The following is a 283,772-nucleotide window of genomic DNA, read 5'->3' on the forward strand; positions in this document are numbered from 1 at the left end:
TTGGCCAATAAATCCTTAAAAGGTCTTGTAACCACAAGTCTTGTGACCTTGTGAGCCATGCGGTGGAGATGTGAGCCAAACTCACCCTTCCTCTCCATGTAGAAGATAAGGAAAAGAAATGGCATCATCTAAAAAACTCAGAGGTCTGCTCTGTAACTCATTCCAAACTCCTTCAAATCCCCCAAAGTGTGATTTAGCTACAAACAGATGACAAGGACTCTTCATGCTGCCTCTTGGACTCCAAAGCAGCTGCTTTAGAAACTTTCCCATAACCCTGTGTAGCAATGTGCTAGAAATGTATCATTTGAAGAAACTTTCCCAAGGGACTACTTGAAGAGAGCTTGGTTTGAAGGGTATTGGAGGAGAAAGCCTCCCGGCAGAGGTCTGGGCTTTGGCCTAGCTGTGTCCCTGCTGATTGTGAAGTGTGCCATCAGCTGGAGGGGTTTCTGGGCTAAAAATATCATCAAGTCACTCGGACTTGCTCTTTTTGGCCTATAAAAGCTGGAGCCACTTTCCGGGCAAATTCGGAGACCTCATCAATGGGTGGATGGACCATCTAGGATTTTCCCAATTGCTGGCAATGGTTCTCCAGGTCCCCGGTGTCAAACAGGGCTCCCCAGCAACTGCGCATCTGCAAGATGAGAAACAATTGTCTTGCTTTGAAAAGACAGGTGGCTGCTCAGGAAGGCAGAAGCCTTCTCTGAAATAGAAAATGTAAATCCCCTGCCTTCAAATGATTCTAATTTAGACATGAAAATGCTCTCAGAGAAAGAGATGGGAATAGGACTGAGCGTGCAGAGCAGGGCAGCGTTTGCTGATGGTCTGAGCCCTCCCTAAAGAGCCGGTCGGGCTTTCTTAGACACCTGGGGCCAGGGATTCCTTCCAAGCTGGGCAACTTTGGGTGGGCTGGGGGCGGTCCCAGGGCAGAAGGCAGCGTGTGCAAGGGCCCTGGCTGGCACGCTGCAGCACGGTCAGCGCGGCGTGCAACGGAAGCCGGTGTCCAAGGGCCCTTTGTGACACGTGGGAAATAGAAGCTTGCCCGGGTGCTTGGAACACCCAACGGCGCAGCACGGGACAGAGTGGTGCCGTGAGGAGCCCCCGCACAGCGCACTCGTTCCCGCTTGAGCCGGAGCTTCTTCGTGGCCTTGTTCCTGCGGCTGAGCTAGAGGCCAGAGCACAGCACTCGGTGACCCGTGGCCTGCCGAGGCTTCTATTCTGCAGCTGCCCTCAAGGGCAGAGGCGTGGGACTTGGTGCCCCGGAAGCTTTCCCAGGCCATCGCTCCTACAAGTAGCTTCAGTCAGTGACATGGAGCGGAGGCCCCCAAGAGTGCCCAAGCTGGCTTGGGTGGAGGAGGAGGAGGAAGAAGGCCCTGGAGCTGCCCCAGCACAGGAGACAGAAGAGGTGGTGCTGTTCCAGCCACCGCAGGAGGGTGAGTGGCAGAGCTGGGCCGCAGGGCTGGAGCCTGCAGCCAACTTGGCCTGTAGTAGTCAGGGCAAGGCGCCGCGGAAGATCACGCGATGTGACGGAAAGCTAGGAATGCCTTTCCCCCCAACCCCCTAAGATATGAGATAAGCCAAAGAATGTAACCCTCCCAGTTCCAGTAACTTTCCACTAACCCCAGTAATTTTCCACTCCTTACTAACCATAGAAGGTAATGCAAGACCCCTAGGTGACGTAGTGCAGACCCACAAACCTATATAACCCCATGAGATGAGATAATAAAGGCGTTTGACCGTCAATCACATTGATGTCGCGTATGTCACTGATCCGAGTGGTCCTGGGCAGGTTTGGACCACCGTGCTGCTCCATAGAACCATGTCGCCTTGCCTTGCAACAGAAGGCAACAAATCTTCTTGCCACATGACCTGACAGCATCCTTAAACAGTTCACCCTCTTTCCATAGGTGATACACCCTCTTTTTTCCCCTTAGTTTCTTCAAAAGCTCTTTGCCCATCCAGGCTGGTTGTCTTCCCCATCAGCTTGTCTTTCCACACACAGGGCCAGTCTGTTCCTGTGCCTTCCAGATTTCTTTCTTGAAGTATGTCCATCCTTCCTGGACTCCTTTGTTTTTAAGGGCTGTTTCCCAGGGTACTCGCCAAATCAGTCTCTTGAACAGGCCAGACCTGCCCTCCAGAAGTCCACAGTGGAAGTTTTGTTGAAGCCCCTCCTCATTTCACCAAATATTGGGAACCGTATTTCACAGTCACTGTACACCAGACAGTGGTGAACAGATGAAGTTTATTTAGTCATTAGGGAATTTGCTGGTGATATCCAGTACCTGGAGCCCAGGGAGGCAGCAGACTGCCCTGTGGAATGGATCCAGTTGACACCCAGGGCTCTCAGTTCCCCTTAGAAGGGAGTCAGCTACTACCACTTACCCTTCTTTTCTCCTCAAGACTTGAGGCTGTAAGCTGTCTGACAGACCAAATACAGCTGGGAGACTCTCCAGACAGAATTTTTTCTTTGGTGTCATCTGCCTGACCCTCTGGAGACAGAGCCTCATACCTGTCCTGTCATGATACCTGGGTAGGTGATGGAGGTCAAGATGGAATTTTATTCCCTCCCCAGCAGAGATCCATTTCCATTCCCCACTGTCTCCTCGGTCTCCTCCTTCTGCCTGATCCCAAGGAGGGCAGGGCTCCTCTGGCTCCTGCTGAGCTTCTCTCAGGGTTGGACGGGTGTAACTCCAGTAACTCCACCTGTTTATTTCTGTTTCACTCTCCCTGATGCTCCTCAGCCTTTCCACTTCTTCCTTAAGCTCTGCCACTGGACAGGGCAGACCATGCAGCTGCTCACACCACACGCAGGTGTCTTTTGCACTGTCCTCTGATATTAGCACCAGGCTCAGACCCTCCCTGCAGCCAGGGGCCTGGACAGCTGCGTCCTTCCTGGGGGGTTCTCTTTGAGTTAGTACACTCCTGCTGGCTGCAACAGCAGCAATGGCTTTTCATCGTTTGTAGACCATAGCTGGGAACAAAAAAAAAAAAGCGGAAAGAAAAAAGAAAGAAAAAAAAAAGGCAAGCACCTCACAACCAGCAAAAAGACACAACCCACTACACATGGAGGATTGGTGCTTTCTGCTCAGCCTGCTTGTGCCAACTACCACGCAAAACCTGAAAAAATGCTGGGCCAAAAGTGCTGGGCCAAAACTGCCATGGCAAGCCCCTGTTTGCTGCTGGCCAGGTCACTTGCACTCCCCAAAGCCATTTTAAATTGCCTGCAAAGCTCCAGGAGATCGACCCTTGCCCACCTGAATGGCTGGCGAGAGGGTCCTTTAGTGCCCTGGGCTTCTTGGTTTTCCACTGTTCTCGATCTCCCTACCCAGTGTCTGACTTCCATACAAGCTCTGTGTTAAAAGAAAATTCCATGACCTTCTCTAGCTACTTCCCTGGGCTGTTTATTTCCATTTTTTCCCACTTTCCTGCCTCAGCCTGGACCCCAGGTGATCCACTTTCCCCTCAGAAGCAGCTAGGTGTCCCCAAAGTAAACTTCACTCTGGTTTTGGGTTTGTGGGATTTTTCCCAATTACATCTATTTACGTGCTAGTTTGTGTCCTAGACTGTCACCAGGGCATTTTGTTCTTCCTTATTTTCAGTCTTAGACATGGCTGTAGCTCCAAGGCCACAGTCCTGTTGTCAGAGCAGCTTTTGAGATCTCAGAGCAGAGAGGACTTTTTTATGAGAGGAGATAGTGCAGGATCCTTTCCCTCTCAGGACATTCTACTACCATGCACTGGGATGGGAGCCAAAAAGCTGTGGATCATGAAAAGGTCTCTGCAGGAGTTTGCTGTCTCCCTCCTACGTAACAAAGTCCCTTCCCCTCTCAGAGCCTCCGTTTTCATGCATATATAACCTTGAATGTCCCTCTGAAGGGGTGCAGTGCCTGAATTGATCAATTTCCTTTGGAAGTGCTCTGGGATGCCCTTGTGAAAGGAAGAGTAGGGAAGAGGGCAGGTCCAAACTGGAAGGAACAAAGAGTGATGCTTGTGAAAAATCACTTGTTTTAATTTTTTTAAAAGTTTAACAGTAATAAAATAGTAATAAAAATAGTAATAAAAATAGATTAATAAGAATTTGGACAATCAGAGTTAGGACAATAAAGGACAATAAAAAAAGCAAAGAATTACAGACATCTGGGTGCTCTGCTCTGCCACAGAACACACTTTGCTAGCAAAGGATTAACTCTTAAAAGCAATAGCCTGTTGCATATTCATGTGTCTCATACATGATACAAACATTCTTTTCAAAGAAAGGGTTATTGTCAACTTCTTCCCTCATCTTGCAAATGAATCGTCTTGGCCCCTCGAAGTCTGATTCTCCCCAATAAGGAGACAATCATTCTTCTCTTGGATTTTGCGGTGTCTTGTTACTGTAATCTCTCCTTGAGCTAGTTAGAAAAAGTATCTTACATCACACAGTTTCTGTAGCATAAAATTATATTCACCACCCTACTTAAAAAGACTACAACATAACTTTCACCCATCAACACATATAGTATTCATTTTAATATTTGCAAAAAGCCAATCATATAATATGCATTTTTCACAGTGCTGGTAACACGAGGCTGCAACCCAGCTTTGTCTCCCCTTCCCAGGGAAGTCCCACTCCATGGTCTTTATCTGCCTCCCCCAGCAGCTCAGTGGTAGGACAAGCCACCTGAAGTGGCTGGTGGATTCTCCCTCAGTTTTGGCAGAGGCTGTGAGCCAGGAGGTTCTCTTGAGGGATGCGGGCTTTGGAAACCTCTCCTGAGCTTGCAGGTGTGGAGTAAAGCTACCTGCTGGGCCAGTGAACAACAAGTTATCCTCTGATCCATCTGGGACCCCCATGGCTTGGGGTCAGCCCTTGCTGTGGGAAATAGCCACTCCCTTTTCATAGGTTTAGAAAGGTTTATTAAACCTTATCAAAAAGACAAGAGAAGACTGAATAGAGAAAATGTTATGGCCCCGGGAGCAAAGGTTTTTCCTCACCATGTGCTCACCCACACAATGGAGATTTGGCCTTTTAACCCTTTAGCCCCTCCCAAAATTCTGTCCATTGACTCCTTCTTCACTGTCCAGTGGTGGAGTTTGCGTCCCCAAATCTTGATTGGAGGTCAGATGTCGCTGTAGTGACAAGCCAACCCTCCCAAATATCCCAACCCTGGCTATCCCTTCATAACAACTCGAGGTAAAAAATTTTTTTCTTAAACTCTCTACATGATATTTGTCTGTTAACTGTGAGAGTCAATCATTGTGGCCTTCACATTCTCTGAACAGAAACACGTAATTCTGTCTCTCAGGGGTTTTTTCCTGGAGAAGCACAGAGAGAAGAAAGAAAACAATTCGTATCTCTACTTGCTGCTTCTGTTGTTTTTGCACATGTGTTAGGAAGATTGTTTACCTGAAGTGATTTGTCAGTTGGATTCTGCTGAGGATTGTTTGGTTTCCTTGGCCAATTGGAAAAAGCTGTGTCCTGGCGGCCTGGAGACAGTCACAAGTTTTCTTTAGTATTCTTTGTAGTATAGTGTGTGTCTTTAATATGGTGTGGTATAATGTAATAGAATATAGTTTAATAGAGCAATTGTTCAGCATTCTGAATCAATGGAGTCAGGTGCCAATCATTCCCTGCCTTGGGGCACCCTGCTTTTCGGTAAATCATCACATTACTCATCTGTCCCACTGCTGTTCCTCCCCAAGTGCTTTGCTCTCCTGCACTCACACTTCTCTCTGCAAATATGTGGCTTATTAAACCATCTGCTGGCTTTGTCACTCCTATGGCAGCAGGCAGCGTCGATTCCTGTGGACGCAGAGAGAGCTGTGGCTGGAAAAATTAATGGAGGAGAAAGAAACAGGGAAGGAGAAGGGCTCTTGTGAAGATCGCACTGCCCTCCTGAGGCTCCCGGGGGAGATGGCAAAGTTGCACCAAGACCCCCTGCTGTTCTCTGATGACATGTTTTTTTACTGAGCCAATGGTAAGTGATAACTGACAACCCCATTTTCCTTCTCTTCTTCCTCCTCCTCCCCCTCTTCCTCCTCCTACCCACTCTAGCCCCGGATGCGGTCACTGGGCAGATCCTCAGCTTGCTTGATGTGCTGGGAGGGAGGACATCAGCTTTCTGGTGCACCTGCAGAGCTCACCTAAAAATGCCAAATGCTAAAAGCATTTCTGCCCTGGAGGCTCAAGACAGGCCTGGGAGCCTGACAAAGCCAGGCTCTGCTGCCAGGGCTCGAGCTCAAGGGCTCTCCGTACGTGTCCTTGCAGTATCCACAGGGAGCAGTTATTGTAGGTAGGGGCTCCCCCGACACGTGGTGCATGGGGTTCAGCAGAAGGTGTTGGAACACGGCCAGGTCACATTCTGACCTGAATCTTGCAATGGTTTGCTGGGAAAATGAGGCCAAATTCAGCCCAAGGTTAATCATAGAAATGCCAATCCCCTCCTGTAAATACGCCTTAAACTATTTCTGAGTGTCCTTTCCAGTGTCCTCTGTGAGCCTGGACACAAGGGTGGAAGGTTTAAATGGGCCATTGGAGTTCTCCTGCACACAGGGACAGAGAACCTTTTCCTTTTCTGTTTGTGCAAGCAAACCACCACGTCCTCCCATCAACCAGAGCCCTGATTCTGAGTACTGGCATTGTGAGAGACGATGAATGCCCGGTGTCTGCGCAATGCAACATCCCTTCTCATCTTGGAGTAAACTCTAGAATAATGCCAACCTCTGCTTTTTTGCAAAACAGGTTAAACTAATCTTTTTATTTCCAAGGAAGGGGATCATGTTCTCTTCTTGTGAAGAGCCACCAGTGCACAGTGGCAGTTGCATCCCACTGTAGCCGACAGCAGCATGATGTGACCAAGAGCTTATGTCAGAGCAGTAGGAATATTGTGGAGAGTGGGAGCTGATCAGCTGAGCACTGAGAGCTTCCAGCGCTGTGTTGAGCTGGGTTTGGAGTGTTTCCTTGGGCTCCTTGTGTTGCTCACTCATCACTGATGCTCTAAATATAAAGGCTTACAGGACTGTTGTTGAAACCAAGAAATGTGAAGTTTGAAGAGAAGTGTTTTGCTGTCTCTTTCTGTTGTAGGAGGGAGAAATTGGGCCAAGTTGTTTGGCCGAAATCAAGGTGACCTTCAAACCCCTGGAAGCACTGGAGTATCAAAGTGTGGCTTACTGCAGCATCTCAGGTACAGCTCCTTTCCCCTGCTTCTCTCCGCTGGTGCAAGCCTGAGCCCACTGGGCTCCCATGCAACTGCTGGGAAGAGTCCCTAGTCAGCAGGGCAATGCTGGCACATGCCCCCTGGCCCTGAAGCTTCCAGGGAATCTCCTGTGCAAGACAAGGATTCAGAATCCTGTGTCTGGGTTACTGATCCCAGAACAACCCAGACAGTGCAGGGAGAGGTTTTCATGCCATGGCTTGCCAGCATTTCCTCAAAGGCCAAAGAGCTACAGAGCAGAAGAGCTTTAGTGAACAAGCACTAAGCCCCTCTAGGCCACTGACCTCCAGGAGGGGTCCATTTGACATGGATCCATCATCAGGAAGCAGGAGCTGAGTTGGAAATGTGTTTTCCCTGAGGCTGGATCACCTCCCACTGCCCAGGCACCACCAGAGCAGAGGTGGCTGAGCCCCACTGAGCCCAGGGTGTTGGTAGAATGAGCACCTGTGGCCAGCACCTGCATCTCTCCCTGTGTGGGAATTGACCCCTTGCAGCTTTTTCAGTGGGCGGCTGGCACACATGCATGAGTCGCAGCCGGCGTCAGCTGTGCGGTTGGTGCAGGGGAGGGTCTCCAGGGGGAGCGTTCCTCTGGCCAGTGACCTGCCTTGGCCGCTACCTAGCAGCTGGCTTAGAACTGGTGCAGACCAGGGGAATCTGACTGTGAATTGATGTGATGGTACAGTCATTGGCTTTGCGATATATATATCGACTGCCACCAGACTGACCCATTAGACCTAAGGGTCAAAGATGCTGAGGTTCCATCGATACCCTCTTTTCCCAGGGAAGAGGGAGTTAATCTGGTATGTTTGGAATTTTTTAGCTCTGCAATTACAATGGATGGTGGAATTCATCTGGGAAATGTATAGGAGGGCTTGGTGCAATTCCATGAGCCATATGAGATGTCCCCATTGGGGTTTGCTCAATATGATTCTGAGTGTCCAGTCACAGGCACAGAAGGGCTAAAAACACCGGAGGCTCTTCCCAGGTCCAGTGGTGATGGTGCCACGATCAGAAGACCTGTCATGTCCATCCGCGACACAAAGCCATCTTGTCCTTGTTGTGCAAACCGGTTTACTAGGATGTTGGGGCTGACTGACCACCTAAAAGAGGGCACACGGGCAAGGGGAGGTTATCTTTACGTGCTCAAAATGTGGTAAACAAAATCTTAATTACCACAGTATTGCCTTTCACATCCCACGCTGCAAAGGGATGGTGTGTGTGGCTCCCACTGGTGAATGGGTCTGTGAGGTATGCCAGCGTGGTTTTGCAACTAAGATTGGCCTGGGCCAACACAAGAGGATAATGCATCCTCTTGTGAGCAATCTGGAACGGATTGTTGCCTCCCATCCTAAAGAGTCATCAGCCCCAGAGGCTCACAAAAGGGTATGGACTGATGAGGAGGAGGCTCTCCTGGTACAATTGGTGAAGTTTGCTGGTAGTCGGAATATTAACCAACTTATTGCGGAGCATATTCCATCCAAAATGGCAAAGCAGATCAGTGCTTCCCCTTCTGGGGAGAGGTCCCTCTGCAAAAGATCAGGTTGGACCAGAGGGTGAGATGGGGACTAAACATCACTCCAGGTCTGCTAAGTCACCAAAGGAGGGACAACTGAAGCTCCAGTACCGTGAGGCTATTAAAGCAGGATTATCGGTAGCAGATTTACCAGCTATCGGGAAGCCTTCATGAAAGTTCTTGATGGCAAAGATCTACAATGAGTGGTGAATGAGGTTTCTGAGGAGTTCCTTGGTATCCTGGGTGTGCCTGGCCAGAATGCGAAAACTGTCAGGGGTCAGAAGATGCAGACATCCCATGGTCAGGGGGCTTCCAAAGCACCAACAAATTGGGTGCAGAAGACAGCAATTAAGAAAGGGACATTTTTTCCATTTCAGATGCTGGGTTGAGTTGCATAGGAGGTGTCTTGCACATAATATTCTGGACAGCACAGTGCCAAATACCATCTGGTATTGTCCATGCACACTTTATGTTAAAATGGGATACAGCTGCTGAGTTTGGTGGCCTGGTGAATTTCCCTCCACATGTGGAGGCTGATAACACCGTATTTGGGACCCTGATTACGGAAAAAAGAGATAGATGAAAACATGAGCGAGATGTGTAAAACCTCCGCTCCTGGGCCAGATGGGATTACGTTGGGTCATCTTATTAGAAAGACCCTAATTGTCCCGGTTGACCAAGATCTTCAACCTCTGGCTCGTTACCAGTACTATCCCAGATGCACTGTGGGACTGCCCGACAGTCTTGATATCCAAGTCTTCTGACCTGGAAAGACTGGGTGATATCAGTAACTGGAGGCCTGTCACTATTGGTTCTGTGGTGATTAGGCCTTGCTCCAGGATCACTATGGTGAGGCTGACCAGGGCATGTCCCATTAACCCCCAGGAATGGGGCTTAATTTGCACGTCGGGGTGGGCTGAGAACCTCAAGTTATTACAACTTGTGGTAAAGAACGCTAAACAGGAGCATCGACATCTGGGGGTGGTGTTTGTGGATATTGCCAAGGCCTTTGACACCGGTGGGCATCAGCATGTACTTGAGGGTCTGAGTCAGAGAGGTGTGGATTCACACACGCTGCAACTGGTAAGGGAAATGTACCTGGATATCAAAACGTGCATTTCCATTGGAAAGGAAAAGACAGATCCCATATACATTTGCTCTGGTGTCAAACAAGGTGACCCTGTGTCCCCATCGCTGTTCAATTTGGCGATGGACCCCCTTCTATGCAAGCTCGAAAGTGAGGGTCAAGGGTTCCAACAGGGTAGTTTGAGAATAACGGCCATGGCGTTTGTGGATGATTTAGTGCTGCTGAGTGATTCCTGGGACGGTATGTGTTGCAACATCAAAATTTTGGAGGCCTTCTGTGAAATTACTGGCCCCTGGACTCAAGGTGAAAAATGTCGTGGCTTTTACATCAAGCCAACTAGGGACTCATATACCATCAATGATTATCCCGCATGGATGATTAATGGGTCCCCCCTTAACATGATCGACCCAGAGAGCTCAGAGAAATATCTTGGCACACGGGTAGACACCTGGACTGGCTTTGCAGACTCTGGACTACCAGAGAAACTTTCAGACTGGCTCCAGGGGATTGGGTGTTCACCCCTGAAGCCTCTTCAGAAGATCGATATACTCAGGACTTATACCATCTCAAGACTGAAATATCTGGCTGACCATACAGAGGTCAGTGTGGGCCTTCCCAAATCCCTTGACCTGTTAATTCGGAAAGTGGTCAAGGAGTGGCTTCACTTCCCTCCGAGCACGTGTGATGCGATCTTGTATTCAAGTTTTAAGGCTGGTGGTCTGGGTGTCATCAAGTTGGTGGCCCTTATTCTGAGCATACAAGCGCAGAGAGTCCACAGATTGGCACAGTCTTCGGATGAGGCTCTTGTGGGTTTTCTGAGAGAGGAACAGCTGGACGGGGTATTGGAGAGATTGTGGTTAATAGCAGGAGGGAGACAAGAGTCCATCCCGTCAATTTGGGAACCCATGCCAGGGGTTGGAGGCGAGACCCAGTTAGAATGGAGGCGCCCGCTCCCAAAATTCGCTATCCAGGACCTTGTAATTGGCGGAAAATGGAGTTTGCGAGATGGGTACATCTGGTTGCTCAGGGCCATGGTATCGAGAATTTTGAGGATAATGTCATCAGTAATGCCTGGATAAGGCAGTATAAAGGCATACCTCACCGAAAACTTATAACGGCCTTACAACTAAGAGCCAATGTCTACTCGATAAGAGAATTCCTGGCTAGGGGTAGGCAGGATGAAAGCATTTGATCATGTAGACATTGTGGAGCTAGGTTCAAACCAGTAGCCCACATTGTCGGCAACTGTCCAATCACACAGGACCCCAGGATCAAAGGACATAACATCGTCTGTGAAATTCTTAGCCGTGAGGCTAAGGTAGAGAATTGGTCGGTCTTTCAGGAGCCGCACTTGACAGATGAAGGGAATGAATTGTTTAAACCAGATATGATCTTTGTAAAGGGGTCTAAGGCGGTTGTGGTTGACGTAACAGTGAGGTACGAGCATTCTGACTCCTCATTGAGGGAGGCCAGCTTGGAAAAAGTGAAAAAATATCAACGCTTACACTTACAAATCCAACAGATGACCAATGTAAAAGACACTGACTATGTAGGCTTCCCCATGGGGGCCCGTGGTAAATGGTATGGTAAAACACTGAGTTGCTTTTGACCCTCGGTCTCTCTTAAACGAGGCTAGAGAGAACGGCTTGAGCCCTGGCATCAAAAGTGCTTTTTCCCTCTGTACATATTGTACACGTATTTTCTAGCAAAGCCCGAACGATTACACAGTTATGATGCTTATTAACAAATATGGCCCCTTCCCTTAACGGGTTTGGCTGGACAGTGGAATCCATCTTGGGTGCGAGAGGCTCATCCTTCATACTGGATCTTAGGCCCATTTTTTGGGCTTTAAATTCCAATCTGGACCTTCAGGTGGACGGGCCACCTTACTTAACCTGGAAAAGGTGAGAAGCTCTGGTGAGGAGCGCTGCTTAGTGCAAGAGTGACACCTCACAGCCCTTGATGGCCCCTCACAACCTCTCACAGTCCCTCTCAGCCCCCCAGAGCTCCTCATTGCCCCTCACATCCACTCACAGCCCATGGCCCCTCACAGCCCCTCAAAGCCTCTCAAAGCTCATGGCCGCTCATGGACCCTCAAAGACCATTCACAGCCTCTCATTGCCTCTCACACTTCCCCATGGCCCCTCACAGCCCCTCACAGCAACAGGTGCAAGGCTCCTCCCAAAGGAGGAGGGCTCAGGCCCTGCTTGTTGTCTTTTAATTTCAGTCTCTTCCCAGCAACGAGTAAAGAAAGGCTGAAATGGAGCCTTTCCCCAGCGTTTCCCTCGGGGTTAATATCCGGCTGAAGCTCTGTGCTGGTGCGGGGCCGAGCGCCAAGATCCCTGCAGCCGCCAGGCCTTTGCTGTCCCCCCGTGTCCGTTCCCTGTGCCCGAGTCCCGCCCGGCTCTGGCAGCAGCAGCAGCCGCAGCGCAGGGGGCGCCGGCCCGGCCCAGCCGGGGCTCCCGGCCAGGAGCAGCAGCAGCGCCGGCCCCTTGCCGCCTGCTCCTGCCTCGGCTCCCGAGGGCTTTTTCCAGCTGAATTCTGGAGTAGAGCAACACACACCCACACACAGCCCTGACTCCTCGGGGCCCGCCTGTGCTGCCCTGAGCCAGCCCTCAGAGGAAGAAAGGATCGGGTTCCAGTGCTCTTTTCAGCACTCACCCTGAGCTGACAGCAGGAGGCTGCTGCTGCCTTTGCCTTGGGAATTGGAGATCACGGCTTCTCTTGGCCCTCTTCTGCTTGCCACCTGAATTTGATCAGTACAACTGCACTTGCCTCTTTCAATCACTGCTTACCCACTGTGCTTTTGTGATGGTGAACTCAGGGGTTTTGTCACAGGCATCATGATTAGCAGAGATTGAAATGCTCACAAGTCCTTGAGCACTAAATCGAGGGGAATGAAAGCCTCACAGACCACTTTTGCAGCACTCAAACACAGCCCTGCTGCTGGTGCTGTTGAAATAGAATCAACTTTCAGAGACCATCACAGAAATTGCCTCTGGAATGGCACATCAAATGAAAAAATTCACCAGGAGAAAGAATAAACAGAACTTCTTGACACACTTCATTGCTTCTTCCCAGGAGAGGGAAACACTGTAGATGCCCAGAGATATTTTGCACTGCTGGTGAGCACAGTGAGAGCTCAGTGGGAACCTGAGGCCAGCCCTGCGAGCTCAGCACACGCAGGGCCAGGCCAAGAGCCCTGGGCATGGCCTCCCATTGTGGGGCAGCGATGCAGACGGAATGTCCTGTGGCCTAAACCTCCTGCTCCTGCCACACAGCGCCCAGCATTCTGCCCCTCCTTCTCCTCTCCCAGGATGGCACAAATTCCAGCTCGGATGAGGCTTCTCTAGAGAGGGCTCCGGCTTCTGTTTCAGCCTGAGTTTCGCTGCAGAGGAATAGGGCATCTTTCAGGCACTTCCGGAAGATCAGGGTTTTAATTTCATGGTGAATCTGGGATGCAAATGGCCTTGCTAAGAAAGCCAGTAGGCAAGGGAATGGATTAGTAATTCTTAGAAAAAAATCACCCTTGTTCCAGGCAAGGTTCACCAAGTCATTCCCCGCATTTCTCCTTTTCAGATTCTTTCAGTCAGCTGCTCTGAGTGGTCCAGCTTGTTCTGATGCTTATCATGAATTGTTGTACTTTTGATTTATGCACCAAGGCACCAGAAATCATCTACACTGAACTCAGAAACAAACTCCCTCTGTCAGACTATTTTCACATTCCAGATAATTTTCAAGATGTCCACTGAGAGGCTGGAATCATCATCACACAAGTCTCTGCTTCTGTTTGCTGACTCTAGGGAGTCTTTCTGTGAATTCAGCCAGGCTTGTATTCCCTAACAATTGCCGGTACCACCTCCTGTTTTTTTAGCCTAGAACAGATACAATGAAAACCTTACCCATGGCACACGTCCCCAGCCCACCGGAAAAAGAAAGGACAAGTTGTCAAGTTCTCAGGTTTGTCTTCCGGACAAACCTTTGTCCTTCTTTGCTGCAAGAGTCCTGCTGCATGTACAGTGTGGAAAGCCAAGAGAAGCAGCACTTGGTGGCACATCTGTGACAGGAGCTCGACCTTTTTCTCCAAGAAAGGTTCTCGAAAAGAGCAAACATCACTGTGGAAAAGGTTCTTGGAAAAGCAGAACAGCTTTCCGGAAGTGCAATGAAAATGGAAAGACACAAGCCAAGATGTTCACATATACTATTAATTTCCTTCCTTACATGCTCCCCTCTTCTGTGTTGCACTCTTTCTACATGACAGTCTTTCCAAACTGATCTCACCTCGAAGACTGAGGACTTAGCAAGTTTTCTACAGTCTACAGGATCATTAGCTATACACAGTTTGCCTTCTCCTTGTTTTGCTTTGAAAGCAATGCTGGAGACACAAGAAACCTGCAAACGCGACATTTTAGAGCACAGTGCTTTGGTGGGCTTTGGGTTCTAGAGACAGGGCACATGCTCCTCCAGTATTTCAGCCTCAGTGGTGACAATCCACAGCAGCAACGAAGGTGATTCCCAGGATATTGTACAGGAGTGAAGAGTCTATGTCTTGGCTTCACATGGCAAAGTTCACTTGTTCTCACAGACTCAGGATCCAAATGAGTTGGCTTTTCTAGCTGTGTCAATGAAGAGCGGGAGAAATAAAGCAGCCAGCAGTTTCTCTCCAGTGAGGGCCTTTGCTCCATCCAGGCTGAAAGTGCAAAATTGGCAGCGAGGAGGCAGATAGCTGAGAGCTGAGCTTCTCCGTCATGGGGAAGCCACGGCAGGGGGTCCAGTGCTCAGGCAGGGCAGTCTCCTTTCCAATTCGCTTCCCATCGCAGGTGAGGTGTCACCCCTCCCCACTGCTGGGGAGGGCGTCTTTACCATTCCCAGCTGTGTGACAGCCGTGTGGCCCCATGAGCCTTCAGGTGTCTTTAAAACCATGTGCAGGTGACTGCGCTCTGTATGGCTCAGTGGGGTGTGCAGGCGGCGGTGACTCTGGACGCGCGCCAGGCCCTTCCCATGGATCGCCCCAGCTGCGGCAGGCACTGCCCCCCCCCGCCTTCCCTCTGCCTTGCCATGGTGGCGCCCTAGAGGCGGCCGCCATCTTCATTGTCACGCACCGCCGCCCCGTCGGTTCCGCCGGCGGGGTTCCCGCGGCGCGCGGTGGGCGGCTGGCGCATGCGGCTGCAGCCGGCGTTGGCCGAGCAGTTCGTGCAGGGGAGGGTCCCCGGGGGGGGTCCCTGGGCCTGCGCCCTACCTTGGCCGGCGCCTAGCAGCCGGCTTAGAACTGGTGCGGACCAGGGGAATCCGACTGTTTAATTAAAACAAAGCATCGCGAAGGCCCGAGGCGGGTGTTGACGCGATGCGATTTCTGCCCAGTGCTCTGAATGTCAAAGTGAAGAAATTCAATGAAGCACAGGTAAACGGCGGGAGTAACTATGACTCTCTTAAGATGAGAGCATAGTTACTAACTGGGCATTGCTGCGGAAGTCACACCTCCACGTGGTCCCACTGGATACCTTTACGGTAACTAAGTTGACTTCTGCCCCAGTGTGAGTGAGGGTTGAGATCAGCCCTCCCTGTCGTTGGACTCGCCACCCAGCGATAGTTTCACGAATTGCAGAAACAAATATTTTGCACAGCCCTGCTGTTGCACAAAGCCCTGTCCACGGGCTACAGTTGGACACAGCTGGCAGATCGGGAGAGGGTCGACTGCCAGCTATTGACTCCCTCACTTGGACTGGTCTTATTGTTTGTTTGCCGGAAACGTCATAATGGTACAATCTCTGGCACTGCGCTACATATCTACCGCCACTCAGACAGACCCATGTGATCTAAGGGTCCAAAGTGCCAATGTTCCATCATTAACCCCTCAGCCCAGGGAGGAGGAATTCGAACTGGTGTGTATGGAGTTTGTTAACTCCTTATTGGTTGAAAAGGAAGGACAACAACAGAGAGTTGTGTGGGAGGGATTGGCACTGTATCCTGAGCCTTATGAGAGCTCCCCGATAGGGGCGGCTCAGGAGGATGCTGAGTGTGTTAGAGGCGGCACAGAGGAGCCTAAAACTCCGGAGGCCCCTCCCGGGTCCAGCGACGACGGTTCAAGGGTTTGAACACCTGTCCTGACCGTCCAGGACAAAAAAACAGCTTGTCCATGCTGTGATACCCAGTTTACTAGGATGTCAGGGCTGATTGAACATCTTAAAAGGGCACACGGGCGCAAAAAGGTCATCTTCAGGTGCTCGAAATGTGGTAAGCAAAATCTTAATTACCACAGTATCTCCTGTCACGCCCCTCGCTGCAAAGGGGCGGTGAGTGTGGTTCCGACTGGCGAGTGAGTCTGTGAGGTATGCCAAAGAGGGTTTACAACTAAGGTTGGCCTGAGCCAGCACAAGAGGATTCGTCATCCTCTTGTGCAAAATGTTGAGAGAATTGTGGCCTCCCATCCAAAAGAGTCATCTGCTCGGGGGGCCCACAAAAGGGTATGGACTGAAGAGGAGGAGGTCCTTCTGGGGCAATTGGTGACTAGATTCGCTGGTAATCGAAATATTAACCAACTGATAGCGGAGCATATTCCATCTAAGACCGCAAAGCAGATCAGCGATAAGCGGCGCCTTCTGGCGAGAGGTCCCTCCGCAAAAAATCAGATCGAACCAGAAGGTGGGGCCATACAAAGCCCCGGATCTGCTCAGGAAGAAATGGAGGGTAAATTAAAGCTCCAATACCGCGAGTTGATTGCGGAAGGATTATCAGTGGGCAAGTTTACCATGTACCGGGAGGCCTTTATGAAAGTTTTAGATGGGCAAGAACTACAGAGGGCGGTGAACAGTACATATGAGGAGTTTCTCGGTGTCTTGGGTGTTGCAGGCCAGACTGTTAAGACCTCCAGGGGTCGGCAGTCAGAGGCGACCCGTGGCCGGAAAGCATCCAAGGCCGCGGCCAATTGGATGCGAAAGAGAGCAGTAAAGAGGGGTAAATTCTTGCGATTCCAGCTGTTATACGAGTTGCACAGGAGGCGCCTTGCCCGGGTCATTTTAGACAGCACGGAAGCCTTGCAATGCCAAATTCCATCAGGCGTTGTCCATGAGCACTTTAAAAGAAGGTGGGAAACAGCTGGTGGTTTTAGTGGCCTTACAAACTTTCCCCCTTTTAAGGGGGCAGATAACACCATGTTTGAGGCCCTAATCACAGAGATGGAGGTGGATAAAAACGTGAGAGAGATGTGTAAAACCTCCGCTCCTGGGCCAGATGGGATTACAATGGGTCAGATTGTTAAAAAAGACCCAAAGTTTTCCCGGTTGAGTGAGATCTTCAACCTCTGGCTAGCCTCCGGCACTATTCCAGATGCGCTGCGGGACTGCCGGACAGTCTTGATACCCAAGTCTGGGGATGTAAACAGACTTGGTGATATCAATAACTGGAGGCCTATCACCATAGGATCAGTGGTGATTAGGCTTTTTTCCAGGATCGCTACGGCGAGGCTGTCAAAGGCATGTCCCATTAATCCTCGGCAACGGGGTTTTATTTGCGCGTCGGGTTGTGCCGAGAACCTCAAGTTATTACAACTTGTGGTTAAAAGAGCGAAACAGGAGCATAAACACCTGGGGGTGGTGTTTGTGGACATCGCTAAGGCATTTGACACCATATGTCACCAGCATGTACTTGCGGGTCTAAGACAGAGAGGGGTAGATCCCCATGTATTGCAGTTGGTGGGGGAGATGTATTGAGATATTAAGACGTACATCTCCCTTGGGAAGGTGAGAACGGACCCCATTTACATTCACTCAGGTGTCAAGCAGGGCGACCCTATGTCACCATTGCTGTTCAACCTGGCAATGGATTCTCTCCTGTGTAAACTCAAAACAGATGGTTGTGGTTTCCAACAGGGTGGATGGAAAGTGACGGCCATGGCGTTTGCCGATGATCTAGTGCTGCTGAGTGATTCCTGGGAGGGCATGGAAAGTAACATCAGAATTTTGGAGTCCTTTTGCCAAGCGACAGGTCTCCGTACCCAGGGGGAGAAATGTTATGGCTTTTACATCAAGCCAACAAGGGACTCCTATACGATCAATGATTGTTCCCCCTGGATGATAAATGGGTCCCGCCTTTCCATGATCGACCCAGGGAGCTCGGAGGAATACCTTGGCACGTGGGTAGACCCCTGGACTGGCTTTGCGGACTCCGGATTACCTGAGAAACTGGCAGATTGGCTCCATCGGATTGGGAGTTCACCCCTAAAGCCCCTTCAGAAGGTCGATATACTCAGAATGTATACCATCCCGAGGCTGATATATCTGGCCGACCATACCGAGGTCAACGTGGGTCTTCTCGAGTCCCTTGACTTGGCTATTCGGAAAGCCGTCAAGGAATGGCTTCACCTACCTCCTAGTACATGTGATGCCATCTTGTATTCGAGTTTTAAGGACGGTGGTTTGGGGATCATCAAGTTGGCGGCGCTTATTCCAAGCGTACAAGCGCGAAGACTACATAGATTGGCGCAGTCTTCGGATGAGACTCTTGTGAATTTCCTGAGAGAGGAACATCTGGAGCGGGTCTATGAAAAACTGTGGATAAGAGCAGGAGGGAAACAAGAGTCCATCCCGTCAATTTGGGAACCCTTACCGGAAGTGGAAAGTGGGGGTGGAGATGAGGCCCAATCAGAATGGGAGAAGCCTGTGATGAAGGCCAGTTATCCAAGACCTTGTAACTGGAGGAAGGTTGAGTTTAATCGATGGGTACATCTGGTTTCTCAAGGCCACGGGGTTGAGAATTTTGAGGATGATGGCATTAGCAATGCCTGGATAAGATGGCATAAGGGCATACCTCACCATAAACTCATAACGGCCCTTCAGTTGAGAGCTAATGTCTACCCGACAAGAGAATTCCTGGCTAGGGGTAGACAGGAAGAAAATGTTCGAACATGCAGACATTGTGGAGCTCGATTTGAGACCGTGGCCCACATTGTTGGTAATTGTCCAATTACACAGGAAGCCAGGATTAAAAGACATAACATCGTCTGTGAAACCCTTAGCCGCGAAGCTAGGGCTGTGAATTGGACTGTCTTCCAGGAAACACACTTGAGGGATGAGGTGAATGAACTATTTAAGCCGGATTTGATCTTTGTTAAGGGAGAAAAGGCGGTGGTGGTGGACGTGACAGTGAGGTACGAGCACTCTGAAACCTCATTGAGGGAGGCCGCCTCGGAGAAAGCGAGGAAGTACCAGCGCTTACACTCGCAAATTCAGCAATTGACTAATGCTGGAAATATTGACTATGTAGGCTTCCCCATGGGGGCCCGTGGAAAGTGGTATGGCAGAAACGCCGAGCTGCTGTCGGCCCTCGGTCTCTCCAAAACGAGGCTGGAGAGAATCGCAAGGGCCCTGGCATCTAAGGTGCTTTTTGCCTCTGTAGATATTGTGCATATATTCGCTAGCAGAGCTAGGACGATTGTATAGTGTTTGATTGTCATTAATAAAATGAGCCCCTTCCCTTGATTTTGCTGGACAGTGGAATCGGTCCTTGGGTGGGAGGGGTTCATCTTTCATAACCGCGTCAATCCCCATTTTGGGTGTAAATTCTAATTGGACTTCAGGTGGACGGGCCACCTTACTTAACCCGGAAAAGGAACACATATTCTTGTGTGTTTATTAAATGGGAGCATAGTTACTAACTGGGCATTGCTGCGGAAGTCACACCTCCAGGTGGTCCCGCTGGATACCTTTACGGTAACTAAGTTGACTTCTGCCCCAGTGTGAGTGAGGGTTGAGATCAGCCCTCCCTGTCGTTGGACTCGCCACCCAGCGATAGTTTCACGAATCGCAGAAACAAATATTTTGCGCAGCTTGGCTGTTGCATAGGGCCCTGTCCACGGGCTATAGTTGGACACAGCTGGCAGATCGGGAGAGGGTCGACTGCCAGCTATTGACTCCCTCACTTGGACTGGTCTTATTGTTTGTTTGCCGGAAACGTCATAATGGTACAATCTCTGGCACTGCGCTACATATCTACCGCCACTCAGACGGACCCATGTGATCTAAGGGTCTAAAGTGCCCATGTTCCATCATTAACCCCTCAGTCCAGAGAGGAGGAATTCGAACTGGTGTGTATGGAGTTTGTTAACTCCTTATTGGTTGAAAAGGAAGGACAACAACAGAGAGTTGTGTGGGAGGGATTGGCACTGTATCCTGAGCCTTATGAGAGCACCCCGATAGGGGCGGCTCAGGAGGAGGATGAGTGTGTTAGAGGCGGCACAGAGGAGCCTAAAACTCCGGAGGCCCCTCCCAGGTCCAGCGATGACTGTTCAAGGGTTTGAACACCTGTCCTGACCGTCCCGGACAAAAAAACAGCTTGTCCATGCTGTGATACCCAGTTTACTAGGATGTCAGGGCTGATTGAACATCTTAAAAGGGCACACGGGCGCAAAAAGGTCATCTTCAGGTGCTCGAAATGTGGTAAACAAAATCTTAATTAACACAGTATCTCCTGTCACGCCCCTCGCTGCAAAGGGGCGGTGAGTGTGGTTCCGACTGGTGAGTGGGTCTGTGAGGTATGCCAAAGAGGGTTTACAACTAAGGTTGGCCTGAGCCAGCACAAGAGGATTTGTCATCCTCTTGTGCAAAATGTTGAGAGAATTGTGGCCTCCCATCCAAAAGAGTCATCTGCTCGGGGGGCCCACAAAAGGGTATGGACTGAAGAGGAGGAGGTCCTCCTGGGGCAATTGGTGACTAGATTCGCTGGTAATCGAAATATTAACCAACTGATAGCGGAGCATATTCCATCTAAGACCGCAAAGCAGATCAGCGATAAGCAGCGCCTTCTGACGAAAGGTCCCTCTGCAAAAAATCAGATTGAACCAGAAGGTGGGGCCATACAAAGCCCCGGATCTGCTCAGGAAGAAATGGAGGGTAAATTAAAGCTCCAATACTGCGAGTTGATTGCGGCAGGATTATAAGTGGGCAAGTTTACTATGTACCGGGAGGCCTTTACGAAAGTTTTAGATGGGCAAGAACTACAGAGGGTTGTGAACAGTGCATATGAGAAGTTCCTCAGTATCTTGGGTGTTGCAGGCCAGACTGCTAAGACCTCCTGGGGTCGAAAGTCAGAGGCGATCCGTGGCCGGAAGGCATCCAAGGCCTCAGCCAATTGGATGGGTAAAAGAGCAGTGAAGAGGGGCAAGTTTTTGAGATTCCAACTGCTGTACGAGTTGCACAGGAGGCGCCTTGCTTGGGTCATTTTAGACAGCACGGAAGCCCTGCAATGCCAAATTCCAACGGGCGTTGTCCATGAGCATTTTAAAAAGAGGTGGGAAACAAGTGGTGATTTTAGTGGCCCCACAAACTTTCCCCCTTTTAAGGGGGCAGATAACACCAGGTTTGAGGCCCTAATTACAGAGAAGGAGGTGGATAAGAACGTGAAAGAGATGTGTAAAACCTCCGCTCCTGGGCCAGATGGGATTACAATGGGTCACATTGTTAAAAAAGACCCAAAGTTCTCCCGGTTGAGTGAGATCTTCAACCTCTGGCTGACTACCGGCACTATTCCAGATGCGCTGCGGGACTGCCAGACAGTTTTGATACCCATGTCTGGGGATGTAAGCAGGCTTGGTGATATCAATAACTGGAGGCCTATCACCATAGGATCAGTGGTGATTAGGCTCTTTTCCAAGATCGCTATGGCGAGGCTGTAGAAGGCATGTCCCGTTAATCCTCGGCAACGGGGTTTTATTTGCGCGTCAGGTTGTGCCGAGAACCTCAAGTTATTACAACTTGTGGTTAGAAGAGCGAAACAGGAGCACAAACATCTGGGGGTGGTGTTTGTCGACATCGCTAAGGCATTTGATACCATATGTCATCACCATGTACTTGCGGGTCTAAGACAGAGAGGGGTAGATCCCCATGTGTTGCAGTTGGTGGGGGAGATGTATCGGGATATTAAGACGTACATCTCCATTGGGAAAGTGAAAACAGACCCCATTTACATTCGCTCAGGTGTCAAGCAGGGCGACCCTATGTGACCAGTGCTGTTCAACCTGGCAATGGACTCTCTCCTGTGTAAACTCGAAAGGAAGGTCGTGGTTTCCAACAGGGCTAATGGAAAGTGACAGCCATGGCATTTGCTGACGATCTGGTGCTGCTGAGCGATTCCTGGGAGGGCATGGAGACTAACATAAGAATTCCTGAGACCTTTTATTGGTTGACAGGTCTCCGTACCCAGGGGGAGAAGTGTTATGGCTTTTATATCAAGCCAACAAGGGACTCGTATACGATCAATGATTGCCCCCCTTGGATGATTAACGGGTCCCAACTTTCCATGATCGACCCAGGGAGCTCAGAGAAATATCTAGGCACGTGGGTAGACCCCTGGACTGGCTTTGCGGACTCTGGATTACCTGAGAAACTGGCAGATTGGCTCCAACGGATTGGGAGTTCACCCCTAAAGCCTCTCCAGAAGGTCGATATACTCAGAACTTATACCATCCCTAGACCGATATATCTGGCCGACCATACTGAGGTCAACGTGGGTCTTCTCAAGTCCCTTGACTTAGCTATTGGGAAAGCTGTCAAGGAATGGCTTCACCTACCTCCCAGTACATGTGGGAGGTGTATTCGAGTTTTAAAGACGGTGGTTTGGGGATTATCAAGTTGGCGGCGCTTATTCCAAGCGTACAAGCGCGAAGACTCCATAGATTGGCACAGTCTTCGGATGAGGCTCTTGTGAATTTTCTGAGAGAGGAACATCTGGAACAGGTTTATGAAAAGTTATGGATAAGAGCAGGAGGGAAACAAGAGTCCATCCCGTCAATTTGGGAACCCTTACCGGAAGTGGAAAGTGGGGGTGGAGATGAGGCCCAGTCGGAATGGGAGATGCCTGTAATGAAGGCCAGTTATCCAAGACCTTGTAACTGGAGGAAGGTCGAGTTTACTAGATGGGTACATCTGGTTGCTCAAGGCCACGGGGTGGAGAATTTTGAAGACGATGGCATTAGCAATGCATGGATAAGATGGCATAAGTGCATACCTCACCGTAAACTCATAACGGCCCTCCAGCTCAGAGCCAATGTCTACCCAACAACAGAGTTCCTGGCTAGGGGTAGACATGAAGAAAGCGTTCGATCATGCAGGCATTGTGGAGCTCGGTTTGAAACCGTGGCCCACATTGTAGGCAACTGTCCGATCACACAGGAAGCCAGGATTAAAAGACATAATATCGTCTGTGAAACTCTTAGCCGTGAGGCTAAGGCTGTGGATTGGACAGTCTTTCAGGAACCACACCTGAGGGATGAGGTTAATGAACTTTTCAAACCGGACTTGATCTTTGTTAAGGAAGGAAAGGCAGTAGTGGTGGATGTGACAGTGAGGTACGAGCATTCTGATGCCTCATTGAGGGACACCGCCTCGGAAAAAGCGAGAAAGTACCAACGGTTACACTCGCAGATTCAGCAATTGACCAATGCTGGAAGTATTGATTATGTAGGCTTCCCCATGGGGGCCTGTGGAAAATGGTATGGCAGAAACGCCGAGCTGGTTTCGGCCCTCGGTCTCTCCAAAACGAGGCTGGAGAGAATCGTAAGGGCCCTGGCATCAAAGGTGCTTTTTGCCTCTGTAGATATTGTACATATAGTTGCTAGCAGAGCCCGGATGATTGTATAGCTTGATTGTCATTAATAAATTGGGCGCCTTCCCTTGGTAACAGCTGGACAGTGGAGTCGGTCCTTGGGTGGGTGGGGTTCATCCTTCATAACCGTGTCTATGCCCATATTTGGGTGTAAATTCCAATCTGGACTTTAGGTGGACGGGCCACCTTACTTAACCCGGAAAAGGAACACATACTTTTGTGTGTTTATTAAATAGACTTGAGAAAGTCTGGTTACAACTGGGCATAGCTGCAGAGATCGCGCCTCCTCGTGGCCCCACTGGTAAGCCCTTAACAGGGTGACTAAGTCGATCTCTGCCCCAGTCCAGGAGCCGCTGGGACTCACCAGCCCAGCGATTCCTTCTAAATTCGGTGAAACAAATTTCTCGGTGTGAGCCACAAGGCTCACTACCTGAAACCTGGCCCCACGGTCTGACGGGGGCAATGGGATCGGAAGTGGGCCGACCACCCACCCCTATCGCGAAAACGAATTTGGTCATGATCTGGCTGTTCCAAATCCTGATCCGTTCCTGGGAGGGGGGACCTGTGGGCTGCCGCTACGCCTATTTGGGGTATTGGTGGGCACCCAGACCTCCAAAGAGGAACCTGTACCATCTAAGACCACCAAATTTACAGAAAATGAATTGGAAGTACTGGTGAATTTTTCTTTTGTGTTTTATAGGTCAGATCTGCAAGGGCATGTGCAATTAGAGGGGGTTCATTTTCCTGTGAATTGGGAGGTGCTGAATGGGTTTCCAGAGGTGTATGAACAACTTACACTGCAGCCATGCGAGGGAGATGACTTAAATCCTAGTCTCCCTCGGGACAGTGAGCAGGGTGTACTTGAAGCAGGAAGCAGTGAAACGGTAAGGGGGGGGCACATCAGAGGCATTGCCCTCAGTGCATGGGGTCCACAGTGAACAGGCACCGGATAACATCGTGAAGGTGACTGTTCCTGACAAAAATCCACCTTGTCCCTGCTGTGGTACTCGGGTGAACTCGGTGTTGGCCTTGATTGAACATCTTAAGGAGTCTCACAGGAAGAGGAGGGTGTGCTTTAGGTGTGCCAGGTGTGGGAGGGAGAATTTTAACCATCATAGTACTGTTTGTCATTTTGCAAAGTGTAAAGGTCCAAAGGACAGACCACCAGTGGGAGAGTGGATCTGTGAGGTGTGCGGAAGAGATTTCACAACTAAAATTGGCCTGGGACAGCACAAAAGATTGATGCATCCGCTGGTGAGAAACCAGGAAAGGATCGATGCTTCCCAACCGAAAGAAACATCAAATCGAGGAGCTCACAAGAGATGCTGGACAAAAGAGGAGGAGGAACTACTCATAAAGTTAGAGGTACAGTTTGAGGGACTCAAAAATATTAATACTTCACAGGAAACTCCTCACTGCTTTACAAATCAGGGCCAACGTCTATCCCATGAGGGAATTCCTCACGCGAGGGAGGGGGTATAACTATGTTAAGTCTTGCAGACACTGTGAGGCGGACCTTGAAACCTGTGGCCATATTACCGGCTTTTGCCCGGTTACGAAGGACGCCCGAATCAAGAGACACAATCGCACCTGCGACAGGCTCTGTGAGGAGGCGTCAAAGAGGGACTGGGTGGTGTTCAAGGAACCGCACATCAGGGATACCACCAAGGAACTGTACAAACAGGACCTGGTGTTCGTGGAAGAGGACCGTGCGCTCGTTGTGGATGTGACAGTACGATTCGAGTCATCAAAAACATCGTTGGAAGAAGCTGCTGCTGAGAAAGTGAACAAGTACAAGCACCTGGAAACTGAAGTGCGAAGCCTCACAAACGCAAAGGACGTTGTTTTTATGGGTTTTCCCCTAGGAGCGCGGGGGAAGTACAAGGGGAACTTTGAACTTTTAAGTACTCTTGGCCTCCCCAGAACGAGGCAGATTGATTTTGCAAAGACTTTATCCACGGACGTGCTCATCTCATCTGTGGACATTGTACATATGTTTGCCAGTAGGGCCAGAAAAATTGCAGATGAATTAGGATAGACTTATTTTTATATTTAGTTATGGGGGTTTTTACTTGTTTTGAAGGGGGGGGATTTTTATGTGACAAAAGGTCTAGTTATGCATGCATACCCATTACTTTTATATTTAACAATAAATCAGACGGTAGCTAGGTTCGTAAGGTAGCCACAAGCCAGTTAGGGTAGCTCATAGTGGGTAGGGACAGGAACTTTTAAATCACTAACGCGTCAATTACCACCGGATTCGGACCAATCCAACCGGACTTGTACCTAATTACCGGATTTGTCCAAGGTGGACGGGCCACCATTACTTAACCCGGAAAGGGAACATATATTATATATATGTGTTCGAAAAATGAGAGCATAGTTACTAACTGGGCATTGCTGCGGAAGTCACACCTCCGCGTGGTCCGCTGGATACCTTGATGGTAACTAAGTTGACTTCTGCCCCATTGTGAGTGAGGGCCGAGATCAGCCCTCCCTGTCGTTGGACTCGCCACCCAGCGATAGTTTCACAAACTGCAGAAACAAAAAGTTCGCGTAGCTTGGCTGTTGCATAGGGCCCTGTCCACGGGCTATAGTTGGACACAGCTGGCAGATCGGAAGAGGGCCAACTGCTAGCTATTGACTCCCTCACTTGGATTGGTCTTATTGTTTTATTAACCGGAAGGTCATAATGGTACAATCTCTGGCACTGCGTTATATATCTACTGCCACTCAGACTGAACCACATGACCTAAGGGTCCAAAGTGCCGATGTTCCATCATTAACCCCTCAGCCCAGGGAGGAGGAATTCGAACTGGTGTGTATGGAGTTTGTTAACTCCTTATTGGTGGAAAAGGAGGGATTACAACAGGGAGTCTTATGGGAGGGGTTGGCACAATACCCTGAGCCCTATGAGAGCTCCCCGATAGGGGCGGCTTAGGAGGATGCTGAGTGTGTTAGAGGTGGCACAGAGGAGCCTAAAACTCCGGAGGCTCCTCCCGGGCCCAGCAATGATGGTGCAAGGGTTTGAACACCTGTCCTGACCGTCCCAGACAAAAAAACAGCTTGTCCATGCTGTGATACCTGGTTTACTAGGATGTCAGGGCTGATTGACCATCTTAAAAAGGCACACGGGCACAAAAAGGTCATCTTCAGGTGCTCGAAATGTGGTAAACAAAATCTTAATTAACACAGTATCTCCTGCCACGCCCCTCGCTGCAAAGGGGTGGTGAGTGTGGTTCCGACTGGCGAATGGGTCTGTGAGGTATGCCAGCGAGGGTTTACAACCAAGGTTGGCCTGAGCCAGCGCAAGAGGTTTCGTCATCCTGTTGTGCGAAATGCTGAGAGAATTGTGGCCTCCCATCCAAAAGAGTCATCTGCTCGGGGTGCCCACAAAAAGGTATGGACTGAGGAGGAGGAGGTCCTCCTGGTGCAACTGGTCGATAGGTTCACCAGTAATCGAAATATTAACCAACTAATAGCGGAGCACATTCCATCTAAGACCGCAAAGCAGATCAGCGATAAGCGGCGCCTTCTGGCGAGAGGTCCCTCCACAAAAAACCAGATTGAACCAGAAGGTGGGGCCATACAAAGCCCCGGATCTGCTCAGGAGTTAATGGAGGGCAAACTAAAGCTCCAGTACCGCGAGTTAATTGCGGCAGGGTTATCGGCGGGCAGGTTTACTATGTACCAGGAGGCCTTTGTGAAAGTTTTAGATAGGCAAGAACCACAGAGGGTTGTGAACAGTGTTTATAAGGAGTTTCTCGGTATCTTGAGTGAGGCGAGCCAGATTGCTAAGACCTCCAGAGGTCAAAAGTCAGAGGCGATCCGTGGCCGGAAGGCATCCAAGGCTTCGGCCAATTGGATGCGTAAAAGAGCGATTAAGAGGGGTAAGTTTTGAGATTCCAGCTGTTGTACGAGTTGCATAGGAGACGCCTTGCTCGGGTTATTCTAGACAGCACAGAAGCCCTGCAATGCCAAATTCCAGCAGGCGTTGTCCATGAACATTTTAAAAAGAGGTGGGAGACAACTGGTGTATTTAGCGGCCTCACAAACTTTCCCCCTTTTAAGGGGGCAGATAACACCATGTTTGAGGCCCTAATTACAGAGAAGGAGGTGGAAAAGAACGTGAAGGAGATGCGTAAAACCTCTGCTCCTGGGCCAGACGGGATTACAATGGGTCACATTGTTAAAAAAGACCCAAAGTTTTCCCGGTTGAGTGAGATCTTCAACCTCTGGCTGACTACCGGCATGCGGGCGCGGTCCGCCTCCTCCTCCTCCGCCAAGGTCTCTCTCGGCGGGCCGGGGCCGACAGGGGGCCCCGGTGGCGCGGGCGTACGGGACCCCCGCGCCAGCGCGGTCCGCCCTCGCGCTCTCCTCCACGAGGGTCCCAGGCCCGATACAGGGAGTCCAGGGGCTGGGGCATCAAACAAAAGGGCCGCGTGCCGCGCCTAGCCAGCGCGCTCCGGGTGCGCGCAAGAGAGGCCCCGCCGGGGCTGCGCGGCCTCGACTTCGCTCCGCACAGGTCCCAGGCCCGATACGCAGGGCAGGGGCTTGGCTGCAGGCAGCAGCGGAGGCAGAAAAAAGTGGGAAGGCCCGTTTGCCGCCGTCTCCGGTGGCGGGGGTAGACCTGGTGCCCAGTATGGGCTGGGTGTCGGCGTCAGCGGGGCCCCAGCGTCCTTGCTGCGGGCGTTGTGCGCCGCCCTCGCGGGGTGCTGGGAGGGACGCGCGCGGCTGGCCTGGCCTGGCCCATCCCCAGGCCCTCCCGTCCAAGCTGGTCGGCACTGGGCAGACCGAGTCTCCTCGTCCAGACTCGGTCGGCCTGGCGAGGGGCAGGGGGCGCCTTACCGCTCCGCCCCTCGGTCAGGCGCCCAGCCCTGGGGTAGACCTGTTGTCCCCAGCGGGCCTTGGCCTTTCACCGCCTAGCACTTGGGGTAGACCTGCCGTCCAGGGCCGGCCATCAGCTACGGCAGGCAGGAGCCTGGGGAAGACCTGGTGTCCCCAGCCGGCCTTGGCCTTTCGAGGCCCTGGGTAGACCAGTGTGTCCCCAGCCAGACTTCGACAGTGGTGGCCCTGGGTAGACCTGTTGTCCTGGCTGGACTTTGCCAGTAGTGGCCTTTCTGTGATTAACCTTGGGCTGAAATTGGCCTCATGTTCCCAGCCAACCATTGCAAGATTCAGGTCAGAATGTGACCTGGCTGTGTTCCAACACCTTCTGCTGAACCCCATGCACCACGTGTCGGGGGAGCCCCTACCTACAATAACTGCTCCCTGTGGACACTGCAAGGACACGTACGGAGTGCCCTTGAGCTCAAGCTCTGGCAGCAGAGCCTGGCTTTGTCAGGCTCCCAGGCCTGCCTTGAGCCTCCAGGGCAGAAATGCTTTTAGCATTTGGCATTTTTAGGCGGGCTCTGCAGGTGCAACAAGTTGATGTCCTCCCTCCCAGCACATTGAGCCAGCTGAGGATCTGCCCAGTGACCGCATCCGGGGCTAGAGTGGGTAGGAGGAGGAAGAGGAGGAGGAGGAAGGTTAAGAGGAAAATGGGGTTCTCAGTTATCACTTACCATTGGCTCAGTAAAAAAACATGTCATCAGAGAACAGCAGGTGGTCTTGGTGCAACTTTGCCATCTTCCCCCGGGAGCCTCAGGAGGGCAGTGCGATCTTCACAAGAGCCCTTCTCCTTCCCTGTTTCTTTCTCCTCCATTAATTTTTCCAGCCACAGCTCTCTCTGCGTCCACAGGAATCGACGCTGCCTGCAGCCACAGGAATGACAAAGCCAGCAGATCGTTTAATGAGCCACATATTTGCAGAGAGAAGTGTGAGTGCAGGGCAACAAAGCACTTGGGAAGGAGCAGCAGTGGGACAGATGAGTAATGCGATGATTTACCGAAAAGCAGGGCGCTCCAAGGCAGGGAATGATTGGCACCTGACTCCATTGATTCAGAATGCTGAACAATTGCTCTATTAAACTATATTCTATTACATTATACTACACCATATTAAAGACACACACTATACTACAAAGAATACTAAAGAAAACTTGGGACTGTCTCCAGACAGCCAGGATACAGCTTTTTCCAATTGGCCAAGGAAACCAAACAATCCTCAGCAGAATCCAACTGACAAATCACTTCAGGTAAACAATCTTCCTAACACATGTGCAAAAACAACAGAAGCAGCAAGTAGAGATATGAATTGTTTTCTTCTCTCTGTGCTTCTCCGGGAAAAAACCCCTGAGAGACAGAATTACGTGTTTCTGTTCAGAGAATGTGAAGGCCACAATGATTGACTCTCACAGTTAACAGACAAATATCATGTAGAGAGGTTAAGAAAAAGTTTTTTTACCTCGAGTTGTTATGAAGGGACAGCCGGGGTTGGGATATTTGGGAGGGTTGGCTTGTCACTACGGGGACATCTGACCTCCAATCAAGATTTGGGGACGCAAACTCCACCACTGGACAGTGAAGAAGGAGTCAATGGACAGAATTTTGGGAGGGGCTAAAGGGTTAAAAGGCCAAATCTCCATTGTGTGGGTGAGCACATGGTGAGGAAAAACCTTTGCTCCCAGGGCCATAACATTTTCTCTATTCAGTCTTCTCTTGTATTTTTGATAAGGTTTAATAAACCTTTCTAAACCTATGAAAAGGGAGTGGCTATTTCCCACAAGCAGCAGCTCCCCAGCAAGGGCTGACCCCAAGCCACGGGGGTCCCAGATGGATCAGAGGATAACTTGTTCACTGGCCCAGCAGGTAGCTTTACTCAACACCTGCAAGCTCAGGAGAGGTTTCCAAAGCCCGCATCCCTCAAGAGAACCTCCTGGCTCACAGCCTCCGTCAAAACTGAGGGAGAATCCACCAGCCACTTCAGGTGGCTTGTCCTACCACTGAGCTGCTGGGGGAGGCAGATAAAGACGATGGAGCGGGACTTTCCTGGGAAGGGGAGACAAAGCTGGGTTGCAGCCTCGTGTTACCAGCACTGTGAAAAATGCATATTATATGATTGGCTTTTTGCAAATATTAAAATGAATACTATATGTGTTGCTGGGTGAAAGTTATGTTGTAGTCTTTTTAAGTAGGGTGGTGAATTTAATTTTATGCTACAGAAACTGTGTGATGTAAGATACTTTTTCTAACTAGCTCAAGGAGAGATAACAGCAACAAGACACCACAAAATCCAAGAGAAGAGTAATTGCCTCCTTATTGGGGAGAACCAGACTTTGAGGGACCAAGATGATTGATTTACAAGATAAAGGAAGAAGTTGACAATAACCCTTTCTTTGAAAAGAATGTTTTTATCATGTATGAGACACATGAATATGCAACAGGCTATTGCTTTTAAGAGTTAATCCTTTGCTAGCAAAGTGTGTTCTGTGGCAGAGCAGAGCACCCAGATGTCTGTAATGCTTTGCTTTTTTTATTGTCCTTTATTTTCCTAACTCTGATTGTCCAAATTCCTATTAATCTTATTTTTATTACTATTTTATTACTATTTTATTACTGTTAAACTTTTAAAAAGTTTTAAAACAAGTGATTTTTCACAAACATCACTCTTTGTTCCTTCCAGTTTGGACCTGCCCTCTTCCCTACTCTTCCTTTCACAAGGGCATCCCTGAGCACTTCCAAAGGAAATTGATCAATTCAGGCACTGCACCCCTTCAGAGGGACATTCAAGGTTATATATGCATGAAAACAGAGGCTCTGAGAGGGGAAGGGACTTTGTTAGGTAGGAGGGAGACAGCAAACTCCTGCAGAGACCTTTTCATGATCCACAGCTTTTTGGCTCCCATCCCAGTGCATGGTAGTAGAATGTCCTGAGAGGGAAAGGATCCTGCACTATCTCCTCTCATAAAAAAGTCCTCTCTGCTCTGAGATCTCAAAAGCTGCTCTGACAACAGGACAGTAGCCTTGGAGCTACAGCCATGTCTAAGACTGAAAATAAGGAAGAACAAAATGTCCTGGTGACAGTCTAGGACACAAACTAGCATGAAAACAGATGTAATTGGAAAAAATCCCACAAACCCAAAACCAGGCTGAAGTTTACTTTGGGGACACCTAGTTGCTTCTGAGGGGAAAGTGGATCACCTGGGGTCCAGGCTGAGGCAGGAAAGTGGGAAAAAATGGAAATAAACAGCCCAGGGAAGTAGCTAGAGAAGGTCATGGAATTTTCTTTTAACACACAGAGCTTGTATGGAAGTCAGACACTGGGTAAGGAGATCGAGAACAGTGGAAAACCAAGAAGCCCAGGGCACTAAAGGACCCTCTCGCCAGCCATTCAGGTGGGCAAGGGTCGATCTCCTGGTGCTTTGCAGGCAATTTAAAATGGCTTTGGGGAGTGCAAGCAACCTGGCACGCAGCAAACAGGGGCTTGCCATGGCAGTTTTGGCCCAGCACTTTTGACCCAGCGTTTTTTCAGGTTTTGCGTGGTAGTTGGCACAAGCAGGCTGAGAAGAAAGCACCCACCCTCCATGTGTAGCGGGTTGTGTCTTTTTGCTGGTTGTGAGGTGCTTGCCTTTTTTTTTTTTTTCTTTCTTTCTTCTTTCTGCTTTTTTTTGGTTCCCAGCTACGGTTTACAAATGATGAAAAGCCATTGCTGCTGCTGCTGCCAGCAGGAGTGTACTAACTCAAAGAGAACCCCCCAAGAAGGACGCAGCTGTCCAGGCCCCTGGCTGCTGGGAGGGTCTGAGCCTGGTGCTAATATCAGAGGACAGTGCAAAAGACAGCTGCGTGTGGTGTGAGCAGCTGCATGGTCTGCTCTGTCCAGTGGCAGAGCTTAAGGAAGAAGTGGAAAGGCTGAGGAGCATCAGGGAGAGTGAAACAGAAATAAACAGGTGGAGTTACTGGAGTTACACCCATGCAACCCTGAGAGAAGCTCAGCAGGAGCCAGAGGAGCCCTGCCCTCCTTGGGATCAGGCAGAAGGAGGAGACCGAGGAGACAGTGGGGAATGGAAATGGGTCTCTGCTGGGGAGGTAATAAAATTCCATCCTGACCCCCATCACCTACCCAGGTACCCTGACAGGAGAGGTGTGAGACTCTGTCTCCAGAGGGTCAGGCAGATGACACCCAAGAAAAAATTGTCTGGAGAGTCTCCCAGTTGCATTTGGTCTGTCCAACAGCTCACAGCCTCCAGTATTGAGGAGAAAAGAAGGGTAAGTGGTAATAGGTGACTCCCTTCTAAGGGGAACTGAGCGCCCTGGGTGTCGATTGGATCCATTCCACAGGGCAGTCTGCTGCCTCCCTGGGCTCCAGGTACTGGATATCACCAGCAAATTCCCTAATGACTTAATGAACTTCATCTGTTCACCACTGTCTGGCATACAGTGACTGTGAAATAGGGTTCCCAATATTTGGTGAAACGAGGAGGGGCTTCAACAAAACTTCCACTGTGGACTTCTGGAGGGAAGATTTGGCCTGTTCAAGAGACTGAATTGGCGAGTTCCCTGGGCAACAGCCCTTAAAAACAAAGGAGTCCAGGAAGGATGGACATACTTCAAGAAAGAAGTCTAGAAGGCACAGGAACAGACTGGCCCTGTGTGTGGAAAGACAAGCTGATGGGGAAGAAAACCAGCCTGGATGGGCAAGGAGCTTTTGAAGAAACTAGGGGGAAAAAAAGAGGGTGTATCACCTATGGAATGAGGGTGAACTGTTTAAGGATGTTGCCAGGTCATGTAGCAAGAAGATTAGAGAGGCAAAAGTCCAATTAGAACTTGAGGAAATCTAGTCATTACAACCAACCTTTCCTTCCCAAAATGCCATCCTTTGGCTGGAGTATAAATGGAACTGGAATGCTGAGTGCTGAGCTCCTGAAGCCCAGGGACACACACCCTAGTGCCAGGCACGGTTTACTTGGCCTAAACCATTCAGAAGCACCAACACCCCTTGAGGCCACACCTCAGTTTTAGTCTTGGGCCATGTATCTCACTGAAATGCATCTTTCAAACCCACCTCCTCTTCTCTTCAATCTCTCCTTCCTGTGTAGGAAATGCCTTCCACTGGAAGTGGGCTGTGATGTTACTCCTGTTTTCAATGAACACTGTTTTGTGGCTTGACGTGGTGATGAAAGTCTTCTCAAACTCCACGCAACTTGTGCTCAACCCAGCATTGACATCTACAGCTTCTCCCTGGAGTTTTGCGTTGATATTTTCTTCACCTGGAACAAAGCAAAGGGGAGTCTTTGCTCAGCTCACTTGCTGATGGAAAGCACAAGGAACAGAGCAAACCACAGGTCAGAGAAGGAAGTGTCACAGCTTTCAACTGTGTTAGCAGTTCTGTGGATCAGCACATTTATCACATCCTGACAGCTCTGTGTGTACAGCGTGAGGGTGTCCTGGGCACCTCCTAAAACACCTTATTTCTGAGAGCGTTTGTAGAGATTTGGCCCCAAGGCAACAGTATGTACAGTGAGATTTGTCAGTGTGCTCTGGTGACCCACTCAGATCATGCTGAGGAGCCCTGTTCAGTCCTGGCTTGCCCAGGGGAGACCCTGGGCATCCCATGAGACTCTTGTCTCTCCTGATCCCTTGGATCCCTTGCTGCTGACCAGCAAACATGCCTGGGGGCATGTGGGCAGAAAAAGGAGGCCCAGAGGAACAAGTGACAGCCCACAGCAGGAGGGGACACAGGCAAGGAAACACAATCAGCCTGGCTCTGCAATTTGACAAACCCCTACAAAATTAAAACCATGAAAATAATCATCATATCCCTGTCCAAACCCACAGCCACGTCAGTCTAGAAATATTTTATATTGTTCTGATCTCAAAAACCAAGCTGCAAGCTGCAGCATTTCAAATGAAATAAAAAAGGCACAAAGGAAAGATTAGTATGTTTAAGGAAAGATTAACACGGAGCAGCTTCTATATGAAGGCTGATGACATTCCTCAGCCTTGAAATCAAATGGGCGATGGATGTCTCAGGTTTGCAACAGCATGAATTGTATGGGAAATGGGGATGAGGAAAAATTTGTCTTCATTTATCACCAAACAGGAACTCCAGGGCCTGAAAATGTTATTAGACAGAAGCTAAATATATGTGCAGAGGGCAACATAGAAAAAGGGCCTGTGACAAGCCACTGGAGAAGCAGCAAACGGGACAGAGGTGTGCAAGAAATCCATTGCATTGGAGAGAGTCTGATGGAAACCTCACACCTCACATACAGCACTGCCCAGCAATGAAATTAAACTTCACCCAGGCGTAGGCACATGGTAGGGGAGAATCAGGGTTCCTCCTTCCTCCACTCAGCAACTCCTAGCAAAACAGGAGTCCAAAACTCTTAGCCCTGTTAGAGGGGATCCACTTTATCAACCCCCTAAACACCAAGGAGTTCTCAGTTGTCTTTGGGCTAAAACAGGAACAGGGGAGGTACCTCTGGAGGGAATGGAGGGGGATGGGACAATAGGGAGTGATGGTGGAGAACTGTCCTGTGCCCGTGCAGGGCCCAGCACTCACCTGTGGTGCAGCACACTGCCAGGGACCCACAATGGTCACCGGTGGTCAGCGGGCAAAATCCCACTGTCACCTGCATGGTGTCACCAGCGTCCAGAATTCCTTTGGCTGGCATCACGGAGAAAGGACTGCAACACAAAGAGAGGGATCAGGGCTTGGGGGGACACCTGGGCACGAGATTCCTTCTGCACTGCAGCTCACCTCAGCTCACTTGGTGTGAAAAATGCATATCATATGATTGGCTCTCTGCAAATATTAAAATGAATACTATATGTGTTATGTTGGGAAGTTATTTTGTAGTACCGTATTAATCCTTTTTAAGTAGTGTGTTAAATGGAGTTCTAGGCTAGAACATAGTATGAAAATAAAAACCATGTGATGTAAGATACTTTTTCTAACTAGCTCAAGAAATGGATAAGATAATCAAGAAATTATTCACACAGAGATAACAGCAACAAGACACCCAAAATCTCAAGAGAAGAATTACTGCCTCCTTATCGGGAAGAACCAGACTTTGTGGAGACTAAGATGAATGATTAAAAAGATGAGGGGGGGAAGTTGACTATAAAAAGAAAAATCCCTAATTTGAAAGGAATGTTTGCATCATGAATGAGATATATGAACATGCAACAGGCCATTGCTTTTAAGGATTAATCCTTTGTTAGCAAAGTGTGTTCTGTGGCTGAGCAGAACGCCTGGATGTCCTTAACTCTCTGCTTTTTTATTGTCCCTTTATTGTCCTAGCTCTGATTGTCCAAATTCTTATTGCTCTAATTTTTATTACTCTTTTTATAACTATCTTATTATTGTTAAACTTTTAAAATTTTAACACAAGTGATGGGCGTTTTTAACACTTGGGCAAGCAGGGAGCAAACCAACCACAGTCAGCAGAAGACAGGGCAGGGGCAGAAACAGCCTGACCCACTTCTGAGGAGATCCAGCCCTCACAAGATGCTGCAGGATAAAATGACCTCAGCTCTCCCATAGTGTGCATCCAGACCTCCACAATGAGGCTCAAGGGTCCCACTGCCAGCAATCCCATCAGAGAATGGTTTGTGAAAAACACAGAGAGGGTTCAGAGCTATCTGCATGCACAACTTGACACTGAGTGCCTCAGGAATTTCTCTTTTCCTGCTGCTTATAGAACTCATCTCAAGAAATGCAAATATTAGGGCACTACCTGTCCTGTGAGATTATAGACCAGGAATCAGACAGGGAGAAGGAACTTTTCCTTGAGGACCAAGGAATAATTACTGTTGAATTTGCAGTGGGGTTCTTTGGTTTATTTTACCTTGAAAACATCCTGCTTCAGCCTAAAAAGGGCACATTTTATCAGCATTTCAATGAAAGCTGCTCTAAGAAAAGGAGCAATCAAAACTCTGAAAGAGTGCAAGTGCAGATCAGTGACATGGAAACCCAAAAAGAGGATGCCATTTACAGTCTGAAGGATCCAGTCCCAGCTAAATGAAGCACCATGAGCAGGAGCACATCAAGGAAGCAGAACAGGAGGTTGCTGTGGGTTTACCAGCAATGCAGTCTGGGACTCTGGGTTGTTGTCGGGGTCTCTCTAGCTTGTCAGAATGACTCCAAGAAAAGTTGGAAAGTCTCTTTTCCCAGCCCGGCTGTTGAAGAAGGAGTCAGGGCTCTTCATTTCTCAGTCTCAAGGTTATTTATTGTATCAGCTGATGAACCTTGAAACAACAGAGAACTGGAGAATTCATGTCCGGATTCATGTTTCTCCAAACTCCCTCTGAAAACAGGCTCAGCTATCATATATGGTCAAATTGCCAAGCCAAAAGGACTTGAATGCTTTGTGATGCAGAAAACACCTGGGCTGATTGTCAAACACTCCATTCAAGAAGAGCTAGGCCTTGGCCAGAGCCCGAACTCTAATTGATGGATATCACTTAACACATTCTTGAAACGAGACTCTTAAAAACAGCAATTATGAATAGGAAACCTTAGGATTAAAGATCAATCAAACCATTAAATAATTGAATCCCTCTGAAACTTCTGTCAGGATAGAAATTCTTCAAACACAACAAACCTCTTGAATTCTCGGCTGGAGTACATCTATAATAACTGAAGAAAACCACAAAACTGGAAATCTGGATTTAAAAGAAATCCAAAAACTTATGAGTAGTTAGGAAATAAAAGGACAAGATTCTGAAGTGACACGTGTCTTGTAGATGATCACACAAAGAAATAGTGAAACACATGAAAGGTGGCTGCAAATACTACAATACCTTGATAATAATTCTTATCACAAAATATGAGAATTTACATTTTATAATCAACTTAGCAACAGGAAATGTTTGAATGGGTTAAGACAACCTTTTTTAAAGTATTCCTATAACATTAACAATCCTTATTTATCAGTATTACCTATAAAGTCCAAAAATAACAAAGGTTACACACTCAGTACCAACAATCCCTAAAACTCTGAACCATTGAAGAATCAGCTGATGACCCCGCAGTTAGCATCTGATTGATGTTTCTCAAATGCTCTGTCTTCAGAGAGATTTTGGGCAATTGAATCATTACTAATACTTCTATCTTTATATGGTGGTTTCCCTCCCTGAGAGACATTTGTCACAACAGAAGGTTTCCCTCTACATCATATTTGGAATAACATTGATTTGCATTGATTTCCCCTTTTTTCTGTATCTTGGGTGAAAGCCTGGTGCTTTCTCACTTTTCTCTGATTTTGGACAGCTTTTTTTTACACTTCAATCTTTTGCATTTGAAGACTGATCATCTGCCAAATGCTGTTTCCGTCACTTCTGTGGGACCGGTCTGTTGAAGAGTTCGACAAAGTGCCTCACTCAACCTGTGCCGCACCCGAGAAAAATCTTCAACTTGAGATTTTGATGGAGGCTGAAACTGCGCGCTGGCAGCTGCGGTTGCCTGTGTGCTGGCTGTCGCCACGGGACCGGAGAAGGGCCGGTTCCTCGGGCACCCTGCGCACCCTGACCACGGCCCGTCTCTGCCTGCGCCCTCACGGGGCTGCGGACGCCCCGGCCCCGACCGCGCCTCCCCTGCGCTCGTCTCGGCGCAGGCGCGGTCTGGGGAATGTCCTCCCCTCCCAGACCGACACCGGCACTGCTCAGATCCCGTTCCGGCTCCGTGCCAGCGCCCGCAACCGCCGCGCGCGGTCCCCGCTCGGCCCTGCCCGTGCCGCGGCTGCGAACTGGGGGAAAAACCCTCCCCGCTCCGACTTCAGGGTTTTTCCGTCATCATCGGGCGCCTGCCGCGCTCCATAGCGGTCGCAGTCCGGGACCCTGCAGCAGTCCCGGCTGCCCTAATGCCGCCCGGCGCAGCTGCCGCGACCCGTGCGCTTTCCCCGGTGGCCGCTGATTGCCAGCCAACGCAGTCGCGCGGGTTGTCCCCTTCGCCGCGTCTTTGACACCGCCCTGCGTGAAACCGCCGCCGCCATCGCCATCGCGCATGCGCCCGCCGCCGCCAGCGCCGCGCCTCCCGCTGCCGCGGCCCCGCGCTCCGCCCCGCCCGGCCCGGCCCCGCTCGGCGCTGCCCCCGCAGCCTCCGGGCATGCCCTGGACGGCTGCTGACCGCCCGCCGCTGCCATCGCGTACAGCGCCGTGCGCGCTATCGCCTCCTCTGCTGCAGTGTCTGCAACCCCCCCCCGCTGCCCCCGCGGCCCCCCCGCCAGCCTCCGCAACCCCCACGGCCGCCTCTGCGGCCCCCGGGCTGCTGGCTGCCTGGCGCCACCGTGGCACGGGTTCGCCATTCGACGAGAAGCAGCTCTCCCCCGGGTCCCGGGACCCCCTTCACCCCCCTCCCCCTGACTGAGTCCGCGTCAGAGGATCCTGAGAGTTCTGGGGATTTTGGGGACCCATGGGACCCTGGGGACTCTCAAGATGATGCACATTCCTCTCATGCCTCTTTGGTAGGGATTGTTTCTGCCCTTCCCTGATTGGTAAGAGCAACTGCCGCCTGCTGATGGCAGGGCGATTCCCCTTCCCCCATCCTTCGGGGGAGTATTTGCTGCCTGCTGATAGCTGGCAGACCCCTGCAGAATTCCACTAAATTGCCTCTAGCATTACCCTTGCTGGGGATAAAAGCTCCAAGGCCGTTTTACCTTTTTTCAGAGATTTTCGCAAGGTGTTTGGCTGCCACGCCCTGTAGGGCTGACAGGATGCTGAATTGTTCCTGGGAGCATGTAGCCCGCAATGTTTTGTCAATTTTGACCTTTCTTACCAAAAGCTGAAACATCTGCAAGTTCGGTCCGGAGTTTGTCCTGGCCACTGTCCAGCAGCTCGCAGGTGAGGATTTTTCCAGGCGCGCTTCTGGTCCTCCTCCTTCCAGGTCGAGCTTGAAATAAGTTTCTCGGCAGAGGTCGAGATGTTCTCTCTGGATTTTTTCCTTGAGAGTGCCTGTTGTCTTCACAGGCTGGGTTTCAGCAGCTGCTGCCTGGTGGCGTGGCTGCTTGCCAACTGCCCACCTGGGTGCTCTCTTGCAGCCCACCCAGGGAATGCCAATGTGTCAGGGTCTCTCTAGCTTGTCAGAGTGACCCCGAGAAAAGTTGGAAAGTCTCTTTTCCCAGCCTGGCGTTTGAAGAAGGAGTCAGGGCTCTTCCTTTCTCGGTCTCAAGGTTGTTTATTGTATCTTATCTATAAAATTCTTTCTCCTGTCCTGCCGAGGTCCGCTCAGCAAGACAGTCCCAGGCACTCTGCCTGCCCCCAGGGTGGTGTTATCTTTATATACTAAAAACTATGTGTAACATGTTTACAATTATTATCCAATACCTATCACCTATGTTAGACAGTGAGCTTCTACTCTAAACCAATCTAAAAGTGCCAACATCACCACTGAAGATGGAGGTAGAGAAGAAGAAGAAGAAAGGCTAGACACGCCCAAGTCCCTCCATCTTGTCCCCAAAAATCCCTATACTAAACATCCCAAAACCTAAATTTACACCCTGTGAGAACTTTATTATTACACTATTTAAAATGCTGTGGCTTTTAGATCTTCATGTAAAGCTGGCAGTTTGTTCCCAAATCCACTGGTGTTCTGGTTTGTGTGCCAGGGTCTCTGAGCCCCTGGCAAGGGTCCCGGCAACTCTGGACTCCCAAAGGGATGTCCTGAGTTCCAAGCTGGTAACTGTTTGCTTGGCCCACCAGACAAACTCTGTGCACTGTGTTGGAAATGCTTACACAAACGTGTTGGTGCCCTTTGGATTTTACAAGAGCAGTTAGGATTGGTCACCAGGTGAACAGCTCTTGCCTGACAAACACAAGACTCTGTGCTTTGATGCTCAGGGACAGCTCAGGTGAAATGTGCTTCTGCCCAGCAGCTGCTGGGCTTTGTGCTCTTCTACAGCCCCACTGAGGAAACAGAAGTTCCTGGCCTTGGTGCTTTGCTGGTGGTCCATCTGTCTCTTCAAAGTGTCTTCTGGGGAACTTGGTGATGAACCATCACACACAAAAATAAGGAGAACATCTGGCAAGCTGAACTTTGCTCATGTCAGCAGTGACAGCTGATGAACTTGCTTTGGGTTCAGCTCATTAAGGACCTATTGCTGCAATGATGGCCTTGAGCTGTTCCCATTACCGCTGGTGAGAACATCATTGCTGGCTGATGGAGAAGCCTTGGGCCAGCAATGCTTATGTGCTGGACATGAGGCTTTGGAGGGAAGGGAGGAAAGACAAGGCCCCAGCAGCCCCAGAGCTCCTGCATCTGCCCCAGGGGTGATGCCAGGACTGCTGCAGGTCTCTGCTGGGGCTCGGGGGTATCAGTGCCTGATGGGGGCAAGGCACAGGATTTTGTTCTTATTCTTATGCCAGAAATTTCACTGGAACTGAGAAGCTGCCAGTTAAGGGAATCCCTGGCCACACTTCAGCACTACATTCCATTCCATTCCATTCCATTCCATTCCATTCCATTCCATTCCATTCCATTCCATTCCATTCCATTCCCACTCCTGCCCCATGTTACATGCTCCTGCCCTCAGGTGGATGAATAATTCTCCTGGGGGTGACTCCAGGGGTTGCCTGAGAAAGAAGGTATCTTCTTATTTTCAAATTATCAGGAGAAGTTGATCCAGCCAAGTTCAGGACTCAGTTTTCAGGACTGAAAAACTGAGTGCAAATCAGCCCCTGCATCTCCTACATCCCACCTTGGGCTGTACCCACCAGACTCCTCTGTTCCTGCTGTAGCAGTCATCTCTCACACAGACCTGGCTCCCCAAGACCCAGGGACAAAAGCTCTACTCCTCTGAATTTCAGCCAACATCACTAAGCTGCACCCCGAGCCCACAGACAGAAGAGCTGTGAAGGAGACATCCCTGACACTGCAAAACCCAAATTAAAACCAGTGCCAAGAGATGGGGCTGGCAGGCTAAATTTTGGCCTTTTATCTGTTAACTGTGAGCTGTTCCTTAAGATAGTTCCCATTCTGTTAGATCTGCTCTTTCAATGAATCACTGCTGCATCCAACAGGCAAAAAAGATAAGGTATTGAGGGCTTTTAATAAGTTGTTTTCTTCTGCTTTTTAACTAGGTCCATTGGTATGTTTCTTTCCTTGTATGGCATCTAAAGGCAGGTCCAGATCTCCCAATGGCACCTTGCAATCCCCAGACACTGCTCTTGCTTTGAGCAGTGTGTTTGCTCAGATGATTTCCAGAGGTCCCCTCTGGAAAAGTTATTCTATACTTTTATCTTCTAAATCAGCCCAATTGCTTTGTACATATTCACTAAATGGCTCATATTTCCTACACACCTGTGCAGGTACCTATGGGCACGTGGTGTATTGAGAGGCATTAGAGGAGCTCGACCTTCATGAAAGTTCCCAATGAAGAGTTCATGATCTTTTGGCAAACATTTAACACAAACCAAAATGAAAAAAATGGCAGAAACACAGGGGCTTCAGAGTATGTAAAAAGAAATCTCAATGAAAGGGGGCACAACCTTAATCAGAGATTGAAATCATCTGTTTGAAATTTTTACCTGGCTTTCAAAGGTTCATCATGGAACACAAGAGGTGACTGATGCCCTCAGCTGAGAAGGGAAATCAGATCAGCTTTAAGTAACAGGAACTGCACCGGCTGCCTGCAGCACAGCTCATGTTGGGCATCTCATGAGAGCACCACTGGAAAGCCACGTGCCTGTGGCCTCCCAGAGAATGGCCCTTCTGGCTGACAGCGCTGAGGAAGCATTTCAGAAGCTGCTTGTGCTCAGGAGGGTGCATGCCAGCTACCAACATGTTCCAGCAGCCTCCAGGAAAGCTGGGCCAGTGTCCGAGGCTGACGTTATGATGCTTGTATCCCCATTCGTGTGTGCTGTTTATGCAAGATATTATGTTCTGTGCCTTTAAGATGGCTCTGAAGACAGAATGTTTTGTTTTGGCTCCTTATCAGCCGCTCCCCCACGACCGGCAGGACATACAGACGGGGCAGTACATGGTGCTGCTTCTACTTTTTGCCTGGCTTTTGGCTTTTCCTCTTGCTTCTGCTTGCTCTTGCTTCTGCTTGCTCTTGCTTCTTGCTTTTTTCTCATTAGTTAGTTTAGCTAAACAGTCCAAATTTCGTCCTGGACTGTTTCTCCTTTCCTCTTTTGGATCTACTCGAACCTGCTCCGGACTGGGACCTGGAACACCAAGAGTTTGCACCCTGTGGCTGCAGCAGCTGCCCCCGCGCCAGAGGGACTGATACCAGAGTGACTACACCCAAGAGAGAGACTTTCTGAATTTGTCATCTTTTTCAGAGCGGTGAAAAAGTCATCTTTGTCATCTTTTTCAGAGTGGTGTCATCCAGTATTGTTCATTTTGTGTGCTGGGGGGTGCTGTTCCTGTTAAATAAACAGGTTCTTTCCACTTCTCTCCAAGGAATTCTTCCCGAACTGGGTGGGTGGAGGGGCCGTGTGGGTTTGCTTTCTGGAGGGGCCCCTCTTTGGGGGTTCTCTCCCAAATTTGCCCTAAACCAGGACATGGTGAAATCCCAGTTCTGGCAATGGGTGCCTGGAGGAAAAGGACAGTTCTTTTCCATAGGAAGGAAAGCACAGAGCCCCAGTGTTTCAGCAGCAGAAGAGACCCTCAACATGCCAAGGTCAGCTGGACCAGTCAGGTGGCCCACGGGAGGCCAAACTAGCCAGACCTGTTCTGTGTTCCCTTGGTTTTATGGGGCCCTGAGGCGTCACAAGGGTGCCTTGCTGCCATGGGCTCCCTCAGTGTCACAATGGCCCCCAGGTTCCTTAAGGCCCTGCAGTGTCACAAAGGTCCCAACAATTCCATGAGGCCTTGCAGTGTCACAATGGTTTCTGTGGTTCCACAGGTCCCACATTGTCACTTGGCTCCTCTGTTCTGTGAGCCCTGCAATGTCACAATGGACCTTTGGACCATGGGGGTTTGTGGTGTCACAACAGTCTCCTTTGGCTCCACAATGTCACAATGGACCATTGATGACAGGTGGCCTCTCTGTGTCACCCTGGAGCTTTGGTTACATGAAGCCCTGCAGTGTCACAGTGGTCCCCCTTGGTTTCTTAGTGTCACAATGGACCACTGATGACAGAAGGCCCCACAATGTCACAATGGCCCCTTGGTTCCATGCAGCCCTGCAATGTCACAAAGGCCTCTGGGTTTCATGAGGCCCCACAGTGTCACAATGGTCTCCTTGGTTCCATGGTGCTGCACAGTGTCACAATGCTTTGCTTATTCTGTGGGGCCTCGTAGTGTCACAATGGTCTCCATGATTCCATGAGTCCCCTCAGTGTCACAATGGCTCCCTGGTTCCATGAGGCTGTGATGTGTTTTAATGGTCTTTCCATGGTTCCAAGCTTCCATGAGGCTTTGCAACATCACAGTGGTCTCCATGATTCTATGATGCCCCACAGTGTCACAATGGTCCCTTGGTTCCATGGCCCTGTGCTGCTGCATTCCCCCCTCCCCTTCTCAGGCCGCCCTGCCAGCTGAGAAATGCTCCTTGGGCCTTGGCCAACAGCCCCTGGGCTCAGCTCCTCTGCAGCTCATCACAAACACTGTCTGCTCCAGGCACTGCTGCTGCCCAACCAGCTCCTGGCTCCTTTAGCAGCAGCCCTGGGAGCTGTTTCTGTTCCCTCAGTGGCACACCATCCCTGTTCTCACACTGCCAAAGAAAGCTGCTGATGCCAAGTGTGGCCAGGATGAGCCATTGCTGTGACTGAAGCCCCTCTCGTGGGGCCCTGCAAACAGCGCTCCAAAAGGAGCCCTTGGAGCTCTCCTGGGCCAGCGACTCCCTCTGAGTGGGGCCTCTCCCAGCCGGGAACTCTCCCGTTTGCTGCACTCGGGGATCCCAAACAACAACAGAGCCTGGGCCGATCCCCCCACTCCTCCAGGCTCAGCCCTTTGTCCACTGGGGAGATGCCAAAGCATCCTCAGGGAGCATTTCCCTGCCCTCAGGGGAATTTCTAACAGGTGCCTTGAATTGACTCTTGGTGTCTGTGTGCCTGTGCTCAGGGAAATGTGGCAGAAATGCTGCTCTCTGAGGCGTTTGAGTGCCTTGGATAGCTGAGCCAGTCAGGCCTGTAAGTAAGGGTGAGTCACAAGCTGGAAGCTAAGTTAAATGCTGCTAAGAGCTGTTCTTTTGCTACGTTGTTACCTTTTAATATAAGCTAAGTTGAATATTATTAAGTGTTATTCCACTGTGAAATCATTAAGTCATAAGTTATAAGTAAGGTTAAATACTGTTAAGTGCTGTACAATTGCTAAATGCTGAAGTCTAAGCTATCAGTGAAGTCCTGTTAAGTTTGAGGTCAGTTTAGCTTTTGGGCTGTATTCCTTTTATCCTTCTCCTCACTGTCTTTTCAGACACACACAGGCACACAAACATAGATAGTTCTTAGTTCATTTCTGGTTTGATTGCCTGGATTTTGTTTGGTTTTGTTGTTGCTTTGTTTCCTTGGTGTGCCTGAAATGTCCAGTCAGGAGCAGAGTGACTCTTGCCAAGGAACCCTGTGGTGCTGTCGCTTAATAATAAATCTGGTTTGTGCCGCTCCCTCTCTGGGGATTTTTTAAGAGCTCTCAAGCCCTCATTCATAACAGGGTGAAGGAACCCTGACCCAGGCTCTGAGCCTGGGGGGACCAGCGGACACTGTCCTCCTGTCCGTCCCCCCACTGCCCCTGGGATGTCACACAGCCAATCTGTGATGCCACAGCCCCTCTGTGATGGCAGAACACGCTCTCTGATGTTACAGCCTTCCCTCTGATATCACAAAGCATTGTCTCTGATGTCTCAGGGAACACTGTAATGTCACACAGCCTGCAGAGATGTCACATCCTGCTGTTTGTTGTCACAGAGCCACACTCTACAATGGCACAGTCTGCTCTGTGACCTCAATGCCCAGTCTGTGATATCACAATGCACTCTGTCACAGCCCGCTCCATGATGTCACATCACCATGTGACTTCACAGCTGTGGAGGAATGGCTACAGGACAGAGGTCACACAGACAGTCTCTTGTTAGCTGACCAAGGACTCGGAAAGTACCAAACCCAGCTAATCTTAGTTTCTGCACCTGCAACAACATTGTGTCCTTGAGCATAGCTGTAGTACGATAACAGTAATGAGGATGAGACGTGAGAAGCAGAAATGTTAGTTCTCAAGAATGAGGAAGAGCTGATATTGTAGTATAACCAATAGATCGTTTAGCTTACAGAATATGCATGAGCTTATTACTTGTTGTGTATAAAAGTCTGATGTTTATCAATAAATTTGGAGCATGCTGATTCTTATATTGAGTCCCAAGACTTCCCTCACTGCGACACACAGCCTGTTCTATGATGTCACCAAACAAACCATTGACATACAGCCCACCCTGTGACATCACAGTCTGCTCTGTGTCATACAGCCCCACTGTGGTACCACTGACCTCTCTGGGATGTCACACTGACCCCTCAGTGATGCCATAGCTGATGATGACCTCACACAACCCACTCTGCACTATCACACAGCCCCTTTCTGACATCACAGCTGCTCTGTGCCTCTATGACACAGCCACAGAGTTGCCGCTGTGACACAGCCCCCTCTGGGACATGCCACAGCCCCTGGCAGTGCTGAGCCCCTGTGAGCTCTGTCTGTGCCCTGCTGGTGTCCCTGAGGTGCCCTGGCAGTGCCCCAGCCCTGCTGGGCTGTGCACAGGAGCTGCTCCTGGCCAGAGCTGTCTCTCTCTTCAGCGCTGCCCTTGCCAGGAGCTGCCTCTGGGCCAGGAGCCCGACCCAGCTCAGCAGCAGAGACACAGCACAAGGACTTGAATGACCCTCTTGGGGCTTTGGTGCTCTTTGCATCAAATACATCAGTCCCTCAGAGTGTGCTCAAAACCTCCTTAAGAACTCAAAGTCAGATAGAAACACAGAAGTTTTCTTGAAGGGTAAATGAGTCCCACTGAAGGACAGCACTGTGGAAATGTCCCAAGGTTGCAGGTAGAGCAGCACACTTGTGGCAGGGATGACAAGTGGGGACAACTGTTGGGGAAGATAAAACAGGAAAACCTTATAAATATGATTGCCTGGCAAAAGATTTTGAGAATATAGAAACTATAAGCAAGATTGAAATGAAAGCAAGCTTTGAGACACCTTCATTGCTGAACAACTGGAAAACAATGCTGTGGCCAGCTGAAGGCAATCCTCCTTTGATGAAACAATATCCTCTGCTTGCAGACAGGTCCAAGGGTCAGAGCTTAGCAGAAGGGGTCCAAAGAGTAGCTTTTATGAATGATAATGATTCTTATAGGCTGTATGTAAAGACTACAAGTTTTTTACCTAGTATTAGATTGTTAGTGAGAACTAGAATATTGAACCCAGAAGATTTATTGTATTGTAATGAAAACCTTACTCTCTCATCCTCTTTACCAGGCTCTTGCCTTCTCTCTCTTTACCACTCTCTTTACTTCTCTCAAGCCTGCTCTGAGCTGCGGCTGGCAGCTCCAAGCAGGGCCCCTGCACCCACGCCTGTTTCAATAAACCGCAAGTTGCACGACCTGGCTTCAGAGATCTCTCGTCTCCATCCATCCCAACCCTCCTACCCCTTGTTGCTCCTACAGACAACCAAGAGAAAGGTGTCTCTGATGCTGAGCAAACCTGCACCTCTGTCCCTGCAGGCTGTCGTCATCTCCCAGCTGCCCCACCTGGCTGGCCCCTTCCTTTGCTGACAGCTCTGCCTCCTGCCTGCCTCTGCCTGCCCACACAAAGCCTTGGGCTGCCCCAGGCTCCTGCTGGGGGATGTCTTCCACCAAAGCCCTGCCCTGGGAGGGAAATTCCTTCCTGCTGGTGCCCAGTCTGGGCCTCCACAGCTGCCCTTGGTGCCATTATTTCCTTCTCATGTGTCTATCCTCTGTGAAGAAAAGCTCCAGCCTCCCTGAATACCGCCCTTCATCCTCCGTCTCCACACAACTGAGCCCAGAACCTGCAGCCTCTACCTGCTGGTTATGTGATGAGGCCGCCAAACCCCATCTTGGGGGATTCTTGTGTCCTCTCCAGGTCTGTGAAAATGAGAAAATAGTGACCAAAGGTATATTCACCCCAATCTTACAGTGGCAGAACAAGGGTCAATATGTCTAAAGTGAATGAGGCTGGGTTTACATTTGTTAGAAGGAGGAAATGTTTCACAATGATGAGAGTGGAACAAAACTGATGCTGTGTTTCCAGAGAAGTGCATGCCCCATCCCAGGAATTGTCCAGGAGCAGGAGTGCAAGCTGACATAGGGAAACCCCATCCCCTCCCCCAAGGATGGAATTCCTGTTGTGTGGGTTCTCTGCTTTGCTGGGTGAGCTCACAAGGCTTCAGGCCAGAATGTCTGCTGAAGGCAGCCAGGCTGCTGCAGTTGCAGTGACCTCACAGCCATCACCATGGCAGCCCTGTGCCCTGGGCCTGGCTCTCCCCTTTCCTCTGCCCCTGCCTTGTCTCAGCTGGCATGAAGAGTTTTGTCATGAATATCTTGTCCCCAAGGTGCTGGGGCCAATGGCTTCCCAGTCAGGCTCCTGGAGCACAAGTGGCTTTTCAGAGCCCAGCCAGAAAGGAGCTCTGAGGCAGCAGCTCTGCAGTGGTGGCCACCAGGCCGGGTTGCCAAGGGAGGCTTCTGGCCATGCCCTGCAAGCAGCTGCTGCCGCCAAGGTGCCTCTGGTGCCTCAGGCTCTCCTGGCACAGCTGCCAGCACGGCACTCTGCCCTTGTTTTCCAGATTGCAAGGCAAGATGTATTCTATTGCCATCTGTATGGCAGGTGCCTGGTGACAAGTGGGCGATGCTCCTCATCTCTCTTTCTGAGTGATCATAATCAATAGGGGGACATCTGCTGATAAGAGGCTATTGAATGTCACCACATGACTGATAATGTTGCCCGATCCGAAGAAAACACAAAACAACCGGAGTTGCTTTATGCGGTGCTTTATTGAGGGCCCGGGAGCCTGAGGACTTTCGTCCAAAGTCAGAGCCCCAAATTCGTGATAAAATCTACAGAGTTTATATACCTTTCTTGATATTATTGCTTCATTAGATTTGCGTATATCACTAATCATTTTTACAGATAAATGAAGATTCATTAGATACATCATGACATTTTGTTATTTAGCCAAAAGGTACATTCCATAGATAAGACTTAGTACATTCTCTAGATAATACATTCTTTCGATCTACCATGCACCGAACCTTGTATCATGCACTAAAGTTCAATTAAAGTTTACCAGGCCTACTGCGGCCTTAGCATAACTACTGCTACTCATGCTAACTATAGTATTGTTTCACTACTCTAGATATCTATCTATTAACCATAATATGATTTTCAATAATTTTCAACTTTCTGCAACAATAAGAACTATAGCATCCCATTGTGAGATGCTCCGCCCAGAGGGAGGAGCCAAGAAGTGCCATGCAGATATAACCTGCAAGATTTCTGACACGAACTTAGCTTTTGCTCCACTGGACTCCCCAGAGGAACAACAGCTGCTACTTCCACGGATCTGCAGAAGAAGAAGACACCCCTTTCCTACAGGACTCCCTTGCTCCAACAGAACCACGCCTGACACTCCAGGAGGACTGCAGCCCCTTTTCCAACTAGACTGCTACCAACACCCTGACCCACAGGGTGTCAGGTTGTGTTCTGACTCTGACAGTGTTGTACTAGTGTATTGCATTGTTGTATTTTATTTTATATTTTTTTCCCTTCCCTATTAAAGAACTGCTATTTCCTACTCCCATGTTTTTTGCCTGAGAGTCCCTTATTCATACCAATTCGGAAGGGTGGGGAGGGGTTGCATTCTCCATTTCAGAGGAGGCTCCTGTCTCCTTCAGCAGGCACCTGTCTTTCCAAACCAAGACACCTTGTGCCTGGGGCCTTCCCTGTGCTGGGGCTGGCCTGGGGCTTTTCCTGCAGCAGGACCTGCCCTGCTCATGGCACAGGAAAGGCAGTTCCTGCTGGAGCAGGAGGCTCTGCCTGCAATGGGCTCCAACAACTGCAGCAAGGCCCTGGTGACTTCAAAATTGCTTCCTAGAGCAGAGGATTCTAATTGTTAGAGCTCCTATGCTGTGGAGGAAAGAACTCTGATCAAGATCTTTCTGTGTAATCATGATCAGAATCAATCAGAGCTGTATTTCTAGAAATGTCTCTGGTATTCCATCATTAATCCTGTGGGACAAATTGCATTAAAGTTCAATTCCCCCTGTCCAATCTTTTACATGCTTGACAAAGACCAGAGCTGGCTTTGGATCCAGCCGCTCTCAGTCTCCTGTCATAGAAGGAATTTTACAAGTCTAGGGGTCCTGCAGGGTTTTTGGGTTTCTGTGGTGGCTGCTGGGTGTCATTTCTTCACCTGATGACACTGCAGGAGTTTCTCCAGTAAAGAAACAAAGCTTTTGCCTGAAGTTCCCACTCTCCCCATGACAGGAATCCCTGTGAGTGTCTGGGACTTTCCAGCTCTTTGGCAGCGTGGGGACTCCTGGGATGTCACCATGGAGCCCCTGTGAGTGCCTGTGACAGATCGGTGCCTTTGCAGCCCAAGATCCCTGGGATGTCCCCCTGGGGCTCTTTACCATCCCCAGAAAGCACTGGGAGGTCTCCATAGAGCTCTTGAACAGCCTGGAGACTCTTGGAATGTCCCCATGGAACCCCTCTGAGTGCCTCTGGCAACTTCCTTCCTTGGAAGGCAAACATTACCAGAAACCCATTACTATGGTCAGTTTTTATGGCAACCATCACCAGCCTCCCTGTTGTTTTGGTCAGTCCCCTGGCAGCTTCATGGAGACCCCATGCCTTGAGTGGTTACCATGGACACCAGCTCAGGCTTGGAGCCAGGGTCTGTTGCCATGGCAACCATTTGCAGTGCCACTCCCTGTGTCATGGGATGCCAGGTCCACAGAATTGGCTGAGTTGGGAGGGACCCATCAGGACCCTTGAGTCCAACTGCTGGCCCTGCACAGGACACCCCAACAATGCCAGCCTGGGCCTGGCAGTGCTGTCCAAATGCTGCTGGAGCTGAGAGAGCCCTGGAGCTGGGACCCTTCCCTGGGGAGCCTGGGCAGTGTATGAGCAGCCCCTGGAGAAAAACCTTTCCTGAGATCCAACCTAAGCCTGCCCTGACTCAGCTGCAGCCGTTCCCTCCAGTCCTGTCCTGGGCACCAGAGTGAAGAGGTTCCCACAGCCTCCAGCTAGGGACTCACTCCCAAGGCTGTTGCCATGGCAACCATGGCTGGGACCAGCTGGGATGCTTGGTTTCCATGGGCTGGGGTTCAGGAATGGGAATCCCAATTCCCTGCTCCCACTTAAACTGTGCTGCCCTCTTGACTCCCATGGAAAGCACAAAAGACAATGATCCCAGTCTGGGATGCGAACAATTTGCTGTAAACAGCAACCAGATAAGGAACCAACAGGGACAGCAACAACATTGATAACAGAAGGGATAAGAAAAACTGTTTGCAGGGAAAACTACATCACCACCGACTATCTCTTCCCAGCCACAAATTCCCTCCTTCCTGGAAAGGACACCCTTCTCCTCTGGGGAGAGGAAGAGTCCCTTTCCTGCCCCTGGCAATGACCAGAGCTGGAAGTGAAGATAATGAGACAGCCATGGCCAGATCATTATATTCTGTGATCCCTCGTCATGTCATTGGCAGGGGCAGGAAAAGGGGCAGGTGTCTTCCCAGCAGGAATGACAGGGAATATGGATCACCAGGGTCTGCCCAACAAGGGTCCTCCAATGGGGAATGAAGCTGGAGCAGTGCACAAAAGTATTCTGCAGTTGGGGCATTTGCAGGGCTTCCCTTACCGGTGCCTCTGTTGGTGTTTGGTCAGGGCAGAGCTCTGGGTGAAGCTCTTCCCACACTGGGGACACTCGTAGGGCCTCTCCCCAGTGTGGATGCGCTGGTGGATGATGAGGTGAGTGTTGCGGGTGAAGCCCTTCCCGCAGTCGGGGCAGCGGAACAGCCTCTCCTTTGTGTGAATCCGCTGGTGCCTGAGGAGGGTGGAGGTGGTGTGAAAACTTTTTAGACACTCGGAACACTCATAGGGCCTCTCCCTGGTGTGGATGCCTTGGTGGGTGATGAGCTCAGAGTTGCACCTGAAGCCCTTCCCACATTCCGCACACTGGTAGGGCCATTCCCCAGTGTGGATCATCTGGTGGCAGATCAGGGTGCTGCTCTGCCTGAAGCTCTTCCCACACTCCAAGCACTTGTAGGGCTTCTCCCCATTGTGAAGCTGCTCATGTACCACAAGCTCCGAGCATTGCCACAGAGTGGGTCTTTCCTCCTCAGAGCACCCTGGTCTGGGCTTGGTCCCCCTCCTCCTGTAGGACCTCTGGAGCTTTTCCTCTGTGTTGGATTTCTCCACTTTGGAGCCACTCAAAATAGCCTCTTTGACGAGGTTCTGCTGCGGGGATTTGTCCTCCCTGGTCTCCATCATCAGCTCCTTGTCTGAGGGAGGAAAGACAAGGCGAGGATGAGATTTTCCTCCGGATCAGAGGGAAGGAGAAGGAGATCCCCCCAATGCATCCCCGGCAGGATAGCATCGGCAGAGGGGTTTTGCAGCTGGGGGCCATGCTGAGCTGGGAGATGGAGCAGGAGACAGGGGTAAAGGGGCAGTGCCTTCCTCCACTACTGCCTCGGTGTCCTGGAGCATTCTCTCAATTTGAATAGACAGGTGTCTGCTAAGTAAGGGAAGGAGCCTCCCTTGAAATGGAAAATGTAAACCCCCTCCCTCCAAATTATTATAAATTTGAAATTATGGGGCTTGGAGGCGAAGATATGGGAATAGGAATAACAGTTATTTTGCAGGAAAAATAAAATATAAATGCAATAGTACAAAGAAAAAACACAGACAGATTGAGAATATGACCTCACACTCTGTGGGTCACAGTGGTGGTAGCAGTCCCAATAAACAGTGGCTGCAGTCCTCCTGTAGTGACAGGTGTGGTTCTGTTGAAGCAGTGATCCTCCAGAAGGGTGGAGTTTTCCTCTGAACATCCAGTGGTGGTGGTGTTGAGCCTGGTCTTCTTCTGGAAATCCAGTGGGAAAGGCTGACTCTGGTCCTCCAGCTCTCTGATTATACCCAGGTATGAAAGCTTGGCTCCTCCCTCAGGGTGGAGCTTCTCACAATGGGATGATGGAATTTTATCAGGCATGTAGGGACACTCAGTGGCCCATTAAGAGAAGATATCTCCCAGGAGGGAGGATGGCTAGTGGAAGAGATAAAGAAAACTGCTCAATTAAGAGAAGATAACTGCCCCATCAGATAGGAATAGAATACACCCCTCATGTCCAACCTAAGACAGCTGGTAAATGCTTTGCCTGTGAAATAATCATTGTTTTCCACTTTTCTCCAAGGAAGCATTTTTCCCAAACCACTTGGGGATGAGGCCAATTGACTCTGTTTTCTAGAGGAACCCCTGCAGAGGTTCTCTCCCATATTTGCCCTGAAGCAGGACAACCCTGAACACCCCCAGCTTTCCAGGCCTGTCTGTGTCACAGAAGTGCTCCAGCCCTTGGAGTGTCTTGGCAGCCTGCTCTGGAACTGCTCCATCGGGTCCAAGATGTTGCTGTGCTGAAGAGCCTGTTGAAAATTGTTTCTGGAAATGTAGTGGTCAATAGGAGAGGGGAAACTCATCCTTCCTGAAATGTTGGCACAACTATAGGGACAATTTCCCTGGCCCCCAACACAACTCTGATAGATCCACAGGGTCCCTGTGGAAAGAGAGAAGCAGTAGCCTTCACCAAGGCCTCAGAATGGCAAACAAGAATCACAGCCTTCGACCGCTCTCAAGAACCACTTCTCGGTGGATTTTCCTTCCTGGAAGGCCAAGATGTCTGAATATTTACCTGGTGCTTCAGGCCCTGGCAAAACAGGGCTTATGTCGCCTGCTAGAAATGCTGGCACGTGACCCACACCCTTCCTCCTGACTTGGCAGCTCTGTTTGCCCAATTAGCCCTCAGTGGCTGCCTGGGAACAAACTCCTGCTCCCCTGTATCCCTTGGGATGGGCACATCCTGCTGAGGGCCAGCGCTGGCCTTGGTTCAGGGACAGAGAATAGTTTCAAGGTGACTCCCAGCCAGGGGAATAACGTGTAATGACTCCAATGATTTCAGAAGGCTGAACAATTGCTTTATTAAGCTCTACTATATTACATTACCTACTATACTAATACTAAACTATACTACTAAAGAAAAACCCATGACCCTTTCCGACAGTCAGGACACACCTTTGACGTAACTCACCACCTTCCCCAGGAAAAATCCTGGGAGAGAGAATTATGTCTCTTTCTTTTCAAAAAGTATGTGTGAATACCACAGAAGCACATTGCAGAGACGCTGTGTAGGGACAAGGGCCTTGGGGAGCTGCAGCCTATTGCAGCCAGGGACAGGGCTGGAGTTTGAGCCTTGCTGGGGATGGGGTCCCTGGCACCCTGCATGTGTGGCAGCTGTGCAGAGCAGGACATGGGTGCTCTGAGTGGGCACAGTGGCTCTGGATGGGACAGGGAGAGCTTCAGGCCAGCAGACATTCCCATCTGGAATCTGCTCTGGGGCTGGAGATGGTTTGGGGCCTGCAGGGAAGAGGAAATGGAGTGGTCTGGCTGTGGGAACAAGCCCCCCTGAGGTATTCCCCAGGCCTCAGCCCTGTCTTCAGGTTATCCACATTGCCCAGTGTTCCCCAGTGTCTCCAGTGACAGCAGATCCCAATCACCTGCCTGCCCTTGACTCAAAGTCCTGCCACATTCCTGTTTTCCCTGAGTCTGGGGTCCTGCTGCCCCAGGAAGAGGGGTCAGTGCCCACTGCTGTTTTCTCAAAGTGCCAGAGCAGGAATAGGGGCAACTCTGCTCACATCTGATGGGTTTTGGGATGGGATCAACTCTGAGCTGTCCCACGGGGAAAGCTCTGGGAGGGAACAGGCAGCAGGAGATGGGGGTATCTGGCTCTGGGCACTCTTGTAGGATAGATTTTGTTGGAGTGGGGGTTTTCCCCATCAGGGATGCATCTGCTTCCAGCTCTCCCATGTACACACCGCCCTCCATCAGGCAATCCCAGAAAGCCCAAGATATCTGAATGTCTTCCTGCTGCCTCAGGCCCTGGGTGAACAGGGCTTATCGGAGATGCTGGCAGGGGACCAAGATCCCTCCTCCTCATAGGACATCTCTGCAACCCCAATTAGCTCTGAGTGGCTGCATGGGGACAGGTGCCAGCTTCCCCATGTCCCTTGTATTTCATGCCAAATTGCAGTACTTTGGAAATCCTTTCTGGATTAGAACAAACCACCGGCCAATCACTGACCCACTTTGGTTCCCAAATCAGAAATCATTAAACTTCTACCAAGATGTCTTTCTCTGCAGGTGTCCCAGATTGCAAGGCAAGATGGATTCTATTTGCCATCTGTATGGCAGTTCTCTTCTGTGAAGTGGGCAGTTTTCCTTATCTTTTACACAACCACTCCTCCCTCTGGGGGGACATCTGCTGATAACAGGCTATTGAATGTCACTGCATGTCTGATAAGAACTATAGCATCCCATTGTGAGATGCTCTGCCCAGAGGGAAGAGCCAAGCATTCTACCCAGATAGAATCTGGAGATTCTGGAATAGCAGCACAGCTTCTCCACTGGATTTCCCAGAGGAACAGCAGCTGCCTCTTCTTTCACTGGATCTTCAGAGAAAGACTACACCCTTTTCTACAGGACCCCTGTTCCAACAGAACCACACCTGACACTCCAGGAGGACTGCAGCCACTTTTCCAATTGGATTGCTACCAACACCCTGACCAACAGGGTGTCAGGTTGTGTTCTGACTCTGTCAGTGTTGTTTCAGTTTACTGCACTGTTGATTTTATCCTTTTATTTTCTTCCCCATTAAAGAACTGTTGTTTCCTGCTCCCATATTTTTTGCCTGAGAGACCCTTAAGTTAAAATTTATAGCAATTCGGAGCAGGGGTAGGTTCATCTCCCCATTTCAGGGGAGGCTCCTGCCTTCCTTAGCAGGCACCTCTCTTTCCAAACTAAGACAGCAGGACAGAAGGCACTTTGATTCCTTTTTGTCCCAAGTTTCTCCTGAGTTCATGACTTCAGATGAACTGGAACGGTCCCAGCAGCACAAAAGCAGCCACAATGATCAGGATCAAACCCCCAGGTCACCATTAAATGCACTCGATCCGCGCCTTCCACAGCCCAGCAGCAATTCCTGCCTCTGCCCCCAGCTCTGGGTCAGCGTGATGGGCATCGCTCTGGTGTGTGCGGGGCCGGGTCCTGCAGGACACAGCGCTCGGAGCCGCTCTGTGTCCCGCAGCTTCGGCAGCTCAGGCGCCGCTCCACAGCTGTGGGGCCTGTGCCACCACTATTCCATGGCTGTAGTTCCTGTGCCACCCCTATTCCATGGCTGTAGTTCCTGTGCCACCCCTATTCCATGGCTGTAGTTCCTGTGCCACCGCTGCCATTCTGCCTTTTCTATGGTCACTCCACTGCTGCTCAAAAGCTGTACTGTGCTGTTTCAGAAGGGTTCCTCTGCTCCTGCTCCACTGCTGCTTCAACACTGCTCATCTACCACTGTTCCACTGCTCCTTCTCTGCTCCTCCCCTGCTCCCCTGCTGTTCCACGGCTGCTGCTTCTGTTCTAGTGCTGCTGTCACAGCTGCAGAGTCACAGAGAGGGGAGCGTTTGGGCAGCAACCACTGTGGTGTCACAGAGACCGGGATAATGGAACTGCCACTGCTGTGGTGTCACAGTGGGAGAATGTTTGGGCTGCCACTACTGGTGTGTCGCAGAGACCGGGACAATGGGACTGCTACAGCTGTGGTGTCACAGAGAGAGGAAACACTGTGGATGCCACTGCTTTGGTATCACAGAGAGGGGAATGTTGGCGTGGCTGCTGCTTTAGTGTCATAGAAAAGAAAATTGTAGCTGCCACTACTGTGGTGTCACAGAGAAGGGAATGTTGTGGCTGCCACCACAGTGGTATCATGCACATGGGAACGCTGGGGCTGCCAACACTGTGATGTCATAGAGAGGAGAATATCGGGGCTGCCTCTACTGTGGAGTAATAGAGAGGGGAACGTTGCGGCTGCCAAAGCTGCAGCGTCACAGACAGCGGACACTGGGACTCCCACCGGTGTGGTGTGTCATAGAGAGGGGACTGTTGGGGGAGCCACCGCTATTGGTGTCTCAGACGAGAGCATTTGGGGCTGCCACCGCTGTGTTGTCAGAGACAGGGGAACATTTGGGGCTGCCACTGCTGTGGTGTCATAGAGAGGGGAATTTTGGGTTTGCCATTGCTGTTGTGTCTCAGACACGGGAACACTGCCAAACCTCCCCTGGTGCTGTGCCCACTGCAGGGCTGCTCCTCTGTGACACTGCAGTGCCTCCTGAGGACATTGTCACACTGCAGTGTCTCCTGGGGACATTGTGACACTGTGAAGACTCATGGGACTATAGGGGCCCTGTGACACTCCAGGGTCTTGTAGAATCCATGGAATCAAGAGGAGACTGTGAAACTTGGGGGCTTCATGGAACCATTCATTGTGATACCTCAGGGCCTCATGGTTCCCAGGAATCCTTGTGACATTATAAGACTAAATGGAACCAAGGGGACATTGTGACACTGTGGAGTTGATGGAACTGAGGGGATGCTGTGAGACTCTGGTGCCCTAAAGATGCTCAGGAGCCGTTGTGATGCTGTGGCTTGTGGAACCAAAGGGACACTGTGACATTGTGGGATCTCATGGAATCCAGAGGCCCTTGTGTCTCAGTGAGGCCATTTGGAACCAAGGATCCATTGGAATACCTCAGGGCCTTGTGGTGTCCATGGATCCTTGTGGCATGGTGGGTCTTCATGGAACCAAAGGGACCCTGGGACACGGTGTGATCTCAAGAACCAAGGGGACTCAGAGACAATGTGGGGGCTCCTGGTTCTCAGTCTCCTCGGACACTTGTGTCCATCTACAAAGAGGAAAAACTTGGCAGCCTATGCCTGTTGATCCAGAATATTCCCAGCATCATGGGAGGATGTTCCTGCCAGCTGGGGTGCTGTTTGTTCTCTCTGCTCTCAGGGAGAAGTGCATCCTACAAGAGACACCAACCACTCCAGTAGCTGACACCACAGGTCCTCCTGTGGGGTGGGAGCAGAGGCATCTTTCACTCCATTATGTTTCTCAGACACCATCCAACCAGGAATATTTCCAAGGATGGGGCATCTACTGGCTCACCACCAAGGCTAACGGCAAAAGCAGAGTGCAGGAGGAGGCAGCAGGGAGAGCAGACACTGTGCTGAGTGAGCGAGGGAAGAGGATGAGGCGCAGAAGGCACAGCCCACCAGGAAGCCACCAGGCAGAGCCATGGAGCCTCCCCAGGTGAGTGTGACCTGCCCAGGGAGTGCCCTGACATGCCCCAGGACTGTGCTGCCTCCCCTAGGGCAGGTGTTTGCCCAGTGGAATGTCCCCTGGTCACCCGGGGCCGTGCTGCTTGCCCAGGTGGGATGGCGATGTCAGCTGAATGTGCCGTCCCTGGGGTCAGTGGTGGAGGTGCCCCCAGCAGCCTCTCTGTGTTAAATGAGCACCCTGCAGCCCCTCCTTGCCCTGCCTTGGCTGCCAAGACACCTGAAAGGACTGGCTGCTGTGCTGCTGGGCCCTCTGCTGCCCCTTGTTCTGCCGTGCTGGCAGAAACTGCCGCAACCGCCCAAGACCAGCATGAGGTGTCAAAGGAGTGTGCTGCTGCTGCTCCAGAGCGTGGAGAGATGTAACGCTGCAGAGCCACATTGAACAGGCACTCTGCCACTCTGCCGTTTCCTGGTCCCACAGCCGGAACCCCAGGAGCAGCCCTTGGTAGCAGCAGGGAGGCGCTTTGTCACTGCAGCTGCTGCAAGGCACCCAGCCGCCTCCACTGTGAGATGCCTTGCTCCTTCAGGACTGTGCCTGGCCATGGAGCAGGGTTTGCTGTCCCTCCACTAGGCCCTGCCACACCAGCTGAGATCTCAGAAGTGGTGCCCAGCCCCTGTGTAATTCCAGCTCCTCTGTGCCATGCTGCTAGCCCTATAGCCATCTCTGCCTGTGGTGGAACCACCTCTCTGTGCTTTGCTGTGACTGAAAGCACCCCTACAGCTGTGCCTAGCCACGGTGGGACAGTGCCCGGCCCCGGCAGGAGAGCGCCCTGCCACTGTAAGAGGGCACCTGGCTGCTGAGGCATTCCTGGCTGCTGTGGAGCTGCCCGTGCCTGTTGCCAAGCTATACCTGGCTGCTGTGAGAATCCCAGCTGCTGTGGAACACCTGGCTACAATCAAGCCGTATCTGTTGCTCCATGCCCTGCTGTCAAATGCTGTGAAAAGGCGTCAGAACCCTCAGTGAGTGGCTATCAGCTGGGACAATCAACACCTTCCCTTGGGCATTCAAGCACTTCCTAGATGGCCAGGAGATGCATTCAACAATCATTCAATCAGCACAGGAATGCTTCTGATGCCTTGAATCAATAGGCCAGATAAGAACAGCAACCAGAGATAAGAGAAAAATGGGGACCCAGGAAAAGGGATCAATAAGACCTTTTCAAAAGTGGATGAAAAGAAGAGCAGTTAAGAAAGGTCATTATCTTTGCTTCCAGGACCTATTGCATCTGGAGAGGGGAAAACTTGCTAAAATTATCCTGGATGACCTAGAGTGTTTGTCCTCCCAGTAATCTTTATTCAGTTTTTAAAGCCAGATGGGAACTACCCGGAACATTTGATAGCCTTGGGAACTTCCAAATTAATGGGAAAACCAACATTAGTGCTTTCAGAGACTTAATTGCATCAAAAGAAATTGAGAAGAATGTGCAGGAGATGAGTAAAAACTCAGCTCCAGTCCAGACAGGAAAACTCTAAGAAACATCAAGAACATGGATCCAGAGTACTCCTGGACCATGGAGATCTTCAGCTTCTGGTTAACATCAGGAAAAATCCCAGACATGGTGAGGGGCTGCAGGACTGTTTTGATTCCTAAGTCAACCAAACCAGAGCACCTAAAGGACATTAACAACTGGAGACTCATCCCAATCAGTTCCATCTTGCTAAGACTGTTCTCCAGGATTTTAACAGCCAAACTGACCAAGGCTTGCCCCCTCAACCCAAGGCAAAGAGGCTTTATAAGAGCAGTGGAATGCTCTGAAAACCTGCAACTCCTGCAAACAATAATTTGGTCAGCAAAAAGAGAACACAAACCCCTGGGTGTTGTATTTGTGGACATGGCCAAGGATTTTGACACTGTAAGCCAGCAGCACATTCTTCATGCCCTACAGGAAAGAGAAGTAGATCCCCACATCATCAATTTGGTGAGCAATATTGTGACAAATGTTTTTGTGATTTGTGTCAATCAGCAATGGAATCATCAAATGATTGTATCTGCTGTGTCGAAAATGGAGGCATTCCTTCAGATAGATACAAAGAAGGGTTTTAAAACTTTCTGTAGCCAAAAGAAGCTTGGAAATAGGGGAAGTATGGAAAAGTAAAGAGATGAGGTAGCAAGATGGCTGATGCTTAGAATAAAATAGAGGGAGTTGTGGTAAAGCTAAGGGGACTGCAATGCAACTAAATGCTTATGTACACTAAAAAGCTTAACAAAATCATGTAGCAGACACAGGTGAAGGGGCCTCCGTCCATATGAGCAGAAGAAGGACAGGAAGCCAACAACCCCCTGGAAAGATTATGAAATTGCTGATTCCAGCTTATTGATATTTACTAATTTGTACTAACCAAGTACATTGGAAAATGCTTTATAGGCTTACAAGCACTACATATACTTTACTGAATTTGTAAGTGGTGTGTGCTGTGAGTGGAGCAGTGACTCCCAGGCCACCCAAAGCTGCTTGCTCACCTTCTTTCAAATAAAAGATATAGAAATAAAGTTTGCATTGACTATTGAAATTTTATATATTGGTATGATCCTTGTCACATGCCAGCACTCCCAGTATGGTCCCAGAATAATCCCAGTTAGTTTCAATCACTTCCAGTATGGTCCCAGTTGCCTCCAGCTAGATCAACCCAGTCAGTCCCAGTTTGATGCCATTTGCTCCCAGTGTGTTCCCAGTTGCTGCCAGTCACCCCCAGTCCAGGGATGATGTGCATGGTGTGTTCCCAGTCACTCTCAGACACTCCCAGTGTTGATCCAGTCAGTCCCAGTATGATCCAGAGATGACCCCAGGGTGGTCCCACTTGCTGCCAGTATGAACCACTTGTGCCGCACATGGTGCCACTTGCCCCCTTTCACCCTCACTTTTGTTCCACCCTCATTTTTGTTCCAGGAAAGACTGGGAGACCAGTCTTTCCCACTGTATCCCAGTTCCTTCCAGCATATTCCTAGTCACTTCCAGTATGATCCCAGTTCATCCTAATAGAAGCCTAGTTGCTTCCAATGACCGCCCAGCATGCACCCAGTCACTCCCAGTTGCTCCCACTTGCTCCTGGCATGATCCCAGTTGCTCACAGCTGCTCCTGGTAACACAGGCAATGATCCCACTTGCTCCCAATATATCCCATTTACCTCCAACAGGGTCTTAATTGCGACTGACAGGCTCCTACTCACTCCCAGTATGATCCCAGTATGATCCCATTCACCTCATTGTGATCACAGTCTCCCCTGGTATGGGTCCAGCGGCTCCCAGTATTATCCCAGTATAATCTCAGTACAACCCCAGTCACTGCCCATATGGTCCCAGTACGATCCCAGTACAACCCAGTCCCTCCCATTGATGCCACTCCTGGGATACCCCAGCCATCTCTACATTCCCCTCTCCCCGGATCTCGCGAGAGGAGCCCCAAGGGCTGAAAGTCCTCAGACAGGGTCCCCAGCAAGCCCCAGTTTGGATCTGCAGCCTCCACTTTTCCCAGTTTGCCTCTCCTTTTGCCCTGGCTGGGTTTCCCTCTCCCCCAGTGGGAGCAGCAGAGGGCCCCGTGCTGCCCATCCCGACCTGTCCCGGCTCCATCCCCGCTCCTCCTGTGGGCTGCGGGAACGGGACACCGAGGGTGTCGCTGCTCCTGGGGGAGGAGGAGGAGGGAGGGAAGAGGAGGGAAGAAGAAGGAGAGCAAGAAGGGAGGGAAGGAAGAGAAGGAGGGTGGCTTAGGGAGGAGGATAGGGGGAAGGGAGGGAAGGAAGATGAGGAGCGGGAGGAAGAGGAGGGACAAAGGAGGATCAGGGAAAGGGGAAGGAAGCATGATATTGAGCACTCCCTGAATTTACAGCCTGTGGGATCATTACCCCTTTTATTGGGCAGTTTTCTTTATCTCTTCTACAACCAATCCACTCTCTAGGAAATATCTGCTCTTAATGGGCCATTGAGTGTCACTGCCTGACTGATAAATCTACATCATCCCACTGGGAGATGTTTTGCCTAGGGGGAAGGGCCAAGCATTCCTACCTGAATATAATCTGACATTGCGGACACCACAGGCAGCCTTTTCCCATTGGATTCTCAGAGAAGCAGCTTTTCTGTTCCACTGGATTCCCAGAGGAAGACCAGGCCCAACAACACCACTACTGGACGTTCAGAGGAAAACTCCACCCTTCTACAGGATCCTTGATTGAACAGAACCACATCTGTCACTGCAGGAGCTCTGCAGCCACCATTTAATAGGTCTGCTACCAGCACCCTGACCCACAGGGTGTCACGTCATATTCTGACTTGGTGAGTGGGGTTTTTGTACAACGGGATTTGTAGTTTTAAAATTCTCCTAGTTAAAAACTGTTATTCCTATTCCCATATCTTTGCTGACAGACCCTTAATTTGAAAATTATAATATTCCTGTGAGAGGGGATTTACATTTTCCATTTCAAGGGACGCTCTTTAATTCCTTAGCACACACCTGTCTTTTCAAACTAAGACAATGCCCCAGGACACCAGGGCAGGTGAGGAGGAAGTCACTGCCCCTTTCCTCCTCTCCCCTGCTCCATCTCCCAACCCAGCATGGCCCCCAGCTGCAGGACACCCCCTCTGCCAATGCCATCCTGCCGGGTGTGCACTCAGGCGATTTCCTTCTCCTTCCCTCTGGCACAGAACCAATTCTCATCCTCTCTTTGTCCTTCCTCCCCAGACAAGGAGCTGAGGATTGGGACCAGAAAGGACAAATCCCTGCAGCAGAACCTCGTTGAAGAGGCTGTTTTGAGTGGCTCTACTGTGCAGGAATCCAATGGGAAGGAAAAGCCCCAAAGGTTTCACAGGAGAAGGGGCTCCAAACCCAGCCCAGGGTGCTCTGAGGAGCAAAGATCCGCCCTGTGCCGGGAAGATGGACAGAGCTTCAGCCAGGGCTCGGAGCTGGTGGTGCATGAGCAGCTTCATGATAGGGAGAAGCCCTACCAGTGCTTGGAGTGTGGGAAGAGCTTCAGGCAGAGCAGCACCCTGATCTGCCACCAGATGATCCACACTGGGGAATGGCCCTACCAGTGTGCGGAATGTGGGAAGGGCTTCAGGTGCAGCTCTGAGCTCATCACCCACCAACGCATCCACACCAGGGAGAGGCCCTATGAGTGTTCCGAGTGTCTAAAAAGTTTTCACACCACCTCCACTCTCCTCAGGCACCAGCGGATTCACACAGAGGAGAGGCCCTTCCGCTGCCCTGACTGCAGGAAGGGCTTTAGGGCAAACTCCACCCTTGTCACCCACCGGTGCATCCACACTGGGGAGAGGCCCTACGAGTGTCCCCAGTGTGGGAAGAGCTTCACCCAGAGCTCTGCCCTGACTGAACACCAACAGAGGCACCTGTAAGGGAAGCCCTGCAAATGCCCCAACTGCAGGAAAAGCTTTGTGCACTGCTCCAGTTTCATCCCCCATTGGAGGACCCACGTTGGGAAGACCCTGGTGATCCATGTTTCCTGTCATCGATGCTGGGAAGACACCTGTCCCTTTTCCTGCCCTTGCCAATGACATGATGTGGGTCCAAGAACATGAGTGTCTGGCCATGGCCATGTCATTGCATTCACTTCCACTTCAGGTCATTGCCAAGGGCAGGAAAGGGACTCTCTCTCTATTTTCCCAGAGGAGAAGGGTGTCCTTTCCAGGCAAGAGGGAATACGTGACTGGAAAGAGACAATTGTTGGTGTTCTAGTTTTCCCTGCAAATAGTTTTTCTTATCCCTTCTGTAATCAATATGATTGCTGCTCCTGTTTGTTCCTTATCTGGTTGCTGTTCCCAGTAAATTGTTCTTCTCCCAGCCTGGGATCTTTGTCTTTTGTGCTTTCCACGAGCGTCAAGAGGGCAGAGAGCGGCAGTGCGGTCTTAGTGGGAGCAGGAAATTGGGGAAGCTCATTCCTAAACCTCAGCCCATGGAGACTGAGCATCCCAGCTGGTCCCAGCCCTGGTTGCCATGGCAACAACCTTGGGAGTGAGTCCCTTGCAGGGGGCTGTGGGAACCTCTTTAGTCTGGTACTCAGGGACAGGACTGGAGGGAACGGCTGCAGCTGAGTCAGGGCAGCCTTAGGTTGGATCTCAGGAAAAGGTTTTTCCCCAGAGGCTGCTCAGACGCTGCCCAGGCTCCCCAGGGAAGGGTCCCAGGTCCAGGGCTCTCTGAGCTCCAGCAGTGTTTGGGCAGTGCTGCAAGGCCCAGGCTGGGATTGTTGAGGTGTCCTGTGCATGGCCAGCAGCTGGACTTGAGGATCCTGATGGGTCCCTCCCAACTCAGCCAATTCTGGGATGCCATGAACCTGGGAATGGCACTGCAAATGGTTGCCATGGCAATGGACTCTGGCTCCAGGCCTGAGCTGGTGTCCATGGCAACCACCACTGACATGGGGTCTCCATGAAGCTGCCAAGGGATTCACCATAGCAACAGGGGGCTGGTGGTGGTTTCCATGGGAACAGACCATAGCAATGGCTTCTAGTGATGTTTGCCTTCCAAGGAAGTTGCCACAGGCACTCAGAGGGGTTCCATGGGAACATTCCAAGAATCTCTAGGCTGTTGAAGAGCTGGAATGTCACAGGTAGAGACAGGGGCTCCATGGAGACCTCCCAGGGCTTTCTGGGGATGGTAAAGAGCCCTGTGGTCAGAGGCAGTCACAGCAATTCCATGGTGACATCCCAGGGATCTTGGGCTGCAAAGGCACCGATCTGTCACAGGCACTCACGGGGGCTTCACAGGGACATCTCAGGAGTCCCAGTCTGCCAAAGAGCCGGGATGTCCCAGACACTCACAGGGGTTCCCATCATGGGCAGGGTGGGAGCTTCAAGCAAAAGCTTTGTTTCTTTATTGGAGAAACTCCTGCTGTGTCATCAGGTGAAGAAATGACACCCAGTAGCCACCACAGAAACCCAAAAACCCTGCAGGACCCCTAGACTTGTAAAATTCCTTATAAGAGAGGAGACTGGGAGTGGCTGGATCCAATGCCAGCCCCAGACATTGTCAAAGGTGTAAAAGATTGGACAGGTGGAATTGAACTTCATTGCAATTTGTCCCACAGGGTTAATGATGGAATACCAGAGAGATTTCTGGAAATACAGCTCTGATTGATTCTGATCATGATTAGACAGAAAGATCTTGATCAGAGTTCTTTCCTCCACAGCATAGGAGCTCTAACAATTAGAATCCTCTGCTCTAGGAAGCAATTTTGAAGTCACCAGGGCCTTGCTGCAGTTGTTGGAGCCCACTGCAGGCAGAGCCTCCTGCTCCAGCAGGAACTGCCTTTCCTGTGCCATGAGCAGGGCAGGTCCCGCTGCAGGAAAAGCCCCAGGCCAGCCCCAGCACAGGGAAGGCCTTGGGCACAAGGGCAGAGTGCCGTGCTGGGAGCTGTGCCAGGGAGAGCCTGAGGCACCAAAGGCACCTTGCCAGCAGCAGCTGCTTGCAGGGCATGGCCAGAAGCCTCCCTTGGCAACCCGGCCTGGTGGCCACCACTGCAGAGCTGCTGCTTCAGGGCTCCTTTCTGGCTGGGCTCTGAAAAGCCACTTGTGCTCCAGGAGCCTGACTGGGAAGCCATTGGCCCCAGCTCCTTGGGGACAAGATATTCATGACAAAACTCTTCATGCCAGCAGAGACAAGGCAGGAAGGGGCAGAGCAAAGGGGAGACCCAGGCCCAGGGAACAGGGCTGCCATGGTGATGGCTGTGAGGTCACTGCCCCTGCAGCAGCCTGGCTGCCCTCAGCAGACATTCTGGCCAGAAGCCTTGTGAGCTCACCCAGCACAGCAGAGAACCCACACAACAGGAATTCCATCCTTGGGGAGGGGATGGGGTTTCCCTATGTCAGCTTGCACTCCTACTCCTGGAGAATTCCTGGGATGGGGCATCCACTTCTCTGGAAAAACAGTGTCAGTTTTGTTCCACTCTCATCATTGTGAAACATTTCCTCCTTCTAACAAATGTAAATCCAGCCTCATTCACTTTAGACATATTGACCCTTGTTCTGCCACTGTAAGATTGGGATGAAAATACCTTTGGTCACTATTTTCTCATTTTCACAGACCTGGAGAGGACACAAGAATCCCCCAAGATGGGGTTTGGCGGCCTCATTACATAACCAGCAGGTAGAGGCTGCAGGTTCTGGGCTCAGTTGTGTGGAGACGGAGGATGAAGGGCAGTATTCAGGGAGGCTGGAGCTTTTCTTCACAGAGGATAGACACATGAGAAGGAAATAATGGCACCAAGGGCAGCTGTGGAGGCCCAGACTGGGCACCAGCAGGAAGGAATTTCCCACCCAGGGCAGGGCTGTGGTGCAACACGTTCCCCAGCAGGAGCCTGGAGCAGCCCAAGGCTTTGTGTGGCCAGGCAGAGGCAGGCAGGAGGCAGAGCTGTCAGCAAAGGAAGGGGCCAGCCAGGTGGGGCAGCCGGGGGATGCCAACAGCCTGCAGGGACAGAGGTGCAGGTTTGCTCAGCATCAGAGACACCTTTCTCTTGATTGTCTGTAGGAGCAACAGGGGGTAGGAGGGTTGGGATGGATGGAGACGAGAGATCTCTGAAGCCAGGTTGTGCAACTTGCGGTTTATTGAAACAGGCGTGGGTGCAGGGGCCCTGCTTGGAGCTGCCAGCCGCAGCTCGGAGCAGGCCTGAGAGAAGTAAAGAGAGTGGTTAAGAGAGAGAAGGCAAGAGCGTGGTAAAGAGGATGAGAAAATGAGGTTTTCATTACAATACAATAAATCTTCTGGGTTCAATATTCTAGTTCTCACTAACAATCTAATACTAGATACAAATGCTCTAGCATTTACAGACAGCCTATAAGAATCATTATCATATATAAAAGCTACTCTTTGGACCCCTTCTGCTAAGCTAACAGGGTCTGCTCTGACCCTTGGACCTGTCTGCAAGCAGAGGGTAATGTTTCATCAAAGGGGATTACCTATAGCCGGACACAGCATTGTTTTCCAGTTGTTCAGTAACAAAGGTTTCTCAAAGCTTGCTTTCATTTCAATCTCGCTTATTGTTTTTATATTCTTAAAATCTTTTGCCAGGCAATCATATTTATAAGGATTTCCTGTTTCATCCTCCCCAACAGTTGTCCCCACCTCTCATCACTGTCACCAGTGTTCTGTACTACCTGGAACCTGGGGACACTTTCTCAGTGCTGTCCCTCAATGGGACCCCTTAACCCTTCAAGAAAAGTTCTGTGTTTCTATCTGACTTTGAGTTCTTGAGGAGGTTTTGAGCACACTCTGAGGGACTGATGAGTCTTAGCAAACTGCGCTGTGTCTCTGCTGCTGAGCTGGGCTGGGCTCCTGGCTCAGAGGCAGCTCCTGGCAAGGGCAGCGCTGTAGCCATGATATTTTATGAAAAATCCTTTCCACCTGAGGACTTTTTCCTCCTGAGAAGCTGAGTGGCCTCAGGAAAAAAATGCAAACTATTCTTATCTGCTGCTGGGGAATGCAACAGGTGGATCTGTGATTGGTCTCATTTGGTTGTTTCCAATTAACGGCCAATCACAGTCCACCCGTCTTGGACTGTTTCAGTCAGTCTGAACCTTTGTTATTCATTCCTTTTCTAGTCTTAGCTAAGCCTTCTGATGAAATCCTTCCTTCTATTCTTTTAGTATAGTTTGTAATATAATATAGATCATAAAATAATAAACCACACCTTCTGAACACGGAGTCAACTTTCTCGTCTCTTCACTCGTCCTGGGACCCCTGTGAACACGGTCACACAGCGCTGCAGAGAGACAGCTCTGGCCAGGAACAGCTCCTGTGCACAGCCCAGCAGGGCTGGGGCACTGCCAGGGCACCTCAGGGACACCAGCAGGGCACAGACAGAGCTCACAGGGGCTCAGCACTGCCAGGGGCTGTGGGATATCCCAGAGGGGGCTGTGTCACAGGGGCAACTCTGTGGCTGTGTCATAGAGGCACAGAGCAGCTGTGATGTCAGCAAGGGGCTGTGTGACAGCACAGAGCTGGTTGTGTCAGGTCAAAGACTGGGCTATGAAATCAAAGAGTTTTTTGTGTGCAGCATCACTGAGGGGTCTGTGTCACATCACAAAGCAGGCTACAACATCATGGCGTGGCTGTATGACTTCATAGAGCAGGCTGTGAGGTCAAAGTGTGTGCAGTGACATTACAGAGTGACAATATGACATCACAGAGAGGATTTCGTGACTTCACTGAGGGGCTTGTTACATGAGAGTTGTGGCTGTGACATGTAGGGTAGGATGTGATGCCATAGAGCAGACTGTACCATCATGGAGGGTGGCTCTGTTACATCAGAGAGTGGGTTGTGACATCACTGGGTGTCTGAGTAACATCACAGAACAGGCAGTGACATCACAGAACAGACAGTCACATCATGGGGTGACTTTGTGACATCACTGTGTCTTCTTTGACATCACAGTGCAGCTGTATGACATCACAAAATGATATGCCAGCATTGGCTCTGTGACATCACAATGGGGATTTGTGTCATCCCAGCATGGGCTGTGACATCACAGGAGGCTGTCTGCCATCGAAGGTGGCTGTGTGACATAACAGGGGGCTGTGTGACATCACAAGGGGACTTTGTGACATCCCAGAGTGGGCTGTGACATCACAGGAGGCTGTGTGACATCAAAGGGGCTGTGTTAGGTCATGGGGGGAGGTCACTCCGCCCCGGCCTCACTCACAGTCTCCCCAGAGCAGTCCAACCCTGCTCATGCACAGTGGGGTCCCCTGTCCCCCCTGGGTCCCCCCACCCTCAGCACCGCAGCCTCCCCCAGAGGATCCTCCGCAAGATCGACCCCAGCGCCTGACATGGGGACAGGGGCCAGGGCTGTGGGGGGTGGGACAGCGGGACAGGGATCCCCCAGCAGTGTCCCTCTGTCCACCTGGGCCAGAGCCTGGGCCAGGGCTCCTTCACCCTGTTACAAATAAGGGGCTGAAAGCGCTTAAAAAATCCCCAGCAAGGGATCAGTAAAACCCAGATTTAATATTATGTGGCAGCACCACAAAGTTCCAAGGCAAGAGACACTCTGCTCCTGACTGGACACTTCGGGCACACCAAGGAAACAAAGCAACAACAAAACAAAACAAAACAAAATCCAGGCAATCAAACCAGAAATGAACTAATAACTGTATGTTTGTGCACCTGTGTGTGTGCCTAAAGGACAGTGAGGAGAAGAATAAAAGGAATATGGCCCAAAAGCTAAACTGAGCTAAAGTTTAACCGGACTTGACCGATACCTTAGACTTCAGCATTTAGCAAAAGAACAGCACTTAACAGTATTTAACCTTACTAATAACCTAGGAATTAATGATTTAACAGTGGAATAACACTTCACAATATTCAACTTCGCTTATAACTTATATTAAACTCACTTCTTAGCAAAAGAACAACTCTTAGCAGCAATTAACTTAGCTTAACACATGCGACTTGCCCTTACTTACAGGCATGACTGGCTCAGCTACCCAAGGCACTCAAGCCCCTCAGAGAGCAGCATTTCTGCCACATTTCCCTGAGCACAGGCACTCCTGTGTGCACACAGACAGCAAGAGTCAGTGCAAGACACCTGTGAGAAATTCCCCTGAGGGCAGGGAAATGCTCCCTGAGGATGCTTTGGCAGCTCACCATCGTTATTCGGGGATCCCCTGAGTGCAGCAAACGGGAGAGTTCCCGGCTGGGACAGGCCCCACTCAGAGGGAGTCGCTGGCCCAGGAGAGCTCCAAGGGCTCCTTTTGGAGCGCTGTTTGCAGGGCCCCACGAGAGGGGCTTCAGTCACAGCAATGGCTCATCCTGGCCACACTTGGCATCAGCAGCTTTCTTTGGCAGGGTGAGAACACGGATGTTGTGTCACGGAGGGAACAGAAACAGCTCCCAGGGCTGCTCCTAAAGAAACCAGGAGCTGGTTTGGCAGCAGCAGTGCCTGGAGCAGAGAGTGTTTGTGATGAGCTGCAGAGGAGCTGAGCCCAGGGGCTGTTGGCCAAGGCCGAGGCCCAAGGAGCATTTCTCAGCTGGCAGGGCGGCCTGAGAAGGGGAGGGAGGAATGCAGCAGCACAGGGCCATGGAACCAAGGGACCATTGTGACACTGTGGGTCTTTGTGACACTGAGGGACAATTGTGACCCTGTGGGGCCCCATGGAATCATGGAGACCACTGTGACATTGCTGGGCCTCATGGAACCAAGGGGACTCTACTGACACTGTGTGACTCCATGCAATGTAGGGATCACTGTGACACTGAGAGGCCCCATCAAACCAAGGGTCCATTGTGACACTGTGGGGCTTCATGGAACTGTGGAGACCATTATGGCACATTGGGGTGTCATGGAACCAAGGGGCCCTTGTGAAACTGTGAGACCCCATGGAACTAAAGGTCCATTGTGACATTGTAAGGCCTCATGCAATCTTGGAACCAGGGAAAGAGCATTTAGACACTTCACAGCCTCATGGAAGCAGGGAGCCATTGTGACACTGAGGAGACTCATGGAATCATGGAGACCATTGTGACACTATGATGCCACATGGAATAAGCAAAGCACTGTGTCAATGTGAGGCATCATGGAACCAAGGAGACGATTGTGACACTCTGGGGCCTCCTGAAACCAAGAGGCCTTTGTGACATTGCAGGGCTGCATGGAACCAAGGGGTCATTGTGACATTGCGGGGCCTTCTGTCATCAGTGGTCCATTCTGACACTAAGAAACCAAGGGCAACCACTGTGACACTGCAGGGCTTCATGGAACCAAAGCTCCAGGGTGACACAGAGAGACCACCTGTCATCAATGGTCCATTGTGACATTGTGGAGCCAAAGGAGACCATTGTGACACCACAAGCCCCCATTGTCCAAAGGTCCATTGTGACATTGCAGGGCTCAAATAACAGAGGAGCCAAGTGACAATGTGGGGCCTGTGGAACCACAGAGACCATTGTGACACTGCAAGGCCTCATGGAATTGTTGGGACCTTTGTGACACTGCGTAATCTTAAGGATCTTGGTGGCCATCGTGACACTGTGGGAGCCCATGGAAGCAAGGAATCCTTGTGACACCTCAGGGCCCCATAAAACCAAGGGAACACAGAACAGGTCTGGCTGGTTTGGCCTCCCGTGGGCCACCTGACTGGTTCAGCTGGCTTTGGCATGTTGAGGGTCTCTTCTCATCTGCTGCTGAAACACTGGGGCTCCGTGCTTTCCTTCCTATGGAAAAGAACTGTCCTTCTTGTCCAGGTGCCCATGGCCAAATTTGAGTTCCATCTCCAACATTGCCTGTTGCGACAACCTAGAGGAGATGTTGGCTCAAAACATTTCATGTGTGGGGGAGGAAGGGGCAGGTCCAGCCTTGCCCTGTCCTGTGACCCCAGCACTGCCCTGCCCTGGAACCCCAATCTCCCCAGAGCCCCAGCCCAGCCCAGCAGTGTCTGCAAGTCCCTGGCACACCCCAGGCAATGCCTCACACCCACCTCTGGGGCCCCCAGCCCAGCTCCTGAGTGACCAAATGACCCCAAGTCCAAACTAGGGGAAGGCCCCAGGAAGACCAAGGGTGACCACAAGGCTGACCACATGGCAAGCACAAATCTTGACCCTACCTCCTCTTGGAATTTCCACCTGAACAACACTGGATTCCAGGTGTGGGTGCTTCTCTGTATCTTATTTGTCTTTCTCTCTTTCTGTGTTTTCTTCTTCTATTTCGGTCTCCTTGAAAATTTTGATTGACATAACATTGAATGGGCTTAGATTTTCTGAAGTTGGATGGGCCCTGTTAATGTTTGAGAAGTGTGTTTTGTTGATTGACAGTCATATTAAACCATTTGCCAAACTTTCTCTGATTTTCTAAAGTTGCCAGTAAAGGCTGTTTGGTTGTTTTGAGCTCCTGAAAATCTCTTGTTGTTATTTCTCCCATACATCCAACTCAGAGGACACAAAGAATTGTCATTCCTTTAAAATGTCTTCTTGAAAGAATTGTGTTGGGAATGGGACTTGGGGCTTGACTGTCCTGCTTGGCACAGCCCAGGCAGGGCTTTCCCAGCCACATTCCACACTCCATTTCCCAGCTGGAGCCGCTGGCGCCTCTGAGTTGTGCTGCCCCAGCCCCAGGGACGATCTCCTTGTCTGCCCATTCCCCCAGGGGCTGTGGGCAGGGATGGCCTCAGTGGGGGCTGCTGACATCCTCAGCAACTTGGAGGCTGCTGCTGAATTTTACTGCTCCAGAGGCTTGAAACGTATTCAAACTGAATAGATCATACTTAAAAAGACAGTGAAAAAAGATTTTTTTAAGCTGTGGTTAGGTTTTTTTTCCTGTTAATACATGGATATGTGCAATCCATAATTGACACTGAATCCAAGTACCTCCTCATGCCGTTTGAATGGATATGAAAATCAAGACCCTTCATGGCTGACAATCAGTCAGACTCTGTCCCTACCCCCAGCCCACCATTTCCCCCATCCAAGGCCTGGCAATCACAGATGCCTTTGTGCAAATCTGAGCTGCCTCCAGCCCAGGCTGCACCTGCAAGTTTCAGCTCCTTGGCTCCAACTCTCATCTGCTTTCCCTGCAGAAGGAGGTGCCTGAGACACAGAGGGATGTTCATTTCTTGTCAGCCAACAAAGCCAAGGGAAGGCACAGCTCCATCAAATGCAGAAGTCATTCTTCTCCCTGGCTCTGCCCTAACCCTGTTCCCCACAGCCTGTCCTGTTTCCTTTGGGGGGAAAATTGTGGGATGAGGAGGTTCAGGGACATCACACCATAACCAATATGATCCAATGAAGCCAATTTTATTATCCATAAAAAGACTATATTTATAATAATTCTCTACTGTCCACACGTCTCTTGCTAATACACGATTGATTAGACTGAACTGTTAACGTGTCTAAAATAGGATGCTGATAGGATCATCTAATTTTTCATGCATCTGGCTGTAGTTTTCTGTCCCACCCATGAACTGTTATTTTTTTTTCCTTTCCCAAGCTCACTGACAAACTTGCTGAGTCCTGATGACTCTTCTTCTTGTATCTTTTTCAAGGATATCCTGACCCCATTTTCTGAATATGTCCATTATTGTTTGTGAACATGTCCATTGTCCATTATCCCAAGCAGGCTGGATTGTGCATCAGCTGAATATGCCATTATCCTACAAAAACTCCTCTATCTGCAAAAAATCCTTGACAGTTTCCTTCATCACTCTGTTGCCAGGGACTTTCTGGGACAAGGGAGCTCTCCTCTGGCTATGGAGAGAGGTCCAAGCACAGCCACTGGAGTGGGAACCACAACTCCTCAGGTTTGTGTCCTTTGAGGAACTGCTGAGACTAAGAGGCACAGAAAGGTTTTTCTTCTTGGCCAACATAAAAAAATGTGAAAATGATAAAATTTAATAGACATCCAGACCTTTCCCTCAGCTCCTTTGACATCCCAGCAGCATCTGGCATGTCCACCATCCACGTGGGATTGCCATACAGGAAGGATTTTAGACAAAGGCATAAGAAGAGGTGATAGAAAAGATAAAAATACACCTAAGATGCTGAGTAAGGAGTTATTTAAACTTCTGAAAGCTCAAAGCATGAAGCAATTCAAGGGAGATGCGTTGGGATGACCAGTGAATTGCTGCAGGAGGAAATCTGGGAGCTACAGGAAGGACATAGATGCAGCTGCTCTAAATGAAGAGATGTCCTTGGACATGACCATTAAACCAAGAGAGCTCAAAACACCTGAAGGAAAAATGGAATGAAATATTAGACTGAATGTTGGTGGCAAAGGTAGAGGGGATTATCAGTATTTCTGCTCCTGCCATCAGTAGAAGAAAACAGTAGATCCAGGAAATTCTTGTTCCTGGTTGGAAATCTTGGCCATTTCTTCAAAGTACTCAAGTGACACAGAAAATAAAGATTTGCTTATAGATGATGAAACTAGAAGGTATTAACACCTGTGCCCCTTTCCAGGCGGACATTAGTTTTGTGCCCATGAACAGGCAGTTCTCCTTGTAGGGCCCCAGAACCCTGAGGTGCCAAACTGGGATTGCATCAATCAGAAAGGAGCTGAGGCAGAGCAGAGCACCTTGCAAGCTGATGAGTCTGCTGGAATTCCATCCCCTCCCATCCCACAGCAGCCCTGCATTTCCCTTTCCAGCCTTGGTCTCCAGCACAGCCATGGGGGCTCTTTGGGCTCTGGACTGTTCCCAAGGGCAGCTGAGCTCTGCCTTTGGCACACTCAGCCCTGCCCAGTGCAGGCCATGCTCAGCAATTCCCTGTCTGTGCCTGGCCTTGCTGTCAGCCCTGGCAGCGGCTGCGTGGCCCCTTTGTGGCCCTGTGCTGGCCCAGCCATGGTGGCACAGCCCCTGTGCAGGCCCAGCCCAGGCCAGGAGCATTGTGGCTGGAAGGGCCCCTGTGCTGTGGTGCCCACAGCAGCCTTGGGGCTCTGCGCCCCATGGCCTCCCTGCTGGGCAGCCTCTGCCAGCTCCTGCAGAGCCCGTGGCACCTGTGGGCCTGCACAGACAGCCCTGCCCCGGCTCTGCTGTCAGAATCAATGGGAGTGGTGTTGCCCTTTTAAGGGGACTTGTAGTGGGACCCGACCATAATGACTACGCTTAAAAGGGTGCTGGTAGGAGAACCCCAAAAATCCACCCTGGGAGGCAAAACATCCCCTACAGGGGCTTGGAGTGGGGGGGACCCATAGAAATGTCACTTAAAGCCATCCTGATGCCCCCTTGAAAGGGGCTTGTGTGGCAGCGACCCCACAAACACCCTAAAATGGGGAGGGAAAAACACCCTTGGAGTGGTGGGATCCCCCCAAAAAAACCCTAAAAAGAGAAAGCCTCCACTTCAAAGGGGCCTGAAGACTCTTAAAAGGCCGCAACGAGGGACAAGATCCCCTCATTTGCTGGGGCCTCTCCAAGCCAGGAACTCTCCCGTTCGCTGCCCTCAGGGCAGCCCCGGAGTCGGTCCAAACATGGGAACTTTGCCGTGTTAAGCCCAGATCCAGAGTCCTGACTCCAGCACAGGGGCAGAGAAATCCCTCGCTCGCTGCTGTGCATTGTCCCTGCTGAGGCTCAGACACTGGCGGGGCACATTCCCTGCATGCAGAATTCGTGCCTGACCCAAGTGCTGCACTTATGGCTCCGGCACTGCTTTCCAACAAAACCAGGGCAAGGCAAACTGTGTGTAGCTCATGGTATTTTACAGTGTCTAAGACTCACTAATTCATCCATCTGAGATGTGAGATGCATTTGGAATTTATAGTATGGAGAATAGTGCAACAAGGAAAAGGGGAGCATAGAAGTAAACAGCGGAAAACATCTTGGATTGTTCCTTTCCAATTTCATTTCACTTCTACAAAGCTGGTTCACTTTTCCAGGAATCTTCTCCACAGTCCTGTCTGCCCTTTTCAAGAACCTTTCCTGGAGAACGAGCTGCAGCCTCTGTCACAAGATGTGCCCCCAGCTGCAGCTTCTCTTGGCTTTCCACCCCGTGAGTGCAGCACGACTTCTGCAGCGAAGCAAGACAAATGTTTGGATTACTGGACAACTTGTCCTTTCTTTTCCTCGTGGGCTGGGGAGTTGTGCCATTGCTGAGGTTTTCAGCAATGGCACAACCGATTGGTTCTAACCCAAGAAAACAGGAGGTTTTGTTTGGCACTTGCTGGGGAATGCAAGCCTGACTGAATGCAGAGAAAGAATCTCCAGGACACTCTGGGAGCTCCCTGGGCTGGGCTCAGGTTCCTGCTTGGACTCTGCAGAGGGCTGGGCTCCAAGTGGGATCAGCAGCAGCTGGAAAAACCTCTGGGCATCTCCATTTTCTGCTGCGCTGAGGAAGCAATGAAGCAAGTCAAGTTCTGTTTTTTTCTTTCTCCTGGTGGATTTTTTCATTTGATTTGCCACTCCAGAGGCAATCTCTGTGATGGCCTCTGTAAGTTGATTCTATTTCAACAGCACCAGGAGTAGGGCTGTGTTTGAGTGCTGCAAATGTGGTCTGTGACTCTTTCATTCCCCTTGACTTAGTGCTCAAGGACTTGTGAGCATTTTAATCACTACCAATCATGATGTCTGTGACAAAAACCCCTGAGTTCACCATCACAAAAGCACAGTGGGTAGCAGTGATTAAAAGAGGCAAGTGCAGTTGTACTGATGAAATTCAGGTGGAAAGCAAAAGAGGGCCAAGAGAAGCCGTGATCTTTAATTTCCAAGGCAAAGGCAGCAGCAGCCTCCTGCTGTCAGCTCAGGGTGAGTCAAAGAGTGCTGAAAAGAGTGCTGGAACCCGATCCTTTCTTCCTCTGAGGGCTGGCTCAGTGCAGCACAGGTGGGCCCTGAGGAGTCAGGGCTGTGTGTGGGTGCGTGTTGCTCTAGTTCCGAATTCAGCTGGAAAAAGCCCTCGGGAGCCGAGGCAGGAGCAGGCGGCAAGGGGCCGGCGCTGCTGCTGCTCCTGGCCGGGAGCCCCGGCTGGGCCGGGCCGGCGCCCCCTGCGCTGCGGCTGCTGCTGCTGCCAGAGCCGGGCGGGACTCGGGCACAGGGAACGGACACGGGGGGACAGCAAAGGCCTGGTGGCTGCAGGGATGGTGGCGCTCGGCCCAGCGCCAGCACAGAGCTTCAGCCCGCAATTAACACTGAGGGAAACGCAGGGTAAAGGCTCCATTTCAGCCTTTCTTTACTCGTGGCTGGGAAGAGACTGAAATTAAAAGACAACAAGCAGGGCCTGACCCGTCCTCCTTTGGGAGGAGCCCCGCGCCTGCGGTCCTGAGGGGCCGTGAGGGGCTGAGAGGGGCTGTGAGGGTCCTTGGGGAACTGTGAAAGGCAATGAGAGGCCATGAGCTGTGAGAGGCTTTGAGGGGCTGTGAGGGGCCATGGGGAACTGCGAGGGGCTGTGAGAGGCTGTGAGGGGCTGTGAGCTGTGAGAGGCTCTGAGGGGCCATGAGCTGTAGGGTGTCACTCTTGCGCTGAGAATGACACAGGAACCGGCGGGAGGCAGTAGTGTAGAAAGAGTAAAAGAAGGTTTCATTCAAGAGAACAATGTGGTTTTTATAGAGTGATACAATATGTTCTATTTGACTGGCTAGTTATCAGAAACACCTCCTTCCTAACACATCCTTGAGAAGAACAGAAAGTAAAAGTAGAAAAACACCACCTGCAGATTGTTTATATTTAAGAAATTCTCACATCCTTACAACTTCCTAAAAATTCTCACAAGCTGCTGTGAGAAACGCTTGCTGTTTCTCTCTCTCTGACCCATGACATCCACAGTGAGGGGCTGTGAGGGGTCCATGAGGGGCCATGGGGACCTGTGAGGGAGCCATGAGGGGCTATGAGGGGCCATAAGGGGCCATAAGGGTCTTTGAGGGGCTGTGAGAGGCCAGGCACGTCATGGAACCAAGGGTCCATTGTGACGCTGCGGAACCAAGGAGATCATTGTTGACAGTACTAAACCTCATAGAACCAAGGGGCCATTTTGGTGCAGCAAGGCCTTGTGGAACCAAAGGGACCATGGTGACACAATGGAACCTCATGGTACCACAGGTACATTGTTACACAGCTGCCACAGTAGGGCTACAGAACCAGGGAGATCATTGTGACACTGCACAACCTCATGGAATCAAGGCATCCATGTTACACTACAGAACCTCATGGAGCAAAGGCTCCATTGGGACCCTGTGGAACCAAGGAGACTGTTGCTGGCAGTAGGAAAGCTCATGGAACCAAAAGTCCATTGTGACATTGTGGGGCCTTATGGAACCATGGAGAACATGAGGACACTTCAGGACCCACTGGAACCAAGGGGCCATTGTGACACTGCAGGGCCTTGTATAACCAAGGGCTCATTGTATCATGGCAGGGCCTCATGGACTCAAGGGGATCACAGTGAAACTGTGGGGCTCCATAAGGGGCCGTGGGGCTCTATAAGGGGCTGTTGGGCTCCATGAGACCACAGATCCATTCTGAGAGTGGAATCAAGGATACCATTGTTACCCTACAGAACAAAGGAGGCCATTGTGAACCAGCGGGGAGACCCAGTGAGACTATTGTGACACTTCAAGGGCCATTGTGGAACAGCAGGGCCTTGTGGAAGCAATGAGACCTTTGTGACATCCCAGGGCCTCATGGGAGCAAGGGGCAATTGTGACGCTGTAGGGCCCCAAGGATGCAAGAACATGGAACAGCTCTGGGTGTCTGGGCCTCCTGGAGACTGCCTGAACTAGTCCAGCTGGTCATGGCATGTTGAGAGTCACTTCTCATCAGTCCCTGAAACCCTGGAGCTCCCTGAATTCCTTCCTGTGGGAAAGAACTCTCCTTTTCTTCCAGGGGTTCATGGCTGAAACTAGGATTCCTCCTCCAAATTTGATGATATCCAAGGATTATTCCCATGTGCAATCTGCCAGGACAGACAGCTCTGTCTGGCCTTGGCCTCTTGAGGCCACCACTCATCTGCCTTCAAAACACTGAGGGGGTGTGCTTTTCTTCCCATGGAACAAAACATTATTCGAGTCCAGGCATCCATGGCCAAAATTGAGAATCTGCCTCCAAAATTCCTTATAACCAAGGGTAGTTCCCAGACAAAAGCTGCCATGGCTGTCTAGGTTCCCATGGTTTCCCTGGTAGCCCTGGTGTTGCTGTAGGGCCTGAGTGCTCTCTGGGCCAGGCTCTGTCCTGGGGGTGGCACTTGTGGGGCTACAGCAGGGACAGGCCATGGGCACTGCTGGGGCTGTGCTGACGCCTCAGGCCAGGCCCTGGGGGCTCCAGGCTCCTTGGCCAGGCTCTCTCAAGAACACAGCCAGGCCAATGCTCAGCACAGAAAAGCCCTGTGAGCAGCCCCAGGCTGTCCATGGGCAGGGTGGGGGCAAACAGCAGGGCTGGTGCTCTGCAAGGGCCCTGGAGGGGAAGGGAAGGAGCAGCAGAGCAGGGGCTGATCCATCCCCACTGCGCTGGACACCCCAGGGCAGTGTCCCAGAGCGTCCTCATGGAGCTGCCAACAACATCCCTGCTCTGCAGCCCTGGCCTCTCCCCCAGCTCACACAGGTGCCCCATCCTTGCAGGCACAGACACGGCAGCACTGGCTCAGGAGCCCCAGTTTGCATTGCACAGAGCAGGCCAGAGCACCCCCATGCTGTTGGTGTGGGGACACAAACCTGAGGGAGCACAAATGCCATCAACCCCTGGGGCCAGGAAGGGCTGGGGGACAGCAGGGAAACCCCTCAGCTTTGTCCTGGCCTCTGCAGTCAGCCAGAAAGTTTGTTCCCATGAGCTGGGACTTTCCTGTCCCGCTGCAGACACTGTTGCTCAGAGCCAGTGCTTCCTGGCAGCCACCCCCAAACCGCCCTGAGCATTTCCTTTGCTTCACCTTGATTTCTTTATTCTTTCTGCTACAAATTTCTTCCTATTGCCCACCCTGTTCCCTCCCCTGCAAACAGCCCATCCCTGTTTGCCCTTTCCTCTCTGGCCCCACTCCCCATTGCAGTTCCTGACTTGGCACCATGGGAACGTCCCTTGGGCAGCAGGATCATCCTACAAGTGCTGCAGGAATTGTCTGCAGGCTCCTGCAGTGCCTGGTGCTGCTCCCTTGCCACAGGCACCACAGGCTGGGGGGGCACCTCTGGGCTGCTGTGTCTAGCTGTGGCACTCCCTGTTCTGGGCAATGAGGAGGAGCTGCAGAGACTGTGCAGGACTGACAGGATGGGCTTTGGGGCTGGCAGGAGAAGCTGAGGGACCTGGGCTGCTGGAGCTTCTGAAGAGGAGGCCCAGGGCTCATTCTGCAACTGCTGCAAGGGTGCTTTCAGAGAATCTCAGAATCAGCAAGGTTGGAACAGGCAATGGAGATCATCAAGTCCACCTGTGCCCTGACACCACCCTGTCTCCCTCTGAGCCTCCTCTTCTCCAGGATAAACAACCCCAGCTCCCTTACCCACTCCTCACAGGACTTGTATTCCAGACCCCTCACCAGCCTTCTTGCCCTTCGCTGGACACGCTCCAGCCCCTCCATGTCCTTCCTAAATTGGGGGCCTCAGAACTGGACACAGCACTTGAGGTGCTTCCCAACCAGTGCTGAGCACAGGGGAAGAATCACTGCCCTGGTCCTGCCGGCCAGACCATTCCTGATCCATGGGAATCCAAGGGGCTGGATGAGGGAAAAGGTGGGGAGGGCGTGATGACAAAATGTTACTGATTGTCAGCCATGAAGGGTCCTGATCTTCACATCTGTTCAGTCTGCATAAGAAGGTACTGGGGGTCAATATCAATAGGTCATGGCTGATACCAATCTATAAATAGGAATAGAAAACAGGACAAAACAGTTACCTTTGCATTGTTTCCAATAAAATATCTTCACTTTTAATTTACTTCTGAAGTTTGCCTAATTAACCACAGAAGAATTGAAAATTTAAATTATTCCAGGGGCTTTTCTTGTTCAGGTGTTTTGAAAAAATGTTTTGTGCTTTTCTAACTGAATTCCTGAACTGAAGAGCTCAAGAAAGAAAAGGCATCTGTAGGATTAAAATTCATCAGCAGCCTCCAAGTAGCTGAGGATCCATCCCCATCAGAGCAGCAATGAACAGAAATGGGCACAGCTCTGTGGCTGCCCCAGCTTTGGGATGGGCCCTGCGCCTGGAGCAGGAGCAGCACTGGAGGGCCCCAAGGCCGGGGCTCTTGTGCTGCCCTGGGCAGATGGGATGGCAGCAGGGGCTGCAGAGCTCTCAGCACCTCAGCCAGAGGGGAGCAGGGCAGCCAGGGAGCCTCCTTGTGCCTTGGCCAAGCACCTCCTCCCATGGTGGGGCTGAGTCCTGTGGCAGCTGCAGTTGCTGCTGTGCCCTTGCCAGGGGCTGAGGCCATGGGGCCAGTGCCCAGAGCAGCCTGGCCTGAGCAGAGCTGTGGGGCCAGAGCTGGCTGGGCTGGGCTGGCCAGAGGCCCTTGGTGCTTCCCAGAGCTCAGGGCAGCTGGGAGAGCTTGCAGGGAGCTGGGTTGGGCTCAGAGAGCATGGTAGGCCCTGTTCCAGACTGGAGCAGAGCAGATGTTGATGGGACAGGAGCCCTGTGGGGCTGTCAGGGACCTGCAGCTTGCAAGGTGCTCTGCTCTCTCTCAGGTGCTCTCGGAGAGATCTAATCCCAGCTGGGCACCTCAGGGCACAAGTGGCACTGCCTGTTCATGGGCACACAACTGATGTCTGCCTGGAAAGGGGCAAAGGTTTTAATACCTGTTCCTTTCATAATGTACAAGCAAATCTTTTTTACCTGGGTCACTTGAGTATTTTTGAGAAATGGCAAAGTTTTCCCACCAGGAACAGGAATTTCCTGGATATACTGGATTCTACTGCTGATGGCAGGAGAAGAAATACTGATCGTCCCCACTACCTTTGCCACCAACATTCAGTCTAATGTTTAATTGCCCTCTTCCTTCATGTGTTTTCAGCTCTTTTGTTTAAATGGCCATGTCTAAGGACATCTCTTCATTGAGAGCAGCTGGATCTTTGTCCTTCCCTTTGCTCCCTGACTTCCTCGTGCAGCTGTGCTCTGGTCCTTCCAAGTTGTCTCCTTTGACTGGATTCATGCTTTGAGCTTCATGGAGTTGCCCAATCTTCCAGAAGTTTAAATAACTCCTTAGAAAGCATCTTAGTTGAAGTTTTATCTTTTACAAAACCTCTTCTTATGTCTTTGTCTAAAATCGTTCCCATATGGCAATCCTTTGTGGGTGGTAGACATGTCAGATGTTGCTGGGATGTCACAAGGAGCTGAGGAAAGGGTTTTGATGTTTATTAAATTTTATCATGTTCACAAATTTTTTATGTGTGCCATGAAGAGTAACCTTTCTGTGCCTCTGAGTCCCACCAGTTCCTGGTCCCTCAAAGTACACAAACCTGATGAGTTGTGGTTCCCACTCCAGTGGCTGCACTTGGACCTCCCTCCATAGCCAGAGCAGAGCTCCCTTGTCCCATAAAGTCCCTGGCAAAGGAGGGATGAAGGAAACAGGACAGGCTGTGGGGATCAGGGTCAGGGCAGAGCCAGGGAGAAGAATGACTTTTGCATTTGATGGAGCTGTGCCTTCCCTTGGCTTTGTTGGCTGACAAGAAATGAACATCCTCTGTGTCTCAGGCAGCTCCTTCTCCAAGGAAAGCAGGTGGGAGTTGGAGCCAAGGAGCTGAAAGCTGCAGGTGCAGCCTGGGCTGGAGGGAGCTCAGATTTGCACAAAGGCATCTGTGATTGCCAGGCCTTGGATGGGGGAAATGGTGGGCTGGGGGTAGGGACAGAGTCTGACTGAATGTCAGCCATGAAGGGTCTTGATTTTCATCTCTATTCCAAGTGCATGAGGAGGTGCTTGGATTCAGTGTCAATTGAAGATTGCACATATCAATTTATTAACATGGAAAAAAAACTGAATAGGACCCAAAAAACCTTTTCTCACTGTATTTTTAAATAGAATATATTTAGTTTGAATATACTTCTGAAATCTGTTGAATTAACGACATAAGATTTGAAAACTTAAATCAAATTATCCCCAGAGGCTTGGCTTGTTAAGGTGTTCTGAATGTTAATGAGCCCTGGGACACTGAATTCTGAAGAGCTGAAGGCTGAACAAGCCTCTGGAGCAGTAAAATTCAGCAGCAGCCTCCAAGTTGCTGAGGATTTCAGCAGCCCCCACTGAGGCCATCCCTGCCCACAGCCCGTGGGGGAATGGGCAGAAAAGGAGAGCGTCCCTGGGGCTGGGGCAGCACAACTCAGAGGCACCAGAGGCTCCAGCTGGGAAATGGAGGGTGGAATGTGGCTGGGAAAGCCCTACCTGGGCTGTGCCAAGCAGGACAGACAAGCCCTGACTCCCATCCTCCAAACAATTCTTTCAAGGAGATATTTAAAAAGAACTACAGTTGTTTGTGTCCTCTGAGTTGGATGTACTAGAGAAATAGTGACAAGAGATTCTCAGGAGCTCAAAACAACCAAACAGCCTTTACTGGCAACTTGAGAAAATTAGAGGAACTTGGCAAGTGGTTTAATACAACATTCAATCAATCAAAAAATCTTCTCAAAGCATTATCTTGGCCCATTCAACTTCACAAACTCTAAGTTTATTGAATTTTAAGTTATTTAAAATTTGCAAGAGGAGGGAATCGGAAGAAGACACAGAAAGAGAGGAAGACAAAAAAGATACAGAGAAGCACACACACAGCTACCAACTCCTGGATTCCAGCGCTGTTCAGATGGAAATTCCAAAAGGAATTCAAGGGTCAAGATGTGTGCTTGCCTCGTGGACAGCCTTAAATACACCTTGGTCTTCCTGGGCCCTTCTCCCAGGAGGGACTTGGGCTCATTTGGTCCCTCAGGAACTGGGCTGGGGGCTCCAGAGGTGGCTGTGGAGCATTGCCTGGGGTGTGCCAGGGACTGGCAGACACTGCTGGGCTGGGATAGAGGCTCTGGGGTAATTGGCGTTCCAGGGCAGAGCAGTGCTGGGGTTCTAGGGCCAGGCAAGGCTGGACCTGCCCCTTCCTCCCCCACACATGAAATGTTTAGAGCCAACAATCTCCTCCAGTCTGACACAATAGGGAATGCTGGAGATGAAACCCAAATTTCATGGGCGCCTGGACAAGGACAGTTCTTTTCCATAGGAAGGAAAGCCCCAGATCTCAGTTCATTTCTGATTTGATTGCCTGGATTCTGTTTGGTTTTGTTGGTGCTTTGTTTCCTTGGTGTGCCTGAAGTGTCCAGTCAGGAGCAGAGTGACTCTTGCCAAGGAACTTTGTGGTGTTGTCACTTAATATTAAATCCGGTTTTTGCTGATCCCTTGCTGGGGATTTTTTCAGCGCTCTCAAGGCCTCATTCGTAACAGGGTGAAGGAGCCCTGGCCCAGGCTCTGGCCCTGGGGGACAGGGGGATGCTGCCAGGGAGTCCCTGTCCCCCTGTCCCACCCCCAAGGTCCAGGCCCCCCGTCCCCGTGTCAGGCTCTGGGGTTGATCTCGTGGAACATCCTCTGGGGGAGGCTGCGGCACCAGGGGCGGGGGGATCCCGGGATACAGGGGATCCCGCTGTGCACGAGCATGGTTGGACTGCTCTGGGGGGAACTGTGAAGGGGGACAGGGCAGAGTGACCTCCCCAGTGACCTCACACAGCCCTGTGATGTCACATAATCCCTGTGATGTCACACAGGCCCTTGTGATGTCATACACCCAGCTATGATGTCACATAATCATCCTGTGAGGCCTTACAGCCTCATGTGATGTCACAGCCCTTGTTATGATGGCACAGTTGTGATGTAATGCAGCCCCTCTATGTTGTTACACGCTGGTCTGTGATGTCACAGCCCCTCTGTGATGTCACACATATAGCCTCTGATGACAGCATCCATTCTATGATGTCCTGCCTATGATGTCACAGAGCCTATCCTGTGATACCATAGGAAACTCAGTGATCACACACAGCTGCTCTGTGATGTCACAGCCTGCTCTGTGATGTCACAAAGCTTCTTTGTGATATCATAGGACCAGTGCTGGAATATCACTCTGTGATGTCATACAGCTGGTCTGTGATGACACAGAAGACTCTGGGATATCAGAAAGTCACTCTGTGACATCACAGTCTGTTCAGTGATGTCATAGCCTGCTCTATGATGTTACACAGCTATACAGTGATGTCACAACTCACTCTCTGATGGCAGAGAGCCACCCTCTATGATGGCAAGAGTCTGCTCTATGGATCTACTCTATGATGTCATAGGCAGCTGTGTGATGCCACAACCCTATCAGTGATGTCACAAAATCCTCTCTGTGATGACAAACTGCTACTCTGTAATGTCACAGCACACACTTTGACCTCACAGCCTGCTCTATGATGTCATACATCCATGCCAGGATGTCACAGCCTGTTATGTCACACAGTCCCCTCTATGAATGTGTAGCTGCTCCATGACCTCTCACAACAAACTCTGTGGTGTCATAGCCCAACCTGTGACCTCACACAACCCACACAACCCACTCTGTGCTGGCCTTGGCCTCTTGGGGGCCACCTCTCATCTGCTTTGAAAACACTGGAGGCCTGTGCTCTTCTTGCCATGGAAAAAAACGCCTTCAAGTCCAGGCATCCATTTCCTAAATTGAGAATCAACCTCTGAAATTCCATATATCCAAGGACAGCTCCCACACAAAAGCTTCCAGGACTGTCCAGGTTCCCTTGGCTTTCTGAGGGCCAGCTCTCATCTGCCTTTGAAACACTGGGAATCCGTACTTTCCTTCCTATGCAAAAGAACTGTTTTTCTTGTCCAGATGCCCAGAGACAAAAGTGGGGTTTGGCCTCCTAAATTCTGTTTATCTAAGGATTCCTCCCTGACAACAGGTCTGGCTGGCCTTGGCCTCCTTGGGGCCACCTCTAATCAGCCTTGGAAACACTGGGACTCCACCTTTTCCTTCCTATGGAGAACTGTCATTCCAGTCCAGGAACCCACGGCTGAAATGGAATTCCACCCCCAAAACTCTCCATATATCCAAGGGTTGCTTTCAGACAAAAGCTTCAAAGACAGACAGGTCTGGTTTGCTTTGGCCTCTGGTGACTGCTTCTCATCTGCCTTTAAACCCTGGGGTTCTGTGGTTTCCTTCCTGTAGAAAAGAACTGTCCCTCTTTTCCCGGCGTTCATGGCCTCAGGCATTTCACCACTCTATAGGAACACAGGCGCTCTGTGCTCAGTGGGGTGGAGACTGAGAAGAGCAGAGGAGAGCCCTGGGAGGGATTGAAGGGTGGTTCCAGAGATTGTGGATCCTTTTGACATAGTAGAGAACAGCCAGAGAAAGAAAGATTTAATACCAAGGGCAGCTGGGGAGGCCCAGACTGGGAGCAAAGAGAAAGGAATTTCCCTGCCAGGGCAGGGCTGTGGTGCAACATGTCCCCCAGAAGGAGCCTGGAGCAGCCCAAGGCTTTGTGTGGTCAGGCAGAGGCAGGCAGGAGGCAGAGCTGTCAGCAAAGGAAGGGGCCAGCCAGGTGGGGCAGCCGGGGGATGATGACAGCCTGCAGGGACAGAGGTGCAGGGCAGGGACACCGTAGGACAGCCTGGGCTGCACAGGGCACAGGGATGGGCAGCAGCTGCAAGGCCCTGACAGAGCCAACTCCTGCAGCACTTGGGCCATGGCTGCTGGCCCTGAGGCCAGGAGGGGACAAGTGACCCTTGCAGCCCTGGGGCCTCCTTGCCTCCTTGTCCCTGCTCAGCAGCCTGGTAGGGGCCGCCCCATGATCCTGCCCTTGGCATTGCACATCCCCACATCCCAGTGCATATCCCAGGAAGAGCCCTGAGCAATGAGGGAGGGACAGGATCTGCCTTGCCAGGGGCTGGGGCTCAGGCCTTGGCCCTTTGCATTCCTCAAACATCCAGGTTTGCTCAGCACCAGAAATACCTTTCCCTGGCTTGTTCCCACCTGTCATCACTGCCTCCAGTGTTCTGCTCTAGCTGGAACCTGGGGATATATTGTCAGTCTTGTCCCTCAGAAGGATCTATTTTATGTATGAGAAACTTCAGTGTTTCAACGACACTTTGAATTCTTGAGGAGTTCTTTGAGCACACTCTGAGGGACTGAGTCTGATGCAAAGAGCACCAAAGCCCCAAGAGGGTCATTACAGTCCTTGTGCTGTGTCTGGGCTGCTGAGCTGGGCCGGGCTCCTGGCCCAGAGGCAGCTCCTTGCAAGGGCAGCGCTGCAGAGAGACAACTCTGGCCAGGAGCAGCTCCTGTGCACAGCCCAGCAGGGCTGGGGCACTGCCAGGGCACCTCAGGGACACCAGCAGGGCACAGACAGAGCTCACAGGGGCTCAGCACTGCCAGGGGCTGTGGCATGTCCCAGAGGGGGCTGTGTCACAGCAGCACCTGTGTGGCTGTGTCATAAAGGCACAGAGCAGCTGTGATGTCAGCAAGGGGCTGTGTGACAGCCCAGAGTGGGCTGTGTGAGATCACAGATTGGGCTATGACATCACAGAGAGTTTGTTGCGTGAGGTCACTGAGAAGCTACACCATCATAGAGGGGAATGTGTGACATCCCAGAGCAGGCTGTGACATCCTGGCATAGCTGTATGACATCACAGAGCTGGTTGTGAGGTCAAAGTGTGTGCTGTGACATTACAAAGTGGCAGTATGACATTACAGAGAGGGTTTTGTGACATCACTGAGGAGGTTGTGACATCACAGAGCTCCCTGTGACATCATAGAGTAGGGTGTGAGGCCAGAGAGCAGATCCTGCCATCATAGAGGGCAGCCCAGTGAAATTAGAGAGTGGGTTGTGACATCAGTGGGTGGCTGTATAACATCATAGAGCAGGCTGTGACATCACAGGACAATGACATCACAGGGAGACTTTGTGGCATCACAGAGTCTTCTGTGACATCACAGAGGAGCTGTATGACATTCCAGGGTGACATCCCAGAATTGGCTCTGTGACATCAGAAGGGTGCTGTGTGATGCCCCAGAGTGGTCTGTGACATCACAGGATTGCAGTGTGTCATCACAGGGGCTGTGTGACATCACAGGGGCAACTAAAAGAAACTTAGCATCAGTCATGAGGCCTAGGTGAGGTAGACCTTGTGGTTTAACCTCACTTAGAGGCCTGACTGATTCAGCTATCCAAGGCACTCAAACCCCTCAGACAGCAGCATTTCTGCCACATTTCCCCAGCACAGGCACTCCTGTGTGCACACAGACACCAAGAGTCAGCGCAAGGCACCTGTTAGAAATTCCCCTGAGGGCAGGGAATGCTCCCTGCTGATGCTTTGGCATCTCCCCAGCAGGCAAAGGGCTGAGCCTGGAGGAGTGGGGGGATCGGCCCAGGCTCTGTGGTTGTTTGGGATCCCCGAGTGCAGCAAACGGGAAGTTCCCGGCTGGGAGAGGCCCCACTCAGAGGGAGTCGCTGGCCCAGGAGAGCTCCAAGGGTTCCTTTTGGAGCGCTGTTTGCAGGGCCCCACGAGAGGGGCTTCAGTCCCAGCAATGGTTCATCCTGGCCACACTTGGCATCAGCAGCTTTCTTTGGCAGTGTGAGAACAGGGATGTTGTGCCACGGAGGGAACAGAAACAGCTCCCAGGGCTGCTCCTAAAGGAGCCAGGAGCTGTTTGGGCAGCAGCAGTGCCTGGGGCAGACAGTGTTTGTAATGAGCTGCAGAGGAGCTGAGCCCAGGGGCTGTTGACCAAGGCCGAGGCGCAAGGAGCATTTCTCAGCTGGCAGGGCGGCCTGAGAAGGGGAGGGGGGAATGCACCAGCACAGGGCCATGGAACCAAGGGACCATTGTGACACTGTGGGGCCCTGTGAGACCAAGGGACCCTTGTGACACTGTGGGGCCTCATGGAATCATGGAGAGCACTGTGACATTGCTGGGTCTCATGGAACCAAGGGGACTGTTCTGATGCTGTGTGGCTCCATGGAATGTAGGGATCATTGTGACACTGAAAGCCCCCATCAAACCAAGGGTCCATTGTGACCCCATGGGACCTCATGGAACCATGGAGACCATTGTGACACTTTGGGGTGTCATGGAACCAAGGGGCCCTTGTGACACTGCGAGACTCCATGGAGCCAAAGGTCCCTTGTGACATTGCAAGGCCTCATGGAACCATGCAAAGACAATTAAGACACTTTACAGCCTCATGGAAACAAGGGGCCATTGTGACACTGAGGGGCACCATGGAATCAGAGACCATTGTGACACTCAGGAGACTCATGGAATCATGGAGACCACTGTGACACTATGAGGGCCCATGGAATAAGCAAAGCATTGTGACACTGTGAGGCCTCATGGAACCAGTGAGACCATTGTGACCCTGGGGGTCCCCACAGAACCAAGAGGATCATTGTGATATTGTGGGGCCTCGTGAAACCAAGAGGCCTTTGTGACACTGCAGGGCTGCATGGAACCAAAGGTCCATTGTGACACTGCAGGGCCTGATGTCATCAGGGGTCCATTGTTACACTGTGGAGCCAAAGGAGACCATTGTGACAATTCAAACCCCCAGGGTCCAAAGGACCATTGTGACATTTCAGGGCTCATGGTATAGAGGCAGCAAGTGATATTGTGGGGCCTGGGGAACCATGGAGGCCATTGTGTCACTGCTGGAACCCATGGAATCAAGTCACCTTTATGACACTGAGGGGCCCTGTGGATCCAAGGCACCATTGTGACAATCTGGAGCCCCATAAAACCAAGGGAACACAGAACAGGCCTGGCTGGTTTGGCCTCCCATGGACTGCCTGACTGGTCCAGCTGACCTTTGCATGTTGAGGGTCTCTTCTCATCTGCTGCTGAAACACTGGAGCTCTGTGCTTTCCTTCCTATGGAAAAGAACTGTCCTTCTCTTGCAGACACCCATGGCCAGAATTGGGGTTCCACCTCCAAATTTCCTTATATCCAGGGACTGTTCCCATAGGAAAATTGCCAGGACAAGACTGGCTGGCAATGGTTTCAAATGGGTCAGGTCTCATCCATCCCCAAAACACTGGGGAAGGCTCCATGCTTTCCTTCCTATGGGAAAGAATTGTTCTTCTTGTCCAGGTGCCCATGGCCAAAATTGGAATTTCACCTCCAACATTGCCTGTTGTGACAGACTGGAGGAGATTGTTGGCTCTAAACATTTCATGTGGGGGAGGAAGGAGCAGGTGCTGCCTTGCCCTGCCCTGGAACCCCAGCACTGCCCTGCCCTGGAACCCCAATCCCCCCAGAGCCTCTATCCCAGCCCAGCCGTGTCTGCCAGTCCCTGGCACAGCACAGGCAATGCTCCACAGCCACCTCTGGAGCCCCCAGCCCAGCTCCTGAGGGACCAAATGAGCCCAAGTCCAGCCCGGGGGAAGGGCCCAGGAAGACCAAGGGGTATTTAAGGCTGACCACAAGGCAAGAACACTTCTTGACCCTACCTCCTCTTGGAATTTCTGTCTGAACACCACTGGATTCCAGGAGTTGGTAGCTCTGTGTGTGCTTCTTTGTATCTTTTTTGTCTTTCTCTCTTTCTGTGTCTTCTTCTTCTGTTTCTGTGCTCCTGCAAATTTTGATTAACATTAAATTGAACAGGCTTAGAGTTTGTGAAGCTGAATGGACCAAGTCAATGCTTTGAGAAGTGTTTTTTGTTGACTGAATGTCTGTCATAGTTTGACATGAGAAAAATTTTAAAAAGTAATACAAAACTTTTTGTGTAACTGACAATCTGTTAAATTACTAGAATACTGAACGTGCCTCTGTGAAATACATATGTTAAAGATGAAAAAACCCAGGAACCTCCTCTTTCTTTTCCAGTCAACAAAGAAGCAACAGGCCCCAGCCCCAGCCCCCATCTCAACCAAACCAAACCAAACCCAACCAAACCAAACCAAACCAAACCCAACCAAACCAAACCCAACCAAACCAAACCAAACCAAACCCAACCAAACCAAACCAAACCAAGCAGCCCTGCTGTGACCAAGCCCCTTCCCCTCTCTCCAGTCCGTCCCCTCCCCATTGGCCCCATTCTGACCAAACCAAACCCCAACAACTCCCAAACAGGAAAACAAAAGAGGCTACAAAACCCCAACCAGAACAAAGCGAGCCACAGCTCTTAAAATCTTACCATCAAGTCCCCTCCCCCCAACAAAATTAAAACTAAAAACTTCTACAACATACAACCCATACAAAATAATGCTACAACTAAAATTAAACACAAAAAAAACCCCCAAAACCAACCATAAAACCAATCCTAACACAACCCAACCACAGCTTCTGCAACAAGTTACTGGCAGGTCAGGTGTTAACCCTTTCAATACTTCAATCCTCCCTCGAGTAAAAGAAAAACAAAATAAAAGCATTTAAAAAAACCAGTATCAAACCATCAAAGCCAGTAAAGAAGAAATGAAATCCCAATTAAAAAAGAAAAAATACCTTAATCTTAAAACTGAAATCCTCTTACAAACTTTAAAGAAAAAGCTCTTTTTTTATAACACATAAAACTATTAAAAAAAAATTCAAAGTAATATCAATCAAAAACCTCCATAATAGATTAAAAAATGTTAAATTAACTGTATTTTCATCAAAAGTTTAAACAGAAAAAAAAAGTAATGCAGTACACCCAAGAGAAGATTTCTATTCCCGAGATAAAAATAATTCTAAAAATAAATACTAAAAACGTTTACCTTTAAATTACTCATCTTTAAAACAATACCCCATAAGTCAACATGGTCCATCAACAAGCTGTAAAAAAGCTTGTAGCAATAAAAACAATTTCACAATAACAAAGTTCCCCAGACAACTGTTATCCATGACAACATTAAGAACAACCCTAAAAATATTTTTCCTCTTATAAAAACACTTGTAGAAATTTTAAGTTTTGTTTCTTTACCTTGGCAGTTAAAAAAAAGTCGTTTAAAAAATTGTTAAAAAATAAGTGTTCTAAAGAATTTATTTTAATGCTTACTATCTTTTTTCTTTCAGTTACTTTTAATAAAATTTTCTTTATACCCCTTTAAAATTTTAAGCCTACTTTGCCTTTCTCCTAATCCTATCTCACGACAAAATGAATACATAAATAATTAACCGACACTAAAACCCATCACAGTCATCAATCCATTAATTAAGAAATCTCAAGATTAGAAAAATCTTAAATTAACAAACCAAAACCACTACAATGTCAAAATAAACCTTTTGCCAAACTTTCTCTGATTTTCTAAAGTTCCCAGTAAAGGCTGTTTGGTTGTTTTGAGCTCCTGAGAATCTCTTGTAGGTATTTCTCCAGTGAGTCCAACTCAGAGTACACAAACAATTGTAATTCCTTTTAAATGTCTCCTTGAGAGAGTAGTTTGGGGGATGAGAGTCAGGGCTTTCTGTCCTGCTTGGAACAGCCCAGGCAGGGCTTTCCCAGCCACATTCCACACTCCATTTCCCAGCTGGAGCCCCTGGTGCCTCTGAGTTGTGCTGCCCCAGCCCCAGGGACGCTCTCCTTGTCTGCCCATTCCCCCACGGGCTGTGGGCAGGGATGGCCTCAGTGGGGGCTGCTGAAATCCTCAGCAACTTGGAGGCTGCTTCTGAATTTTACTGCTCCAGAGGCTTGTTCAGCCTTCAGCTCTTCAGTGCAGGAATTCAGTGTCCCAGGGCTCATTAACATTCAGAACACCTTAACAAGCCAAGCCTCTGGGAATAATTTGATTTGAGTTTCCAAATCTTTTGTGGCTAATTAGACAGATTTCAGAAGTCTATTCAAAGTGAACGTACTATATTTAAAAAGATAGTGAGAAAACATTTTTTATGTCCTGTTTAGGTTTTTTTTCATGTTGATTCATTGATATGTGCAATCTCCAATTAACACTGAATCCAAGTACCTCCTCATGCAGTTGGAATAGAGATGAAAATCAAGATCCTTCATGGCTGACAATCAATCAGACTCTGTCCCTACCCCCTCCTTACCATTTCCCCCATCCAAGCCCTGGCACTCAGAGCAGCCTTTGTGCAAATCTGAGCTGCCTCCAGCCCAGGCTGCACCTGCAGGTTTCAGCTCCTTGCCTCCCACTCCCACCTGCTTTCCCTGCAGAAGGAGCTGCCTGAGACACAGAGGGATTTTCATTTATTGCCAGCCAACAGAGCCAAGGGAAGGCACAGCTCCATCAAATGCAAAAGTCATTCTTCTCCCTGGCTCTGCCCTGACCTTGATCCCCACAGCCTCTCCTATTTCCTTCATCCCTGCATTGCCAGGGACTTTCAGGGACAAGGGAGCTCTGCTCTGGCTATGGAGGGAGGTCCAAGTGCAGCCACTGGAGTGGGAACCACAACTCATCAGGTTTGTGCCCTTTGAGGTACCAGGAACTGGTGGGACTCAGAGGCACAGAAAGGTTTCTCTTCATGGCCAACATAAAAAATGTGTGAACATGATAAAATTTGAGAGACATCAAAACCCTTCTCTCAGCTCCTTGTGACATTCCAGCAACATCTGACATATCCACCTTCCACATGGGACTGCCATACAAGAGGGATTTTAGACAAAGACATAAGAACAGGTTATATAAAAGATAAAACTACAACTAAGATGCTGTCTAAGGAGGTATTGGTATTTAAACTTCTGCAAGATTGGGCAACTCCATGAAGCTCAAAGCATGAATCCAGTCAAGGGAGACAAATTGGAAGGACCAGAGAACAGCTGCATGAGGAGGTCTGGGAGCAAAGGGATGGACAAAGATCCAGCTGCTCTCAATGAAGAGATGTCCTTAGACATGGCCATTTAAACAAAAGAGCTGAAAACACATGAAGGAGGAGGGCCATAAAATATTAGACTGAATGTTAGTGGCAAAGGTAGCAGGGAAGATCAGTATTTCTTCTCCTGCCATCAGCAGTAGAATCCAGTATATCCAGGAAATTCCTGTTCCTGGTGGGAAAACTTTGCCATTTCTCAAAAGTACTCAAGTGACCCAGGTGAAAAATATTTGCTTGTATATTATGAAAGGAACAGCTATTAAAACCTGTGCCCCTTTCCAGGCAGACATCAGCTGTGTGACCATGAACAGGGAGTGCCACTTGTGCCCTGAGGTGCCCAGCTGGGCTTGGATCTCTCCAAGAGCACTGAGGGAGAGCAGAGCACCTTGCAAACTGCAGGTCCCTGACAGCCCCACAGGGCTCCTGTCCAATAACATCTGCTCTGCTCCAGTCTGAAACAGGGCCCAGCATGGTGCCGGGGTGATCAGAGAGCTGAGGTGTGTGCTGGAATTCAATGCCCTCCCCATCCCGCAGCAGCCCTGCATTTCCCTGCTCCAGCCTTGGTCTCCAGCACAGCCATGGAGGCTCTTTGGGCTCTTGACAGTTCCTGCAGCCCCCAAGGGCAGCTGAGCTCTGCCTTTGGCACACTCAGCCCTGCCCAGCGCAGGCCATGCTCAGCAATTCCCTGTCTGTGCCTGGCCTTGCTGTCAGCCCCGGCAGCGGCTGCGTGGCCCCTTTGTGGCCCTGCGCTGGCCCAGCCATGGTGGCACGGCCCCTGTGCAGGCCCAGCCCAGGCCAGGAGCATTGCGTCTGGGAAGGGCCCCTGTGCCGTGGTGCCCACAGCAGCCTTGGGGCTCTGTGCCCCATGGCCTCCCTGCTGGGCAGCCTCTGCCAGCTCCTGCAGAGCCCGTGGCACCTGTGGGCCTGCACAGACAGCCCTGCCCCGGGCTCTGCCGGCCTCTGGGCCAGCAGAGAGGCAGCCAGGGCTGGCCATGGCCGGGAACAGGCCCTGAGCCCCGCAGGAGGATGGAGCTGGGCCACAGCCAAACTCAGCCCAGGGCAAAGCTGGGCTCAGCAGCCAGGACTGCCAAGGGCTGGGGACAGAGGCTGGCACTGACAAATGTCCTGGGCCCCCTCCCTGCTCTGTCCATGCCCCCCAAGGGCACAGAGCAGCCTCCTCTCTGGGGCACGTGCCTGTTTTCAGTGCCTTGCACAGGTGCTGGCCCTGCCCCACAAGGCCTGGCCTGGTTTCTGCCCCTGCACACTCAGCCAGACTGAGATGGACACTGATGGTGTTTGTGCCAGGCTCTCTGAGCCCAGCCCAGCTCCCTGCAAGCTCTGCCAGTTGCCCTGAGCTCTGGGCAGCACCAAGGGCCTCTGGCCAGCCCAGCCCAGCCGGCTCTGGCCCCACAGCTCTGCTCAGGCCAGGCTGCTCTGGGCACTGGCCCCACGGCCTCAGCCCCTGGCAAGGGCACAGCAGCAGCTGCAGCTCCCACAGGACTCAGCACCAGCCATGGGGGAAGGTGCTTGGCCAAGGCACAAAGAGGCTCCCTGGGTACCCTGCTCTCCTCTGGCTGAGGGGCTGAGAGCTCTGCAGCCCCTGCTGCCATCCCATTTGCCCAGGGCAGCACAAGAGCCCCGGCCTTGGGGCCCTCCAGAGCTGCTCCTGCTCCAGGCCCAGGGCCCATCCCAGAGCTGGGGCAGCCACAGAGCTGTGCCCATTTTTGTTCATTGCTGCTCTGATGGGGATGTACCCTCAGCCACTTGGAGGTTGCTGATGAATTTTATTACACCAGAGGCCTCTTCTTTTCTTAGCTCTTCAGTTCAGAAATTCAGTTAGAAAAGCTCATTAACATTTGTTCGAAATAAACAAGCAAGAAAAGCCCCACGGAATCACTGAAAATTTCAGTTCTTCTGTGGTTAATTACATATTTCAGAAATGTATTCAATGTGGATATAGTATATTGAAAACAATGCAAAGTGTACTGTTTTGTCCTGTTTTCTTTTCTTGAGTAATATCAGCAATGTTGAATTGATATTGACCCCCAGCATATCCAGATGCAGTCTGAATAGATATGAAAATCAAGACTCTCCATGGCTGACAATCAACCACACTTTGTCCCCACCATTTCCATCATCCAACCCCTGAGATTCCAATGGATCAGGAATGCTGTGGCCAGCAGAAGCAGGGCAGTGATTCTTCCCCCGTCGTCAGCACTGGTTGGGCAGCACAGTGTTAGGTCACAAGAACTGGCTGCCCAGGGAGGTTGGTGAGTCACCATTCCTGGAAGTGTTTAGGGAAAGACTGGATGTGGCACTCAGTGCCATGGTCTGGGTGACAAGGTGGTGTTGGGTCCCAGGCTGGACTTGATGCTCTCCAAGGTCTTTTCCAGCCTGGCTGATTCTCTCATGATTGTAACACTGCAGGGCCCTGGGGAAGCAATGGGCCATTGTGACACTGCAGGGCCTGGTGGCACTAAGAGGACCATGGAGACACTGTGTACGACATGGCAGCAGGGAACCAGGGGGCCATGGTGACACTGTGGGGCTGAATGGAAGCAAGGAGTCTGTTGTGACAGTCTGGGTCCTGGTGGAAACACAGCGGCCACTGTGACACTGCAGGGCCTTGTTGAACCAAGGGCCCATTGTGACACTGGGAATCAAGGAGACCCTTGGGAGAGCCTGGGGACAATGGAATCAAGGGGCCATTGCTCCATTGCAAGGAACCCTAGGAACTGAGGAAACAATTGTGACACTGTGGTGCCCCATGGAACCAAGGGCCCCTGGTGACACTGCAGGATCTTGTGTCACCAGGGCTCCATTGTGACACTGCAGCACCAAGGCACTCTGAGGCTTCATGGAACCAAGAGGCCACTGTGACCCTGCAGGGCCTTGTGGAACCATGCAGAGCATTGTGACAGAGCAGGACCTGCTATCATGATGAGGCCATTGTGATACTGCAGGGCCCCATGGAACCAAGGGGCCAGTGCTGCTCCTCTGGGACTGATGGAATGAAGGAAACATGTTTGACACCGTGGTGGCCCTTGGACCAAGAGCCCATTGTGACACTGTGGAACCAAGGAGAGAATTGCTGCACTGCCAAACCTCATGGAATCAAGGATCCATTGTCACCCTTCAGGACCTTGGGGGACCAAGGGCCATTATGACACTGTGGGGCACAAGGATCCAAGGGACTTTGTGACACCACGGGTGCCATGGAACCAAAGGGACATTGTGACACTGGGAGGCCTCAAGGAATCATGGAAACCATTGTGACACTCTGGGGCCTCAAGGAACTGTGGTGACACCAAGTTGGCTGGCAGTGTTGATCTGCTGGAGGGTAGGAGGGCTCTGCACAGGGCCCTGGACAGGCTGGATCCAGGGACCAAATCGAACAAGGTCAGGTTTAACAGGTTTTCCCCTGTGCTTGGCACTGGTTGTGCAGCACCTGGAGTGCTGTGTCCAGTCCTGAACCCCCCAATTTAGGAAGGACATGGAGGGGCTGGAGCATGTCCAGAGAAGGGCAACAAGGCCAGTTAGGGGTCAGGAACACAAGTGCTGTGAGGAGCAGCTGAGGAAGCTGGGGTTGTTTATCTTGGAGAGGAGAAGGCTCAGGGAGACAAGGTGGTGTTAGGGCAGAGCTTGGACTTGATGATCTCCAAGGTCTTTTCCAGCCTTGCTGATTCTGTGATTCTCTGAAAGCACCCTTGGAGCAGTTGCAGGATGAGCCCTGGGCCTCCTCTTCAGAAGCTCCAGCAGCCCAGGTCCCTCAGCTTTTCCTGCCAGGCCCAAAGCCCATCCTGTCAGTCTTGCAGAGCCTCTGCAGCTCCTCCTCATTGCCCAGAACAGGGAGCCCCACAGCCAGACACAGCAGCCCAGATGTGCCCACCTGGCATGCAGTGCCTCTGGCAAGGGAGCAGCACCAGGCACTGCAGGAGCCTGCAGACAATTCCTGCAGCACTTGTAGGATGATCCTGCTGCCCAAGGGACATTCCCATGGTGCCAAGTCAGGAACTGCAATGGGGAGTGGGGCCAGAGAGGAAAGGGCAAACAGGGATGGGCTCTTTGCAGGAGAGAGAACAGGGGTGGACAAGAGGAAGAAATCTGGAGCAAGGAAGAGTAAAGAAAGCAAAGGTGAAGCCAAGGAAATGCTCAGGGCAGTTTGGGGGTGGGTGCCAGGTAGCCCCTGGCTCTGAGCAACAGTGTCTGCAGTGGGACAGGAAACTCCCAGCTGATGGGAACAAACTTTCTGGCTGACTGCAGAGGCCAGGACAAAGCTGAGTGGTTTCCCTGGTGTTTTCCCCAGCCCTTGCTGGCCCCAGGGGCTGATGGCATTTGTGCTCCCTCAGGTTTGTGTCCCCCTCACCAACAGCATGGGGGTGCTCCCCCCTGCTCTGTGTAATGCAAACTGGGGCTCCTGAGCCAGTGCTGCCATGTCTGTGCCTGCAAGGATGGGGAACCTGTGTGAGCTGGGGGAGAGGCCAGGGCTGCAGAGCAGGGATGTTGTTGGCAGCTCCATGAGGACACTCTGGGATGCTGCCCTGGGGTGTCCAGTACACTGGGGATGGATCAGCCCCTGCTCTGCTGCTCCTTCCCATCTACCCCAGGATCCTTGCAGAGCACCAGCCATGCTGTTTGCCCCCAGCTTGCCCACGGCCAGCCTGGGGCTGCTCACAGGACTTTTCTCTGCTGAGCATTGTCCTGCCTGTGTTCTTGAGAGAGCCTGGCCAAGGAGCCTGGAGCACCCAGGGCCTGGCCTGAGGCATTAGTGTTGCCACAGCAGTGCTCATGGCCTGTCCCTGCTGCAGTCCTGGCACTGCCACCCCAGGACTGTGCCCGGCCCAGAGAGCACTCAGGCCCTACAGCAACACCAGGGCCACCAGGCCAGCAGGGCAGGGCCACAGCAGCAGCACTGGCAACACCAAGTGCTGCTGCTCCTGGGCACAGCTGCTGTGCCAGCACTGATCTGCCCCCAGCTCTGCAGACAGGCATTGCTGCTGCTGCTCCAGAGAAAGCAACAAGAGGGCATCTCTGCGGAAACCTTTGCTGGGAGGTCCTTTATTTCATTTAAACCCACCAAGAGCACAGCCCCTCATTGACACTGTGGCCACAGGGAAGGAGGAGAGAAACAAAATGAGAAATTGCACAAACAATGACATTTATTTCTGGACAATACGAAAAAAGTAAAACAAAGAAACAGAACCTCCAAAAGGAAACCAAGAGGAAGTATCAAAGATGACTTTTATTACAAGTGATTTGCAGAAATTTGTCAGCACTTTAATGTTCCTGAAAGCATCCAGTCATCAGTCTCCACACTGCAGTCTTGAGCTCCTGGTTCCTCAGGCTGTAGATGAGGGGGTTCAGAGCTGGAGGCACCACCGAGTACAGAACTGACAGGGCCAGATCCAGGGATGGGGAGGACATGGAGGGGGGCTTCAGGTAGGCAAACACTGCAGTGCTGATGAATAGAGAGACCACGGCCAGGTGAGGGAGGCAGGTGGAAAATGCTTTGTGCCGTCCCTGCTCAGAGGGGATCCTCAGCACAGCCCTGAAGATCTGCACATAGGAGAAAACAATGAACACAAAACAGCCAAATGATAAACAGGCTCCAACAGCAAGAAGCCCAAGTTCCCTGAGGTTTGAGTGTGAGCAGGAGAGCTTGAGGATCTGTGGGATTTCACAGAAGAACTGGCCTAGGGCATTGCCCTTGCACAGGGGCAGGGAAAATGTATTGGCTGTGTGCATGAGAGCATTGAGAAGGGCAGTGGCCCAGGCAGCTGCTTCCATGTGGGCACAAGCTCTGCTGCCCAGGAGGGTCCCGTAGTGCAGAGGTTTGCAGATGGACACGTAGCGGTCGTAGCACATGATGGTCAGGAGGAAATACTCTGCTGAGAAGAAGAACATAAAGAAAAAAAGCTGAGCAGCACATCCTGTGTAGGAGATGTTCCTGGTGTCCCAGAGGGAATTGTGCATGGCTTTGGGGACAGTGGTGCAGATGAAGCCCAGGTCAGCAAGGGCCAGGTTGAGCAGGAAGAAAAACATGGGGGTGTGCAGGTGGTGGCTGCAGGCTACGGCACTGATGATGAGGCCGTTGCCCAAGAGGGCAGCCAGGGAGATGCCCAGCAAGAGGCAGAAGTGCAGGAGCTGCAGCTGCCGCGTGTCTGCCAAGGCCAGCAGGAGGAAGTGGCTGATAGAGCTGCTGTTGGACATTTGCAGTGCTGCAGCATGGGGATCTGAAAAAAAAGTAATCATGGAATAGTTGAGTTTCGAGAGGACTTTAAATATCCCAGCACACCTTGGAGGCACTTTCCCCCCACTGCCTGCCTAGGGCTCTGCTCCCTGGAGCTGTCCCTGCCAGCAGCTGCTTCCCTGCTCCCGGGGCTGGACCCTGCCAATGCTACCAGAGCCCAGCCCAGCCCTGGGGGCTCAGCTCTGCTCTGCAGACCCCTCCCAGCTCTGGCACTGCCCAGGGGCAGCTCTGGCTCTTCAGGCTGTGATGGCAATGTCAGAGCAACCCTGAGGAGGCTGGAAAATGACACTGATGCTGCCTGTGAGGGTCCCTGTGTTGATTTCTCTTACTGCCTGGTTTATTAAGATCTGAGAAAAAATTTCTTTCTTTTCCTCAGCCTGAACTGGGAGATGAATATCAATGTGCAATTTCTCATCTTGGCAACCCAAAACAGTAGATTAAAAAAGAAGGGTTTTCCCACTTTATGCAACCCCTGCATTGCTGTGCTCCCTGTATAATCAACTTGGAAACGTTCTGCAGTTAAACGTCATAGTGGGAGTAATCCTGAACAATGCAGCATCCTCACCACACAAGAACACTTCCAAGCCTTACCAGCTGTCTCCTCCAACTCAGATGTTGTTCCCCAGCACTGGGAGCAGCTGCCAGCGCTGGCTGAGAGCTGCTCCTGGCAGGCAGCAGAGTCCCTGCCCCAGCACAGTGCTCTGGGCTGCAAGGCCCTGTTTTGCAGGACAGCCCTGAGTACCCCTGGCTGCTCTGTGCAAGAGATAATTAGAGAATGTACTCACAGAGTCTGTAGGCATTGGAATATTCCAGGTTGAGGAGATGGCTCCAGGAGCTGCAGCTGCATTGTCCTTCAGCCAGAGGTTCCTGTGTCTAGGGCTGGCAGTGATTGTGCCCCAGGCACTTCTCAGCACCTTCCCAGCCCTGACTGATTGAAGCTCTCCGTGCCTCTGTGCTGTGCCCAGGGAGGCTGCAGGCAGTGCCCCAGCCCTGTTGGGCTGGCAGAAGAGCTGTTCATCAAGAGAAATGTGCTTTTGAAGCTCTTCTTGGTTATCAGGAGCTGCCTCTGGGCCAGGAGCCCTGGCCCGGCTCAGCAGCACAAGGACTTTAATGAGCCTCTGGGGCTTTGTGCTGAGGCCCTGAACATCAGTCCCTGAGAGGGAGCTGAAGAAACCTCTCCAGAACTCCAAGTCAGAATCACACTCCAAAGTTTCTTGGACTTTTAATGGGTCCCACTGAGGGACACGACTGAGGTAGTGTCCCCAGGCCCCAGCCAGAGCAGAGAACTGGAGGCAGTGATGGCAGCTGGTGACAAAGAGAAGCCAAGTCTTGGTGTCCTGGGGCACAGCAGGGTCTGTGCCACCAAGGGCTGTGAGGAGACACCTTGTCCTGAGGCACTGGGGCCTCCTGGCACAGCCCCAGCCAGGCTGGGCACTGTCACCCCCTTGTCCTGCCCTCAGCACCCCCCCAGCCCACATCTTAGTGACCTCAGGGATCTGCTGGAAGGAGTCCCTGGGGAGCCTTGCTCAGGAATGGCCCTGGGAGCTCCTTAATGATCCCAGGGACTGCAGGTTTTTCAAACAACTTTGGGTTTGGCTTTTGCCTTGGAGTCTCTGAGAGGTTTGTGCATCATGGCCTCCAATTATCTGCTGTAATTAGTCCCTGGAGAGGCTTTGTCAGTAACAACACTCAGTGGGGCTCATTAATGCTTTGAGATACTCAAGGTGTTTAAGGTACTTTGGATTTTCCTTCCCACTTTGAGTGTCTGAGAAGTTTTTGTACCATCCTGGCCACCAATTCTCTCCTCCAAGGAGTCCATGAGGAGCCTGTGTTGGAGAGGGACCTCAGTGGGACCCATTAATGCCTCGAGACACTTTGGGTGTTTCCTCTGACTTTGACTGCTGGAAAGGTTTGTGCAATCTCCTCCCTGGCCCTGAGGTTCCAGGGCTCAGCTCCAAGTGCACAGTGAGGCTCATTAGGATCCAGCAAGTCCTGACAAACCACGGCTCTGCCTTGATTTCCCTCTGCTCTAGTGCAGTTCATTAGGAGGGTTTTCTTTGACAGTTATGGAGAAAGAGTTCAAAGAGCTTCTAGGAAATATGGATTCCTATTTTAAAGGGTGTCTTTTATTGCTGCTCCTATTACACAAGAGATGACTGGAGATTCAGTGACTGATATTGATGCAGGGACTCTCCTAAGGAGGTCTGGCCTGCTCAGAGCAGCTGTGCCTTGAGGTCTGAGCCAGTGTGGACAACCTCGCTCCACATTCCCCAAGCCCATCGTGTCTCTCCTCACTCACCTGGGACCTGCTTTGCTTGGAGAACTGGCTGCACACAGCCAAAGAGGAATTTTCCTTCTTTTATTTTTGAAGCAATCTAAAACTCCTGAGTTTCCCCATTGCAGACAGACATCCTCCTCAAGTGTGTGCCAAGCCCAAGGTGCCACCAAGAGCACTCCAAATCTGCCCTGGGCCAGCTGTGAGGGTGGATCATCATCCCAACCTGCAGTGGCCCAGTGCCAGGGACTGTTGCCATGGGCACTGCAGTGACCCCACTGCTGGGTTTGGGTGCCATGGCAACCCCCATCAGTTCAAGTTTTGTTGGAAACCAGCCCAAGGAGCCATTTCTGCAGCCAGGTTTCATGGCCACTTGCCTGCAGAGCTGTTGCTGCCCTGGGCTGCCATGGCAACCCTCAGGACAAAGCAGTGCCAGGGCTGTTCCAGGTACAATTGCAGTGACACTCCTTGGTGCCACCAGGTGCCATGGCAACGGCCATGGGGACCCGTTCCTTAGTTTGGTGCCATGGCAACCAATGCCCAGACCCGTTGTGGTGGTTGGTGGCCATGGAAACCTGCCCTGGGCCCCTTGCTCAGGGCTGGTGTCAGTGCCCAGAGCCAGAGGGGATCCCTTGCTGGGGGCTCGTGCCATGGCCACCTGCCCTGTGCCGCGCTGGCCGGGCAGGCACCAGGAACCAGCAGCCACCGCCACTGCCAGGGCCAAAGGCCAGGTCAGCCAGACAGAAAGGGGCAGTGCTGGGCACTGTTTCCATGGCAACCAGCACTGGGGGTGACACCTGGGTCACCTGTGCTGGCAGGTGCCATGGAAACCCCTGGCAGGCACTGAGGGTACAGACACTGGCACTGAGACACTGCTGGGCCGGTGCTGAGCACAGGGCTGAGCACGCAGAGATGGTTTTGTTCTTGCTGAGCTGCAGCAGAGCCAAGGCCTGTCCTGCCCCTCGTCAGCCACGCTGGGGAGGGACTGGGGCTGCGGGGCAGCTTGGCAGGGACACAGCCAGGACAGGTGACCCCCACTGACCCCGGGGATACCCCAGACCATAGGACATCATGCGCAGTGTATGAAGGGGGGGAACAAGGAGGAAGGGGGAATTTTGGAGGGAGGGATTTTGCCTTGCCAGGTAACACTCAGGCAAGAGGGGGCCCTGTTTCACCAGTGGGCAGGGTCACTACCAAAGACACAGACACCAACTTAAGGAATTGTGTCATTTATATCATGCACAGCTGCAAAGAATCACAAAAGGATAAGCTCAGCAAAGCACATCATCATTAGCAAAGAATTACAAAAGCAGCTCAGCAATCCATCTAGTCATTACTACCAAAGATTGCCTGCAGTGATTAAAGAAAGATCCATCAGCAGTTTCCCTCAGGCTTTACCATCACCCAGATCCACACATCAGCTGGGGAAGCCAAGGACTGCAGAGCCACTCCCAGACAGACACTGGGAATTCCTCAGGTGCCTCCACCTTTGCAGGCAAGGAGGCTCCAAGCCCACTGGGAGAGGACACAGCTTTTACACTGCTAAACAAACAAGCTGACATCACTGCTACTGCGGGAACATCTGGTTTCATTCTCCTCATTGCTTTCTCCCAAAGCCTGCCCAGGGCTTAAGGAGGAACCAAGGGAGGTGACTTTGATCCTTCAGCCCCAAACAAGGCCAGATGGGGCCTGGTCTGGTTTCTAAATACAGAAAGAGAAATCCATGTTTTATCAAGGAACACATACACTGATCATGCTGTTAATAATGGTTCCTTAAGGAGTGGATACAAACATAACATTTGGTTGGAAGGTTCATCTAGAGGGCAACTTTGCCTCAGGGCTTTTTCAGGCCTTGGGACTTTGATAGATCCTCAGACCTACAATGAACTAAACCTTCAAAACAATTCTTTCAACAACACAGTTTAGATTTACATATTAGGCATAAAGGCATCTCCTCTTGAGCTTCAATTAAGTGCTGCTTAATTTCATTACTCTGAGCTATTCACCTTCCTTTTAAAACATGCCTAAATAGTTGCTGTTATTCTCTGCTATTTATCAAAATGCCTCTCTTTTCTCGAGACTGTCTCTTTTCAGACAAGTTTCAATACTCCACTGCCCAGCACAAAGCGTCACAACAACTCTAACATGGAATGTCAGAGTGCACACCAAGTGCACACGCTGCAATGATGACAGGCACTGCCACAAATGCATTTTACAGCAGCCTCCAGTTTGGCAGCCATGAAGCCAATCCCACCAAGAAGAATTTTCTTCTTTCTGCCACTCTTCTGCTGCTCTTTGTGTCAAGGTGATTCCTGACTGTTGGCCTTCAAACCCATCCCTGAGAGCAGTGCAACATTCCTGTCCCATGACAGCCCTGGCTCCTCCTTGGCCAGCAAGCAGATAATCCAAGGCCATGTGGTTCTGTGGAGTCCCCATTTGTGTTTGTTGGAGCTCACGGGATGTGCTATTGCACATTTTAACAGCATCATTTGCTGCTTCTGATAATAATCCATTCAGCTGATTCATGGAAACTCCACAGGACGGGGCAGCACACATGGGGCACAGGAGGAACCAGAATCTTTTGCTTGCTGAAAGCCAAGGCACTCCTTGGGAGGAAAATGTTCTCTGGGCCCCAACTCTTCCTTGTGATTCTTGCTGAGGGACCCAAAATGGTGGCCCTGCAGCCAAGAGTGGTGTGACACTGACACCGACCAGCTCCAGCACCCCAAGTTCTACTGACACTGGCAGTGATGGGAAAGCACAGAAATCCTCTCACACTGTGGCCTCTAGAACTAGAACAGGGTTTGGTTTCTCCTGAAGGGAAATCTTAGGGAATCCTGTCAAACTGATCATTGTATTCCTGTGTTTTCTTTAACTGTCCTTCACTGACAGTGACGAGTCAGAGCCCATGGACAGAGTTCTGGCCACCCCACAGGGTGGGCCCTCCAAGGGAACCCCATTCCTCCCAACTTCAGCTGAGAACACACCCAGCAATTGCTGACATGCACTACTTTGGCTACCCTCATCTTTACATTTTCATAACTAATCATTCCATTTTGATCACTAACCCCTTGGTGAAACACTAGAGGTGTTTGTGGCACACAAAGATTCTGGCTGACCATCAAGGTACAACTTACAGACATCAGTAGCACTTTAGTGACACCGTTCTTCATTCTTTTTTCCCAATCTCATTTGAGTTAGGAACAATAATTCTGTTGTCCATGGAGCTGGTGCCTTTTTAATTCCAGAATAATGCCCCGAGGCCCTTTGCTGTTCAGCTTTACCATGTTGTCTGTGCCTAACAAGGCTTGGGGGGCCCTTTCCCCTCTGGCTGGAAGGGGGCTGGGTCCCAGTCCCTGAGGGGCACCCAGGCTCCTGGATGGAATTCCTGTGCAAGTCCCTCAGGGTCACAGCAGCCTTCACATGGAGCCCCGTGGATCAGAGCATTTTCCAAAGGGGCCCTTGGGGCAAACAGGGAGATTTGGTCTGGCAGGATGTGCAAAACAATATCCTGTCATAGCTACTTGTTCTCACACAGAACACTTGGCTGCAGGGACACATTCCCATTGCTCCTGCCCAGGTTTCAGGACTCAGAGTTGTCTTTCCTAGGAGCTGTTCCTTCAGCTGCCTCGGAAGGGCCTTTTGGCCTCAGGACCCACACTCTGGCTCCATTATTAGGACTGCTGGATCCAAACCCTTTATCTCCACAAACGGTGGGATTGGAGGTGAAGCTCCTTTTTTCACAGTCATTAAAATTGCAATATCAATAATTGTGCTACCCTGTCATGGGGTTGAATAATCCAGTCTTGTTCACTGTGGTTTAACAGAATTACTGTAATTTCTCCTTGACATTCTGCATCAATTCCTCCTGCCATGACATGAACACTTTGCAAGGCCAAGCTCCAAACGAGCAGTGTCCAAAGCAAAGTGTCCTGGAGGAATGTGAATTCCTGTTTCGGTATTGACAGCTCTCATTTGCTTTGAATTTATCCTAATTCATTCCAGTGCATGAAGGCCCAGCCCTGCAGCCTCTGGGCTGGCCCTGCCAGGGGCCATCACAGCCAGAACAATTTCCCAGGCAGTCCAAGTCTCACTGCCCATGGCTGGATTTGCAAATTGGGTGCAGCCATGCACAGCCAGGGGGTTTCCATTTCCCCAGTGGGCCATTGTTAAGGGCATGGAGCACATCTGGGAGATGGCTTCTCCATGGGCACAGTTTCCCATCTCCTCATTCTTTCAACTGCTCCTTTAACAACCCCTTCACCTGTTCAACCAATCCTGCAGCTTGTGGATAGTCTGGGACATGAAAAACCCTGCAGCCTTAATCACTGTATTTTTCACAGGAACAGACAAAGCACTCTGCATCACAGTATCAGCAAATCCTGTAAAAATAGCCAATTTCATCCCTTCTTCCTTTTCTCATTGTATACAATCTCACAGAGTTGACCACTGACATTAGGGTCCTGGCCAATCCTGTTCTGTAGGGTATTTAGTGTTACATCACTGAGCAGCCGAAGCTTGAAATTAATAATATCAGCACTATTTCACATTATTATTATATGTAAACAGTGATATAGAAATATAGATATGGAGAGATATAAATACATAAATAAATAAATAAATAAATAAAATATGGAACTATACATATAGAAATGGATATTCTAAGGTCCTATTATAGTATAAATACGTATATGGTTATTTGTTATATTATTGTTTCACTTGCAAAATGCATCTGTGCTCAATATTAAAACCTCCTTCTGTTGCTCCATGTGGGAGCATTCCAACAATAATTGTTCCTTCTGAAGGTGCTGTTTCCAATGTACTCTTAACAAATTCATCTTTGTCTGCCCAAACCCACAAGTTCTTTTACTTTTCCACATGCAATTTTTGGATGCATTTGAAGACATCCAGGGGCTCAGATCCTTTTAACCAACTGCCCCACTGCTCCCACGGTGCTCCAGCCTCAGCCCACTCCAGAGCCAGGGAACTCCAGGGAAGGGCTTCCCATCTGGGAATTCCTGATGGGACTGATTCCTCACATTTACACTGAACAAGGGACATTTTGTTGTCATCTGGCCAGACTGTGCCAGTTTTGTTTTACCAGTGGGCAGGGTCAGCACCAAAGACACAGACTCCAACTGAAGGAATCAGTGTCATTTACTGCAGCTCAAAGCAGCAAAGAATCACAAAAGGAGCAGCTCAGCAATGCACCCAATCATCCCCACCAAATATTGCCTGCAGTGATTAACACAGATCCAGCAGCATTTACCCTCAGCCTTTCCCATCCCCCAGATCCACCCAGCAGCTGGGGGAAGCTGTCACAGCCCAGGGCTGCAGAGCCACTCCTGGGCACTGGGAATTCCTGCAGGTGCCTCCAGCCACAGGTGAGGCTCCAACCCCGCTGGGAGAGGGCCCAGCTCTGACAGTGCTGAATGAACAAACTGACAGCACTTCCAGGGCGGGAACATCTGGGTTCATCCTCCTCTTGGCTCCCTCCCAAAGCCTGGCCAGGGCTCCAGGAGGAACCAAGGCAGCTGACTTTGATCCTTCAGCCCCAAACAAGGCCAGATGTCAGATTTCATGGCCTTGTCTGCCTTCTACATACACAAAGGTCAATACATGTTTCCCTAAGGAGTGCCTACATCTATCACAGTGCTAATGACCATGCACATTCCATTAGGGAGCAGATACAAAGATAACCTTTGGCTGGAAGGTTCATCCAGAGGCACCTTTGGGTCAGGGCTGCTGTCCAGGCCTCACTCAGGGCTCTTGTCCAGGCTTTGGCACTTCAGGGACATGGTTTAGTGCTGGCCTTGGCACTGCTGGCTGACCGGCTGCACTGGGTGAGCTCAGAGGTCTTTTCCAACTGAAAGGATTCTGTGATTCCATGATTATATCCGCTGCATTCAGCTGGGTCTGTTTCAGCAGCATGACTTTGCTCAGAAAGTTCCCTCTTGCCCAGCTCCTGTGGCCTGAGGCTTCAGTTCCTTCAGCTCCTGGTGCTGAGCTGCTCATGCTGAACGAGACGACTCGCAGAGAGGAATACAGTCCATCCAATTCCTGCTGGGACACGGAGAGGGGAGGCTGTGCAAACAGGAGCATTGTTTGCTGTGGCCTCCTCTCTGCCCCTCACGCCTTTCAGCGCTTTGAACCAGCCAAGAGCTTTCTCCAAGAGTGCAATGGAGCAGCTGTTCCTGCTCCCAGGCCTGGCTCTTCCCAGGCTCTGACCTTGCCTGCTTCTGTCCCTCTTGCTGTGCCCTCTGCTCCCCCAGGGCTCGCTGCCTGCTGCCCAGGCCTGTGGGACTGGCACAGATCCAGTGCTCCAGACCCTCCTTTCGGTGCCCTTGGAGCTGCCTGGGCACAGCTGCCTTTTCCATCTGGAAGCTCCACATGGACAGGGAGTCCCCAGCTGCGTTCCCTGCACAACCTCCAGGACCAGGGCTGCCATCTCAAGTCCCTGCTGGCACTGGGGGCTCCCAGGTGCCTCAGGCTGCTGTGACACCGCTGCACACGGCAGGGAAGAGGGGCAAGGGCTGTGCTCAAAGTCAGCTCCATCTGCTGCTGCTGCTGCTGCTGCTGCTGTGGGGTCATTTGTGCAGCCCTGGCCCAGAGTCAGGGATCAGATCCAGGCCCTGCTGCTGCTCCCTTGGGATCAGCCCCACTTTGGGTGTTGCTGTCAGGGCCAGCAGAAGCCCTGGCTGGAGCAGCAGGTGCTGACAGTGCCCCAAGCTCTGGGGCTGGAGGGGTCCCTGGGCTGGGGCTGGCAGGGAGCTGCCCCTTGTTCTCCCTCTGCCCCAAGCAAAGCTGGGCTGGGCACAAGTGGGGCAGCACAGCCAACAGGGAGCCTGCCAGTCTCTTCCAGCCCTGTCTGCTCAGAGTTTGGGCCTTGGAGCCTCAGGTGGCCAAAGGCAGCTGCTGCTGGTCCCTCTGGGTGTGCCCGTGTTCAGCAGTGCTGCTCCATCAGTCTGTGCCCAGCAACGGGGAAAAGCCTCAGCCCTGCAGGGCCAGGAGCTGCCGGGCTCTGCCTGAGCAGCTCAGCCAGCAGGAAGGGAGCTGCTCCACACGGGAACCAGGAGCAAAGGACATTCCTTCTGTAGGACATGTTTCCTATTTAAAGGAAAAAAAGGGAAAAGAAAAAAAAAACTATATAACATGGAAAAGATAAAAACAAAACCCAAGTGTTAGTGAAAAAACTTCTGTAATTTTGCATTAAGATGTAAATGATCTTTTGAAAAAGAGAACTCAGTTATTTACATTGTAAATGTGCTGATGGTATGGATCCATCTTATTGACCTCAGCAGCCATTTAAAAGATTTTGGCCTTTATTTCCAACACTGGCATTTGAAATTGTGGTCAAAGCAAGAGGAAATTGCTATTTGCCCTTAGAGGTCCAAGCAGGACTGGGAATGGAAACTCTGTCAAACCCCAAATCCTTTAGAAGATGCCCTTCCATCTCAGCCTGGTAATGAGCTGCACATTCCCTTTCAAACTGTCAGGGATTTCTCTAAAGACACCAAGTCCCACTTACGGTTTTTTGCTCTGGTTGGGAAGTGCAGAAGGGCAATTCTCCATCCATCAGCTCCAGCCTGCACTGCCTCAGGAACACGGCCCACTCGCCAGCTTTGGCCCACTTGTGGCACTTCTGGAGGAGGAAGAAAGTGCAACTGCACAATTCCAGCCAATAAAGAAGGAAGAATGGGACAGACAAAACACCCTGTGCAGATCCAGGCATTCAGCTGGGACTGTGCAGAGTCTGGGTCCTTGCCAATTGGATGTGTGTCCCCAGCTGCAATCTCTGGGCCTGCAGCAGAGTCTCACTCACCTGCCAAAGCAGAAAGCTCAGGCGCTGTGCTGGGAATGGGCTCGTCTGATGCAAAGCTGTCATGGCAATGTGAGGGCAGAGCCAGCCCAGCTGGGCCCAGGGCTGAGCCCAGCAGAGCCCTGGCAGAGCCCAGAGCAGCCTCAGCACCCGCAGAGCCCGGCTGCAAGGAGAGAAAGCAGAAACTGCCCGTCAGCTGAGGGCTCCTGTCCCCTTGTGCCAAGGCCTGCGGTGCCCAGGCCATGCTGGCTGTGCCCAGAGCTGTGCCCAGAGCTGCCCATCCCTGCTGCCTTTGGCAGCAGAGCAGGAGGGCAGGACATGTGCCCAGCCTGCAGCCAGCCACAGCACATCCAGCCTTCAGCAGCTGCCCAGAGCGGGATGCTCCTGTGCTCGCTGCCATCTCCCAAAAGCTCTGATCCCACCCTGCCAAGCACACAGGGACCCACCTCACGCCATCCACGGCTGGAAGAAAAGCTGCTCCCAAACCATGGCCTCAGCCTTCTCCAAGGGCACGGCCCATCCATGCCACAGCTGGCCCCAAGCACGTCCTGAACCAGACTGGACCACCTAGAACACTTCCTCTAGAAAAACAAACAGCAAATTATTGAAAATAGATTAGAGCCAAAAAGGGAAAACAAGAAAAAAGGTAAAAGCTCTGATCTCTCTCAGGGGCTTGAGGAAGGCCCAACCCCTGTGTGCAAGGGGAAAACCCACGTACAGGTGAGGGAAGCCCACGCTTTCCCTCCTCCCCCCTGCACTGCCCCTCCAAATAAAGGTGATCCCAAAGCAAACAGGGCAGTGAAGCCACCCAAGCCCTTCCTTGCCTGCACAGCAAGGCAGCCGTGCACAGGTTCTGGAGTCCCACCTCTCCTCTCACCATGGGGGTTTGTTTGTGTCAGGCTGACTGCCCCAGCCCAGGCCAGGGTGGGTGCTGGGGGCTGTTGGCAGGGCCAGGAGCCAACTCCCATTTCATACCCACCCCGGCCCATGCCCCCAGCCCTGCCAAAAAGCAGCTGAGCAGCCGAATGAAGGATCAGCTGCATCCACCCCAGCACAGGGGGGAATCTTTGGTTCCCGGTCAGGCTGTACAATCCCCAAATCTGGGAGCATTTCTCTGGGTGTGGACTCATCTGCAAATTCCCTGTGGAGCCTGGATTTGAAGAAGGTGCCAGAATCAAAGTCCATCATCTTCAGCTGCCAGTGGCCAGGTCCAAGAAGAGGTTGTCATCCCTGATGTTGTCCTCGATGTCTCCAGCAGCAGCAGCAGCAGCAGCAGCAGCTCTTCCTGGTACAGCTTCTCCAGGGGCTCCTTCTCCTTCTCTGGGGGTGAGCCCAGGCTGTCAGGATTATTCCCAGGGCCCCAGCTGTCAGTGAAGCAGGACAAGCAAAACCAGCTTGGATGGCTGCCATCAGTGCTGAGAAGAGCAGCTCAGCTCCAGCACAAGGGCTGTGTGTTCCCATCCCATGACCCTGGCGCAGTGACACAGGCAGGACAAAAAGTCTGGGTTCCTTTGCTTCTGATTGCCCAGGCATGTGTGGAGCTGGAACTTACCAGGGCCCCGGATTAAAGTGTGCCTGTGGCTCTCTCCCTTTTTCTAGGGCAGGTGAATAGCCTGCACCCAAGGATCACAGAACAGGTGAGGGCCTGTCCAAAGAGTGCGTGGATAAACACCACCTGAGAAGAACTTGGCACTCTGCGGAGACAAACCAGAAACCACCAGTCAGTTGGACGAGGCTCCTGTCCCACTATTCCCACGCCCAGGCCATGCTGCTCGTGCTCAGAGCGGGGCCTAACCCTTCGCATCAATTCTTTGTTTTGGAGGAGAGCAGGAGAGCAGGACATGTGCCACCTCCTCAGCAGCTGCCAGAGCGGGATGCTCACGAGCCCGCTGCTGTCTCCCAGCACTGGTATTCCTCCCGTGCCCAGAGAAGAGGATCCACCTTGAGAGAGCCCTTGTGGCAGCGAGAGCTGGCCCCAGCTGACGTTCTGGCCCCTCCTGAAAGGGTGCTCCCCACAGACCATCTGGTGCAGCAGGATGCCCAGGGACCAGACCGTTGCTGCTTCGCCATGGTACCACCCAAAGTGGTTCCATTCCGGGGGGCTGTATGACGGTGTTCCTATGGAATACAGATGGAGTTCAGCAGGGGGATGCTGCTGCTCCCACAGCCTGGCCCCAGCATCCCTGGGCGTGTGGGGGCTGCACCAGTGGCACACAGGGTGACCCACTGCCATCTCACCAGCACCTGGGACTTGTGTACAAACATAGGGTTGGAAAAGAAGCAACTGGTGTCGGAAGAGGGCAGCGAAAGCCCTGGCTAGGCTGACCATGATTCCCAAAGGAAAAACCCACTCAGTGCTGGGGAAAAACCATGCCCTCATTCTCCCCACATTGCTCCAAAGCCCTTCCTCACCTGCACACCGAACCAGCTGGGGCACAGGTTCTGGCTTCCCCCCCCCAACTACCCCCACCACAGGTGTTTTTGACAGGCTGGCTGCCCCAGCCCCAGCATCAGTCCTGGGCAGAGTGGTGGGCAAAGGCTGCCAGAAGGGATGGAAGATGGCTCCCCACCCACCCCCATTCAACAGCAACTCGGCTGAAGACTCAAATCTTGTTTCTGGCAAGAAAAGGAAGAATCCCTGCAGCCACACCCAGGTTGGGCCATAAGATTCTGGGCCATGAGATGCTGAGACAGGAGCCCACCCCTCATGCACTCACCTGCAAAGTGAGTGTAGGCTGTGTCTTGCAGGTAGGTGCCACAGCCAAAGTCAATCAATTTGGCCTAGCCAGTGGCCAGGTACCCCAGGATGTTCTCTGGTTTGATGTCCCTGTGCAGGACCCTGCAGCTGGTGCAGTGCCGCAGGGCCTCCAGCACCTGCAGGAACAGCTCCCGTGCCTCCTCCTCGGGCAGGAACCCCTATGCCAGAATGAAATGCTGCAGGTACTGAGAGCGCTCCAGGCACTCCAGCACCACCACAGTGTTGTTGGGGAGCTCAAGCCACTCCAGCAGCTGGACCACACCAGGGAAGCCAGTGGATGCCCTGTCCAGCAGCACGATCTCTAGTGGTGTGCTGGTACCATCGGGCTGCGGGAGGAGCATGATGCCGTCGGTGGGGCTGATGCCGTGCCAGGGCTGGGGAACCCGTCACCCAGCCCGGGATGCTCTGCGCCCTGCGCTGGCCCCATGCCCGCTCCCTCTCGAGCCGTTCTGGCGGCTCCCGCCCTGCCGGGCCCCGGCTCATCCCCGCCCGGCAGCCCCGGCTTCTGCCGCTGGCTCCCCTCACTCACCAGCTCGCCCCAGTGCCGGATGCAGTTCCCCGGCGCCCTTTTGATGGCCACCTGCAAGCCAAGGGCAGCAGCGGGCTGAGCTCGCCGCCCGCCCTGCCGAGCTCCATCCTCCTCCTCCTCCTGCGGCCGCCGCCGGCCCCGCCGCTCACCGCGGCGCCGTCCGAGAGCCGCGTCCCGAGCAGGCGCTGGCAACCATGAGGACTTTGCTGTCAAAAGGTTACAGTTTGCACTGGGCCCAGAAGTGTTTTTCCCTAAGGCAAAGCAAATTGAAATGTGAAGTTTAAAAGCTTCAAATGACTATGAAAGGAATCTGTAGAATAATTTCTGGAAGGGCAGCATTGTCAATGATCATGCAGCCCACCAAGAGCTGGAGCTGAATCCAGAATTGCTTCTTCCAGCTGTGCAGGAATTCATTACACAGGCAAGCACTGCTCCATGGGAACAAATGGTCCCCTAGCTCTGGGCTGAATGGCACCCAGGCTGCAGTACAGATTTGAGGAACCCTTGTAACCTGTTACTGGCCTCCCAGTGCACTCATCCTTCTGCAAACAAGGTGCAAACCACACAGCTGGACTGCTGTCCTGGGTAAACATACATACAGGTGACTTTTCCAAAGCAGTGCATCTTTTCCCAGTGAAATACACAACCTCTTCTTACCTATGGAATTGTGATTGAAGACACCTGTGAGCCAGATCTGTGGGAGATTGCAAAGGAGCAAGGCTTTGGCATTTGGGCCCACTTCTCTTTGTTTCTTTGCTAAGGCCTTTTGTGAGCACAGAACACACGTAGGTAGAAAACTTTTGACTGGACTGGATCTTTTGGGTCCATTGTCCCCCAAAGAGGTCAACAGGTGGCCCCGTTGTAATGCCAAGTAACAAAGAGCAGCACAAATGCCACAAAGAAAACTTGGCCAAAGAGGAAGAGGAGATGTGCAGTGAGGGAAGGATGTGGCAAGACAATGGCACATTGAGTGAGCTGCACTCCCATAATCTCTAGGCTAGCAGGTCCTGGTCTCCCATTCTCCTCTTAGGTTATTTAAATTTTATTTATTTATTTAATTTTTTTCATCATCAAAACAAAATATATACAATTGAAAAAAATAGGGCAGGAGATCTTTCCCCTTTTCAATGCCTTTATTCCTGACATTTTCTGCCTTTTTTCTCCTCATGTTTCCTGCCTTTCCCACCCTCATGTCTCCCATCATTTTTCCTCTTTTCCCACCCTTTTTCCCCCCTCATATTTCCCATTTTTATCTCACCTTTCCCACCCTTTTTCCCCCTCACATTTCCCACCATTTTTTCCTCTTTTCCCACCCTTTTTCCCTCACATTTCTCAATTTTTACCTCACATTTTCCACTTTTCTCCCCTCACGCTCCCCACCATTTTTCCCTCTCCCTTTTCCTGCAATTTCCCCCTCACATTTCCCATTTTCCCCTCATATTTCCCATTTTCCCCTCACGTTTTCCACCCTTTTCCTCTCATTTTTCCCACCCTTTCCCCCTCACCTTTCCCACCATTTTCTCCCCTCCTGCCTTTTTCTCCCCCCATGTTTCCCCCTCCAAAATTTTCTTTTTCTCTCAATTTTTCCACCCCTTCTGGGTTTCTCCATCTCCATCCCTTGGTAATTTTTGCCATCCATAAATTTTGGCAGCTCAGGACTCTGATTTGGGGTCAGAAAAGGAGGATTTGGGGGTTCTGGATAGGATTTGGGGTGAGAAAAGGAGGATTTTGGGGGTTTTGGGAGGGATTTGGAGTGAGAAAAGGAGGATTTGGGGGGTTTTGGGAGGGATTTGTGGTGAGAAAAGGAGGATTTGGGGGGTTCTGGGAGGGAATTAAGGCAAGAAAAGGAGGATTTGGGGTGTGGGGAGGGGATTTGGGGTGAGAAAAGGAGGATTTTGGGGGTTCTGGGAAACATTTGGGGTCAGAAAAAGAGAATTTTGGGGGTTCTGGAAGAGATTTAGGGTGAGAAAAGGAGGATTTTGGGGGTTCTGGAAGGGATTTTTGGAAGAAAAGGAGAATTTTGAGGGTTCTGGAAGAGATTTGGGGTCAGAAAAGGAGGATTTTGGGGATTCTGGAAGGGATTTGGGGTGAGAAAAGGAGGATTTGAGGGTTCTGGAAGAGATTTTCGGTCAGAAATTGAGGATTTTGGGAGTTCTGGATGGGATTTGGGGTGAAAAAAGGAGGATTTTGGGGTTCTGGGAGGGATTTGGGGTCAGAAAAGGAGGATTTTGGGTGTTCTGGAAGGGATTTTTGGAAGAAAAGGAGGATTTTGGGGGTTCTGGAAGGGATTTGGTGTCAGAAAAGGAGGATTTTGGGTGTTCTGGAAGGGATTAGGGTCAGAAAAGGAGGATTTTGGGGGTATGGGGAAGAGATTTGGGGTCAGAAAAGGAGGATTTTGGGGATTCTGGAAGGGATTTGGGGTGAGAAAAGGAGGATTTGAGGGTTCTGGAAGAGATTTTCGGTCAGAAATTGAGGATTTTGGGGTGTGGGGAGGGGATTTGGGGGTTCTGGATGGGATTTGGGGTGAAAAAAGGAGGATTTGGGGGTTCTGGTAGGGATTTGGGTTCAGAAAAGGAGGATTTTGGGGTTCTGGAAGAGATTTTGGGGTCAGAAAATGAGGATTTTGGGGGTTCTGAAACAGTTTTGGGGTCAGAAAAGGAGGATTTTGGGGGTTTTGGAAGAGATTTGGGGAAAGAAATGAGGATTTGGGGGTTCTGGGAGAGATTTGGGTGAGAAAAGGAGGATTTGGGGAGGGGATTTGGGGGTTCTGGATGGGATTTGGGGTGAAAAAAGGAGGATTTGGGGGTTCTGGGAGGGATTCGGGTGAGAAAAGGAGGATTTGGGGTGTGGGGAGGGGATTTGGGTGTTCTGGATGGGATTTGGGGTGAAAAAAGGAGGATTTGGGGGTACTGGGAGGGATTTGGGTGAGAAAAGGAGGATTTTGGGATTCTGGAAGAGATTTTGGGGTCAGAAAAGGAGGATTTTGGGGGTTCTGAAACAGTTTTGGGGTCAGAAAAGGAGGATTTTGGGGGTTTTGGAAGAGATTTGGGGAAAGAAATGAGGATTTGGGGGTTCTGGGAGGGATTTGGGTGAGAAAAGGAGGATTTGGGGTGTGGGGAGGGGATTTGGGGGTTCTGGATGGGATTTGGGGTGAAAAAAGGAGGATTTGGGGGTTCTGGGAGGGATTTGGGTGAGAAAAGGAGGATTTGGGGTGTGGGGAGGGGATTTGGGGGTTCTGGATGGGATTTGGGGTGAAAAAAGGAGGATTTGGGGGTTCTGGGAGGGATTTGGGTTCAGAAAAGGAGGATTTTGGGATTCTGGAAGAGATTTTGGGGTCAGAAAATGAGGATTTTGGGGTTCTGGAAGAGATTTTGGGGGTTCTGGGAGGGATTTGGCGTCAGAAACGAGAATTTTGGGGGTTCTGGAAGAGATTTAGGATGAGAAAAGGAGGATTTTGGGGGTTCTGGATGGGATTTAAGGTAAAAAAAGAGGGTTTTGGGGGTTCTGGGATGGATTTGGTGGTGCTGGAAGGGATTTGGGGTGAGAAAAGGAGGATTTTGGGGGTTCTGAAGAGATTTGGGGTCAGAAAAGGAGGATTTTGGGGGTTCTGAAAGAGATTTTCGGTTAGAAAAGGAGGATTTTGGGGGTTCTGGATGGGATTTGGGGTGAGAAAAGGAGACTTTTGGGGGTTCTGGAAGGGATTCGGAATCAGAAAAGGAGGATTTGGGGGGTTCTGGGAGGGATTTGGGGTGAGAAAAGGAGGATTTTGGGGGTTCTGGAAGGGATTAGGGTCAGAAAAGGAGGATTTTGGGGGTATGGGGAAGAGATTTGGGGTCAGAGAAGGAGGATTTTGGGTGTTCTGGAAGAGATTTGGGGTGAGAAAAGGAGGATTTTGGGGGTTCTGGATGGGATTTGGGGTCAGAAAAGGAGGATTTTGGGGGTTCTGGGAGGGATTTTTGGAAGAAAAGGAGGATTTTGGGAGTTCTGGGAGGGATTTGGGGTGAGAAAAGGAGGATTTTGGGGGCTCTGGAAGGGATTAGGGTCAGAAAAGGAGGATTTTGGGGGTATGGGGAAGCGATTTGGGGTCAGAGAAGGAGGATTTTGGGGATTCTGGGAGGGATTTAGGGGAAGAAAAAGAGGATTTGAGGTGTGTGGAGGGGATTTGGGTGAGAAACTGAGGATTCAGGTCCATAGAAAGGGTTTGGGCTAAAAAAAGGCACATTTGGGATCTGGAGACGAGTTTGGGAGGAGGAACAGAGGGATTTTGGGGTCAGAAAAGAAGATTTAGAATGAGTGCAGGATTTGGGGTGGTGATTGTATAATTTGCTGTGGGATTTTGAGGCAGAAGTTCAGTATTTTGAGGAAACAAAATTTATTTCACACGGAGGGGACTGGATGGTGAGAATTGAAGACTTTGGGGCGAAATTGAAGATTTTGTGGATCAAAGCAACGACTGAGGTGGGATTGGAGACGTTTGGAGTCCGTTTAGCAGGGGGAGGGGAAGGGATCCACCCGTGGAATGTTCAGTGTGGAATGTTGGGGTGTCACAACAGGCTCCACGGTGACAGTTCCGTTGTCACCGAGCCCTGTTGGCACCGCAGCAGCCCCCGAACCCTCAGTGTCCGTCAGGACAGCGACGAGAGAGGACGGGGAGAGCGCGGCTGGCGCCAAACCCGCGAGCGCAGCTCACGTCTGGCCTCAAAGCCATCGGGTTTTCACCTGACTGCCTGGAGCCATTTCCCTACTGCCATCCTTTCTTCTGAAGAATGGAGAAGGCAACTCCAACAACTCCAACGCTGGCCAAGGTGGCCTGGAAGGAGGAGGGATCTCCTGAGAAGGGCGAACCCATCGTGGAACCCGGCGAGGTGACCTTGGTGGAGCCACTGGAGCTCAGTGAGTGAGGGGCCCTCAAGGGATTGGGAAGGGGGTTGGGGCCTAGTGACAAAGGGGAGACAGATCCTGCTGATTCCTCTCTCCCTGAAACTTTCCCTTCTTTCCTTCTTTCATAGATGCCAGCTGGGTACCTGATCACGCACGTTACTCCGTGGACTTCATCCAGGCCTTCGCCAGCAGCCCCGACGAGGTAGCCATGTTGGATGGCGGTTGTGGCCGGTGGAGGGTGCTGGGTGACCTCGTCTCACGCTGTCCCCGTTGTCGCTGTGTCCCCCCACAGTTCCAGGAAGAAGAGCAGAAGGAGGAATTCCTCCACACCATCACCATCCGGTGCAGGGAGGCCTGGCTCCATCACTTCGTCGAGGAGCTGGCTGATTTCTGCGGCCGATACAAGCTGGTGGAGACCATCCAGGTGATGGGGACAGGGATCCCCGTTTTCCTGGGATGCCAGGCCGTGGCTCTGGTGGCAGTTGGGGCTGGCAGCTGCCAGGTCCCAACCCAGCTGTGCCCTGCAGATGGTGCTGGATTTGGAGCCCAGGGATGAGATTCACAACCGGCTGCGGCGGCACGCCATGCTCGCCTTCTCCGGACTGAGGTACCGGCCCGAGGGGCTGCAGACCCTGCCCAGGGCTCCGTGCCCACCTTCCCCATCCCTCCTGGAAGTGCTGCACCCACCCAGCAGCAGCATCCAACTGGGCCCCTCTCTCTCGGCAGCAACATCGGGACAGAGCTGGAGACCCGAAACATTGTGAGGCTCTGCTTCAGCAGCGTCTTTTTCCTCCGTCCACGCTGGGAAATGCAAAGGCGGGAAGCATCCCTCTGCACTCGGGTAAGAGATGAGAGCTGCAGGAGCCTCCAGTCCTTCTGGGCTGCTCCTGCTTCCAGCCTCAGCTTGAGAGCTGCAGGAGCCTCCAGTCCTTCTGGGCTGCTCCTGCTTCCAGCCTCAGCTTGAGAGCTGCAGGAGCCTCCAGTCCTTCTGGGCTGCTCCTGCTTCCAGCCTCAGCTTCACTTTGGAACCCTCCTTCCTTCATCCCTTGCTGGGCTCCAGCGCTGCTGGCAGCTCTCTTCCTGCGTCCCTCCCCTCACACTGCGAGTTCAGATCGGCGTCCTGAGGGTGGGGAGGGACAGAAGGATCACAGCCCCTGCTCTCTGTCATCCTCACAGGCTCTGAACTCCATGGACACCATGCTGGAAGTGATGGTGCTCAACACTCCTGAACCCAAACGCTACGAGATGCTGCAGGACATGTTGGAGGTCTGGACTGGGTAGAGTGGGAGGGTGGAAGGAGTGAGGAGCACGTCCAGGTGTTCCTCACTCTGAGCTCAGGGTTGTGTTTGGTCTTTTCCTGCCTCCTGCCAGAGGAGGACCCTCCCTGTAGGCTTTAGGAAGCCTGGAAGGGACGGTGCAAGTGTTTCTCAGGAGAAGAGGGAGCCATGTTGTGGCTGCTGAGGTGGGTGTCAGCTCGTGGGGCCTCACCTGCAGCTTCTCTGTCGCCAGGTTCTGCTGGACTACCTGTTCTGTGACATGGCACAAGTGCAGGACAGGGCCATAGGCAGGATTCGGCTGCTGAGCCGTCTCCTGGCTGACACTGTCACCAGGCAGGTAAGGACCAGCCACCCTCCAAACCAGGCCATGCCTGTGCCCAGGTACAGCCACAACCCCCAAAGTGCCTTCAGACCTCCCCTCAACCCTTCTTCTCCTCCCCCAGGATGATGATGACGATGAGGATGATGATGATGACGATCCCAGAGAGCTGACTGAGATGCCAGTCCTGGGGAAGCTGCTGGGCCATCTGTTTTTCAAGTTGTTCAAGCCACCAGAAAGCATCTCCGTGGTGGTGGAAATTCTCTGCTGCCTCATGACGTTCCTGTCTGCGCAGAAATGTAAGAGGAGCTGCGCTGGGCTGTGTTCCCCACCTTGTCTTCCTCGGCCTTGTGATGTCCCCTTGTCCTTGTGTGTCACGGTGTGGGTGTCACCGTGTCCCCACTGTCACCTCTTTTTTAGGTGACATGACAGAGAGTGGTGTCCAGCCCCCAGAAAACTGGGAATCTCGGATCATCTCCTGGGTGAACGCACCCAGCGCCTGGAAAGTTCAGGTGTGGAGGCGGGGAGGGGGGAAAAGGGTGGGAAATGTGAGGGGAGCAAAGTGGGGGAAATGTGAGGGGAGCAAATGGGGGATATGTGAGGGGGAAAAGGAAAGGAAAGGAAATGTGACGGGGAAAATGGTGGGAAATGTGAGGGGAGGAAAGGAAATGTGAGGGGAGAAAAGTGGGGGGGAAAAATGGTGGGAAATGTGAGGGGGAAAAGGGTGGGAAATGTGAGAGGAGAAAGTGAGGGGGAAAAGGGTGGGAAATGTGAGGGGGAAAAATGGTGGGAAATGTGAGGGGGAAAATGGTGGGAAATGTGAGGGGAGAAAAGGAAAGGAAATGTGAGGGGGAAAATGGTGGGAAATGTGAGGGGAGAAAGGGCAGGAAAGGTGAGAGGGAAAAGGGCGGGAAACGTGAGGGGAGAAAAGTGGGGGAAAGGTGAGGAGAGAAAATGGTGGGAAACGTGAGGAGAAAAAAGGGTGGGAAAAATGAAGGGAGAAAAATGGGGGAAATGTGGGGAGGAAAAAAGGGAGGGAAACATGAAGGGGGTGAAAAAGGCACTGCCTGGCACTGGATTTTATTCCCTTCCTCCCTGCCCCACAGGCCTTTGGGGGATACCTCGGGCCTGCAGAGAGGACTGAAGTCGTCCTGGAGGCCATCGAGATCCTGGGACGCTCCAATCTCCCGAACAAGCACGCTCAAATGGAGTTTCTGCAGGAGGCCATGAAATCCCCTGAGATGTGGCTGACGGATGTAAGTGGTGGGATTGCCTCGAGCCCTGTCAGGTTTCTCCTTCCCTCCTTCCAAAGCGTGTTGAGGCTCCTGAAGCCACCTTGAGGCAGCTCAGCCCCATCTTGCCTCACCCTGCTCTTGCTGTTTGTGCTTTTTTTTGCCTGGCATTTTGTCCAGGGTGCTGATTCCAAACCTCTGCTCAGATCTGGAATTAACACCTCCCTTTTTGGTCATCTGTGCCTGGTGTGGTGATTTATGTGAACTCCCCTTTTTTGGCAGTGTTTTGAGATGGGTTAAGTGCGTTATTTAAAATCCCCACAGAGGGATGGGCAGGGCAGCCCCAGACGCAGCAAAATGGCAGCACCAACCCTGACCCCTGTTCCCTGCAGGTGCCACGGGTGGTGAGACACATCTTTCGCTACTGTAACGAGGAAAACACCGCCATCGCTGACAGCCTTCACTCCCTCCTCGTCCTGATGGCCAACAAGTGGCCTGCCAGCGTCATCACCACAGCTCTGGAGGCCACTCCAAATTTCAGGTACTGGCCATGACCACCTGGAGAATTGTTCCATGTGGGGAGACTCTGTGGCTGCCAAGGAACCCCAAGAGGAGCTGGGCCTCCATCCCACCACGCTTCCCAGCCCAGGGGCAGCTCTCTGCTCCCACACCCTGTCAGCCATGCCCACCTCCGGGGTAGTGCGGCCCGGGTAGCCGAGGCGGCCATGCTGACAGCGCTCTCCGCCTCGCAGCGACAAAGCCGGTCCGTGGAAGGCCATGTTCTCCGTGCGCCAGACTCTGGAGAAGGTCCTGAAGGAGCTGCAAGAGCAACTCCAGAGCTGGCAAGACAACATCCTGACCGGGCAGCAGAAGTCGTGCCTGACTTTCTTGGCTGTGAGTCCGCAGGGAAAAGGCCCACGTCGTGTCCTTGGTGCCTCAGGGGAGCCGTGCCAGCTTCTCTGCTGATTTTTTTTCCTAGATGCTGGCCTACGGTGACGTGCTGGAGAATAAAATATGGCCACTCTACAAGAACTTGAGCCTTCTGGCATCTCCAAAGATGGAAATGGTCCCTCTGGTGCTCAGGGCTCTGGAGACGCTGTCGGAGAGCGCCGACACGGTGAGCAGGGGGCAGAATGTGGCACCTTGGGCCTCTGAGGTCTCAGAGAAAAGATGGTGGCTTGGTTGGGCTGGGAGATTCAGGTGCTGGGGTGGCTGCTCTGAACGCCCTGCCTGCCATGATGTGTGGCCTGGTGGCTGTTTTGGGAGCTGTGCAGCCCCAGGAATTCCCACTGAATGGAAACTGTCCTGTACACAGGCCAAAAACATGAAGGCCCTCCTGCCCGAGATGCTGGAATTCCTGGGGCATCCTTCCTGGGATATTTCAGTGATGGCCCTGGACACCTTCCACAACGTTCTGGGGCACCTGCAGAAGAAAGAGGCCAGCAGCATGGCTCTGAAGGCGGCGCAGAAGATCTGGTGCCTCTTTGATGCGGTGAGGATGATGTGGGAGGCTGAGGTGGGAGGCCCCGCTGCCCTGGGCTCTCCTGGGGTGGTTCTGGGCCTTGCGAGCCCAGCTGGGGTTCGGCCTGCGCTGGGCTGGGAGTCTGGAGTGTGGAGTGTGGTCTGAAAATGGTGGGGAAGGTGAGGGGAGAAAGGGGGGGAAGTGTGAGGGGGGAAATGGCCTGGAATGGGAGGGGAGAAAAGGGAGGGAAAGGTGAGGGGGAAATGGAAATGTGGGGAAAGGGCGGGAAGTGTGAGGGGAGAAAATGGTGGGGAGCATGAGGGGAGAAAAGGGAGGGAAAAGTGAGGGGGAAAAGGTTGGGAAATGTGAGGGGGGAAAATGGCCTGAAATGTGAGGGGGAGAAAAGGGCGGGAAAGGTAAGGAGAAAAGAGAAATGCGGGAAAAGGGCAGGAAAGGAGAGGGGAGAAAATAAAATGCTGGGGAACATGAGGGGAGAAAAGGGTGGGAAACGTGAGGGGAGAAAAGGGAGGGAAACATGAGGGGAAAATAGAAATGTGGGGAAAGGGCAGGAAGTGTGAGGGCAGAAAAAGGGAGAGAAATGTGAGGGCAGAAAAAGGAGGTAAAGGTGAGGGGGAAAAGGTTGGGAAATGTGAGGAGATAGTAGGAAGGGAAAGGTAAGGGGAAAATGGAAATGTAGGAAAAGGGCGGGAAGTGTGAGGGGAGAAAATAGTGAGGAACATGAGGGGAGAAAAGGGCGGGAAACATGATGGGGTGAGAAAGGAAGGAAATTTAAGGGGAGAAAAGGACGGGAAACCTCAGCTCAGCCCCTCCTGGCCTCAGGCAGGGAGCTGCTGTGTGCCGAGCTCACCTTTCCTCCTTCCTAACCAGAGGGAAGAGTGTGTGCGGGAGCGCTCCATCTACCTCTTCAGAGAGCTGCTGGCTAAAACAATATGGAGGGACAAGGAGGCCATGAAGAGCAACTCATGGAAGGTCCTGGTGCAGCTGGCTCTTCACATGAGTGACGAGGCCCCCAGTGTGGCCAAGGTACTGATGGCTGAGCGCTGACCCTGAGAGAAATGGCTGACACCCCTCAGGGCTCCCGGCCATTGTGGCCTGGGCTCCTTCCATGGTGCCACCTCGCAGCTTCTGTACCCCCAGGCCTCCAAGGAAGCCGTCGTGGCTGTAGCAGAGCTCCTCAAGTGGAAAGAGCTCAAGAAGCTGGTGCAGAAAAACCAGATATGGAAAGTGGGCGAGTGCTTGGTGAGGATGGAGCCCCCCCAAGTTGGGATGTGAGGGCTTGTGAGCTCTGCAGCTGGGCCCAAAGCCTGGAGCTGCACCCTTGGCCCTGGCTCAACAACAGGAGCCTCCTCCATGTCCATGTCCATGTCCATGTCCATGTCCATGTCCATGTCCCCTCCACGGCCCTGGGATGAGGGAGGGCTCTGAGCCACGGGGCTGCTCTGAGAAATGCCCTCACCTTTTGTGCTCTCTGCAGCTGGCCAAGGACAGCAGCAAGGCCCAACAGTTCGTGCTGGACAGCCAGCCCTACCTGATGAGCCCTCAGGCCCCGCTGAGAGAGGCGGCCCTCAGATTCCTTGGTGAGTCCCACTCCCCAAAGTTCCTTCTTGGGCAGGGTCTCGGCCTCTCTGTGCCCTCCATGCCACCTCCAAGGTGGCTTTGGGGGCCACCTTGCCTGGTGGATGCGGCAGGGGGAGGGCAGGGCGGCCATGCTGCTGGGGGAGCAGGGGCTGATGGAGCTCTGTGCCCAGGGCTGGCTGCACGGCGCCTGACGGAGCAGAACGAGGAGATCATGTCTGCTCTCCTCTCTGGTGAGTGGGGAGCCTTGGTGGGGGGATCCGAGGGGTCTCTGAATATGCACACAGGGTCTGATCCGGGCTCCATTTTTGTTGTAGACCTTGGCACGATGGAAACACGAGAGGAGGATCCTAACATCCGTTCCCTGGCAGCGCAGACCAGCCTGATCCTGAGCTCTCTGAAAAAGAAGCGAGAGTCAGGATTCTCCCTGCGCACTCTGTGGCGCTGCTGCCGCTGAGCAGAGAGGGACCTGGCCAGGTCTTTTGGGGTTCTGCTTCTGGCACAGAACCTGAAATGTTCTGAAATATCTGAAATATCTGAAATATTGCAGGCCACAGAGAAGGATCCTCAGTGGCCAGACCTGGCTGTCTGAAATCCTCGGGGAGGAGTCGGTGTGGCTGAATCCAAGCCAAGCCACAGACCGCTCTGAACCCCCTATAATTATATCAAATTAGTTACTTTATAGATATACTTTATAGAAGTAAACAAGATAGATAGATTATATATATGTTACTAACATATAGATACTAGGAATATATAGAAATAATTATTATAGATTAGGTATTTTATGAAAATACGTATAGAAATAATTATTATAGATTAGGTATTTTATGAAAATACATACATTAGGAATATACAATATAGACTATTATTATATTAAATAAATATTATTATTATATATTAAATAAATATTATTATTATATATTAAATAAATATTATTATTAGCTATTATATGTATTAGATAGATATTACCTTATCTACCTTTAGATAGATAGATATTACCTTAGAAAGTTAAATAAAGAGCTTCCTTAAATTGGCTGCAGAATTGATAATGACTGTACCGTATGGGTAGCTCTACCTATTAATAAAGTTTACCATTGTTGAAAGAATGTGGAAGCAATTATGTTAAAGCTCACAGAGAAACTTGGTGGGGGGAAAGAGAGAATTGTGGGTGGGAAATGTGAGGAGGAAAAGGGTGGGAAATGTGAGGGGACAAAATGGCGGGGAACGTGAGGAGAGAAAAAGGGCGGGAAAACCTGAGGGGAGAAAATGGGGGAAATGTGAGGGGAGAAAAGGCAGCAACTTGAAGGCAAAAAGGACAATAAACTTGAGTGAATAGGATGAGAAATGAGAAGAAGAAAAGGTATGAAACAGAAGGGGAGAAATGGTGGGAAATGTGAGGGGAGAAAGGGGAAGGAGCCATGAGGAGAAAAAGAGCGGGAAATGTGAGGGGAGAAAAGGGGGGGAAACGTGAGGGGAAAGAAAGGCGGGACATGGATGGCAAAAAGGACAATGAAATTGAGAGAAAAGGATGGGAAATGAGAGGAAGAAAAGATATGAAACAAGGAGAGAAATAGTGGGAAATGTGAGGGGTGAAAGGGGAAGGAACCGTGAGGGGAAAAGGAGCGGGAAATGTGAGGGGAGAAAAGGGGGGGAACGTGAGGGGACAAAATGGTGGGGATCTTGTGGGGTGAAAAGGGAAGGAAATGTGAGGGGGGAAAGAGTGGGAAATGGAAGGCAAAAACGACAGTAAACTTGAGTGAAAAGGATGGGAAATGAGAGGAAGGAAAGGTAGGAAACAGAAGGGGAGAAATGGTGGGAAACGTGAGGGGAGAAAGGGGATGGAGCCATGAGGGGAAAAAGAGCGGGAAACGTGAGGGGAAAGAAAGGCGGGACATGGATGGCAAAAAGGAGAATAAACTTGAGCGAAAAGGATGGGAAATGAGAGGAAGGAAAGGTATGAAACCAGGGGAGAAATGGTGGGAAATGTGAGGGGAGAAACGGGAAGGAGCCGTGAGGGGAAAAGAGCGGGAAATGTGAGGGGAGAAAAGGGGGGAACACCTGAGGGGACAAAATGGTGGGGATCTTGTGGGGTGAAAAGGGAAGGAAATGTGAGGGGGGAAAGAGTGGGAAATGGAAGGCAAAAACGACAGTAAACTTGAGTGAAAAGGATGGGAAATGAGAAGGAAAGGTAGGAAACAGAACGGGAGAAATGGTGGGAAATGTGAGGGGGAAAAGGGAAGGAGCCATGAGGGGAAAAAGAGCGGGAAACGTGAGGGGAGAAAAGGGCGGGAAACGTGAGGGGAAAGAAAGGTGGGACATGGAAGGCAAAAAACAGAATAAACTTGAGCGAAAAGGATGGGAAATGACAGGATGAAAAGGTATGAAACCAGGGGAGAAAAGGTGGGAAATGTCAGGGGGAAAAGGGTAGGAAACATGAGGGAAAATGGGTGGAAAATATGGGGGAAGAAAATGGGGGAAACGTGAGGGGAAAAAGACAGGAAACAGGCGGAAAAACAGGTGTAAAAGATAAAGAGAAAAACACAGATAACGTGAGGCAAAAAATGATGGGAAATGTGAAGGGACAGAAGGGCGGGAAGTGTGAGAGGAAAAATGGTGGGAAACTTGCAGGGAAAAAGGGTGGGAAACATGAGTAAAAAAGGGAAAATTATGAGGAAAATGATCGAAAAAGCGCCCTGGGGTTCGTTTCCTTAATGCTGCCGTGGTCAAAGCAAATCCTTGTGGGATTCTGTGGGAATTTGTGGGTCCTGCTTGGTGCTGTGGATTTGTGTGTATTTTGGGGATCTCAGACCCCCTCCCCAAATCATGAGACTCCCCCAAATTGCCCCCCAAATTGTGTGACATCACCTCAAAAAACTCAACCCCAAGACTGAGCCCCCCCAACTCACACAACCCCCCCAAATCTGAACCCCATTCTCATGATCTCCCCAAATTAACCCTAAAATCTGACACCCCACCCCAAAAATGAGACCCCCATAGCTGAGTGACTCCCCCAAATTTGACCACCCCCCAAAATTGTGTGACCCCCCCAAAAATTCACCCCAAAGGCTGAGCCCCCCCAAATTCACAGAACCCCCCCAAATCTGAACTCTATTTTCATGACCTCCCCAGATTTTGAACCCTAAAATCTGACGTCCAACCCCAAAATCGAGACCCCAGAGCTGAGTGACTCCCCAAAATCTGCAAAATCTGACCACCCCCAAATTGTGTGACCCCACCCCCAAATCTCGATCCCACCCCCCACCCCCAAATTCCCCTTTTTCCCCCCAAAAAAACTCGCGGAGCCTCGGGAACGATAAAAAGGTCTTCGCAACACCCACGACACGCCCGTCACGATACACCGTAGAAAATGGGGGGGGGGGGGGGGGGTACCGGGGGGGGGCCCCTCAACCCTCCCCCATCGCCCCAAAAACCCCTCGGGGTGGGGGAAGGGGGGGGGGCGGATCGGGGGGAAGGGGTGGGGGGGGCCCCAATATATATTATAATAATAATAATAATAATTAAAAAAAACCCCGAAATGAACCAAAAAATGGGGAGGGCGGGGGAGGGGAAGGAGAGAAGCCCCCCCAGCAAAATTGGGAGGGGGAGGGGGGAGCAAATAACCCCCCCTTGGTGGGGGAGGGGTTGTGTGTTGGACACCTGGGGGGGGGGAAAATTCGACCCCACCCAGGGGGGCAAATTTTGGGGAGGGGGGGGGTATAAATGCCCCGGGGGGTGGGGGAACTGCCCCGGGGGGGGGGGGGGCAAATGCGACCCCCGGGGGGGGGGTGGGGGGGCAAATACAATATGATACATAGAGACTTTGACCATATACACTATTTACAGACCCCCCCCCCCAAAAATCCCGGGGTGAGGGAGGGGGTGGATAAGGGGGGTCCCCGCACCCCCCAAAATCCCGGGGGGGGGGGGTTCTCCTCCTTTTTAACCCCCCCAAATTCATCCGGTGGGGGCAACTTGGCAATAAATAGCTCAGCGGGGGGGTTTGGGGGGGGTGGGGCTGATGGTGATTTCGGGGACCCCTCACCATCCCTTGGCAGGGCCCACCCCCCCGGGCTCCCCCCCCCCCAGATTTATGTACAGGTTCCCCTCGAGGGGGGTGAGGGGTGGTCCCAATTGGGGGGGGAGGGGGGGCAAATTTTGGGGGACCCCCCCCCTCCCCAAAAAAAACCCTGTTGGCTGCCTGGGATTTTGGGGGACCCCAAGGGGACACCGATGTTGGGGCACCCCCCCCACACACAAATTGGGGACCCTGTACAAAATGGGGGCCCCCCCGGGCGGAGAGAGGGGGCTGCTAATAGACATTTATACATATATATAAATAGGGGGGGGGCTCCGCCGGGGGGGGCGCTTTTTTGGGGGACCCCCTTTTTGGGTGGGGGTGGGGACACCCCTCTTTTTTTGGGGGGGGGTCTCTGTGCCTCTGCCAACGGCCAGAGCCCCCCCACCCCAGAGTAAAAGGGGGAGGGGGACACACGGACCCTGCTGGGGGGATTTTGGGGGGGGTCCCTAAAAAAATGGGGGGGGGGGCTGTCCACAAAGAGGGGGGATCCCCAAATGTGTGTGGGTCCCCATTTTTGGGGTGCAGCTCGTGGGGGGAAGGTGTCCCCCAATTTTGGGGGGGGGGGTCGCTGTGTCCTTGGGGGGGTCCCCAACCCTGTCAGGAAATTGTGGGGGAGGGGGAGGTTTCCCCAAGAGCTGACCCCGTTTTTGGGGTGTCCCCATTTTTGGGGTGCCCTCCCAACCCCAGGGGAGTCCCCTATTTCATGGGGGGAAGGGGTCTGTTCCACTCCCCCTCCTTTGGGCGTGCCCCCCCCATTTTTGGGGATCGCCCCGAGTTTTGGGGATCCCCTGATATTTTGGGGTGCCCGGGGGGGGGTGTGTCTCATGTGTGTCCCAAATCCTTATCCCAAAAACATCCCCCCCCCCATCATTCTGAGGGGCTTTTGGGATGGTCCCAATTTTTGGGGGGGGGGGTCCCCCATATTTTGGGGCGTCCCCCCATATTTTGGGGCGCGCCCCCCCACATTGGTGTCCCCATGGTGAGAAATCGAGTCCTTGTCCCCCTGCCATCATTCCGGGGGTGTCACCCCGTTTTTGGGGGGGATGCCCAACTTTGGGGGGGGTCCCCATCTTCTGGGGGGGTCCCCCTATTTTGGGGCGCCCCACTGGGGGGGTCTCCCCTGCATTGGTGTCCCCATGCCCATGGCAGGAGGTTCAGTCCGTGTCCCCCTCGCCATTCTGGGGGTGTCACCCCGTTTTTTGGGGGGTCCGTGTATTTGGGTCCCCATTTTTAGGGTGGTCCGTGTATTTGGGGGGGGTCCCCATATTTTGGGGCGCCCCACTGGGGGGGTCCCGGTGTCCCCCTCCCCCCACATTGGCGTCCCCATCCCGGCAGCTCCGTCCCCATGGCGGGAGGTTCAGTCCGTGTCCCCCTCACCATTTCGGGGGTGTCACCCCATTTTTTGGGGGGGATCCCCGTGTTTGAGGGAGGGTCCCCATGTCTGGGGAGGTGTCCCCCTATTTTAGGGTGCCCCACTGGGGGGGTCACCCCCACATTGTTGTCCCCGTCCCGGCAGCTCCGTCCCCGCGGCGGGAGGTCCAGTCCATGTCCCGGGGGTGTCCCCCCGCTGTGCCGGGGGTGTCACCCCCTTTCGGGGCGGGGTGTCCCCGTTTTGTGGGGGGTCCCCCGCGCTTGGGGGGGCCGGGTCAGGCGCACTTGGCGCGGGCCTGGGCCAGGAGGTCGCTGAAGGAGTCGAAGAGGCTCTCGAGCCAGGGCTGGTTGCGCATGCAGCGCTGCACCACCTCCTCCTGGCCCAGGTCCTCGGCGCGGCCCTCGATGGCCATCGTCTGCGGGGACAGCAGGGGTCAGCGGGGCGGCCAGGGGGACAGCAGGGGTCAGCAGGGCGGCCAGGGGGACGGGGAGTGGTCAGCGGGGCGGCCACGGGGACGGGGAGTGGTCAGCAGGGCGGCCACGGGGACGGGGAGTGGTCAGCGGGGTGGGGAATGGTCAGTGGGATGGGGAGTGGTCAGCGGGGCGGCCAGGGGGATGGGGAGTGGTCAGTGGGATGGGGAATGGTCAGCGGGGTGGCCAGGGGGATGGGGAGTGGTCAGCGGGGCGGCCAGGGGGATGGGGAGTGGTCAGCGGCGTGGGGAATGGTCAGGGGGACGGGGAATGGTCAGCGGGGCGGCCAGGGGGACGCGGAGTGACCAGGGGGGTGGGGAATGGTCAGGGGGACAGGGAATGGTCAGCGAGGCGGCCAGGGGGACGGGGAATGGTCAGCGGGGTGGGGAATGGTCAGTGGGATGGGGAATGGTCAGCGGGACAGGGAATGGTCAGTGGGGCAGCCACGGGGACGGGGAGTGGTCAGCGGGGCGGCCAGGGGGACGGGGAATGGTCAGCGGGGTGAGGAATGGTCAGGGGGATGGGGAGTGGTCAGCGGGGCGGCCAGGGGACGGGGAGTGACCAGGGGGCGGCCAGGGGGATGGGGAGTGGTCAGCGGGGCGGCCACGGGGACGGGGAGTGGTCAGAGGGGCGGCCAGGGGGACAGGGAGTGACCAGGGGGGTGGGGAATGGTCAGGGTGACAGGGAATTGTCAGCGGGGCAGCCAGGGGGACGGGGAGTGACCAGGGGGTGGCCAGGGAGACAGGGAGTGACCAGGGGGGTGGGGAATGGTCAGGGGGACAGGGAATGGTCAGCGGGGTGGCCAGGGGGACGGGGAGTGACCAGGGGGCGGCCAGGGGGATGGTGAGTGGTCAGTGGGGCGGCCAGGGGGACAGGGAATGGTCAGCGGGGCAGCCAGGGGGACGGGGAGTGGTCAGTGGGACAGGGAATGGTCAGTGGGATGGGGAGTGGTCAGCGGGGTGGGGAACGGTCAGGGGGACAGGGAATGGTCAGCGAGGGTTCCAGGGGCACGGGGAATGGTCAGCAGGGCAGTCACGGGGATGGGGAGTGGTCAGGGGGACAGGGAATGGTCAGTAAGACAGGGAATGGTCAGCGGGACAGGGAATGGTCAGTGGGACAGGGAATGGTCAGTGGGACAGGGAATGGTCAGTGGGGTGGGGAATGGTCAGTGGGACAGGGAATGGTCAGTGAGACAGGGAATGGTCAGCGGGACAGGGAACGGTCAGCAGGGTGGGGAATGGTCAGTGGGACAGGGAATGGTCACTGGGGTGGGGAATGGTCAGTGGGATGGGAATGGTCAGTGAGACAGGGAATGGTCAGCGGGACAGGGAATGGTCAGTGGGACAGGGAATGGTCAGTGGGACAGGGAATGGTCAGTGGGGTGGGGAATGGTCAGTGGGACAGGGAATGGTCAGTGGGGGTGGGGAATGGTCAGTGGGGTGGGGAATGGTCAGTGGGACAGGGAATGGTCAGTGGGGACAGAGGGCTGTCCCAGGTGACAGGGTGTGTTCCAGGTGACAGAGGGTGGGTCAGGTGACAGGGTGTGGCTCAGGTGAAAGAGGGTGGGTCAGGTGACAGGGTGTGTCCCAGGTGACAGAGGGTGGGTCAGGTGACAGGGTGTGCCCAGGTGACAGAGGGTGGGTCAGGTGACAGAGGGTGTGTCCCAGCTGACAGAGGGTGGGTCAGGTGACAGGGTGTGCCCAGGTGACAGAGGGTGGGTCAGGAGACAGGGTGTGCCCAGGTGACAGAGGGTGGGTCAGGTGACAGAGGGTGTGTCCCAGGTGACAGAGGGTGGGTCAGGTGACAGGGTGTGGCCCAGGTGACAGGGAATGGCCCAGGTGTCAGGGTGTGTCCCAGGTGACAGAGGGTGGGTCAGGTGACAGGGTGTGGCCCAGGTGACGGAATTGCCCAGGTGTCAGGGTGTGTCCCTGGTGACAGAGGGTGGGTCAGGTGACAGGGTGTGGCCCAGGTGACAGAGGGTGGGTCAGGTGACAGGGTGTGTCCCAGGTGTCAGGGAGTGTCCCAGGAGGTGACAGGGTGTGTCCCAGGTGATAGGGTGTGGCCCAGGTGTCCCCAGGTGCCCTCACCTCGTCCTTGCAGCGCAGGAAGGTGCAGGGGACATGGGGGGACACAGGGGTGATGCAGGGGGACAGAGGGGTGGCCCAGGTGACAGGGTGTGTCCCCGGAGGTGACAGGGTGTGTCCCAGGAGGTGTCAGGGTGTGTCCCAGGTGTGTCCCCAGGTGCCCTCACCTCGTCCTTGCAGCGCAGGAAGGTGTGGTACCTGTAGTGGTGCAGGGAGTGGTACAGCGTGTACGGGAACGACTTCTCCACCTCCACCTTGAACTCCTGCGGGGAAACCTGCGCTCAGGGACCCCCCCAGGACCCCCAGACCCACCTGGGGACCCCCCAGGACCCCCAGACCCACCTGGGGACCCCCCAGGACCCCCAGACCCACCTGGGGACCCCCAGACACACCTGGGACCCCCAGACACACCTGGGACCCCCAAACCCCACCTGGGATGCCCAGACACACCTGGAGACCCCCAAACCCCACCTGGGACCCCCCAAACCCCACCTGGGACCCACCAGTAACCCCCCAAACCCAACCTGGGACCCCACCCGGGACCCCCCAACCCCACCTGTGACCCTCATCCCTCGTACCTGGGCTTTGCTCGCGCTCCTCTTGACCTTGCTGAGCGTTTTGGGTTCTGACCCACCTGGGACCCCCCAAACCCCACCTGTGACCCCTCAGGATCCCCAAAGCCCACCTGGGACCCCCCAAACCCCCCTAGTCCCCGTACCTGGGGCTTGCCCACGCTCCTCTTGACCTTGCTGAGCGTTTTGGGTTCTGACCCACCTGTGACTCCCCCAAACCCCACCTGCGACCCCCAAACCCCACCAGGGACTCACCTGTGACTCCCCCAAATCCCACCTGGGACCCCTCAAGACCCCCAAACCCCACCTGGTGCCCCCCGTGCCCCGTACCTGGGGTTTGCCCACGCTCCTCTTGACCTTGCTGAGCGTTTTGCGGTTGTCACCCACCTGTGACTCCCCCAAACCCCACCTGGGACCCCCAAACCCCACCTGTGACTCCCCCAAACGCCACCTGGGACTCACCTGGGACCCCCCAAACCCCACCTGGTGCCCCCCAAGACCCCCAGTCCCCGTACCTGTGGCTTGCCCACACTCCTCTTGACCTTGCTGAGCGTTTTGCGGTTGTTATGACCCCATGTACCCCTCAAGGACCCCCAAACCCCACCTGTGACTCCCCCAAACCCCACCTGGGACCCCTCAAGATCCCCAAACCCCACCTGGTGCCCCCCAGACCCCCCCAGGCCCCGTACCTGGGGCTTGCCCACGCTCCTCTTGACCTTGCTGAGTTTTGGGGTTGTCACCCACCTGGTGCCCCCCAAACCCAACCTGGGACCCCTCAAACCCAACCTGGAACCCCCCAAACCCAACCTGTGACCCATCTGGTGCCCCCCAGACCCCCTCAGCCTCCGTACCTGTGGCTTGCCCACGCTCCTCTTGACCTTGCTGAGCGTTTTGCGGTTGTTATGACCTCAAGAACCCCACAGGGACCCCCAAACCCCACCTGTGACTCCCCCAAACCCCACATGTGACTCCCCCAAACCCCACCTGGGACCCCCCAAAACCCACCTGGTGCCCCCCAAACCCCACCTGGTGCCCCCCATGGCCCGTACCTGGGGCTTGCCCACGCTCCTCTTGACCTTGCTGAGCGTTTTGTGGTTGTCACCCACCTGTGACTCCCCAAACCCCACCTGGGACCCCCCAAACCCCACCCGTGACTGCCCCAAACCCCACCTGGTGCCCCCCAAACCCCACCTGGTGCCCCCCAGACCCCCCCACCCCCCGTACCTGTGGCTTGCCCACACTCCTCTTCACCTTGCTGAGCATTTTGCGGTTGTAGGGGTCCCCGCCCGGGCGCAGGCGCACCAGGGACTCGCCGGGCTTGGCGTGCAGCTGCGGGAAGGTGTGCAGGGCCTCCTGCAGCACAGGTGAGCCAGGTGAGTACAGGTGAGCGCAGTGATACCACATAGTCACCACAGGTGAGCCAGGTGAGCACAGTGATACCACATGGTCACCACAGGTGAGCGCAGGTGAGCGCAGGTGAGTGCAGGTGAGCACAGGGGAGCACAGGGGAGCACAGTGATACCACATGGTCACCACAGGGGAGCGCAGATGAGCACAGGTGAGCCGGTCACCTTACATTTCACAAGGTGCCTTCTGAAGGTGGCTGGGACATCTGACCTCAAGGTCACTGTGATGTCCTTGGTACAGCCAGGATGGAGGTGTCCCACCTAGGGAGAATCAGGGAGTCAAGACAAAACTGGAAGCACTGCCAAGGGCAGGACTGACAGCACAAGGGACCGATGTGATGAACAGCTGTGCCAGGAATCTGCACCTCAGAGTGGATTTACGTGAAGTTTGATAGAGAACAGCATGAACAGAAGATGCCACCTGCCATAACATGAAGCCTTTGTGCAAGGCTGGCAGCCCTGGCCCAGCCAAGCCAGGGGCTGCATCTCCTACATGGCACTGGAATGGACTATCAGTGGCATGTGAGGACTCCCTGCCAGCTCCCAGGCACACCAGGGCAGGCCTTGAGCAATGGGGAGAGGCAGGGCAGTCTATGCTCACCTTGGGGGAGAACTGGAATGGGGCGTCTGCCTCCCACTCAAAGCGCATGACCTTCGTCTGCGCATGGTTAGTGATGGTCAAGGCCCTCCAGCAGGGCTCCCCGACAGGACAGTGCCCAAACTCGACGTGATTTCCTCTGACAGCTGTTAAGGAGGAGAGCAAGGGATGTCAGCATGCAGGGAGCTCCACCTGCTCCCCTTGCATGCACAGACACCTGCATGCTCAATGCTTCCTAGCTCCAAGCCTTCCTCCCTCTGGAGGGAGTTCCTCAGGCAGTTCCCCATCCCAACAATTCCAGGGAAACACCCTGACACATCCCTAATCACAACACACACTGCTCTGCAAGCCTGGCTGCCATGCCCACAGGCCACCAAGTCCTGTGGGTGACAGCCCAGGCCTGCCTAGAGGGAGGACACACATGATCAGATATTTTCCTCTTCCTTGCTCTACCTTTGCAGCCTCTCCTGAAGAAAGCAGTGAGAAAGCTCAGAGAAAGAAGAAGGAAAACAATACTTATTTCTACTTGCTGCTCCTGTTGTTTGGCACATGTGGAATGTGTTATAGAGATTGTCTACTCAGAGTGATTTGTTAATTGGACACTGCTGATGGTTCTTTGGATTAATTGACCAATTAGGTCAAAGCTGTGTTGTGACTGACTGGAGATAGTCATGGTTTTTTCTTTAGTATCTTTTTAGTATAGTATCTCTTTAGTATAGTATAGTATTAGTGTAATATAAAATAGCTTAATAAAGCAATTGTTCAGCCTTCTGAAATCGTGGAGTCAGAGCACATTATTCCCTGGCTGGTGCCCCCTGCATCGATAGCCTTTCTCTTCTTACTCAAAATATCTGCAGCCTTTGTAGCTAAGGAGCTCAGCTCCCATTTCCTCACTTCCAAGCTCAAATGCAATTACTTTCTATGCTGTGCTGAGCCTGTGGGGGTTGCCAACTGCCTGTTCACATCACTGTTGTTTCAAAGCCCCCAGATCCAATCTGCACATGAAGCTTCACGCTTCAAAGCTCAGAGGGGAGAGACTTAAGGCTGTCAGTGCCCTGACAATGCTTTATTCCATACAGCTTGCAGGCTATGTGCTTTATGTATCCATCCCATCCCAACCCATCCCAAGGTAATGCAGTACACCTGGACTGCTTTGTTTGGGAGGCACCCACTGACCTTCAGGCACATTGATGCTCAGAGAAACAGCATAGACCTCTGCAGAGATTTTGATGTTTTCAGCCTGAACAGTCCCCAGGATGTTTTCTGTATCTGAAACCTGAGGCAGCAAGAAACAAACACTGTTCAGATTATTCTTTTGGTAGACAGCCTGTAAGTCCTTGTCTCTGCTGGCTGCTTCCCCTATGGCCTGCCCAGCTTCACAAGCACTGGTGGACTCACAAGCTTTGCTAACCTGTTCATCTCATCGGCTGCCCCAGTGGGATGCTGCTGCTGTAAAAACATGAAACCTTATATGCCCAACTCTGCACTCCTACAGCAGGGAATGCTGCTGCTAAAGCATCCTTGGGAGGCACAGGGGTGTAAGAACAACCACAGGAAGTGTGAGGTGTCTCAGAGCAGGTGGCATGGACAACCCTCTCCAATCACCTAGCAGCCTCTCTGAAATGCAGCCCCTAAACCATGGGGAACAAAATCCCAGGCGGAGAGTTTGCTGCACTATGCAAGAGCTTCAGACAAAGTCCAGTGTAGGCATCACACTGCAGTCTGTACAAGCAAACAACAACCTTCAGCCATGCACAGGGACAAGGCTGGGGCACAGGCTCAGGATGCAGTGTTTGTTTGTCTGGGGGGATGTGGATGCACTGCACGTTCTGGCAAACGCTGTCTAGAGGTACAAGTTGGGGTCTCAGCACCCTTGTGTCTGGCAGGTGCAGCTCTTCCTGACTTTGCCCCTGTGCTCACTGGGCCCTGCTTGGCCAGGCAGGACACAGCCCCTCTCACCTCTAGTCGGAGGGTCTTCTCAATGCTGCCAGTCTGCCTGGCCTGGAAATGCACTGTCACTTCAAACTCCGTGTGGGGATCAATGATGCCACGGTCTTGTGATAAGGAGACATCCTCAAAGAGATCATCCAGCCCACGGAGCTGCCAGGCCATGGGCAGCAGTGTGTTGTTTTTCAGGACCAAGGTCCTGCTGTCAGTCCTGCAGAGACAGGAAGGCACTTGGCATCAGCTGCTGGGTGGTCACACCAGCCTCGCCACTGAATGCAACTTGGAGCAGCTCCATCCATGCCCTGGAAACCAGAGTGGGGCCACAGCTCTCTTCACTGAGAGCAGCAAGCACAAGTTCCCAAGGATTTTTCCTGGAGAAGGCAGTGAGAACCTCAGAGAAGAAAACAATTCTTATCTCTATTCACTACTCCTGTTGTTTTACACCTGTCAAGTGTGTTCTAGAAATTGTTTACCAAAAGTGATTTAGCTATTATACACAGGTAAAAGTGGTTTTGAGTGATTAACCAATCACTCAAAGCTGTGTCTAACTATCTAAAGACAGTGACAAGTTTTTCTTTAATATAGTATAATATCTCTTTCCTATAATTTTAATATCATATTAGTGTAATATAATTTTAATAGAACAATTGTTCAACCTTCTAAATCATAAAATCAGAGCACATTATTCCCAGCGTCGGGAGCTCCTTACAACACCGAAGTCAAACCTTTTGTCACAAGTCTTGGAGTGCTTGTGGGATGACTGACCTGTGCAGAAGCAGTTTGTCAAAAGACAGCTCCAGGGGGCTGACCTCCAGCTTCATGTCCACCCCACGGCAGCAGAGGCTGAAGACCACTGGGTCGGGGTTCTTTGCAATGCTGCAGATGAGTTTGTCTTCCAGGAAGCCAGGGGAAGTGGGGTATGCCCAAATGGTCAGCTCCTGGACACGGCCCCACAGGAAGAAATAGAAAGAGCTCTGTGTGTGAGCAGGAGGAGCAGCCCCTGGGCACTTCTGTGGTGCCTGCTGTACCTGCCCTTCTCCCACCTGCTTCTCCTTTGGTTTCAGGGTCATGCTGGGAGGGTCCAGAAGGAAGTTCTCTGCTTCCCCAGCATTCTCAAAGGAGAACTGAACCTCCACGTCCACGGGGCAGTTGTTGAGGATGGTTAGATTCTCCAAGTTGTTGGGACAGTTCTGGGCCTTGTACCTGTCCACAAAAGGGGAAAAGGCTGCAGAGCAGACTCTTGCCTTTGCCACACACCGAGGAGAGCACCGTGTGCACCCGAGGAAGTGGTGCTGCAAGACCCTGCTCTAACAAACAAGTGAGGGAAATGGATCCTGGCCAGGGGCATGGGTGTGTGCTCATCCCTGCCTTACTCTGATGCCTTCCCCTGGACCCGGTGCCTCCAGGCCAGAAGCCTGATGATGCTCAGGCCACTTTGAGAGTTTTTAATACAATGTAAATTCAAAGGTGCCTAGAAAAATAACAGTACACCAGGCACATGGGTTCTTTCCCCTTCTTTCTTGGGGTGCCTTCCCTGCAGGGTATGAAGAAAGGCTTTTGGAAAAGGAGTTTAGCTCGTTTCTTTCATAAAAGTCGTGCAACTGCTATGGGTTAGATCAAAGTCTGAGAAAGAAACATAAAGCATCAATTCCCAAGAGGAAGACAAACAAGATAACAAATGACCCTTCTCTCAGGGGTGGAAATGACTTTGGAGTGAAAGGGCAAAAGAGGCAAACAGAAATCCCAGGCCATCTGTCAGTCTGGTTAAAGACTGTCTGGTTTTTAAACTATTTTGATTTCATTTACTTGGGTTGTCAAAATAGCCCTTGCCCTCCAGAGCTCCCATGGAGACAAGAACTTAATGTTAAATGGCATTAAAAAGAAGTGACAGTAAAAGCAGAAATACACAATAGCTCCAATGACAAAGTGCTTAGGCAGACTTGATCCAGCAGTGAGGATGCAATGATCCTGTAATGATCCTGTCAGGATTACAGGAAAATGTAATTCCTGCTGTATGTTACCCGCAACACCCAGTGGCAGGTCAATCATAAAATCTTATTAATCATTACAGATTAATGAAAAGTTTACAAAATAATTGCTCAATCAGGCTACCTGCAGAACTTCAAAAACCACCAGAGAGTTCATTTCCTAAGGGGTGAAGCTGAGATGTGGAGGGACACAGAAGTTGCCCCACAACTCTTGACTGGCAGCAGCACGTGGCTCTGGCCACCAAGGCACCCACTGGGTAGGCAGAGCAGCTCCTGCAAGACTCATTTGCCTCTTATCTGCTCAAGTTCACACACCTGTGGCCCTTCCAACCCATGTGCCTCCCAGGACAGTGTCCTGGATTGTGCCACCAGGACAGCCAGTCTCTCCAAGCGTGTCCAGAAAAGTACAAGTACAGGGAGCACATACCACTCTCTTGATTTCCCACACAGCAGAGGTCCAAAGTGGAATTGCTTTGTGCTCTCAACATATTCCTTAAAGATTATTTCATCTTCCTTCATGGCTTTCCTCCACTGTGGAAACACCACCCTGGGAAGGGAAAGGGGGGAAGGAGGAGCTATGAGATGCTTCAAGTAGGAAATGTGGTCAGAAAGCCAAAACCCTTCCTGGTGGCTGCCATCTGCCTTCCCAGCTCCAGCCCAGGAAGAGATGCTGGGTGATCTCAGGCAGCACGATCTGCCCAGGCCAGAAGCGCCGAGGGGCAGCCCTGGCTGTGAGTTCAGGGGCAGCTGTGGTGTGGGGGGCTGCCAGGGCCAGCCTTACCGAGGGTTCTGGCAGATGCTGGGGAACAGGCCGGTGCCACTGCAGGGCAGCTCGTACTGGCGCTTGGTCTGCACGAGCTCAAACCTCAGTGTCTGCTCAAACCTCCCCAGCTTTCTGGTGGAGAAGTGGACCTTCAGTTCCACCTCAGCCTGGGCAGGCACTATCCACCGGTACTGTTCCAGCCTGGCAGGTAAAGAGGAGGCTTCAGACAAGGAGCAAATGAAGCAAGGAGGGTGCACTCGCCATCCCATGGAGGCACCGGCACGGGGTCACTGTGGAGCTGGGGATGATGGACCTTGTTTGGCAAGAGGACCAAGAAGCAGAGGCATCACCTCCTCCCGTGCAGCTCACCTGAGGAATTCTGTGGGGACTGAGGCACTTTTCAGCATACTTTTGGCTCTTTTTGTGGAGGAATCCAGGGGACTTTCTGTTCTCTGTATGGAGACCTGGTTCTCCGTTGAAGAGCTGTCTCTCCTGGCTGCTTTACCCATCTTTGGTTGGCCCTTGGCAGAACTGCCCTTCCCATCTGGGGCCTTGGCCTAAGGGGAGAGAAAAAAGGGAGGGAGAGCTGAGCCCTGAGACAACATCCTGGAAAGCAAAATGGGGGGTTGTTCACCAGCAGAAGAGAGAATAAATAAAGAAGCCCACATGCCCATGGACTTGGTCTTCCTTATTGGTGTTTGCTTTGCCTAGGACAACCCCTGCTCACTCACAACCCTCTCTTCAAAGGAAGTTGAGGGTTTAAGTGATTTTTTTCCCTCTTGTCTTACAGAACTGCTCTGTCTCCAGCAGAGCTGCCTCTTTTCTCCCACCCCTGACAGAAAGGAGACCTGCAGACACGGGGCCCCATCACATCTTTACTACCTCTCCACAAGGATCCTTTTCCATCCAACCTGTCCCACATGCCCCCATCTAGTCCCATGGCAAGCTCAAGATCTGAGCCTTGCAGGGTTTTACCTGGTCTTTCACTGGCAGTTTCCCATCCCTCAGGATCTCCCAGATCATGGCCTTTGAATCTGTGACCTGCATGTCCAGGCATGGCACCCCGACATGCTCATCTCTGACTGCCCCATCTGCAACTTGGCTTTGTGTCTCCAGCTGAGACCACTGAAGGCTCCTTTAGCCTCCATGTTTTTGTCTAGCTTTTTTCATCTTCTCCGTAGGCTTCTGACCTTTCTTTTCAGCTGAAGGCTGGGCCTCTGCCCTGGCCTTGAGCTTTGCCTGTTGAGTCTTATGCCTCTTCTCTGCTTCATAGTCCTCCAGCACCTGTGGGGGCAGCGTCCCACCCACGGCACGTGGAGGCATCCAAAAGCTCTCTTGGTGCTCAGACCCCAGTGCCATCCACAGGACTTGTGTGTGTAAGGAAGAGAAACCATAGCAAGATTCCTTTTCTCATCCCACACACTCAACAAACCCCATTTCTGTCTTCTCCCTCCCTCCCAACAACACAAACCATTTAAATCTTCCCACAGCATGTCAGCAGAGCCGGCCTTGCCCTGGGGATTGCCTCCATCTCCCTGGCACAAGCCTGGTAATACTGGAGTGCTGTGAAGCTTGGGCAGCGTGTCCATTGGGACCAGACCTGCCTTCTCACCTTCTCCTCCTCCTCCACAAAGTCCAAGGAGTGAAATTCAATGGGGAAGCTGCATGGGTTCTTCACCAGCACTGTGGCCTCCACCCCATTGCTGTCCACCAGCACCTGTCCCATCTTTAGTGCTGGGGGGCTGAACTCCAACCGTGGCTCTAGACCTTGGCCTGAGAGGTGCAGCTTTAAGTAATTGCTGCTCCCACAAATGTTGAGCTTCAGCTCATTCTTGTAAGACCTCTGAAAAGAGTAAAGTGCAGAAAAATCATCCATGAAGTCCCAGGTGACAGGACCCCAAATAGAAAGCTTGCCCCAAGGTCAGGGTGTTATCAGTCCCTCCAAGGTGAACAGAAACCAAATATTCATTTATGCTAGGGACTACAGTGTCTGTCTCCTGGGTCTGAGTAACTGGCATGAATCCTGGTGTGCACTGAAACTGGGTATTTGGTGTCAGATGGATGCAGAATGGACTGTCAGGCATTTTCACCTAGTCATGCAGGAGTGCAATGCTCATGGGAAGGGCCCTTGGGCTTGCAGTGTTCAGACACAGTCCTGGCACTGCTACATCAGGCAAACGCCAGCTCCAGGAGAGAGGCAAATGAGCTCTCACTGGCCAGAAATAAGGGTCATCTTCCCTGCTTAGTGTTTGGCTCTGGTCCAAGCCAGACACAAGATGGTTACATTTCTGGAGCAATTAAAAGATCCCTGGGACTGTGTGTGGGCACAGAAGCACTTGTGTCCATGCTGGGACACACTGCCAGTTTACGAGACCCAGAGGCCACAGGCAAACCACTTTTGGGAATGCTCCATCCTTTAAAAGTTGAATCCCCAGCTGCATGGGAATGTGCAGGCAGGCCAGAGCCCCAGGGACTGCTGGCAGCACACCACTACAGGTGACTGTCCTGCCGTGCTCAGGAAGGTGTCTGGTGGCTGTTTTGTCTGTCAGTCCCGCAGCAGGATGAGCCTAGGCTGGCCATGCCAGGATTATCCTCAGCGAGTGTGCAGCTGCAAACACAGCCAGGCAAGGGGGAGGCTGAGGGCAGTTGGGCACATCCCCCCATGTGCTGAGAGGCAGCTTCAGAGCCCTGATGGTCTCTGTGCTTTTTGCTGTGCTCTTTCACCACCTGTAATCTGATACCCAGAGCCTGGGGAAATGACTCCTTTTTCCCATGGAAAATGGGCATTTCAAAGCACATCTAATGGGATCTCTGTGGGGTGAACCAAACCACTCTGAGTACGGGGCTTGCAGTAAGCTCCCTGTGCAGGAAGAGCTGCAAGCACACTCTGTGCACCAGGCCCTCATTTCCAGATACCCCTGACAGGCCTCCCGGGCTGACACCTGCCAATCTCACCTCCTCCTTGGGTGTAAATCGGATTTGTAAATTCTGGCACCGCCGTGGATTAAGGGTTTCTTGGCAGGGTGTCACTTCAAAAGGACAGGGCTCATCCTCCAGCGCCTGCTGCTTCTGATGTACATTTTTGTTCTGGGCACAGAAAGCAATTGTGTGAGGTCTCCTCATGCTCTGAGACACTGACACAGTGCTGAGAGCATCCACAGGCAAACCAAGTGTGGCTCCCTTAGCCTAGAGCTGGAGGGAAAACCTCACCCAGGGCAGGCAGATAGGCAGCTACTGTCCTCAGTGGAGGAGCAATGGGTGAAGGTGGCAGACAAGCAAAGCATCTGCTAATGGAACAGGTCCAGGCAAACCAGCCTTGATCTAGACCCTCAGAAGCTTCCTCAAACACACTGTAGAACCACGTGCTCAGGCAGCCACAGGAGCAGAAAGGGCAAGAGTCACAAAGAAATCCCAACCCAGAAGTTACGTGTCCAATGTCCTCTGTGCTTTACCTTCTGAACAGGCTTGCTGGCAGCAATGAACCATTTGCAAGGCACTTGGAACCAGTTGTAGAGCTGGATGGTCTCAACCTGGCACTGCCCAATGAGGATGTCACAGAAATGAAGTCTGTTCTTGGAGAGGTCGAGCGACACTTCCAACACGGTGGCACGGAGGCGGATGTGACACGTGGGGCCTTTTGTCACCTGGAGAGGGACAGAGAATTCAGCGGAGGGTGCAGGTGACATCTGCTGCTGTGCCCAGCCTGCTGCCTGCCCCAAGAGCTGTGGTACCTCTATGGGCAGCAGCACATCCACGTCACCCTGTGAATGGTGAGCGCTTTCAAAGCGCACGACAAACGCCACGCTCTGGCTGGGGAGCAGGATCTTCGTCAGGCCCAGGTCCACGCTGAAACCTTGAAGAGATGAACACAAAGCAGCTGAGATACACGAGAAACACAAAATGTGTCCTAAGCACGTTATGGCTTACAGGTGTGGGAACTCAGCACATCGCTCCGGATGTCCAGAGCTACCGAGAGAACCCTTGGGGGGCTCGGAGGTCTTAGAATGTTGCCAAAAGCACTTGGTGGCTTGGCTTTGATCCCTCTAAGGATGTGCCACCTGCATATGAGGATATGAGAATCACTGGGATTTAAATGGTGTAAAAACAGTATATTTACAAGGTTAAACACAGGTTTGAAGGTTTTGGTACAGGAGGGTTATGGAGACAAGATGGAGGAAATCGGGCCTATCTCGTGGTTCTTCTTTCTTCTTCTTGTCATCCATTTTCTATGTGATGTAGGCACTTGTGGATAGGTTCTTGGTGAAGGAACATTTGTTAACAACGGTGAAAAGTATTGGGAATAAAAGGTAAATGTGATTTACGTAGTTTTTACTATAAAAAGACACGACTACCCCGTGGGCGGTCAGAGTGCTTTTGGTTGCCTTGCTGGTCAGATCCCGGCTGGGCAGAGAGAAAACTTTGTAGATAAGAAATAATAAACAACCCTGAAGACTGAAAATCAGAGAGTCCAGTCTCATCTTTTAGAGCCGGATTTCGAACGAACCCATCTCACACATGTCTGGGCAGAGACAGACCTGGACCTGGACAACAGGTGCCCTGGCTGAGGGGTCTGGGAAAAGCCCCACGCCGTGCTGTGACCTGGACAAAAACTTCAGAGTGCACCTGAACACCCCTCAGACACAGTGAGCCACTGCGTGATGGAAGGGCAGCCTTGCCTCAAGGCCTCTTTTGGAAGCCTCTTTTGATCCACCAGAGGATCTCACAGGCTGTTTCCTCAATAAAGGCTGAATACAAGTGCTGGGACAGTGTGAACTCCAAACAAAACACTTCCAAAACACAGCAGACCCCACTGGTTGGTAAAACAAGCCCACAGAGTGCCCAAAGAAACTTGCTGCTTGTGGGAGCCAAGGGCAGAAGATGCTGAGAGGTGACCAGGGTGATGAGCCCATCTGCCCCTGCACTGAAGTGTTAGGGCAGCCACAGGCAGATCAGGAGAGGTCCCTGGGCATGGCTGGCCAGGAGAATTCTGCCTCTAAAGCTCCCAGCAGGGGCACTGAGGAGAAAAACTCAAAAACCTCCCCAAGTTCAGTGGCTTAAGCTAATCTGTCTGAGACACCTCCTTCAAGCCCACAGGAAGCTTCTCCAGCACTGCTTACCTGTGTCCTGCAGGACAGATACATCGACCTGGAAGAACACTGGCATCTTCCCAGGGTTGGTGATCTTCAGAGTGCTGCTCTCAGTGAAACCCTTAAGGACAGTGCCCATGTCCAGGACGTACTCGGGCAGCTCAATTCTGCAAGGAGGATTAAGGGCAGTCCTTTAACCACAGCCTGCCTACAGGTCCAAGTGGACAGCCCCCAATAAAGTGGCTATTTCTTCATTCACTGCTGTAAAAACTCAGCTCAAGCCCATGAAACCCATGACCTGACTACCTGGCAAAGAGTTTAGGAAGTCAGGAGGAGTACAGCTCCTAGCTTTCATCAGCTACCAATGGTACCTGAAAATAAAATGATTTAAAATGGACACTGGCCACAGCTCCTCTGCCATGAAAAGCCAGTACAGCTGAGTCCACTGCTCTCAGTGGAACTGCCTAGCCTGGTGTACAGCCTGAGCCTGAAATTGCTTTGGGGCCTAAGAATATGATTTGCCTGCACAGGAAATCTTCATTGTTCTGCAGCCTGATCACATGAGATCTGTTCTGCAGAGCATCTTCTTCCTGAATTAAAGCCTCCCATGCTTGTGCTGCATCAGGATGGTGCAAAGGGACCCACCAAGTTACCTGAATAAGCCCTGCCGCCCCACCAGGGTTCAAGCCATCTGATTTTGGGTGTTAGAGGGTTTGCTGACACATGCAGTTCCCTTCTCCTTTTGTTTAGTGTGCTTGGCTAGTTGGAACCAAGACATCAGCTGGGAGTTGTCTCTTCCAGAGCTAGGCAGCAGGCACAGAATTTAGGCTGTCTGCAAGGGCTTGAGGGCCTGCACTGGGTCCCCCAGCTCTAGGGACAGAACCCCACACCTGTGGGGAGCTGAGCAGGCCAAAGCTCAGCGTGGGCCTCGGGAAGGCAGGACACTGCACTGCTGACATGCAGCATGTCACTGCCACCAGGACCACAGCCTTTCTGGAGTCCAGGCCATTCCCAGCTCTGCAGAGCCAAGGAGCTCTCAGGAGAAGGGGACATGGCTGGGTGATCCCACGGGGCACCTGGAGATGGGGATGGGGTCCCTACTCACTTGACAAGGCTCTGGCACAGGTGCTTGTCAGGGAACCTGCACGTCAGGGGATGGGATGTGAGCTCTTTCTGCAGCTCCAGAGCAGCCTTCTCTATCAGTATCCTCACCATGTTTATCTGCCGCTGAGTGTTTGGCTGAGGAAAGACAAGACAGTGGCTGGTTAGCAAAGGTCCTTCCCAAGGCCCAGCTTGCACCTGAGAAAGGATCCCAGCCTGCCCTTGTGGGGAGGGGCTGGGGGGTCCTCCTGTCTGGCTGCTCAGTGTCTGTGACACCTCCTGCTCTCTTAGCCAGGACCTCATCTCCAGAGAAGTAACTCCAGCATCTTTGCCTTCCCAGATACTGGTAGCAAAGCTGCTCTGGCCAGGCAGACAGACAAGCCAGGAACCTTCCAGAGCTCCAGATACTTGCCTGCCCCCAGCCAGTACCAAGGCAGCTTGGACAAAACCTGTCTTGAAAGGGAACCAGGACCAGGCCTCTTGGAGATGAGCAGCACCAGCACAGCCCCAGAACACAACCAGGCAGGTGCTGTCAAGGTCTGTAAATCTGGCAGGGTTTGGCTTGGGACCAACAAACTCCCCAGCAATGACCTGCATCTCCTTCAAAGCACCATCAACTCCATCCCTGGAACATGGCCTTCAGGATCTCTCCCTGGGGTAGCCAGGAAGCTGGTGCAGCCCCAGAGGAGACCATGACCAGAGCAGCAGCCCTAGGGGCAATGCTGAGGTGACACCAGCTTGTCAGTGGGCAGGGAGGTCCCAGGTGCCATCAAGGCACCAGGAAGTTGCTGTGGGCTGCAAGGGGCTCAGGTGACATGGAGAAGGTGGCATGTGCCAAATAGGGCTGCAGCTGTTCTTACTGAAATGCCAGAGACACTCAAGCAGGGCTGCAGGTCCTGAGTCTTCAGATTCCAAGTGTCCAAGGTCTCATTCCTTGGGCTCCGAGCCTTCTCCTGAACATCTTGTAATTTATTCCTCTGCTTGTACTGTTGCAGGTGTTTCAGTGGCTTCTCATCTTTTTCATTTTTTGAAGGAAGAGAACATCCACAAAGAGAAATGGGAGCAAAGTGCCAGTCCCATTTCAGCTGGGAAGTCCCCACCTCCCAACACTGGTTTCTTCCAGAAAGAATCCCTCAAGCCATCTATGGAAACTGGATGCTGCTGCTCCTCTCTGCATCCTCATGTCCACTCCCACCCATCTCCCCCCCAACACAGGAGCATCTCATCCCCTGCCATGTCACACAAATCCAACCCTGCCAGAAGCCCTGCCAGCCTCTCTTACAGCCTTGCCAAGCCTTTCAGTCCAGCCATCACCCTTCAGAACCCTGCCAGATGTGCTGGCAAGCTCTGCAGGGTGGTTCCTGGGACAAAGCCCACATGGGATCCTCTGCTCAAGACTCATGAAGCAACCAGAGGGCTTGACTTGCTCTGGGATTCCTGCAACCCCCAAGGCTTGGTGGAGGTGAGCATGAGCTGCCCCATGGGCATCTGGGAGGGAACAAAAGCAGAGGGGCCCTTGCTGGGGGCAGACAGGCAGTGCCCACCTTTGATGTTCCAGGGCAGGTTCATAGTGATCATGGGGCAGATCACTTCTCCTTTCACACAGATATTTTCTGGTTCCAGGTCACCCACTTGAAGCTGCTGAAAGCTCCTGGTAATGCTGGCAGGTAAGAGAATTTCAGCACTTGCTTCTGGCCAGGTGCAATGAAGCCCTGCAGGGACAGGAGAAGAGGCAGGGAATGCATCAGAGTGTTTGATGGCGATGGCTCAGGGGACAGACAGGCTGAGGAGACAGGTCTCATCTAGAAGAAACCATCAGAGCACATCACCTTCGTGATAAAGATATTACAGTGTTGACTTTCACAACTGCTAGAGTAAAGACTATGTGGTTTATAATGTTGACTTTTATAAAAGAAGTTTTGCTAAAGCTTAGAATTCTTTTAATGTGAATGTTGTGTTCTGATACCAATGTTGGTGAAGAGTTGTTGTGATATTACCATTTAACCAGTGAAGGAATGTAAACCTGTTGAATGTGTTGAAAAGTAACAAATGACCACCACTAGGACAACTGCACGTGCTCCAAAAAAGATGAGACAGAGGAAGAACTATGTTAAAATGTCTGAATATGTATAACAATTTGTAAATATGCATTAGGCTGATACAATTCCCAGGGTATATAAAGGGTGTTGCTGTGTTGACTGGTGTGTGCCTCTGGCTGCAGCTAAGCACCCAGCACTGTTACTTCTGCTTTATTGACTTTGTCCCCTATTGTCTCTTCTTAAATTTTCTTTAAATTTTAACTGAGGAGTGGCCTTCTCTTCTCACACCTTCTGCCTTCCTTGTGCCCAAAAGGTCGAGCCTCCAACCCCGGGGTGCAGTGTGCTCTCCCCAGGCCTCATAAGGCTGCAGCCCCAGCACAGCCCGATGTGAGCACAGCTCTGCTGCTCACGGGGTTTGTCCTCTGTCAGCAAGAGCCTGCCTCAACAAAAAACAGCTCTTCTGCTGCTGCTGCTGCTGTGGGAGGGCTGTCCCTGCTCTCAGCAGGGCCAGCAGCTCCTCTCATCCCCTGTAGGAGACAGGCATGAAGAAATGGGAAAGCCAGTCACTTCCTCTTCCCACTGCAAGGAGGGACAAAGGCAGGAGCGCTGCTTTGGCTCAAAGACATCCAGGCAGGACTGAGGCACTTGGACAGTAGTGGCATGCTGCTAATACTTGCTGAGTTTGTGCCTTATTTTTGTCTGAGAAATCTATCAAAAAGAATTCTCCTCTGCTCCCCTTACAGCAGGACAGGACAGTGACCAACACCCTTGTGCCTCCCGCCAGTGTCTGCCCTGTGACAGCAGAGCCACCCAGCAGCCAAGGCCATGGGAGGTCTGTCAGGAGAGCACTTGTTTGACCTCCTCTGCCCCCAGCAGAAATTGCTTACAGCCCTCTCTCTCTCATGGCTGGCTTTGGGTTTTTCCCTCTGACTTTTTTCTCCCTTCCCCTTCCCCCCCCACCTTTTTTCCCTTTATTACTCTCCTGGGTCACCTGACACAGGGCTGGGGTCATCACTTGTGCTACTTACAGTGGTGGGCTTGACCAGAAACACACCAGGCAGATGCTGCTCTGCAGGGCAAGGGTTTAGCACCCACTGGAATTTACTCCTGCCAGTGTTCTCCAGGCTGATCGTGCTGTGACCAACTTCATTAAACATCTGGAGAGAAGGCACAGGAGAGGCAAGTTACAGAGCCAGGCCTGCTGTGGGGAATCTCCTTCCTCTCTCCTGGGCTTGAAAGTAGACACATCATGGGAGCAGGGACCAGGGAGGAGAAAGGGGCATTTGGGAACCTGGGGAACTCCCAGGCACTGGTGTTGCCTTCTGTTACAAGGCAAGGCGACCTGGTCCTATGGAGCAGCACGGCGACCCACACTTCTTCACGGTCACTCGGGCCAAAGACAGACGCTGCATCAGTATGATGGATGGTCAGAGGCGTTTATTGTCTCATCTCATGGGGTTATATAGGTTTGGGGGTCTGCACTACGTCACCTAGGGGTCTTTCATTACCTTCTATGGTTAGTAAGGAGTGGAAATTTACTGGGGTTAGTGGAAAGTTACTAGGACCGGGAGAGTCACATTCCTTAGGTTGATCTCTTGTCTTAGGGGGTTGGGGGGAAAGGAATTCCTAGCTTTCCGTCACATTGCGAAATCTTCCGTACGCCTTGCCCTAACTACTACATCTCCCCCCCCCTTTTTCACAAATGAATGAGGTAGTCATATACATAGGCACTGAAATGAGGTATAAGGTTGTGATTTGACAAGGGAAGGGAAGGTAGCTTCTAGCATGCAAAGGATTGGGTCTGATTCCGACCCAGCTAAGCGGTCTCTTCCGCATGGCCGGTCGGGGTATTGGCGACCTTTGTGGGTAGGGTTTTGGGATAGGTTGTGTTTCTCCCTTCGCACAGAAACACCGTGGGTCTTGCCCGTGCAGATCTCTCGGGCGATGCTTGGCTGCTTGGTGGTCTGTCTCTTTCCTCCGGAACGGGGGTGTACACGTTACGAGGTCGCCCCTCAAGCATGTCCTGTGAACAGAAACTCCCAATTCTCGTTAGTCTCATTCTGCTCATTGTGAAGGTCGGGCTTAATCGACCTAAGTGGACACCTCCCCTCGCAGCTCCAACAGATCTCTCTTGGGTGTGCTTGGAGCGGGGGCGCTTCCTGGGAAAGCTGTGCTGGCTGGGGACAGCTCGCTGCGATATGACCTGCCTGTCCACATTTAAAACAAGCCATAGCACTGGTCAGTGTGTGGACGGCCGCTTGGATAGGGGTCAGCTGTTCTTCTCTTACAACATGCCTTATCATGTCAGCCAAGCTGGCTCCAGGTGGCAGAGAACGCAGGATATCTTTGGTTACTGAGTTACATTTTTGCCGCAGGCAGTCAGCTACCACGGGTCCCTTTGCCACTGCAGGCAGGGTAGAGGAGTCTACTGCTGCTTGCAAACAGTCCACGAATTGTGTAAACCCTTCACTCTCCCCCTGTTTTATTGTGGACCACGGTGATGGCTTATTTACCGTCCGAGAGGCGACGCGTATAGCTTCCCTGGTAGCTCGAGTCGTTGCCCCGACCTCCTCACCTCGCAATTGTGCGGCTTGCTGTTGTGGGGTAGCCAATTGGTCGTGTTTCCCGAGCAGTCTGGAAAGACTCGAACCGTGTAACTGCTGTCCCTCCCCCGATGCTTGGGCTAAAGCTGTTGTACAATGATCTTTCCATTCCTGCTTAAATACAATCAAACCTGCACCATCAAAAAGCATGCGGCTTATTTGTGTAATGTCAAAAGGAAGCAGGTCATCATTGCTAAAAAGGCCATCTATAAGAGTGGAAACTATGGCTGAGTTAATCCCTTTTTCTGAAATGGCTTTGACAATTGTCTGCACCTCTTTGGGATTTACTGGAGTATATGTTCTCTGCTGGTTCCCCTGTGGTCTTGTAACCCTTACTGGGAACGCAAGTATTGCAGCTGCCGGTGCGTAGCTTGCGCATGCTATTTTTATTTTTCCCCAATCGGTGAGTTTGTGTTGCAGTTGTTTACTGACTTTATTTAAATCTTTGTTCAGTTTCGCTTGAAACCGCATAAATTCTGTTGTCTCAATCTCCAAGTCCCAGCCGGGCTCGGTCATCTCTCCAGAGCTGTCTGAGCAGCTGTCGCTGTACTCAGAGCCAGAAGAGGACTGGTGGAACACTTCCGGCTGGTCACGCCGTTTTGTGCAGCTTCGGCCCCGCCCCTCCCCTCGGGGGTGGTGCCGCTCCCGCCCCCTGGGCGTGCCCTGCCTCCCGCAGGGAGGGATTTCCCCCTTGTATGGTAGCAGCATTGGGCGCAGCTCCCGGTCAGGGGTATGCCCCCTGCCGCTCCCCCGCGCATGTGTATTTGCAACTACTCTCAACTCCTGACTTTTCCCTCCGTGGGCTGACTCGCCCCGCCCATCCCCCACGTCCCCAGCACCATGATCTGGCGTGTATGGTGGCGGCGTCAGCGTGGCCGCCACGTCCGTGCTGGCCGCCCTCTCGGCATCCCGGGCCTCCCATGCCAGCTCCCCCCAAAAGGATTTCGCACGCTGGCACGCCTCCTGCGCTGAATTGCTGACCAGCGGCGTAGGGACGGGCTGGGAAACAGCGGATTTTTCAAACGGTTGTGTGGTGGGGGTAGGACCCAGCGGGCTCTGCGGGACAGTCGAGGGGTCCCCTGGGGGGTCTCCTGGGGGCTCCGGGGGTTTTGGGCTTGAGCTCGGAGAGAGGTGAAACGCGCTCCGTCCCCACGTATCCCTGCTTTCGATGGAATTGCTCTCTGAGACGGTTTGCATCGCGGTACCCACCCCCAACTGTGGCGTGGCTAATAAACAATTTCTTGCCCCTTTCCAAGTTTCTTGCTCTTGTCGAGCTTTTTGCAGAGCCTGGCGAACTCTGCCCCACGATTTTAGAGCCTTCCCTGAGCCCGTGGACATTCTGTCCTCGGCCAGGATTATCGTGCACTTAGGCCACATCTCTGGATGGAGAATGTCTACTGGGCTTCCTATGGCCCCCAGCTCAATCAGCCTCGGTACTATAAGGCATAAATCTTTGAGCTTACACTCTATACCCCACTGTGCGTGGATCTCACTTATTACCTTCGCGATGGCTTCCATGCCCCTCGCTGGTCCCGAAGGGTGTCCCCTCCTTGCTGCAGTTGGTCCCACCGCTGCAGCCCCTGGTTCCAATTCAGGTGAAATGCGTCACCTGAACTTTTTTCTTCTTTCCTTTCCCAGGTTTCGGCACTAGTTATGTTGCCTTCTGTTACAAGGCAAGGCAACCTGGTTCTGAGAAGCAGCACAGCGACCCAAACTCTACCCAGGGTCGCTTGGGCCAAAGACAGACGCTGGCATCACTGTGATGGACGGTCAAAGGCCTTTATTATCTCATCTCGTGGGGTTATATAGGTTTGGGGGTCTACACTATGTCACCAGGGGTCTTACATAACCTTCTATGGTTAGTGAGGAGTGGAAATTTACTGGGGTTAGTGGAAAGTTACTGGGACTAGGGGGTGTTACATTCCTTGGGTGATCTCTTATCTTAGAGGATTAGGGGGAAAGGAATTCCTGGCTTTCCGTCACATCGCAAGATCTTCTGCGCCGCCTGACCCTAACTACTACACGGATCTACCCCTCGCTGTCTCAGACCCGCAAGTACATACGCTGATGACATACGGTATCAAATGCCTTGGCGATGTCCACAAACACAACCCCCAAATGCTTATGCTCTTGCTTTGCTCTTCCTACCACAAGTTGTAATAACTTGAGGTTCTCGGCACAACCTGACGCGCAGATAAAACCTCGTTGCCGAGGACTAATGGGACATGCCTTTGACAGCCTCGCCGTAGCGATCCTGGAAAAGAGCCTAATCACCACCGATCCTATGGTGATAGGCCTCCAGTTATTGATATCACCAAGCCTGCTTATATCCCCAGACTTGGGTATCAAAACTGTCCGGCAGTCCCGCAGCGCGTCCGGAATAGTGCCAGTAGTCAGCCAGAGGTTGAAGATCTCACTCAACCGGGAGAACTTTGGGTCTTTTTTAACAATGTGACCCATTGTAATCCCGTCTGGCCCATGAGAGGAGGCTTTACGCATCTCCTTCACGTTCTTTTCCACCTCCTTCTCTGTAATTAGGGCCTCAAACATGGTGTTATCCGCCCCCTTAAAAGGGGGAAAGTTTGTGAGGCCGCTAAATACACCAGTTGTCTCCCACCTCTTTCTAAAATGTTCATGGACAACGCCCGCTGGAATTTGGCATTGCAGGGCTTCCATGATGTCTAGAATAACCCGAGCAAGGTGTCTCCTATGCAACTCGTACAACAGCTGGAATCTCAAAAACTTACCCCTCTTAATCGCTCTTTTACGCATCCAATTGGCCGAAGCCTTGGATGCCTTCTGGCCACGGATCGCCTCTGACTTTTGACCTCTGGAGGTCTTAGCAATCTGGCTCGCCTCACTCAAGATACCGAGAAACTCCTCATAAACACCGTTCACGACCCTCTGTGGTTCTTACCTATCTAAAACTTTCACAAAGGCCTCCCGGTACATAGTAAACCTGCCTGCCGATAACCCTGCCGCAATTAATTCGCGGTACTGGAGCTTTAGTTTGCCCTCCGTTAACTCCTGAGCAGATCCGGGGCTTTGTATGGCCCCACCTTCTGGTTCAATCTGGTTTTTTGCAGAGGGACCTCTCGCCAGAAGGCGCCGCTTATCGCTGATCTGCTTTGCGGTTTTAGATGGAATATGCTCTGCTATTAGTTGGTTAATATTTAGATTACCGGCGAACCTATCCACCAGTTGCACCAGGAGGACCTCCTCCTCTTCAGTCCATACCCTTTTGTAGGCACCCCGAGCAGATGACTCTTTTGGATGGGAGGCCAGAATTCTCTCAGCATTTCGCACAACAGGATGACGAAACCTCTTGCGCTGGCTCAGGCCAACCTTGGTTGTAAACCCTCGCTGGCATACCTCACAGACCCATTCGCCAGTCGGAACCACACTCACCACCCCTTTGCAGCGAGGGGCGTGGCAGGAGATACTGTGTTAATTAAGATTTTGTTTACCACATTTTGAGCACCTAAAGATGACCTTTTTGTGCCCATGTGCCCTTTTAAGATGGTCAATCAGCCCTGACATCCTAGTAAACCGGGTACCACAGCATGGACAAGCTGGTTTTTTGTCTGGGACGGTCAGGACAGGTGTTCGAACCCTTTCACCGTCATTGCTGGGCCTGGGAGGAGCCTCCGGTGTTTTAGGCTCCTCGGTGCCACCTCTAACACACTCAGCATCCTCCTGAGCCGCCCCTATCGGGGAGCTCTCATAGGACTCAGGGTATTGTGCCAACCCCTCCCGTAAAACTCTCTGTTATAATCCCTCCTTTTCCACCAATAAGGAGTTAACAAACTCCATACACACTAGTTCGAATCCCTACCCCCTGGGCTGAGGGGGTAAAGATTGAACATCGGCACTTTGGACCCTTAGGTCACGTGGGTCAGTCTGAGTGGCAGTAGATATATAACGCAGTGCCAGAGATTGTACCAATATGACCTTCTGGTTAATAAAACAATAGGACCAATCCAAGTGAGGGAGTCAATAGCTAGCAGTCGGCCCTCTTCCGATCTGCCAGCTGTGTCCAACTATAGCCCGTGGACAGGGCCCTATGCAACAGCCAAGCTGCGCGAACTTTTTGTTTCTGCAGTTCGTGAAACTATCACTGGGTGGCGAGTCCAACAACAGGGAGGGCTGATCTCGGCCCTCACTCACACTGGGGCAGAAGTCAACTTAGTTACCATCAAGGTATCCAGCGGGACCACGTGGAGGTGTGACTTCCGCAGCAATGCCCAGTTAGTAACTATGCTCTCATTTTTCGAACACACATATATAATATATGTTCCCTTTCGGGGTTAAGTAAAGGTGGCCCGTCCACCTTGGACAAATCCGGTAAGTAGGTACAAGTCCGGTTGGATTGGTCCGAATCAGGTGGTAATTGACGCGTTAGTGATTTAAAAGTTCCTGTCCCTACCCACTATGAGCTACCCTAACTGGCTTGTGGCTACCTTACGAACCTAGCTACCGTCTGATTTATTAAATATAAAAGTAATAGGTATGCATGCATAAATAGACTTTTCGTTACATAAAATCCCCCCCCCTTACAAAACAAGTAAAGACCCCCATGGTACAAGGTATAAAAGTAAATATAAGAATAAGTCTACCCTAATTAATCTGCAATTTTTCTGGCCCTACTGGCAAACATTTGGCTATTTAATAAACACACAAAAGATATGTGTTCCTTTTCCTGGTTAAGTAAGGTGGCCCGTCCACCTAGAGGTCCAGATTAGAATTTATACCCAAATATGGGCAGAAGACACGGTTATGACGGATGAACCCCCCCCACCCAAAAATCGACTCCACTGTCCAGCTGTTACCAAGGGAAGGAGCCCACTTTATTAATGACAGTCAAGATTGTACAATCATTCGGGCTCTGCTAGCAAATATATGTACAATATCTACCGAGGCAAAAAGCACCTTTGATGCCAGGGCCCTTGCGGTTCTCTCCAGCCTCGTTTTGGAGAGACCAAGGGCCGAAAGCAGCTCAGTGTTTTTGCCGTACCATTTTCCACGTGCCCCCATGGGGAAGCCTACATACTCAATGTCCCCAGCATTAGTTAATTGCTGGATTTGCGAGTGTAGTCGTTGGTATTTTCTCGCTTTTTCAGAGGCGGCATCTCTCAATGAGGCGTCAGAGTGCTCATACCTCACTGTCACGTCCACCACCACCGCCTTTCCTCCCTTTACGAAGATCAAATCCGGTTTAAAAAGTTCATTCACCTCATCTCTTAAGTGTGGCTCCTGAAAGACTGTCCAATCCACAGCCTTAGCCTCACGGCTAAGAGTTTCACAGACGATATTATGTCTTTTGATCCTGGCCTCCTGTGTATTTGGACAGTTGCCTGCAATGTGGGCTACAGTTTCAAACCGAGCTCCACAATGTCTGCATGATCGAATGCTTTCTTCTTGTCTACCCCTAGCCAGGAACTCCCTCGTCGGGTAGACATTGGCTCTAAGTTGGAGGGCTGTTATAAGTTTACGGTGAGGTATGCCCTTATGCCATTTTATCCATGCGTTGCTGATGCCATCATCTTCAAAATTTTCCACCCCATGGCCCTGAGCAACCAGATGTACCCATCTTGTAAACTAATTCTTCCTCCAGTTACAAGGTCTCAGGAACCTGACCTTCATTACAGGCACCTCCCATTCCGACAGGGCCTCATCTCCACTTTCCACCTTCGGTATGGGTTCCCAAATTGACGGGATGGACTCTTGTTTCCCTCCTGCTCTTATCCATAACTTCTCATAAACTCGTTCCAGTTGTTCCTCTCTCAGAAAATTCACAAGAGCCTCATCCGAAGACTGTGCCAATCTATGGAGTCTTCGCGCTTGTATGCTTGGAATAAGCGCCGCCAACTTGATAATCCCCAAACCACCGTCTTTAAAACTCGAATACAAGATAGAATCACATGTACTGGGAGGTAGATGAAGCCATTCCTTGACAGCTTTCCCAATAGCTAAGTCAAGGGACTCGAGAAGACCCACATTGACCTCAGTATGGTCGGCCAGATATATCAGTCTAGGGATGGTATAAGTTCTGAGTATATCGACCTTCTGAAGAGGCTTTAGGGGTGAACTCCCAATCTGTTGGAGCCAATCTGCCAGTTTCTCAGGTAATCCAGAGTCCGCAAAGCTAGTCCAGGGGTCTACCCACATGCCTAGATATTTCTCTGAGCTCCCTGGGTCGATCATGGAAAGTTGGGACCTGTTAATCATCCAAGGGGGGCAATCATTGATCGTATACAAGTCCCTTGTTGGCTTGATATAAAAGCCATAACACTTCTCCCCCTGGGTACGGAGACCTGTAAACCAATGAAAGGTCTCTAGAATTCTGATGTTAGTCTCCATGCCCTCCCAGGAATCGCTCAGCAGCACCAGATCGTCAGCAAACGCCATGGCTATCACTTTCCATACGCCCTGTTGGAAACCATGACCTTCCTTTTCGAGTTACTTTTTTTTTTCCGAACACATATATATAATATATGTTCCTTTTCCAGGTTAAGTAAAGGTGGCCCGTCCACCTTGGACACATCCTGTAAATAGGTAAAAGTCCAGTTGGATTGGTCCGAATCGGGAGGTAGTTGACGCATTAGTGATTTAAAAGTTCCTGTCCTTACCCACTATGAGCTACCCTAACTGGCTTGTGGCTACCTTACGAACCTAGCTACCGTCTGATTTATTGTTAAATATAAAAGTAATGGGTATGCATGCATAACTAAACCTTTTGTCACATAAAAATCCCCCCCCTTCAAAACAAGTAAAAACCCCCATAAATAGATATAAAAATAAGTTTATCCTAATTCATCCGCTATTTTTCTGGCCCTACTGGCAAACACATGTACAATGTCCACAGATGAGATGAGCGCGTCCGTGGATAAAGTCTTTGCAAAATCAATCTGCCTCGTTCTGGGCAGGCCAAGAGTACTTAAAAGTTCAAAGTTCCCCTTGTACCACTTCCCCCGTGCTCCTAGGGGAAAACCCATAAAAACAACGTCCTTTGCGTTGGTGAGGCTTTGTACTTCAGTTTCCAGGTGCTTGTACTTGTTCACTTTCTCAGCAGCAGCTTCTTCCAACGATGTTTTTGATGACTCGAATTGTACTGTCACATCCACAACGAGCGCATGGTCCTCTTTCACAAACACCAGGTCCTGTTTGTACAGTTCCTTGGTGGTATCCCTGATGTGCGGTTCCTTGAACACCACCCAGTCCCTCTTTGACGCCTCCTCACAGAGCCTGTCGCAGATGTGATTGTGTCTCTTGATTCGGGCGTCCTTCGTAACCTGGCAAAAGCCGATGATATGGCCACAGGTTTCAAGGTCCGCCTCACAGTGTCTGCAAGACTTAACATAGTTATCACCCCTCCCTCGCGTGAGGAATTCCCTGGTGGGATAGACGTTGGCCCTGATTTTTAAGCAGTGATGAGTTTCCTGTGAGGTATGTGCCTGTAATATTGGAGCCAATTATTACTAATTTTGTCAGCTTTGAAATTTTTAATTCCACGGCCCTGGCACTCTAATTTTGTCCAATTTTTAAATTCTTTTCTCCGCCAATCACATGGTTTGGGATACCTACTCTTAGGGTTCGGTGCTTCCCATTCCAAAAGTGTGTCTGCAGTGTCAGATGGTACAGTCGCTGGTAGTGCTTCCCAAATTGACGGCATGTTCTTACTCTTCCCTCCAGCTTGAATCCATAGCTTCTCGTACATTTTCTCCATCTGAGCTTTCTCCAAGAAGTTCTTCATTGTCTCGTCCGGGGACTGTGCAATACGATGCAGCCTCCGAGCCTGCACACTAGGAATCAGTCCCGCCAATTTGGCGACACCTAGACCGCCGTCCTTCGTGCTCGAGTACAAGATGGCATCATAGGTGCACGGAGGTAGATGCAGCCAGTCCTTGACCGCTGTTCGAATTTGCAGGTCAAGGGCTTCCAGAGCTCCTGCTTTCATCTCTGAGTGGTCAGCCAGGTAGGTCAGTCGAGGGATGGTATGTGTTTTGAGGATGTCAACTTTTTGCAGAGGTTTAAGTGGGGCTCGATCTATGCGTTCAAGCCAGTATTCCAGTTTTGTGGTGGGGTTGGATTTTGCTATCCCAGTCCAGGGGTCAAACTGTAGGCCAAGGTATTTCTCTGATGCTCCGGGGTTGATCATGTTCAGGGGTGTGCCGTTGATGGTCCATGCAGGGCAGTTGTTGACGGTGTAAGAGTCCTTTGTGGGCTTGATGTAAAAGCCGTGGCACTTTTGCCCCTGTGTCTTGAGACCGGTGAGATCGCAGAAGGTCTCTAAAATCTTGATGTTCACATTCATGTTTTCCCAGGAGTCGCTTAGCAGGACCAGATCGTCGGCGAATGCCATCGCTGTTATCGTACTCTGTCCTTGATGGAATCCTTTACCGCTCTCTTCCAGCTTGCACAGCAGGGGGTCCATTGCCAGGTTGAATAAAAGGGGTGATAGCGGGTCACCTTGTTTCACTCCCACCCAGATCTGGATTTCATCTGTGTGTGTGTCCTTCTTTGTGGTGATACGCGTACTGATGTTGTTGTACATGTTGTTCACCAGTCCAACGATGTGGGGATCCACTCTCTGTTGCTGTAAAACTTGTATGATGTGCTGGTGGCTTACGGTGTCAAAAGCCTTAGCGATATCCACGAATATAACACCCAGTGGCCTGTGTTCACTTTTGGCAGACCGAATTATAGATTGCAGGAGTTTTAGGTTCTCAGAGCATCCCAGTGCGCTGATGAAGCCTCTCTGTCGTGGGTTGAGGGGGCATGCCTTAGTCATCCTCACCGTTACAATCCTGAGGAACAGCCTCAACAAGATGGAGCCAATCGTGATGGGTCTCCAGTTATTAATATCCTTCAGGCGTTCCGGTGTCGTCGATTTAGGGATCAGAACAGTCCTGCACCCCCTCACCATGTCCGGGATGTCACCAGATGTCAGCCAGAGGTTGAAGAGCTCAGCAGTCCGGGAATACCCGGGATCCATCTTTCTGATGTCCCCAAGGGCAATCCCATCTGGACCTGGCGCTGAGCCCTTGCTCATTTCCCGCACATTCTTTTCAACTTCTTTAGCCGTAATTAAATCCCTGAAAGCTTTATTGCTAGCTTTCCCTTTAATTTCTAAGTCCCCAAGGCCGGTAAACTGCCCAGGTGTTTCCCATCTGGCCTTGAATACCGAATAGATTTCACTGGGTGATATATCACAGGACAAGCTCTCTGTGTCATCCAAAATAATTCGTGCCAGTTTCCCCCTGTCTAGATGGAACAACCGCTGAAAACGCAGGTAACTACCTTTTTTGATGGCTCTGTCCTTCATCCACTTCTGAAACTGTTTCCTCGGTGGCTCCTCAGCAATAGGTTTCTGACCTGCTTCTCCCTCGGAGTGCCGTTCTTATTTGGCTTGCTGAGTCCAGGATACCAAAGCACTGCTTTGTTGTTTGATTGATCAGTGGTCTTGTCTCCTGGCAGCCTAATAGCTGTTCAAATGCCTCTGGGAAGGTGTTAATTGTCCCTGCCTCCAGTCCTCTTTTGATCCTCTTTCTGTAGCTGGCCTGCAGCTGCCCCACCCTTTGCTGGTCGCTGGTTTCCAGGAGACTGTGCCCCTTATCAAGATAGTGTCTTAACGACCCTATTGTTTCATTCCTGGCAGCTGGCTCTCCAAGCAGATGGTATCCTCCCGGTCCATTGTTACTGACTTCTGCCTGAGCCTGATGACTCACCCCAGGCTCCAGTTCCAGGTTTACAGCTGACCCTCTGTCTGTCTGTTTTACCTTTCCTGGGCAGCAGTCTCCTTTTGTCACTGATTTGTTTAGCTGTTTTAGACGTTATGTGTTCAGAAATAAGTTTATTAATATTTTTGAGTCCCTCAAACTGTACCTCTAACTTTATGAGTAGTTCCTCCTCCTCTTTTGTCCAGCATCTCTTGTGAGCTCCTTGATTTGATGTTTCTTTCAGTTGGGAAGCATTGATCATTTCCTGGTTTCTCACCACCGGATGCATCAATCTTTTGTGCTGTCCCAGGCCAATTTTAGTTGTAAAATCTCTGCCGCATACCTCACAGATCCACTCTCCCACTGGTGGCCTGCCCTTTGGACCTTTACACTTTGCAAAATGACAAACGTAACTATGATGGTTAAAATTCTCCCTCCCATACTTGGCACACTGAAAGCACACCCTCCTCTTCCTGTGAGACCCCTTAAGATGTTCAATCAAGGCCAACACCGAGTTCACCCGAGTACCACAGCAGGGACAAGGTGGATTTTTGTCAGGAACAGTCACCTTCACGATGTTATCCGGTGCCTGTTCACTGTGGACCCCATGCACTGAGGGCAATGCCTCTGATGTGCCCCCCCTTACCGTTTCACTGCTTCCTGCTTCAAGTACACCCTGCTCACTGTCCCGAGGGAGACTAGGATTTAAGTCGTCCCCCTCGCATGGCTGCGGTGTAAGTTGTTCGTACACCTCTGGAAACCCATTCAACACCTCCCAATTCACAGGAAAATGAACCCCCTCTAATTGCACATGCCCTTGCAGATCTGACCTATAAAACTCAAAAGAAAAGTTCACCAGTACTTCCAATTCATTTTCTGTAAATTTGGTGGTCTTAGATGGTACAGGTTCCTCTTTGGAGGTCTGGGTGCCCACCGATACCCCAAATAGGTGTAGCGGCAGCCCACAGGTCCCCCCTCCCAGAAACGGATCAGGATTTGGAACAGCCGGATCATGACCAAATTCGTTTTCGGGATCGGGGTGGGTGGTCGGCCCACTTCCGATCCCATTGCCCCCGTCAGACCGTGGGGCCAGGTTTCAGGTAGTGAGCCTTGCGGCTCACACCGAGAAATTTGTTTCACCGAATTTAGAAGGAATCGCTGGGCTGGTGAGTCCCAGCGGCTCCTGGACTGGGGCAGAGATCGACTTAGTCACCCTGTTAAGGGCTTACCAGCGGGGCCACGAGGAGGCGCGATCTCTGCAGCTATGCCCAGTTGTAACCAGACTTTCTCAAGTCTCCTTAAGAGAGTCATAGTTACTCCCGCCGTTTACCCGCGCTTCATTGAATTTCTTCACTTTGATATTCAGAGCACTGGGCAGAAATCACATCGCGTCAACACCCGCCTCGGGCCTTCGTGATGCCTTGTTTTAATTAAACAGATGGATTCCTCTGGTCTGCACCAGTTCTAAGCCGGCTGCTAGGCGCCGACCAAGGCAGGGCTCCGGCCTGGGGACCCCCCGCCCCCCGGGGACCCTCCCCTGCGCGAACCGTACGGCCGACGCCGGCTGCGGCCGCGTGCGCGAGCCGCCCACTGCGTGCCACGGGAACCCCGCCGGCGGAACCGACAGGTCAGCGGCGTGTGACAACGACGGCGGCTGCCTCTGGGGCGCCACCATGGCAAAGCAGAGGGAAGGCGGGGGAGGGCAGTGCCTGCCGCAGCTGGGGCGATCCACAGGAAGGGCCCAGCGTGCGTCCAGAGTCGCTGCCGCCTGCACACCCCAGTGGGCCATACAGAGCGCAGTCACCTGCACATGGTTTTAAAGACATCTGAAGGCTCATGGGACCACATGGCCGTCACACAGCTGGGAATGGTAAAGACGCCCTCCCCAGCAGTGGGGAGGGGTGACACCTCACCTGCGATGGGAAGCGAATTAGAAAGGAGACTGCCCTGCCTGAGCACCAGACCCCCTGCCATGGCTTCCCCGTGACGGAGAAGCTCAGCTCTCAGCTATCTGCCTCCTCGCTGCCAATTTTGCACTTTCAGCCTGGATGGAGCAAAGGCCCTCACTGGAGAGAAACTGCTGGCTGCTTTATTTCTCCTGCTCTTCATTGACACAGCTAGAAAAGCCAACTCATTTGGATCCTGAGTCTGTGAGAACAGGTGAACTTTGCCATGTGAAGCCAAGACACAGACTCTTCACTCCTGTACAATATCCTGGGAATCACCTTCATTGCTGCTGTGGATCGTCACCACTGAGGCTGAAATACTGGAGGAGCACGTGCCCTGTCTCTAGAAGCCAAAGCCCACCAAAGCACTGTGCTCTAAAATGTTGCTTTTGCAGGTTTCTTGTGTCTCCAGCATTGCTTTCAAAGCAAAACAAGGAGAAGGCAAACTGTGTATAGCTAATGATCCTGTAGAGTGTAGAAAACTTGCTAAGTCCTCAGTCTTCGAGGTGAGATCAGTTTGGAAAGACTGTCATGTAGAAAGAGTGCAACACAGAAGAGGGGAGCATGTAAGGAAGGGAATTAATAGTATATGTGAACATGTTGGCTTGTGTCTTTCCATTTTCATTGCACTTCTGAAAAAGCTGTTCTGCTTTTCCAAGAACCTTTTCCACAGTGATGTTTGCTCTTTTCAAGAACCTTTCTTGCAGAAAAAGGTCGAGCTCCTGTCACAGATGTGCCACCAAGTGCTGCTTCTCTTGGCTTTCCACACTGTGCATGCAGCAGGACTCTTGCAGCAAAGAAGGACAAAGGTTTGTCCGGAATACAAACCTGAGAACTTGACAACTTGTCCTTTCTTTTTCTGGTGGGCTGGGGACGTGTGCCAAGGGTAAGGTTTTCATTGTATCTGTTCTAGGCTAAGAAAACAGGAGGTGGTACCGGCAATTGTTAGGGAATACAAGCCTGGCTGAATTCACAGAAAGACTCCCTAGAGTCAGCAAACAGAAGCAGAGACTTGTGTGAGGATGATTCCAGCCTCTCAGTGGACATCTTGAAAATTATCTGGAATGTGAAAATAGTCTGACAGAGGGAGTTTGTTTCTGAGTTCAGTGTAAATGATTTCTGGTGCCTTGGTGCATAAATCAAAGTACAAGCAATTCATGATAAGCACCAGAACAAACTGGACCTCTCAGAGCAGCTGACTGAAAGAATCTGAAATGGAGAAATGCGGGGAATGACTTGGTGAACCTTGCCTGGAACAAGGGTGATTTTTTTCTAAGAATTACTAATCCATTCCCTTGCCTACTGGCTTTCTTAGCAAGGCCATTTGCATCCCAGATTCACCATGAAATTAAAACCCTGATCTTCCGGAAGTGCCTGAAAGATGCCCTATTCCTCTGCAGCGAAACTCAGGCTGAAACAGAAGCCGGAGCCCTCTCTAGAGAAGCCTCATCCGAGCTGGAATTTGTGCCATCCTGGGAGAGGAGAAGGAGGGGCAGAATGCTGGACGCTGTGTGGCAGGAGCAGGAGGTTTGGGCCACAGGACATTCCGTCTGCATCGCTGCCCCACAATGGGAGGCCATGCCCAGGGCTCTGGGCCTGGCCCTGCGTGTGCTGAGCTCACAGGGCTGGCCTCAGGTTCCCACTGAGCTCTCACTGTGCTCACCAGCAGTGCAAAATATCTCTGGGCATCTACAGTGTTTCCCTCTCCTGGGAAGAAGCAATGAAGTGTGTCAAGAAGTTCTGTTTATTCTTTCTCCTGGTGAATTTTTTCATTTGATGTGCCACTCCAGAGGCAATTTCTGTGATGGTCTCTGGAGGGTGATTCTATTTCAACAGCACCAGCAGCAGGTCTGTGTTTGAGTGCTGCAAAAGTGGTCTGTGAGGCTTTAATTCCCCTCGATTTAGTGCTCAAGGACTTGTGAGCATTTCAATCTCTGCTAATCATGATGCCTGTGACAAAACCCCTGAGTTCACTATCACAAAAGCACAGTGGGTAGCAGTGATTGAAAGAGGCAAGTGCAGTTGTACTGATCAAATTCAGGTGGCAAGCAGAAGAGGGCCAAGAGCAGACATGATCTCCAATTCCCAAGGCAAAGGCACCAGCAGACTTCTGCTGTCAGCTCAGGGTGAGTGCTGAAAGCAGCGCTGGAACCCGATCCTTTCTTCCTCTGAGGGCTGGCTCAGGGCAGCACAGGCGGGCCCTGAGGAGTCAGGGCTGTGTGTGGGTGTGTGTTGCTCTAGTCCCGAATTCAGCTGGAAAAAGCCCTCGGGAGCCGAGGCAGGAGCAGGCGGCAAGGGGCCGGCGCTGCTGCTGCTCCTGGCCGGGAGCCCCGGCTGGGCCGGGCCGGCGCCCCCTGCGCTGCGGCTGCTGCTGCTGCCAGAGCCGGGCGGGACTCGGGCACAGGGAACGGACACGGGGGGACAGCAAAGGCCTGGCGGCTGCAGGGATCTTGGCGCTCGGGCCAGCGCCAGCACAGAGCTTGAGCCGGCAATTAACCCCGAGGGAAACGCTGAGGAAAGGCTCCATTTCAGCCTTTCTTTACTCGTGGCTGGGAAGAGACTGAAATTAAAAGACAACAAGCAGGGCCTGAGCCCTCCTCCTTTGGGAGGAGCCTCGCGCCTGGGGCTGAGAGGGGCAGAGAGGGGCCATGGGGAAGTGTGAGGGGCAATGAGGGGCTGTGAATGGTCTTTGAGGGTCCATGAGGGGCCCTGAGCTGTGAGGGGCTTTGAGGGGCTGTGAGGGGCCATGGGCTGTGAGTGGATGTGAGGGGCAATGAGGAGCTCTGGGGGGCTGAGAGGGACTGTGAGAGGTTGTGAGGAGCCATGAAGGGCTGTGACGTGTCACTCTTGCACTAAGCGGCGCTCCTCACGAGATCTCCTCACCTTTTCCAGGGTAAGTAAGGTGGCCCGTCCACCTAAAGGTCCAGATTGGAATTTAAAGCCCAAAAAAATGGGCCTAAGATCCGGTTATGAAGGATGAGCCTCTCACACCCAAGACTGATTCCACTGTCCAGCCAAACCCGCCGGGGGAAGGGGCCCAATTTATTAATAAACATTATAACTGTATAATCGTTCGGGCTTTGCTAGAAAATATGTGTACAATGTGTACAGAGGGAAAAAGTACTTTTGATGCCAGGGCTCGAGCGGTTCTCTCTAGCCTCGTTTAAGAGAGACCGAGGGCCAAAAGCAACTCAGCGTTTTACCATATCATTTACCACAGGCCCCCATGGGGAAGCCTACATAGTCAGTGTCTTTTACATTGGTCATCTGTTGGATTTGTAAGTGTAAGCGTTGATATTTTTTCACTTTTTCCAAGCTGGCCTCCCTCAATGAGGAGTCAGAATGCTCGTACCTCACTGTTACGTCAACCACAACCGCCTTAGACCCCTTTACAAAGATCATATCCGGTTTAAACAATTAATTCCCTTCATCTGTCAAGTGCGGCTCCTGAAAGACCGACCAATTCTCTACCTTAGCCTCACGGCTAAGAATTTCACCGACGATGTTATGTCTTTTGATCCTGGGGTCCTGTGTGATTGGACAGTTGCCGACAATGTGGGCTACTGGTTCGAACCTAGCTCCACAATGTCTACATGATCAAATGCTTTCATCCTGCCTACCCCTAGCCAGGAATTCTCTTATCGAGTAGACATTGGCTTTTAGTTGTAAGGCCGTTATAAGTTTTCGGTGAGGTATGCCTTTATACTGCCTTATCCAGGCATTACTGATGACATTATCCTCAAAATTCTCGATACCATGGCCCTGAGCAACCAGATGTACCCATCTCGCAAACTCCATTTTCCGCCAATTACAAGGTCTTGGATAGCGGATTTTGGGAGCGGGCGCCTCCATTCTAACTGGGCCTCACCTCCAGCCCCTGGCATGGGTTCCCAAATTGACAGGATGGACTCTTGTCTCCCTCCTGCTTTTAACCACAATCTCTCAAATACCCCGTCCAGCTGTTCCTCTCTCAGAAAACCCATGAGAGCCTCATCTGAAGACTCTGCCAATCTGTGGACTCTCTGCGCTTGTATGCTCAGAATAAGGGCCACCAACTTGATGACACCCAGACCACCAGCCTTAAAACTCGAATACAAGATTGCATCACACGTGCTCAGAGTGAAGTGAAGCCACTCCTTGACCACTTTCCGAATTAACAGGTCAAGGGATTTGGGAAGGCCCACACTGACCTCTGTATGGTTGGCCAGATATTTCAGTCTTGAGATGGTATAAGTCCTGAGTATATCGATCTTCTGAAGAGGCTTCAGGGGTGAACACCCAATCCGCTGGAGCCAGTCTGCAAGTTTCTCTGGTAGTCCAGAGTCTGCAAAGCCAGTCCAGGTGTCTACCCGTGTGCCAAGATATCTCTCTGAGCTCTCTGGGTCGATCATGTTAAGGGGGGACCCATTAATCATCCATGTTGGATAATCATTGATGGTATATGAGTCCCTAGTTGGCTTGATGTAAAAGCCACGACATTTTTCACCCTGAGTCCGGGGACCAGTAATTTCACAGAAGGCCTCCAAAATTTTGATGTTGCAACACATACCGTCCCAGGAATCACTCAGCAGCACTAAATCATCCACAAACGCCATGGCCGTTATTCTCAAACTACCGTGTTGGAACCCTTGACCCTTACTTTCGAGCTTGCATAGCAGGGGGTCCATTGCCAAACTGAACAGCGATGGGGACACAGGGTCGCCTTGTTTGACACCAGAGCGAATGTATATGGGAACTGTCTTTTCCTTTCCAATGGAAATGCACGTTTTGATATCCCGGTACATTTCCCTTACCAGTTGCAGCGCGTGTGAATCCACACCTCTCTGACTCAGACCCTCAAGTACATGCAGATGCCCACCGCTGTCAAAGGCCTTGGCAATGTCCACAAACACCACCCCCAGATGTCGATGCTCCCGTTTAGCATTCTTTGCCCCAAGTTGTAACAACTTGAGGTTCTCAGCCCACCCTGACGTGCAAATAAAGCCCCCTTCCTGCGGGTTAATGGGACATGCCCTGGACAGCCTCACAATAGTGATCCTGGAGCAAGGCCTAATCACCACAGAACCAATAGTGACAGGCCTCCAGTTACTGATATCACACAGTCTATCCAGGTCAGAAGACTTGGATATCAAGACTGTCTGGCAGTCCCACAGTGCATCTGGGATAGTACTGGTAACGAGCCAGAGGTTGAAGATCTTGGTCAACCGGGACAATTAGGGTCTTTCTAATAAGATGACCCAACGTAATCCCATCTGGCCCAGGAGCGGAGGTTTTACACATCTCGCTCATGTTTTCATCTATCTCTTTTTTCCATAATCAGGGTCCCAAATACGGTGTTATCAGCCTCCACATGCGGAGGGAAATTCACCAGGCCACCAAACTCAGCAGCTGTATCCCATTTCAACATAAAGTGTGCATGGACAATACGAGATGGTATTTGGCACTGTGCTGTCCAGAATAATATGTGCAAGACACCTCCTATGCAACTCAACCCAGCATCTGAAATGGAAAAAATGTCCCTTTCTTAATTGCTGTCTTCTGCACCCAATTTGTTGGTGCTTTGGAAGCCCCCTGACCATGGGATGTCTGCGTCTTCCGACCCCTGGCAGTTTTCTCATTCTTGCCAGGCACACCCAGGATACCAAGGAACTCCTCAGAAACCTCATTCACCACTCATTGTAGATCTTTGCCATCAAGAACTTTCATGAAGGCTTCCCGATACCTGGTGAATCTGCTACCGATAATCCCGCTTTAATAGCCTCGCGGTACTGGAGCTTCAGTTGTCCCTCCTTTGGTGATTTAGCAGACCTGGAGTGATGTTTAGTCCCCATCTCACCCTCTGGTTCAACCTGATCTTTCGCGGAGGGACCTCTCCCCAGAAGGCGCCTTATATCACTGATCTGCTTTGCCATTTTGGATGGAATATGCTCCGCAATAAGTTGGTTAATATTCCGACTACCAGCAAACTTCACCAATTGTACCAGGAGAGCCTCCTCCTCATCAGTCCATACCCTTTTGTGAGCCTCTGGGGCTGATGACTCTTTAGGATAGGAGGCAACAATCCGTTCCAGATTGCTCACAAGAGGATGCATTATCCTCTTGTGTTGGCCCAGGCCAATCTTAGTTGCAAAACCACGCTGGCATACCTCACAGACCCATTCACCAGTGGGAGCCACACACACCATCCCTTTGCAGCGTGGGATGTGAAAGGCAATACTGTGGTAATTAAGATTTTGTTTACCACATTTTGAGCACGTAAAGATAACCTCCCCTTGCCCGTGTGCCCTCTTTTAGGTGGTCAGTCAGCCCCAACATCCTAGTAAACCGGTTTGCACAACAAGGACAAGATGGCTTTGTGTTGCGGATGGACATGAGAGGTCTTCTGATCGTGGCACCATCACCACTGGACCTGGGAAAAGCCTCCAGTGATTTTAGCCCTTCTGTGCCTGTGACTGGACACTCAGAATCATATTGAGCAAACCCCAAAGGGGACATCTCATATGGCTTCTGGAATTGCACCAAGCCCTCCTATGCAATTCCCAGATGAATTCCACCATCCATTGTAATTGCAGAGCTAAAAAATTCCAAACATACCAGATTAAATCCCTCTTCCCTGGGAAAAGAGGGTATCGATGGAACCTCAGCATCTTTGACCCTTAGGTCTAATGGGTCAGTCTGGGTGGCAGTCGATATATATATCACAAAGCCAATGACTGCACCATCACATCAATTCACAGTCAGATTCCCCTGGTCTGCACCAGTTCTAAGCTGGCTGCTAGGTAGCAGCCAAGGCAGGTCACTGGCCAGAGAAATGCTCCCCCTGGAGACCCTCCCCTGCACCAACCGCGCAGCTGATGCCGGCTGCGACCCATGCACGTGTGCCGGCCGCCCACCGAAAGAGCTGCAAGGGGTCAATTCCCACACAAGGAGAGATGCAGGTGCTGACCACAGGTGCTCCTTCTACCAACACCCTGGGCTCAGTGGGGCTCAGCCACCTCTGCTCTGGTGGTGCCTGGGCAGTGGGCGGTGATCCAGCCTCAGGGAAAACACATTTCCAACTCAGCTCCTGCAGCCTGATGACAAATCCATGTCAAATGGACCCCTCCTGGAGGTCAGTGGACTAGAGGGGCTTAGTGCTTGTTCACTAAAGCTCTTCTGCTCTGTAGCTCTTTGGCCTTTGAGGAAATGCTGGCAAGCCATGGCATGAAAACCTCTCCCTGCACTGTCTGGCTTGTTCTGAGATCAGTAACCCAGACACAGGATTCTAAACACTTGTCTTGCACAGGAGATTCCCTGGAAGCTGCAGGGCCAGGGCGGATGTGCCAGCATTGCCCTGCTGACTAGGGACTCTTCCCAGCAGTTGCATGGGAGCCCAGTGGGCTCAGGCTTGCACCAGCGGAGAGAAGCAAGGCAAAGGAGCTGTACCTGAGATGCTGCAGTAAGCTGCACTTGGATACTCCAGTGCTTCCAGGGGTTTGAAGGTCACCTTGATTTTGGCCAAACAATTTGGCCCAATTTCTCCCTCCTACAACAGAAAGAGACAGCAAAACACTTGACTTCAAACTTCATATTTCTTGGTTTCAACAACAGTCCTGTAAGCCTTTGTATTTAGAGCATCAGTGATGAGTGAGCAACACAAAGAGCCCAAGGAAACACTCCAAACCCAGCTCAACACACTGCTAGAAGCTCTCAATGCTCAACTGATCAGCTCCCACTCTCCACAATATTCCTACTGCTCTGACATAAGCTCTTGGTCACATTATGCTGCTGTCGGCTACATACATACATGTGGGATGCAACTGCCACTGTGCACTGGTGGCTCTTCACAAGTAGAGAACATGATCCCCTTCCTTGGAAATAAAAAGATTAGTTTAACCTGTTTTGTAAAAAAACAGAGGTTGGCATTATTCTAGGGTTTACTCCAAGATGAGAAGGGATGTTGCACTGCGCAGACACCAGGCATTCATCGTCTCTCACAATGCCAGTACTCAGAATCAGGGCTCTGGTTGATGGGAGGACGTGGTGGTTTGCTTGCACAAACAGAAAAGGAAAAGGTTTTCTGTCCCTGTCCATGTGTGCAGGAGAACTCACAAGGCCCATTTAAACCTTCCACCCTTGTGTCCAGGCTCACAGAGGACACTGGAAGGGACACTGAGAAATAGTGCAAGGTGTGGTTCCAGGAGGGGATTGGCATTTCTGTGATTAACCTTGGGCTGAATTTGGCCTCATTTTCCCAGCAAACTATTGCAAGCTTTGGGTCAGAATGTGACCTGGCCATGTTCCAACACCTTCTGCTGAACCCCATGCACCACGTGTCGGGGGAGCGCCTACCTACAATAACTGTTCCCCGTGGACACTGAAAGGAGACGTACGGAGTGCCCTTGAGCTCGAGCCCTGGCAGCAGAGCCTGGCTTTGTCTGGCTCCCAGGCCTGCCTTGAGCCTCCAGGGCAGAAATGCTTTTAGCATTCTGGTATTTTTAGGTGAGCTCTGCAGGTGCACCAGAAAGTTGATGTCCTCCCTCCCAGCACATCGAGCCAGCTGAGGATCTGCCAAGTGACCGCATCCAGGGCTAGAGTGGGTAGGAGTAGGAAGAGGGGGAGGAGGAGGAGGAGGAGGAAGATGAAGAGGAAAATGGGGTTCTCAGTTATCACTTACCATTGGCTCAATAAAAAAAAATGTCATCAGAGAACAGCAGGGGGTCTCGGTGCAACTTTGCTATCATCTCCCCCGGGAGCCTCAGGAGGGCAGTGCAATCTTCACAAGAGCCCTTCTCCTTCCCTGTTTCTTTCTCCTCAATTAATTTTTTCAGCCACAGCTCTCTCTGATCCACAGGAATCGACGCTGCCTGCAGCCACAGGAGTGACAAAGCCAGCAGATCGTTTAATAAGCCACATATTTGCAGAGAGAAGTGTGAGTGCAGGAGAGCAAAGCACTTGGGAAGGAGCAGCAGTGGGACAGATGAGTAATGCGATGATTTACCGAAAAGCAGGGCGCCCCAAGGGAGGGAATGACTGGCACCTGACTCCATTGATTCAGAATGCTGAACAATTGCTCTATTAAACTATATTCTATTACATTATACGACACCATATTAAAGACACACACTATACTACAAAGAATACTAAAGAAAACTTGTGACTGTCTCCAGACAGCCAGGACACAGCTTTTTCCAATTGGCCAAGGAAACCAAACAATACTCAGCAGAATCCAACTGACAAATCACTTCAGGTAAACAATCTTCCTAACACATGTGCAAAAACAACAGAAGCAGCAAGTAGAGATACGAATTGTTTTCTTTCTTCTCTCTGTGCTTCTCCAGGAAAAAAACCCTGAGAGACAGAATTACGTGTTTCTGTTCAGAGAATATGAATGCCACAATGATTGACTCTCACAGTTAACAGACAAATATCATGTAGAGAGGTTAGGAAAAAATTTTTTACCTCGAGTTGTTATGAAGGGACAGCCGGGGTTGGGATATTTGGGAGGGTTGGCTTGTCACTACGGGGACATCTGACCTCCAATCAAGATTTGGGGACGCAAACTCCATCACTGGACAGTGAAGAAGGAGTCAATGGACAGAATTTTGGGAGGGGCTAAAGGGTTAAAAGGCCAAACCTCCATTGTGTGGGTGAGCACATGGTGAAGAAAAACCTTTGCTCCCAGGGCCATAACATTTTCTCTATTCAGTCTTCTCTTGTATTTTTGATAAGGTTTAATAAACCTTTCTAAAGCTGTGAAAAGGGAGTGGCTATTTCCCACAAGCAGCAGCTCCCCAGCAAGGGCTGACCCCAAGCCATGGGGGTCCCAGATGGATCAGAGGATAACTTGTTGTTCACTGGCCCAGCAGGTAGCTTTACTCCACACCTGCAAGCTCAGGAGAGGTTTCCAAAGCCCGCATCCCTCAAGAGAACCTCCTGGCTCACAGCCTCTGCCAAAACTGCGGGAGAATCCACCAGCCACTTCCGGTGGTTTGTCCTACCACTGAGCTGCTGGGGGAGGCAGATAAAGACCATGGAGTGGGACTTCCCTGGGAAGGGGAGACGAAGCTGGGTTGCAGCTATGTGTTACCAGCACTGTGAAAAATGCATATTATATGATTGGCTTTTCACAAATATTAAAATGAATACTATATGTGTTGATGGGTGAAAGTTATGTTGTAGTAATCCTTTTTTTGTAGTGCTATACTAATCTTTTAAAGTAGGGTGGTGAATATAATTTTATGCTACAAAAACTGTGTAAGGTACTTTTTCTAACTAGCTGAAGGAGAGATAACAGTAACAAGACACCACAAAATCCAAGAGAAGAATAATTGCCTCCTTATTGGGGAGAACCAGACTTCGAGGGGCCAAGACAATTCATTTGCAAGATGAGGGAAGAAGTTGACAATAACCCTTTCTTTGAAAAGAATGTTTTTATCATGTATGAGACACATGAATATGCAACAGGCTATTGCTTTTAAGAGTTAATCCTTTGCAAGCAAAGTGTGTTCTGTGGCAGAGCAGAGCACCCAGATGTCTGTAATGCTTTGCTTTTTTACTGTCCTTTATTGTCCTAACTCTAATTGTCCAAATTCTTATTAATCTAATTTTTATTACTATTTTTACTACAATACTATTTTTATTACTATTTTATTACTATTAAACTTTTAAAAAATTTAAAACAAGTGATTTTTCACAAGTGTCACTCTTTTTTCCTTCCATTTTGGACCTACCCTCTCTCTTACTCTGCCTTTCACAAGAGCCTCCCAGAGCACTTCCAAAGGAAATTTAATTCAGGCACTGCACCCCTTTAGAGTGACATTCAAGGTTTTATATGCATGAAAACAGAGGCTCTGAGAGGGGAAGGGACTTTGTTAGGCAGGAAGGAGACAGCAAACTCCTGGAGAGACCTTTTCATGATCCAGAGCCTTTTGGCTCCCATCCCAGTGCATGGTAGTAGAATGTCCTGAGAGGGAAAGGATCCTGCACTATCTCCTCTCATAAAAAAGTCCTCTCTGCTCTGAGATCTCAAAAGCTGCTCTGAAAACAGGACTGTGGCCTTGGAGCTACAGCCATGTCTAAGACTGGAAATAAGGAAGAACAAAATGCCCTGGTGACAGTCTAGGACACAAACTAGCATGAAAACAGATGTAATTGGGAAAAATCCCACAAACCCAAAACCAGGCTAAAGTTTACTTTGGGGACACCTAGTTGCTTCTAAGGGGAAAGTGGATCACCTGGGGTCCAGGCTGAGGCAGGAAAGTGGGAAAAAATGGAAATAAACAGCCCAGGGAAGTAGCTAGAGAAGGTCATGGAATTTTCTTTTAACACAGAGCTTGTATGGAAGTCAGACACTGGGTAAGGAGATCGAGAACAGTGGAAAACCAAGAAGCCCAGGGCACTAAAGGACCCTCTCGCCAGCCATTCATGTGGGCAAGGGTCGATCTCCTGGAGCTTTGCAGGCAATTCAAAATGGCTTTGGGGAGTGCAAGTGACCTGGCCTGCAGCAAACAGGGGCTTGCCATGGCAGTTTTGGCCCAGCACTTTTGGCCCAGCGTTTTTTCAGGTTTTGCGTGGTAGTTGGCACAAGCAGGCTGAGCAGAAAGCACCAATCCTCCATGTGTAGTGGGTTGTGTCTTTTTGCTGGTTGTGAGGTGCTTGCCTTTTTTTTTTTTTTTTTTCTTTCTTTCTTTCTTTCTTTCTTTCTTTCTTTCTTTCTTTCTTTCTTTCTTTCTTTCTTTCTTTCTTTCTTTCTTTCTTTCTTTCTTTCTTTCTTTCTTTCTTTCTTTCTTTCTTTCTTTCTTTCCTTCTTTCTTTCTTTCTTTCTTTCTTTTTTTTTCTTTCTTTCTTTTCTTTCTTTCTTTCTTTTTTTTCTTTCTTTCTTTCTTTCTTTCTTTCTTTCTTTCTTTCTTTCTTTCTTTCTTTCTTTCTTTCTTTCTTCTTTCTTTCTTTCTTTCTTTCTTTCTTTCTTTCTTTCTTTCTTTCTTTCTTTCTTTCTTTCTTTCTTTCTTTCTTTCTTTCTTTCTTTCTTTCTTTCTTCTTTCTGCTTTTTTTTTTGGTTCCCAGCTATGGTTTACAAATGATGAAAAGCCATTGCTGCTGCTGCTGCCAGCAGGAGTGTACTAACTCTAAGAGAAACCCCCAGGAAGGACGCAACTGTCCAGGCCCCTGGCTGCTGGGAGGGTCTGAGCCTGGTGCTAATATCAGAGGACAGTGCAAAAGACACCTGCGTGTGGTGTGAGCAGCTGCATGGTCTGCTCTGTCCAGTGGCAGAGCTTAAGGAAGAAGTGGAAAGGCTGAGGAACATCAGGGAGAGTGAAACAGAAATAAACAGGTGGAGTTACTGGAGTTACACCCGTCCAACCCTGAGAGAAGCTCAGCAGGAGCCAGGGGAGCCCTGCCCTCCTTGGGATCAGGCAGAAGGAGGAGACCGAGGAGACAGTGGGGAATGGAAATGGATCTCTGCTGGGGAGGGAATAAAATTCCATCCTGACCTCCATCACCTACCCAGGTATCATGACAGGACAGGTATGAGGCCCTGTCTCCAGAGGGTCAGGCAGATGACACCAAAGAAAAAATTCTGTCTGGAGAGTCTCCCAGCTGTATTTGGTCTGTCAGACAGATCACAGCCTCAAATATTGAGAAGAAAAGAAGGGTAAGTGGTAATAGCTGACTCCCTTCTAAGGGGAACTGAGAGCCCTGGGTGTCAACTGGATCCATTCCACAGGGCAGTCTGCTGCCTCCCTGCACTCCAGGTACTGGATATCACCAGCAAATTCCCTAATGACTAAATGAACTTCATCTGTTCACCACTGTCTGGTGTACAGTGACTGTGAAATACGGTTCCCAATATTTGGTGAAATGAGGAGGGGCTTCAACAAAACTTCAACTGTGGACTTCTGGAGGGAAGATTTGGCCTGTTCAAGAGACTGATTTGGCGAGTTCCCTGGGCAACAGCCCTTAAAAACAAAAGAGTCCAGGAAGGATGGACAGACTTCAAGAAAGAAGTCTGGAAGGCACAGGAACAGACTGGCCCTGTGTGTGGAAAGACAAGCTGACAGGGAAGACAACCAGCCTGGATGGGCAAGGAGCTTTTGAAGAAACTAAGGGGAAAAAAGAGGGTGTATCACCTATGGAATGAGGGTTTTATTGGCCAATAAAACACTGCCAAAAACTATATGTACGTTTCTGACCCAATCCTTTGATATTTCATCCCATGGTCTCATGCTACATTGGAAGCTTTCTTAGCCAATAATGTTATGACACACAAACCTAGAGCACTGCTTCTAAACATCGTGTTTACCGTTGTAACTACTTTTATTTTTTCTATATCTTCAACTCCAAAATGCTAAACTTTCCTCCACTCAGCTTAAGGTGTCTCTGCTTTATAATAGAAATCCACATTCTCACTTCTAGCACCCAAGTTTGGAAGCCCTTTCCAAAGTCTCGGATCCAATGCTGTGTTTAATTGCAGGCCTTGGCTTACAGGCCCAAAGATCTGAGAACTCCCTGCATTTCGGTTTCCAATGACACTGATGCTGTTAGTTCCAGAGTGCCCAGGATCTGTCTGGATCAGTCAACTCTGGCAGGAACAAGGCAGCTGCCAGGGGGGCTGCTTATGGCCTCTGACACCCAATTGTTCAGGGCTCCCCAGTGCCCCAGCCCCTCAGGGTCTCCCCCAGCCCGCTCAAGCTGCCCGGCAGCAGCGTCACAGCCCAACAGCAGCTCCGGAGCAGCCCCATCCAGAGGCACCTCGGAGCCCTCAGCAAGGCAGCCAGCAGCTCACGGGCAGGAGGACACGGATGGCGCTTCCTGCCTGGCACGGGCCTTTGTGGCCATCTCCAGGCACCGCTCTCGCAGGCATCCCCGCAGCTCCGGCCCCTGCCCAGCCGCTCTTCTGTGGGCAGCACAAAGACTTCGGCAGAACCACCAAAGGCCAAGGGGCTTCTGGCCATTTTGCCTGCGGCACTGCATGCCTGGGCAGCCGGCTGAGCAGAAGCACCCTTTTGCCCCCTTCAGGGCCTCAGGACCCCTCAGCCTGCTGTGCTGCTGAGCACAAGCACCCTTTTCACCCTTTCTTGCCTCTTGCCCTGCAGACCCCGGGCAGAAAAGAAAAGTTCCTGGCAGTCTGTGTATCACAACACCTTCTATAGTTAATTTATTGACATTAATCTATCATAAAGAATAATATATACTCTAACATTAATTTGTTTACAATAAACTATAATCTATAATAATAAATGTAATAATAAACATTCTAATACTAGATTATTTACAAGAAAGAAAAATAGGGAAAAGAGGAAAAGAAAAATCTTAAAGGAAAGGAAAGTTGCCTGTGGCTCCGGTTGCCCCAGCAAAGAGAGCCTCCTCCCCAGATCAGCTCTCCCCAGAGCTCCTGCAGTGCAGCCAGCTGAGCCCCAAGAGACGAGGCCAGGTCCTGCGTGCCCTGCGCAGCTGATCTTGCAGCCTCCGGATGATGGAATTAGGGCCCCACTCTATTGCCCGGAGGACACGCAGTGTTTCCAGTGCCAGCTCTGACACGACACTGCTCGTGTCCTCCGTCAGGCCTTCCAGGGCTGCAAGAGAGAGGAACAGAGGCACGGTCAGAAGCTGCTTCTGTGGGGAGCCGAGGAGAGCCCCTTGCAAGGGCCGGCCCAGCGGGCTCTTGCCATGGCTAGGAGGGAGCAGGGAGCCAGGGGATCAGGCCGAAGCTGCTGGCCAGGAATCCCCCACGTAGCCCTGAAATGTCAGTGTGCTCTGGCCACGGGAGCAGAGCCCTCCAGAGCCGGGGCAGGGCTTGCAGCTCCCCCCGCCAGCCCCTGCTGTCAGCCCCTTGCCCTCACTCACCGCTGCAGATCAGCTGGAGCTCTTGCTGCTGCCCCCTGAGGTGCTGGCCGGCCATCCCTGGGAACACAGAGCCTGTCACGGCCCCAGCGGCACAGCTCCCTGCCAGCGGCGCTGCCGGCGCTGCGGCCACACGGCCTGCTGGCCCGGCAGGGCTCAGCCCGGGCCCTTGCCGCACGCTGCCGCCCAAGGGCACGGCTGCCAGAGGGGCGGCAGCGGCGCCGGGACCGGGCGGGGCTCCACGGCGCCGGGCCCGGGTGGAGCCGCCGGGGCAGCAGGCGGGGCTGGGGCCGAGCCGCGGCGGGGCCAGGGAGGGACTGCCAGGGAGTGGCTTACTCATGAAGATGACGGCCTCCTCTCGCAGGGCGTCCTGTGGGCTGTGCAGGTAGCGCAGGGCCCGGCGCAGGTGCTCGGCCGCTCCTCTCCTGTCCTCTGCCAGCTGGAGAGAGCGGCAGGAGGGAAGGGTTGGCGCGGGCTCAGCCCCTCGGCCGGACGCTGCCTGCGCCCAGCCCCGGCCTCCCCTGCCCGCAGAGCCCTGAGGCGCGGCCAGCAGCCGCTGCTGCCGGGCTCCCGAGGTAAGGGGGCAGAGTGCCGGCTGCTGCCCGGGGAGCCGCGGTGCAGCCCCGGCCCTGGCGTGGGTTAGGGCCCACGCCAGCCTGGAGAAGAGCCCGCGTGGCCTCTGGGTGCAGCAGCGGGCAGGGGCACAGCTGCCAGCCCCCCACCCTGCGCACACCCTCGGGGGCCTTCTCCAGGCTGAGGCTGGGGATTCTTGGCAGTCCTTACCAGGCTCTCGCCGAACCTCCATGTGCGATCCACCTGTAGCAGGTGTTGGAGGTCCCTCCTCTCGAGGAATCGTGCTGAAGAATGCAGCATTTCCCGGGAGGCCTGGAGAGCAGCAGAGACACACAGATGGCCCCACAGGCCAGGGCACAGGAGCATCCCTGTGCCGAAGCCCGGAGGAGGCTGCAGCCCGCAAGCTACCAGGGCAGGAGGCAGCCCAGCCCCCTGCCAGGGGGACAGCAGCCGGCCGCAAGTCCTCACCTCAGCAACAAACTGATTCTCATCATGGCAGTGGAAGTAGAGTGGCAGCAGGCTCTGGCACACGTGGCACTTCAGGACCTTTCTTCCCTCTTGCGTTAATAAGTGCAGCATCTCGTGAAAGATACACATGGAGCTCAGCTGTACCTGGCTATCCTCCTGTATGAAAGGACGGGCAAAACACCTCAGCATCAGCTGCTTCAGGCACCCAGGGCACAAGCCGGCATCTGCACAGGGCACCCAGGGTCCTGGCAGCAGCCAGTGGCCGTGGCTGTGGGCACAGAGCCTTACGCAGTCAAAGAGTGGCAGGAGCGCCTCAGCCAGCTGCAGGGCGATGGGGGTGGCTATCGGGGCACCATTATCCGGGAGCAAATGTCTCAGTAGAAGAATGGTCATCCTGACCATGTTGCTGTCATTTTCCCCCAGGAGCTCCACAAGACTTCCACACAGGCTCCACATTTTTTCAGCCTGTGTGGAAGACAAGTTTGTGAAACACCAGCCTGCTGCCGCAGGGCCCAGAGGCCAAAGGCCTGTCTCCAAGCACTGGGGCAGCTGAAGCGGGAGGCAGGAGAGCTGGGAGCAGCTGCCCCAGTGCCCGAAGCCCGGGCAAGGCCAAGGGACTGCGTTGCCCAGCCCCACGCAGCTTGCACGCCTTCAGCCACTGCCCCCTTCTCACCATCAAGGGGTTCTTGCCCAGCACTACGAGGCCTCTGAGTGCCAAGTAACGCCTGGCCCTGTGCTTGCTCTGCAGGTTCTGTGACATGATGTCCAGAAGACTGTCACTGCATTCCCTCAAGTCCAGGCACTCGAGCACCTGAAAGGCACAGGACAGTGAGAGGGGACCTGTCCGGCAGGAGCCCAGAATTGCACAGGGCTGGGCCCAGGCAGCGGCACAGGGCGCGGGCACCGTCCTGGCAGCTGCGGCTACAAGGGGGCAGAGAGCTGGGAGGCAGCTGAGTGAGGCAGCACTGGCCTTCAGGCTCACCTCCACCAGGAATGCCAGGGCAGGGAAATCCCAGGATGGCATCTCTTGGCCGAGCAGGCTGAGCAGGTAGAATGCAACCCCGAGAGAAAAGTGTACAGCTGAATGGCAAATTTCTCTGACAAGAGGAAAGCCTGAGCCAGTGGGCAAGCCTCTGGCAGGAGTGCCTCACAGAGTTCTCATCTTCCCCCACCAGCCTTGCAGCAATGGGAGCTGGGCCATGTGGGAGTTGGTTGCTCGTGGGCACCCTCCTCTGCCAGCCTTTTGCAGTCTGCTCGGCCGTCCCTCAGTGACAAGGCCCTCTGGCCCACGAGCACAGGGAGGGACTGTGTGGGGCACCTGGGCACAGAGCACAAATGTCAGAGGCAGCGGGGTAAAGGGGGTCTCACCTTGCCAGCAGAGCCACGGCAAAGTGGTGGGTGTCAGGAGAGAGCAGCATGTCCCAGCCACACCTGCGTTCCATTGCCACCACCACATGCTCGCAGCGGAGAAGGCAGAGCAGGGACTTCAGGGTGCGCACTGCAAACCTGTGTGCAGAGCAAAGCCCAGGTGATGCTGGCAGCACTGGCTCCTTGCCAGGCCACGTGGCAGGGACAGCAGGACTGGGATGGAGCACCTGTTGGGGCTGGTGGCAAGGCCGTGCTCTTCCTGACATTGGTTCCAGAAGTTGTCGACATCCACTGGCATCTCTTGTGCGCTGAAGAAGACTTGGAAGAGGAGATGCACAAATAGGCGGGGAAAATAAGACTTGGCTACACGTGGGATGCGGGGCTCCTGGAGGATCTTCCACACCACCAGGGTTGCCTGCGAAGGACAAAGTCCCCCCCCCCGTAACAGCGCTCAGTGCCGAGGCGTCCCTGTGGCAGGGCCCGAGCGTGGCAGGGAGCGGCCCGGTGAGACGCAGGGGGAGCACGGGGCCTGCTGGGCCTGAAGCTGCCCCTGGGCCAGGTTTCAGGCCAGCGCTTGAGGCAGGGAGATGCAGTGGGGGAAGGAGAATGGAGAGCTGCTGGAGAGGCGGCCTTGGAGGCAGCAAAGGCCACTTGCAGAAACTCACAGCCGTGGCAAAGACACGCGTTGTGTCCCCATCGGAGGTGCGCGTGATGAGCTCTGGCCAGCTCCCCAGCACATCCAGGAGTATGCGCAGCACTGGCTCCACAGTCCTGGGAGAGCACATGATGGTCTTCCATACGGTGATGGCAGCTCTGCGGGGTTAGAGCTCTGTCTCAGAGGGGGACTCAGACGCAGCACCGTGGCCTGGGCATCCCTAGGGGCCCGGGCTGACGGCCAGCTTTGCCTCTGCCCACTGGCCCTCGCCAGCAGCACCCAGGCAGTCCAGGCCGGTGGGGACAGAGCCCTGAGGGGCAGCAGGGGAGCATGGCAGCAGGCTCAGGGGTTTACATGCCAGAGCTGGCAAAGGCAGCAGCCAGAGGGCCCTGGAACTCTCTGGACACCTGGCACAGGCGGTACAGGGTGATGGGCTGGGGAGCCCTGAGCCCTGTGGGCAGGTGGACCCCATACCTGTCACAGGACGGGGCCACACGCAGGAGCGTCACGACTACGTCACCCGGGTGTGCTTTGGTGAGATGAAGCAGGGTCTTGTCCAGCCTGTGCTCGTCAGCATCATTGGCCAGGAGCCATCGGTGAATGTACCTCACCATGGCGGGCACCTGGAGAAGGCACAGGGAGACTCAGAAAGGTGCCAGAGGGAGCAATGTTCCTGGCGTCCCCAGAGAAGTGCTTCCCTTGCCAGCGCACTGCCATGGCGTCAAAGGCTCCCAGGGACCAGCAGGTGTGGCTTGGGAAGCCACGTCACTCGTGGGGGAATTGAAGCCTGGCCACAGGCTGCTTACTTGTTCTGGCCTGGAAACACCCTTCTCCAGGAGCAAATCCAGCAGGGCGGCACTGGTCTCACGTCCGAGGAGCTGCGAGTGAGCTCTGAGCCCAGTGCCCGTGCTGCTGGTCTCTTCCTGCTGAATGCCCTGGATGAAGCTGAGAACGAGCTGTAGGAGAAGGGCAAGAAGCCGGGCATGTTGCATGGACTGCTCCACACACGGTGCTCGGCTGAGCAGGGACAGCAGGCCCAGCCCAGCCAGGGGTGGTTTCAGGTACCTGCGCTGTGGTGCGGAAGCGGCCACGGCTGGATTCCTGCTCTTGCATGCGCTCCACGGCTGCTTCTGGCAAAGACAGAGCGCAGGCAGAGCTGAGGGGCTGCGGGAGAGGCCAGAGAACACAGGCCAGCCCTGCGCTGCCCAGGCAGGGAGAGCCCCAAGATGCCCCAGGGGCGTGGAGAACGGCCTCTGCGGGGTGTCTGCCCAGCCCCTCTTCCGTCCTGTCCGTGGGCATGTCCCCAGGGGATGGCATGGCATGGGATGGGGCCAAGTTGGCTGCAGGCTCCAGCCCTGCGGCCCAGCTCTGCCACTCACCCTCCTGCGGTGGCTGGAACGGCACCACCTCTTCTGTCTCCTGTGCTGGGGCAGCTCCAGGGCCTTCTTCCTCCTCCTCCTTCACCCAAGCCAGCTTGGGCACTCTTGGGGGCCTCCGCTCCATGTCACTGACTGGAGCTACTTGTAGGAGCGATGGCCTGGCAAAGCTTCCGGGGCACCAAGTCCCACGCCTCTGCCCTTGATGGCAGCTGCAGAATAGAAGCCTCGGCAGGCCACGGGTCACCGAGTGCTGTGCTCTGGCCTCGAGCTCAGCCGCAGAAACAAGGCCGCAGAGAAGCTCCGGCTCAGACGGGAACGAGTGCGCTGTGCGGGGGCTCCTCACGGCACCGTTCTGTCCCGTCCTGCGCCGTTGGGTGTTCCAAGCACCCGGGCAAGCTTCTATTTCCCACGTGTCACAAAGGGCCCTTGGACACCGGCTTCCGTTGCACGCCGCGCTGACCGTGCTGCAGCGTGCCAGCCAGGGCCCTTGCACACGCTGCCTTCTGCCCTGGGGCCGCCCCCAGCCCACCCAAAGTTGCCCAGCTTGGAAGGAATCCCTGGCCCCAGGTGTCTAAGAAAGCCCGACCGGCTCTTTAGGGAGGGCTCAGACCATCAGCAAACGCTGCCCTGCTCTGCACGCTCAGTCCTATTCCCATCTCTTTCTCTGAGAGCATTTTCATGTCTAAATTAGAATCATTTGAAGGCAGGGGATTTACATTTTCTATTTCAGAGAAGGCTTCTGCCTTCCTTAGCAGCCACCTGTCTTTTCAAAGCAAGACAATTGTTTCTCATCTTGCAGATGCGCAGTTGCTGGGGAGCCCTGTTTGACACCGGGGACCTGGAGAACCATTGCCAGCAATTGGGAAAATCCTAGATGGTCCATCCACCCATTGATGAGGTCTCCAAATTTGCCCGGAAAGTGGCTCCAGCTTTTATAGGCCAAAAAGAGCAAGTCCGAGTGACTTGATGATATTTTTAGCCCAGAAACCCCTGCAGCTGATGGCACACTTCACAGTCAGCAGGGACACAGCTAGGCCAAAGCCCAGACCTCTGCCGGGAGGCTTTCTCCTCCAATACCCTTCAAACCAAGCTCTCTTCAAGTAGTCCCTTGGGAAAGTTTCTTCAAATGATACATTTCTAGCACATTGCTACACAGGGTTATGGGAAAGTTTCTAAAGCAGCTGCTTTGGAGTCCAAGAGCCAGCATGAAGAGTCCTTGTCATCTGTTTGTAGCTAAATCACACTTTGGGGGATTTGAAGGAGTTTGGAATGAGTTACAGAGCAGACCTCTGAGTTTTTTAGATGATGCCATTTCTTTTCCTTATCTTCTACATGGAGAGGAAGGGTGAGTTTGGCTCACATCTCCACCGCATGGCTCACAAGGTCACAAGACTTGTGGTTACAATACCTTTTAAGGATTTATTGGCCAATAAAACACTGCCAAAAACTATATGTACGTTTCTGACCCAATCCTTCGATATATCATCCCATGGTCTCATGCTACATTGGAAGCTTTCTTAGCCAATAATGTTATGACACACAAACCTAGAGCACTGCTTCTAAACATCGTGTTTACCATTGTAACTACTTTTATTTTTTCTGTATCTTCAACTCCAAAATGCTAAACTTTCCTCCACTCAGCTTAAGGTGTCTCTGCTTTAGAATAGAAATCCACATTCTCGCTTCTAGCACCCAAGTTTGGAAGCCCTTTCCAAAGTCTCGGATCCAATGCTGTGTTTAATTGCAGGCCTTGGCTTACAGGCCCAAAGATCTGAGAACTCCCTGCATTTCGGTTTCCAATGACACTGATGCTGTTAGTTCCAGAGTGCCCGGGATCTGTCCGGATCAGTCAACTCTGGCAGGAACAAGGCAGCTGCCAGGGGGGCTGCTTATGGCCTCTGACACCCAATTGCTCAGGGCTCCCCAGTGCCCCAGCCCCTCAGGGTCTCCCCCAGCCCGCTCAAGCTGCCCGGCAGCAGCGCCGCAGCCCCACAGCAGCTCCGGAGCAGCCCCATCCAGAGGCACCTCGGAGCCCTCAGCAAGGCAGCCAGCAGCTCACGGGCAGGAGGACACGGATGGCGCTTCCTGCCTGGCACGGGCCTTTGTGGCCATCTCCAGGCACCGCTCTGGCAGGGATCCCCGCAGCTCCGGCCCCTGCCCAGCCGCTCTTCTGTGGGCAGCACAAAGGCTTCGGCAGAACCACCAAAGGCCAAGGGGCTTCTGGCCATTTTGCCTGCGGCACTGCACGCCTGGGCAGCCGGCTGAGCAGAAGCACCCTTTTGCCCCCTTCAGGGCCTCAGGACCCCTCAGCCTGCTGTGCTGCTGAGCACAAGCACCCTTTTCACCCTTTCTTGCCTCTTACCCTGCAGACCCCGGGCAGAAAAGAAAAGTTCCTGGCAGTCTGTGTATCACAACACCTTCTATAACAAGTTTATTGGCATTAATCTATCATAAAGAATAATATATACTCTAACATTAATTTGTTTACAATAATCTATAATCTATAATAATAGACGTAATAATAAATACTCTAATACTAGATTATTTACAAGAAAGAAAAATAGGAAAAAGAGGAAAAGAAAATCTTAAAGGAAAGGAAAATTGCCCCTGGCTCAGGTTGCCGGAGCAAAGAGAGCCTCCTCCCCAGATCAGCTCTCCCCAGAGCTCCTGCAGTGCAGCCAGCCGAGCCCCAAGAGACGAGGCCAGGTCCTGCGTGCCCTGCGCAGCTGATCTTGCAGCCTCCGGATGATGGAATTAGGGCCCCGCTCTATTGCCCGGAGGACACGCAGTGTTTCCAGTGCCAGCTCGGAGACGGCACTGCTCGTGTCCTCCGTCAGGCCTTCCAGGGCTGGAAGAGAGAGGAACAGAGGCACGGTCAGAAGCTGCATCTGCGGGGAGCCGAGGAGAGCCCCTGGCAAGGGCCAGCCCAGCGGGCTCTTGCCATGGCTACGAGGGAGCAGGGAGCCAGGGGATCAGGCCGAAGCTGCTGGCCAGGAATCCCCCACGTAGCCCTGAAATGTCAGTGTGCTCTGGCCACGGGAGCAGAGCCCTCCAGAGCCGGGGCAGGGCTTGCAGCTCCCCCCGCCAGCCCCTGCTGTCAGCCCCTTGCCCTCACTCACCGCTGCAGATCAGCTGGAGCTCTTGCTGCTGCCCCCTCAGATGCTGGCCGGCCATCCCTGAGAACACAGAGCCTGTCACGGCCCCAGCGGCACAGCTCCCTGCCAGCGGCGCTGCCGGCGCTGTGGCCACACGGCCTGCTGGCCCGGCAGAGCTCAGCCCGGGCCCTTGCCGCACGCTGCCGCCCAAGGGCACGGCTGCCAGAGGGGCGGCAGCGGCGCCGGGGCCGGGCGGGGCTCCACGGCGCCGGGCCCGGGTGGAGCCGCCGGGGCAGCAGGCGGGGCTGGGGCCGAGCCGCGGCGGGGCCAGGGAGGGACTGCCAGGGAGTGGCTTACTGATGAAGATGACGGCCTCCTCTCGCAGGGCGTCCTGTGGGCTCTGCAGGTAGCGCAGGGCCCGGCGCAGGTGCTCGGCCGCTCCTCTCCTGTCCTCTGCCAGCTGGAGAGAGCGGCAGGAGGGAAGGGTTAGCGCGGGCTCAGCCCCTCGGCCAAGCACTGCCTGCGCCCAGCCCCGGCCTCCCCTGCCCGCAGAGCCCTGAGGCGCGGCCAGCAGCCGCTGGCGCCGGGCTGCCGAGGGGAGGGGGCAGAGGGCCGGCTGCTGCTCGGGGAGCTGCGGTGCTGCCCCGCAGCCCCGCGGGCACCCGGTTAGGGCCCACGCCAGCCTGGAGAAGAGCCCGCGTGGCCTCTGGGTGCAGCAGCGGGCAGGGGCACAGCTGCCAGCCCCGCACCCTGAGCACACCCTCGGGGGCCTTCTCCAGGCTGAGGCTGGGGATTCTTGGCAGTCCTTACCAGGCTCTCGCCGAACCTCCATGTGCGATCCACCTGTAGCAGGTGTTGGAGGTCCCTCCTCTTGAGGAATCGTGCTGAAGAATGCAGCATTTCCCGGGAGGCCTGGAGAGCAGCAGAGACACACAGATGGCCCCACAGGCCAGGGCACAGGAGCATCCCTGTGCCGCAGCCTGGAGGAGGCTGCAGCCCGCAAGCTGCCAGGGCAGGAGGCAGCCCAGCCCCCTGCCAGGGGGACAGCAGCCGGCCGCAAGTCCTCACCTCAGCAACAAACTGATTCTCATCATGGCAGTGGAAGTAGAGTGGCAGCAGGCTCTGGCACACGTGGCACTTCAGGACCTTTCTTCCCTCTTGCGTTAATAAGTGCAGCATCTCGTGAAAGATACACATGGAGCTCAGCTGTACCTGGCTATCCTCCTGTATGAAAGGACGGGCAAAACACCTCAGCATCAGCTGCTTCAGGCACCCAGGGCACAAGCCGGCATCTGCACAGGGCACCCAGGGTCCCGGCAGCAGCCAGTGGCCGTGGCTGTGGGCACAGAGCCTTACGCAGTCAAAGAGTGGCAGGAGCGCCTCAGCCAGCTGCAGGGCGATGGGGGTGGCTATCGGGGCACCATTATCCGGGAGCAAATGTCTCAGTAGAAGAATGGTCATCCTGACCATGTTGCTGTCATTTTCCCCCAGGAGCTCCACAAGACTTCCACACAGGCTCCACATTTTTTCAGCCTGTGTGGAAGACAAGTTTGTGAAACACCAGCCTGCTGCCGCAGGGCCCAGAGGCCAAAGGCCTGTCTCCAAGCACTGGGGCAGCTGAAGCGGGAGGCAGGAGAGCTGGGAGCAGCTGCCCCAGCGCCCGAAGCCTGGGCAAGTCCAAGGGACTGCGTTGCCCAGCCCCACGCAGCTTGCACGTCTTCAGCCGCTGCCCCCTTCTCACCATCAAGGGGTCCTTGCCCAGCACTACGAGGCCTCTGAGTGCCAAGTAACGCCTGGCCCTGTGCTCGCTCTGCAGGTTCTGTGACATGATGTCCAGAAGACTGTCACTGCATTCCCTCATGTCCAGGCACTCGAGCACCTGAAAGGCACAGGACACTGAGAGGGGACCTGTCCGGAAGGAGCCCAGAATTGCACAGGGCTGGGCCCAGGCAGCGGCACAGGGCGTGGGCACCGTCCTGGCAGCTGCGGCTACAAAGGGGCAGAGAGCTGGGAGGCAGCTGAGTGAGGCAGCACTGGCCTTCAGGCTCACCTCCACCAGGAATGCCAGGGCAGGGAAATCCCAGGATGGCATCTCTTGGCTGAGCAGGCTGAGCAGGTAGAATGCAACCCCGAGAGAAAAGTGTACGGCTGAATGGCAAATTTCTCTGACAAGAGGAAAAAAGAAACAAGAGCCTGAGCCAGTGGGCAAGCCTCTGGCAGGAGTGCCTCACAGAGTTCTCATCTTCCCCCACCAGCCTTGCAGCAATGGGAGCTGGGCCGTGTGGGAGTTGGTTGCTCGTGAGCAGCCGCCTCTGCCAGCCTTTTGCAGTGTGCTCGGCCGTCCCTCAGTGACAAGGCCCTCTGGCCCACGAGCACAGGGAGGGACTGTGTGGGGCACCTGGGCACAGAGCACAAATGTCAGAGGCAGCGGGGTGAAGGGGGTCTCACCTTGCCAGCAGAGCCACGGCAAAGTGGTGGGTGTCAGGAGAGAGCAGCGTGTCCCAGCCACACCTGCGTTCCATTGCCACCACCACATGCTCGCAGCGGAGAAGGCAGAGCAGGGACTTCAGGGTGCGCACTGCAAACCTGTGTGCAGAGCAAAGCCCAGGTGATGCTGGCAGCGCTGGCTCCTTGCCAGGCCACGTGGCAGGGACAGCAGGACTGGGATGGAGCACCTGTTGGGGCTGGTGGCAAGGCCGTGCTCTTCCTGACATTGGTTCCAGAAGCTGTCGACATCCACTGGCATCTCTTGTGCGCTGAAGAAGACTTGGAAGAGGAGATGCACAAATAGGCGGGGAAAATAAGACTTGGCTACACGTGGGATGCGGGGCTCCTGGAGGATCTTCCACACCACCAGGGTTGCCTGCAAAGGACAAAGTCCCCCCCGAGACAGCGCTCAGTGCCGAGGCGTCCCTGTGGCAGGGCCCGAGCGTGGCAGGGAGCGGCCCGGTGAGACGCAGGGGGAGCACGGGGCCTGCTGGGCCTGAAGCTGCCCCTGGGCCAGGTTTCAGGCCAGCGCTTGAGGCAGGGAGATGCAGTGGGGGAAGGAGAATGGAGAGCTGCTGGAGAGGCGGCCTTGGAGGCAGCAAAGGCCACTTGCAGAAACTCACAGCCGTGGCAAAGACACGCGTTGTGTCCCCATCGGAGGTGCGCGTGATGAGCTCTGGCCAGCTCCCCAGCACATCCAGGAGTATGCGCAGCACTGGCTCCACAGTCCTGGGAGAGCACATGATGGTCTTCCATACGGTGATGGCAGCTCTGCGGGGTTAGAGCTCTGTCTCAGGGGGGGTCTCAGACGCAGCACCGTGGCCTGGGCATCCCTAGGGGCCCGGGCTGACGGCCAGCTTTGCCTCTGCCCACTGGCCCTCGCCAGCAGCACCCAGGCAGTCCAGGCCGGTGGGGACAGAGCCCTGAGGGGCAGCAGGGGAGCATGGCAGCAGGCTCAGGGGTTTACATGCCAGAGCTGGCAAAGGCAGCAGCCAGAGGGCCCTGGAACTCTCTGGACACCTGGCACAGGCGGTACAGGGTGATGGGCTGGGGAGCCCTGAGCCCTGTGGGCAGGTGGACCCCATACCTGTCACAGGACGGGGCCACACGCAGGAGCGTCACGACTACGTCACCCGGGTGTGCTTTGGTGAGATGAAGCAGGGTCTTGTCCAGCCTGTGCTCGTCAGCATCATTGGCCAGGAGCCATCGGTGAATGTACCTCACCATGGCGGGCACCTGGAGAAGGCACAGGGAGACTCAGAAAGGTGCCAGAGGGAGCAATGTTCCTGGCGTCCCCAGAGAAGTGCTTCCCTTGCCAGCGCACTGCCATGGCGTCAAAGGCTCCCAGGGACCAGCAGGTGTGGCTTGGGAAGCCACGTCACTCGTGGGGGAATTGAAGCCTGGCCACAGGCTGCTTACTTGTTCTGGCCTGGAAACACCCTTCTCCAGGAGCAAATCCAGCAGGGCGGCACTGGTCTCACGTCCGAGGAGCTGCGAGTGAGCTCTGAGCCCAGTGCCCGTGCTGCTGGTCTCTTCCTGCTGAATGCCCTGGATGAAGCTGAGAACGAGCTGTAGGAGAAGGGCAAGAAGCCGGGCATGTTGCATGGACTGCTCCACACACGGTGCTCGGCTGAGCAGGGACAGCAGGCCCAGCCCAGCCAGGGGTGGTTTCAGGTACCTGCGCTGTGGTGCGGAAGCGGCCACGGCTGGATTCCTGCTCTTGCATGCGCTCCACGGCTGCTTCTGGCAAAGACAGAGCGCAGGCAGAGCTGAGGGGCTGCGGGAGAGGCCAGAGAACACAGGCCAGCCCTGCGCTGCCCAGGCAGGGAGAGCCCCAAGATGCCCCAGGGGCGTGGAGAACGGCCTCTGCGGGGTGTCTGCCCAGCCCCTCTTCCGTCCTGTCCGTGGGCATGTCCCCAGGGGATGGCATGGCATGGGATGGGGCCAAGTTGGCTGCAGGCTCCAGCCCTGCGGCCCAGCTCTGCCACTCACCCTCCTGCGGTGGCTGGAACGGCACCACCTCTTCTGTCTCCTGTGCTGGGGCAGCTCCAGGGCCTTCTTCCTCCTCCTCCTTCACCCAAGCCAGCTTGGGCACTCTTGGGGGCCTCCGCTCCATGTCACTGACTGGAGCTACTTGTAGGAGCGATGGCCTGGCAAAGCTTCCGGGGCACCAAGTCCCACGCCTCTGCCCTTGATGGCAGCTGCAGAATAGAAGCCTCGGCAGGCCACGGGTCACCGAGTGCTGTGCTCTGGCCTCGAGCTCAGCCGCAGGAACAAGGCCGCAGAGAAGCTCCGGCTCAGACGGGAACGAGTGCGCTGTGCGGGGGCTCCTCACGGCACCGTTCTGTCCCGTCCTGCGCCGTTGGGTGTTCCAAGCACCCGGGCAAGCTTCTATTTCCCACGTGTCACAAAGGGCCCTTGGACACCGGCTTCCGTTGCACGCCGCGCTGACCGTGCTGCAGCGTGCCAGCCAGGGCCCTTGCACACGCTGCCTTCTGCCCTGGGGCCGCCTCCAGCCCACCCAAAGTTGCCCAGCTTGGAAGGAATCCCTGGCCCCAGGTGTCTAAGAAAGCCCGACCGGCTCTTTAGGGAGGGCTCAGACCATCAGCAAACGCTGCCCTGCTCTGCACGCTCAGTCCTATTCCCATCTCTTTCTCTGAGAGCATTTTCATGTCTAAATTAGAATCATTTGAAGGCAGGGGATTTACATTTTCTATTTCAGAGAAGGCTTCTGCCTTCCTTAGCAGCCACCTGTCTTTTCAAAGCAAGACAATTGTTTCTCATCTTGCAGATGCGCAGTTGCTGGGGAGCCCTGTTTGACACCGGGGACCTGGAGAACCATTGCCAGCAATTGGGAAAATCCTAGATGGTCCATCCACCCATTGATGAGGTCTCCAAATTTGCCCGGAAAGTGGCTCCAGCTTTTATAGGCCAAAAAGAGCAAGTCCGAGTGACTTGATGATATTTTTAGCCCAGAAACCCCTGCAGCTGATGGCACACTTCACAATCAGCAGGGACACAGCTAGGCCAAAGCCCAGACCTCTGCCGGGAGGCTTTCTCCTCCAATACCCTTCAAACCAAGCTCTCTTCAAGTAGTCCCTTGGGAAAGTTTCTTCAAATGATACATTTCTAGCACATTGCTACACAGGGTTATGGGAAAGTTTCTAAAGCAGCTGCTTTGGAGTCCAAGAGCCAGCATGAAGAGTCCTTGTCATCTGTTTGTAGCTAAATCACACTTTGGGGGATTTGAAGGAGTTTGGAATGAGTTACAGAGCAGACCTCTGAGTTTTTTAGATGATGCCATTTCTTTTCCTTATCTTCTACATGGAGAGGAAGGGTGAGTTTGGCTCACATCTCCACCGCATGGCTCACAAGGTCACAAGACTTGTGGTTACAAGACCTTTTAAGGATTTATTGGCCAATAAAACACTGCCAAAAACTATATGTACGTTTCTGACCCAATCCTTCGATATATCATCCCATGGTCTCATGCTACATTGGAAGCTTTCTTAGCCAATAATGTTATGACACACAAACCTAGAGCACTGCTTCTAAACATCGTGTTTACCATTGTAACTACTTTTATTTTTTCTGTATCTTCAACTCCAAAATGCTAAACTTTCCTCCACTCAGCTTAAGGTGTCTCTGCTTTAGAATAGAAACCCACATTCTCGCTTCTAGCACCCAAGTTTGGAAGCCCTTTCCAAAGTCTCGGATCCAATGCTGTGTTTAATTGCAGGCCTTGGCTTACAGGCCCAAAGATCTGAGAACTCCCTGCATTTCGGTTTCCAATGACACTGATGCTGTTAGTTCCAGAGTGCCCGGGATCTGTCCGGATCAGTCAACTCTGGCAGGAACAAGGCAGCTGCCAGGGGGGCTGCTTATGGCCTCTGACACCCAATTGCTCAGGGCTCCCCAGTGCCCCAGCCCCTCAGGGTCTCCCCCAGCCCGCTCAAGCTGCCCGGCAGCAGCGCCGCAGCCCCACAGCAGCTCCGGAGCAGCCCCATCCAGAGGCACCTCGGAGCCCTCAGCAAGGCAGCCAGCAGCTCACGGGCAGGAGGACACGGATGGCGCTTCCTGCCTGGCACGGGCCTTTGTGGCCATCTCCAGGCACCGCTCTGGCAGGGATCCCCGCAGCTCCGGCCCCTGCCCAGCCGCTCTTCTGTGGGCAGCACAAAGGCTTCGGCAGAACCACCAAAGGCCAAGGGGCTTCTGGCCATTTTGCCTGCGGCACTGCACGCCTGGGCAGCCGGCTGAGCAGAAGCACCCTTTTGCCCCCTTCAGGGCCTCAGGACCCCTCAGCCTGCTGTGCTGCTGAGCACAAGCACCCTTTTCACCCTTTCTTGCCTCTTACCCTGCAGACCCCGGGCAGAAAAGAAAAGTTCCTGGCAGTCTGTGTATCACAACACCTTCTATAACAAGTTTATTGGCATTAATCTATCATAAAGAATAATATATACTCTAACATTAATTTGTTTACAATAATCTATAATCTATAATAATAGACGTAATAATAAATACTCTAATACTAGATTATTTACAAGAAAGAAAAATAGGAAAAAGAGGAAAAGAAAATCTTAAAGGAAAGGAAAATTGCCCCTGGCTCAGGTTGCCGGAGCAAAGAGAGCCTCCTCCCCAGATCAGCTCTCCCCAGAGCTCCTGCAGTGCAGCCAGCCGAGCCCCAAGAGACGAGGCCAGGTCCTGCGTGCCCTGCGCAGCTGATCTTGCAGCCTCCGGATGATGGAATTAGGGCCCCGCTCTATTGCCCGGAGGACACGCAGTGTTTCCAGTGCCAGCTCGGAGACGGCACTGCTCGTGTCCTCCGTCAGGCCTTCCAGGGCTGGAAGAGAGAGGAACAGAGGCACGGTCAGAAGCTGCATCTGCGGGGAGCCGAGGAGAGCCCCTGGCAAGGGCCAGCCCAGCGGGCTCTTGCCATGGCTACGAGGGAGCAGGGAGCCAGGGGATCAGGCCGAAGCTGCTGGCCAGGAATCCCCCACGTAGCCCTGAAATGTCAGTGTGCTCTGGCCACGGGAGCAGAGCCCTCCAGAGCCGGGGCAGGGCTTGCAGCTCCCCCCGCCAGCCCCTGCTGTCAGCCCCTTGCCCTCACTCACCGCTGCAGATCAGCTGGAGCTCTTGCTGCTGCCCCCTCAGATGCTGGCCGGCCATCCCTGAGAACACAGAGCCTGTCACGGCCCCAGCGGCACAGCTCCCTGCCAGCGGCGCTGCCGGCGCTGTGGCCACACGGCCTGCTGGCCCGGCAGAGCTCAGCCCGGGCCCTTGCCGCACGCTGCCGCCCAAGGGCACGGCTGCCAGAGGGGCGGCAGCGGCGCCGGGGCCGGGCGGGGCTCCACGGCGCCGGGCCCGGGTGGAGCCGCCGGGGCAGCAGGCGGGGCTGGGGCCGAGCCGCGGCGGGGCCAGGGAGGGACTGCCAGGGAGTGGCTTACTCATGAAGATGACGGCCTCCTCTCGCAGGGCGTCCTGTGGGCTCTGCAGGTAGCGCAGGGCCCGGCGCAGGTGCTCGGCCGCTCCTCTCCTGTCCTCTGCCAGCTGGAGAGAGCGGCAGGAGGGAAGGGTTAGCGCGGGCTCAGCCCCTCGGCCAAGCACTGCCTGCGCCCAGCCCCAGCCTCCCCTGCCCGCAGAGCCCTGAGGCGCGGCCAGCAGCCGCTGGCGCCGGGCTGCCGAGGGGAGGGGGCAGAGGGCCGGCTGCTGCTCGGGGAGCCGCGGTGCTGCCCCGCAGCCCCGCGGGCACCCGGTTAGGGCCCACGCCAGCCTGGAGAAGAGCCCGCGTGGCCTCTGGGTGCAGCAGCGGGCAGGGGCACAGCTGCCAGCCCCGCACCCTGAGCACACCCTCGGGGGCCTTCTCCAGGCTGAGGCTGGGGATTCTTGGCAGTCCTTACCAGGCTCTCGCCGAACCTCCATGTGCGATCCACCTGTAGCAGGTGTTGGAGGTCCCTCCTCTTGAGGAATCGTGCTGAAGAATGCAGCATTTCCCGGGAGGCCTGGAGAGCAGCAGAGACACACAGATGGCCCCACAGGCCAGGGCACAGGAGCATCCCTGTGCCGCAGCCTGGAGGAGGCTGCAGCCCGCAAGCTGCCAGGGCAGGAGGCAGCCCAGCCCCCTGCCAGGGGGACAGCAGCCGGCCGCAAGTCCTCACCTCAGCAACAAACTGATTCTCATCATGGCAGTGGAAGTAGAGTGGCAGCAGGCTCTGGCACACGTGGCACTTCAGGACCTTTCTTCCCTCTTGCGTTAATAAGTGCAGCATCTCGTGAAAGATACACATGGAGCTCAGCTGTACCTGGCTATCCTCCTGTATGAAAGGACGGGCAAAACACCTCAGCATCAGCTGCTTCAGGCACCCAGGGCACAAGCCGGCATCTGCACAGGGCACCCAGGGTCCCGGCAGCAGCCAGTGGCCGTGGCTGTGGGCACAGAGCCTTACGCAGTCAAAGAGTGGCAGGAGCGCCTCAGCCAGCTGCAGGGCGATGGGGGTGGCTATCGGGGCACCATTATCCGGGAGCAAATGTCTCAGTAGAAGAATGGTCATCCTGACCATGTTGCTGTCATTTTCCCCCAGGAGCTCCACAAGACTTCCACACAGGCTCCACATTTTTTCAGCCTGTGTGGAAGACAAGTTTGTGAAACACCAGCCTGCTGCCGCAGGGCCCAGAGGCCAAAGGCCTGTCTCCAAGCACTGGGGCAGCTGAAGCGGGAGGCAGGAGAGCTGGGAGCAGCTGCCCCAGCGCCCGAAGCCCGGGCAAGTCCAAGGGACTGCGTTGCCCAGCCCCACGCAGCTTGCACGCCTTCAGCCACTGCCCCCTTCTCACCATCAAGGGGTTCTTGCCCAGCACTACGAGGCCTCTGAGTGCCAAGTAACGCCTGGCCCTGTGCTCGCTCTGCAGGTTCTGTGACATGATGTCCAGAAGACTGTCACTGCATTCCCTCATGTCCAGGCACTCGAGCACCTGAAAGGCACAGGACAGTGAGAGGGGACCTGTCCGGCAGGAGCCCAGAATTGCACAGGGCTGGGCCCAGGCAGCGGCACAGGGCGTGGGCACCGTCCTGGCAGCTGCGGCTACAAAGGGGCAGAGAGCTGGGAGGCAGCTGAGTGAGGCAGCACTGGCCTTCAGGCTCACCTCCACCAGGAATGCCAGGGCAGGGAAATCCCAGGATGGCATCTCTTGGCTGAGCAGGCTGAGCAGGTAGAATGCAACCCCGAGAGAAAAGTGAACGGCTGAATGGCAAATTTCTCTGACAAGAGGAAAAAAGAAACAAGAGCCTGAGCCAGTGGGCAAGCCTCTGGCAGGAGTGCCTCACAGAGTTCTCATCTTCCCCCACCAGCCTTGCAGCAATGGGAGCTGGGCCGTGTGGGAGTTGGTTGCTCGTGAGCAGCCGCCTCTGCCAGCCTTTTGCAGTGTGCTCGGCCGTCCCTCAGTGACAAGGCCCTCTGGCCCACGAGCACAGGGAGGGACTGTGTGGGGCACCTGGGCACAGAGCACAAATGTCAGAGGCAGCGGGGTGAAGGGGGTCTCACCTTGCCAGCAGAGCCACGGCAAAGTGGTGGGTGTCAGGAGAGAGCAGCGTGTCCCAGCCACACCTGCGTTCCATTGCCACCACCACATGCTCGCAGCGGAGAAGGCAGAGCAGGGACTTCAGGGTGCGCACTGCAAACCTGTGTGCAGAGCAAAGCCCAGGTGATGCTGGCAGCGCTGGCTCCTTGCCAGGCCACGTGGCAGGGACAGCAGGACTGGGATGGAGCACCTGTTGGGGCTGGTGGCAAGGCCGTGCTCTTCCTGACATTGGTTCCAGAAGCTGTCGACATCCACTGGCATCTCTTGTGCGCTGAAGAAGACTTGGAAGAGGAGATGCACAAATAGGCGGGGAAAATAAGACTTGGCTACACGTGGGATGCGGGGCTCCTGGAGGATCTTCCACACCACCAGGGTTGCCTGCAAAGGACAAAGTCCCCCCCGAGACAGCGCTCAGTGCCGAGGCGTCCCTGTGGCAGGGCCCGAGCGTGGCAGGGAGCGGCCCGGTGAGACGCAGGGGGAGCACGGGGCCTGCTGGGCCTGAAGCTGCCCCTGGGCCAGGTTTCAGGCCAGCGCTTGAGGCAGGGAGATGCAGTGGGGGAAGGAGAATGGAGAGCTGCTGGAGAGGCGGCCTTGGAGGCAGCAAAGGCCACTTGCAGAAACTCACAGCCGTGGCAAAGACACGCGTTGTGTCCCCATCGGAGGTGCGCGTGATGAGCTCTGGCCAGCTCCCCAGCACATCCAGGAGTATGCGCAGCACTGGCTCCACAGTCCTGGGAGAGCACATGATGGTCTTCCATACGGTGATGGCAGCTCTGCGGGGTTAGAGCTCTGTCTCAGAGGGGGACTCAGACGCAGCACCGTGGCCTGGGCATCCCTAGGGGCCCAGGCTGACGGCCAGCTTTGCCTCTGCCCACTGGCCCTCGCCAGCAGCACCCAGGCAGTCCAGGCCGGTGGGGACAGAGCCCTGAGGGGCAGCAGGGGAGCATGGCAGCAGGCTCAGGGGTTTACATGCCAGAGCTGGCAAAGGCAGCAGCCAGAGGGCCCTGGAACTCTCTGGACACCTGGCACAGGCGGTACAGGGTGATGGGCTGGGGAGCCCTGAGCCCTGTGGGCAGGTGGACCCCATACCTGTCACAGGACGGGGCCACACGCAGGAGCGTCACGACTACGTCACCCGGGTGTGCTTTGGTGAGATGAAGCAGGGTCTTGTCCAGCCTGTGCTCGTCAGCATCATTGGCCAGGAGCCATCGGTGAATGTACCTCACCATGGCGGGCACCTGGAGAAGGCACAGGGAGACTCAGAAAGGTGCCAGAGGGAGCAATGTTCCTGGCGTCCCCAGAGAAGTGCTTCCCTTGCCAGCGCACTGCCATGGCGTCAAAGGCTCCCAGGGACCAGCAGGTGTGGCTTGGGAAGCCACGTCACTCGTGGGGGAATTGAAGCCTGGCCACAGGCTGCTTACTTGTTCTGGCCTGGAAACACCCTTCTCCAGGAGCAAATCCAGCAGGGCGGCACTGGTCTCACGTCCGAGGAGCTGCGAGTGAGCTCTGAGCCCAGTGCCCGTGCTGCTGGTCTCTTCCTGCTGAATGCCCTGGATGAAGCTGAGAACGAGCTGTAGGAGAAGGGCAAGAAGCCGGGCATGTTGCATGGACTGCTCCACACACGGTGCTCGGCTGAGCAGGGACAGCAGGCCCAGCCCAGCCAGGGGTGGTTTCAGGTACCTGCGCTGTGGTGCGGAAGCGGCCACGGCTGGATTCCTGCTCTTGCATGCGCTCCACGGCTGCTTCTGGCAAAGACAGAGCGCAGGCAGAGCTGAGGGGCTGCGGGAGAGGCCAGAGAACACAGGCCAGCCCTGCGCTGCCCAGGCAGGGAGAGCCCCAAGATGCCCCAGGGGCGTGGAGAACGGCCTCTGCGGGGTGTCTGCCCAGCCCCTCTTCCGTCCTGTCCGTGGGCATGTCCCCAGGGGATGGCATGGCATGGGATGGGGCCAAGTTGGCTGCAGGCTCCAGCCCTGCGGCCCAGCTCTGCCACTCACCCTCCTGCGGTGGCTGGAACGGCACCACCTCTTCTGTCTCCTGTGCTGGGGCAGCTCCAGGGCCTTCTTCCTCCTCCTCCTTCACCCAAGCCAGCTTGGGCACTCTTGGGGGCCTCCGCTCCATGTCACTGACTGGAGCTACTTGTAGGAGCGATGGCCTGGCAAAGCTTCCGGGGCACCAAGTCCCACGCCTCTGCCCTTGATGGCAGCTGCAGAATAGAAGCCTCGGCAGGCCACGGGTCACCGAGTGCTGTGCTCTGGCCTCGAGCTCAGCCGCAGGAACAAGGCCGCAGAGAAGCTCCGGCTCAGACGGGAACGAGTGCGCTGTGCGGGGGCTCCTCACGGCACCGTTCTGTCCCGTCCTGCGCCGTTGGGTGTTCCAAGCACCCGGGCAAGCTTCTATTTCCCACGTGTCACAAAGGGCCCTTGGACACCGGCTTCCGTTGCACGCCGCGCTGACCGTGCTGCAGCGTGCCAGCCAGGGCCCTTGCACACGCTGCCTTCTGCCCTGGGGCCGCCCCCAGCCCACCCAAAGTTGCCCAGCTTGGAAGGAATCCCTGGCCCCAGGTGTCTAAGAAAGCCCGACCGGCTCTTTAGGGAGGGCTCAGACCATCAGCAAACGCTGCCCTGCTCTGCACGCTCAGTCCTATTCCCATCTCTTTCTCTGAGAGCATTTTCATGTCTAAATTAGAATCATTTGAAGGCAGGGGATTTACATTTTCTATTTCAGAGAAGGCTTCTGCCTTCCTTAGCAGCCACCTGTCTTTTCAAAGCAAGACAATTGTTTCTCATCTTGCAGATGCGCAGTTGCTGGGGAGCCCTGTTTGACACCGGGGACCTGGAGAACCATTGCCAGCAATTGGGAAAATCCTAGATGGTCCATCCACCCATTGATGAGGTCTCCAAATTTGCCCGGAAAGTGGCTCCAGCTTTTATAGGCCAAAAAGAGCAAGTCCGAGTGACTTGATGATATTTTTAGCCCAGAAACCCCTGCAGCTGATGGCACACTTCACAATCAGCAGGGACACAGCTAGGCCAAAGCCCAGACCTCTGCCGGGAGGCTTTCTCCTCCAATACCCTTCAAACCAAGCTCTCTTCAAGTAGTCCCTTGGGAAAGTTTCTTCAAATGATACATTTCTAGCACATTGCTACACAGGGTTATGGGAAAGTTTCTAAAGCAGCTGCTTTGGAGTCCAAGAGCCAGCATGAAGAGTCCTTGTCATCTGTTTGTAGCTAAATCACACTTTGGGGGATTTGAAGGAGTTTGGAATGAGTTACAGAGCAGACCTCTGAGTTTTTTAGATGATGCCATTTCTTTTCCTTATCTTCTACATGGAGAGGAAGGGTGAGTTTGGCTCACATCTCCACCGCATGGCTCACAAGGTCACAAGACTTGTGGTTACAAGACCTTTTAAGGATTTATTGGCCAATAAAACACTGCCAAAAACTATATGTACGTTTCTGACCCAATCCTTCGATATATCATCCCATGGTCTCATGCTACATTGGAAGCTTTCTTAGCCAATAATGTTATGACACACAAACCTAGAGCACTGCTTCTAAACATCGTGTTTACCGTTGTAACTACTTTTATTTTTTCTGTGTCTTCAACTCCAAAATGCTAAACTTTCCTCCACTCAGCTTAAGGTGTCTCTGCTTTATAATAGAAATCCACATTCTCGCTTCTAGCACCCAAGTTTGGAAGCCCTTTCCAAAGTCTCCGATCCAATGCTGTGTTTAATTGCAGGCCTTGGCTTACAGGCCCAAAGATCTGAGAACTCCCTGCATTTCGGTTTCCAATGACACTGATGCTGTTAGTTCCAGAGTGCCCGGGATCTGTCCGGATCAGTCAACTCTGGCAGGAACAAGGCAGCTGCCAGGGGGGCTGCTTATGGCCTCTGACACCCAATGGCTCAGGGCTCCCCAGTGCCCCAGCCCCTCAGGGTCTCCCCCAGCCCGCTCAAGCTGCCCGGCAGCAGCGCCGCAGCCCCACAGCAGCTCCGGAGCAGCCCCATCCAGAGGCACCTCGGAGCCCTCAGCAAGGCAGCCAGCAGCTCACGGGCAGGAGGACACGGATGGCGCTTCCTGCCTGGCACGGGCCTTTGTGGCCATCTCCAGGCACCGCTCTGGCAGGGATCCCCGCAGCTCCGGCCCCTGCCCAGCCGCTCTTCTGTGGGCAGCACAAAGGCTTCGGCAGAACCACCAAAGGCCAAGGGGCTTCTGGCCATTTTGCCTGCGGCACTGCACGCCTGGGCAGCTGGCTGAGCAGAAGCACCCTTTTGCCCCCTTCAGGGCCTCAGGACCCCTCAGCCTGCTGTGCTGCTGAGCACAAGCACCCTTTTCACCCTTTCTTGCCTCTTACCCTGCAGACCCCGGGCAGAAAAGAAAAGTTCCTGGCAGTCTGTGTATCACAACACCTTCTATAACAAGTTTATTGGCATTAATCTATCATAAAGAATAATATATACTCTAACATTAATTTGTTTACAATAATCTATAATCTATAATAATAGACGTAATAATAAATACTCTAATACTAGATTATTTACAAGAAAGAAAAATAGGAAAAAGAGGAAAAGAAAATCTTAAAGGAAAGGAAAATTGCCCCTGGCTCAGGTTGCCGGAGCAAAGAGAGCCTCCTCCCCAGATCAGCTCTCCCCAGAGCTCCTGCAGTGCAGCCAGCCGAGCCCCAAGAGACGAGGCCAGGTCCTGCGTGCCCTGCGCAGCTGATCTTGCAGCCTCCGGATGATGGAATTAGGGCCCCGCTCTATTGCCCGGAGGACACGCAGTGTTTCCAGTGCCAGCTCGGAGACGGCACTGCTCGTGTCCTCCATCAGGCCTTCCAGGGCTGCAAGAGAGAGGAACAGAGGCACGGTCAGAAGCTGCATCTGCGGGGAGCCGAGGAGAGCCCCTGGCAAGGGCCAGCCCAGCGGGCTCTTGCCATGGCTACGAGGGAGCAGGGAGCCAGGGGATCAGGCCGAAGCTGCTGGCCAGGAATCCCCCACGTAGCCCTGAAATGTCAGTGTGCTCTGGCCACGGGAGCAGAGCCCTCCAGAGCCGGGGCAGGGCTTGCAGCTCCCCCCGCCAGCCCCTGCTGTCAGCCCCTTGCCCTCACTCACCGCTGCAGATCAGCTGGAGCTCTTGCTGCTGCCCCCTCAGATGCTGGCCGGCCATCCCTGAGAACACAGAGCCTGTCACGGCCCCAGCGGCACAGCTCCCTGCCAGCGGCGCTGCCGGCGCTGTGGCCACACGGCCTGCTGGCCCGGCAGAGCTCAGCCCGGGCCCTTGCCGCACGCTGCCGCCCAAGGGCACGGCTGCCAGAGGGGCGGCAGCGGCGCCGGGGCCGGGCGGGGCTCCACGGCGCCGGGCCCGGGTGGAGCCGCCGGGGCAGCAGGCGGGGCTGGGGCCGAGCCGCGGCGGGGCCAGGGAGGGACTGCCAGGGAGTGGCTTACTCATGAAGATGACGGCCTCCTCTCGCAGGGCGTCCTGTGGGCTCTGCAGGTAGCGCAGGGCCCGGCGCAGGTGCTCGGCCGCTCCTCTCCTGTCCTCTGCCAGCTGGAGAGAGCGGCAGGAGGGAAGGGTTAGCGCGGGCTCAGCCCCTCGGCCAAGCACTGCCTGCGCCCAGCCCCGGCCTCCCCTGCCCGCAGAGCCCTGAGGCGCGGCCAGCAGCCGCTGGCGCCGGGCTGCGGATGGGAGGGGGCAGAGGGCCGGCTGCTGCCCGGGGAGCCGCGGTGCTGCCCCGCAGCCCCGCGGGCACCCGGTTAGGGCCCACGCCAGCCTGGAGAAGAGGCCGCGTGGCCTCTGGGTGCAGCAGCGGGCAGGGGCACAGCTGCCAGCCCCGCACCCTGAGCACACCCTCGGGGGCCTTCTCCAGGCTGAGGCTGGGGATTCTTGGCAGTCCTTACCAGGCTCTCGCCGAACCTCCATGTGCGATCCACCTGTAGCAGGTGTTGGAGGTCCCTCCTCTCGAGGAATCGTGCTGAAGAATGCAGCATTTCCCGGGAGGCCTGGAGAGCAGCAGAGACACACAGATGGCCCCACAGGCCAGGGCACAGGAGCATCCCTGTGCCGCAGCCTGGAGGAGGCTGCAGCCCGCAAGCTGCCAGGGCAGGAGGCAGCCCAGCCCCCTGCCAGGGGGACAGCAGCCGGCCGCAAGTCCTCACCTCAGCAACAAACTGATTCTCATCATGGCAGTGGAAGTAGAGTGGCAGCAGGCTCTGGCACACGTGGCACTTCAGGACCTTTCTTCCCTCTTGCGTTAATAAGTGCAGCATCTCGTGAAAGATACACATGGAGCTCAGCTGTACCTGGCTATCCTCCTGTATGAAAGGACGGGCAAAACACCTCAGCATCAGCTGCTTCAGGCACCCAGGGCACAAGCCGGCATCTGCACAGGGCACCCAGGGTCCCGGCAGCAGCCAGTGGCCGTGGCTGTGGGCACAGAGCCTTACGCAGTCAAAGAGTGGCAGGAGCGCCTCAGCCAGCTGCAGGGCGATGGGGGTGGCTATCGGGGCACCATTATCCGGGAGCAAATGTCTCAGTAGAAGAATGGTCATCCTGACCATGTTGCTGTCATTTTCCCCCAGGAGCTCCACAAGACTTCCACACAGGCTCCACATTTTTTCAGCCTGTGTGGAAGACAAGTTTGTGAAACACCAGCCTGCTGCCGCAGGGCCCAGAGGCCAAAGGCCTGTCTCCAAGCACTGGGGCAGCTGAAGCGGGAGGCAGGAGAGCTGGGAGCAGCTGCCCCAGCGCCCGAAGCCCGGGCAAGTCCAAGGGACTGCGTTGCCCAGCCCCACGCAGCTTGCACGTCTTCAGCCGCTGCCCCCTTCTCACCATCAAGGGGTCCTTGCCCAGCACTACGAGGCCTCTGAGTGCCAAGTAACGCCTGGCCCTGTGCTCGCTCTGCAGGTTCTGTGACATGATGTCCAGAAGACTGTCACTGCATTCCCTCATGTCCAGGCACTCGAGCACCTGAAAGGCACAGGACAGTGAGAGGGGACCTGTCCGGCAGGAGCCCAGAATTGCACAGGGCTGGGCCCAGGCAGCGGCACAGGGCGTGGGCACCGTCCTGGCAGCTGCGGCTACAAAGGGGCAGAGAGCTGGGAGGCAGCTGAGTGAGGCAGCACTGGCCTTCAGGCTCACCTCCACCAGGAATGCCAGGGCAGGGAAATCCCAGGATGGCATCTCTTGGCTGAGCAGGCTGAGCAGGTAGAATGCAACCCCGAGAGAAAAGTGTACGGCTGAATGGCAAATTTCTCTGACAAGAGGAAAAAAGAAACAAGAGCCTGAGCCAGTGGGCAAGCCTCTGGCAGGAGTGCCTCACAGAGTTCTCATCTTCCCCCACCAGCCTTGCAGCAATGGGAGCTGGGCCGTGTGGGAGTTGGTTGCTCGTGAGCAGCCGCCTCTGCCAGCCTTTTGCAGTGTGCTCGGCCGTCCCTCAGTGACAAGGCCCTCTGGCCCACGAGCACAGGGAGGGACTGTGTGGGGCACCTGGGCACAGAGCACAAATGTCAGAGGCAGCGGGGTGAAGGGGGTCTCACCTTGCCAGCAGAGCCACGGCAAAGTGGTGGGTGTCAGGAGAGAGCAGCGTGTCCCAGCCACACCTGCGTTCCATTGCCACCACCACATGCTCACAGCGCAGAAGGCAGAGCAGGGACTTCAGGGTGCGCACTGCAAACCTGTGTGCAGAGCAAAGCCCAGGTGATGCTGGCAGCGCTGGCTCCTTGCCAGGCCACGTGGCAGGGACAGCAGGACTGGGATGGAGCACCTGTTGGGGCTGGTGGCAAGGCCGTGCTCTTCCTGACATTGGTTCCAGAAGCTGTCGACATCCACTGGCATCTCTTGTGCGCTGAAGAAGACTTGGAAGAGGAGATGCACAAATAGGCGGGGAAAATAAGACTTGGCTACACGTGGGATGCGGGGCTCCTGGAGGATCTTCCACACCACCAGGGTTGCCTGCAAAGGACAAAGTCCCCCCCGAGACAGCGCTCAGTGCCGAGGCGTCCCTGTGGCAGGGCCCGAGCGTGGCAGGGAGCGGCCCGGTGAGACGCAGGGGGAGCACGGGGCCTGCTGGGCCTGAAGCTGCCCCTGGGCCAGGTTTCAGGCCAGCGCTTGAGGCAGGGAGATGCAGTGGGGGAAGGAGAATGGAGAGCTGCTGGAGAGGCGGCCTTGGAGGCAGCAAAGGCCACTTGCAGAAACTCACAGCCGTGGCAAAGACACGCGTTGTGTCCCCATCGGAGGTGCGCGTGATGAGCTCTGGCCAGCTCCCCAGCACATCCAGGAGTATGCGCAGCACTGGCTCCACAGTCCTGGGAGAGCACATGATGGTCTTCCATACGGTGATGGCAGCTCTGCGGGGTTAGAGCTCTGTCTCAGAGGGGGACTCAGACGCAGCACCGTGGCCTGGGCATCCCTAGGGGCCCGGGCTGACGGCCAGCTTTGCCTCTGCCCACTGGCCCTCGCCAGCAGCACCCAGGCAGTCCAGGCCGGTGGGGACAGAGCCCTGAGGGGCAGCAGGGGAGCATGGCAGCAGGCTCAGGGGTTTACATGCCAGAGCTGGCAAAGGCAGCAGCCAGAGGGCCCTGGAACTCTCTGGACACCTGGCACAGGCGGTACAGGGTGATGGGCTGGGGAGCCCTGAGCCCTGTGGGCAGGTGGACCCCATACCTGTCACAGGACGGGGCCACACGCAGGAGCGTCACGACTACGTCACCCGGGTGTGCTTTGGTGAGATGAAGCAGGGTCTTGTCCAGCCTGTGCTCGTCAGCATCATTGGCCAGGAGCCATCGGTGAATGTACCTCACCATGGCGGGCACCTGGAGAAGGCACAGGGAGACTCAGAAAGGTGCCAGAGGGAGCAATGTTCCTGGCGTCCCCAGAGAAGTGCTTCCCTTGCCAGCGCACTGCCATGGCGTCAAAGGCTCCCAGGGACCAGCAGGTGTGGCTTGGGAAGCCACGTCACTCGTGGGGGAATTGAAGCCTGGCCACAGGCTGCTTACTTGTTCTGGCCTGGAAACACCCTTCTCCAGGAGCAAATCCAGCAGGGCGGCACTGGTCTCACGTCCGAGGAGCTGCGAGTGAGCTCTGAGCCCAGTGCCCGTGCTGCTGGTCTCTTCCTGCTGAATGCCCTGGATGAAGCTGAGAACGAGCTGTAGGAGAAGGGCAAGAAGCCGGGCATGTTGCATGGACTGCTCCACACACGGTGCTCGGCTGAGCAGGGACAGCAGGCCCAGCCCAGCCAGGGGTGGTTTCAGGTACCTGCGCTGTGGTGCAGAAGCGGCCACGGCTGGATTCCTGCTCTTGCATGCGCTCCACGGCTGCTTCTGGCAAAGACAGAGCGCAGGCAGAGCTGAGGGGCTGCGGGAGAGGCCAGAGAACACAGGCCAGCCCTGCGCTGCCCAGGCAGGGAGAGCCCCAAGATGCCCCAGGGGCGTGGAGAACGGCCTCTGCGGGGTGTCTGCCCAGCCCCTCTTCCGTCCTGTCCGTGGGCATGTCCCCAGGGGATGGCATGGCATGGGATGGGGCCAAGTTGGCTGCAGGCTCCAGCCCTGCGGCCCAGCTCTGCCACTCACCCTCCTGCGGTGGCTGGAACGGCACCACCTCTTCTGTCTCCTGTGCTGGGGCAGCTCCAGGGCCTTCTTCCTCCTCCTCCTTCACCCAAGCCAGCTTGGGCACTCTTGGGGGCCTCCGCTCCATGTCACTGACTGGAGCTACTTGTAGGAGCGATGGCCTGGCAAAGCTTCCGGGGCACCAAGTCCCACGCCTCTGCCCTTGATGGCAGCTGCAGAATAGAAGCCTCGGCAGGCCACGGGTCACCGAGTGCTGTGCTCTGGCCTCGAGCTCAGCCGCAGAAACAAGGCCGCAGAGAAGCTCCGGCTCAGACGGGAACGAGTGCGCTGTGCGGGGGCTCCTCACGGCACCGTTCTGTCCCGTCCTGCGCCGTTGGGTGTTCCAAGCACCCGGGCAAGCTTCTATTTCCCACGTGTCACAAAGGGCCCTTGGACACCGGCTTCCGTTGCACGCCGCGCTGACCGTGCTGCAGCGTGCCAGCCAGGGCCCTTGCACACGCTGCCTTCTGCCCTGGGGCCGCCTCCAGCCCACCCAAAGTTGCCCAGCTTGGAAGGAATCCCTGGCCCCAGGTGTCTAAGAAAGCCCGACCGGCTCTTTAGGGAGGGCTCAGACCATCAGCAAACGCTGCCCTGCTCTGCACGCTCAGTCCTATTCCCATCTCTTTCTCTGAGAGCATTTTCATGTCTAAATTAGAATCATTTGAAGGCAGGGGATTTACATTTTCTATTTCAGAGAAGGCTTCTGCCTTCCTTAGCAGCCACCTGTCTTTTCAAAGCAAGACAATTGTTTCTCATCTTGCAGATGCGCAGTTGCTGGGGAGCCCTGTTTGACACCGGGGACCTGGAGAACCATTGCCAGCAATTGGGAAAATCCTAGATGGTCCATCCACCCATTGATGAGGTCTCCAAATTTGCCCGGAAAGTGGCTCCAGCTTTTATAGGCCAAAAAGAGCAAGTCCGAGTGACTTGATGATATTTTTAGCCCAGAAACCCCTGCAGCTGATGGCACACTTCACAGTCAGCAGGGACACAGCTAGGCCAAAGCCCAGACCTCTGCCGGGAGGCTTTCTCCTCCAATACCCTTCAAACCAAGCTCTCTTCAAGTAGTCCCTTGGGAAAGTTTCTTCAAATGATACATTTCTAGCACATTGCTACACAGGGTTATGGGAAAGTTTCTAAAGCAGCTGCTTTGGAGTCCAAGAGGCAGCATGAAGAGTCCTTGTCATCTGTTTGTAGCTAAATCACACTTTGGGGGATTTGAAGGAGTTTGGAATGAGTTACAGAGCAGACCTCTGAGTTTTTTAGATGATGCCATTTCTTTTCCTTATCTTCTACATGGAGAGGAAGGGTGAGTTTGGCTCACATCTCCACCGCATGGCTCACAAGGTCACAAGACTTGTGGTTACAAGACCTTTTAAGGATTTATTGGCCAATAAAACACTGCCAAAAACTATATGTACGTTTCTGACCCAATCCTTCGATATATCATCCCATGGTCTCATGCTACATTGGAAGCTTTCTTAGCCAATAATGTTATGACACACAAACCTAGAGCACTGCTTCTAAACATCGTGTTTACCGTTGTAACTACTTTTATTTTTTCTGTGTCTTCAACTCCAAAATGCTAAACTTTCCTCCACTCAGCTTAAGGTGTCTCTGCTTTAGAATAGAAATCCACATTCTCGCTTCTAGCACCCAAGTTTGGAAGCCCTTTCCAAAGTCTCGGATCCAATGCTGTGTTTAATTGCAGGCCTTGGCTTACAGGCCCAAAGATCTGAGAACTCCCTGCATTTCGGTTTCCAATGACACTGATGCTGTTAGTTCCAGAGTGCCCGGGATCTGTCCGGATCAGTCAACTCTGGCAGGAACAAGGCAGCTGCCAGGGGGGCTGCTTATGGCCTCTGACACCCAATGGCTCAGGGCTCCCCAGTGCCCCAGCCCCTCAGGGTCTCCCCCAGCCCGCTCAAGCTGCCCGGCAGCAGCGCCGCAGCCCCACAGCAGCTCCGGAGCAGCCCCATCCAGAGGCACCTCGGAGCCCTCAGCAAGGCAGCCAGCAGCTCACGGGCAGGAGGACACGGATGGCGCTTCCTGCCTGGCACGGGCCTTTGTGGCCATCTCCAGGCACCGCTCTGGCAGGGATCCCCGCAGCTCCGGCCCCTGCCCAGCCGCTCTTCTGTGGGCAGCACAAAGGCTTCGGCAGAACCACCAAAGGCCAAGGGGCTTCTGGCCATTTTGCCTGCGGCACTGCACGCCTGGGCAGCCGGCTGAGCAGAAGCACCCTTTTGCCCCCTTCAGGGCCTCAGGACCCCTCAGCCTGCTGTGCTGCTGAGCACAAGCACCCTTTTCACCCTTTCTTGCCTCTTACCCTGCAGACCCCGGGCAGAAAAGAAAAGTTCCTGGCAGTCTGTGTATCACAACACCTTCTATAACAAGTTTATTGGCATTAATCTATCATAAAGAATAATATATACTCTAACATTAATTTGTTTACAATAATCTATAATCTATAATAATAGACGTAATAATAAATACTCTAATACTAGATTATTTACAAGAAAGAAAAATAGGAAAAAGAGGAAAAGAAAATCTTAAAGGAAAGGAAAATTGCCCCTGGCTCAGGTTGCCGGAGCAAAGAGAGCCTCCTCCCCAGATCAGCTCTCCCCAGAGCTCCTGCAGTGCAGCCAGCCGAGCCCCAAGAGACGAGGCCAGGTCCTGCGTGCCCTGCGCAGCTGATCTTGCAGCCTCCGGATGATGGAATTAGGGCCCCGCTCTATTGCCCGGAGGACACGCAGTGTTTCCAGTGCCAGCTCGGAGACGGCACTGCTCGTGTCCTCCATCAGGCCTTCCAGGGCTGCAAGAGAGAGGAACAGAGGCACGGTCAGAAGCTGCATCTGCGGGGAGCCGAGGAGAGCCCCTGGCAAGGGCCAGCCCAGCGGGCTCTTGCCATGGCTACGAGGGAGCAGGGAGCCAGGGGATCAGGCCGAAGCTGCTGGCCAGGAATCCCCCACGTAGCCCTGAAATGTCAGTGTGCTCTGGCCACGGGAGCAGAGCCCTCCAGAGCCGGGGCAGGGCTTGCAGCTCCCCCCGCCAGCCCCTGCTGTCAGCCCCTTGCCCTCACTCACCGCTGCAGATCAGCTGGAGCTCTTGCTGCTGCCCCCTCAGATGCTGGCCGGCCATCCCTGAGAACACAGAGCCTGTCACGGCCCCAGCGGCACAGCTCCCTGCCAGCGGCGCTGCCGGCGCTGTGGCCACACGGCCTGCTGGCCCGGAAGAGCTCAGCCCGGGCCCTTGCCGCACGCTGCCGCCCAAGGGCACGGCTGCCAGAGGGGCGGCAGCGGCGCCGACGCCGGGCGGGGCTCCACGGCGCCGGGCCCGGCTGGAGCCGCCGGGGCAGCAGGCGGGGCTGGGGCCGAGCCGCGGCGGGGCCAGGGAGGGACTGCCAGGGAGTGGCTTACTCATGAAGATGACGGCCTCCTCTCGCAGGGCGTCCTGTGGGCTCTGCAGGTAGCGCAGGGCCCGGCGCAGGTGCTCGGCCGCTCCTCTCCTGTCCTCTGCCAGCTGGAGAGAGCGGCAGGAGGGAAGGGTTAGCGCGGGCTCAGCCCCTCGGCCAAGCACTGCCTGCGCCCAGCCCCGGCCTCCCCTGCCCGCAGAGCCCTGAGGCGCGGCCAGCAGCCGCTGGCGCCGGGCTGCGGATGGGAGGGGGCAGAGGGCCGGCTGCTGCTCGGGGAGCTGCGGTGCTGCCCCGCAGCCCCGCGGGCACCCGGTTAGGGCCCACGCCAGCCTGGAGAAGAGCCCGCGTGGCCTCTGGGTGCAGCAGCGGGCAGGGGCACAGCTGCCAGCCCCGCACCCTGAGCACACCCTCGGGGGCCTTCTCCAGGCTGAGGCTGGGGATTCTTGGCAGTCCTTACCAGGCTCTCGCCGAACCTCCATGTGCGATCCACCTGTAGCAGGTGTTGGAGGTCCCTCCTCTCGAGGAATCGTGCTGAAGAATGCAGCATTTCCCGGGAGGCCTGGAGAGCAGCAGAGACACACAGATGGCCCCACAGGCCAGGGCACAGGAGCATCCCTGTGCCGCAGCCTGGAGGAGGCTGCAGCCCGCAAGCTGCCAGGGCAGGAGGCAGCCCAGCCCCCTGCCAGGGGGACAGCAGCCGGCCGCAAGTCCTCACCTCAGCAACAAACTGATTCTCATCATGGCAGTGGAAGTAGAGTGGCAGCAGGCTCTGGCACACGTGGCACTTCAAGACCTTTCTTCCCTCTGGCGTTAATAAGTGCAGCATCTCGTGAAAGATACACATGGAGCTCAGCTGTACCTGGCTATCATCCTGTATGAAAGGACGGGCAAAACACCTCAGCATCAGCTGCTTCAGGCACCCAGGGCACAAGCCGGCATCTGCACAGGGCACCCAGGGTCCCGGCAGCACCCAGTGGCCGTGGCCGTGGGCACAGAGCCTTACGCAGTCAAAGAGTGGCAGGAGCGCCTCAGCCAGCTGCAGGGCGATGGGGGTGGCTATCGGGGCACCATTATCCGGGAGCAAATGTCTCAGTAGAAGAATGGTCATCCTGACCATGTTGCTGTCATTTTCCCCCAGGAGCTCCACAAGACTTCCACACAGGCTCCACATTTTTTCAGCCTGTGTGGAAGACAAGTTTGTGAAACACCAGCCTGCTGCCGCAGGGCCCAGAGGCCAAAGGCCTGTCTCCAAGCACTGGGGCAGCTGAAGCGGGAGGCAGGAGAGCTGGGAGCAGCTGCCCCAGCGCCCGAAGCCCGGGCAAGTCCAAGGGACTGCGTTGCCCAGCCCCACGCAGCTTGCACGTCTTCAGCCGCTGCCCCCTTCTCACCATCAAGGGGTCCTTGCCCAGCACTACGAGGCCTCTGAGTGCCAAGTAACGCCTGGCCCTGTGCTCGCTCTGCAGGTTCTGTGACATGATGTCCAGAAGACTGTCACTGCATTCCCTCATGTCCAGGCACTCGAGCACCTGAAAGGCACAGGACAGTGAGAGGGGACCTGTCCGGCAGGAGCCCAGAATTGCACAGGGCTGGGCCCAGGCAGCGGCACAGGGCGTGGGCACCGTCCTGGCAGCTGCGGCTACAAAGGGGCAGAGAGCTGGGAGGCAGCTGAGTGAGGCAGCACTGGCCTTCAGGCTCACCTCCACCAGGAATGCCAGGGCAGGGAAATCCCAGGATGGCATCTCTTGGCTGAGCAGGCTGAGCAGGTAGAATGCAACCCCGAGAGAAAAGTGTACGGCTGAATGGCAAATTTCTCTGACAAGAGGAAAAAAGAAACAAGAGCCTGAGCCAGTGGGCAAGCCTCTGGCAGGAGTGCCTCACAGAGTTCTCATCTTCCCCCACCAGCCTTGCAGCAATGGGAGCTGGGCCGTGTGGGAGTTGGTTGCTCGTGAGCAGCCGCCTCTGCCAGCCTTTTGCAGTGTGCTCGGCCGTCCCTCAGTGACAAGGCCCTCTGGCCCACGAGCACAGGGAGGGACTGTGTGGGGCACCTGGGCACAGAGCACAAATGTCAGAGGCAGCGGGGTGAAGGGGGTCTCACCTTGCCAGCAGAGCCACGGCAAAGTGGTGGGTGTCAGGAGAGAGCAGCGTGTCCCAGCCACACCTGCGTTCCATTGCCACCACCACATGCTCACAGCGCAGAAGGCAGAGCAGGGACTTCAGGGTGCGCACTGCAAACCTGTGTGCAGAGCAAAGCCCAGGTGATGCTGGCAGCGCTGGCTCCTTGCCAGGCCACGTGGCAGGGACAGCAGGACTGGGATGGAGCACCTGTTGGGGCTGGTGGCAAGGCCGTGCTCTTCCTGACATTGGTTCCAGAAGCTGTCGACATCCACTGGCATCTCTTGTGCGCTGAAGAAGACTTGGAAGAGGAGATGCACAAATAGGCGGGGAAAATAAGACTTGGCTACACGTGGGATGCGGGGCTCCTGGAGGATCTTCCACACCACCAGGGTTGCCTGCAAAGGACAAAGTCCCCCCCGAGACAGCGCTCAGTGCCGAGGCGTCCCTGTGGCAGGGCCCGAGCGTGGCAGGGAGCGGCCCGGTGAGACGCAGGGGGAGCACGGGGCCTGGTGGGCCTGAAGCTGCCCCTGGGCCAGGTTTCAGGCCAGCGCTTGAGGCAGGGAGATGCAGTGGGGGAAGGAGAATGGAGAGCTGCTGGAGAGGCGGCCTTGGAGGCAGCAAAGGCCACTTGCAGAAACTCACAGCCGTGGCAAAGACACGCGTTGTGTCCCCATCGGAGGTGCGCGTGATGAGCTCTGGCCAGCTCCCCAGCACATCCAGGAGTATGCGCAGCACTGGCTCCACAGTCCTGGGAGAGCACATGATGGTCTTCCATACGGTGATGGCAGCTCTGCGGGGTTAGAGCTCTGTCTCAGAGGGGGACTCAGACGCAGCACCGTGGCCTGGGCATCCCTAGGGGCCCGGGCTGACGGCCAGCTTTGCCTCTGCCCACTGGCCCTCGCCAGCAGCACCCAGGCAGTCCAGGCCGGTGGGGACAGAGCCCTGAGGGGCAGCAGGGGAGCATGGCAGCAGGCTCAGGGGTTTACATGCCAGAGCTGGCAAAGGCAGCAGCCAGAGGGCCCTGGAACTCTCTGGACACCTGGCACAGGCGGTACAGGGTGATGGGCTGGGGAGCCCTGAGCCCTGTGGGCAGGTGGACCCCATACCTGTCACAGGACGGGGCCACACGCAGGAGCGTCACGACTACGTCACCCGGGTGTGCTTTGGTGAGATGAAGCAGGGTCTTGTCCAGCCTGTGCTCGTCAGCATCATTGGCCAGGAGCCATCGGTGAATGTACCTCACCATGGCGGGCACCTGGAGAAGGCACAGGGAGACTCAGAAAGGTGCCAGAGGGAGCAATGTTCCTGGCGTCCCCAGAGAAGTGCTTCCCTTGCCAGCGCACTGCCATGGCGTCAAAGGCTCCCAGGGACCAGCAGGTGTGGCTTGGGAAGCCACGTCACTCGTGGGGGAATTGAAGCCTGGCCACAGGCTGCTTACTTGTTCTGGCCTGGAAACACCCTTCTCCAGGAGCAAATCCAGCAGGGCGGCACTGGTCTCACGTCCGAGGAGCTGCGAGTGAGCTCTGAGCCCAGTGCCCGTGCTGCTGGTCTCTTCCTGCTGAATGCCCTGGATGAAGCTGAGAACGAGCTGTAGGAGAAGGGCAAGAAGCCGGGCATGTTGCATGGACTGCTCCACACACGGTGCTCGGCTGAGCAGGGACAGCAGGCCCAGCCCAGCCAGGGGTGGTTTCAGGTACCTGCGCTGTGGTGCGGAAGCGGCCACGGCTGGATTCCTGCTCTTGCATGCGCTCCACGGCTGCTTCTGGCAAAGACAGAGCGCAGGCAGAGCTGAGGGGCTGCGGGAGAGGCCAGAGAACACAGGCCAGCCCTGCGCTGCCCAGGCAGGGAGAGCCCCAAGATGCCCCAGGGGCGTGGAGAACGGCCTCTGCGGGGTGTCTGCCCAGCCCCTCTTCCGTCCTGTCCGTGGGCATGTCCCCAGGGGATGGCATGGCATGGGATGGGGCCAAGTTGGCTGCAGGCTCCTGCCCTGCGGCCCAGCTCTGCCACTCACCCTCCTGCGGTGGCTGGAACGGCACCACCTCTTCTGTCTCCTGTGCTGGGGCAGCTCCAGGGCCTTCTTCCTCCTCCTCCTTCACCCAAGCCAGCTTGGGCACTCTTGGGGGCCTCCGCTCCATGTCACTGACTGGAGCTACTTGTAGGAGCGATGGCCTGGCAAAGCTTCCGGGGCACCAAGTCCCACGCCTCTGCCCTTGATGGCAGCTGCAGAATAGAAGCCTCGGCAGGCCACGGGTCACCGAGTGCTGTGCTCTGGCCTCGAGCTCAGCCGCAGGAACAAGGCCGCAGAGAAGCTCCGGCTCAGACGGGAACGAGTGCGCTGTGCGGGGGCTCCTCACGGCACCGTTCTGTCCCGTCCTGCGCCGTTGGGTGTTCCAAGCACCCGGGCAAGCTTCTATTTCCCACGTGTCACAAAGGGCCCTTGGACACCGGCTTCCGTTGCACGCCGCGCTGACCGTGCTGCAGCGTGCCAGCCAGGGCCCTTGCACACGCTGCCTTCTGCCCTGGGGCCGCCCCCAGCCCACCCAAAGTTGCCCAGCTTGGAAGGAATCCCTGGCCCCAGGTGTCTAAGAAAGCCCGACCGGCTCTTTAGGGAGGGCTCAGACCATCAGCAAACGCTGCCCTGCTCTGCACGCTCAGTCCTATTCCCATCTCTTTCTCTGAGAGCATTTTCATGTCTAAATTAGAATCATTTGAAGGCAGGGGATTTACATTTTCTATTTCAGAGAAGGCTTCTGCCTTCCTTAGCAGCCACCTGTCTTTTCAAAGCAAGACAATTGTTTCTCATCTTGCAGATGCGCAGTTGCTGGGGAGCCCTGTTTGACACCGGGGACCTGGAGAACCATTGCCAGCAATTGGGAAAATCCTAGATGGTCCATCCACCCATTGATGAGGTCTCCAAATTTGCCCGGAAAGTGGCTCCAGCTTTTATAGGCCAAAAAGAGCAAGTCCGAGTGACTTGATGATATTTTTAGCCCAGAAACCCCTGCAGCTGATGGCACACTTCACAATCAGCAGGGACACAGCTAGGCCAAAGCCCAGACCTCTGCCGGGAGGCTTTCTCCTCCAATACCCTTCAAACCAAGCTCTGTTCAAGTAGTCCCTTGGGAAAGTTTCTTCAAATGATACATTTCTAGCACATTGCTACACAGGGTTATGGGAAAGTTTCTAAAGCAGCTGCTTTGGAGTCCAAGAGCCAGCATGAAGAGTCCTTGTCATCTGTTTGTAGCTAAATCACACTTTGGGGGATTTGAAGGAGTTTGGAATGAGTTACAGAGCAGACCTCTGAGTTTTTTAGATGATGCCATTTCTTTTCCTTATCTTCTACATGGACAGGAAGGGTGAGTTTGGCTCACATCTCCACCGCATGGCTCACAAGGTCACAAGACTTGTGGTTACAAGACCTTTTAAGGATTTATTGGCCAATAAAACACTGCCAAAAACTATATGTACGTTTCTGACCCAATCCTTCGATATATCATCCCATGGTCTCATGCTACATTGGAAGCTTTCTTAGCCAATAATGTTATGACACACAAACCTAGAGCACTGCTTCTAAACATCGTGTTTACCATTGTAACTACTTTTATTTTTTCTGTATCTTCAACTCCAAAATGCTAAACTTTCCTCCACTCAGCTTAAGGTGTCTCTGCTTTAGAATAGAAATCCACATTCTCGCTTCTAGCACCCAAGTTTGGAAGCCCTTTCCAAAGTCTCGGATCCAATGCTGTGTTTAATTGCAGGCCTTGGCTTACAGGCCCAAAGATCTGAGAACTCCCTGCATTTCGGTTTCCAATGACACTGATGCTGTTAGTTCCAGAGTGCCCGGGATCTGTCCGGATCAGTCAACTCTGGCAGGAACAAGGCAGCTGCCAGGGGGGCTGCTTATGGCCTCTGACACCCAATGGCTCAGGGCTTCCCAGTGCCCCAGCCCCTCAGGGTCTCCCCCAGCCCGCTCAAGCTGCCCGGCAGCAGCGCCGCAGCCCCACAGCAGCTCCGGAGCAGCCCCATCCAGAGGCACCTCGGAGCCCTCAGCAAGGCAGCCAGCAGCTCACGGGCAGGAGGACACGGATGGCGCTTCCTGCCTGGCACGGGCCTTTGTGGCCATCTCCAGGCACCGCTCTGGCAGGGATCCCCGCAGCTCCGGCCCCTGCCCAGCCGCTCTTCTGTGGGCAGCACAAAGGCTTCGGCAGAACCACCAAAGGCCAAGGGGCTTCTGGCCATTTTGCCTGCGGCACTGCACGCCTGGGCAGCTGGCTGAGCAGAAGCACCCTTTTGCCCCCTTCAGGGCCTCAGGACCCCTCAGCCTGCTGTGCTGCTGAGCACAAGCACCCTTTTCACCCTTTCTTGCCTCTTACCCTGCAGACCCCGGGCAGAAAAGAAAAGTTCCTGGCAGTCTGTGTATCACAACACCTTCTATAACAAGTTTATTGGCATTAATCTATCATAAAGAATAATATATACTCTAACATTAATTTGTTTACAATAATCTATAATCTATAATAATAGACGTAATAATAAATACTCTAATACTAGATTATTTACAAGAAAGAAAAATAGGAAAAAGAGGAAAAGAAAATCTTAAAGGAAAGGAAAATTGCCCCTGGCTCAGGTTGCCGGAGCAAAGAGAGCCTCCTCCCCAGATCAGCTCTCCCCAGAGCTCCTGCAGTGCAGCCAGCCGAGCCCCAAGAGACGAGGCCAGGTCCTGCGTGCCCTGCGCAGCTGATCTTGCAGCCTCCGGATGATGGAATTAGGGCCCCGCTCTATTGCCCGGAGGACACGCAGTGTTTCCAGTGCCAGCTCGGAGACGGCACTGCTCGTGTCCTCCGTCAGGCCTTCCAGGGCTGCAAGAGAGAGGAACAGAGGCACGGTCAGAAGCTGCATCTGCGGGGAGCCGAGGAGAGCCCCTGGCAAGGGCCAGCCCAGCGGGCTCTTGCCATGGCTACGAGGGAGCAGGGAGCCAGGGGATCAGGCCGAAGCTGCTGGCCAGGAATCCCCCACGTAGCCCTGAAATGTCAGTGTGCTCTGGCCACGGGAGCAGAGCCCTCCAGAGCCGGGGCAGGGCTTGCAGCTCCCCCCGCCAGCCCCTGCTGTCAGCCCCTTGCCCTCACTCACCGCTGCAGATCAGCTGGAGCTCTTGCTGCTGCCCCCTCAGATGCTGGCCGGCCATCCCTGAGAACACAGAGCCTGTCACGGCCCCAGCGGCACAGCTCCCTGCCAGCGGCGCTGCCGGCGCTGTGGCCACACGGCCTGCTGGCCCGGAAGAGCTCAGCCCGGGCCCTTGCCGCACGCTGCCGCCCAAGGGCACGGCTGCCAGAGGGGCGGCAGCGGCGCCGGGGCCGGGCGGGGCTCCACGGCGCCGGGCCCGGCTGGAGCCGCCGGGACAGCAGGCGGGGCTGGGGCCGAGCCGCGGCGGGGCCAGGGAGGGACTGCCAGGGAGTGGCTTACTCATGAAGATGACGGCCTCCTCTCGCAGGGCGTCCTGTGGGCTCTGCAGGTAGCGCAGGGCCCGGCGCAGGTGCTCGGCCGCTCCTCTCCTGTCCTCTGCCAGCTGGAGAGAGCGGCAGGAGGGAAGGGTTAGCGCGGGCTCAGCCCCTCGGCCAAGCACTGCCTGCGCCCAGCCCCGGCCTCCCCTGCCCGCAGAGCCCTGAGGCGCGGCCAGCAGCCGCTGGCGCCGGGCTGCCGAGGGGAGGGGGCAGAGGGCCGGCTGCTGCTCGGGGAGCTGCGGTGCTGCCCCGCAGCCCCGCGGGCACCCGGTTAGGGCCCACGCCAGCCTGGAGAAGAGCCCGCGTGGCCTCTGGGTGCAGCAGCGGGCAGGGGCACAGCTGCCAGCCCCGCACCCTGAGCACACCCTCGGGGGCCTTCTCCAGGCTGAGGCTGGGGATTCTTGGCAGTCCTTACCAGGCTCTCGCCGAACCTCCATGTGCGATCCACCTGTAGCAGGTGTTGGAGGTCCCTCCTCTCGAGGAATCGTGCTGAAGAATGCAGCATTTCCCGGGAGGCCTGGAGAGCAGCAGAGACACACAGATGGCCCCACAGGCCAGGGCACAGGAGCATCCCTGTGCCGCAGCCTGGAGGAGGCTGCAGCCCGCAAGCTGCCAGGGCAGGAGGCAGCCCAGCCCCCTGCCAGGGGGACAGCAGCCGGCCGCAAGTCCTCACCTCAGCAACAAACTGATTCTCATCATGGCAGTGGAAGTAGAGTGGCAGCAGGCTCTGGCACACGTGGCACTTCAAGACCTTTCTTCCCTCTGGCGTTAATAAGTGCAGCATCTCGTGAAAGATACACATGGAGCTCAGCTGTACCTGGCTATCCTCCTGTATGAAAGGACGGGCAAAACACCTCAGCATCAGCTGCTTCAGGCGCCCAGGGCACAAGCCGGCATCTGCACAGGGCACCCAGGGTCCCGGCAGCAGCCAGTGGCCGTGGCTGTGGGCACAGAGCCTTACGCAGTCAAAGAGTGGCAGGAGCGCCTCAGCCAGCTGCAGGGCGATGGGGGTGGCTATCAGGGCACCATTATCCGGGAGCAAATGTCTCAGTAGAAGAATGGTCATCCTGACCATGTTGCTGTCATTTTCCCCCAGGAGCTCCACAAGACTTCCACACAGGCTCCACATTTTTTCAGCCTGTGTGGAAGACAAGTTTGTGAAACACCAGCCTGCTGCCGCAGGGCCATGAGGCCAAAGGCCTGTCTCCAAGCACTGGGGCAGCTGAAGCGGGAGGCAGGAGAGCTGGGAGCAGCTGCCCCAGCGCCCGAAGCCCGGGCAAGTCCAAGGGACTGCGTTGCCCAGCCCCACGCAGCTTGCACGTCTTCAGCCGCTGCCCCCTTCTCACCATCAAGGGGTCCTTGCCCAGCACTACGAGGCCTCTGAGTGCCAAGTAACGCCTGGCCCTGTGCTCGCTCTGCAGGTTCTGTGACATGATGTCCAGAAGACTGTCACTGCATTCCCTCATGTCCAGGCACTCGAGCACCTGAAAGGCACAGGACAGTGAGAGGGGACCTGTCCGGCAGGAGCCCAGAATTGCACAGGGCTGGGCCCAGGCAGCGGCACAGGGCGTGGGCACCGTCCTGGCAGCTGCGGCTACAAAGGGGCAGAGAGCTGGGAGGCAGCTGAGTGAGGCAGCACTGGCCTTCAGGCTCACCTCCACCAGGAATGCCAGGGCAGGGAAATCCCAGGATGGCATCTCTTGGCTGAGCAGGCTGAGCAGGTAGAATGCAACCCCGAGAGAAAAGTGTACGGCTGAATGGCAAATTTCTCTGACAAGAGGAAAAAAGAAACAAGAGCCTGAGCCAGTGGGCAAGCCTCTGGCAGGAGTGCCTCACAGAGTTCTCATCTTCCCCCACCAGCCTTGCAGCAATGGGAGCTGGGCCGTGTGGGAGTTGGTTGCTCGTGAGCAGCCGCCTCTGCCAGCCTTTTGCAGTGTGCTCGGCCGTCCCTCAGTGACAAGGCCCTCTGGCCCACGAGCACAGGGAGGGACTGTGTGGGGCACCTGGGCACAGAGCACAAATGTCAGAGGCAGCGGGGTGAAGGGGGTCTCACCTTGCCAGCAGAGCCACGGCAAAGTGGTGGGTGTCAGGAGAGAGCAGCGTGTCCCAGCCACACCTGCGTTCCATTGCCACCACCACATGCTCACAGCGCAGAAGGCAGAGCAGGGACTTCAGGGTGCGCACTGCAAACCTGTGTGCAGAGCAAAGCCCAGGTGATGCTGGCAGCGCTGGCTCCTTGCCAGGCCACGTGGCAGGGACAGCAGGACTGGGATGGAGCACCTGTTGGGGCTGGTGGCAAGGCCATGCTCTTCCTGACATTGGTTCCAGAAGCTGTCGACATCCACTGGCATCTCTTGTGCGCTGAAGAAGACTTGGAAGAGGAGATGCACAAATAGGCGGGGAAAATAAGACTTGGCTACACGTGGGATGCGGGGCTCCTGGAGGATCTTCCACACCACCAGGGTTGCCTGCAAAGGACAAAGTCCCCCCCGAGACAGCGCTCAGTGCCGAGGCGTCCCTGTGGCAGGGCCCGAGCGTGGCAGGGAGCGGCCCGGTGAGACACAGGGGGAGCACGGGGCCTGGTGGGCCTGAAGCTGCCCCTGGGCCAGGTTTCAGGCCAGCGCTTGAGGCAGGGAGATGCAGTGGGGGAAGGAGAATGGAGAGCTGCTGGAGAGGCGGCCTTGGAGGCAGCAAAGGCCACTTGCAGAAACTCACAGCCGTGGCAAAGACACGCGTTGTGTCCCCATCGGAGGTGCGCGTGATGTGCTCTGGCCAGCTCCCCAGCACATCCAGGAGTATGCGCAGCACTGGCTCCACAGTCCTGGGAGAGCACATGATGGTCTTCCATACGGTGATGGCAGCTCTGCGGGGTTAGAGCTCTGTCTCAGAGGGGGACTCAGACGCAGCACCGTGGCCTGGGCATACCTAGGGGCCCGGGCTGACGGCCAGCTTTGCCTCTGCCCACTGGCCCTCGCCAGCAGCACCCAGGCAGTCCAGGCCGGTGGGGACAGAGCCCTGAGGGGCAGCAGGGGAGCATGGCAGCAGGCTCAGGGGTTTACATGCCAGAGCTGACAAAGGCAGCAGCCAGAGGGCCCTGGAACTCTCTGGACACCTGGCACAGGCGGTACAGGGTGATGGGCTGGGGAGCCCTGAGCCCTGTGGGCAGGTGGACCCCATACCTGTCACAGGACGGGGCCACACGCAGGAGCGTCACGACTACGTCACCCGGGTGTGCTTTGGTGAGATGAAGCAGGGTCTTGTCCAGCCTGTGCTCGTCAGCATCATTGGCCAGGAGCCATCGGTGAATGTACCTCACCATGGCGGGCACCTGGAGAAGGCACAGGGAGACTCAGAAAGGTGCCAGAGGGAGCAATGTTCCTGGCATCCCCAGAGAAGTGCTTCCCTTGCCAGCGCACTGCCATGGCGTCAAAGGCTCCCAGGGACCAGCAGGTGTGGCTTGGGAAGCCACGTCCCTCATGGGGGAATTGAAGCCTGGCCACAGGCTGCTTACTTGTTCTGGCCTGGAAACACCCTTCTCCAGGAGCAAATCCAGCAGGGCGGCACTGGTCTCACGTCCGAGGAGCTGCGAGTGAGCTCTGAGCCCAGTGCCCGTGCTGCTGGTCTCTTCCTGCTGAATGCCCTGGATGAAGCTGAGAACGAGCTGTAGGAGAAGGGCAAGAAGCCGGGCATGTTGCATGGACTGCTCCACACACGGTGCTCGGCTGAGCAGGGACAGCAGGCCCAGCCCAGCCAGGGGTGGTTTCAGGTACCTGCGCTGTGGTGCGGAAGCGGCCACGGCTGGATTCCTGCTCTTGCATGCGCTCCACGGCTGCTTCTGGCAAAGACAGAGCGCAGGCAGAGCTGAGGGGCTGCGGGAGAGGCCAGAGAACACAGGCCAGCCCTGCGCTGCCCAGGCAGGGAGAGCCCCAAGATGCCCCAGGGGCGTGGAGAACGGCCTCTGCGGGGTGTCTGCCCAGCCCCTCTTCCGTCCTGTCCGTGGGCATGTCCCCAGGGGATGGCATGGCATGGGATGGGGCCAAGTTGGCTGCAGGCTCCAGCCCTGCGGCCCAGCTCTGCCACTCACCCTCCTGCGGTGGCTGGAACGGCACCACCTCTTCTGTCTCCTGTGCTGGGGCAGCTCCAGGGCCTTCTTCCTCCTCCTCCTTCACCCAAGCCAGCTTGGGCACTCTTGGGGGCCTCCGCTCCATGTCACTGACTGGAGCTACTTGTAGGAGCGATGGCCTGGCAAAGCTTCCGGGGCACCAAGTCCCACGCCTCTGCCCTTGATGGCAGCTGCAGAATAGAAGCCTCGGCAGGCCACGGGTCACCGAGTGCTGTGCTCTGGCCTCGAGCTCAGCCGCAGGAACAAGGCCGCAGAGAAGCTCCGGCTCAGACGGAAACGAGTGCGCTGTGCGGGGGCTCCTCACGGCACCGTTCTGTCCCGTCCTGCGCCGTTGGGTGTTCCAAGCACCCGGGCAAGCTTCTATTTCCCACGTGTCACAAAGGGCCCTTGGACACCGGCTTCCGTTGCACGCCGCGCTGACCGTGCTGCAGCGTGCCAGCCAGGGCCCTTGCACACGCTGCCTTCTGCCCTGGGGCCGCCCCCAGCCCACCCAAAGTTGCCCAGCTTGGAAGGAATCCCTGGCCCCAGGTGTCTAAGAAAGCCCGACCGGCTCTTTAGGGAGGGCTCAGACCATCAGCAAACGCTGCCCTGCTCTGCACGCTCAGTCCTATTCCCATCTCTTTCTCTGAGAGCATTTTCATGTCTAAATTAGAATCATTTGAAGGCAGGGGATTTACATTTTCTATTTCAGAGAAGGCTTCTGCCTTCCTTAGCAGCCACCTGTCTTTTCAAAGCAAGACAATTGTTTCTCATCTTGCAGATGCGCAGTTGCTGGGGAGCCCTGTTTGACACCGGGGACCTGGAGAACCATTGCCAGCAATTGGGAAAATCCTAGATGGTCCATCCACCCATTGATGAGGTCTCCAAATTTGCCCGGAAAGTGGCTCCAGCTTTTATAGGCCAAAGAGAGCAAGTCCGAGTGACTTGATGATATTTTTAGCCCAGAAACCCCTGCAGCTGATGGCACACTTCACAATCAGCAGGGACACAGCTAGGCCAAAGCCCAGACCTCTGCCGGGAGGCTTTCTCCTCCAATACCCTTCAAACCAAGCTCTGTTCAAGTAGTCCCTTGGGAAAGTTTCTTCAAATGATACATTTCTAGCACATTGCTACACAGGGTTATGGGAAAGTTTCTAAAGCAGCTGCTTTGGAGTCCAAGAGCCAGCATGAAGAGTCCTTGTCATCTGTTTGTAGCTAAATCACACTTTGGGGGATTTGAAGGAGTTTGGAATGAGTTACAGAGCAGACCTCTGAGTTTTTTAGATGATGCCATTTCTTTTCCTTATCTTCTACATGGACAGGAAGGGTGAGTTTGGCTCACATCTCCACCGCATGGCTCACAAGGTCACAAGACTTGTGGTTACAAGACCTTTTAAGGATTTATTGGCCAATAAAACACTGCCAAAAACTATATGTACGTTTCTGACCCAATCCTTCGATATATCATCCCATGGTCTCATGCTACATTGGAAGCTTTCTTAGCCAATAATGTTATGACACACAAACCTAGAGCACTGCTTCTAAACATCGTGTTTACCATTGTAACTACTTTTATTTTTTCTGTATCTTCAACTCCAAAATGCTAAACTTTCCTCCACTCAGCTTAAGGTGTCTCTGCTTTAGAATAGAAATCCACATTCTCGCTTCTAGCACCCAAGTTTGGAAGCCCTTTCCAAAGTCTCGGATCCAATGCTGTGTTTAATTGCAGGCCTTGGCTTACAGGCCCAAAGATCTGAGAACTCCCTGCATTTCGGTTTCCAATGACACTGATGCTGTTAGTTCCAGAGTGCCCGGGATCTGTCCGGATCAGTCAACTCTGGCAGGAACAAGGCAGCTGCCAGGGGGGCTGCTTATGGCCTCTGACACCCAATGGCTCAGGGCTTCCCAGTGCCCCAGCCCCTCAGGGTCTCCCCCAGCCCGCTCAAGCTGCCCGGCAGCAGCGCCGCAGCCCCACAGCAGCTCCGGAGCAGCCCCATCCAGAGGCACCTCGGAGCCCTCAGCAAGGCAGCCAGCAGCTCACGGGCAGGAGGACACGGATGGCGCTTCCTGCCTGGCACGGGCCTTTGTGGCCATCTCCAGGCACCGCTCTGGCAGGGATCCCCGCAGCTCCGGCCCCTGCCCAGCCGCTCTTCTGTGGGCAGCACAAAGGCTTCGGCAGAACCACCAAAGGCCAAGGGGCTTCTGGCCATTTTGCCTGCGGCACTGCACGCCTGGGCAGCTGGCTGAGCAGAAGCACCCTTTTGCCCCCTTCAGGGCCTCAGGACCCCTCAGCCTGCTGTGCTGCTGAGCACAAGCACCCTTTTCACCCTTTCTTGCCTCTTACCCTGCAGACCCCGGGCAGAAAAGAAAAGTTCCTGGCAGTCTGTGTATCACAACACCTTCTATAACAAGTTTATTGGCATTAATCTATCATAAAGAATAATATATACTCTAACATTAATTTGTTTACAATAATCTATAATCTATAATAATAGACGTAATAATAAATACTCTAATACTAGATTATTTACAAGAAAGAAAAATAGGAAAAAGAGGAAAAGAAAATCTTAAAGGAAAGGAAAATTGCCCGTGGCTCAGGTTGCCGGAGCAAAGAGAGCCTCCTCCCCAGATCAGCTCTCCCCAGAGCTCCTGCAGTGCAGCCAGCCGAGCCCCAAGAGACGAGGCCAGGTCCTGCGTGCCCTGCGCAGCTGATCTTGCAGCCTCCGGATGATGGAATTAGGGCCCCGCTCTATTGCCCGGAGGACACGCAGTGTTTCCAGTGCCAGCTCGGAGACGGCACTGCTCGTGTCCTCCGTCAGGCCTTCCAGGGCTGCAAGAGAGAGGAACAGAGGCACGGTCAGAAGCTGCATCTGCGGGGAGCCGAGGAGAGCCCCTGGCAAGGGCCAGCCCAGCGGGCTCTTGCCATGGCTACGAGGGAGCAGGGAGCCAGGGGATCAGGCCGAAGCTGCTGGCCAGGAATCCCCCACGTAGCCCTGAAATGTCAGTGTGCTCTGGCCACGGGAGCAGAGCCCTCCAGAGCCGGGGCAGGGCTTGCAGCTCCCCCCGCCAGCCCCTGCTGTCAGCCCCTTGCCCTCACTCACCGCTGCAGATCAGCTGGAGCTCTTGCTGCTGCCCCCTCAGATGCTGGCCGGCCATCCCTGAGAACACAGAGCCTGTCACGGCCCCAGCGGCACAGCTCCCTGCCAGCGGCGCTGCCGGCGCTGTGGCCACACGGCCTGCTGGCCCGGAAGAGCTCAGCCCGGGCCCTTGCCGCACGCTGCCGCCCAAGGGCACGGCTGCCAGAGGGGCGGCAGCGGCGCCGGGGCCGGGCGGGGCTCCACGGCGCCGGGCCCGGCTGGAGCCGCCGGGGCAGCAGGCGGGGCTGGGGCCGAGCCGCGGCGGGGCCAGGGAGGGACTGCCAGGGAGTGGCTTACTCATGAAGATGACGGCCTCCTCTCGCAGGGCGTCCTGTGGGCTCTGCAGGTAGCGCAGGGCCCGGCGCAGGTGCTCGGCCGCTCCTCTCCTGTCCTCTGCCAGCTGGAGAGAGCGGCAGGAGGGAAGGGTTAGCGCGGGCTCAGCCCCTCGGCCAAGCACTGCCTGCGCCCAGCCCCGGCCTCCCCTGCCCGCAGAGCCCTGAGGCGCGGCCAGCAGCCGCTGGCGCCGGGCTGCGGATGGGAGGGGGCAGAGGGCCGGCTGCTGCCCGGGGAGCCGCGGTGCTGCCCCGCAGCCCCGCGGGCACCCGGTTAGGGCCCACGCCAGCCTGGAGAAGAGCCCGCGTGGCCTCTGGGTGCAGCAGCGGGCAGGGGCACAGCTGCCAGCCCCGCACCCTGAGCACACCCTCGGGGGCCTTCTCCAGGCTGAGGCTGGGGATTCTTGGCAGTCCTTACCAGGCTCTCGCCGAACCTCCATGTGCGATCCACCTGTAGCAGGTGTTGGAGGTCCCTCCTCTCGAGGAATCGTGCTGAAGAATGCAGCATTTCCCGGGAGGCCTGGAGAGCAGCAGAGACACACAGATGGCCCCACAGGCCAGGGCACAGGAGCATCCCTGTGCCGCAGCCTGGAGGAGGCTGCAGCCCGCAAGCTGCCAGGGCAGGAGGCAGCCCAGCCCCCTGCCAGGGGGACAGCAGCCGGCCGCAAGTCCTCACCTCAGCAACAAACTGATTCTCATTATGGCAGTGGAAGTAGAGTGGCAGCAGGCTCTGGCACACGTGGCACTTCAGGACCTTTCTTCCCTCTTGCGTTAATAAGTGCAGCATCTCGTGAAAGATACACATGGAGCTCAGCTGTACCTGGCTATCATCCTGTATGAAAGGACGGGCAAAACACCTCAGCATCAGCTGCTTCAGGCACCCAGGGCACAAGCCGGCATCTGCACAGGGCACCCAGGGTCCCGGCAGCAGCCAGTGGCCGTGGCTGTGGGCACAGAGCCTTACGCAGTCAAAGAGTGGCAGGAGCGCCTCAGCCAGCTGCAGGGCGATGGGGGTGGCTATCGGGGCACCATTATCCGGGAGCAAATGTCTCAGTAGAAGAATGGTCATCCTGACCATGTTGCTGTCATTTTCCCCCAGGAGCTCCACAAGACTTCCACACAGGCTCCACATTTTTTCAGCCTGTGTGGAAGACAAGTTTGTGAAACACCAGCCTGCTGCCGCAGGGCCCAGAGGCCAAAGGCCTGTCTCCAAGCACTGGGGCAGCTGAAGCGGGAGGCAGGAGAGCTGGGAGCAGCTGCCCCAGCGCCCGAAGCCCGGGCAAGGCCAAGGGACTGCGTTGCCCAGCCCCACGCAGCTTGCACGCCTTCAGCCGCTGCCCCCTTCTCACCATCAAGGGGTTCTTGCCCAGCACTACGAGGCCTCTGAGTGCCAAGTAACGCCTGGCCCTGTGCTCGCTCTGCAGGTTCTGTGACATGATGTCCAGAAGACTGTCACTGCATTCCCTCATGTCCAGGCACTCGAGCACCTGAAAGGCACAGGACAGTGAGAGGGGACCTGTCCGGCAGGAGCCCAGAATTGCACAGGGCTGGGCCCAGGCAGCGGCACAGGGCATGGGCACCGTCCTGGCAGCTGCGGCTACAAGGGGGCAGAGAGCTGGGAGGCAGCTGAGTGAGGCAGCACTGGCCTTCAGGCTCACCTCCACCAGGAATGCCAGGGCAGGGAAATCCCAGGATGGCATCTCTTGGCTGAGCAGGCTGAGCAGGTAGAATGCAACCCCGAGAGAAAAGTGTACGGCTGAATGGCAAATTTCTCTGACAAGAGGAAAAAAGAAACAAGAGCCTGAGCCAGTGGGCAAGCCTCTGGCAGGAGTGCCTCACAGAGTTCTCATCTTCCCCCACCAGCCTTGCAGCAATGGGAGCTGGGCCATGTGGGAGTTGGTTGCTCGTGAGCAGCCGCCTCTGCCAGCCTTTTGCAGTGTGCTCGGCCGTCCCTCAGTGACAAGGCCCTCTGGCCCACGAGCACAGGGAGGGACTGTGTGGGGCACCTGGGCACAGAGCACAAATGTCAGAGGCAGCAGGGTGAAGGGGGTCTCACCTTGCCAGCAGAGCCACGGCAAAGTGGTGGGTGTCAGGAGAGAGCAGCGTGTCCCAGCCACACCTGCGTTCCATTGCCACCACCACATGCTCACAGCGCAGAAGGCAGAGCAGGGACTTCAGGGTGCGCACTGCAAACCTGTGTGCAGAGCAAAGCCCAGGTGATGCTGGCAGCGCTGGCTCCTTGCCAGGCCACGTGGCAGGGACAGCAGGACTGGGATGGAGCACCTGTTGGGGCTGGTGGCAAGGCCGTGCTCTTCCTGACATTGGTTCCAGAAGCTGTCGACATCCACTGGCATCTCTTGTGAGCTGAAGAAGACTTGGAAGAGGAGATGCACAAATAGGCGGGGAAAATAAGACTTGGCTACACGTGGGATGCGGGGCTCCTGGAGGATCTTCCACACCACCAGGGTTGCCTGCAAAGGACAAAGTCCCCCCCCGAGACAGCGCTCAGTGCCGAGGCGTCCCTGTGGCAGGGCCCGAGCGTGGCAGGGAGCGGCCCGGTGAGACGCAGGGGGAGCACGGGGCCTGCTGGGCCTGAAGCTGCCCCTGGGCCAGGTTTCAGGCCAGCGCTTGAGGCAGGGAGATGCAGTGGGGGAAGGAGGATGGAGAGCTGCTGGAGAGGCGGCCTTGGAGGCAGCAAAGGCCACTTGCAGAAACTCACAGCCGTGGCAAAGACACGCGTTGTGTCCCCATCGGAGGTGCGCGTGATGTGCTCTGGCCAGCTCCCCAGCACATCCAGGAGTATGCGCAGCACTGGCTCCACAGTCCTGCGCGAGCACATGATGGTCTTCCATACGGTGATGGCAGCTCTGCGGGGTTAGAGCTCTGTCTCAGGGGGGGACTCAGACGCAGCACCGTGGCCTGGGCATCCCTAGGGGCCCGGGCTGACGGCCAGCTTTGCCTCTGCCCACTGGCCCTCGCCAGCAGCACCCAGGCAGTCCAGGCCGGTGGGGACAGAGCTCTGAGGGGCAGCAGGGGAGCATGGCAGCAGGCTCAGGGGTTTACATGCCAGGGCTGGCAAAGGCAGCAGCCAGAGGGCCCTGCAACTCTCTGGACACCTGGCACAGGCGGTACAGGGTGATGGGCTGGGGAGCCCTGAGCCCTGTGGGTAGGTGGACCCCATACCTGTCACAGGACGGGGCCACACGCAGGAGCGTCACGACTACGTCACCCGGGTGTGCTTTGGTGAGATGAAGCAGGGTCTTGTCCAGCCTGTGCTTGTCAGCATCATTGGCCAGGAGCCATCGGTGAATGTACCTCACCATGGCGGGCACCTGGAGAAGGCACAGGGAGACTCACAAAGGTGCCAGAGGGAGCGATGTTCCTGGCGTCCCCAGAGAAGTGCTTCCCTTGCCAGCGCACTGCCATGGCGTCAAAGGCTTCCAGGGACCAGCAGGTGTGGCTTGGGAAGCCACGTCCCTCATGGGGGAATTGAAGCCTGGCCACAGGCTGCTTACTTGTTCTGGCCTGGAAACACCCTTCTCCAGGAGCAAATCCAGCAGGGCGGCACTGGTCTCACGTCCGAGGAGCTGCGAGTGAGCTCTGAGCCCAGTGCCCGTGCTGCTGGTCTCTTCCTGCTGAATGCCCTGGATGAAGCTGAGAACGAGCTGTAGGAGAAGGGCAAGAAGCCGGGCATGTTGCACGGACTGCTCCACACACGGTGCTCGGCTGAGCAGGGACAGCAGGCCCAGCCCAGCCGGGGGTGGTTTCAGGTACCTGCGCTGTGGTGGGGAAGCGGCCACGGCTGGATTCCTGCTCTTGCGTGCGCTCCACGGCTGCTTCTGGCAAAGATAGAGCGCAGGCAGAGCTGAGGGGCTGCGGGAGAGGCCAGAGAACACAGGCCAGCCCTGCGCTGCCCAGGCAGGGAGAGCCCCAGGATGCCCCAGGGCCATGGAGAAGGGCCTCTGCGGGGTGTCTGCCCGGCCCCTCTTCCGTCCTGTCCGTGGGCATGTCCCTAGGGGATGGCGTGGCATGGGATGGGGCCAAGTTGGCTGCAGGCTCCAGCCCTGCGGCCCAGCTCTGCCACTCACCCTCCTGCGGTGGCTGGAACGGCACCACCTCTTCTGTCTCCTGTGCTGGGGCAGCTCCAGGGCCTTCTTCCTCCTCCTCCTCCACCCAAGCCAGCTTGGGCACTCTTGGGGGCCTCTGCTCCATGTCACTGACTGGAGCTACTTGCAGGAGAGATGGCCTGGCAAAGCTTCCGGGGCACCAAGTCCCACGCCTCTGCCCTTGAGGGCAGCTGCAGAATAGAAGCCTCGGCAGGCCACGGGTCACCGAGTGCTGTGCTCTGGCCTCGAGCTCAGCCGCAGGAACAAGGCCGCGGAGAAGCTCCGGCTCAGACAGGAACGAGTGCGCTGTGCGGGGGCTCCTCACGGCACTGCTCTGTCCCGTCCTGCGCCGTTGGGTGTTCCAAGTACCCGGGCAAGCTTCTATTTCCCACGTGTCACAAAGGGCCCTTGGACACCGGCTTCCGTTGCATGCCGTGCTGCAGCGTGCCAGCCAGGGCCCTTGCACACGCTGCCTTCTGCCCTGGGGCCGCCCCCAGCCCACCCAAAGTTGCCCAGCTTGGAAGGAATCCCTGGCCCCAGGTGTCTAAGAAAGCCCGACAGGCTCTTTAGGGAGGGCTCAGACCATCAGCAAACGCTGCCCTGCTCTGCGCGCTCGGTCCTATTCCCATCTCCTTCTCCTAGAGCGTTTTCATGTCTAAATTAGAATCATTTGAAGGCAGGGCATTTACATTTTCTATTTCAGAGCAGGCTTCTGCCTTCCTTAGCAGCCACCTGTCTTTTCAAAGCAAGACAATTGTTTCTCATCTTGCAGATGCGCAGTTGCTGGGGAGTCCTGTTTGACACCGGGGACCCGGAGAACCATTGCCAGCAATTGGGAAAATCCTTGATTGTCCATCCACCCATTGATGAGGTCTCCAAATTTTCCCGGAAAGTGGCTCCAGCTTTTATAGGCCAAAGAGAGCAAGTCCGAGTGACTTGATGATATTTTTAGCCCAGAAACCCCTGCAGCTGATGGCACACTTCACAATCAGCAGGGACACAGCTAGGCCGAAGCCCAGACCTCTGCTGGGAGGCTTTCTCCTCCAATACCCTTCAAACCAAGCTCTCTTCAAGTAGTCCCTTGGGAAAGTTTCTTCAAATGATACATTTCTAGCACATTGCTACACAGGGTTATGGGAAAGTTTCTAAAGCAGCTGCATTGGAGTCAAAGAGCCAGCATGAAGAGTCCTTGTCATCTGTTTGTAGCTAAATCACACTTTGGGGGATTTGAAGGAGTTTGGAACGAGTTACAGAGCAGACCTCTGAGTTTTTTAGATGATGCCATTTCTCTTCCTTATCTTCTACATGGAGAGGAAGGGTGAGTTTGGCTCACATCTCCACCGCATGGCTCACAAGGTCACAAGACTTGTAGTTACAAGACCTTTTAAGGATTTATTGGCCAATAAAACACTGCCAAAAACTCTATTTATGTTTCGGACCCAATCCTTCCATATTGCATGCCATGGTCTCATGCTACATTGTAAGCTTTCTTAGCCAATAGTGCTATGACACACAAACCTAGAGCACTGCTTCTAAACATCGTGTTTACCGTTGTAACTACTTTTATTTTTTCTATATCTTCAACTCCAAAATGCTAACTTTCCTCCACTCAGCTTAAGGTGTCTCTGCTATATAATAGAAACCCGCAGTCTCGCTTCTAGCACCCAAGTTTTGGAAGCCCTTTCCAAAGTCTCGGATCCAATGCTGTGTTTAATTGCAGGCCTTGGCTACAGGCCCAAAGATCTGAGAACTCCCTGCATTTCGGTTTCCAACGACACTGATGCTGTTAGTTCCAGAGTGCCCAGGATCCGTCCGGATCAGTCAACTCTGGCAGGAACAAGGCAGCTGCCAGGGGGGCTGCTTATGGCCTCTGACACCCAATTGCTCAGGGCCTCCCAGTGCCCCAGCTCCTCAGGGTCTCCCCCAGCCCGCTCAAGCTGCCCGGCAGCAGCGCCGCAGCCCCACAGCAGCTCCGGAGCAGCCCCAGCCAGAGGCACCTCGGAGCCCTCAGCAAGGCAGCCAGCAGCTCACGGGCAGGAGGACACGGATGGCGCTTCCTGCCTGGCACGGGCCTTTGTGGCCATCTCCAGGCACTGCTCTGGCAGGGATCCCCGCCGCTCCGGCCCCTGCCCAGCCGCTCTTCTGTGGGCAGCACAAAGGCTTCGGCAGAACCACCAAAGGCCAAGGGGCTTCTGGCCATTTTGCCTGCGGCACTGCACGCTTGGGCAGCTGGCTGAGCAGAAGCACCCTTTTGCCCCCTTCAGGGCCTCAGGACCCCTCAGCCTGCTGTGCTGCTGAGCACAAGCACCCTTTTCACCCTTTCTTGCCTCTTGCCCTGCAGACCCCGGGCAGAAAAGAAAAGTTCCTAGCAGTCTGTGTATCAGAATAGCAGAATAGCTCCTATAATTAATTTATTTATGTTATTCTATAATAAAGAATAATATATACTCTAACATTTATTTGCTTACAATAATCTATAATATATAATAATAGATGTAATAATAAATACTCTAATAGTAGATTATTTACAAGAAAGAAAAATAGGGAAAAGAGGAAAAGAAAAATCTTAAAGGACAAGAAAATTGCCTCTGGCTCAGGTTGCCCCAGCAAAGAGAGCCTCCTCCCCAGATCAGCTCTCCCCAGAGCTCCTGCAGTGCAGCCAGCCGAGCCCCAAGAGACGAGGCCAGGTCCTGCGTGCCCTGCGCAGCTGATCTTGCAGCCTCCGGATGATGGAATTAGGGCCCCGCTCTATTGCCCGGAGGACACGCAGTGTTTCCAGTGCCAGCTCGGAGACGGCACTGCTCGTGTCCTCCGTCAGGCCTTCCAGGGCTGCAAGAGAGAGGAACAGAGGCACGGTCAGAAGCTGCATCTGCCAGGAGCTGAGGAGAGCCCCTGGCAAGGACCAGCCCAGCGGGCTCTTGCCATGGCTAAGAGGGAGCAGGGAGCCAGGGGATCAGGCCGAAGCTGCTGGCCAGGAATTCCCCACGTAGCCCTGAAATCTCAGTGTGCTCTGGCCACGGGAGCAGAGCCCTCCAGAGCCGGGGCAGGGCTTGCAGTTCCCCCCGCCAGCCCCTGCTGTCAGCCCGTTGCCCTCACTCACCGCTGCAGATCAGCTGGAGCTCTTGCTGCTGCCCCCTCAGGTGCTGCCCGGCCATCCCTGGGAACACAGAGCCTGTCACGGCCCCAGCGGCACAGCTCCCTGCCAGCGGCGCTGCCGGCGCTGTGGCCACACGGCCTGCTGGCCCGGCAGAGCTCAGCCCGGGCCCTTGCCGCACGCTGCCGCCCAAGGGCACGGCTGCCAGAGGGGCGGCAGCGGCGCCGACGCCGGGCGGGGCTCCACGGCGCCGGGCCCGGCTGGAGCCGCCGGGACAGCAGGCGGGGCTGGGGCCGAGCCGCGGCGGGGCCAGGGAGGGACTGCCAGGGAGTGGCTTACTCATGAAGATGACGGCCTCCTCTCGCAGGGCGTCCTGTGGGCTCTGCAGCTAGCGCAGGGCCCGGCGCAGGTGCTCGGCCGCTCCTCTCCTGTCCTCTGCCAGCTGGAGAGAGCGGCAGGAGGGAAGGGTTGGCGCGGGCTCAGCCCCTGGACCGAGCGCTGCCTGCGCCCGGCCCCGGCCAAGCACTGCCCGCAGAGCCCTGAGGCGCGGCCAGCAGCCGCTGCTGCCGGGCTGCCGAGGGGAGGGGGCAGAGGGCCGGCTGCTGCCCGGGGAGCCGCGGTGCCGCCCCGCAGCCCCGCCGGCCCGGGGCCCCATGGGCACCCGGCTCGGGCCCACGCCAGCCTGGAGAAGAGGCCGCGTGGCCTCTGGGTGCAGCAGCGGGCAGGGGCACAGCTGCCAGCCCCCCACCCTGAGCACACCCTCGGGGGCCTTCTCCAGGCTGAGGCTGGGGATTCTTGGCAGTCCTTACCAGGCTCTCGCCGAACCTCCATGTGCGATCCACCTGTAGCAGGTGTTGGAGGTCCCTCCTCTCGAGGAATCTGGCTGAAGAATGCAGCATTTCCCGGGAGGCCTGGAGAGCAGCAGAGACACACAGATGGCCCCACAGGCCAGGGCACAGGAGCATCCCTGTGCCGCAGCCTGGAGGAGGCTGCAGCCCGCAAGCTGCCAGGGCAGGAGGCAGCCCAGCCCCCTGCCAGGGGGACAGCAGCCGGCCGCAAGTCCTCACCTCAGCAACAAACTGATTCTCATCATGGCAGTGGAAGTAGAGTGGCAGCAGGCTCTGGCACACGTGGCACTTCAGGACCTTTCTTCCCTCTTGCGTTAATAAGTGCAGCATCTCGTGAAAGATACACATGGAGCTCAGCTGTACCTGGCTATCATCCTGTATGAAAGGACGGGCAAAACACCTCAGCATCAGCTGCTTCAGGCACCCAGGGCACAAGCCGGCATCTGCACAGGGCACCCAGGGTCCCGGCAGCACCCAGTGGCCGTGGCCGTGGGCACAGAGCCTTACGCAGTCAAAGAGTGGCAGGAGCGCCTCAGCCAGCTGCAGGGCGATGGGGGTGGCTATCGGGGCACCATTATCCGGGAGCAAATGTCTCAGTAGAAGAATGGTCATCCTGACCATGTTGCTGTCATTTTCCCCCAGGAGCTCCACAAGACTTCCACACAGGCTCCACATTTTTTCAGCCTGTGTGGAAGACAAGTTTGTGAAACACCAGCCTGCTGCCGCAGGGCCCAGAGGCCAAAGGCCTGTCTCCAAGCACTGGGGCAGCTGAAGCGGGAGGCAGGAGAGCTGGGAGCAGCTGCCCCAGCGCCCGAAGCCCGGGCAAGGCCAAGGGACTGCGTTGCCCAGCCCCACGCAGCTTGCACGCCTTCAGCCGCTGCCCCCTTCTCACCATCAAGGGGTTCTTGCCCAGCACTACGAGGCCTCTGAGTGCCAAGTAACGCCTGGCCCTGTGCTCGCTCTGCAGGTTCTGTGACATGATGTCCAGAAGACTGTCACTGCATTCCCTCATGTCCAGGCACTCGAGCACCTGAAAGGCACAGGACAGTGAGAGGGGACCTGTCCGGCAGGAGCCCAGAATTGCACAGGGCTGGGCCCAGGCAGCGGCACAGGGCGTGGGCACCGTCCTGGCAGCTGCGGCTACAAGGGGGCAGAGAGCTGGGAGGCAGCTGAGTGAGGCAGCACTGGCCTTCAGGCTCACCTCCACCAGGAATGCCAGGGCAGGGAAATCCCAGGATGGCATCTCTTGGCTGAGCAGGCTGAGCAGGTAGAATGCAACCCCGAGAGAAAAGTGAACGGCTGAATGGCAAATTTCTCTGACAAGAGGAAAAAAGAAACAAGAGCCTGAGCCAGTGGGCAAGCCTCTGGCAGGAGTGCCTCACAGAGTTCTCATCTTCCCCCACCAGCCTTGCAGCAATGGGAGCTGGGCCATGTGGGAGTTGGTTGCTCGTGAGCAGCCGCCTCTGCCAGCCTTTTGCAGTGTGCTCAGCCGTCCCTCAGTGACAAGGCCCTCTGGCCCACGAGCACAGGGAGGGACTGTGTGGGGCACCTGGGCACAGAGCACAAATGTCAGAGGCAGCGGGGTGAAGGGGGTCTCACCTTGCCAGCAGAGCCACGGCAAAGTGATGGGTGTCCGGAGAGAGCAGCGTGTCCCAGCCACACCTGCGTTCCATTGCCACCACCACATGCTCACAGCGCAGAAGGCAGAGCAGGGACTTCAGGGTGCGCACTGCAAACCTGTGTGCAGAGCAAAGCCCAGGTGATGCTGGCAGCGCTGGCTCCTTGCCAGGCCACGTGGCAGGGACAGCAGGACTGGGATGGAGCACCTGTTGGGGCTGGTGGCAAGGCCGTGCTCTTCCTGACATTGGTTCCAGAAGCTGTCGACATCCACTGGCATCTCTTGTGAGCTGAAGAAGACTTGGAAGAGGAGATGCACAAATAGGCGGGGAAAATAAGACTTGGCTACACGTGGGATGCGGGGCTCCTGGAGGATCTTCCACACCACCAGGGTTGCCTGCAAAGGACAAAGTCCCCCCCGAGACAGCGCTCAGTGCCGAGGCGTCCCTGTGGCAGGGCCCGAGCGTGGCAGGGAGCAGCCCGGTGAGACGCAGGGGGAGCACGGGGCCTGGTGGGCCTGAAGCTGCCCCTGGGCCAGGTTTCAGGCCAGCGCTTGAGGCAGGGAGATGCAGTGGGGGAAGGAGGATGGAGAGCTGCTGGAGAGGCGGCCTTGGAGGCAGCAAAGGCCACTTGCAGAAACTCACAGCCGTGGCAAAGACACGCGTTGTGTCCCCATCGGAGGTGCGCGTGATGTGCTCTGGCCAGCTCCCCAGCACATCCAGGAGTATGCGCAGCACTGGCTCCACAGTCCTGGGCGAGCACATGATGGTCTTCCATACGGTGATGGCAGCTCTGCGGGGTTAGAGCTCTGTCTCAGGGGGGGACTCAGACGCAGCACCGTGGCCTGGGCATCCCTAGGGGCCCGGGCTGACGGCCAGCTTTGCCTCTGCCCACTGGCCCTCGCCAGCAGCACCCAGGCAGTCCAGGCCGGTGGGGACAGAGCCCTGAGGGGCAGCAGGGGAGCATGGCAGCAGGCTCAGGGGTTTACATGCCAGGGCTGGCAAAGGCAGCAGCCAGAGGGCCCTGCAACTCTCTGGACACCTGGCACAGGCGGTACAGGGTGATGGGCTGGGGAGCCCTGAGCCCTGTGGGCAGGTGGACCCCATACCTGTCACAGGACGGGGCCACACGCAGGAGTGTCACGACTACGTCACCCGGGTGTGCTTTGGTGAGATGAAGCAGGGTCTTGTCCAGCCTGTGCTCGTCAGCATCATTGGCCAGGAGCCATCGGTGAATGTACCTCACCATGGCGGGCACCTGGAGAAGGCACAGGGAGACTCACAAAGGTGCCAGAGGGAGCGATGTTCCTGGCGTCCCCAGAGAAGTGCTTCCCTTGCCAGCGCACTGCCATGGCGTCAAAGGCTCCCAGGGACCAGCAGGTGTGGCTTGGGAAGCCACGTCCCTCATGGGGGAATTGAAGCCTGGCCACAGGCTGCTTACTTGTTCTGGCCTGGAAACACCCTTCTCCAGGAGCAAATCCAGCAGGGCGGCACTGGTCTCACGTCCGAGGAGCTGCGAGTAAGCTCTGAGCCCAGTGCCCGTGCTGCTGGTCTCTTCCTGCTGAATGCCCTGGATGAAGCTGAGAACGAGCTGTAGGAGAAGGGCAAGAAGCCGGGCATGTTGCATGGACTGCTCCACACACGGTGCTCGGCTGAGCAGGGACAGCAGGCCCAGCCCAGCCGGGGGTGGTTTCAGGTACCTGCGCTGTGGTGCGGAAGCGGCCACGGCTGGATTCCTGCTCTTGCGTGCGCTCCACGGCTGCTTCTGGCAAAGATAGAGCGCAGGCAGAGCTGAGGGGCTGCGGGAGAGGCCAGAGAACACAGGCCAGCCCTGCGCTGCCCAGGCAGGGAGAGCCCCAGGATGCCCCAGGGCCATGGAGAAGGGCCTCTGCGGGGTGTCTGCCCGGCCCCTCTTCCGTCCTGTCCGTGGGCATGTCCCTAGGGGATGGCGTGGCATGGGATGGGGCCAAGTTGGCTGCAGGCTCCAGCCCTGCGGCCCAGCTCTGCCACTCACCCTCCTGCGGTGGCTGGAACGGCACCACCTCTTCTGTCTCCTGTGCTGGGGCAGCTCCAGGGCCTTCTTCCTCCTCCTCCTCCACCCAAGCCAGCTTGGGCACTCTTGGGGGCCTCTGCTCCATGTCACTGACTGGAGCTACTTGCAGGAGAGATGGCCTGGCAAAGCTTCCGGGGCACCAAGTCCCAGGCCTCTGCCCTTGAGGGCAGCTGCAGAATAGAAGCCTTGGCAGGCCACGGGTCACCGAATGCTGTGCTCTGGCCTCGAGCTCAGCCGCAGGAACAAGGCCGCGGAGAAGCTCCGGCTCAGACGGGAACGAGTGCGCTGTGCGGGGGCTCCTCACGGCGCTGCTCTGTCCCGTCCTGCGCCGTTGGGTGTTCCAAGCACCCGGGCAAGCTTCTATTTCCCACGTGTCACAAAGGGCCCTTGGACACCGGCTTCCGTTGCATGCCGTGCTGCAGCGTGCCAGCCAGGGCCCTTGCACACGCTGCCTTCTGCCCTGGGGCCGCCCCCAGCCCACCCAAAGTTGCCCAGCTTGGAAGGAATCCCTGGCCCCAGGTGTCTAAGAAAGCCCGACAGGCTCTTTAGGGAGGGCTCAGACCATCAGCAAACGCTGCCCTGCTCTGCGCGCTCGGTCCTATTCCCATCTCCTTCTCCTAGAGCGTTTTCATGTCTAAATTAGAATCATTTGAAGGCAGGGCATTTACATTTTCTATTTCAGAGCAGGCTTCTGCCTTCCTTAGCAGCCACCTGTCTTTTCAAAGCAAGACAATTGTTTCTCATCTTGCAGATGCGCAGTTGCTGGGGAGCCCTGTTTGACACCGGGGACCCGGAGAACCATTGCCAGCAATTGGTCTCCAAATTTTCCCGGAAAGTGGCTCCAGCTTTTATAGGCCAAAGAGAGCAAGTCCGAGTGACTTGATGATATTTCTAGCCCAGAAACCCCTGCAGCTGATGGCACACTTCACAATCAGCAGGGACACAGCTAGGCCGAAGCCCAGACCTCTGCTGGGAGGCTTTCTCCTCCAATACCCTTCAGACCAAGCTCTCTTCAAGTAGTCCCTTGGGAAAGTTTCTTCAAATGATACATTTCTAGCACATTGCTACACAGGGTTATGGGAAAGTTTCTAAAGCAGCTGCATTGGAGTCAAAGAGCCAGCATGAAGAGTCCTTGTCATCTGTTTGTAGCTAAATCACACTTTGGGGGATTTGAAGGAGTTTGGAACGAGTTACAGAGCAGACCTCTGAGTTTTTTAGATGATGCCATTTCTCTTCCTTATCTTCTACATGGAGAGGAAGGGTGAGTTTGGCTCACATCTCCACCGCATGGCTCACAAGGTCACAAGACTTGTAGTTACAAGACCTTTTAAGGATTTATTGGCCAATAAAACACTGCCAAAAACTCTATTTATGTTTCGGACCCAATCCTTCCATATTGCATGCCATGGTCTCATGCTACATTGTAAGCTTTCTTAGCCAATAGTGCTATGACACACAAACCTAGAGCACTGCTTCTAAACATCGTGTTTACCGTTGTAACTACTTTTATTTTTTCTATATCTTCAACTCTAAAATGCTAACTTTCCTCCACTCAGCTTAAGGTGTCTCTGCTATATAATAGAAACCCGCAGTCTCGCTTCTAGCACCCAAGTTTTGGAAGCCCTTTCCAAAGTCTCGGATCCAATGCTGTGTTTAATTGCAGGCCTTGGCTACAGGCCCAAAGATCTGAGAACTCCCTGCATTTCGGTTTCCAACGACACTGATGCTGTTAGTTCCAGAGTGCCCAGGATCCGTCCGGATCAGTCAACTCTGGCAGGAACAAGGCAGCTGCCAGGGGGGCTGCTTATGGCCTCTGACACCCAATTGCTCAGGGCCTCCCAGTGCCCCAGCTCCTCAGGGTCTCCCCCAGCCCGCTCAAGCTGCCCGGCAGCAGCGCCGCAGCCCCACAGCAGCTCCGGAGCAGCCCCAGCCAGAGGCACCTCGGAGCCCTCAGCAAGGCAGCCAGCAGCTCACGGGCAGGAGGACACGGATGGCGCTTCCTGCCTGGCACGGGCCTTTGTGGCCATCTCCAGGCACTGCTCTGGCAGGGATCTCGCCGCTCCGGCCCCTGCCCAGCCGCTCTTCTGTGGGCAGCACAAAGGCTTCGACAGAACCACCAAAGGCCAAGGGGCTTCTGGCCATTTTGCCTGCGGCACTGCACGCTTGGGCAGCTGGCTGAGCAGAAGCACCCTTTTGCCCCCTTCAGGGCCTCAGGACCCCTCAGCCTGCTGTGCTGCTGAGCACAAGCACCCTTTTCACCCTTTCTTGCCTCTTGCCCTGCAGACCCCGGGCAGAAAAGAAAAGTTCCTAGCAGTCTGTGTATCAGAATAGCAGAATAGCTCCTATAATTAATTTATTTATGTTATTCTATAATAAAGAATAATATATACTCTAACATTTATTTGCTTACAATAATCTATAATATATAATAATAGATGTAATAATAAATACTCTAATAGTAGATTATTTACAAGAAAGAAAAATAGGGAAAAGAGGAAAAGAAAAATCTTAAAGGACAAGAAAATTGCCTCTGGCTCAGGTTGCCCCAGCAAAGAGAGCCTCCTCCCCAGATCAGCTCTCCCCAGAGCTCCTGCAGTGCAGCCAGCCGAGCCCCAAGAGACGAGGCCAGGTCCTGCGTGCCCTGCGCAGCTGATCTTGCAGCCTCCGGATGATGGAATTAGGGCCCCGCTCTATTGCCCGGAGGACACGCAGTGTTTCCAGTGCCAGCTCGGAGACGGCACTGCTCGTGTCCTCCGTCAGGCCTTCCAGGGCTGCAAGAGAGAGGAACAGAGGCACGGTCAGAAGCTGCATCTGCCAGGAGCCGAGGAGAGCCCCTGGCAAGGACCAGCCCAGCGGGCTCTTGCCATGGCTAAGAGGGAGCAGGGAGCCAGGGGATCAGGCCGAAGCTGCTGGCCAGGAATTCCCCACGTAGCCCTGAAATCTCAGTGTGCTCTGGCCACGGGAGCAGAGCCCTCCAGAGCCGGGGCAGGGCTTGCAGCTCCCCCCGCCAGCCCCTGCTGTCAGCCCGTTGCCCTGACTCACCGCTGCAGATCAGCTGGAGCTCTTGCTGCTGCCCCCTCAGGTGCTGCCCGGCCATCCCTGGGAACACAGAGCCTGTCACGGCCCCAGCGGCACAGCTCCCTGCCAGCGGCGCTGCCGGCGCTGTGGCCACACGGCCTGCTGGCCTGGCAGAGCTCAGCCCGGGCCCTTGCCGCACGCTGCCGCCCAAGGGCACGGCTGCCAGAGGGGCGGCAGCGGCGCCGACGCCGGGCGGGGCTCCACGGCGCCGGGCCCGGCTGGAGCCGCCGGGACAGCAGGCGGGGCTGGGGCCGAGCCGCGGCGGGGCCAGGGAGGGACTGCCAGGGAGTGGCTTACTCATGAAGATGACGGCCTCCTCTCGCAGGGCGTCCTGTGGGCTCTGCAGCTAGCGCAGGGCCCGGCGCAGGTGCTCGGCCGCTCCTCTCCTGTCCTCTGCCAGCTGGAGAGAGCGGCAGGAGGGAAGGGTTGGCGCGGGCTCAGCCCCTGGACCGAGCGCTGCCTGCGCCCAGCCCCGGCCAAGCACTGCCCGCAGAGCCCTGAGGCGCGGCCAGCAGCCGCTGCTGCCGGGCTGCCGAGGGGAGGGGGCAGAGGGCCGGCTGCTGCCCGGGGAGCCGCGGTGCCGCCCCGCAGCCCCGCCGGGCCGGGGCCCCATGGGCACCCGGCTCGGGCCCACGCCAGCCTGGAGAAGAGGCCGCGTGGCCTCTGGGTGCAGCAGCGGGCAGGGGCACAGCTGCCAGCCCCCCACCCTGAGCACACCCTCGGGGGCCTTCTCCAGGCTGAGGCTGGGGATTCTTGGCAGTCCTTACCAGGCTCTCGCCGAACCTCCATGTGCGATCCACCTGTAGCAGGTGTTGGAGGTCCCTCCTCTCGAGGAATCTGGCTGAAGAATGCAGCATTTCCCGGGAGGCCTGGAGAGCAGCAGAGACACACAGATGGCCCCACAGGCCAGGGCACAGGAGCATCCCTGTGCCGCAGCCTGGAGGAGGCTGCAGCCCGCAAGCTGCCAGGGCAGGAGGCAGCCCAGCCCCCTGCCAGGGGGACAGCAGCCGGCCGCAAGTCCTCACCTCAGCAACAAACTGATTCTCATCATGGCAGTGGAAGTAGAGTGGCAGCAGGCTCTGGCACACGTGGCACTTCAGGACCTTTCTTCCCTCTTGCGTTAATAAGTGCAGCATCTCGTGAAAGATACACATGGAGCTCAGCTGTACCTGGCTATCATCCTGTATGAAAGGACGGGCAAAACACCTCAGCATCAGCTGCTTCAGGCACCCAGGGCACAAGCCGGCATCTGCACAGGGCACCCAGGGTCCCGGCAGCACCCAGTGGCCGTGGCCGTGGGCACAGAGCCTTACGCAGTCAAAGAGTGGCAGGAGCGCCTCAGCCAGCTGCAGGGCGATGGGGGTGGCTATCGGGGCACCATTATCCGGGAGCAAATGTCTCAGTAGAAGAATGGTCATCCTGACCATGTTGCTGTCATTTTCCCCCAGGAGCTCCACAAGACTTCCACACAGGCTACACATTTTTTCAGCCTGTGTGGAAGACAAGTTTGTGAAACACTAGCCTGCTGCCGCAGGGCCCAGAGGCCAAAGGCCTGTCTCCAAGCACTGGGGCAGCTGAAGCGGGAGGCAGGAGAGCTGGGAGCAGCTGCCCCAGCGCCCGAAGCCCGGGCAAGGCCAAGGGACTGCGTTGCCCAGCCCCACGCAGCTTGCACGCCTTCAGCCGCTGCCCCCTTCTCACCATCAAGGGGTTCTTGCCCAGCACTACGAGGCCTCTGAGTGCCAAGTAACGCCTGGCCCTGTGCTCGCTCTGCAGGTTCTGTGACATGATGTCCAGAAGACTGTCACTGCATTCCCTCATGTCCAGGCACTCGAGCACCTGAAAGGCACAGGACAGTGAGAGGGGACCTGTCCGGCAGGAGCCCAGAATTGCACAGGGCTGGGCCCAGGCAGCGGCACAGGGCGTGGGCACCGTCCTGGCAGCTGCGGCTACAAGGGGGCAGAGAGCTGGGAGGCAGCTGAGTGAGGCAGCACTGGCCTTCAGGCTCACCTCCACCAGGAATGCCAGGGCAGGGAAATCCCAGGATGGCATCTCTTGGCTGAGCAGGCTGAGCAGGTAGAATGCAACCCCGAGAGAAAAGTGAACGGCTGAATGGCAAATTTCTCTGACAAGAGGAAAAAAGAAACAAGAGCCTGAGCCAGTGGGCAAGCCTCTGGCAGGAGTGCCTCACAGAGTTCTCATCTTCCCCCACCAGCCTTGCAGCAATGGGAGCTGGGCCATGTGGGAGTTGGTTGCTCGTGAGCAGCCGCCTCTGCCAGCCTTTTGCAGTGTGCTCAGCCGTCCCTCAGTGACAAGGCCCTCTGGCCCACGAGCACAGGGAGGGACTGTGTGGGGCACCTGGGCACAGAGCACAAATGTCAGAGGCAGCGGGGTGAAGGGGGTCTCACCTTGCCAGCAGAGCCACGGCAAAGTGATGGGTGTCCGGAGAGAGCAGCGTGTCCCAGCCACACCTGCGTTCCATTGCCACCACCACATGCTCACAGCGCAGAAGGCAGAGCAGGGACTTCAGGGTGCGCACTGCAAACCTGTGTGCAGAGCAAAGCCCAGGTGATGCTGGCAGCGCTGGCTCCTTGCCAGGCCACGTGGCAGGGACAGCAGGACTGGGATGGAGCACCTGTTGGGGCTGGTGGCAAGGCCGTGCTCTTCCTGACATTGGTTCCAGAAGCTGTCGACATCCACTGGCATCTCTTGTGAGCTGAAGAAGACTTGGAAGAGGAGATGCACAAATAGGCGGGGAAAATAAGACTTGGCTACACGTGGGATGCGGGGCTCCTGGAGGATCTTCCACACCACCAGGGTTGCCTGCAAAGGACAAAGTCCCCCCCGAGACAGCGCTCAGTGCCGAGGCGTCCCTGTGGCAGGGCCCGAGCGTGGCAGGGAGCGGCCCGGTGAGACGCAGGGGGAGCACGGGGCCTGCTGGGCCTGAAGCTGCCCCTGGCCAGGTTTCAGGCCAGCGCTTGAGGCAGGGAGATGCAGTGGGGGAAGGAGGATGGAGAGCTGCTGGAGAGGCGGCCTTGGAGGCAGCAAAGGCCACTTGCAGAAACTCACAGCCGTGGCAAAGACACGCGTTGTGTCCCCATCGGAGGTGCGCGTGATGTGCTCTGGCCAGCTCCCCAGCACATCCAGGAGTATGCGCAGCACTGGCTCCACAGTCCTGGGCGAGCACATGATGGTCTTCCATACGGTGATGGCAGCTCTGCAGGGTTAGAGCTCTGTCTCAGGGGGGGACTCAGACGCAGCACCGTGGCCTGGGCATCCCTAGGGGCCCCGGCTGACGGCCAGCTTTGCCTCTGCCCACTGGCCCTCGCCAGCAGCACCCAGGCAGTCCAGGCCGGTGGGGACAGAGCCCTGAGGGGCAGCAGGGGAGCATGGCAGCAGGCTCAGGGGTTTACATGCCAGGGCTGGCAAAGGCAGCAGCCAGAGGGCCCTGCAACTCTCTGGACACCTGGCACAGGCGGTACAGGGTGATGGGCTGGGGAGCCCTGAGCCCTGTGGGTAGGTGGACCCCATACCTGTCACAGGACGGGGCCACACGCAGGAGCGTCACGACTACGTCACCCGGGTGTGCTTTGGTGAGATGAAGCAGGGTCTTGTCCAGCCTGTGCTCGTCAGCATCATTGGCCAGGAGCCATCGGTGAATGTACCTCACCATGGCGGGCACCTGGAGAAGGCACAGGGAGACTCAGAAAGGTGCCAGAGGGAGCGATGTTCCTGGCGTCCCCAGAGAAGTGCTTCCCTTGCCAGCGCACTGCCATGGCGTCAAAGGCTCCCAGGGACCAGCAGGTGTGGCTTGGGAAGCCACGTCCCTCATGGGGGAATTGAAGCCTGGCCACAGGCTGCTTACTTGTTCTGGCCTGGAAACACCCTTCTCCAGGAGCAAATCCAGCAGGGCGGCACTGGTCTCACGTCCGAGGAGCTGCGAGTGAGCTCTGAGCCCAGTGCCCGTGCTGCTGGTCTCTTCCTGCTGAATGCCCTGGATGAAGCTGAGAACGAGCTGTAGGAGAAGGGCAAGAAGCCGGGCATGTTGCACGGACTGCTCCACACACGGTGCTCGGCTGAGCAGGGACAGCAGGCCCAGCCCAGCCGGGGGTGGTTTCAGGTACCTGCGCTGTGGTGCGGAAGCGGCCACGGCTGGATTCCTGCTCTTGCGTGCGCGCCACGGCTGCTTCTGGCAAAGATAGAGAGCAGGCAGAGCTGAGGGGCTGCGGGAGAGGCCAGAGAACACAGGCCAGCCCTGCGCTGCCCAGGCAGGGAGAGCCCCAGGATGCCCCAGGGCCATGGAGAAGGGCCTCTGCGGGGTGTCTGCCCGGCCCCTCTTCCGTCCTGTCCGTGGGCATGTCCCTAGGGGATGGCGTGGCATGGGATGGGGCCAAGTTGGCTGCAGGCTCCTGCCCTGCAGCCCAGCTCTGCCACTCACCCTCCTGCGGTGGCTGGAACGGCACCACCTCTTCTGTCTCCTGTGCTGGGGCAGCTCCAGGGCCTTCTTCCTCCTCCTCCTCCACCCAAGCCAGCTTGGGCACTCTTGGGGGCCTCTGCTCCATGTCACTGACTGGAGCTACTTGCAGGAGAGATGGCCTGGCAAAGCTTCCGGGGCACCAAGTCCCACGCCTCTGCCCTTGAGGGCAGCTGCAGAATAGAAGCCTCGGCAGGCCACGGGTCACCGAGTGCTGTGCTCTGGCCTCGAGCTCAGCCGCAGGAACAAGGCCGCGGAGAAGCTCCGGCTCAGACGGGAACGAGTGCGCTGTGCGGGGGCTCCTCACGGCACTGCTCTGTCCCGTCCTGCGCCGTTGGGTGTTCCAAGTACCCGGGCAAGCTTCTATTTCCCACGTGTCACAAAGGGCCCTTGGACACCGGCTTCCATTGCATGCCGTGCTGCAGCGTGCCAGCCAGGGCCCTTGCACACGCTGCCTTCTGCCCTGGGGCCGCCCCCAGCCCACCCAAAGTTGCCCAGCTTGGAAGGAATCCCTGGCCCCAGGTGTCTAAGAAAGCCCGACAGGCTCTTTAGGGAGGGCTCAGACCATCAGCAAACGCTGCCCTGCTCTGCGCGCTCGGTCCTATTCCCATCTCCTTCTCCTAGAGCGTTTTCATGTCTAAATTAGAATCATTTGAAGGCAGGGCATTTACATTTTCTATTTCAGAGCAGGCTTCTGCCTTCCTTAGCAGCCACCTGTCTTTTCAAAACAAGACAATTGTTTCTCATCTTGCAGATGCGCAGTTGCTGGGGAGTCCTGTTTGACACCGGGGACCTGGAGAACCATTGCCAGCAATTGGGAAAATCCTTGATTGTCCATCCACCCATTGATGAGGTCTCCAAATTTGCCCGGAAAGTGGCTCCAGCTTTTATAGGCCAAAGAGAGCAAGTCCGAGTGACTTGATGATATTTTTAGCCCAGAAACCCCTGCAGCTGATGGCACACTTCACAATCAGCAGGGACACAGCTAGGCCGAAGCCCAGACCTCTGCTGGGAGGCTTTCTCCTCCAATACCCTTCAAACCAAGCTCTCTTCAAGTAGTCCCTTGGGAAAGTTTCTTCAAATGATACATTTCTAGCACATTGCTACACAGGGTTATGGGAAAGTTTCTAAAGCAGCTGCATTGGAGTCAAAGAGCCAGCATGAAGAGTCCTTGTCATCTGTTTGTAGCTAAATCACACTTTGGGGGATTTGAAAGAGTTTGGAACGAGTTACAGAGCAGACCTCTGAGTTTTTTAGATGATGCCATTTCTCTTCCTTATCTTCTACATGGAGAGGAAGGGTGAGTTTGGCTCACATCTCCACCGCATGGCTCACAAGGTCACAAGACTTGTAGTTACAAGACCTTTTAAGGATTTATTGGCCAATAAAACACTGCCAAAAACTCTATTTATGTTTCGGACCCAATCCTTCCATATTGCATGCCATGGTCTCATGCTACATTGTAAGCTTTCTTAGCCAATAGTGCTATGACACACAAACCTAGAGCACTGCTTCTAAACATCGTGTTTACCGTTGTAACTACTTTTATTTTTTCTATATATTCAACTCCAAAATGCTAACTTTCCTCCACTCAGCTTAAGGTGTCTCTGCTATATAATAGAAACCCGCATTCTCGCTTCTAGCACCCAAGTTTTGGAAGCCCTTTCCAAAGTCTCGGATCCAATGCTGTGTTTAATTGCAGGCCTTGGCTACAGGCCCAAAGATCTGAGAACTCCCTGCATTTCGGTTTCCAACGACACTGATGCTGTTAGTTCCAGAGTGCCCAGGATCCGTCCGGATCAGTCAACTCTGGCAGGAACAAGGCAGCTGCCAGGGGGGCTGCTTATGGCCTCTGACACCCAATTGCTCAGGGCCTCCCAGTGCCCCAGCTCCTCAGGGTCTCCCCCAGCCCGCTCAAGCTGCCCGGCAGCAGCGCCGCAGCCCCACAGCAGCTCCGGAGCAGCCCCAGCCAGAGGCACCTCGGAGCCCTCAGCAAGGCAGCCAGCAGCTCACGGGCAGGAGGACACGGATGGCGCTTCCTGCCTGGCACGGGCCTTTGTGGCCATCTCCAGGCACTGCTCTGGCAGGGATCCCCGCCGCTCCGGCCCCTGCCCAGCCGCTCTTCTGTGGGCAGCACAAAGGCTTCGGCAGAACCACCAAAGGCCAAGGGGCTTCTGGCCATTTTGCCTGCGGCACTGCACGCTTGGGCAGCTGGCTGAGCAGAAGCACCCTTTTGCCCCCTTCAGGGCCTCAGGACCCCTCAGCCTGCTGTGCTGCTGAGCACAAGCACCCTTTTCACCCTTTCTTGCCTCTTGCCCTGCAGACCCCGGGCAGAAAAGAAAAGTTCCTAGCAGTCTGTGTATCAGAATAGCAGAATAGCTCCTATAATTAATTTATTTACGTTATTCTATAATAAAGAATAATATATACTCTAACATTTATTTGCTTACAATAATCTATAATATATAATAATAGATGTAATAATAAATACTCTAATAGTAGATTATTTACAAGAAAGAAAAATAGGGAAAAGAGGAAAAGAAAAATCTTAAAGGACAAGAAAATTGCCTCTGGCTCAGGTTGCCCCAGCAAAGAGAGCCTCCTCCCCAGATCAGCTCTCCCCAGAGCTCCTGCAGTGCAGCCAGCCGAGCCCCAAGAGACGAGGCCAGGTCCTGCGTGCCCTGCGCAGCTGATCTTGCAGCCTCCGGATGATGGAATTAGGGCCCCGCTCTATTGCCCGGAGGACACGCAGTGTTTCCAGTGCCAGCTCGGAGACGGCACTGCTCGTGTCCTCCGTCAGGCCTTCCAGGGCTGCAAGAGAGAGGAACAGAGGCACGGTCAGAAGCTGCATCTGCCAGGAGCCGAGGAGAGCCCCTGGCAAGGACCAGCCCAGCGGGCTCTTGCCATGGCTAAGAGGGAGCAGGGAGCCAGGGGATCAGGCCGAAGCTGCTGGCCAGGAATTCCCCACGTAGCCCTGAAATCTCAGTGTGCTCTGGCCACGGGAGCAGAGCCCTCCAGAGCCGGGGCAGGGCTTGCAGTTCCCCCCGCCAGCCCCTGCTGTCAGCCCGTTGCCCTCACTCACCGCTGCAGATCAGCTGGAGCTCTTGCTGCTGCCCCCTCAGGTGCTGCCCGGCCATCCCTGGGAACACAGAGCCTGTCACGGCCCCAGCGGCACAGCTCCCTGCCAGCGGCGCTGCCGGCGCTGTGGCCACACGGCCTGCTGGCCCGGCAGAGCTCAGCCCGGGCCCTTGCCGCACGCTGCCGCCCAAGGGCACGGCTGCCAGAGGGGCGGCAGCGGCGCCGACGCCGGGCGGGGCTCCACGGCGCCGGGCCCGGCTGGAGCCGCCGGGACAGCAGGCGGGGCTGGGGCCGAGCCGCGGCGGGGCCAGGGAGGGACTGCCAGGGAGTGGCTTACTCATGAAGATGACGGCCTCCTCTCGCAGGGCGTCCTGTGGGCTCTGCAGCTAGCGCAGGGCCCGGCGCAGGTGCTCGGCCGCTCCTCTCCTGTCCTCTGCCAGCTGGAGAGAGCGGCAGGAGGGAAGGGTTGGCGCGGGCTCAGCCCCTGGACCGAGCGCTGCCTGCGCCCAGCCCCGGCCAAGCACTGCCCGCAGAGCCCTGAGGCGCGGCCAGCAGCCGCTGCTGCCGGGCTGCCGAGGGGAGGGGGCAGAGGGCCGGCTGCTGCCCGGGGAGCCGCGGTGCCGCCCCGCAGCCCCGCCGGGCCGGGGCCCCATGGGCACCCGGCTCGGGCCCACGCCAGCCTGGAGAAGAGGCCGCGTGGCCTCTGGGTGCAGCAGCGGGCAGGGGCACAGCTGCCAGCCCCCCACCCTGAGCACACCCTCGGGGGCCTTCTCCAGGCTGAGGCTGGGGATTCTTGGCAGTCCTTACCAGGCTCTCGCCGAACCTCCATGTGCGATCCACCTGTAGCAGGTGTTGGAGGTCCCTCCTCTCGAGGAATCTGGCTGAAGAATGCAGCATTTCCCGGGAGGCCTGGAGAGCAGCAGAGACACACAGATGGCCCCACAGGCCAGGGCACAGGAGCATCCCTGTGCCGCAGCCTGGAGGAGGCTGCAGCCCGCAAGCTGCCAGGGCAGGAGGCAGCCCAGCCCCCTGCCAGGGGGACAGCAGCCGGCCGCAAGTCCTCACCTCAGCAACAAACTGATTCTCATCATGGCAGTGGAAGTAGAGTGGCAGCAGGCTCTGGCACACGTGGCACTTCAGGACCTTTCTTCCCTCTTGCGTTAATAAGTGCAGCATCTCGTGAAAGATACACATGGAGCTCAGCTGTACCTGGCTATCATCCTGTATGAAAGGACGGGCAAAACACCTCAGCATCAGCTGCTTCAGGCACCCAGGGCACAAGCCGGCATCTGCACAGGGCACCCAGGGTCCCGGCAGCACCCAGTGGCCGTGGCCGTGGGCACAGAGCCTTACGCAGTCAAAGAGTGGCAGGAGCGCCTCAGCCAGCTGCAGGGCGATGGGGGTGGCTATCGGGGCACCATTATCCGGGAGCAAATGTCTCAGTAGAAGAATGGTCATCCTGACCATGTTGCTGTCATTTTCCCCCAGGAGCTCCACAAGACTTCCACACAGGCTCCACATTTTTTCAGCCTGTGTGGAAGACAAGTTTGTGAAACACCAGCCTGCTGCCGCAGGGCCCAGAGGCCAAAGGCCTGTCTCCAAGCACTGGGGCAGCTGAAGCGGGAGGCAGGAGAGCTGGGAGCAGCTGCCCCAGCGCCCGAAGCCCGGGCAAGGCCAAGGGACTGCGTTGCCCAGCCCCACGCAGCTTGCACGCCTTCAGCCGCTGCCCCCTTCTCACCATCAAGGGGTTCTTGCCCAGCACTACGAGGCCTCTGAGTGCCAAGTAACGCCTGGCCCTGTGCTCGCTCTGCAGGTTCTGTGACATGATGTCCAGAAGACTGTCACTGCATTCCCTCATGTCCAGGCACTCGAGCACCTGAAAGGCACAGGACAGTGAGAGGGGACCTGTCCGGCAGGAGCCCAGAATTGCACAGGGCTGGGCCCAGGCAGCGGCACAGGGCGTGGGCACCGTCCTGGCAGCTGCGGCTACAAGGGGGCAGAGAGCTGGGAGGCAGCTGAGTGAGGCAGCACTGGCCTTCAGGCTCACCTCCACCAGGAATGCCAGGGCAGGGAAATCCCAGGATGGCATCTCTTGGCTGAGCAGGCTGAGCAGGTAGAATGCAACCCCGAGAGAAAAGTGAACGGCTGAATGGCAAATTTCTCTGACAAGAGGAAAAAAGAAACAAGAGCCTGAGCCAGTGGGCAAGCCTCTGGCAGGAGTGCCTCACAGAGTTCTCATCTTCCCCCACCAGCCTTGCAGCAATGGGAGCTGGGCCATGTGGGAGTTGGTTGCTCGTGAGCAGCCGCCTCTGCCAGCCTTTTGCAGTGTGCTCAGCCGTCCCTCAGTGACAAGGCCCTCTGGCCCACGAGCACAGGGAGGGACTGTGTGGGGCACCTGGGCACAGAGCACAAATGTCAGAGGCAGCGGGGTGAAGGGGGTCTCACCTTGCCAGCAGAGCCACGGCAAAGTGATGGGTGTCCGGAGAGAGCAGCGTGTCCCAGCCACACCTGCGTTCCATTGCCACCACCACATGCTCACAGCGCAGAAGGCAGAGCAGGGACTTCAGGGTGCGCACTGCAAACCTGTGTGCAGAGCAAAGCCCAGGTGATGCTGGCAGCGCTGGCTCCTTGCCAGGCCACGTGGCAGGGACAGCAGGACTGGGATGGAGCACCTGTTGGGGCTGGTGGCAAGGCCGTGCTCTTCCTGACATTGGTTCCAGAAGCTGTCGACATCCACTGGCATCTCTTGTGAGCTGAAGAAGACTTGGAAGAGGAGATGCACAAATAGGCGGGGAAAATAAGACTTGGCTACACGTGGGATGCGGGGCTCCTGGAGGATCTTCCACACCACCAGGGTTGCCTGCAAAGGACAAAGTCCCCCCCGAGACAGCGCTCAGTGCCGAGGCGTCCCTGTGGCAGGGCCCGAGCGTGGCAGGGAGCAGCCCGGTGAGACGCAGGGGGAGCACGGGGCCTGGTGGGCCTGAAGCTGCCCCTGGGCCAGGTTTCAGGCCAGCGCTTGAGGCAGGGAGATGCAGTGGGGGAAGGAGGATGGAGAGCTGCTGGAGAGGCGGCCTTGGAGGCAGCAAAGGCCACTTGCAGAAACTCACAGCCGTGGCAAAGACACGCGTTGTGTCCCCATCGGAGGTGCGCGTGATGTGCTCTGGCCAGCTCCCCAGCACATCCAGGAGTATGCGCAGCACTGGCTCCACAGTCCTGGGCGAGCACATGATGGTCTTCCATACGGTGATGGCAGCTCTGCGGGGTTAGAGCTCTGTCTCAGGGGGGGACTCAGACGCAGCACCGTGGCCTGGGCATCCCTAGGGGCCCGGGCTGACGGCCAGCTTTGCCTCTGCCCACTGGCCCTCGCCAGCAGCACCCAGGCAGTCCAGGCCGGTGGGGACAGAGCCCTGAGGGGCAGCAGGGGAGCATGGCAGCAGGCTCAGGGGTTTACATGCCAGGGCTGGCAAAGGCAGCAGCCAGAGGGCCCTGCAACTCTCTGGACACCTGGCACAGGCGGTACAGGGTGATGGGCTGGGGAGCCCTGAGCCCTGTGGGTAGGTGGACCCCATACCTGTCACAGGACGGGGCCACACGCAGGAGTGTCACGACTACGTCACCCGGGTGTGCTTTGGTGAGATGAAGCAGGGTCTTGTCCAGCCTGTGCTCGTCAGCATCATTGGCCAGGAGCCATCGGTGAATGTACCTCACCATGGCGGGCACCTGGAGAAGGCACAGGGAGACTCACAAAGGTGCCAGAGGGAGCGATGTTCCTGGCGTCCCCAGAGAAGTGCTTCCCTTGCCAGCGCACTGCCATGGCGTCAAAGGCTCCCAGGGACCAGCAGGTGTGGCTTGGGAAGCCACGTCCCTCATGGGGGAATTGAAGCCTGGCCACAGGCTGCTTACTTGTTCTGGCCTGGAAACACCCTTCTCCAGGAGCAAATCCAGCAGGGCGGCACTGGTCTCACGTCCGAGGAGCTGCGAGTAAGCTCTGAGCCCAGTGCCCGTGCTGCTGGTCTCTTCCTGCTGAATGCCCTGGATGAAGCTGAGAACGAGCTGTAGGAGAAGGGCAAGAAGCCGGGCATGTTGCACGGACTGCTCCACACACGGTGCTCGGCTGAGCAGGGACAGCAGGCCCAGCCCAGCCGGGGGTGGTTTCAGGTACCTGCGCTGTGGTGCGGAAGCGGCCACGGCTGGATTCCTGCTCTTGCGTGCGCTCCACGGCTGCTTCTGGCAAAGATAGAGCGCAGGCAGAGCTGAGGGGCTGCGGGAGAGGCCAGAGAACACAGGCCAGCCCTGCGCTGCCCAGGCAGGGAGAGCCCCAGGATGCCCCAGGGCCATGGAGAAGGGCCTCTGCGGGGTGTCTGCCCGGCCCCTCTTCCGTCCTGTCCGTGGGCATGTCCCTAGGGGATGGCGTGGCATGGGATGGGGCCAAGTTGGCTGCAGGCTCCAGCCCTGCGGCCCAGCTCTGCCACTCACCCTCCTGCGGTGGCTGGAACGGCACCACCTCTTCTGTCTCCTGTGCTGGGGCAGCTCCAGGGCCTTCTTCCTCCTCCTCCTCCACCCAAGCCAGCTTGGGCACTCTTGGGGGCCTCTGCTCCATGTCACTGACTGGAGCTACTTGCAGGAGAGATGGCCTGGCAAAGCTTCCGGGGCACCAAGTCCCAGGCCTCTGCCCTTGAGGGCAGCTGCAGAATAGAAGCCTCGGCAGGCCACGGGTCACCGAGTGCTGTGCTCTGGCCTCGAGCTCAGCCGCAGGAACAAGGCCGCGGAGAAGCTCTGGCTCAGACGGGAACGAGTGCGCTGTGCGGGGGCTCCTCACGGCACTGCTCTGTCCCGTCCTGCGCCGTTGGGTGTTCCAAGCACCCGGGCAAGCTTCTATTTCCCACGTGTCACAAAGGGCCCTTGGACACCGGCTTCCGTTGCATGCCGTGCTGCAGCGTGCCAGCCAGGGCCCTTGCACACGCTGCCTTCTGCCCTGGGGCCGCCCCCAGCCCACCCAAAGTTGCCCAGCTTGGAAGGAATCCCTGGCCCCAGGTGTCTAAGAAAGCCCGACAGGCTCTTTAGGGAGGGCTCAGACCATCAGCAAACGCTGCCCTGCTCTGCGCGCTCGGTCCTATTCCCATCTCCTTCTCCTAGAGCGTTTTCATGTCTAAATTAGAATCATTTGAAGGCAGGGCATTTACATTTTCTATTTCAGAGCAGGCTTCTGCCTTCCTTAGCAGCCACCTGTCTTTTCAAAGCAAGACAATTGTTTCTCATCTTGCAGATGCGCAGTTGCTGGGGAGCCCTGTTTGACACCGGGGACCCGGAGAACCATTGCCAGCAATTGGTCTCCAAATTTTCCCGGAAAGTGGCTCCAGCTTTTATAGGCCAAAGAGAGCAAGTCCGAGTGAGTTGATGATATTTTTAGCCCAGAAACCCCTGCAGCTGATGGCACACTTCACAATCAGCAGGGACACAGCTAGGCCGAAGCCCAGACCTCTGCTGGGAGGCTTTCTCCTCCAATACCCTTCAGACCAAGCTCTCTTCAAGTAGTCCCTTGGGAAAGTTTCTTCAAATGATACATTTCTAGCACATTGCTACACAGGGTTATGGGAAAGTTTCTAAAGCAGCTGCATTGGAGTCAAAGAGCCAGCATGAAGAGTCCTTGTCATCTGTTTGTAGCTAAATCACACTTTGGGGGATTTGAAGGAGTTTGGAACGAGTTACAGAGCAGACCTCTGAGTTTTTTAGATGATGCCATTTCTCTTCCTTATCTTCTACATGGAGAGGAATGGTGAGTTTGGCTCACATCTCCACCGCATGGCTCACAAGGTCACAAGACTTGTAGTTACAAGACCTTTTAAGGATTTATTGGCCAATAAAACACTGCCAAAAACTCTATTTATGTTTCGGACCCAATCCTTCCATATTGCATGCCATGGTCTCATGCTACATTGTAAGCTTTCTTAGCCAATAGTGCTATGACACACAAACCTAGAGCACTGCTTCTAAACATCGTGTTTACCGTTGTAACTACTTTTATTTTTTCTATATCTTCAACTCCAAAATGCTAACTTTCCTCCACTCAGCTTAAGGTGTCTCTGCTATATAATAGAAACCCGCAGTCTTGCTTCTAGCACCCAAGTTTTGGAAGCCCTTTCCAAAGTCTCGGATCCAATGCTGTGTTTAATTGCAGGCCTTGGCTACAGGCCCAAAGATCTGAGAACTCCCTGCATTTCGGTTTCCAACGACACTGATGCTGTTAGTTCCAGAGTGCCCAGGATCCGTCCGGATCAGTCAACTCTGGCAGGAACAAGGCAGCTGCCAGGGGGGCTGCTTATGGCCTCTGACACCCAATTGCTCAGGGCCTCCCAGTGCCCCAGCTCCTCAGGGTCTCCCCCAGCCCGCTCAAGCTGCCCGGCAGCAGCGCCGCAGCCCCACAGCAGCTCCGGAGCAGCCCCAGCCAGAGGCACCTCGGAGCCCTCAGCAAGGCAGCCAGCAGCTCACGGGCAGGAGGACACGGATGGCGCTTCCTGCCTGGCACGGGCCTTTGTGGCCATCTCCAGGCACTGCTCTGGCAGGGATCTCGCCGCTCCGGCCCCTGCCCAGCCGCTCTTCTGTGGGCAGCACAAAGGCTTTGGCAGAACCACCAAAGGCCAAGGGGCTTCTGGCCATTTTGCCTGCGGCACTGCACGCTTGGGCAGCTGGCTGAGCAGAAGCACCCTTTTGCCCCCTTCAGGGCCTCAGGACCCCTCAGCCTGCTGTGCTGCTGAGCACAAGCACCCTTTTCACCCTTTCTTGCCTCTTGCCCTGCAGACCCCGGGCAGAAAAGAAAAGTTCCTAGCAGTCTGTGTATCAGAATAGCAGAATAGCTCCTATAATTAATTTATTTATGTTATTCTATAATAAAGAATAATATATACTCTAACATTTATTTGCTTACAATAATCTATAATATATAATAATAGATGTAATAATAAATACTCTAATAGTAGATTATTTACAAGAAAGAAAAATAGGGAAAAGAGGAAAAGAAAAATCTTAAAGGACAAGAAAATTGCCTCTGGCTCAGGTTGCCCCAGCAAAGAGAGCCTCCTCCCCAGATCAGCTCTCCCCAGAGCTCCTGCAGTGCAGCCAGCCGAGCCCCAAGAGACGAGGCCAGGTCCTGCGTGCCCTGCGCAGCTGATCTTGCAGCCTCCGGATGATGGAATTAGGGCCCCGCTCTATTGCCCGGAGGACACGCAGTGTTTCCAGTGCCAGCTCGGAGACGGCACTGCTCGTGTCCTCCGTCAGGCCTTCCAGGGCTGCAAGAGAGAGGAACAGAGGCACGGTCAGAAGCTGCATCTGCCAGGAGCCGAGGAGAGCCCCTGGCAAGGACCAGCCCAGCGGGCTCTTGCCATGGCTAAGAGGGAGCAGGGAGCCAGGGGATCAGGCCGAAGCTGCTGGCCAGGAATTCCCCACGTAGCCCTGAAATCTCAGTGTGCTCTGGCCACGGGAGCAGAGCCCTCCAGAGCCGGGGCAGGGCTTGCAGCTCCCCCCGCCAGCCCCTGCTGTCAGCCCGTTGCCCTCACTCACCGCTGCAGATCAGCTGGAGCTCTTGCTGCTGCCCCCTCAGGTGCTGCCCGGCCATCCCTGGGAACACAGAGCCTGTCACGGCCCCAGCGGCACAGCTCCCTGCCAGCGGCGCTGCCGGCGCTGTGGCCACACGGCCTGCTGGCCCGGCAGAGCTCAGCCCGGGCCCTTGCCGCACGCTGCCGCCCAAGGGCACGGCTGCCAGAGGGGCGGCAGCGGCGCCGACGCCGGGCGGGGCTCCACGGCGCCGGGCCCGGCTGGAGCCGCCGGGACAGCAGGCGGGGCTGGGGCCGAGCCGCGGCGGGGCCAGGGAGGGACTGCCAGGGAGTGGCTTACTCATGAAGATGACGGCCTCCTCTCGCAGGGCGTCCTGTGGGCTCTGCAGCTAGCGCAGGGCCCGGCGCAGGTGCTCGGCCGCTCCTCTCCTGTCCTCTGCCAGCTGGAGAGAGCGGCAGGAGGGAAGGGTTGGCGCGGGCTCAGCCCCTGGACCGAGCGCTGCCTGCGCCCAGCCCCGGCCAAGCACTGCCCGCAGAGCCCTGAGGCGCGGCCAGCAGCCGCTGCTGCCGGGCTGCCGAGGGGAGGGGGCAGAGGGCCGGCTGCTGCCCGGGGAGCCGCGGTGCCGCCCCGCAGCCCCGCCGGGCCGGGGCCCCATGGGCACCCGGCTCGGGCCCACGCCAGCCTGGAGAAGAGGCCGCGTGGCCTCTGGGTGCAGCAGCGGGCAGGGGCACAGCTGCCAGCCCCCCACCCTGAGCACACCCTCGGGGGCCTTCTCCAGGCTGAGGCTGGGGATTCTTGGCAGTCCTTACCAGGCTCTCGCCGAACCTCCATGTGCGATCCACCTGTAGCAGGTGTTGGAGGTCCCTCCTCTCGAGGAATCTGGCTGAAGAATGCAGCATTTCCCGGGAGGCCTGGAGAGCAGCAGAGACACACAGATGGCCCCACAGGCCAGGGCACAGGAGCATCCCTGTGCCGCAGCCTGGAGGAGGCTGCAGCCCGCAAGCTGCCAGGGCAGGAGGCAGCCCAGCCCCCTGCCAGGGGGACAGCAGCCGGCCGCAAGTCCTCACCTCAGCAACAAACTGATTCTCATTATGGCAGTGGAAGTAGAGTGGCAGCAGGCTCTGGCACACGTGGCACTTCAGGACCTTTCTTCCCTCTTGCGTTAATAAGTGCAGCATCTCGTGAAAGATACACATGGAGCTCAGCTGTACCTGGCTATCATCCTGTATGAAAGGACGGGCAAAACACCTCAGCATCAGCTGCTTCAGGCACCCAGGGCACAAGCCGGCATCTGCACAGGGCACCCAGGGTCCCGGCAGCACCCAGTGGCCGTGGCCGTGGGCACAGAGCCTTACGCAGTCAAAGAGTGGCAGGAGCGCCTCAGCCAGCTGCAGGGCGATGGGGGTGGCTATCGGGGCACCATTATCCGGGAGCAAATGTCTCAGTAGAAGAATGGTCATCCTGACCATGTTGCTGTCATTTTCCCCCAGGAGCTCCACAAGACTTCCACACAGGCTCCACATTTTTTCAGCCTGTGTGGAAGACAAGTTTGTGAAACACTAGCCTGCTGCCGCAGGGCCCAGAGGCCAAAGGCCTGTCTCCAAGCACTGGGGCAGCTGAAGCGGGAGGCAGGAGAGCTGGGAGCAGCTGCCCCAGCGCCCGAAGCCCGGGCAAGGCCAAGGGACTGCGTTGCCCAGCCCCACGCAGCTTGCACGCCTTCAGCCGCTGCCCCCTTCTCACCATCAAGGGGTTCTTGCCCAGCACTACGAGGCCTCTGAGTGCCAAGTAACGCCTGGCCCTGTGCTCGCTCTGCAGGTTCTGTGACATGATGTCCAGAAGACTGTCACTGCATTCCCTCATGTCCAGGCACTCGAGCACCTGAAAGGCACAGGACAGTGAGAGGGGACCTGTCCGGCAGGAGCCCAGAATTGCACAGGGCTGGGCCCAGGCAGCGGCACAGGGCGTGGGCACCGTCCTGGCAGCTGCGGCTACAAGGGGGCAGAGAGCTGGGAGGCAGCTGAGTGAGGCAGCACTGGCCTTCAGGCTCACCTCCACCAGGAATGCCAGGGCAGGGAAATCCCAGGATGGCATCTCTTGGCTGAGCAGGCTGAGCAGGTAGAATGCAACCCCGAGAGAAAAGTGAACGGCTGAATGGCAAATTTCTCTGACAAGAGGAAAAAAGAAACAAGAGCCTGAGCCAGTGGGCAAGCCTCTGGCAGGAGTGCCTCACAGAGTTCTCATCTTCCCCCACCAGCCTTGCAGCAATGGGAGCTGGGCCATGTGGGAGTTGGTTGCTCGTGAGCAGCCGCCTCTGCCAGCCTTTTGCAGTGTGCTCGGCCGTCCCTCAGTGACAAGGCCCTCTGGGCCACGAGCACAGGGAGGGACTGTGTGGGGCACCTGGGCACAGAGCACAAATGTCAGAGGCAGCGGGGTGAAGGGGGTCTCACCTTGCCAGCAGAGCCACGGCAAAGTGATGGGTGTCAGGAGAGAGCAGCGTGTCCCAGCCACACCTGCGTTCCATTGCCACCACCACATGCTCACAGCGCAGAAGGCAGAGCAGGGACTTCAGGGTGCGCACTGCAAACCTGTGTGCAGAGCAAAGCCCAGGTGATGCTGGCAGCGCTGGCTCCTTGCCAGGCCACGTGGCAGGGACAGCAGGACTGGGATGGAGCACCTGTTGGGGCTGGTGGCAAGGCCGTGCTCTTCCTGACATTGGTTCCAGAAGCTGTCGACATCCACTGGCATCTCTTGTGAGCTGAAGAAGACTTGGAAGAGGAGATGCACAAATAGGCGGGGAAAATAAGACTTGGCTACACGTGGGATGCGGGGCTCCTGGAGGATCTTCCACACCACCAGGGTTGCCTGCAAAGGACAAAGTCCCCCCCCGAGACAGCGCTCAGTGCTGAGGCGTCCCTGTGGCAGGGCCCGAGCGTGGCAGGGAGCGGCCCGGTGAGACGCAGGGGGAGCACGGGGCCTGGTGGGCCTGAAGCTGCCCCTGGGCCAGGTTTCAGGCCAGCGCTTGAGGCAGGGAGATGCAGTGGGGGAAGGAGGATGGAGAGCTGCTGGAGAGGCGGCCTTGGAGGCAGCAAAGGCCACTTGCAGAAACTCACAGCCGTGGCAAAGACACGCGTTGTGTCCCCATCGGAGGTGCGCGTGATGTGCTCTGGCCAGCTCCCCAGCACATCCAGGAGTATGCGCAGCACTGGCTCCACAGTCCTGGGCGAGCACATGATGGTCTTCCATACGGTGATGGCAGCTCTGCGGGGTTAGAGCTCTGTCTCAGGGGGGGACTCAGACGCAGCACCGTGGCCTGGGCATCCCTAGGGGCCCGGGCTGACGGCCAGCTTTGCCTCTGCCCACTGGCCCTCGCCAGCAGCACCCAGGCAGTCCAGGCCGGTGGGGACAGAGCCCTGAGGGGCAGCAGGGGAGCATGGCAGCAGGCTCAGGGGTTTACATGCCAGGGCTGGCAAAGGCAGCAGCCAGAGGGCCCTGCAACTCTCTGGACACCTGGCACAGGCGGTACAGGGTGATGGGCTGGGGAGCCCTGAGCCCTGTGGGTAGGTGGACCCCATACCTGTCACAGGACGGGGCCACACGCAGGAGCGTCACGACTACGTCACCCGGGTGTGCTTTGGTGAGATGAAGCAGGGTCTTGTCCAGCCTGTGCTCGTCAGCATCATTGGCCAGGAGCCATGGGTAAATGTACCTCACCATGGCGGGCACCTGGAGAAGGCACAGGGAGACTCACAAAGGTGCCAGAGGGAGCGATGTTCCTGGCGTCCCCAGAGAAGTGCTTCCCTTGCCAGCGCACTGCCATGGTGTCAAAGGCTCCCAGGGACCAGCAGGTGTGGCTTGGGAAGCCACGTCCCTCATGGGGGAATTGAAGCCTGGCCACAGGCTGCTTACTTGTTCTGGCCTGGAAACACCCTTCTCCAGGAGCAAATCCAGCAGGGCGGCACTGGTCTCACGTCCGAGGAGCTGCGAGTAAGCTCTGAGCCCAGTGCCCGTGCTGCTGGTCTCTTCCTGCTGAATGCCCTGGATGAAGCTGAGAACGAGCTGTAGGAGAAGGGCAAGAAGCCGGGCATGTTGCACGGACTGCTCCACACACGGTGCTCGGCTGAGCAGGGACAGCAGGCCCAGCCCAGCCGGGGGTGGTTTCAGGTACCTGCGCTGTGGTGCGGAAGCGGCCACGGCTGGATTCCTGCTCTTGCGTGCGCTCCACGGCTGCTTCTGGCAAAGATAGAGCGCAGGCAGAGCTGAGGGGCTGCGGGAGAGGCCAGAGAACACAGGCCAGCCCTGCGCTGCCCAGGCAGGGAGAGCCCCAGGATGCCCCAGGGCCATGGAGAAGGGCCTCTGCGGGGTGTCTGCCCGGCCCCTCTTCCGTCCTGTCCGTGGGCATGTCCCTAGGGGATGGCGTGGCATGGGATGGGGCCAAGTTGGCTGCAGGCTCCAGCCCTGCGGCCCAGCTCTGCCACTCACCCTCCTGCGGTGGCTGGAACGGCACCACCTCTTCTGTCTCCTGTGCTGGGGCAGCTCCAGGGCCTTCTTCCTCCTCCTCCTCCACCCAAGCCAGCTTGGGCACTCTTGGGGGCCTCTGCTCCATGTCACTGACTGGAGCTACTTGCAGGAGAGATGGCCTGGCAAAGCTTCCGGGGCACCAAGTCCCACGCCTCTGCCCTTGAGGGCAGCTGCAGAATAGAAGCCTTGGCAGGCCACGGGTCACCGAATGCTGTGCTCTGGCCTCGAGCTCAGCCGCAGGAACAAGGCCGCGGAGAAGCTCCGGCTCAGATGGGAACGAGTGCGCTGTGCGGGGGCTCCTCACGGCACTGCTCTGTCCCGTCCTGCGCCGTTGGGTGTTCCAAGCACCCGGGCAAGCTTCTATTTCCCACGTGTCACAAAGGGCCCTTGGACACCGGCTTCCGTTGCATGCCGTGCTGCAGCGTGCCAGCCAGGGCCCTTGCACACGCTGCCTTCTGCCCTGGGGCCGCCCCCAGCCCACCCAAAGTTGCCCAGCTTGGAAGGAATCCCTGGCCCCAGGTGTCTAAGAAAGCCCGACAGGCTCTTTAGGGAGGGCTCAGACCATCAGCAAACGCTGCCCTGCTCTGCGCGCTCGGTCCTATTCCCATCTCCTTCTCCTAGAGCGTTTTCATGTCTAAATTAGAATCATTTGAAGGCAGGGCATTTACATTTTCTATTTCAGAGCAGGCTTCTGCCTTCCTTAGCAGCCACCTGTCTTTTCAAAGCAAGACAATTGTTTCTCATCTTGCAGATGCGCAGTTGCTGGGGAGCCCTGTTTGACACCGGGGACCCGGAGAACCATTGCCAGCAATTGGTCTCCAAATTTTCCCGGAAAGTGGCTCCAGCTTTTATAGGCCAAAGAGAGCAAGTCCGAGTGACTTGATGATATTTTTAGCCCAGAAACCCCTGCAGCTGATGGCACACTTCACAATCAGCAGGGACACAGCTAGGCCGAAGCCCAGACCTCTGCTGGGAGGCTTTCTCCTCCAATACCCTTCAAACCAAGCTCTCTTCAAGTAGTCCCTTGGGAAAGTTTCTTCAAATGATACATTTCTAGCACATTGCTACACAGGGTTATGGGAAAGTTTCTAAAGCAGCTGCATTGGAGTCAAAGAGCCAGCATGAAGAGTCCTCGTCATCTGTTTGTAGCTAAATCACACTTTGGGGGATTTGAAGGAGTTTGGAACGAGTTACAGAGCAGACCTCTGAGTTTTTTAGATGATGCCATTTCTCTTCCTTATCTTCTACATGGAGAGGAAGGGTGAGTTTGGCTCACATCTCCGCCGCATGGCTCACAAGGTCACAAGACTTGTAGTTACAAGACCTTTTAAGGATTTATTGGCCAATAAAACACTGCCAAAAACTCTATTTATGTTTCGGACCCAATCCTTCCATATTGCATGCCATGGTCTCATGCTACATTGTAAGCTTTCTTAGCCAATAGTGCTATGACACACAAACCTAGAGCACTGCTTCTAAACATCGTGTTTACTGTTGTAACTACTTTTATTTTTTCTATATCTTCAACTCCAAAATGCTAACTTTCCTCCACTCAGCTTAAGGTGTCTCTGCTATATAATAGAAACCCGCATTCTCGCTTCTAGCACCCAAGTTTTGGAAGCCCTTTCCAAAGTCTCGGATCCAATGCTGTGTTTAATTGCAGGCCTTGGCTACAGGCCCAAAGATCTGAGAACTCCCTGCATTTCGGTTTCCAACGACACTGATGCTGTTAGTTCCAGAGTGCCCAGGATCCGTCCGGATCAGTCAACTCTGGCAGGAACAAGGCAGCTGCCAGGGGGACTGCCTATGGCCTCTGACACCCAATTGCTCAGGGCTTCCCAGTGCCCCAGCCCCTCAGGGTCTCCCCCAGCCCGCTCAAGCTGCCCGGCAGCAGCGCCGCAGCCCCACAGCAGCTCCGGAGCAGCCCCAGCCAGAGGCACCTCGGAGCCCTCAGCAAGGCAGCCAGCAGCTCACGGGCAGGAGGACACGGATGGCGCTTCCTGCCTGGCACGGGCCTTTGTGGCCATCTCCAGGCACTGCTCTGGCAGGGATCTCGCCGCTCCGGCCCCTGCCCAGCCGCTCTTCTGTGGGCAGCACAAAGGCTTTGGCAGAACCACCAAAGGCCAAGGGGCTTCTGGCCATTTTGCCTGCGGCACTGCACGCTTGGGCAGCTGGCTGAGCAGAAGCACCCTTTTGCCCCCTTCAGGGCCTCAGGACCCCTCAGCCTGCTGTGCTGCTGAGCACAAGCACCCTTTTCACCCTTTCTTGCCTCTTGCCCTGCAGACCCCGGGCAGAAAAGAAAAGTTCCTAGCAGTCTGTGTATCAGAATAGCAGAATAGCTCCTATAATTAATTTATTTATGTTATTCTATAATAAAGAATAATATATACTCTAACATTTATTTGCTTACAATAATCTATAATATATAATAATAGATGTAATAATAAATACTCTAATAGTAGATTATTTACAAGAAAGAAAAATAGGGAAAAGAGGAAAAGAAAAATCTTAAAGGACAAGAAAATTGCCTCTGGCTCAGGTTGCCCCAGCAAAGAGAGCCTCCTCCCCAGATCAGCTCTCCCCAGAGCTCCTGCAGTGCAGCCAGCCGAGCCCCAAGAGACGAGGCCAGGTCCTGCGTGCCCTGCGCAGCTGATCTTGCAGCCTCCGGATGATGGAATTAGGGCCCCGCTCTATTGCCCGGAGGACACGCAGTGTTTCCAGTGCCAGCTCGGAGACGGCACTGCTCGTGTCCTCCGTCAGGCCTTCCAGGGCTGCAAGAGAGAGGAACAGAGGCACGGTCAGAAGCTGCATCTGCCAGGAGCCGAGGAGAGCCCCTGGCAAGGACCAGCCCAGCGGGCTCTTGCCATGGCTAAGAGGGAGCAGGGAGCCAGGGGATCAGGCCGAAGCTGCTGGCCAGGAATTCCCCACGTAGCCCTGAAATCTCAGTGTGCTCTGGCCACGGGAGCAGAGCCCTCCAGAGCCGGGGCAGGGCTTGCAGCTCCCCCCGCCAGCCCCTGCTGTCAGCCCGTTGCCCTCACTCACCGCTGCAGATCAGCTGGAGCTCTTGCTGCTGCCCCCTCAGGTGCTGCCCGGCCATCCCTGGGAACACAGAGCCTGTCACGGCCCCAGCGGCACAGCTCCCTGCCAGCGGCGCTGCCGGCGCTGTGGCCACACGGCCTGCTGGCCCGGCAGAGCTCAGCCCGGGCCCTTGCCGCACGCTGCCGCCCAAGGGCACGGCTGCCAGAGGGGCGGCAGCGGCGCCGACGCCGGGCGGGGCTCCACGGCGCCGGGCCCGGCTGGAGCCGCCGGGACAGCAGGCGGGGCTGGGGCCGAGCCGCGGCGGGGCCAGGGAGGGACTGCCAGGGAGTGGCTTACTCATGAAGATGACGGCCTCCTCTCGCAGGGCGTCCTGTGGGCTCTGCAGCTAGCGCAGGGCCCGGCGCAGGTGCTCGGCCGCTCCTCTCCTGTCCTCTGCCAGCTGGAGAGAGCGGCAGGAGGGAAGGGTTGGCGCGGGCTCAGCCCCTGGACCGAGCGCTGCCTGCGCCCAGCCCCGGCCAAGCACTGCCCGCAGAGCCCTGAGGCGCGGCCAGCAGCCGCTGCTGCCGGGCTGCCGAGGGGAGGGGGCAGAGGGCCGGCTGCTGCCCGGGGAGCCGCGGTGCCGCCCCGCAGCCCCGCCGGGCCGGGGCCCCATGGGCACCCGGCTCGGGCCCACGCCAGCCTGGAGAAGAGGCCGCGTGGCCTCTGGGTGCAGCAGCGGGCAGGGGCACAGCTGCCAGCCCCCCACCCTGAGCACACCCTCGGGGGCCTTCTCCAGGCTGAGGCTGGGGATTCTTGGCAGTCCTTACCAGGCTCTCGCCGAACCTCCATGTGCGATCCACCTGTAGCAGGTGTTGGAGGTCCCTCCTCTCGAGGAATCTGGCTGAAGAATGCAGCATTTCCCGGGAGGCCTGGAGAGCAGCAGAGACACACAGATGGCCCCACAGGCCAGGGCACAGGAGCATCCCTGTGCCGCAGCCTGGAGGAGGCTGCAGCCCGCAAGCTGCCAGGGCAGGAGGCAGCCCAGCCCCCTGCCAGGGGGACAGCAGCCGGCCGCAAGTCCTCACCTCAGCAACAAACTGATTCTCATTATGGCAGTGGAAGTAGAGTGGCAGCAGGCTCTGGCACACGTGGCACTTCAGGACCTTTCTTCCCTCTTGCGTTAATAAGTGCAGCATCTCGTGAAAGATACACATGGAGCTCAGCTGTACCTGGCTATCATCCTGTATGAAAGGACGGGCAAAACACCTCAGCATCAGCTGCTTCAGGCACCCAGGGCACAAGCCGGCATCTGCACAGGGCACCCAGGGTCCCGGCAGCACCCAGTGGCCGTGGCCGTGGGCACAGAGCCTTACGCAGTCAAAGAGTGGCAGGAGCGCCTCAGCCAGCTGCAGGGCGATGGGGGTGGCTATCGGGGCACCATTATCCGGGAGCAAATGTCTCAGTAGAAGAATGGTCATCCTGACCATGTTGCTGTCATTTTCCCCCAGGAGCTCCACAAGACTTCCACACAGGCTCCACATTTTTTCAGCCTGTGTGGAAGACAAGTTTGTGAAACACTAGCCTGCTGCCGCAGGGCCCAGAGGCCAAAGGCCTGTCTCCAAGCACTGGGGCAGCTGAAGCGGGAGGCAGGAGAGCTGGGAGCAGCTGCCCCAGCGCCCGAAGCCCGGGCAAGGCCAAGGGACTGCGTTGCCCAGCCCCACGCAGCTTGCACGCCTTCAGCCGCTGCCCCCTTCTCACCATCAAGGGGTTCTTGCCCAGCACTACGAGGCCTCTGAGTGCCAAGTAACGCCTGGCCCTGTGCTCGCTCTGCAGGTTCTGTGACATGATGTCCAGAAGACTGTCACTGCATTCCCTCATGTCCAGGCACTCGAGCACCTGAAAGGCACAGGACAGTGAGAGGGGACCTGTCCGGCAGGAGCCCAGAATTGCACAGGGCTGGGCCCAGGCAGCGGCACAGGGCGTGGGCACCGTCCTGGCAGCTGCGGCTACAAGGGGGCAGAGAGCTGGGAGGCAGCTGAGTGAGGCAGCACTGGCCTTCAGGCTCACCTCCACCAGGAATGCCAGGGCAGGGAAATCCCAGGATGGCATCTCTTGGCTGAGCAGGCTGAGCAGGTAGAATGCAACCCCGAGAGAAAAGTGAACGGCTGAATGGCAAATTTCTCTGACAAGAGGAAAAAAGAAACAAGAGCCTGAGCCAGTGGGCAAGCCTCTGGCAGGAGTGCCTCACAGAGTTCTCATCTTCCCCCACCAGCCTTGCAGCAATGGGAGCTGGGCCATGTGGGAGTTGGTTGCTCGTGAGCAGCCGCCTCTGCCAGCCTTTTGCAGTGTGCTCGGCCGTCCCTCAGTGACAAGGCCCTCTGGGCCACGAGCACAGGGAGGGACTGTGTGGGGCACCTGGGCACAGAGCACAAATGTCAGAGGCAGCGGGGTGAAGGGGGTCTCACCTTGCCAGCAGAGCCACGGCAAAGTGATGGGTGTCAGGAGAGAGCAGCGTGTCCCAGCCACACCTGCGTTCCATTGCCACCACCACATGCTCACAGCGCAGAAGGCAGAGCAGGGACTTCAGGGTGCGCACTGCAAACCTGTGTGCAGAGCAAAGCCCAGGTGATGCTGGCAGCGCTGGCTCCTTGCCAGGCCACGTGGCAGGGACAGCAGGACTGGGATGGAGCACCTGTTGGGGCTGGTGGCAAGGCCGTGCTCTTCCTGACATTGGTTCCAGAAGCTGTCGACATCCACTGGCATCTCTTGTGAGCTGAAGAAGACTTGGAAGAGGAGATGCACAAATAGGCGGGGAAAATAAGACTTGGCTACACGTGGGATGCGGGGCTCCTGGAGGATCTTCCACACCACCAGGGTTGCCTGCAAAGGACAAAGTCCCCCCCCGAGACAGCGCTCAGTGCTGAGGCGTCCCTGTGGCAGGGCCCGAGCGTGGCAGGGAGCGGCCCGGTGAGACGCAGGGGGAGCACGGGGCCTGGTGGGCCTGAAGCTGCCCCTGGGCCAGGTTTCAGGCCAGCGCTTGAGGCAGGGAGATGCAGTGGGGGAAGGAGGATGGAGAGCTGCTGGAGAGGCGGCCTTGGAGGCAGCAAAGGCCACTTGCAGAAACTCACAGCCGTGGCAAAGACACGCGTTGTGTCCCCATCGGAGGTGCGCGTGATGTGCTCTGGCCAGCTCCCCAGCACATCCAGGAGTATGCGCAGCACTGGCTCCACAGTCCTGGGCGAGCACATGATGGTCTTCCATACGGTGATGGCAGCTCTGCGGGGTTAGAGCTCTGTCTCAGGGGGGGACTCAGACGCAGCACCGTGGCCTGGGCATCCCTAGGGGCCCGGGCTGACGGCCAGCTTTGCCTCTGCCCACTGGCCCTCGCCAGCAGCACCCAGGCAGTCCAGGCCGGTGGGGACAGAGCCCTGAGGGGCAGCAGGGGAGCATGGCAGCAGGCTCAGGGGTTTACATGCCAGGGCTGGCAAAGGCAGCAGCCAGAGGGCCCTGCAACTCTCTGGACACCTGGCACAGGCGGTACAGGGTGATGGGCTGGGGAGCCCTGAGCCCTGTGGGTAGGTGGACCCCATACCTGTCACAGGACGGGGCCACACGCAGGAGCGTCACGACTACGTCACCCGGGTGTGCTTTGGTGAGATGAAGCAGGGTCTTGTCCAGCCTGTGCTCGTCAGCATCATTGGCCAGGAGCCATGGGTAAATGTACCTCACCATGGCGGGCACCTGGAGAAGGCACAGGGAGACTCACAAAGGTGCCAGAGGGAGCAATGTTCCTGGCGTCCCCAGAGAAGTGCTTCCCTTGCCAGCGCACTGCCATGGTGTCAAAGGCTCCCAGGGACCAGCAGGTGTGGCTTGGGAAGCCACGTCCCTCATGGGGGAATTGAAGCCTGGCCACAGGCTGCTTACTTGTTCTGGCCTGGAAACACCCTTCTCCAGGAGCAAATCCAGCAGGGCGGCACTGGTCTCACGTCCGAGGAGCTGCGAGTAAGCTCTGAGCCCAGTGCCCGTGCTGCTGGTCTCTTCCTGCTGAATGCCCTGGATGAAGCTGAGAACGAGCTGTAGGAGAAGGGCAAGAAGCCGGGCATGTTGCACGGACTGCTCCACACACGGTGCTCGGCTGAGCAGGGACAGCAGGCCCAGCCCAGCCGGGGGTGGTTTCAGGTACCTGCGCTGTGGTGCGGAAGCGGCCACGGCTGGATTCCTGCTCTTGCGTGCGCTCCACGGCTGCTTCTGGCAAAGATAGAGCGCAGGCAGAGCTGAGGGGCTGCGGGAGAGGCCAGAGAACACAGGCCAGCCCTGCGCTGCCCAGGCAGGGAGAGCCCCAGGATGCCCCAGGGCCATGGAGAAGGGCCTCTGCGGGGTGTCTGCCCGGCCCCTCTTCCGTCCTGTCCGTGGGCATGTCCCTAGGGGATGGCGTGGCATGGGATGGGGCCAAGTTGGCTGCAGGCTCCAGCCCTGCGGCCCAGCTCTGCCACTCACCCTCCTGCGGTGGCTGGAACGGCACCACCACTTCTGTCTCCTGTGCTGGGGCAGCTCCAGGGCCTTCTTCCTCCTCCTCCTCCACCCAAGCCAGCTTGGGCACTCTTGGGGGCCTCTGCTCCATGTCACTGACTGGAGCTACTTGCAGGAGAGATGGCCTGGCAAAGCTTCCGGGGCACCAAGTCCCACGCCTCTGCCCTTGAGGGCAGCTGCAGAATAGAAGCCTTGGCAGGCCACGGGTCACCGAATGCTGTGCTCTGGCCTCGAGCTCAGCCGCAGGAACAAGGCCGCGGAGAAGCTCCGGCTCAGATGGGAACGAGTGCGCTGTGCGGGGGCTCCTCACGGCACTGCTCTGTCCCGTCCTGCGCCGTTGGGTGTTCCAAGCACCCGGGCAAGCTTCTATTTCCCACGTGTCACAAAGGGCCCTTGGACACCGGCTTCCGTTGCATGCCGTGCTGCAGCGTGCCAGCCAGGGCCCTTGCACACGCTGCCTTCTGCCCTGGGGCCGCCCCCAGCCCACCCAAAGTTGCCCAGCTTGGAAGGAATCCCTGGCCCCAGGTGTCTAAGAAAGCCCGACAGGCTCTTTAGGGAGGGCTCAGACCATCAGCAAACGCTGCCCTGCTCTGCGCGCTCGGTCCTATTCCCATCTCCTTCTCCTAGAGCGTTTTCATGTCTAAATTAGAATCATTTGAAGGCAGGGCATTTACATTTTCTATTTCAGAGCAGGCTTCTGCCTTCCTTAGCAGCCACCTGTCTTTTCAAAGCAAGACAATTGTTTCTCATCTTGCAGATGCGCAGTTGCTGGGGAGCCCTGTTTGACACCGGGGACCCGGAGAACCATTGCCAGCAATTGGTCTCCAAATTTTCCCGGAAAGTGGCTCCAGCTTTTATAGGCCAAAGAGAGCAAGTCCGAGTGACTTGATGATATTTTTAGCCCAGAAACCCCTGCAGCTGATGGCACACTTCACAATCAGCAGGGACACAGCTAGGCCGAAGCCCAGACCTCTGCTGGGAGGCTTTCTCCTCCAATACCCTTCAAACCAAGCTCTCTTCAAGTAGTCCCTTGGGAAAGTTTCTTCAAATGATACATTTCTAGCACATTGCTACACAGGGTTATGGGAAAGTTTCTAAAGCAGCTGCATTGGAGTCAAAGAGCCAGCATGAAGAGTCCTCGTCATCTGTTTGTAGCTAAATCACACTTTGGGGGATTTGAAGGAGTTTGGAACGAGTTACAGAGCAGACCTCTGAGTTTTTTAGATGATGCCATTTCTCTTCCTTATCTTCTACATGGAGAGGAAGGGTGAGTTTGGCTCACATCTCCGCCGCATGGCTCACAAGGTCACAAGACTTGTAGTTACAAGACCTTTTAAGGATTTATTGGCCAATAAAACACTGCCAAAAACTCTATTTATGTTTCGGACCCAATCCTTCCATATTGCATGCCATGGTCTCATGCTACATTGTAAGCTTTCTTAGCCAATAGTGCTATGACACACAAACCTAGAGCACTGCTTCTAAACATCGTGTTTACTGTTGTAACTACTTTTATTTTTTCTATATCTTCAACTCCAAAATGCTAACTTTCCTCCACTCAGCTTAAGGTGTCTCTGCTATATAATAGAAACCCGCATTCTCGCTTCTAGCACCCAAGTTTTGGAAGCCCTTTCCAAAGTCTCGGATCCAATGCTGTGTTTAATTGCAGGCCTTGGCTACAGGCCCAAAGATCTGAGAACTCCCTGCATTTCGGTTTCCAACGACACTGATGCTGTTAGTTCCAGAGTGCCCAGGATCCGTCCGGATCAGTCAACTCTGGCAGGAACAAGGCAGCTGCCAGGGGGACTGCCTATGGCCTCTGACACCCAATTGCTCAGGGCTTCCCAGTGCCCCAGCCCCTCAGGGTCTCCCCCAGCCCGCTCAAGCTGCCCGGCAGCAGCGCCGCAGCCCCACAGCAGCTCCGGAGCAGCCCCAGCCAGAGGCACCTCGGAGCCCTCAGCAAGGCAGCCAGCAGCTCACGGGCAGGAGGACACGGATGGCGCTTCCTGCCTGGCACGGGCCTTTGTGGCCATCTCCAGGCACTGCTCTGGCAGGGATCCCCGCCGCTCCGGCCCCTGCCCAGCCGCTCTTCTGTGGGCAGCACAAAGGCTTCGGCAGAACCACCAAAGGCCAAGGGGCTTCTGGCCATTTTGCCTGCGGCACTGCACGCTTGGGCAGCTGGCTGAGCAGAAGCCCCCTTTTGCCCCCTTCAGGGCCTCAGGACCCCTCAGCCTGCTGTGCTGCTGAGCACAAGCACCCTTTTCACCCTTTCTTGCCTCTTGCCCTGCAGACCCCGGGCAGAAAAGAAAAGTTCCTAGCAGTCTGTGTATCAGAATAGCAGAATAGCTCCTATAATTAATTTATTTACGTTATTCTATAATAAAGAATAATATATACTCTAACATTTATTTGCTTACAATAATCTATAATATATAATAATAGATGTAATAATAAATACTCTAATAGTAGATTATTTACAAGAAAGAAAAATAGGGAAAAGAGGAAAAGAAAAATCTTAAAGGACAAGAAAATTGCCTCTGGCTCAGGTTGCCCCAGCAAAGAGAGCCTCCTCCCCAGATCAGCTCTCCCCAGAGCTCCTGCAGTGCAGCCAGCCGAGCCCCAAGAGACGAGGCCAGGTCCTGCGTGCCCTGTGCAGCTGATCTTGCAGCCTCCGGATGATGGAATTAGGGCCCCGCTCTATTGCCCGGAGGACACGCAGTGTTTCCAGTGCCAGCTCGGAGACGGCACTGCTCGTGTCCTCCGTCAGGCCTTCCAGGGCTGCAAGAGAGAGGAACAGAGGCACGGTCAGAAGCTGCATCTGCGGGGAGCCGAGGAGAGCCCCTTGCAAGTGCCAGCCCAGCGGGCTCTTGCCATGGCTAGGAGGGAGCAGGGAGCCAGGGGATCAGGCCGAAGCGGCTGGCCAGGAATCCCCCACGTAGCCCTGAAATCTCCATGTGCTCTGGCCACGGGAGCAGAGCCCTCCAGAGCCGGGGCAGGGCTTGCAGCTCCCCCCGCCAGCCCCTGCTGTCAGCCCGTTGCCCTGACTCACCGCTGCAGATCAGCTGGAGCTCTTGCTGCTGCCCCCTCAAGTGCTGGCCGGCCATCCCTGGGAACACAGAGCCTGTCACGGCCCCAGCGGCACAGCTCCCTGCCAGCGGCGCTGCCGGCGCTGTGGCCACACGGCCTGCTGGCCCGGCAGAGCACAGCCCGGGCCCTTGCCGCACGCTGCCGCCCAAGGGCACGGCTGCCAGAGGGGCGGCAGCGGCGCCGGGGCCGGGCGGGGCTCCACGGCGCCGGGCCCGGGTGGAGCCGCCGGGGCAGCAGGCGGGGCTGGGGCCGAGCCGCGGCGGGGCCAGGGAGGGACTGCCAGGGAGTGGCTTACTCATGAAGATGACGGCCTCCTCTCGCAGGGCGTCCTGTGGGCTCTGCAGGTAGCGCAGGGCCCGGCGCAGGTGCTCGGCCGCTCCTCTCCTGTCCTCTGCCAGCTGGAGAGAGCGGCAGGAGGGAAGGGTTGGCGCGGGCTCAGCCCCTCGACCGAGCGCTGCCTGCGCCCAGCCCCGGCCTCCCCTGCCCGCAGAGCCCTGAGGCGCGGCCAGCAGCCGCTGGCGCCGGGCTGCCGAGGGGAGGGGGCAGAGGGCCGGCTGCTGCCCGGGGAGCCGCGGTGCCGCCCCGCAGCCCCGCCGGCCCGGGGACCCGTGCGCACCCGGCTCGGGCCCACGCCAGCCTGGAGAAGAGCCCGCGTGGCCTCTGGGTGCAGCAGCGGGCAGGGACACAGCTGCAAGCCCCCCACCCTGAGCACACCCTCGGGGGCCTTCTCCAGGCTGAGGCTGGGGATTCTTGGCAGTCCTTACCAGGCTCTCGCCGAACCTCCATGTGCGATCCACCTGTAGCAGGTGTTGGAGGTCCCTCCTCTCGAGGAATCTGGCTAAGAAATGCAGCATTTCCCGGGAGGCCTGGAGAGCAGCAGAGACACACAGATGGCCCCACAGGCCAGGGCACAGGAGCATCCCTGTGCCGCAGCCTGGAGGAGGCTGCAGCCCGCAAGCTGCCAGGGCAGGAGGCCGCCCAGCCCCCTGCCAGGGGGACAGCAGCCGGCCGCAAGTCCTCACCTCAGCAACAAACTGATTCTCATCATGGCAGTGGAAGTAGAGTGGCAGCAGGCTCTGGCACATGTGGCACTTCAGGACCTTTCTTCCCTCTTGTGTTAATAAGTGCAGCATCTCGTGAAAGATACACATGGAGCTCAGCTGTACCTGGCTATCATCCTGTATGAAAGGATGGGCAAAATACCTCAGCATCAGCTGCTTCAGGCACCCAGGGCACAAGCCGGCATCTGCACAGGGCACCCAGGGTCCCGGCAGCAGCCAGTGGCCGTGGCTGTGGGCACAGTGCCTTACGCAGTCAAAGAGTGGCAGGAGCGCTTCAGCCAGCTGCAGGGCGATGGGGGTGGCTATCGGGGCACCATTATCCGGGAGCAAATGTCTCAGTAGAAGAATGGTCATCCTGACCATGTTGCTGTCATTTTCACTCAGGAGCTCCACAAGACTTCCACACAGGCTCCACATTTTTTCAGCCTGTGTGGAAGACAAGTTTGTGAAACACCAGCCTGCTGCCGCAGGGCCCAGAGGCCAAAGGCCTGTCTCCAAGCACTGGGGCAGCTGAAGCGGGAGGCAGGAGAGCTGGGAGCAGCTGCCCCAGCGCCCGAAGCCCGGGCAAGGCCAAGGGACTGCGTTGCCCAGCCCCACGCAGCTTGCACGCCTTCAGCCACTGCCGCCTTCTCACCATCAAGGGGTTCTTGCCCAGCACTACGAGGCCTCTGAGTGCCACATAACGCCTGGCCCTGTGCTCGCTCTGCAGGTTCTGTGACATGATGTCCAGAAGACTGTCACTGCATTCCCTCAAGTCCAGGCACTCGAGCACCTGAAAGGCACAGGACAGTGAGAGGGGACCTGTCCGGCAGGAGCCCAGAATTGCACAGGGCTGGGCCCAGGCAGCGGCACAGGGCGTGGGCACCGTCCTGGCAGCTGTGGCTAAAAGGGGGCAGAGAGCTGGGAGGCAGCTGAGTGAGGCAGCACTGGCCTTCAGGCTCACCTCCACCAGGAATGCCAGGGCAGGGAAATCCCAGGATGGCATCTCTTGGCCGAGCAGGCTGAGCAGGTAGAATGCAACCCCGAGAGAAAAGTGTACGGCTGAATGGCAAATTTCTCTGACAAGAGGAAAAAAGAAACAAGAGCCTGAGCCAGTGGGCAAGCCTCTGGCAGGAGTGCCTCACAGAGTTCTCATCTTCCCCCACCAGCCTTGCAGCAATGGGAGCTGGGCCATGTGGGAGTTGGTTGCTCGTGAGCAGCCGCCTCTGCCAGCCTTTTGCAGTGTGCTCGGCCGTCCCTCAGTGACAAGGCCCTCTGGGCCACGAGCACAGGGAGGGACTGTGTGGGGCACCTGGGCACAGAGCACAAATGTCAGAGGCAGCGGGGTGAAGGGGGTCTCACCTTGCCAGCAGAGCCACGGCAAAGTGGTGGGTGTCAGGAGAGAGCAGCGTGTCCCAGCCACACCTGCGTTCCATTGCCACCACCACATGCTCGCAGCGGAGAAGGCAGAGCAGGGACTTCAGGGTGCGCACTGCAAACCTGTGTGCAGAGCAAAGCCCAGGTGATGCTGGCAGCACTGGCTCCTTGCCAGGCCATGTGGCAGGGACAGCAGGACTGGGATGGAGCACCTGTTGGGGCTGGTGGCAAGGCCGTGCTCTTCCTGACATTGGTTCCAGAAGCTGTCGACATCCACTGGCATCTCTTGTGCGCCGAAGAAGACTTGGAAGAGGAGATGCACAAATAGGCGGGGAAAATAAGACTTGGCTACACGTGGGATGCGGGGCTCTTGGAGGATCTTCCACACCACCAGGGTTGCCTGCGAAGGACAAAGTCCCCCCCCGAGACAGCGCTCAGTGCCGAGGCGTCCCTGTGGCAGGGCCCGAGCGTGGCAGGGAGCGGCCCGGTGAGACGCAGGGGGAGCACGGGGCCTGGTGGGCCTGAAGCTGCCCCTGGGCCAGGTTTCAGGCCAGCCATTGAGGCAGGGAGATGCAGTGAGGGAAGGAGGATGGAGAGCTGCTGGAGAGGCGGCCTTGGAGGCAGCAAAGGCCACTTGCAGAAACTCACAGCCATGGCAAAGACACGCGTTGTGTCCCCATCGGAGGTGCGCGTGATGTGCTCTGGCCAGCTCCCCAGCACATCCAGGAGTATGCGCAGCACTGGCTCCACAGTCCTGGGAGAGCACATGATGGTCTTCCATACGGTGATGGCAGCTCTGCGGGGTTAGAGCTCTGTCTCAGGGGGGATCTCAGACGCAGCACCGTGGCCTGGGCATCCCTAGGGGCCCGGGCTGACGGCCAGCTTTGCCTCTGCCCACTGGCCCTCACCAGCAGCACCCAGGCAGTCCTGGCCGGTGGGGACAGAGCCCTGAGGGGCAGCAGGGGAGCATGGCAGCAGGCTCAGGGGTTTACATGCCAGAGCTGGCAAAGGCAGCAGCCAGAGGGCCCTGCAACTCTCTGGACACCTGGCACAGGTGGTACAGGGTGATGGGCTGGGGAGCCCTGAGCCCTGTGGGCAGGTGGACCCCATACCTGTCACAGGACGGGGCCACACGCAGGAGCGTCACGACTACGTCACCCGGGTGTGCTTTGGTGAGATGAAGCAGGGTCTTGTCCAGCCTGTGCTCGTCAGCATCATTGGCCAGGAGCCATCGGTAAATGTACCTCACCATGGCGGGCACCTGGAGAAGGCACAGGGAGACTCAGAAAGGTGCCAGAGGGAGCGATGTTCCTGGCGTCCCCAGAGAAGTGCTTCCCTTTGCCAGCGCACTGCCATGGCCTCAAAGGCTCCCAGGGACCAGCAGGTGTGGCTTGGGAAGCCACGTCACTCGTGGGGGAATTGAAGCCTGGCCACAGGCTGCTTACTTGTTCTGGCCTGGAAACACCCTTCTCCAGGAGCAAATCCAGCAGGGCGGCACTGGTCTCACGTCCGAGGAGCTGCGAGTGAGCTCTGAGCCCAGTGCCCGTGCTGCTGGTCTCTTCCTGCTGAATGCCCTGGATGAAGCTGAGAACGAGCTGTAGGAGAAGGGCAAGAAGCCGGGCATGTTGCATGGACTGCTCCACACACGGTGCTCGGCTGAGCAGGGACAGCAGGCCCAGCCCAGCCGGGGGTGGTTTCAGGTACCTGCGCTGTGGTGCGGAAGCGGCCACGGCTGGATTCCTGCTCTTGCGTGCGCTCCACGGCTGCTTCTGGCAAAGATAGAGCGCAGGCAGAGCTGAGGGGCTGCGGGAGAGGCCAGAGAACACAGGCCAGCCCTGCGCTGCCAAGGCAGGGAGAGCCCCATGATGCCCCAGGGGCATGGAGAACGACCTCTGCGGGGTGTCTGCCCAGCCCCTCTTCCGTCCTGTCCGTGGGCATGTCCCCAGGGGATGGCATGGCATGGGATGGGGCCAAGTTGGCTGCCGGCTCCAGCCCTGCGGCCCAGCTCTGCCACTCACCCTCCTGCGGTGGCTGGTACGGCACCACCTCTTCTGTCTCCTGTGCTGGGGCAGCTCCAGGGCCTTCTTCCTCCTCCTCCTCCACCCAAGCCAGCTTGGGCACTCTTGGGGGCCTCCGCTCCATGTCACTGACTAGAGCTTCTTGCAGGAGAGATGGCCTGGCAAAGCTTCCGGGGCACCAAGTCCCAGGCCTCTGCCCTTGAGGGCAGCTGCAGAATAGAAGCCTCGGCAGGCCACGGGTCACCGAGTGCTGTGCTCTGGCCTCGAGCTCAGCCGCAGGAACAAGGCCACGAAGAAGCTCCGGCTCACACTGGAACAAGTGCGCTGTGCGGGGGCTCCTCACGGCACCGCTCTGTCCCGTCCTGCGCCGTTGGGTGTTCCAAGCACCCGGGCAAGCTTCTATTTCCCACGTGTCACAAAGGGCCCTTGGACACCGGCTTCCGTTGCATGCACACGCTGACCGTGCCAGCCAGGGCCCTTGCACACGCTGCCTTCTGCCCTGGGGCTGCCCCCAGCCCACCCAAAGTTGCCCAGCTTGGAAGGAATCCCTGGCCCCAGGTGTCTAAGAAAGCCCGACCGGCTCTTTAGGGAGGGCTCAGACCATCAGCAAACGCTGCCCTGCTCTGCACGCTCAGTCCTATTCCCATCTCTTTCTCTGAGAGCATTTTCATGTCTAAATTAGAATCATTTGAAGGCAGGGCATTTACATTTTCTATTTCAGAGAAGGCTTCTGCCTTCCTGAGCAGCCACCTGTCTTTTCAAAGCAAGACAATTGTTTCTCATCTTGCAGATGCGCAGTTGCTGGGGAGCCCTGTTTGACACCGGGGACCTGGAGAACCATTGCCAGCAATTGGGAAAATCCTAGATGGTCCATCCACACATTGATGAGGTCTCCCAATTTGCCCGGAAAGTGGCTCCAGCTTTTATAGGCCAAAAAGAGCAAGTCCAAGGAACTTGATGATATTGTTAGCCCAGAAACCCCTGCAGCTGATGGCACACTTCACAATCAGCAGGGACACAGCTAGGCCAAAGCCCAGACCTCTGCTGGGAGGCTTTCTCCTCCAACACCCTTCAAACCAAGCTCTCTTCAAGTAGTCCCTTGGGAAAGTTTCTTCAAATGATACATTTCTAGCACATTGCTACACAGGGTTATGGGAAAGTTTCTAAAGCAGCTGCTTTGGAGTCCAAGAGGCAGCATGAAGAGTCCTTGTCATCTGTTTGTAGCTAAATCACACTTTGGGGGATTTGAAGGAGTTTGGAATGAGTTACAGAGCAGACCTCTGAGTTTTTTAGATGATGCCATTTCTTTTCCTTATCTTCTACATGGACAGGAAGGGTGAGTTTGGCTCACATCTCCACCGCATGGCTCACGAGGTCACAAGACTTGTGGTTACAAGACCCTTTAAGGATTTATTGGCCAATAAAACACTGCCAAAAACTATATGTACGTTTCTGACCCAATCCTTCGATATATCATCCCATGGTCTCATGCTACATTGGAAGCTTTCTTAGCCAATAATGTTATGACACACAAACCTAGAGCACTGCTTCTAAACATGGTGTTTACTGTTGTAACTACTTTTATTTTTTCTATATATTCAACTCCAAAATGCTAAACTTTCCTCCACTCAGCTTAAGGTGTCTCTGCTTTATAATAGAAATCCACATTCTCGCTTCTAGCACCCAAGTTTGGAAGCCCTTTCCAAAGTCTCGGATCCAATGCTGTGTTTAATTGCAGGCCTTGGCTTACAGGCCCAAAGATCTGAGAACTCCCTGCATTTCGGTTTCCAACGACACTGATGCTGTTAGTTCCAGAGTGCCCAGGATCCGTCCGGATCAGTCAACTCTGGCAGGAACAAGGCAGCTGCCAGGGGGGCAGCTTATGGCCTCTGACACCCAATTGCTCAAGGCCTCCCAGTGCCCCAGCCCCTCAGGGTCTCCCCCAGCCCGCTCAAGCTGCCCGGCAGCAGCGCCGCAGCCCCACAGCAGCTCCGGAGCAGCCCCATCCAGAGGCACCTCGGAGCCCTCAGCAAGGCAGCCAGCAGCTCACGGGCAGGAGGACACGGATGGCGCTTCCTGCCTGGCACGGGCCTTTGTGGCCATCTCCAGGCACCGCTCTGGCAGGGATCCCCGCAGCTCCGGCCCCTGCCCAGCCGCTCTTCTGTGGGCAGCACAAAGGCTTCGGCAGAACCACCAAAGGCCAAGGGGCTTCTGGCCATTTTGCCTGCGGCACTGCACGCCTGGGCAGCCGGCTGAGCAGAAGCCCCCTTTTGCCCACTTCAGGGCCTCAGGACCCCTCAGCCTGCTGTGCTGCTGAGCACAAGCACCCTTTTCACCCTTTCTTGCCTCTTGCCCTGCAGACCCCGGGCAGAAAAGAAGAGTTCCTAGTAGTCTGTGTATCAGAATAGCAGAATAGCTCCTATAAATAATTTATTTACGTTATTCTATAATAAAGAATAATATATACTCTAACATTTATTTGCTTACAATAATCTATAATATATAATAATAGATTTAATAATAAATACTCTAATAGTAGATTATTTACAAGAAAGAAAAATAGGGAAAAGAGGAAAAGAAAAATCTTAAAGGACAAGAAAATTGCCTCTGGCTCAGGTTGCCCCAGCAAAGAGAGCCTCCTCCCCAGATCAGCTCTCCCCAGAGCTCCTGCAGTGCAGCCAGCCGAGCCCCAAGAGACGAGGCCAGGTCCTGCGTGCCCTGCGCAGCTGATCTTGCAGCCTCCGGATGATGGAATTAGGGCCCCGCTCTATTGCCCGGAGGACACGCAGTGTTTCCAGTGCCAGCTCGGAGACGGCACTGCTCGTGTCCTCCGTCAGGCCTTCCAGGGCTGCAAGAGAGAGGAACAGAGGCACGGTCAGAAGCTGCATCTGCCAGGAGCCGAGGAGAGCCCCTGGCAAGGACCAGCCCAGCGGGCTCTTGCCATGGCTAAGAGGGAGCAGGGAGCCAGGGGATCAGGCCGAAGCTGCTGGCCAGGAATTCCCCACGTAGCCCTGAAATCTCAGTGTGCTCTGGCCACGGGAGCAGAGCCCTCCAGAGCCGGGGCAGGGCTTGCAGCTCCCCCCGCCAGCCCCTGCTGTCAGCCCGTTGCCCTCACTCACCGCTGCAGATCAGCTGGAGCTCTTGCTGCTGCCCCCTCAGGTGCTGCCCGGCCATCCCTGGGAACACAGAGCCTGTCACGGCCCCAGCGGCACAGCTCCCTGCCAGCGGCGCTGCCGGCGCTGTGGCCACACGGCCTGCTGGCCCGGCAGAGCTCAGCCCGGGCCCTTGCCGCACGCTGCCGCCCAAGGGCACGGCTGCCAGAGGGGCGGCAGCGGCGCCGACGCCGGGCGGGGCTCCACGGCGCCGGGCCCGGCTGGAGCCGCCGGGACAGCAGGCGGGGCTGGGGCCGAGCCGCGGCGGGGCCAGGGAGGGACTGCCAGGGAGTGGCTTACTCATGAAGATGACGGCCTCCTCTCGCAGGGCGTCCTGTGGGCTCTGCAGGTAGCGCAGGGCCCGGCGCAGGTGCTCGGCCGCTCCTCTCCTGTCCTCTGCCAGCTGGAGAGAGCGGCAGGAGGGAAGGGTTGGCGCGGGCTCAGCCCCTCGACCGAGCGCTGCCTGCGCCCAGCCCCGGCCAAGCACTGCCCGCAGAGCCCTGAGGCGCGGCCAGCAGCCGCTGGCGCCGGGCTGCCGAGGGGAGGGGGCAGAGGGCCGGCTGCTGCCCGGGGAGCCGCGGTGCCGCCCCGCAGCCCCGCGGGCACCCGGCTCGGGCCCACGCCAGCCTGGAGAAGAGGCCGCGTGGCCTCTGGGTGCAGCAGCAGGCAGGGGCACAGCTGCCAGCCCCCCTCCCTGAGCACACCCTCGGGGGCCTTCTCCAGGCTGAGGCTGGGGATTCTTGGCAGTCCTTACCAGGCTCTCGCCGAACCTCCATGTGCGATCCACCTGTAGCAGGTGTTGGAGGTCCCTCCTCTCGAGGAATCTGGCTAAGAAATGCAGCATTTCCCGGGAGGCCTGGAGAGCAGCAGAGACACACAGATGGCCCCACAGGCCAGGGCACAGGAGCATCCCTGTGCCGCAGCCTGGAGGAGGCTGCAGCCCGCAAGCTGCCAGGGCAGGAGGCAGCCCAGCCCCCTGCCAGGGGGACAGCAGCCGGCCGCAAGTCCTCACCTCAGCAACAAACTGATTCTCATCATGGCAGTGGAAGTAGAGTGGCAGCAGGCTCTGGCACACGTGGCACTTCAGGACCTTTCTTCCCTATTGCGTTAATAAGTGCAGCATCTCGTGAAAGATACACATGGAGCTCAGCTGTACCTGGCTGTCATCCTGTATGAAAGGACGGGCAAAACACCTCAGCATCAGCTGCTTCAGGCACCCAGGGCACAAGCCGGCATCTGCACAGGGCACCCAGGGTCCCGGCAGCACCCAGTGGCCGTGGCCGTGGGCACAGAGCCTTACGCAGTCAAAGAGTGGCAGGAGCGCCTCAGCCAGCTGCAGGGCGATGGGGGTGGCTATCGGGGCACCATTATCCGGGAGCAAATGTCTCAGTAGAAGAATGGTCATCCTGACCATGTTGCTGTCATTTTCCCCCAGGAGCTCCACAAGACTTCCACACAGGCTCCACATTTTTTCAGCCTGTGTGGAAGACAAGTTTGTGAAACACCAGCCTGCTGCCGCAGGGCCCAGAGGCCAAAGGCCTGTCTCCAAGCACTGGGGCAGCTGAAGCGGGAGGCAGGAGAGCTGGGAGCAGCTGCCCCAGCGCCCGAAGCCCGGGCAAGGCCAAGGGACTGCGTTGCCCAGCCCCACGCAGCTTGCACGTCTTCAGCCGCTGCCCCCTTCTCACCATCAAGGGGTCCTTGCCCAGCACTACGAGGCCTCTGAGTGCCAAGTAACGCCTGGCCCTGTGCTCGCTCTGCAGGTTCTGTGACATGATGTCCAGAAGACTGTCACTGCATTCCCTCATGTCCAGGCACTCGAGCACCTGAAAGGCACAGGACAGTGAGAGGGGACCTGTCCGGCAGGAGCCCAGAATTGCACAGGGCTGGGCCCAGGCAGCGGCACAGGGCGTGGGCACCGTCCTGGCAGCTGCGGCTACAAGGGGGCAGAGAGCTGGGAGGCAGCTGAGTGAGGCAGCACTGGCCTTCAGGCTCACCTCCACCAGGAATGCCAGGGCAGGGAAATCCCAGGATGGCATCTCTTGGCTGAGCAGGCTGAGCAGGTAGAATGCAACCCCGAGAGAAAAGTGCACGGCTGAATGGCAAATTTCTCTGACAAGAGGAAAAAAGAAACAAGAGCCTGAGCCAGTGGGCAAGCCTCTGGCAGGAGTGCCTCACAGAGTTCTCATCTTCCCCCACCAGCCTTGCAGCAATGGGAGCTGGGCCATGTGGGAGTTGGTTGCTCGTGAGCAGCCGCCTCTGCCAGCCTTTTGCAGTGTGCTCGGCCGTCCCTCAGTGACAAGGCCCTCTGGCCCACGAGCACAGGGAGGGACTGTGTGGGGCACCTGGGCACAGAGCACAAATGTCAGAGGCAGCGGGGTGAAGGGGGTCTCACCTTGCCAGCAGAGCCACGGCAAAGTGGTGGGTGTCAGGAGAGAGCAGCGTGTCCCAGCCACACCTGCGTTCCATTGCCACCACCACATGCTCACAGCGCAGAAGGCAGAGCAGGGACTTCAGGGTGCGCACTGCAAACCTGTGTGCAGAGCAAAGCCCAGGTGATGCTGGCAGCGCTGGCTCCTTGCCAGGCCACGTGGCAGGGACAGCAGGACTGGGATGGAGCACCTGTTGGGGCTGGTGGCAAGGCCGTGCTCTTCCTGACATTGGTTCCAGAAGCTGTCGACATCCACTGGCATCTCTTGTGAGCTGAAGAAGACTTGGAAGAGGAGATGCACAAATAGGCGGGGAAAATAAGACTTGGCTACACGTGGGATGCGGGGCTCCTGGAGGATCTTCCACACCACCAGGGTTGCCTGCAAAGGACAAAGTCCCCCCCCGAGACAGCGCTCAGTGCCGAGGCGTCCCTGTGGCAGGGCCCGAGCGTGGCAGGGAGCGGCCCGGTGAGACGCAGGGGGAGCAAGGGGCCTGGTGGGCCTGAAGCTGCCCCTGGGCCAGGTTTCAGGCCAGCGCTTGAGGCAGGGAGATGCAGTGGGGGAAGGAGGATGGAGAGCTGCTGGAGAGGCGGCCTTGGAGGCAGCAAAGGCCACTTGCAGAAACTCACAGCCGTGGCAAAGACACGCGTTGTGTCCCCATCGGAGGTGCGCGTGATGTGCTCTGGCCAGCTCCCCAGCACATCCAGGAGTATGCGCAGCACTGGCTCCACAGTCCTGGGCGAGAACATGATGGTCTTCCATACGGTGATGGCAGCTCTGCGGGGTTAGAGCTCTGTCTCAGGGGGGGACTCAGACGCAGCACCGTGGCCTGGGCATCCCTAGGGGCCCAGGCTGACGGCCAGCTTTGCCTCTGCCCACTGGCCCTCGCCAGCAGCACCCAGGCAGTCCAGGCCGGTGGGGACAGAGCCCTGAGGGGCAGCAGGGGAGCATGGCAGCAGGCTCAGGGGTTTACATGCCAGGGCTGGCAAAGGCAGCAGCCAGAGGGCCCTGCAACTCTCTGGACACCTGGCACAGGCGGTACAGGGTGATGGGCTGGGGAGCCCTGAGCCCTGTGGGTAGGTGGACCCCATACCTATCACAGGACGGGGCCACACGCAGGAGCGTCACGACTACGTCACCCGGGTGTGCTTTGGTGAGATGAAGCAGGGTCTTGTCCAGCCTGTGCTCGTCAGCATCATTGGCCAGGAGCCATCGGTGAATGTACCTCACCATGGCGGGCACCTGGAGAAGGCACAGGGAGACTCACAAAGGTGCCAGAGGGAGCGATGTTCCTGGCGTCCCCAGAGAAGTGCTTCCCCTGCCAGCGCACTGCCATGGCGTCAAAGGCTCCCAGGGACCAGCAGGTGTGGCTTGGGAAGCCACGTCCCTCATGGGGGAATTGAAGCCTGGCCACAGGCTGCTTACTTGTTCTGGCCTGGAAACACCCTTCTCCAGGAGCAAATCCAGCAGGGCGGCACTGGTCTCACGTCCGAGGAGCTGCGAGTAAGCTCTGAGCCCAGTGCCCGTGCTGCTGGTCTCTTCCTGCTGAATGCCCTGGATGAAGCTGAGAACGAGCTGTAGGAGAAGGGCAAGAAGCCGGGCATGTTGCATGGACTGCTCCACACACGGTGCTCGGCTGAGCAGGGACAGCAGGCCCAGCCCAGCCAGGGGTGGTTTCAGGTACCTGCGCTGTTGTGCGGAAGCGGCCACGGCTGGATTCCTGCTCTTGCGTGCGCTCCACGGCTGCTTCTGGCAAAGATAGAGCGCAGGCAGAGCTGAGGGGCTGCGGGAGAGGCCAGAGAACACAGGCCAGCCCTGCGCTGCCCAGGCAGGGAGAGCCCCAGGATGCCCCAGGGCCATGGAGAACGGCCTCTGCGGGGTGTCTGCCCGGCCCCTCTTCCGTCCTGTCCGTGGGCATGTCCCTAGGGGATGGCGTGGCATGGGATGGGGCCAAGTTGGCTGCAGGCTCCAGCCCTGCGGCCCAGCTCTGCCACTCACCCTCCTGCGGTGGCTGGAACGGCACCACCTCTTCTGTCTCCTGTGCTGGGGCAGCTCCAGGGCCTTCTTCCTCCTCCTCCTCCACCCAAGCCAGCTTGGGCACTCTTGGGGGCCTCCGCTCCATGTCACTGACTGGAGCTACTTGTAGGAGAGATGGCCTGGCAAAGCTTCCGGGGCACCAAGTCCCAGGCCTCTGCCCTTGAGGGCAACTGCAGAATAGAAGCCTTGGCAGGCCACGGGTCACCGAGTGCTGTGCTCTGGCCTCGAGCTCAGCCGCAGGAACAAGGCCGCGGAGAAGCTCCGGCTCAGACGGGAACGAGTGCGCTGTGCGGGGGCTCCTCACGGCACCGCTCTGTCCCGTCCTGCGCCGTTGGGTGTTCCAAGCACCCGGGCAAGCTTCTATTTCCCACGTGTCACAAAGGGCCCTTGGACACCGGCTTCCGTTGCATGCCGTGCTGCAGCGTGCCAGCCAGGGCCCTTGCACACGCTGCCTTCTGCCCTGGGGCCGCCCCCAGCCCACCCAAAGTTGCCCAGCTTGGAAGGAATCCCTGGCCCCAGGTGTCTAAGAAAGCCCGACAGGCTCTTTAGGGAGGGCTCAGACCATCAGCAAACGCTGCCCTGCTCTGCGCGCTCGGTCCTATTCCCATCTCCTTCTCCTAGAGCGTTTTCATGTCTAAATTAGAATCATTTGAAGGCAGGGCATTTACATTTTCTATTTCAGAGCAGGCTTCTGCCTTCCTTAGCAGCCACCTGTCTTTTCAAAGCAAGACAATTGTTTCTCATCTTGCAGATGCGCAGTTGCTGGGGAGCCCTGTTTGACACCGGGGACCTGGAGAACCATTGCCAGCAATTGGGAAAATCCTTGATTGTCCATCCACCCATTGATGAGGTCTCCAAATTTTCCCGGAAAGTGGCTCCAGCTTTTATAGGCCAAAGAGAGCAAGTCCGAGTGACTTGATGATATTTTTAGCCCAGAAACCCCTGCAGCTGATGGCACACTTCACAATCAGGAGGGACACAGCTAGGCCGAAGCCCAGACCTCTGCTGGGAGGCTTTCTCCTCCAATACCCTTCAAACCAAGCTCTCTTCAAGTAGTCCCTTGGGAAAGTTTCTTCAAATGATACATTTCTAGCACATTGCTACACAGGGTTATGGGAAAGTTTCTAAAGCAGCTGCATTGGAGTCCAAGAGGCAGCATGAAGAGTCCTTGTCATCTGTTTGTAGCTAAATCACACTTTGGGGGATTTGAAGGAGTTTGGAACGAGTTACAGAGCAGACCTCTGAGTTTTTTAGATGATGCCATTTCTCTTCCTTATCTTCTACATGGAGAGGAAGGGTGAGTTTGGCTCACATCTCCACCGCATGGCTCACAAGGTCACAAGACTTGTAGTTACAAGACCTTTTAAGGATTTATTGGCCAATAAAACACTGCCAAAAACTCTATTTATGTTTCGGACCCAATCCTTCCATATTGCATGCCATGGTCTCATGCTACATTGTAAGCTTTCTTAGCCAATAGTGCTATGACACACAAACCTAGAGCACTGCTTCTAAACATGGTGTTTACCATTGTAACTACTTTTATTTTTTCTATATCTTCAACTCCAAAATGCTAAACTTTCCTCCACTCAGCTTAAGGTGTCTCTGCTATATAATAGAAACCCGCATTCTCGCTTCTAGCACCCAAGTTTTGGAAGCCCTTTCCAAAGTCTCGGATCCAATGCTGTGTTTAATTGCAGGCCTTGGCTACAGGCCCAAAGATCTGAGAACTCCCTGCATTTCGGTTTCCAACGACACTGATGCTGTTAGTTCCAGAGTGCCCGGGATCCGTCCGGATCAGTCAACTCTGGCAGGAACAAGGCAGCTGCCAGGGGGGCTGCTTATGGCCTCTGACACCCAATTGCTCAAGGTCTCCCAGTGCCCCAGCTCCTCAGGGTCTCCCCCAGCCCGCTCAAGCTGCCCGGCAGCAGCGCCGCAGCCCCACAGCAGCTCCGGAGCAGCCCCATCCAGAGGCACCTCGGAGCCCTCAGCAAGGCAGCCAGCAGCTCACGGGCAGGAGTGCTGCCCGAGCCGATATAGCGAAACACAAAACAACGGAGTTGTTTTATGAGGTGCTTTATTGAGGGCCCTGGGGACCTGAGGACTCACGTCCAAAGTCAGAGCCCCCCGAGCAGACAGAATCACAGGGTTTATATCTTTCAACAGAAAGATTACTTCATTCTTTGATCTTTTTGTTTCACTAGCTCTACGTGACATCTCTCAGCTACTTTTGATTAACGGTTACATTGAATCTTCAACAGAACATTCTTTAGATAAACATTTTCTACCTCCCCAGCATGTTTTACTGATTTCTTGCAACACAAGCTACTAATTCACACACAGAGTGCAAAGAGGCCTACTTAAGTTACGATCCTTAGCATACCTACTCCTAATACACAATATTCTCTCTAAAACTTAAAATCTACTGCAACAAGTCCCCCCTTTTGAGCATTCCTCAATCTTCAGACTTGCAGGGATGCTCAAGGTCTCCTTTTCAGCTTCATTCGGATGTCTATTTTTTTGTGCGGAGGTGGTGGTCTTGTTGGAGTTCGGGTCATGGCATTCACCAGCCGTCGGGTGCGCATCGTTTCCTGGCTGATCATCCGTATGACACACTTATACACTCTAAAAATGATCAGAATCAAAATCAGAAGCATCAAAGCATATTGTATTATTGATGATAACCAATCAGAGACCTGGAGCCCTAAAGAATCAAATAATGCTCCAATCCAATTATGTTCTGCTTCTTTTTCTAATTCTTTGGTCTTTTCTTCTATATTCTCTAATTGTGAAATGTCTTTTTCTACATCAATGGTCACATTTGGGATGTGGATGCAACAATGATCTATTTTCTTATTCAGGTAACCACAAACTCCATATTCTTTCAATAGTAACATATCAAGGGCCATCCTATTCTGTAGAGTCATCCTCGTGGTAGCTTGCAATTGTAAGTTTAAATCTTTAAACCCTTTTTTGGTAGCTGCTGCAAGCCTTTCAGTTTGTCCCATCAGACGGTAAATCATGTCCCTATTCCGGTAAGCTGCAATAGGTGCAAAGAAGGATTCTAGGGCCCATCCAAATTTAACCCCACTGTCTGGCTCATGCCACTCGTCCTTATCTTCTATGTTTCTTCTAGCCCTTTTGAATCTATTTTCTAATTTCGACTGTTTCCAAAATGGACATAATGTGGGTATCCCTAGTGTGATCTGAGTGACTGGCCCATCTATTGGCATATGAGCTGTCCATTGTCCATGTCCCATTACCCATACTAGATTTCCTGGACTTCTAATGGTAGTGGTTTTACAGCTAACAAATCGTTGTTCTTCTCCTTTAACCTTTTCTGTAATGGTGTGATTATATCCCCGACACTCGCATCTCCATTTTAACAAAACTCTTACTGGTACTAGCCCTATCTGCGCTTCGGGGGTATCACAAGTAAACACCTTAGTACAATTCCATATCTCTTTCTGGTCTTTTTCCTGTCTCGAGGTGGTATGCAAGGCTATAACCCCGGTATGTGTCTGATTCTTTGTTCCTGTCCATTGAATGCACCAATTAACTTTTCCTAAGTAGCTATATGTTTCTAGTAAACTAGGTCCCCATATTGTTTCCCACTCATCTTCTAATGATTTGTCCCGAGTAACATCTTGGCACACTATTTCATGATACTGTATAGCTTTTAAACTGCTTTTCTTCTTTAGCACATCGAAGGAACACCAACCTATCTCTTTAAATCTTCCAATTTCTGTAAATTGATAATTTAACAGTTTCACACAATCTTCCCTCTTTCCTGGTGTGGACCGTGATTCTCGAACTCGGATAGTTTTGTTTTCCCTTTTAACTTTACCTCGGTGTTCCTTAGTACAGGTTTGCACTACATTCTTTGTTGCCGGGGGCAAGGCTCCAATTGGAATTATTCCCCAAGGAATTGGCTCTCCTGCTGCCCAGGGTAAAGGTAAACATGCTGTGATTCTAGTTTACATTTTGCACCATTCCAAAATCTCTAATTAATCCTACTATCAAATTCTCTTGTCCTTCCCCCCTTAGGAAACTAAAAGTTCTATTTTTATTCCTGATGTCCCTAATTCTCCGATTAAACACTCTTCCCTTAGTCAAAGAAACGGCTGTCCTAGCATGTGCTTGCCCTTCGACTTCCCTAATCCCATATGAAGAGTACTTTCCACAGACCATTACACAGATATACTTCCCTTATGATTCTGACTTCCCCAATCGTGGTTGTGTGTTATTTAGCCATCCTATTCCTCTTTGATTGTCTAGCCAGGTGTTGCTTTGTCCCCTCGGTTTATCCCACAACCCTGAATCATCCATTTCCACCATGTGACTGAATAGATTGATCCACAGGGATCTTGAGCCACAAAAGAGCAATTAATTCATAACGGAGACCCATTCCACATGTCAACTGTAACAGAGAAAGGAATAACCATTACTTCCGTACTATTCTCTTCCCAATTCCTAGCTCTCAACTGTAAATATTGATAATCAAAGCTCTCTCGTATTTTGACTAAACACATGAACTTGCCAGAATCACTTATAGTCATATTTTTTAGGGTTACCGTAGTATTGCCAATTTGTGCATCCTTATCCCAGAACGTGATAGCACTGATGTTCTTGCTACTATTTCCGTTTTACCAGTAGACATTTACCTCCTCGGCTCCAGCTCTCTGGTCATCGGTAATGACACAGGTCAGATTCACGTTCATCCCTTCCATTGCTCCCACGACCGGCTCAGGGACTGTAACAACAACATATCCATTCACAGGCACACATCTTATTTTAATCAAAAACACAATTATTGTGAGTGTGATTTTGCCCGAATCACCATTCGGGTTGGGGATATTACATGAGTTTCCCATTTCACCGCAGCTTTCTTGACCCTTGTATAATAAATCCAGGTTACGACTCCTGCAACCTTAACAGCTGTAAAGGTAGTCAGTATCACCTGATGCGGTCTATCTCAGGATTCCCTCAGAGGGTCAGTTTGCCAATTCTTTATGTACACCTGGTCTCCTGGTTGGATATCATGCACAGGGTTTTCTAGGGGCAGCGGTCGATTCCACTGCAGTGCTCCCCGCAAAGCGCTAAGGACTCTGTGAAGGGATAAAACATAATTGAAAATCACCTGATCTCCAAACACATGTGGATCACCCTTCAATGTG

At 54.8% G+C, this 283,772-nt stretch overlaps 1 protein-coding gene and 1 pseudogene across 2 annotated transcripts; both read right to left on the bottom strand.

Moving 5' to 3' along the window:
- Positions 1-28,972: 28,972 nt before the first annotated feature.
- Positions 28,973-36,894, bottom strand: LOC311165976 (hydrocephalus-inducing protein homolog; the record flags this gene model as incomplete). Its single annotated transcript, XM_084227472.1, has 4 exons — positions 28,973-29,135; positions 33,325-33,529; positions 34,825-34,949; positions 36,869-36,894. 4 exons carry the CDS (start codon positions 36,892-36,894, stop codon positions 28,973-28,975), a joined length of 519 nt encoding a protein of 172 aa, XP_084083598.1.
- A 61,109-nt stretch (positions 36,895-98,003) lies between these two features.
- On the bottom strand, positions 98,004-98,910 carry LOC311165982 (olfactory receptor 14J1-like; annotated as a pseudogene). Its single transcript has one exon. The product of its transcript is annotated as an olfactory receptor 14J1-like (transcript).
- Positions 98,911-283,772: the final 184,862 nt, after the last annotated feature.

This window comes from Fringilla coelebs, assembly GCF_963513975.1.
Source record: "Fringilla coelebs genome assembly, contig: SCAFFOLD_48, whole genome shotgun sequence".
In the NCBI taxonomy this organism is placed as follows: Eukaryota; Metazoa; Chordata; class Aves; order Passeriformes; family Fringillidae; genus Fringilla; species Fringilla coelebs.